The sequence below is a fragment of the Nyctibius grandis genome, chromosome 3, assembly GCF_013368605.1.
Source record: "Nyctibius grandis isolate bNycGra1 chromosome 3, bNycGra1.pri, whole genome shotgun sequence".
NCBI lineage: Eukaryota > Metazoa > Chordata > Aves > Nyctibiiformes > Nyctibiidae > Nyctibius > Nyctibius grandis.
The window spans coordinates 74,947,201-75,192,413 of record NC_090660.1 but is presented as its reverse complement, the minus strand read 5'-3'; the positions used below and the strand labels follow the sequence as shown (position 1 = coordinate 75,192,413).

The window sequence follows — 245,213 nt, the reverse complement described above, 5'->3', positions numbered from 1 at the left end:
CATTGTTCTGTGATCTCATCAGCTCACACAAATTTAGGTCAGGCTGCACCAGGTTTGGATGCTCTTCCAAAATACATAAAGGGACTTTAGTAGATTGAATTAGTGATTTGCAACTTGACAATTAATATCTGGTGTGATTTACTGCCAAATGAGCTAGAAGACACTGGATTGCTACAGAAATTATTTGTGAGGTAAAGAGTGGATTCCAGCTCCTGACCAAATTCAACTTCCTTCTTCAGAAGGGTTTTATCTAAGTAACATCATTATCATTACCATATATAATAAAACTTTCCACTTACACATATATCAGGAATACTTGTGGACAACATGCTATCATCTGAGATGAATATGGGTAGTAGAATTTGTTCCAAAGATTTACTGGGATCTCCCTTTAATCACATAAATGAATAGTAGCTATCGGATACACAGAACTTTCCAAAGGGCTTCAACTTGCCCTCTGTTGCAGACTCAAGAACTGAACAAGAACCCCTCACATCTGCTCTCTGCATGTGAAAATCAGTTCCAGAAATTAAAAACCAAGGGAGGAGGAAGAAGTAGGAGACCCACCTTTTCCCCAAATCCTCAGTTCCCCTGTCTATTCCTATAATGACCCAAATTCTCCAGTCCACTTCAGAAAGTTTCCTAAATTAATCTCTGGACATTTTACATTTGATGTTTTCCTGCCTTTGTGTCACCTTGCAATTTTTTTACTAACTAACTGTTCAAAACTGGTCTTAAAAAGCTGAGGCATTTTTTTTTGTGGGCAAGAGTTGGGGTTTTGTCTATTTTCTAAAGAAAAGATTATAATTTCTTTAAGAAGCAGGTCCACAAATGTAAAATCTGCTACCCAACTGCAGGAGTACTGCAAAATTGTAATTGATATATTGAATGAACATAACATAACAGCAAGGAACTAGTACATTTATAATGGAATTGCAGTCCATCTATAAGACATGCAGCTTTACAGATTGGGTAAACATTGTTGAGGAATGGTTAAAAAAAATGTGATTGCTCTTATGGTAGGAATTTAAGGAGTATGGCAGAGAATACAGTATAAACTTAGCAGCAAAACAAGGACTAGCATATGAAATTTGGTGGAAGATTATTCATAAATTATCAGAACTGGGAGGGTGAATCGTAAGACAAATTAAAAAAAAAGATTTTTCAATCAAGTGGGATCAAAACTACTAGCACTGTATCTACTAAACAGTTTCAGTGTCTCATTTGTGAAATTGTTTCAACAGGTAATATGGACAATAATCGTAACTACTTCTATTCTTTAACTTCATGGGGCATTTATGCATTTCTTTTATTTAAAAACCTTTAAAATATTTTGAGATAAGTCCTCTCTATGCAAAGAAAACATTATATTATTAAAAGAAATATAAATGTACATATATGACATATTTCAACAGAACAAATGCTTTTAGTCGCAATTAGATTTTGGGGTTGATAAGTTTGTTATGTAGCAAAGCCAAACAAATGCTGCATCCAGAGAGCAAGGAATACCTAGAAAAAAACCCCACATCATATAACATAGTAAAATCCTAAACATATATGCAAATAAGAGGGAAAGCTTGGTAATTAAAACTTGTGATTACTAATGGAACAAATTTTCATAATTAGAAAAAGATTCACTGCAGAATTCACAGAATCACAGAATCACAGAATGTTAGGGATTGGAAGGGACCTCAAAAGATCATCTAGTCCAATCCCCCTGCCGGAGCAGGATTGCCTAGACCATATCACACAGGAACGCGTCCAGGCGGGTTTTGAATGTCTCCAGTGAAGGAGACTCCACAACCTCTCTGGGCAGCCTGTTCCAGTGTTCGGTCACCCTCACCGTAAAGAAGTTTTTCCTCATATTTATGTGGAACCTCCTGTGTTCCAGCTTGCACCCATTGCCCCTTGTCCTGTCAAGGGATGTCACTGAGAAGAGCCTGGCTCCATCCTCATGACACTTGCCCTTTACATATTTATAAACATTAATGAGGTCACCCCTCAGTCTCCTCTTCTCTAAGCTAAAGAGACCCAGCTCCCTCAGCCTCTCCTCATAAGGGAGATGTTCCACTCCCTTAATCATCTTCGTGGCTCTGTGCTGGACTCTCTCTAGCAGTTCCCTGTCCTTCTTGAACTGAGGGGCCCAGAACTGGACACAATATTCCAGATGCGGCCTCACCAGGGCAGAGTAGAGGGGGAGGAGAACCTCTCTTGACCTGCTAACCACACCCCTTCTAATACACCCCAGGATGCCATTGGCCTTCTTGGCCACAAGGGCACACTGCTGGCTCATGGTCATCCTGCTGTCCACTAGGACCCCCAGGTCCCTTTCCCCTACACTGGTCTCCAACAGCTCTGCCCCCAACTTGTACTCATACATGGGGTTGTTCTTGCCCAGATGCAGGACTCTACACTTGCCCTTGTTATATTTCATTAAATTTCTCCCCGCCCAACTCTCCAGCCTGTCCAGGTCCCTCTGAATGGCTGCGCAGCCTTCCCGTGTGTCAGCCACTCCTCCCAGTTTTGTGTCATCAGCGAACTTGCTGACAGCGCACTCTATTCCCTCATCCAAGTCATTAATGAATATATTGAATAGAACTGGTCCCAGTACCGACCCTTGAGGGACTCCGCTAGACACAGGCCTCCAACTGGACTCTGTCCCATTGACCACCACTCTCTGGCTTCTTTCCTTCAGCCAGTTCACAATCCACCTCACTACCCGATCATCCAGACCACACTTCCTCAGTTTAGCTGCGAGGATGCTGTGGGAGACCGTGTCAAACGCTTTACTGAAATCGAGATAGACCACATCCACAGCTTTACCATCATCTATCCACCGGGTTACGTCCTCATAAAAGGCTATCAAGTTGGTTAAGCATGACTTCCCCTTGGTGAAGCCATGCTGAGTGCCCCTAATGATCCCCCTATCCTTGATGTGCCTAGAGACAGCACCAAGAACAAGTTGTTCCATCACCTTTCCGGGGATGGAGGTGAGGCTGACCGGTCTATAGTTCCCCAGGTCCTCCTTCTTGCCCTTTTTGAAGACTGGAGTGACATTCGCTTTCCTCCAGTCCTCAGGCACCTCTCCTGTTGCCCACAACTTAGCAAAGATGATGGAGAGTAGCCTAGCAATGACTTCCGCCAGCTCCCTCAGCACCCGCGGGTGCATCCCATCAGGGCCCATGGATTTATGGACGTCCAGATTGCTTAATTGGTCCCTGACCCAGCCCTCATCTACCAAGGCAGATTCCTCCTCTGTCCTGACTTCTTCTGGGGCCTCAGGGGTCCGGGGCTCCTCAGGACAGCCTCCAGCAGTATAGACAGAGGCAAAGAAGGCATTCAGTAACTGCCTTCTTTTTATCCTCTGTATCCAGGGCCCCCCTGGGGGGGGCATGGTTAGAAACTCCTAGACAAAGAGGGGCAAGTGAAGACAGTAAAGCACACAGACAGAAATTGCTTACCACGAGCAGTGAAAATCCACAAGGACTGGAAAATGTAGTGTGTAAGTATTCCCAATATCTAATAAGGGAACCAGGGCCAGTAGGAGCACGTAGACAATTAGGTTAGCCTTGTTGTAACAGAAGTCATAGAAACTATAAGATCAAATAGAAGCAATATCCAGATGTTTAAATTTAGGTGTCTAGAGACAGCCGAGACCTTGTTCCTGAAAGTATTTATACATATGCTTAACTTTACAAATCTTATTAGCTTCATGAACACGGAGTCAATAGGAGCTGCGTGGTCTGTGTCTAAGGAAACATGAGACCACTCCACAGAAGCAGACAGGACAAATGGAAAAGAAAAAAAGCCAGGGCAAATGCAAAAGAAGAGAACAGATTTAAATATTTGCATATATACATGCACACACATGTATATATACATACACATATGTGTATATATGTACGTACACATGTGTGTAGGTATGTACATATGTATGTATATATGTGCATGTATATATAATGCCCAAGGAATGAAGAAGAAGAAATAAAGAAGTACAAGATTACCACCCTGGTTATAAGTGCCTTGAAAAAATAGCACCAAAGCACAGTTTGAACAGTCTCCATATTCCACAGGCTAGGCCAACTATTATTAATGTTTGCTACAGAGTGCAGAATACCCTCTCCAGTTCCTTTTGGCCCCAATTCCAGTTTTTGCACAGGTAGATCTCTCATGCTTTTGTTCTAATCTACATTTTGCTGGATTTAGATCTTACATACTACCCAATTTATTCAGAATCCTGGTAGGTAAGATATCAAGAATCTTCCCAAAAGCAGTGGCAGACAATAATTTTTACTTCTGTAGTGCACACACAGTTGTGTAGTAAAATGCTTATGATCAGCTAACTTTTTGGAGCAGGCAGAAATGGTTTAATTTATTTCAGTAATGCCATTCTTATTTATAGCAGCTGAAAGTGAGTATCTTCGTGCTTAACTTATACTTTACATAATTTTACATTAACACAAATAAAACAAAGTAATTTTGCTCAAGTCTAAAATAGAAATTTTATGGTAATGGTTGCTTTTGAAGTAGTTTTATGTTTGTTCTAAATGACCAGATACTATCAGTTCCAAAATGTGACTTTGAACATTCAAAGTAAAGAGCAAGCTTTTTCCTATTGCTGCCAGCAGATGTGCAAACCCACAAATGATACAAAATGAACATTGACTGTTTTTCATTATCAGCCTGTGGGTCAGGGCAAGCTCAGGTTCATACTAGAATGTCGTAAAAACATTGAAAATTGCGGCTAGAAAGGTTTTTGAGAAGTCGTTTATGCCGTTCTTTGGTCCAAAGGCAGAATCAGCTACATCTGTATCACTTGTGACATATGTTTGTCAAATATATTCCTTAAGACCTGCAGTGTGAGAGACTGCACACTTTTCTTATTCCAGCTCTTTGCATTATGATAGAAAGCATTTCCTAATTTTCAGTTGTTTTTCCTCTGCTATTTGAGACCACTCACACAAAAGACAGGGAGGGAAAAAAAATCCCAATCCTCTTTGCAGCAGCATTCAATATACGTGAAACTTCGTTCTAGTTAAAAAAAAAATAGTTTGTTTTCGAAAAGCTGCTAAAATGTGTACTGAGAAGAAACCAACATTTTTTTTTTAAAGTACAGTTTTCTATAGCATATTCAGACAGCTAAGAAAACAGTGCTGTTTCATCCTAGGCAAGCACGTTTATTCTTTGCTTTTTCTCTCTGTAATGATTCTTGGCTCTCTGAATCTCATTGCATCATTGTGCTGTCACCAGTTGCTACACTGTAGGGATGAAAGCATGTATTCTTTATCATCACTATCTCTGTATTCTGTTACTAATTTTTCAATAAGTAACCAAGACCGTTCCAAAGAGGGAGGAAGCGGAGTCTTCCAGTCCTCATGGGGAGGCTGTATTTGAGCCAGATTTTCATCTCTGCATTCCCCTGAGGAATCCCATTCGCTATTTTTATTGGTGGCAAAGAAAACTAAGTATTCAAATATTTCTCCTTTTCATATTTATATGCATACCTTGTCTTCTTTTAAAACCCTATTTTAGGATTCTGTTATCCATCTCACATCCAGGCCCTAAAACTTAGAAGATGAGTTACAAGCCTTTTCTTCATATGTTCTTGGATTGAAACTTTTTATTATAGTAAAGAAGTTCTGACTTCTTAGTCAAAAAGTCATGTTATATTCATGGTTCAAGTAACTACTGTAGGCAACTATTTGATGGCACTTGACTGTAGTAGCAGTCTGGGACTTCCTGTTCCTCATATTTTTGCTCTTTGTTATGCTTTTTCTAAGTCCCTTTGCTACAGAAAATGAAATCTCTTAACTCCCATGCAGGTGTCCAGGGCTATTTGAGAAGGACTGAAAATGCGTTATTAGTTTCAAAATGGCATTCACCTTTCTAGTGTGTTTTGTCATCAGATAGTTTTATCCAGAAGTGATGAAGCATTCAATCTTTATCTTTCTTTGCCTTTCATTCAACAGTCTAATGAAGTTGTTGACACATCCACCACACATTTGAAGTCAATAGTAATAATTGGGTAAGTGGTATGTAATCATATTCTTGGCATGGAAAGAACTGTAAATATGTGTCTCCATTATCTCTGGGATCCATAAAAGGGGAAAGAGGCCAACTGCTTATGGTAAGGCCAAGTTCAAGACTAGTGCTTTCTTGAGCATGCTGACTTCATCCACACTGCCGAGTAGCTGCAGTGCAGCTTGGCATACCACTTACCTTGCATCTCTTCACACCTGCACAGAGGCCTCTAGTGAGACATCTGGTGAAACATCATGCAGTAGAGACAGCCAGAGGTATCCAGAGCTACCAACTTCAAAGTTAGAACAGATTGCTTAGGGCATTTTCAATCTCAGTGTTGAAAATCTCCAAGGATGAGGATGGATTTCAAGGCAAAGTGTGCCAGTGCTTAAGGTGACAAATGTTCTTTCCCTTAACACTGGTCGTGCTGCATTTCCCATATTTTATCTTGTGAGCATCACATCTTGTGTGTCAGCTCTGCACTTTCAGAAGAATATGGCTTTGTTTCTGCAACCCCTTTTTCTCCTGTCTGAGCAAGCTCAGATCCTTCAACCTCACCTTGTGTGCCATGTGCCCCAGCCCTGTCTTCCCTCTGCTGCACTCTACAGTTTGTAGACAACTCTTGTACTGGGATGGTGGGAGAGGTTGAAACTGGACAGAGTACTCCAGCTGTGGTCTCCTGAGTGCCAAGTAGGTGGGATTACTCACTTGATCTGCTGTTTACACTCTAAGAGAGCCCAGTATGTGGTTAGCTTTCATTGCAACTGCTGACTCATGACCAGCTTCATCACTACAGTCCCCAGGCCCTTGGCTCCACAGCTGTCACCTAGACAACTAGTTACACCAGCCTGCACTGCTGCTGCATATTAAAGGACTTTGCATTTGCCATCATTGAACTCTATGAGGTTGCCATGGGACCATTCCTACAGCTCATCGAAGCCTCTCACAATGGCACCCCATCCTCCAGTGCATCTACCACTCCCCGCCACTCTACCACAGCTGTGCTGTGAAGGTACACACCATCCCATTGCTCAGACCATCGATGGTTGTGTCAGACAGCACTGGCCCCAGTGTCAACCCTAAGTAAGCAAGGTGAGGTGTGAGGGTGGTGGCTCCTCCAAAAGGAAGGCCACCATGATAGCATGATGGTCAGGTATGAAGGGAATCTAATAAGCTCCCAGAAGCATTGTTAAACTTGTTCTAATGTCCCTCACCTCTTGCCCTCATGTTCCTTACAGAGCTCCCCTGGTAGTCACTGCCTCTGTGGCCAATGGCTGTGCCAGGGCAGGCCCATACCTTCAGTGATTCTGCCTGTGGTTTTGCTCCAGGAAGATCTCCAGTACCCACTGCTTGGACAACCTGAATTTCACAATCCTGGGCTTGATGATTGGTGTATCTGGAGCTGAAATCTTCTTCTTTTCTTCACTTGTTCCTGGAAAAGTAAAGATATGAAGAATGCACATTCTTTCTTATTTCTGGGAATGCACAATATTCTATACTGCTGCATGTACCAGCTGCTTAAGAAACCAGTATTCTAGTTTTGCAGCTGTTATGAGCATGGCTGGGGTGGGCTCATCCTTGGAAGATACACTTTGCATCAAAGCCTTACGGTATGGAACTTAAAGTATAGGTTTTCAAAGCCTTCTCTGAAGACACCCATCACTTAAATATCATATGAAGTCAAGCAAAGCTTGAAAATGCCGAGGTATTTAAATACAAAAAACAAAATCCAAAACAAAGCAAAACATTTTACAAAAGTGTTTTTATTGGTTTTAAGTTTGACAGAGCCAACCTTCATCCTAGTTTGATTCTGTCCCATTGTTGACCTCAAACATATAAGGCGGCAGTTTGCTGCACGAAAGTTTTGTAGAAGGCTTGGAACTAAGTTTGGCAATATATTAAAAAAAAGTTAAGGCTGATTTTTTACATGATACACTGTTCTCTATAGAGCTATCCTTTAGAGAAATCAATGCAATACAGCTTATTGAGGCTTGTTCTAGAAAAATCTTATTTTGGTGGAGAGGATAAGTTTCTGTGTTTGCTTGATAGCAGGCTTCATTATTTGGATTTATTCTTCTATTGCACTTCTTTATTTTTTAAATGGTTTAATTACATTACTTTTAAAAAATTTCTTCCTGTACCAATTGAATTTTGAAGTCTCTCAATGAGCCAATAAGCCTTATTTTTTAATGTTCAGTTTTTAACCAAGATGGAACTGTCTGCTTCAGTGAACACATGGTGATCTTCATGAAATCAGTGGAGATTCTGGTTTTCAGTAGTACTGAAAATCTAAGCATGTCATGTAAGAACTCTAGAGTCTATGGAGTTGCTCCAGAAAAGAATATCACCCATAATAAAACTGCATAAGCATTATTTCTTCCTACTACTATGTAGAATTTTAGAAAAAGGAAACTTCAAAAGCAGGTTTTGCTTCAGTCTTCTTTCTCCTCTCAATGTCACAAATCTAACAAAATATTAGAGTATCAAAGAAAATTCTACCTCCTGTCTGGCAAAAAAGCATTTACAGTAAGAGCGTTCGAAGTGTTTTTTACATTATACATAACAGAACACAGATGCAAGACATGATCTTGACAGTGCCTCATTTTACCAGAAAAATCTTGTAGCAATAATTGTAGTTTGGTTTTATATTTGTAGCCATCATGCTACAGAAAGCCTTTCCTCAGAAGCTTTTTTGCTACAGGCCTAAACATGAAGGCTTACAGTAAAATACTCTGGACTCCTTAGAACTCAGCCCTGCAGAGACTCACCAGCTCAGCTGATATGTTGTTTTCAAAAATAACTTAAGCATTCAGGGGCCTAAATCTTACTATTAATCACTCAAGGGTTAAATAGCTTTTGATCCAGTGCTCGATTTAGACCTGCAAAACCATGCGTAGTACTTCTCCGTCCAGTAAGAGGCCACGGACCATGCTGAAATCCAGATTCAGCTCTGTATCATAACTTCCATCCAAAAGAAACATCTTGACATTTTGGATAAGTACCATCACTGGTATTTCAAAACGGTGGAATAAAATTGGAGTTACTTGAGACATTAGTGAGTCAGTCAGAGCCAAACACACCTAGTCTTAAACTAACTACCCCTTTCTCCATTGTTTCAATACAGCCAAGTAGAAATATTTTTGCTAACACTTATACTGCAAACAGCACAAGAGACAGATACCATAAGAATCATAGAATCATAGAATGGTTTGGGTTGGAAGGGACCTTAAAGATCATCTAGTTCCAAACCCCCTGCCACAGGCAGAGACACCTTTCCACTAGACCAGGTTGCTCAAAGCCTCATCCAATCTGGCCTTGAACACTGCCAGGGAGGCAGCAGCCACAACTTCTCTGGGAAACCTGTTCCAGTGTCTCACCACCCTCACAGTAAAGAATTTCTTCCTAATATCTAATCTAAATCTACCCTCTTTCAGTTTAAAACCATTCCCCCTCATCCTGTCACTACTTGCCCTTGTAAATAAGGATGGTGTTCATGCTTCTGGAACCACTGGACCAGCAAATTTCTAGTCTATTGAGGCTCCAAATGCACTCTTTAATTTTCCCTTTCCAAAGGCAATAACACAAATCTAATTCAGATGTACCTAGCTGTCTCTACTGCAAAGAACAAAGCTCTAGTTTTCATTAACCAATGTTCAGCCTTGGAAAACACTCCCAGATGGAGTCTGAAAAACTGAAACAATTGATGCAGGTTCCATCTTACAGCTTTATAGCAGGTCTTCTCAACTGACAAGTCTCAATGATTTTTCAACCTTTTCACAGCTGATAAAATGCCAGCCCTGAGTTGTTTCTGAAATAGGTAGCAAGAAACTTAAGCTAGTGCCTCTTACTTGACCATGGTTCTCTCCAAACTCCTCTAGGGCTAAGGAGAGGTGACAGCTCAGCTGCTTCCATTGGAATGATTTCCTTTTGCAACCACTGAAATGAAAAATGGTAAGAAATAGATTTTCATCCCTGTGTTTGTTTTAATTTAAGCTTGAGGTCTGAGCCCTGAAACATCCTTCAGAGAGTAGAATCTGTAGGAGCAGACATGTCTGAGAATTTTGAAAATACTGTGCAACAATGAAAAAGCATCTTTAATTTTTTTCCTAGGAGGGGTGACCCCTGATATTTTAAATGCTTCACTTAAAATACAGGAATTCACTCCAAATGATCAATACCAGTCCTACATACAATTTTAGTAATTTTAGTCCCAGGTACTTAGTAATTCAAGTTTTTCAGTAGTCAATGGTCCTTCTCTCCTAAGGAGATTCTTAATATCTTCTGTATCACAGAAAACCAGCAGATAAAGCTATTTCATGTTGCATAAATTCCAGTGGGAAGAAAGGAAAGAAAATGTATCAGCAAAACAAACTCCCCCCTCTTCCTGGAATTAAAGTTACATTCAGTACACAGAAGCTCCCTATTCTTCACATTTCTATGGTGCTTCATTTGCTTTTGCTTCCCATAATCCAACCATACAGAACTTTTCTACCTAAGTGTTGGAGGGGAGGGCTCGGGGTGTTCTTGTTTATGTTTTACAAAGATATAGTTTCCTTAGGCACATGTCCTTCTTCCTGACTTTACTCATTGCAAGTTCTGAGTAACTGTTGAAAATTAATTGCCAAATTTTTCTTTCTTTGGACACCAAACAGCCAAGTCAAGGAAATTTCAGGAAGAATGAAGTTCAACAGTCCTAAGAACACATTTACAGTCACATTTACAGTCTGGATTTTTTTTTTAATTTGTTTTGGAAATTAAGAGGTAACTAATGCATTAATGCATTACTTTCCCAGTAAGTATTCTGCAGTGACATAAAAGCAAATACATACTAGCAATATAGTCCTTTTACTGATTCCTATCCTGAATAACCTTTCTTTGGGATGCAATATGAAACTTTTTTCCTCTTTCACAACTTTTATACACACAAACACACAGAGTGTGTGCATCTAAAGAACCCTAAATAACTAAAAAGTAGAAAGAATGTTTTGTTTCAGGTACATGTCCTAGAGACATTTTTTCCAAACAAATTAAAGCAATCATGTACTTTAAGGCTCAGTCAAACCTAAATTTAAACCACTGTCAGCTTGACCACCTGAGCCTGGAAGACACTTGTGCACATTAAGCATCCTCAAAGGCTCTTCAAAATACCTGCCACCAACAAAAAAATGGCAGAAAGTCTATTTCTTCTCTTTTGATCACAGGTGTGATCCTTCTCCCAGAAGGCCCTTCAGCATTAACAACACTGGCAATCAACTATGTATGTTTAATACAGCTTCTGAGCAATATCAATGGCTAAAGCCTCCATATGCTTCTTTGCAGAATTACAAAATTACAATTCATACAACTTACTCAGCCCAAGTCATAGTAAGACTACAAAGTTATCTCATTATCTGAGCAAATTTTATGAAGAAAAAAAATCACCCTGAATGCAATCTAACACCTATTCAAATCTACGGATATATGAAAGATTAATCTGTTGCTCCAATTCTTCCATAGTTGTTTTTCCTCCATGTAGCAGTAATGTACATCATAGATTAGAACTTGTATTTTTCCTGAATATACCATTCTCTGTGTACTTGCCCAGCTTCCAACCTCCACATAATGTGAGAACTCAGCTTTGAAATGTTGTATACTGCCAGTCTGATCATTCTTTTAGTTTCATCTGTAGGAGTGAGAGAGCTTTCTATCATCTTCTCATTCCAATGAAGGCTCCTTCAAAGCCACCTGAGGCCAAAAGAGGTTTTGCCATTAATGTTACTGGGTTTTGAGCACAGCCTCTATCTGAAGAGCTTACTCATCTTACCAGCTTACTTATCTCCCCCTCCTCCTCAGCCGCTCTCTTCTTCCTCACCGAGTTAGGTAATTTGGAGGCACTTGAGAAAAAAAGATTCTGTATGCTTAGAGAATGAGAACATACTAAATAATTAACACACTGATGTAGAACTTCACTTGTCTTGATCACTATGTAGACAGAATACAGAAATATTGCTGAACATATTTTGTTGCAAACGACCCATTTGTTGGAACATTTAGGGCAAAGCAGAGCTAATTATCACCAGCAGAATTATAGACTCAGCAAATTGCATAGCTTCTCTTTTGATAGTTTCAGAATAAATACCATGCTAATAGCCTGAAGAGTATTGACTAGGGCCTGAGTTGGCATGTCTGGCCCATGTAAGCCCTTATTATGGGAATAATCTATAGTTATGTGATGAAATAATTAGGGTTCAGCTATTCCTGGAAGCCTCTGCCAGAAGAACTGAATGATTCAGCAGTGCACCCCCTCTCTCAGTCGGTGCTTCTGAAAAGTTATCAGTTCTCCAGAAAGTCCAGAAGAGACAGATCTTCCTCTCCCACTTTCATGTAACCGTATATGGTGTTTTATTGCTAGTAAAATCAATAAACACAGGTCGGCTGGACTCCCTCTCTGCTGGAGCACGATTTGGCTATACCACCTCACTCTCAAGGTTGTGTGTGAGCTCTGATCTGACATTTGCATTTTAAGAAAACTCCTGCTAGCAAAATATGCAGGAAAATACCTACTTTGTGTTTCCAAAGAGGTTAAATCATTTACTAGATAACAATAGAGACTTGCATAGCTTTGGGGGTGCGCCAAAGCAGGCAGGCAGGCAGTTGACTATGGAATTCTACTGGTGCAAATATCATGACTTTAAAGGTTGGTTGGCATTACGAGCATCAAAAACTTGGATACAGATGCTTGTAAGCAGCGTTTCCATGCTTTTATATAGAGAAAAAGAGAATAGAAAGACCTTACAGGTTAAAGGAATAGTATTATTCATGTTTTACAGATGTTGAAGCAGAAAAGATTCCATGCATTACGTATTTACCTTAAGTGATAAACACTTAAGTGCATGTTAGTGATTGGAAACTGATCCGAGACTTCTTAATTCCTTGCCATGGTCATGAACTATCTTCCTTTCCTAACTTAGTTATAATCCTGCAAAAGGACAGGGAGACTATATGTAACATCTCCACATGGATCTGAGAATGATGTGGTATCTAGAGGACTGAACAACAGCGTGAATATGATGACTGTATAACAATCGTTTAAGATTATTATGGTGCCTTTCATTACCCTCAGGGAATACTTGTTGGGGATTAGTTCTATCCCTGCTGTTTCAACAGAAACACTGACTTACTCGAGTTCTGATCTTCCAGATTATGCACAATTTTTAAAAATCTTTGGATAGTTGAGATATCTGGGAAGCTGTGGCAGAACAAATACAACATGAGTAATGAGGTTCGCAATGGGTGGGAGCCAGCGAGAGAGCCTGTCATTAGGTGGTTAGCCAAGACATTTATATATTCAAGGACATTTGGAAAGGAGGTTAGAGAAGAGGAAGCTCTGAATATAAGCCAGAATCTCTGAGTAACTGATGATTTTGCCAGCAAGTATTTAAATAAAACTCGCCATACACTGGGACTGGCAGTTAAGGGGAAAGGTCTCTACAGCAACGACTCAAGCCAAATTAGACAAATACATAGTGAATTGAACTAGAAGTGAAAGGCTGTTGCTTTGACAATATTAAATACTGGAACTTCATGTGAGTATGAAAAAACGTGCACTGCTCTTATGACCGGAAAATTGTAAATGAAAGATCACGTTTGTTTATAAGAATTGGTATTTCATCTCTGTTCTGAAGGAATTTTATGACACCGTGAATGTTACCTCCTTCATCTTATATTTTGTATGCATCTAAATGAGACTCTTAAAGCTACCTCTTTACAAATGGTGCAGATAGCCTGTCAGGATTTTCAAAAGTGTTTTGATGCCTAACTGCCATGGAAATAATTTGGGCTAGGCTTTAGAAATCTTAACAAATGGTTGTCTTCATGATTAGGTTTCCAAATACAAATGTCTCATAAAAGGGATTTAAGACTTTTCTTGCCATAAGTCAGAAGAACTTAGATGTTCACTGTAAAATTATCAGAGCTGGCTAATGGAACAGGAGTATTAGTTCTGTTCTCAGAACTACCGCTGGACACTTAGCGTTTGTTGACACAAGTGACTAAATGAATAGAAGCCACGTTGCACATCAGAATCCAAGTCTAAAGCTGGATTGATTCCTTTGATCCAGCTGAATATATATATATATTTTTTCTGATAACCCAGCCCTGAGTTACTTTTGAAAAAATATGACATAATTCCTGATTTTACCTTTAGGTAACTACAACTTCAGTACCTATACTAGGATTTCAATCATTAAGTCCAAAGATGTTACTCAAAATGGCTTGTGAGTCTGCCTAAACTCTCCAGATGCCTCCCTTCTGGCTGAAAAATCCCTCGAGCGACTGTAGCTCTGCTCTGGGTACACCTGCACCTGATAGGCAAATAGGTTGGAGCCTAACTCTCATCTAAGTGCCTCAAGGATATGGAAACAAAGCAGGCCTGATCCAAAGCACATATGTTGACAACATCTAACACACACAAGACTGGGCCACGTGCTAAAAGGGTATGAAAATCTTCTCAGAGTTTTTGGCCTGGCAATCAAAAGTTTTCAGTCAAAACTAAACATCATACTCTCCTCTGCCTGAAAACAGTTGAACGTGCTTATCCTGGGACTGCACACCAGTGGCCTGGCTGTGCTCTGTAAGAGGAGCAATTCCTTCTCTCTCCTGCTGAAGCTACACAAGATGCACTGGACTAACAACAGTGCAAGCCAGAGGAATCTCGACATCATCTCTGGTCTGTCCTCCCACATCTTCATGCTGCTATCCAGTAGCTGAAACACTACACAACTGTCACTTCAGGATGCAGATCGCAGATTATTTTTTAGTAGACTGTTAACATCCAAGTTGTCAAAAAGTCTTATTTCCCACAGCAGGATATTTGAAGAGTCCTGTATGTGATCCAAACAGCACATTTCACAAGAGGAATCACATTTCTTCAATTTCACCCCACCTTATTCAAAGCAGATCGACTTCCACATATCACAACTTTAAAATAATCTGGCAGAGTGTGTATTTCTGCACTGTACCAACAGCCCTGCTCAGTGACATACATCAGACCGATGCTGAATGAAACAAAATGGTTGCAGCTCAGCACATTTGAAAAGCCTTCGGCACCTTTAAACATGAGCAGAGTCCATTTTCCATGCTGGTTTATTCTTTGGCCTCCCCCCTGAGTCTGCTCTAAGGAAGGTTTACAGGGGTTATTAGTGTTTGGAAACAGGGAAATAAGACTTGGAAAGTAGAAGAACAGTAGAATGAGTTCCTCAGTTTATATCAAATTTTCTACTTCTTCAGAGAAAATTTTGAACTGCTTTGAATTCTACTGAAATCATGATAAGAATGAGGGATACATCCTCATTCGTTTGATCTAATGTGGCCTAAACCAAATTTAAATATTAAGGCAATCTAGGGACAAAGTAGGGATTTCCACTGTTTTTTCTGCCCTTCTCATTCAAATTTTATTACCATTCTAAAACATGCTATAAGCAGTTGTCCCACTTTTATTCTAACTGGTACAGAATATGTTTCCTGCTTTTCTAGCAATCAGATATATGAAAGACCATCAGTAAGGCTCACATTCTACTTTCACTATACTGAACTGTATTTTTTGTCATAAACTCATTTAGATCATAGTTAAACTCCAAGGGAAACGGGGTGCATTTTTACCTCAATCTCAACAGAAAGAACTTCAGTCACTCCCCCATCTTCAGAGTTCTCTCTTTGCCTGACTGCTCACCACTGGGACAAGTGCTCCTGCAGGAAGCTCCAAACAGACTGTGGCCTTCAAGAAAGGTGGTGAAGGCACAACAGGCCCATAACATCAATGTGACTGGAATCTTAACTTCTACTGTTCCTCTGAAAGGCATCTCACCTGGCATGAATAAATGAGTTTATTAAATGAAAGAGGGGGAAAAAAAAAGAGGCAAAAGTCTTAAAATCCTGTTTAACACATTGTTTTGTTACTGAGGACAGTAGAGAAACACAGATTATTTTTCACATTAGAAATAAAAATAGGAGCTATGATTAGGTAGGGAATTTGTCTTTCTTTAAAGATAAGGATTAAGGCAAAAAGAGATTTTCCTTCTCTTCATGACTGTTGTGTGATGAGTATCCAGATAATGTAGTTTAGTCCTACACTACAGTTTCAAATATTAATGCTTTCTCTCAAAGTCATGGGAACTAGTCCAGAAATGAAAGCCTACTGTCTGTTCTGTCTGTATCAGGCCCACAAATGTCCTTCAAAATTGGCACATGATTATAATTGTTTCCCTATGTTTCCCAAGCTACGAGTTTTCCAGGGTGTGCTGTCAAAATTCCAAACACCTACTCAACTTCTTAATATATAAAAGCTTTATGTATTTTCCTATTTTGGAACAGCATCTAATATATTGCTAAACATTCAGTCAAGCTTCACTTTGTCTTGAACTTGAATTCAACTGTCACTCAAGGTATTTTGAAATGTATTACAATATGAGCAAGTAGCACTGATCAGGATCAGACATTATTTCTGTCTTAAACTGGGTGATACTTTGTCATTAACTTCTGCGATGATGCACTGACTTCAGTTAAGTACTGATGTTCATTTGCTTGCCATCATGCCCTGTGTTGGTTTGATTAGACCGACTGTATGGCTGGTGGATGACAAAATGCCATTGATTACATGTGGTCTGCTTCTCATTTCCAGTCAAGCTTTCTGTTTTGAGACATGAATAGTTTCATTAATTAGGTGAACTAAACACATTGACAAGCATTCAAGCTAGTCCGGTTCTGGCATAATAGTCCCAGTATTATGGATTCATTCTCTGTAGTCGATGAAAATTTGGTTATTCATTTAAATGAAAGCAGAATCAAAACCTATTGGTGTTCCTTTTATTTGATTATGCTCCCAGAATATATCCAGTACAATTTCCTCCTACTTTTAGAGGCTGTTATGCTTCACAAGGAAAGACACCAATTATTTATTCCAGATGTTAAAATCCCTCCCGCCCTGCTAAAGAAATCTAAGTAACAAGAACAAAACATGACTAGCTAAAACCTAGAGCTTTAAAAGTGTTCTGGATGTAAGTCAAAATAGTAAGAATTTACACTGAATCTTCTATAAAGCATGCAGTTAACATATCAACTGTGCTAAATACTTGGAAAAAATGAAGTCAAATCTTCAGGACATGTCATTGCTACGTGAACACTGCTCAGCACTTGTCTTATCTTGCACTCCTTCTCAGTAACCAGTATCTTTTATTTCCCCCCGTCCTATCATGTTCTGGAGATGCATTTTCAAATCTTTTTGCCAAATTAGGGCTATAGAGCATTTTTGGCTGCTACCTTTAGTCCCAAGATTAAAATCAATGGAAGAGGCCTCCCATCCGTCTTGTGACTGGAAATGGGCATTTTCCCCCCAACAGCACTCTAATCCATTAATCTGCTTTAATGCAACACAAGCCAGTAGTATGTTAGACGTGGCAGAACCTGTACAAGCACTGGATGTTCCTCTCGGGGAGCAGAAAGAGCATGTCCACTCCCTGAAGGAGGACAAGCCAGGACCTGTGGGCGAATACAGCCCAGTGACCTCCTCTTGGCAGGACCAGGACAACAACAGGCTCTGCTGACAGTTCAGGCATGATCAGACAAGGTGAAATATTGAGTCAGGTACAGGGTTCATCCAGAAAGTCCAGCCAGAAATAGCAGAAGATGGGGCTAGAGACAAAGCTACCCATAACGCAGGTTTCAAGGTCCACCCAGGAGATGAGGCTGGAGACAGGAGCTGCCCAGCTGAAACGCTGCCCTAGATCCATGGCCAGCAGGTGCAGGGATGAGGCTGGTTGGGGCAATTAGAGTGCCCCTTTTAGTGCTCTCAGGACCCTGGCAGCTCCACAGAGGAAAACGTATACAGAAATGAGTGGGGGTAAAAAAATCAAGTAATAACTGAGAAAGCCGTTTCAGAGAATTAAGATTTCTACAAGCAAGAATGGAGTAACTGTTAGCAATTCCGCTTCATTAGTATAAGCAAAGTATGAGCATCATCTATCCTGTTTCTGCATGACATAATGAGCCATTAAAAAAAAAAGCAATCAAATGCATAGTAAAAGTTTATGAGTAACATTTAAAAGGAAGTGTCTTAACTTTCAAAGATTAAGTGATATACACTTTGATGTGAGGGAACATACATGATCCTTTTTGAATCGTGAACTCACACTGTGCCTCATATGACCTCTGACATGTACGTGTAACAAGTCCCTTTGCAGACATTTTGACTTTCAAATCATGATGATAGCAATGATTTCTCATGAAAGATGAGAAATTCCAGGACACCCAAGTGCTACCATGGTGTGATTGATATCTTCCTCAGAAGTTTTTTCAAAGCGCTATTTATTCCCATTGTGTACACTGATCAAGAAAACAATTCTTTGGACTTTATTTCTGCTGTATTCATGGCGGCAAGTCAAGACCACAGAAATGAGGAGCACCGAAAAAAAGAAACCTCACTTATGATGGTAGAAAAGCAGGCCATATTTGAAATAATCTGGTCACTTCTGCTTCTCAATACTCCACAATTCCATGCTGCCTTCTTCTCAAAGTTATGGAGAGAGGAATACTTAGGACAGAAGAGGAAAAAAAAAAAAGTACTCTATGTTTTGAAGTCTAGTTATCCAGAAATATGTTCCTCCTCACCCTCCTCCCTGCTAGCAGAAGATGGAAAACAAAAGGGATTTTACAAAACCTTTGTAGCTGCTTTTGGTCCTGCCTCCACTGCTCCTCTTGGTCTTGATCACAACAACCGTGTAGAAATCAGAACTTCCTTCATACAGAGATAACTAACTGCTCAGCGAGGTCTAATATTTCATCAGCTTTCAGTCCTATGAAAAAACATTCAGTGTCCCTCCTGAAACCCCTGGCATCCCAACAGCAGCTCGGAGCTAGTTCCCAATCTCTCTAAAGGATCAGTCACTTATAGGTGGTTTTATAGCACAGGGAGTGCAACACTCCACATTATGCTTGTCAGGTTATCCTTGTGCACAGCAGTAAACAGGTGATGACCACTTCACACTTCAGTCTTCAGACAAGGGAATGCCAGAAATGGTGGATGTCTTGGACCTTTGTGGGGGAGTAATAGCACAACGGGGCCAGAAAGGGATTTTCATGCCTGTGTCTCTTCCAGCCTTCACAAAATACAGCTGCCCAAAGCCAGGGACTACTGCTCACACAGGCTTCATTTTTCCGCTGGTTATAAAGATATACTTTAATTGTCAGCAATCAACCTAGATTGGGCCTGGGTTCTCAGAAGACACTATTATTATAAACATTTATTTATAGAAGTTTAATTTCTGTTCTCCTGCAGCAGAATTCCTAGGGCAGCCATACTGAAAGGGTTGAAGTCCCCCAACCCCCTCCCCCCCAACGTATTTCTTGCTTACAAATAAAGAGATTTGCAGTGGCCATATTATGAATGGTTTATTGCTGTCTGACATTTTGTAATACATTGTTACCATTCCAGTCTTTAATATGTAGACTAAAAAAATAAACCATAGATCTAAAAGTACACGGTATTAGTTTAACCCATAATCAATATAGCAACTGATTCAAAGTATGCTACACAGGCACTTTACAAAAAAAGGAAAAAGTAATTTAAATCCATGTTTCAAGGATATTTAACATTAAATTCCAAAGGTTACTTCTAACAACTCAACTACCCAGAGAGCTGCTAGTTTGAAAAGCTCAGAGAGATTCTGTGTATGGCTGTACTTACACATAATACTTCAAAGCAGTAATGCTCTCTTGTGCTTAATGAGATGTTACAAACAATATATTCTTCATTTGAAAAACGTGTGCAATACTCAATGCAGAAATTAATTTTTAAAATGTAACACAAGTATAACCAAATACGTACACTATATACAGGGTGTTAAAAAGTTAATAAGGCTGCTTAGTCTTTTAAATCTGGCGCATGGTACAGATAGGACACACACCCCCACAAAAGATGTTGTGGATATTCCCATGAAAGTCCAAATTTAAGTACTTCCAGAAATGTCCCAGCTACTTTAAACACTCTATTGGACTTTCAAACTGAAGCAGAAGCTATTTCTAAAGTAGTTCCACTCTAGCGATACAAGACTTTTACCATGGAGATGTTATTTCTGCAGAAGAACATAAGAAATGACTACCTGACTGGCCTCTGGACAACCTGAAATTTCTCACCGGGGTTAACATCTGCAGGACTGTGCATGCTGGATATTCATTTACACATACGTAACAAGAAAACATAAACCCGCGTCTTCTAGCAGGAAAAGGGAAACATTCCTAATAATACGTTTTCTTCAGGAAAACTTGATTGATATATACAGTATATAAAAAAAAAAAACCACACAATTGTCAGCATACAAAAATATGAGTTCAGTATCTTTTTATACTTCAAAACCTAACGATGAAAAATCCAGGTATCCTGAGACAGGTATGTACTGTGCATCTAATTTACCAATGCCAGTGTACTGCTGGTGTACAATTAGAAAAGCAAGACCTGCATTTATCAACTACTACATAGATAAAATACATAAGGCAATGCATTAGCTTGAGAAACTCTCCTCTTTTCATAACGTTAAACAAAAATGGTGCAAAATATGCATAAAATGCTGGCAGACATATCCATGACATGGCTGTAAAGTAAAGAGTACGGAACAATATATATATACTACAGTTACTCATTTCACAATTTAAAAGAAAATAAATGATAGATACTTTCCTTTTTTGAGCATCATGCTTAACCATGCTGTGTATACTCACATTCAGGCAATTGCCTTTTATATATATACACAGTATATCTGACAATGAATTAATAAAAAAAAAAAAATCACTGCTGTTTGCTTGTGAATTTCTCTGGGTAAAAACAGATCAATAAAACTGCTTCATTTTTTTCTATTAGAGGATTCTAACAAATGAAATGAAGTATGATTACTATAAATCCTCGTCAACTTAAGTTTAATTGTTTTGGTCTAAAACAGTAGAAGAGCAGTTCTGACCACTACTGACTGCATTAAAACAAACAAATAAAAACCAATCCAAAAACCTGATGCATTTGCTAAAAACCAGTGAAAACTATCTAAAAAGCCCCTAAAGATTGTAGCGCTCTCGGTGGACGTAAAATTGGTTGGTTGGTTCAGCTGACAGCAGGAATATTTACTTTAAAATGGATCCCTAAAGACAAAAATGTTTGACATTGAGAAACTCTAATATATGTATTTTTGTATTCATTTACATTTACAATCTACAAGGAAAATAGGTGTTATAAAATACTTAATTTGGGGAACTAGACTGAATCAATGCTCATCTCATAAAGACTGTTTAGTATCCTGTTATTCATAGATGATGGTTACAAAGACAGACCAGACATCATCAGCTCTACCTTAAAATCAAAATCTAAGTTTTCTCCAAGCATGAACCCTATGGCAACTTAGCTGTTCCTTGGCCCTTAACCCTCCCTTCCCAGCTGTTACATCTCCCGTACATCCCCCATAGACTACCACTGAATCATGGTAGTCAGTATTTGGTAATGTATGTCTCTAGATCCCTTGAGTTTATTCCCAGAATTACACTTGTGTTGGATGAAAAAGTAAAAATTACATACAGAATGCTTTCCCTAAACCAGTACAACACATTGTCATAAAAATAGGCTGCATAATCTGTTGCTGTAGAAGCAAAGATTTCACAAGCTACGGGTGTTGCAGTTGTTGTAAATCATCACTCTTGGTCATCTCTTCTTGTCATCTCTAAGTCGAAAAATTTATGAGAGTATAAACATACTGTGGTGAGAATGTTTTTTTTTTTTCACTCTGCAAGTGCACCTTGCATAAGGAACAAATACATCCTCTACATATACCAAACAAGATAAATAGTGTTAATAATGAACATAAGTAAATTTATAATTTAAGAATGGGCTTCTTAAAGATCCATCTAATGTTATTAGAAGCCAGATGTGTTAGAATGTGCAGTAGGCTCTGAAAACAGAGGGACAAGATAAGCAGTTTGAAAAGCTGCACAACATTTCAAATGAACACCAGATTTTGAAAGAAATTTTGAGAAATTAGGCCCCCACTTTCCATAGACAGTCAGTGGGACGTTTATGCCCAGTTTCCTCTGGAAATCCTATCTTTACGTGCTACCTGTAATCCCAGAAAACCAGGGCTTAAGTTTCTCAGCCCCTTTGATACCAGGCTAAATAGACACGTCATTTTACAGTATGGGTCACCAATGAAGCTGATAGTGCTGAGTAAGTTTTTGAAAAATGCCTCTTGAGAGGGGAAGAAAGACTAAAGAACCAAAAATTAGACACAAAAACAAGAGGTCAAGATTTATGATGCACACTCATGAAACAATAGCTACAGAATTTGGTCCATAACTATTTGTCCCTCAGTGTTTACAGCTGTCTATTACCCCATGCTTTTAACAACAAAACGAATTCGACAATTACCATATTATACAGGGAGACTATTTTGGCATATTTACACTCCTGCCATTTTCAATGCAATAAAAAGAAAAGTGGCGACTAGTTACAATAACGTGTGTGCATGCAACAGATTTTGTCCTCTAGGTTATTTTATTTTATATAGGATTAGCAGCTCCATGCAGCTGACTTGCCTCATAGTAAGAAACCAAAACTCACATGGGCAAATCTCGCAGGAAGATGCGAGCTCGCAGCTGGGGCTGACACCGGCACCACCCTTGGCATGAGGAGGTTACGGCTTCTCTGTACTCCTGATGTCTGAACAAGCAGAAACTGAAACATTTTTGGCGCTTTTGCCTGGAACAGGAATTACCCTAGCCAATACTGCCTCTCTGAATAAAACACAACGAAAAGTATGAGATCCTGACTAGAACAGCAACTGTAGAAATGGTGACTCTTTCTTATGTACAAGCATTAGGTCATCATAGACAAAGAGAGTAAGTTTCTAAAGAGTAAAACTTTGTTTTCTGGTATGGTTTGGTTTTTTTTTAATCAAAAAAATTATAGTTCCACAGCTTCCAGTAACTATGAGAGTGTAAACCTCAAAGCATAAAAGTGAAATTGTTCATAGAATGGTTTGGGTTGGAAGGGACCTTAAAGATCATCTAGTTCCAAGCCCCCTGCCATGGGCAGGGACACGTTCCACTAGAAATTGTTACTGAAGTGTTGATTATGGCATGTCTTCGTCACAGTTTAAGGCAAACATTCTATATTTAAAGTTGGACCAGTAATTGATACGACTACATAAATATATACATATTGAAACTCACATATATGCGCAAACATGTATATCTGTGGATATATAAAAATATTTATTTTCTTAGCAAAGTTAAAGTCTGTGTAAAAACATTAAGAATACTGGAAAAGGTAGGAGCTCTAATTCCTCCTTTGGAGAAATGTAACAAGTCCCCTAGATATTCTATATAAAAACACTCTCTGCAAGAGTACAGCTCATTTTGAATTCTCACTTATTTCATTGTGGATTAATATATTTGTTGAAGGTTTCATAAATAATTAGATAATATGCAACAAGTATGTTGTGAGGTTTGATTGCTACAGCATAGCTAGAGGCTGATGTTGTACAAAAAATAAATTTTATTCCGACAGTATATGTCCTGCTGTAATAAAATGTGTAGCTACTGCTAAAAGTAGAACTATTTCAGAATATATTTTTTGTTTTAACGTGTTCAAATATGAAACCTCATTTGGGGGACATTTTCTCTGAAAATTCTTTGGCCAAAAGAACAACCAAACACAGATACATTTTCCCTGGGCCCTCTAAATACGCAGTACAATTTCAAAATAAATCTATAACAATTACCACTCCAAAGAACTGAAAAGCTATATAAACCAATTCTGACAAAATACGGGAAATGGTAGCATAAAACATCAAACCCCCAAACTACCCCTCAACTTAAACCACAGACATTTCCAGTTCAACATAACAATACTGCCTCATCCTCGCCTTACACAGATCTGCTAGTGTAGTACTATACAAGAATATACACAACTCTGGAAAACTCGGAAATGCAGAGGCGCAATAATGTAAAACATCCATTAGACAGAGTCTGAAATTTAGTCTAACTATGGATGAAGATCAAACTTACCCTTCTCCTTCATTATAATGGCAATGGAAAAAGGGCAAAACCTCACCTCCTATGCCATACAGGCCCTCCTTCTAAAGGAGTATGACAACAGACTGCTTAAGAGATGCCTGGGTTTACTGATTACAAGCACATGTTCATAGGAGCAGTCTGAACATGTCATAAACACAATTCTGAGATGAGTTTTCCATCTTTAAACCTCACATTATATCCTTGAAACAGTAATGTCATCGTTCTGAGAAATTATGATGGTGACAGGAAAAAAGGGATTATCAGTGCAAAGGGCCCCATAGGAAGTGCATGCTCATTATAAAGCCTAGCTTATCTAGGCTTTTATTCCTTCCACAAGAACGCATTCTGTACAGTGTAAAAGTGAAGTCATTCTCTCTGAACAAGACATTTGTGTTCAAGCTGCTGGCCATACCTATCATGTGGCTGAACAAGACACATCAAATGAATCTGATTCCAGTGTAAAATTCCCAAGGAAGAGTCCTGTTCTACTAGTGTAATGCTTTTTGGAAGTCATTTTTCAATGCCAATAGAGAATATTTAGGGTCTTTCTTTATCCTGAGTAAAGGGGGTTTTTATTTATCAAAGCCCCAGGCACATACTGCTATAGTGCAGTTGGATTTTGTCATATAGTCCCAGTATCCTAAAGGCCATTATTGGATTATTTTCTGGAGCAGTTCTCCTCATTCTTCTCCAACAGGTGGTGGTGGCTGGCATAGCTTGTATAATCTGACAATGACAAAAAACAAAGCAATTGTTATTCTGAGAGCGTGGTCATTATTAAAATGGGTAAATTTACAGAACACAAACTAAATCTAAGTCTTCCTGCACTGCAAAACAAGAGATACTGAATTCAGTTTAATAACATTGGTTCAAAACCAGTAAAATCTTATCCATGAGCATGAATGTTTACATTGAAAGTGGTATCATTAAAATATCTATAAGCAATCTTATAAAGACATTCCAGTTCAGTCAATTTTTCGTGTTTCTGCACTAAAGACCCTGTTCTGGAGAAGTCTCCACTAATCCAATTACCAGTTGTTGCTCTGCATTTCTAAATTGGAAAAGCTGCTTGGTGAATGGAGTTGCCTCCATTTTTGCTTTCTTTTGGCACAGTCAGACCTCACTCTAACACAGTTCCCTGTAAAGCTGATGCTGTCTGAAGAATAGAAGACAGATGTCAGACACGTGACACGCCAGCATGAAGATTTTAAACTCTCTCGCCACCTTTTCTACATGTATGAAGTCAAGACGAGTAAGATTTGGTTCAAATGACTACCTCAGTACAGATTGAAATAGCCACTCCTTCATTCATAAAGGCTTTTGAACTTCTATTAAACCCTTTTGCATGGACCCGGTTATTAGAAAGTGTTTGAAACTCTACCCTAACGTTAGGAATACTGAAAATAAATAGCAATCATTCTGATAAGTATGTCCAGCATACAGTATCTCCCCTTCAACCACAGCAATTAGGACCAGCAATAGACATGATCTCATTTGGAGATTACATATTTTCCTCAGGGGAAGTGTACCATTGAAGTAATAGCAAAGAGGAGAGACCGAGCATGGCATGAGAAAGAGAAAAAGCATCAGAAGCCAAAATTGAAGAGACAAAGACACAGCATGTGCATTAATACTTAACATGAGGAATCTCTGATATTGAAATACCAAGCAATAGAAATAGTAGGTTTGGTAGGTCTGGCTACAGGCAGGGTGGTGAATTGTACACTGGCTTGGGGGCTAGGGATATTTAAGATGCTTGGGGTATCTGAATTTTCCGAGTATATTCTGCAAATTTGCCTGCTAAACATCACACTAATTTATATGACTCCATTTGAACTAATCATAAATTTCAAAATCATACTACAAATCAACACAGAAAAAAATCTGTACATGTGGCTGGACTCCATGAACAATTCAAGATTAATGGGCTGGTGCCTTCTTTGGCATGATACTCTGCTACTGAAATTAGGTGAGGCACAGTAGGTACGGCTGCCCCCATGAATATTGAAAGCCTCTTCAACATCTAGGCACATCTTGTCAGAAAAAAGCATCCTGTGGCTATGCAAGAGCAGGGCAGGATAGCTGCTGTTCTCTGATTTCAGTTCCCTTAGGAGTTAAAACCCACAGGACACTGACAACACACAATGGCCGTGGGCTAAATAACTTTTCTCTGAATCTTACTGGACATGATTATCAAGCAGTATTGTTTCTGGATAGTAAGAAAGGGGAGCATCAGTTCTGTCAGCCAAACAGCGATTGCAAACCTGCTTTCAAACCTCCAGGATAAGAGTGTTTTCTGAAGATCATTGGGCTCTTACACATGGTCATCTGGCAGATTCAGAAACGTGATCATTTAAGGTCATATTGTGCAGACACCAATGTATTTGTTAGGAGCCATCTATAAGCCAATACACGTATATCTCATATTTGTATACCAATGAGAGATGGCCTGATCTTTATACAGACAACTATGCAGAGAAAAATAAACGGGTTATTTGAGTTATTTGATTCTGCTGGTGTAATAAAGCAGTAATATTCAAAGCTAGCAAAAGACAGATAAAATTACTGTCAGAATCTCATTAAGTAATTGCAGTGGGGTTAGTTTTTGATGATGTTTTAGAAAAATCTAATTTCTATGGAACAATGTGCAGAAAATCCCAGCCCCAAGTACCAAGGTCTGTGCATTCTTCAGGTTAAAATGGTAATCATTACGATTAAGAGCAAGTGATGCACGATTCAGAGCAAGTGAAGTAGGGGAATTCTGAAGCAAACTAACAAGGCTGCATAAATCCCTAAGGAGCTATAGCTGCTGAAGACTTGCTGAAGATGGTATAGTGCAGAAATAGCCTGTTCTGGGTCAATATATATGGAACAACTATTTGAGATGGTACAAACAGATCAGCTGAGAAAAGACAGAAAACAGTGGCAACTGCGGAGAACTGAGAACACTATCAAGTGATGTTAAACAGAACCAACTGTAATGGTGAAATTCGTTTCAAGGCAAAGAATTGAGAACCCACAGTATCATTTACCTATACATCAGAAGTATTACTCCTGCTGATGCCTATTCTGACTTACATAACACATCTCTCTAAGGGTACACCAAAGGAACACTGAGGTCAATGCGATATTCCAGTGACGTTGCCATTGCTGCTGAGTGGCAAGCATGCTGGATGCATCTGTTTATTCTATATTCTAGGAGCTATCTCATAATGTTTCTTCAGCTTTTCATTGCTATGTTGTGGGAGTGTCAACTGGAAAGAGGCGATCTTTTCTCAACTGATGCAAAGCCAAAAAATGTCTCATGGCTAAGTTTTTCTTTTTAAAAACTTTGATTTTTTCCTTTATCACAAACACTCCAAATCTGGACATATGCTCTGTCATTTAGAGGTGGGAAAAGTTTGGTTTGCAACAGTTCTTTGGCTGTCTCCAGAATTATGTCATGAAGGAGGAGTCCATTTAAGGCCAAAACCATACCATTCAAAATATGAAAAGGCTTCTCACAGCTTTTACTGTAATAAAATGTTATTTTACTGCCTTAGATTCCCACAATGCAAGACCGTTGATCAGGCAGTTTTGGTCCTGGATTGCCTCTAAGATAGTCACTGGTGCGAGGAGGGATGCCCTCATCTGCTAGTACAGGAGATGACTTCATTGCTGATGGGTTTACTCTAGAATCAGTACTTTTGTTGGATCTTATTTAATCTCCTTTACGAGGTGTGCAAGATGCATATAAACTCCAACAAATGCTGCTACTCAGCAGCTGAACAGCAGCTGCTACTTGGATTTACTCGTATCTCGTACACTTAAGGTACACTCCTTTTCTGGAATCAGATCGAGCACATGCATGGAACATTGTGCAGTCATTTCTTACACACAAATTATGAGCAGTACCCTGATTCCCTACTGGGAGAAACTGGGACACATGAGAAAAGGGGAGCAAGTTGCGTAAGAAAAAGTTCCTGAGTATTAATGGTCAGAACCCAGAAGAGTCTTTCTGTGAGGCTATGGACAGCATATGTGCTCATTCACACAGTTACCTCTATCAGGTATTACTAATCCACTGTTTCCTTACCGAAATTTAAACACTACAGAGGGTCTGTTATGTATTCCACATATCTGTTTAGCTCATTCAATGTGTTATCACTAATCAACAAAAAACATTATGTTTTAAATTGGGAAAAAAAGTTTAAATTAGAGCTGGATTAATAAAACTACTTTAAGATTAAATTAAGAAAATTGTTGTTTGGTTATTTTCATTTATAAGTATTGTGCTTCTTAAGAAACATTTCAGGTACCTGCAATCCATCACAGCATTAAAAAGCTGGATAAATATAGAACAGTCACATTTTTCATTCTAACGGATGTTTCAGGAAGAGACAAAGAAAGACTACATCATCTCTAAAAGCAACTAGAACATGATTTTGCTGAGATACTGCAGTACAGTATTTCATTAAAATGGCATTATGGATTTAGTTAGGAATATTTTCCCAAAACCACTAAACATCAGAAGTGATGAAGGACTTACTCCAGTGTTTTCATAATTAACAAGAAATAGGTTTCATTTTTCAAAAATGGGCATGTTTTTAAGTGCTACATAGCCCGAACTTCTGCAACTAATTACTTCAAGTAAAACTGTATGGCTAAGAACGTAATTGATTTTATGTACATTAAAAGCCAAATCTTCCCAGTTCGTGCACAATACAGTCAATGTTTACTGTTAGCTTTTGAGCAGCTAGGACAGACTTTGGCACAAACTAGACAAAATCATGGTCTAGGACACAAACAATCACTTACCTTGGAACAGACTGTGGTGTTCGATCCCTCACTCCTAAATTCTTGGCTGTGTTTTGTACTCTTGCACCCTGTGAATGAAAAACAACAATTTTGCTTTATTTATTCCAACACAAGTTAGAAAGTTTTCTGAGCTTTCTAGTCGAACATAACTATTGATTATAATTAACACATATGCTCCATGTCCCGAAACAACTCTCGTCTTCTAAGGTGGGGAACAAGTTAATTAATTCTCAACTTAGAGAAATATGCAGAAAAGAGACAAAATCTTTCCACTTGTCATTAAATAAATGCGTACATATAGATATCTTACTAAAAAAAAAGACTTCATAAAAAGTTAACATTTAAGGTTTAAAACAATCCAAACACATCTTGTCTCAATTTGTTTGCTTTTTGTCACCATTCTTTGTAGAAGGCATGGATAACAAAGTTATTATCTGAAACATCACTTATTTCCTATGAACTTCTGAACAAACAAATATTACAGATTATTTCCTATTAATAGCTTTCTAGTTAAATCTAGGAAAATGGCCTAAATTGAGGCACTAAATTAGAATTAGAAAAATGCAGGTCCTGATCTTCCTTTAGAATCACAGAATCACAAGAAAATCAGGTTGGAAGGGACCTCCTGAGACTGTTTAGTCCAACACCCCTGCTTAAAAAGCAGGGTCAACTAGAAAAGCTGGTCTATCTGTACCTCAGCTGATCCTTTGAAAAACAGTAATGAAAGTACTTCTGTCTCACTGACTCATCAAGTAAGGAGGAAATTGATAAAATATGCACAATGTTCATATACCATGACACTGAAAAATACACACTCTTCTGCAAACAAACTAGCTCAGACATAAGAAAGAACTTAGTAAAATTTGCTTTTAAATTATGAGGTCTAGCTTTTAAAGTGCAGTTTTATTGATGTAAAGTAGTCATCATAAACATATCTGTTAGATTTACAGTCTCTTTATGTTTCCTAACATTTTAAAAGAGATGGAAACTACTTGTTCTGTCTAAATTCAGGACAAAATAACAGAACAAAAAATATATAATCTCAGAATTCTTACAGTGAGATCTTAGATTGATGTGAAACATCAAAGATAATTTACATTCCAAACAGAGCTGCAATGGCAGCTGCATATTATGTAAAAAAGAGGTCTAATCATTGATTCAATACATAGAATAAGACTAAACCTTGCATTTGACTGAAATCAGAAACTCCTCCAGAATTCAATCATTAGTCACTCAACACTTCCTCTGTTCAGCAGCGCGTATGTATTTAATTGATTTCAGTGATTCTCTTCTTTCCCATCTCATCTTGAACTCATGAATAACTTCACATCACTAACCCTGCTGTAGAAGGAGATTCACATCCTGGGTACAAACTTAGCTGCTTGTATCAAGAACCACTATTTTCATTTGGTTTGAACCTGCCAGTTTCATTTGATGCCTTTAGTTCTGCACTGGTGAGGACAATGGTCAGTCCCTATCCATGCCACCTGTTCTTCAGACATCTGTCACATCCTCCTTCAATCATGAAGCTGAACAATCCTAGATTATTTTGTCTGTCTGTCCTGTCTATAAACCATTCCCAACCATTCATCAATTTTTTCTGACGTTCTTTAAACCTTTTCCATTATGCCATATCCTTATGGAAGGGATCAGAACATCAGATTGTTCAAAATGAAGGGTCGTGACAGCATGATTTCTACTTTGTCATCTATCCTTGTCTAAACCATTATAACTTCTGATTTGCTTTATTGATAGGTGCTGAGAATTCAGCTGATGTTTTCTATCATATCCTGAGGTCTTGAAGAAGAGATGTAATGGCAAGGCCACAGTCAATTATTTTGAAAGCAAACTTGGGGTTTGTTTTTTCCCCCCATGTGCATCATTAAAGAGTTATCTACATTGATTTTCATCTGCTATTTTATTGCTCAATCATGAAGTCCTGTAAGATCCTTTTGTAATTCCTCATATTTACAGAATCAGCATCACAGAATGGTTGGGGTTGGAAGGGACCTCTGGAGATCATCTAGTCCAACCCCCTGTCACAGCAGGTTCCCCTAGAGCACGCTGCACAGGGTTGCATCCAGGCGGGTTTTGCGTATCTCCAGAGAAGGAGACTCCACAACCTCCCTGGACAGCCTGTCCCAGTGCTCTGCCACCCTCAAAGTAAAGAAGTTTCTTCTTATATTTAGATGGAACTTCCCATGTTTCAGTTTGTGCCTGTTGTCCCTTGTCCTGTCACTGGGCACCACTGAGAAGAGTCTGGCCCCATCCTCTTGACACCTGCCCTTAAGGTATTTGTAAGCATTGATAAGATCCCCTCTCAGTCTTTTCTTCTCCAGGCTAAACAGACCCAGCTCCCTCAGCCTCTGCTCATAAGAGAGATACTCCAGTCCTCTGATCATCTTTGTAGCCCTCCGCTGGACTCTCTCCAGTAGTTCCTTATCTTTCTTGAACTGGGGGGCCCAGATCTGCACACAGTACTCCAGGTGTGGCCTCACTAGGGCAGTGTAGAGGGGGAGGATAACCTCCCTTGACCTGCTGGCCACACTCTTCCTAATGCACCCCAGAATACTACTGGCCTTCTTGGCCACAAGGGCACAGTGTTGGCTCATGGTGAACTTGTTGTCTACCAGGACTCCCAAGTCTTTCTCTGCAGAGCTGCTTTCCAGCAGGTCAGCCCCAGACCTGTACTGGTGCATGGGGTTATTCCTCCCTAGGTGCAGGACCTTACACTTGCCTTTGTTGAATTTCATTAGGTTCCTCTCCGCCCAACTTCTCGTCTTTAATAAAAACTTGAAAAGAGTTCAGAGGAGAATAGGGAGAATGATTATGTAAGAAAACACAACTGAAAAAAGAAAGATCAGATGGAAGTGATGTTCTTGTATCTACACAAGTGATGGCTTATCAGGGAAATGATAATCAAAGTCGGGACAGACTTTTTAGTAGGGCCTGTAGCAATAGGACAAGGGGTAATGGTTTTAAACTAAAAGAAGGTAGACTCAGACAAGATATAAGGAAGAAATTTTTTATGAAGAGGGTGGTAAAACACTGGAACAGGTTGCCCAGAGAGGTTGTAAATGCCCCATCTTTGGAAACATTCAACATACTAGAAGTCTACTGCTAAAAAGAGAGTGAAATCTGGTCTCTAAGTCTGCAGTATACTGCACAGAAAACAGGAGACTTAAATTGAAGGGGGGAAAAAAAGAGAAAAAAAGACTCAAATGAGTCTGAGCACTAAGTAAAACATCTTAATGAAAAGGTTAAGAAAACTCTGGAACAGACCACTTGGGAAGCACTCTGCAGGAGTCTCCACTACTGGAGATTTAAGAACAGATGAGACAAGTGTCTGTCATGAATTACATAAGGATAGCTGATCTGGTGTTGGTTACAAAGTCAGACATGTTAAGCTCAGACTTTCATCACCTTCGGTCTGCTTTCCTCAGTGCCATTTTCTAAAATTTTATCATAATAAAGAAACCCCACCACGACAGACTGCTGAGACTGGCATATGATTAACATAAATGAGAGCCAGAATATACATGGGAAAACTATGTAAATTAATCACATGTAGATCCTGAACATCAGTGCTGTGACTACCTCTGAGAACAAAACCAGCCTATTTTTACTTGCATCACTCACTAGACAAATTAATTTTAGTATCTTGCTCCCATAATAAATCAAATGCATTGATTTAAAAAGGAGTCTAGCTTTATACAACCATGTAATTTATTGTTTAGCAGGAGAACAAATTAGACCTTACTTACAACCACCAGATTCTTTTCTTCTGAGGAAAAGCCCCGAAGAACTACTAGCAACTTGCTACATGGCATCTCTTTGCCTCCACTAAGCACCATTATACCATTTCTGTTTCAACATACTGTTAATTTACACTTCTCCAATATTATTATTAAAGCTACAGAGCAATGTAAATATTGACACTGTTCGTCTCACCTAGGCATAAGCGATAGTTGTGCTACGTGGCTCCAGAATGCTTCCCTCTGCGTAGCAGTACTGCCAGAGCACTTGTGAAAGATGCTGGCAGCTCTGAGGAGACACCACCATCAATCTGGACTCTCATTTATGAACTAGTATTCTCATTGCCATGAGAAAAAATGATAGGTTTGTTTTCAAGCTACATACTAATTTAAGGATAGCAAGAACCAGTTACATAAAGAAAACAGATTCTCTCAAAGCCTTGCTCAAAGAGCTCTAAATCAATACAATTCTTATAAGAATTATTCAAAATGTAGTGCTGTTATTATACTCGTGAAAAGGCATGGAAAAACGATTACTCACTTAAAAGACAACACAAATTCTCTCCTAGCCTTTTCTGTTTATCAGCTTTTTAGTTACCTTTCTTCCTCAGACCCCTGTGCCCTCCTGCAGCTCCTTTCCCAGGCCCCTGATCTCTCTGAAATTTGCTGCATCCTGAAGACACGCTCCTGTCAGGATGCTTTACATAGTATTTTGTGGGTACAGATGTTTACATGAATAAATATACATGAGTAAATAAAGTTACTAAAAGATAGTTGGGACATTTTGTCAAAATTTTTATTTAAAAAAAATCAATATAGACTGGATTGGCAGATGAAGAACAGAAACCACTTAACTAAAACCATCCCGCAGACCCACGTTCATACCAACTCTCACAAGCTGGTCTCTTTCCTTTAGTTGTCGCAGAACAGGTGCTTGCAAATACCTAATTATAACTGACAGGGCAATTACTTTGAAAATTGTTCCAACAATACAGTCGGGGCTATTATGAGTCTTGTTAAACATTATCATTCAATTTAAAAGAAAAAAAAAAAAACAAACCACTTTCCTGGGGTCATCCATTCAATCAGGTATCTCCAGTTATTCAGTACTGGTGCCCCAAGCTGGAAAGTATCAGCTTCAAGTAGAGAGAATTTCCCCTTGTTGAAAGCTGATACTGCTAGGAGCTAACATTGGTGGCTTCTCCAGAAGAACAGATGGAATAGGTGTCCTTTCATTTGCACCTCGCTGTAGCTAACCTCTTTGTTCCACAGAAGATTCAGGGTGTAAATGGGCTAACAAAGTTTTTGTTTGGTTGCTTTTTTTTATATTAAGCCAGGTAAAAGACACATGTATTGCCCTTAACTAAATGTTCTGCATCAAATCCCAAGAAGCATTCCCCACACCCCAAGTTTTATGGCCTGCATTATGCTCCTGACAGTTAAATCCTACAGATAATTTAAACATTAAATCAGGAACAGGTTTCTAGAAAATACCATAGTGTGTTGTTGAAATTACTCCAAAACTCCAAAATTAGAATTTAATGGAGGGTTGTATTTCTACTACAGAACTCCAAGACTGATTTAAAATTACAACAAAAGATTATTACTGTATTAAACGCCATAGTGGTTTTCTGCAAGAGGAAGAATGTGTGGAAAAAAAGTCTGGCTTGATATATTAGTGGACTTTTTTGCAGTGTCTGTGGGTGGTACTGAGATATTGGTATCTTTAACAGCTATTGATCACCTGCTGTTTTACTTCAGAGAATGCAGCCTCACTGAAGGCTTCTTTCGACATCTCTATTTGAGCAACTACAGTTACAGCCGCTAAAAAACATGCAAGTCACGTTCATTGTGTCTTTCTTTTTCATTTAATAAACTCCAGAAGAACCACAAATGAATCAGCATTTTTGAAAATGGTCTAGAACTGTACATTGCAAATGCACTCTCTGACAGAATACATCCTGCAAGCAGACATATGCAAAACTCTACATTCATGTTTTTTGACGGCAAAATACCCAGATCTGCCTTTTGTCTGTAACTTCAGGAGCAGACATATCAACCTATACATGCAACTTTATCCTTCTACAGCAGTAGCTTTCTTTTCAAGTCAAGTTAAAGCTGTAACTCCTGAGCAGACCTACATGATCTGATTCAAGAACCTTGAGCATATTTATTCACCAAAGAAATTTACTTTATGCACCACATAAAGTGAAAGTCCGATATGAAAAGGAATGAGACTAATTACTCTGATGTATCCATGTTAAGTGGCAGCACTTACATGTAATTGATCAGAATCTATGGCTTGAGAATATCTACACAATTGCTTTAACAGACTAAAGATCTGATCTAGCATGTGTGTATTTTTGTCTACAGCAAGTTAGAAGTACAGCTGTGATTGCTGCACAGAATATGTAGCAGAATTAACGAAAATAATAAAATTAGATGCAAACTAAAAACCAGAAATTATGAATCTGGTCTTATCTGTGATTAATTGTTCCAATATTTAATTATCTTTTTTTCACTTCAAAATTGAGTGCATCCTGTATCTTGTTTATGCTTTTGTCATAAGGCTGAAAGCTACAACAGGCTGTGAGAAATGTTCCATATGCACACAGAGTGATTAAGCCCCCACTCAACCTCTCTTTGATCAGTTAAATAGGTTGAGCTCTTTAATCTTCACTTCATAAGCCTTTTCTAACAACCTCTGGATCATTCTACTCCTCTCCTTTGAACTTCTTCCAAAATTCCAAACATCCTTTTGAAAGTATTTATCTGATAACAAGATATTCTAGGAAAAGTTGTGTAGAGTGTATCCCCCATTTTCAGTTGATATTTCCTTTTAATCCAGCATTTTTTGTCATACCTGAGCACTAAGAGTTCATGTTGAGTTGGTTATCTATCCAAAACAGCCTCTAAATCCTAATATTCTATTATGACACATCTCCCTTATGAGGAGAGGCTGAGGGAGCTGGGTCTCTTTAGCTTAGAGAAGAGGAGACTGAGGGGTGACCTCATTAATGTTTTTAAATATCTAAAGGGCAAGTGTCATGAGGATGGAGCCAGGGTCTTCTCAGTGACATCCCTTGACAGGACAAGGGGCAATGGGTGCAAGCTGGAACACAGGAGGTTCCACTTAAATATGAGGAAAAACTTCTTTACGGTGAGGGTGACCGAACACTGGAACAGGCTGCCCAGAGAGGTTGTGGAGTCTCCTTCTCTGGAGACATTCAAAACCCGCCTGGACGCGTTCCTGTGTGATATGGTCTAGGCAATCCTGCTCCAGCAGGGGGATTGGACTAGATGATCTTTCGAGGTCCCTTCCAATCCCTAACATTCTGTGATTCTGTGATGACCAAAGAGGAGAAAACATTATTTTGAAATAAGCACATTGTCCTCAGGAACCTTGCCTGGAAAGTTAAGAACCACAGTAGTTATTTCTCCCCTTCCCTCCTACACTTCCACTTCATTCAGTACAAGTCACTTTTTATTAACAATAGTTAATAATCTTAAGTTATTTTTATGGATAGTATGTATTAAAATAAAGATTGTCTTACTCAACAGACTATTCCGATGTAAGGTGATGCCACAGTACTTACCACACAAAAAATCATTAAGTAAAATCATAACCCTGTAAAAATTATGATCCGTTTACACATACAGAGAAAGCGAGCATCTGGTTAAAAACAGCTTTTTCCTTTTTTTTTTTTTAAAAAAAAAACAACACCTTTCAGTCAACAATAAAGGAAGAGAATTAAAAAAACCAACAAAATACCCAAACTTAAGAAAACTCACACAGACATTACACAACTTTAAGATGGTTAAAAAATGTTTGGTCAAGTCATTCTTGTTTGATGATAACGTGTCTTGTTAGGGAACATCAAGATCTTACCCATGGTGACCATCTTACCTGTTTGCGCATGACATCTGTAGCTTGCATGATATAGCGAGGAGGTAGCCCGTGGCTCCGAGCCAGAATGATCGCCTGCTCCAGGGTAACACTCAGAGTGCAGCTGCAATGGAAGACACAAGTCAGCTATCTGCTAGCAGTGATTTCCTTAAAATAATTGCTTTTATTTCAATGATCTTTTTTTAAAAAGTTATAAACAAAAAGATTACATAGTAGACCTGCCCACTATCCCTCCTCACCCATGCAGACATTAGCCTGAAAACTAAAATGTTTCTTAAGTAGAAAGATTTTAAGTGTAACAAGTGTTCCCGCTGACTTAAAAACAAATGCATTTGCATTGTTCTGCTGCTGTTTAAAAAAAGAAAAAACAAACAAACAAACAAAAAAAAACAAACAGAAAAACCACACCCCAACTATGGCTTGGCAAGTGGATGAGTGTGACAACCCAAGGAGAAGAATTTTTTTGTAATTGTATAAATCCCTTTCCAGGTGGTTTCTGCACATGCTCTCTCTCACCCCCCACTATTAATGCAGACCCTACCTTTGGTACCAGGATCCTGACCTCTTGCCATTAACTTAGCTTGGTTATTCTCATGGCACATTAGCGCCGTTCAATCCAAAAATCAAGAGACATTTACCCCTTTCAAAAATAAAATAAATAAATAGGGCATTCCTTCAAATAAACTGTCCTCTCCTGCTTTGCCAATCTTTTTCAAGTAAACACTTGTGGACAAAAGCTGATCATGGTACCACATCCTAATGAAAAGGCTGCAATTGCTTTGTCAGAGCAACCAGGAAAGTGTCAGAGCAAGCAGGAAAGTTTCAGAGCTAAAGATCTTGCTGTAGGACACCCTGTCATCACACCAGACTAGAAGTAATAGGGAAAGTCATTTTGGACATGGCATCCGATTTCAGTTGTCACGGTGAGGACAAGGACGGATAGTTGGTTTCTCATACAATCAGGACCAAAGCTGTAGAAGACTCACAGATAAAGGCAACAAAACTGAGTAGAAACAGGTACTTTTTGGAAAGCACATGTTTGAGGCTGATATCATCCAAGAGGTGAGAGTGGCTCCATTCTGCACCAGTAAGCTGCTTGATGATTTTTCTGTTCACAACCAAAATACTACAATAACCAAATCTCTTCAACCAGAAAGATTAGGCGTACAGAAAATGATCCTACCTCAGCAGAACCTGCCAAAAGCTGCGTATTTCAAGTTCAAATAATAAAACTAAGACACATGGTTAAAATATACTTTTGAGTAGCCTTTTGGTAAAACCCTGACCAAAAGTTTCTGCATGGTTTATATTATGCACACAGAACAGACAATATGTTTCAATCAAACACTCATCTTGCCGAGCAGAAGATCTGTAGGAGGAAAAATGTGCCTGCACTTATCTTCTTATTGGAAAAAAATCCCTGACACGTTTTAAATACTGCTTAAGTAAATTTATGGACTGTAAAAAGTTTCACAGTAGTGAGTGTAGAAGATATTCAACTTGATCTGTAGATTTATTTATGGCCTTTCATTAAAAATTTATAAGCTAAATGATTTGCCTCGGTAATGAAATAATTTTTATTCCCCAGTTTCTTGTATATACTGACCTCAGAGTTAACTCGAAGCAAAAATCTATTGATCTTTTGTGTTATATGTTTGATTAAGGTGCATAACAGTTAAATATTAGACTGGAAATTCTAAACTGTGTTTTCACCTTGTCTCTGAAAGGTGAAATACTGCACAAATAAAGTACATGCTCATAATATTTGCCAGCACCAAAATCTAAAGATCTAACCTTCAAGACTAGACTGCAAAGGAAGCTTTGTCCCATTGACAACGGGAAAAAGCAGAAGTATCTGAAATCTAATTTGACAGGTGTAATCTAAGCCAAAGAAAAAGGGTAAAAAGGCTCTCTGCGGGTATAATAGAGGTTAATAGGCTCAAAGTACAGCTTTCAACCAACCAGTTACTGAGCCAGCTTTCCCATAAATCTGATCTTCCTGGAACCCAAAAGACTGAAAGAACAGAAGAATCATATTCTGCATGCGTGAATCAAAACTAACAAAAGAACCTCCTAAATGAAGGTCAGCTTGAAGAATTAGGTGCAAACACTAATCTTGTGATTGGAAAAGACTGCCAAACTGCTCCCTATCCAAAGCCTGATGAAATGGCTGGTGATCATGGACATTATGAGCCGTCTACATTTTGACAATGCCAACTGTGATTCAGAAATAAGGTTGCCAAGTGTGTAGATAAAGACAAAATGAGAGTGGGAAAAGCAGAGACAAAGAGTAAAATCACGCAATGAAGATTTCTTTAATAGGCTGCTACGGAAGTAGGCAAAAACTACAGTACAATCCTGAAAGATATACGCTAAAATCGAAGATCTCACCTCAAGGCAAAAAAAGAGTAGTAATTCTAAGGATAATATTTTTAACGTATCCTAGGAAATTAGTAGTGAAGACACTCAAGATGACAGCAGTGATGATGCTAACTATTATTACACCTCTTCAATAAAATATTTTACATTTGAGGTGAAGTCCAACAGTAATGCTGGTTAGATACATCCACTGTTTCTTTAAAAAAAAAACATTCTTACTCGTTAACGTATGTTAAAAAATGGTAAAATAGCATCAGTAGCATGATCGCATTTCAATATACTATTTCATTAGAGATGCAATTTAATATCACTAGATTTTGTGTTTCTCTTAAGGCATGTAAAAGGTCTGATGAATGGCAGAATTAAATATAGATTATGGTTATGGCTTTTGTAATGTAATGATGAAATAGTGTTACTACTTTCTAAATACAAAAACCAACAACACTCAAATAGCTTCATTTTGGTTGAACACCAAATCAACGAGACGGCATCCTCTAATAAAACTGATCATATAAACCTTGATCATACAAACCTTTCATGGTGCTATACTGAACCGACTCACTAGTAAACATGAATTTACATGCTGGTGCTTACTCCCAGCTCTTCAAATGTAGTTTTTGAATTACTACATATCCCTTATCACAAATCAAACTGCCCTGGAAACCAATTGTGAAAGAAACAATTGCACACACAAAACATCAGATGGTGACACGGGAAAGTCATAACTGGAAGTACCTCAGGAATAGAGCTGCCAAGCACAGAGAGATCAAGCAAATGCAAATTTAAACCAATACAACGTGTACAATTTTATGAAAACAATATGAAAGCTGGGAATTCCTCATATGGCAAGACTGTCTGGTGGTCTGAGCAAGGTTCAGTATCAAGGACTGTCAGCAAATAGGCGCAATATGTAATAATCCACCCTTCTCCCCCATTTTGAGAGCTGATAAGCAGATGGTACTAAAGTTTACAAAGCCATTTGGAAGCAGGTCTGACCACCAAAAGTATCTGGTCATTTGTATGCAATCAGCCCAGAAAAAACATACAAAGAAAATACTAGGGGAAAACTCCTTCAGTGCTCTCATAACATTCTGTTATGGGAAGCATAAATCCCAAATCCACGTATTTTACAGTGTAAACAAATCAATATCTCTTCTCACTCCCTCTCTTTCCCTCTCATCCCTTCTTTTATGCCAGAAAAACAAAAGACCCAAATTCATCATCTCAGAATTTATGTCAGTTAGAATCACAAATGCCCCGCCTTGACAGATTACAGCAGCAAGGCAGCACAGACATTTGGCTTTCCCAGCACAACTGGGCTGAGAATTCCTCATTTCACCCATTTGATTTCTAAGAAACAGAAGGGGCTGCAGCTGCTCCCAGCCCCTGCCTGCTATCCCCAGTCTCCCATCAGTCATGACAGTATTGATGTGAAGATTAAATACAAACTTTCAAACATCTTCTGGATCAAACCGTCCTGAACAAAAGAGGTTAAATCATTTTCTATCACCAATAGTCCTCTTGTTTCTAACTGGATGTGATTTTTACTGAAGGGCTGCAAATCAGTTGGACAGACATACATCTGTACTGAAAAACTGAGTTGTAAAAGGGTAGAACAGAATGAAATTTGCTAAGAAATGGATTATTTCGTGACAGCTTGTTTGATGTCACCTGAAAGGAAAAATAATTTGACTTAATGTAGACTACCTACAGAGCTGCCACTCAGCAAACTGTGTATCTATGTCACCAGAGTAAAAAGAATCTGAATCATTCAATTCATCCTCAGGTTTCAATTAGGATTCCAGCCATCCTACATCCAAAGATGCATCAAAACACCCCTTAGAAAAATACCCTGAACAGAAAAGATGATGTGAAACAAATTGGTTTAGTAGTTACCACAGTCAGAGATGTCGAAATGAATTATGTTCTGGCTATGTGAATAGGAAAAAAATATGAAAAGGAAGCATGTATGCTAGTCTAATTAAAATCTAAAGCTTCTACTCAACATGTAATTTAATGCCATTGTTCTTAGTTTAATTACTTTTCTTTCCATACATCATAAGCTAATCATACCCACATTTGACCACCTTTTAAACCAGTTACACTATCAAGTACTCATTTGTTTCTGCTGTCATTTCAATTAATGCTTATAGAGCAGCTATTTTTTATGTCAGTGTATGCAGCAATTAAAAATTTATTACTAAAGTAAGTCACTTTGAGGTAAACATGTTTGGGGGTATTTATCTATAATTACTAGTGATGGCTGGGTAATATTTATTGATTCTAATGAGTAACCCAAAGAAGAAAATAGGCCATGATAAACCTAAAAAGGAGAGAAAATGTTCTTCAGGACTATGAGAAATAAGCATAAGAAGTATAGATAGGCCTAACTCAAGACTCTCCCACAATTTCTAAGCTGTTCTCATTGTGGGAATATGTCTCCAGGCAAGTAAAATTGAAGTTTGCATTCTCTGTGCCCATATACTGAAACTTTGCTGAACAGAATTTCATCTTGCAGGGAGAGGGAAGTTGGGCCAGCCAATAGGTATCAGACAGAAAATGAGCAAGAAGTTTCTACATTAAACTACAATATTGTATTTTACAATTATAATAAAACTCTACTGGAGTTCAGGACTTAGGTACAGTCCCTTTATGAACCTTTGTGAAGCTGAGATGTTGCCAGTATGGAAAGATCACTACTTTAAAATCAGCCTTGGACTGAACCCATCCACTGAAGATTAGTCCAAAACTTGTGTTATTTTCGCTAATAACAAAGCCATTAAGCCATTACTGTGCATGTGAAATGTATTTATTCCATTATGATGGTTCTGTAATCATAAACGATGCTTAAAAAAAGTAACTATCTGTGGAAGATATTACAACACCACACAGAAACAGACAGTCCGTGGTTAAGGGGACTTCTGCCATTCATCCAGTAAGCATCAGCATGCACAGGTTTCCTTCACAAGAGACACCACTGTGATTATGTAGTTGTGCAAGCCTGAAAAAAAATATATCCTAACTCCCTTATCAGGCATACATCCACCATGCCATGACAGGATAATCACAGAATCACAGAATCAACCAGGTTGGAAGAGACCTAGCTCTATCAGGTATTTTCAAAAACAAGCTACCAACAGATTCCTGACTTGCTGAAGTAGTTGGCATGAACTTAGCAAGCTAGAGAAACAGTCTTCAGAGGTAAGTATACATTAGCCATATTTCAGACCTAACCTTGGTTAACGACTTATTTTGTAGTTAACAAATATATTTTTTATCAGGTTTATTAGATTCAATATTAGTAATTTTCAATCCTGAAGCATAGAATCATAGAATCACAGAATGGTTTGGGTTGGAAAGGACCTTAAAGATCATCTACTTCCAACCCCCCTGCCACAGGCAAGGACACCTTTCCACTAGACCAGGTTGCTCAAAGCCTCATCCAACCTGAACACTGCCAGGGAGGGGGCAGCCACAACTTCTCTGGGAAACCTGTTCCAGTGTCTCACCACCCTCACAGGAAAGAATTTCTTCCTAATATCTAATCTAAATCTACCCTCTTTCAGTTTAAAACCATTCCCTCTCGTTCTGTCACTACCTGTCCTTGTAAAAAGCCCCTCTCCAGCTTTCCTGTAGGCCCCCTTCAGGTACTGGAAGGCTGCTAGAAGGTCTCCCCAGAGCCTGCTCTTCTCCAGGCTGAACAGCCCTAACTCTCTCAGCCTCTCTTCATAGGAGACAAGCATGAAACATGCAGTAGGTAATGATTTTTTCTGTAGTTTATTTGGAAGATTACTATCATCCAATCTATTTCCAGAAATAAAATGTGACTATTCTACCTTTTTTAAAACGAGCTTTTTCAAAGAATAAGAATTTTTAAAAAGCACTTCTTTTCACCATACATCTGCTGTCAGTGTTAAAACATTTCACAGAGCATCTTTTCACAAACATTCTTCCTGTAAGATTTTGCCACCTTTAACCAGCTGAAAACACTGCAAACTTCCATCACTAAATATTCTTTGTTTGATGAAAGAACAGCATTTCCAAAAGATTCAAAGTATCCCATGCCTTTTGTTTGCTCATTCTCAGTCATACTTGCAAAAACAAACAAAAAAATCTAAAGTCAACTGAAAACCCAGCTTCGGCCATTATCTCTTGTTCTGCGCAGAAAGTCTTTCACATTAAAGGCTTCTTTCCATGTAAGCAGGCAAGTACATCTGCTGGAAAACTGCAATTTACTTCCTGTCTTGTAATAGTTCAAGTTATTGACTTAACCATCTTCCACCTCAGAAATTAAAGATTTGGCTAAGTTTTTAATTTTATATTGTTCAAGAGGATTTATTCTATTTTTGTTGTAATGTAGCAGTTTTTATAAGGAAGAATCAGATTCTCCCAAAGACCTGGACTGCAGATAAGGCAATACTGCAGGAACTGAAGCATGAGAGGATGAGTCTACAGAGCACAGTGATCGAGTTGTGTGTCAACCCTGCTACTAAATGTCCATAATGTTAAAAGGAATCCAAATAGAAAAAAAGAACACCTTGAAATCCATACTATTAACAATTTAGATCCATCTTATCTGTCTCTGTGCATTTTATGCACTTCTCTGCATTTTCAGATTGTATTTTAAATGAAATCGTGTCTCAGAATTTAAAACATGCAAGAGAACCCTAAGACTGTAGTCCTTCACATATGTATTAGAGATAACAAAGCAAAAATGTACCAGATTGCCTACGAAAGGCAAATATAGATCAAAATAAAACGATCATCACTGTATAAACAATCTATTTGTGCTAAATGTCTTATTTTTTCTTAAGACAAACTCTCACATATTTAACAATTACTAACTGTTTTGAAATAGCAACCAGCACAGAATGAAATACTCTACCATCTTAAATTATTTCAGGAAAAGTTTGGTTATGCCTCAGTAGGTAAGGTCTCACAAAAATACACTAATTGTAGACAGACATAACAAAACTGCCATTTAAAAAACAGAAAGGAATCTTGACTAAATGGGAAGGTAGCAGGACTAAAAGCACAGTTTAGACCAGAAGGCTAGAGAGGAGCAAGCCTGTGCTGACCTGCCTCCTGAAAGCAGTCCCATTGATCCCAGAAAGCCTTCTCACTGTGGAGCTAACAGCCTGCCTAAATGCAGCTGCAAAACTTCAAGGAGACTTTTTTTTTTTTTGTAGCACACAGTCATTGAGCTCAGAACTAAATTCCTACAGAAAATTTTCTAAAATAATCTAAAAGGAAAAATCCTTACGATAGAATGTCTAAAATATAAATTCAGAGTACCTATTTTTCACCTTGTTCCATTTGATTCACAGAAAGGCAGCTGGCCATGATGGACAGCTTATGGTATTACTCTGCTCTGCTACGTGGAAGATGGAGCAGGTTGAGCTGGATTGCAGGAGCTGTGCCAGCTACAGGAGACAGCATAATCAACCCTTGGCAAAACCTGCCTCATCATTCAGCCGAGTGTCTGCCAGCCAGAACCCCACTGCTTGAAGGATGGTAGAACTAAGGAGAGACTTTCTGGAGGGGAAATTAAAATTCAGAAAAGAAAATAAGACAGTGATTTTTCTGGGGTTCATCAAGATTATAAAAGACTTCTTTTCTCTCGATCCTCCAGGAAATGCAAAAATTTAAATAAACTTGGGATTTATTTCATTTGGATGCTTTAAATGATTCCTTTGAGCCTGTAAGTCATATGGTCCCTGAATAGGCTTCTGCAGCTGCTGCACCTAATTTCATTTTGGCATGGAAAGAGGCTAGGACATGTCTGTGCAGTGCAGCCTCGCTCTTCTCCCTCAAGCAGGAGCTAGCATCATCATTCAATAAAATTTAAAAGTGCCTTTCATCACCTACATTTGTACAGAGTGATTGCAACTTCAAACAGAACAAAGACAAGTAAAGAAAGCAGAGCATTATTTACAGGGTGACAGCTGATTGGCAGGAAGAAATATAATTATGGAAGATAAAAAAAGGAAAACAGAAATGCAAACTATTGATTTCTTGGACTAAGTTAGAGCTCTGTTCCTGATGTTGATCAACAAGGCATGTTCGCTTATGATAATCCAAGGGGAGTTTGTAGTATTCACGTGTCACTTAGGACAGTGAAGGTTAAAGGGACTTATTTTTCCCCATCCTTGTTTTTCTGGTGATCAAAATGTATTTGAAAAGAACTGCTGTCTGAAATAGATATAGGATTTCAGGCAGTAATGTAAATTGGTAAACATATTGTCATAATAAAAATCAAAGCAAAGCAATCACCAGCAATTCAAAATCCCCAGCATTATCTTGGATATAGGGATGAAAATATGAACTCTGTCAAGCTGTTTTAGCCTAGTGCAGTGTAAAAAGCAATTTAATATGGATCACAGAGAAGTCAGAAACCGAGACACTGCTGATCCAGAGATCAGCAATCACTGTCAAAGCAGACAAAGCTGCTGTTTCATAGTTCTTGGCCTCTTCTGCACTGGACTGCCACCCAGTGCCTCCCTCCCAAGCTATCTGGGATTCGCTTCTCGTTAGAAGGAGGGGTGGCAGAACCTCCCCCCCGTCAATCCATGACACCCAAGTCGACAAAACACAGAAAGGGCTCTCCAGTCAGTTCAGCAAGAGACAGATAAATTGAGTGAGGGAAGGTTCACATATATTTTTTTGAAAGTCTCTTAAATATATCTACATTCTGACAAATTAATGGTTTGCTCAGTTCCCACTCCTCATGAACAAAAGAAAGATGCTGACCAGCAGAGCACCCTGTACTCTTCCACAGACTCTCAGATATTCTCTCCCATTAGAAAACAATCATAGAAAGTAGACTAAAATGAGGTTTGTTTTTTTTTAAAGAAAGCATACAGGAACCTTGCTCTGAGTTGACTGTTCTTCATTTTTAAGCTGGCAAGACTAAGTGAAGAATATACTTTCTAAGTTTAACCTGCAAGGACAATTCACATCTTTCCCCCATCTGCTTGCCTGGTAGCTTCTCTAGATAATACCAGTTTTCAACTCATTTAATATCTGTAGCATAGTGTTAAAAAACAGTTGCGAGTCCTTGGTCTGGGCCTATAAAATGTGGATTTCTGCAACCTATCGCAATCAAGCACTTCACAGCGTTTAGTTTCTAAGAACACAGAAGGCCAGATACACTGCTGAATACAACCAGAGATAAATATCCTCTCTTACTGAAAATCAGTAGCTTGAACGCTGAAAAACTAACTTACAACTTAAAAGAGCATTATTTTGCACTATTATCTGCCCTGATTAAATAATATACCAACAAACAGTAGAATTAAGCCTTCAACATTGCAGGCAACAAGCAAAATCATCTACAGCTATGGGACTTGACCACATCCAGCATCTTACTCTTCCCTCTTCTGTCCTCGCAAAACCCGCCTGGACATGACCCTGTGCAATATGCTCTAGGTGAACCTGCTTTAGCATGGGGTCGGACTAGATGATCTCCAGAGGTGCCTTCCAACCCCAACCATTCTGTGATTCTGATTTCATGGTGCTGCAAGACAGTTTCACTCTGCAGAGCAGCAAGGGGAGTAGGTTCACAAAAACACAGCAGAATGCAGCAGTAGAAACACTGAGAACAAAATCACCCAGGAAGCCTACTAGCTGGAGACAAAACAAGCTTTCTATCTGGGCAAAGGCATTTTCAGAATGCCAAAAAAACAGAGCCTACTTAGTGGTGGATTGTAGAGATATGGCCTATGGAAGCCAGAAAGAGAAAACAGCACACAGAGTTACTTTATATGACTTCAAATTCTAAGGAGAAACTTCTTCATCCATCCAGTTTGTACGCACAACAGTAACTTCAGGAAACTGTTGTTAAAAAACTTCCTCAACTTTTACCACTTCAAAAAATAATAGCACAAGAATTTCTTCTAGTCTCTAAATACATGAGTTTTCTTCTGAACTTTTGGAAACTCAGGCCAAAAACTCTTTGAGTACCCATAAAATCTCAAGTAATGCATTCCTTTTTCCTGGAGAGCCTATCTGAAAATGTCTCTGATAATGCCAAGAGTTGATGTTTCTGTCTCTGAACAGATGGTAGCCACAAAGGCAGTATTAACGCAGAAATGAAGTAACAGTGTCTCATACAAAAGCTCAGATGGTCTCGCTGTAAAGCAGAACTAGTCATGCTTTAGAGGAAAGTGTTTTGCACCTTCACTTTATGTAAACAGGTGATCTCGAATCCTTTAACATCTAGATGGAAACCCACACATACCACATTTAAACCCCATTCCCGTTACTCAAAATATAGTCTTGAAAACTAATATGTTGGTTTTCTAATATTTTATGTTTTTAAAATACACTTAAATAGACATTTAATAGTTTATACTTTGAATTAGCTTATTAGTTTATTTGGGCTATTGAAGTTGCTCTGACTTTAATCTTAAACTACAAGAATTTTTGGCACAAATATACTGGCAAATTCAGAACTTAATCCATGAAACCATAATGAAACCCAGAGGTAGTCTTTTTCAGCTTTATAAAAAAATGGCAGAATTAAGCCCAAAGTCTTTTCTGATCACGTAAGACATGAAACGGAAACCAAGATAAAGAGCCAGGGAAAAGCTGTATAGCTTCATGGTCTTCTGAAATGACTTCATGTCAGTCCATGCTATATAGTATTTCCACCTTCATCTGATATAGTGACTAGTGTTAAATAATACTGCCTTTTTCTGTTATTGCCTAAAATCAAGTACAGTATACAGCATGCTATATACACTTGTATCAGTGATAGAGAGTAATACAAATAGTCTGTTGCAAACTCTGTTAAAAGAAATTGTGTTGGCTATATACGGAGCTTTTCCTTTTTTCATGCCTGATAAACTGCATTGCAGCTATGTTGCTTTTTTGTCCCCCTCCTCAAAGCTCTTTTAAAGAAAGGACGTTACTTAAAATGAGGAGAAAGTAATGCTCATTCTAACGCAATGTACTGGTAATCAAGACAGCTAAAATAAGGATTTTCATAGATCAGAAACAAAGGAGCATGTTTTTAATATATTGCTACCTGTAATCTACAGTTTGGAATTCTTATAAACAGAGCAGAGATATTTAACATCAGATTCTTGGTTATGTTTGTTTTTTTTGTTTCTTAGGGTTTTTTCCCCCCTATCCAATTGTAGTCTTTGCTTTTTTGGTATAATGTACAAAAAAATTGTCATCTACCCAGCTGGAACATAAACATATTGCTGCTTTGACGAATATCATTAAGTACTAGAGAGCTCTATAATGATGCTATTGTTATATATACATATGTCTGTTAAAATTTCTTAGTACTGATGACAAAGGTCAGTTGATTATAGCTCAGTTCATTTTTTGATACTGCATTAATGACACCAACTGTTCTACAGGCTGAACTTCCAGTTATCATAAGGCACGCCTGCAAAAATGCATTCTCTTCTGTTTTGTTTTTTTTTTCCTTGAAACAACCTCTACTACGATTCCCTCCAGCTTACAAAGCAAATACAAATTTCAGCATTTCTTGCCTGTATTAAGAGCTTAATACATAATGTGTTATTCACCTAGGAAACCTTCCTTTCTCTGCTTTAGCAATAAGATTTCTGCCTTTTTCTGACTTGAATGAGGACCAATCTATTACAACTGCACAGAACAAAATCATACTGCCCATTTCTGTCAATCACTGCAAATACAATTCCAGAATTTCACCACAAATCTTTCAAGTGTGTTAAGTTTAGTCTAAGATGTTAGATACTTAGTGTAAGACCTCTCTATAAATAAAAACCAGCAGTCTCCAACGTGCAATGACTGAATGACTAAAACAAAGGGAGGAAAAGAAACTGTCATACCGGTGAACTCCACTGTTGCACATAATGATGTGACAAGCTCCAAGCCTGCTACAGAGTTCAGAAGACACGGAAAGCAATCCAACTCCGGAAGCACTGCACGCAGTGTATGCGCAGGCAGCGGTGCGCTTGGATCGGATAAAGGAGCCTATCAGTCGGTAAAGTTCATCCAAGCAATTGAGAGGCCTCATCAGCTGCAAGAGAGGAAGAGAGAGAGATTTAAATATTTGCTACTGAGAGCATATGAAATGCACTTTTCGAGCAGGTCATCACAGATGCAGATGGAATAGCAGGGCTGGCTGAGAAAGCCGAAGCCAAATTCTGTAACATAAATACAGAGCCTGCAGTCTTCTGTTACATGACCTATGACAACTTTTTCAAACTTTTAAATTCTTACCATCACTGACTGTTTCATTCCCAGTCCTGCCTACAGAAGTGTTTTCACATCAATAGACTGAATAGACCCATCAGTGCCGTTTCCATTAACGGTATTGGCAAAGAAGGGAAGCCATGAAGAGGCAGCCTACAACCATAAGCATATGCAGGAGGGATGCCAAGACTGGTTAATTGACTCGCTGAGAAAATCGGCTCATAATTAAGACAACACTGTCCTTTTTTAATGCAAGTGTCTAGTTCCTAATCCTGACTAACAACATGGAAAAATAAAAATGAACAGAAGTGACGAAAATATACTACAAAACAAGAACAGTTAACTTTGTAGCAGGACTTAAAATAACCTCAGCATTACTGTATGAAAAATAAATGATCGACCTAGTAAAAAAGGCAGCTTCAAGTGGAAGGCTGCTCTCGAAAGAGGAACTTTCAAGAGTGGTCTAGCAATGAAAAACATCATCTCATGGTGCTTTGTGTAAAGGAGACGTTCACAAGACAGTTTTGCAGACCTCATAATTCCAAATTCCCTGTTCTCTGTATTCCAGAAACACTTAAAGATTCCAACAAACCCCCCTGCTACAAAAGAATGAACCTTTGAAAGACAGATTCATTCCCTAAAGACAGTTTTAACTAATTAGGGAAATGGCAGCCTCACTTGCTCCTATATGAAGGATACTTCATTGGAAAGCACAGAGATCAAGTAATCAATTATAACCACCAGCACATTTAAACCTGGGCATGAATACATTTAACTTGGTTTAGGTCCTACTGGTTTAACTTGCATCCATTTAAATTGATTTTAGCTGGTGCCATTTACAAATGCAGAGCTGTGGAGAACAGGGCAAAAGGCACAGCCATAAACAGATCACGCGCTCGCTCTTAGCTTGCTCCAATCGCAAAATAAATGCATTAGCTTAACCTAGCATCCCTTGGTCAGATCTGGATTATGAGATGCTTTTATCTTGCCCTTGAACTTTTCACTGAAATAGACAGGGAACAGGTTTAGGGGTAACAAGCACTCCACATACAGCCAAATGTCTCCTGCTGCACTGTGACTGCTTAGCAAGTTAAGTTGCTGATTCACCAGCGAAGGAGAGGCACAGGCACATGTCCTCCTCCCCTCCCATGCAGTCCAGCATGGATGCAAGAAACAGGAACTATCAGTCTGTTAACACCCATGCTGGATGATACCAACATGAAATTTTAGTCTGTCATAGGGCTCGGCTGATGATCACTGTATTTCTCAAGCCACAGTAGCTCAATCACTTTTGAAGTCAATGTAAGCAAGACCCTAGGAACTTCTTTTTTCCCCCCTATTGGGTTGCAATATGGGCATTAACTCTCCAACAAAAGGAGAGAGCATTAAATGAATTTTCATAGCCCCTGAGATCTCTCAGCCATAGAGGTTGTCCTGGTTTGGCCCAACCCAGGCCAATTAGTCTTAGAGAAACCAAGGTCACTGCTAAATTCCTCACTGCTTACGAGTGAAGAGCCAAAGGGGGGTCGTACCTGCAGGGAGGAGCAGACAGGGCAGGTGACCCAAGATTGACCAACGAGGTATTCCATCCCATACACGTCATTCTCACTTTCCTATTTATCACTAACCCACCACCTCCTGGAGGTGGGGCCCAGGAGGGAGGGGCCCTCCTGTCTCCCACTGATTGGTACCAGCTTTGCCAATTCTCCAGTTAAAAGCCTGCAGGTGTGATGGCAGAGGGAGCTACTGCATTTTCCCCTCTGCCCGTGCTGGGGGGAGCAACTCTGCCTGAGGAGGATTTCCAAGCTCTTGATCTTAGTTTTGTATATATTTGTATATATTTGATTATTTCTATTATTCTTATTATATTCTTTTTCATTACTATAGTTTATTAAAACTGTTTTAACTTTCCAACCCATAAGTCTCTCTCCCTTTTCCCTTTCCCTTAGGGTGGGGGAAGGAGGGTTAACAGAGAGTGTCTGCCACAGGTTTAATAGCTGGCCCAGCTTTAAACTGTGACAGATTTATTGGTGCCCAATGTGGGGCAAGAGAGAAGCTCCAACAGATTGCTCTGATAAGTTGAATCCTGGCTCTGGTGGGAGGAGACCCAGAGAGCTCAGCTGAAAGAATATCAGATTTCTTCCTTTGAGATTTACGAGGGGTTGGAAATTAAAACAGATAGTGAAGATGGTGATGTCATTTTTGAATGCTGTGTTATCTCATCTTTTTATAGAGTTTCTTTCACAGTTGAGTATTGCAATGATGCCTTACCTGCCGTGGGCACTGTGTTATTGCTTGCTTCTTATGAATGTTTACATGCAGTTTAGCAGTGGGCGCTGGTTGAAATGTATTGTTTTGGTATGGGGTTTGATACTGATTTATGCTGTGATAAACTGGGCAGTTCTTACTCTGATCTCTCATCTCTATGACACAATGATGGGCAGCTTTAATCGCGAATCAGTAGCAGCGACTTCATCTGCACGCTCCAGGCATCCTTTAGCTGATTCTGTTAATGATTACACGTCCAGTTTTACTTCGGAAAATAGTACCTTCTCCTTTTCTGCCACGCTGATTCCACTAGATTTTGCGAAACTAGGATGGTGCTGTCTAGGTGGCATGTTTTTATTTTCGGTTGTCCTGAATGTGTTTCTGATGTGGGATAAGATTAAATATCGGTGCAGGGACAGTTGTAGGTGTTATGTAGCCACCTCAGATCCTACAGTGTGTACTGCTGCTACAGCCACTAAATCCACTGAAACCTTAGCAGCCTGCACCACAGCTGCTACACCCCCCAAGATGGCCACTGTAGCTACTCAGACTCTAACGAGTCTCAGCACTCCCATGACAGCCACTGCATCTACTCAGACCCCAGCATCTATCAAATCTGTACCAATTGCTCCTGTAACCAGGAAGAAATACCAAAAGAAATCAGCTTGTGAAGAGAAGGATGATGACTCAGAGCCTTCTAAGACAGAGCCATCATATGACCCAGGTGAGGGCCCTTCTCAGGCAGAGTTAGGGCCTGACACAGATGGGAGTTTCCTCAATCGTCCTTTTAAAGCAGACCCATCACAGAAGAAAGGTCCTTCTAAAGCAGAACTATCACAAGAGGAGGACTCAGATGTAGAGATAACCTACCACTGCTTATCCCTGAAGGACCTGAGAAATATAAGGAAAGACTTCAGCCGTTATGACGGTGAGCCTATTATTACCTGGTTGCTCCGATGCTGGGATAATGGGGCAGACAGCATGCAATTAGATGGCAGAGAAGCCAGACAGTTGGGATCCCTGTCCAGAGATGGTGGTATTGATAAGGTGCTCGCAAGAAAGTCAAACACTATCAGTCTCTGGAGGCGACTCTTGTCAGCTGTAAAGAGCAGGTATCCCTATAAAGATGATGTTATGAGCCACCTAAGCAAATGGACCACTATAGAAAAAGGTATTAACTACCTTAGAGAACTAGCTGTGCAAGAGATTATTTATAGACACCCACAGGAAGTTGTAGATCCTGTAGATCCTGATGAAGTGGAATGCAACCGATCCATGTTCCGGAAGGTTGTGAAGAATGCTCCACCGACATATACCCATACATTGTCAATATTAGTCTGGGGAGAAGATGATATGGCACGTTCTGCTGTGGGTAAAATGGCTAACTGCATGCGACAGTATGAAGATAGTATTTCTTCCCCACTGCAGGCACGCATCTCGGCTGTGGAAAAACTGACTAAGGAAAACAAGGACTCATTTAAACAACTGTCAGACAAACTGTCCAGGATCGAGAATAAACTTGATTGTCTACCTACACAGGCGCGCGTTGCAGCTGTTAGGAGAAAACGCTCTCCTACAGGACCAGCTCAAAGGAAACGGAACACATCATGAGGTATCCTGTGGTTTGCCCTGCGTGGTTATGGGGAGGACATGAGCAGATGGCACGGACAACCTACCAGTACCCTACAGGCACGAGTACGTGAGTTGCAAGTTAAAAGAAATACCAGAGAGAATTTTTCTAGGAGGATGGCTGTTCCAGTTACCAGTGAGCAGGACCCCAGTCAGGGTTGATGTGCCTCAAATCCTTTTTTCCCAAGTGTGAACAGGAGAAATGAAGGTCCAGTCCCTGTGAGCAGCACGAATCCATTTCTTAATTAGGGGGGCCCTGCCTCCAGCCAGGTGGAGGAGAGGGACAACCGAGTTTATTGGATTGTGTGGATTCAATGGCCTGGCACATCGAAACAACCAACAAGCGGATCAGGCTGCTAAAGTGTTCCAAATAGATTTGGACTGGGAACATAAAGGTGAACTATTTTTAGCTCGGTGGGCTCATGACACTTCAGGTCATCAAGGGAGAGATGCAACATACAGATGGGCTCGTGACCGAGGGGTGGACTTAACCCTGGACTCTATTGCACAGGTTATCCATGATTGTGAAACATGCGCCGCAATTAAGCAAGCCAAACGGTTAAAACCTTTGTGGTATGGGTTGAAATATAAATATGGGGAGGCCTGGCAAATTGACTATATCACACTCCCTCAAACCCGCTAGGGTAAACGCTATGTGCTTACCATGGTGGAGGCGACTACCGGATGGTTGGAAACATACGCTGTGCCCCATGCCACTGCCCGGAACACTATTCTGGGCCTTGAAAAGCAAATCTTGTGGCGACATGGCACGCCAGAGAGAACTGAGTCGGACAATGGGACTCATTTCAAAAACAGTCTCATAGACAACTGGGCCAAAGAGCATGGCATCGAATGGGTATATCACATCCCCTATCATGCACCAGCCTCTGGGAAAATTGAACGGTATAATGGGCTGTTAAAAACTACCCTGAAAGCAATAGGGGGGTGGAACCTTTAAAAACTGGGATAAGCATCTGGCACAAGCTACCTGGTTAGTTAACACCAGGGGATCTATCAATCGAGCTGGCCCTGCTCAATCAGACCTTCTACATACAGTAGAAGGAGATAAAGTCCCTGTGGTGCATGAAAGGAATCTGTTGGGAAAAACTGTCTGGATTCTTCCTGCAACGGGCAAAGGTAAACCCATTCGTGGGATTGCTTTTGCTCAGGGACCTGGATGTACTTGGTGGGTGATGTTGCAAGATGGTGAAGTCCGATGTGTCCCTGAAGGTGATCTGATTCTGGGTGAGACTACTTAATTCTGAACTGTATGTTGTTGCTGTATAAGTGTCTTTCAGGTTAAGACAGTGGTGATGAGACCGGAGCTACTGCATTTTCCCCTCTGCCCGTGCTGGGGGGAGCAACTCTGCCTGAGGAGGATTTCCAAGCTCTTGATCTTGGTTTTGTATATATTTGTATATATTTGATTATTTCTATTATTATTATACTCTTTTTCATTACTATAATTTATTAAAACTGTTTTAACTTTCCAACCCATAAGTCTCCCTCCCTTTTCCCTTTCCCTTCGGGTGGGGGGGGGAGGGTTAACAGAGAGCGTCTGCCACAGGTTTAATAGCCGGCCCAGCTTTAAACCGTGACAAGGTTTAAAGACAGATGAAGGCATTTGAAGAAAGCCTAAATGAGGAGGTTCAGAAGAAAGTCTTCTGAGCAGGATGCTGAAGGAGTATTTAATTTGGAACAGCGCTTCCAGTTTTCACAACAAAGAATTTCTGCCTGCACCTGCTTCTCCCCCCACATGCTTCTGGAGCAACTGCATTACTCTGGAAGCACAGTGAAAAAGGAAAGCTATGGTTGACCTTCTCAAATACACTGATGCCCTCCAGCCACACCTTCTGATATAGAACCACAGGGCACCGCATACCCCTAAAACACAGGTGGGACAAAATGCTGCAAGAGAGCTCCTCCTTTCCCTGCCCCAGCTTTAAATAATTCAGTTTTTCAATGGCATTAAGAAAGCCTCAGGAAAGGATTACAGTAACACAGTGTGTAGTATGCAAAGTTTAATTAGGCACTTAACATTTTTATTTACCTTATCTATATAAGCCGCTTTAGATGTTGAATTTGGAGGCAAGTTTGACTTGTCCAGGTAGAATGCTCTGAAAGAACAAACAGAGTAAGGCAAAACCTGTTAATTGTTTAAAGCTCCTGAACAAAATGTATGCAAGTGACTATTCTTAGACACCATTCTAAGATTGGAAATTTTTTTTTAATTTTATGCTAAGAGAGGATCAAGGAATAATACATGGATAAATAGGCACTATCACTCTCAAAGTAATAAGGAACATTTTTTTGTTCTGGAGACAAAATCTGTCCCTCTGCCTTTTGACAGTACAGTGCAAAATTTTAATGTCTAGTTAGTAGAAAAACTGGATCCGAAAGTGATTTTCACCAAAGCTATCTATGAAAAGGTTTGTGGCAACTGTCTAGATTCTAATAGTGACTTTGGGAAACTTGGCATATAAACACTGCCTGAGCCTCATGCACTACAAGCTCTCTTATATTAGCTGTATATAACTGCACTAATATAAAACTAGAATCCCAAACATGAAACACAGTACCGACAGAGAAAACATATACAAGCTCACAATATAAAAAGAAACAAAAAAGCAAAAACCCTACAAGGAGCAAATATGCATCATACAAGCAAAATGGCATTTGCAGTGTGTGCACTCATGCATGCACGTGCAAATAAAAACCAAACTCCCTTTCTGTACAATTTGTGCACGCTTCTTTAAAAATGAATTAGTGCATGCAAGGAAAAGCCAAAGAAAACTGCCATTTACCTGCAGAACACAACTGTGATAGAGAAAGCATACTTGCTGTATCAGGCTTATTTACTGTGTACTAAAGCTCATCAACCCACATTCTCCCAGTTCCTTCTATAACCTTTCACTTATCAATGAATAGTACCAGGAAAAGTTTCTATAAAATGGACAAATATTTTAAAAGACAGTTTTTTAAGAGACAAAGGTTGGCTAAGTCCTGTGTGGCACAAAGGAGGCTGACACTTTGTACAGAGGGCTTCCATGCTCTCCTTCTCTCCTCGAACAGGAAAACTTCTCTTAAACACCACAATGGAAGAGCTTTAGCAAGGAAGAGCTTTAACAAAGAGCACACAGGAAGCACGGAGCTCTTCTCCTCTCTCAAGGAATAGGAGGAACCCTAGAGGAATTTATTTTTCTTTCTACCTTATAAGCAATTTAATTGCTCAGCACAGATGAGCTATCACTGAACATCTCATAGGCAGAGGAAAAATCTTACTGTGATAAGATTACAGTTTGTCTGCCTCTGCAGTGTTGTTTAAGAAGAAAAAATGGTCTCTGCCAACAGAAGGGGGGTTGGACCAGATGATCTTTAAAGGTCCCTTCCAACCCAAACCATTCTGTGATTCTCTGATCGCAAAACTCATTCTGCTGGTTGAAAAGCTCCTAAAACCTACTGGGACACCTGAAAATAGAAACACCTGGTAGGCTTCTCTGCCTGGATGGGGCATCCAGTGAGAACCAGGCAACAGCGACCACTGCAGCAAGTCTGGTCAAGGTTAAAATAAAACAAAACAAGAAAAACTCCACTGAACTACGGAACATATAGGGGGAAAAAAAAAAAGGATTCTCCAGTGGAAACCTCAAGGTATCACTACGACCCAGCTCCACTGCCTGTGCACAAGGTGCAGACCTGACTAAAGGTCACAGCTGAGCCACAACCCAGGCTGGAACTATGGAATGTGGTAACCAAATCTCAGTTGCAATAAAATATGAAAATAAACACTGAAAAGAATGTTTCCTTGCATCCTAACTCTCAAATCACAGGATCACCTGGATCCTCCAGTCATGAAAACATTGATTCATATAACATACATAGATAAAAATTGCTCTCCCCTCTTTTTTATGCTTTTATCAGTGAGAGAAGTTATTCACATTGTTACATATGTGCAGAGCAGGGGTGCAGACTGCAGATTTGAATAGCCTTTAATTCTTCAATAATCTGGAATAACTGAGCTGATAAAATCCAGCCACCTTTAATTCAAGTAGATTTTGCTTCCCATAGCTTTGCAGTTTTGAAAAGCATCTTCTCCCAAATTTAAGGTTTGAATTAATCCCCTCAGAAAGCACAGCAAAGCTAATCTAGTTCTGTTATTCCATTAAGCCTGTTGCACGATCCAGAATGTACGCTGTGTCAAAGGAAGCTGGAGACTATTGGCAGGAAAAGAGGTTTGCAGAGAAAATTACTCATAAATCACTTTGAGTGGCCACAGCACATAAAAGCTGCCTCAGCAGCAGCAGACACTAACCTTCCTCTTTGTTAGCAAAGCTAAAAAACAAAGCATCATCCTGCCATCCACTGAACACTACCAGACTGAAAGCCTATATCGTTTTTTCCTGCCATGCCACAGGAAAATCTGCTTCATTCAGAATCGGTTCAGCACTCCCATTCTCTTTGTACTGTTATTTCAGCAAATTCAGCTGCATTAAATGAAACCAGAAACCAAATATAGAACAGTACACACATTAATGGAATACATGGAAAATAATCAACTCAGGGTACAAAATGAAGCAACATGGATGCTAGAATGGGATATACAATTATAGAAATTACTCCATTAAGTCAGTCAATTATTCATTAACCTAAAGAACAAACAAAAATCAACTATACACAACATTATTTTTAAATATCAAAATATCCTGTTACCAACTAAACTATTCTCCCCCCCCCTCCAATCAGATAACACTCCCAGATGTTTCTCAAGTTCTTTATTTTTATTGCTTTTCATAAAAAATGCCTTCGGTATTTTACAGAACACAACAAACTGTGGACAGCATATAAATTTCCAAAGCACTTCACTTAATTACTAAATGCTTGTTAAGGTCCTTAATCATATTGTATGGGAAAAGTTAATGGCAATCTTGGCATGGTGCCCAATTTGGACAGCATTTTCTAATCCATTTGAAACGAACAAGAATGAAATCATAGTTCTTTGTCTGCAAATGTGATGCCGGTTTTGCTTCTAAAAGCCTTACAATTTCTCTAAGCTGTAGCAGAAAAGCCTTTCTTTAAAAAAAAAAAGGTAGAAAATCCTATAGGCGATTATATTGCTGTGCTCCACTTTTGTAAGATATCACCTATGCAAAAATGTCAAATAATGGGACAGGTACCTCAGGGAAAAATTACACTGGAACGAGGCAACAAAGATCTTAGGGTTCAAAAAAGAAAAATCCATCACAAGATGAATGCTTTCCCAAGATGTTTTCCCAGAACCTGAGAACAAAGGAGATGCAGAAGTATTGCTGTCCTCTTAGTGAAGCTTTTTACAGGGTACCTTCCAAAACTGACCCAGACATGTAAAATCCTGAAAATTTGAAATATTGAAAATTGAACCCTAAGGAGGCTCCAAACCTGTAGAGACACACACTCCTAAGTAACTTCGTACATGCAAATAATTCAAGCAAAGCCAAGCTTCTAGTCTTACTCTCAGTTTGTTGTTCCAGGAATCCCACAGGGTTATCCTAGATGTTGATCATCTTTTCTTTGAAATACAAGGACAGTAAAGAAGTGACTGAAGTTGGGGAGAAGGGGGAGGCAGGTAATTGGGTTATGGCATTAAATAAAGGTAAGTGGGTGGTTCTGCTCTAGAAAGGTTTTGCTTTGATTTTATAGCAGAGAAGAATTTAGTCTTTCATCTTTTCTTCATCACTCTGGCATACATATAAATAAATTCATATTGTCTTCAACAGAAGGATGGAAATATATTTTCATTTTACTTGATTTTCAATCCCTTGGTCACAAAATATTCAAGATCATGTAGATAAGCACGGTCAACAACACGGCAAAGGATAAATCAGTACAGAGGTGCAGAGTCAGAAGTGTTAGAATTAGTGTCCCTAATGCTTTTCTTCAGCTCAAACGACAAAGCATGTATTTATGACATAGATTAATATCTCTATGTATTTGCATATATATGCACACATACTTTTGTATTTCTTTAATAACAATTCTGCATTCTGCCATCTGGTTGTTAACTATATAGGTCAGCATGCATATAGTGCACATAGAATCACAGAATGGTTTGGGTTGGAAGAAACCTTAAAGATCATCTACTTCCAACCCCCCTGCCACAGCCAGGGACACCTTTCCACTAGACCAGGTTGCTCAAAGCCTCATCCAAACTGCCCTTAAACACTGCCAGGGAAGGGGCAGCCACAACTTCTCTGGGAAACCTGTTCCAGTGTCTCACTACCCTCACAGGAAAGAATTTCTTCCTAATATCTAATCTAAATCTACCCTCTTTCAGTTTAAAACCGTCCCCCCTCATCTTATCTCTACATGCCCTTGTAAAAAGCCCCTCTCCAGCTTTCCTGTAGTCCCCCTTCAGGTACTGGAAGGCTGCTAGAAGGTCTCCCCAGAGCCTTCTCTTCTCTAGGCTGAACAGCCCCAACTCTCTCAGCCTGTCTGCATAGGAGAGGTGCTCCAGCCCTCTGATCATCTTTGTGGCCCTCCTCTGGACTCACTCCAACAGCTCCATGTCCTTCTTATGTTGAGAGCCCCAGAGCTGAATGAAGTCCTCCAGGTGGGGTCTCACTAGAGCAGAGTAGAGGGGAAGAATCACCTCCCTCGACCTGCTGGCCACACTGCCTTTGATGCAGCAGAGGGTACAACTGGCTTTCCGGGCTGCAAGCGCACATTGCCGGCTCATGTTGAGCTTCTCATCAACCATCACCCCCAAGTCCTTCTCCTCAGGGCTACTCTCAATCCATTCTCCGCTCAGCCTGTATTTGTGCTTGGGATTGCCCTGACCCACATGCAGGACCTTGCACTTGGCCTTGTTGAACCTCAGGCAGTTCGCACAGGCCCACTTTCTAAGCCTGTCACGGTTCCTCTGGATGGCATCCCTTCCCTCCAGCGTGTCAACCGCACCGCACAGCTTGGTGTCGTCGGCAAACTTGCTGAGGGTGCTGTCAATCCCACTGTCCATGTCACCAATAAAGATGTTAAACAGGACCGGTCCCAATACCGACCCCTGAGGAACGCCACTCGACACTGGTCTCCCATTTGGACATCAAGCCATTGACCGCAACTCTTTGGGTGCAACCATCCATCCAATTCCTTATCCACTGAGTGGTCCATCCATCAAGTCCATGTCTCTCCAATTTAGAGACAAGGATGTCATGTGGGACAGTGTCAAATGCTTTGCACAAGTCCAGGTAATGACATCAGTTGCTCTTCCCCTATCCACCAGCGCTGTAACCCCATCGTAGAAGGCCACCAAATTTGTCAGGCACTATTTTCCCTTAGTGAAGCCATGTTGACTGTCACCAGTCACCTCCTTATTTTCCATGTGCCTTAGTGTAGTTTCCAGGAGGATCTGCTCCATGATCTTGCCAGGGACAGAGGTGAGACTGACTGGCCTGTAGTTCCCCAGGTCTTCCTTTTTTCCCTTCTTGAAGATGGGGGTTATGTTTCCCCTTTTCCAGTCAGTGGGGACTTCACCAGATTGCCATGACTTCTCAAAAATAATGGATAGCAGCTTAGCAACTTCATTCGCCAGTTCCCTCAGGACCCGTGGATGCACTTCATCAGGTCCCATGGACTTGTGCACGTTCAGGTTCCTTAGATGGTCTCGAACCTGATCTTCTCCTATAGCGGGTGGTTTTTCATCCTCACAGTCCCTGCCTCTGCCTTCTGCAACTTGGGTGGTGAGGCTAGAGCACTTGCGGTGAAGACTGAGGCAAAAAAGTTGTTGAGTATCTCAGCCTTCTCCATATCCCGGGTAACCAGGTCTCCTGTTTCCTTCCGGAGAGGCCCAACATTTTCCCTCATCTTCCTTTTAGCACTAACGTAGGTATAGAAGCTTTTCTTGTTGCCCTTGACATCCCTGGACAGATTAATTCTAATCAGGGCTTTAGCCTTCCTAACCTGATCCCTGGCTGCTCAGACAATTCCTCTGTGTTCCTCCCAGGCTACCTGTTCCTTGCATCCACCCTCTGTAAGCTTCCTTTTTGTGTTGGGATGCTCTACCAAGCAGGTCCCTGAAGAGGCCAAAGTCTGTTCTCCTGAAGTCCAGAGTGGTGAGCTTGCTGTGCACTCTCCTCGCTGCCCTAAGGATCTTGAACTCCACCATTTTATGGTCACTGCAGCCAAGGCTGCCCTTGAGCTTCACATTCCCCATCAGGCCCTCCTTGTTGGCGATACATTATATTTTATATACATGTATACACACACAGTTGGAAATACAATTTTTATATATATATAATATATATAAATTAAAATTGTTTCTGTAGTACAAAGTATCCATTGCAGAAAACTATTTGCTATCACAGCAAACAAATCTAAAAGTGTTTTACATGTTCTTTCCACTAAATGGTAAGTCTCAATAAATGGTAAATTACCCAATATTATTGCCCTCTCAGCCCATTCTAAGACCTAGTGATTTTAAATGTTGTGTCCTAACATCTATGTCAGTGACACAATCCTATGTACAGTGTCATTAGTAGAGAAAGGTTTAATTATAACAAGAGAAAACCTTCATGACAGTATCATGATTTTAAATTCTCAAAGAGCATACATAGTAATATCCTGACCTTTGACAACTATTGCGCAAACTGAAGTGCAGAACACAAAATTTTAACACCGTGTGGCTCTGAACTTACCATGGATAATTCATATTTCATGTGTAAGCAACTCACTAAGCCCTTCCTTTGTACTCGGCACTGGTAAGGCCACAACTCAAATACTGTGTTCAGTTTTGGGCCCCTCACTACAAGAAAGACATTGAGGTGCTGGAGCGAGTCCAAAGAAGGGCAACAAAGCTGGTGAAAGGTCTAGAGAACAAATCCTGTGCGGAGCGACTGAGGGAACTGAGGTTTGTTTAGCCTGGAGAAAAGGAGGCTCAGGGGAGACCTTGTTGCTCTCTACAACTATCTGAAAGGAGGTTGTAGCGAGGTGGGGGTCAGTCTCTTCGCCCAGGTAACAAGTGATAGGACGAGAGGAAACGGCCTCAGGTTGCACCCGGGGAGGATTAGATTAGATATCAGGAAAAATTTCTTCACCAAAAGGGTTATCAAACATTGGAACAGGCTGCCCGGACAAGTGGTTAAGTCACCATCCCTGGAGGTATTTAAAAGATATGTGGATGTGGTGCTTAGGGACATGGTTTAGTGGTGGACTTGGCAGTGTTAGGTTAACAGTTGTACCTCATGATCTTAAGGGTCTTTTCCAACCAAAATGATTCTACAATTCCTGGCTTGTTCTGGGCACAAAGTGACAAACCATCTTTTTTCAGTCTCTGCTGTAAGTGTAAGGAAACAGAATTGTGGGAAACAGCACAGTCTGTGGGGAGGAGGATGTGACTGTAGGTCAGACAAGCAAAATACAGAGAAAAGAGGACGATAATTAGATTTAGTTACACACAGAAATACCTACAAGTGGGGAGGGGTATTAAGCAAATTTCAAGAAATTAAACTTAAGGGCTTTCTTGGCAACTGTCTTCTTTAGTGGAGTAGATAGGGAGCATAGCTGGGACACAGACTTTCAACCCTGGAAAACAAAATTCCTAAGAAACTGGACTCTTAAACAGAGGGGATGATTCTTCGTAGTGCTCCTCATTTTCTTGCAAGCCTGTAGCACCTGGCTAAACTACTGGTCTCCCAGCAATTTAAACTCTCTCTAGTCTGTGAATAGGACATGTTGATAAATTGGTGTTAGGATGAGTACAAGTATCTGAGGTGCAAACTGAGGAGGATGCTTGCAAAGGAACACCCCTACTATCCCAGCAGGCACATCACAGCCCTACTCTCAAACCTTTATAAACACACAAGCAGGGGATCATAGAAATGTGAAGACAGAAAGTCATGGGTGACAAAGAATGGAAAAAAATACCATTTGCTCTATGTAACACTGCCCACTTTTCTCATGCTACATTTTAACCCTTATTTTTCTAGGAATCTAGTCTCCAGCATCTCTACCTAGTTCCAAGATGACTTGAAGCCATCCTATTTGTGTTGTGAAAGCCAAGTTCTTGGGCCACAGACCAGTTACAGCTGCCTTCCTGCTTCTCCCATCATTATCCAAACAGCCAAATCCACACTGAACCCATTAGTACTAATTGCTTCCACATTTGCCTTTCAGACAGTAGATGTCTCCTTTTTGGCTCCTGATATTCCAGACATGGAATACAGTGTTAAAAAAGACAACACGCCAAATAGTCATTGGGTGGTCAGGGTTTCTACCACAGATACGAGCTGTACAAGCTGCAGGCTTGGGCTGGATTCCTATCAGGGACCAGGAGTGAAAGAAAAGGCTCCACCTCTGATCACTGTGGATACATGTTCTCTGCGCTTGCAGAGCATAAAGCAAGCAAAATGAACCAGATGTCCACCTCAGTAAGCAAAGACTATATATAATCTATCAAGACACGTAATTTTCAATTTCAGAACACTACATATAATAAATACTGATCACACTTTGTCAAAAGTCTAAAGAAACAAGGAATTTAACACTCACAGAAAGAGCATAGCATTGGAAGAGAAAAAAAAACAAAGCTAAATTCAAGCCAGATGGCAGTATCTTTTAGACCAGCTAGACAAATTTAATTTACTTTGTCCAGGGTCTCTCTATTCTCTCTCTGGTCTTGCTTCACTTAGATGCAATGAATCTTAATTTCTGTTCTACCTAAAATGCTTCTCATTAAGTTTATCAGGAGACAAATTTTGCTATTATTTCCTTGTTATGGCCTTCAGAGTGAATGCTTAATTTTCAATCTCTCCTTCATAAAGGTTTTGCATTTAGACAGAGTTCAGCCACGAGTATCTAGTTCATTTGGAACCACATCTTAAAAATCTAAAAGGCATTACATTTCCAATTTTTATAGTTACATAAACTACACAATAAATTTGTGTATGTAGCATTGCAGTCCAGTTTTACTGTTGCTTTTTTAAACACAAAGCAATGTATCAAATACCTAGTACTGAAATTGGGAAACAGTTTTTCACCTGCTTTACAAATATCCCACTGCACCGAAAAGAAAATATTTTCACAGAATCACTCTCTGAAATCTGTAACTCTCCTCAGATAACTTGTTTCTGAATTTGATGGCACTGACAAAAACTGTTAGTGTTGCTCATTAACATGTCACTCACTGAAGTGGATAGACATAAGGGAAAGGACGGTAAGACTAAAATCACAGGACAACAGTGGCACAAGGACAAACAGCATAAGCTTCTTAAACCACATGAGCATTCTGTTTTGGAAAAGCTTTCCACTGGAAATGGTGGAGGAAGGAATCTGCCAGCTGTAAGGTGGATTTTAATGCATTTATTACAGGAATTGATATATCATCTGTTTTGTGTGATAACACAGGTATTGTCTTGAGGACCCATCAGTTTGTTCCAGAGACAGACAAGCTCTTTCTTTCATAGTAATTAACCATCTCTGAGTAGATATGTCCTTTATCTCATTGTATCTCATTTATACCAAAGCAACTATTAGAGAATTTTATTTCAGCCTGAAGCCATGAGTGCCATCACATCTATTTTCTGCCTTGACTAAATTATACAGCATACAGAAAACATCAGTCCGCCAAGAAGCCTGTAGCTTGAGAGGTTGCTGTGCGTGTACACGTGTGAGTATAAATAAAAAAGATGTTATATTCCTCAGACAGAGTTTGTTTCATGCTTGCATAAATTCGAGGGGCTGAAATAGTTTCTTTTTCTTGTATTCTTAAAAACTAAAAGAAACAAGAAAACCCAACAACACGAAAACCTCATGGATTACAACATCCCTGAATACAGAATTAAATTAAATTTGCCATCATTCTGCAAAGGGCTACTTATGCCATAAAATAAATACAGGAGGCTTCAGACAGAGAAACTGAAGTTACATTGTAAATGAAACACTTTAAAATGACAAATATTACATTCAGTGTAATCAGATGTTCAATGTAATGAAGGTAGTTAGCTAAATCATTTGTCATTAGATTCACTGATTATAATTGCTTCCTTGGTGTAACAGACTTGCATTTACCTCCTAAAACGATATCCAAGAAATCAGCAACATAGGGAAAAAAAAAAAACACCGCAAAAAATGGCCTTTTTCCTTTACTGCTTGCTTTAATTTTTCTTCTATTATGGCTGTACAACAGGCTACAAAAGTAGCTGCCGATAACCCTGGACACAGCTGACTTCAAAGAATAGTTCCAAATCACACAGAATGGTAGGCAGGAAGGAAGCAACATTTTTTTCCAGACCTTCTTTGTCTATTGATGCACAGGCAAGTTAATTACTATACAGTGGTAATTAGCACCCACACCAGTGGCAGGGATGGCTAGCAGTCCTCAGCTGTCTTTCCTACAGCATGATCTGATCTTTGGAGTGAAGAAGTGGGTCATCATATAGTCAGGGGTGTCACAATAAAATGCCATGCTGGGGATAAAAGAGAAGTTATGGGAAAGTAGAGCTCTCCTAACCTCACCTTCATCTATTATTTTGCTTATTGACCTCTGAATATTCCCAATCCAAGCCACCATAACACTGGGAACCAGATTTTAAAGGTGTTTAGATGTCTAAATGCAAGCATAGGTGCTGAAGAGGCATTAAAAATGCTTATGAATCTAAAAGCCAGTGATTTCACTAATTTCTCATCAACTAAAAATTATCTGCATAGACAGTTTTGGAATCCAAACAGGTACACTGATGTGCAGTTTTAGGCACCCATATTCCACCACAGTTTGCTCTTGCAGTCAACAGTGTGCAGTGAAGCATACTGCAGACCAGGAAGCTGGAAGCATACTTGGTACAGCCACAGCCCTACACCCCACTGACTGACCTGTGCCCTGAACATCCCCTCTGCCTTTGAGATACATCCCTCGTGTGCATAGACATGTCCAGAAAAAAACTCTTTAAACAGCAGATGTTCCTGGAGTTTTCTGATTACAAAGCTAACCAGGAGCACCTGTAAAAAACTGCATTTTAACAGAACGTCATAGGAGGAACACAATTTTTTCCCAGTAAGGGAATTCACAGACAAAAAAAAAAAATACTAACGTGATGAAATGTCAAATACTCACAGACAAAGGAAGACTGGAAGAGCAAGCTTCCTTACTACTGTAGAGTGCAAGTCCCATCCTGGGCCATCAAGTCCAAACCTCTGGTAACTTGGACAAACATTACAGAAGTTGTCATTCCTACACTCATCAAGGTGCATTTTAAAAAATGGCTTACTTTTTGCAGGGAGTTAATCCAAACCCTGATTTCTCTGAGGACAAAAACTGTTCTCATATCCAACTAAATGTTTTATCTTACGTCACTATTCAGTCCAAGGATTGGCTGAGTTATGGCCATTCAGCTAACCTGTCTGTCAGGGTTTGTCCCTGCTTCCAACAGGCCTGCATTGCAACCAATCTTTTGGTCACAGTAATGACCACAAGATTTATTTCTATGCAACATAATAATAACTACCATACTGAATCCCACTCTGCAGGAAAGAGGTCTTTACCAAATATAAAAATCATATTCAAAGGACAGAATGTATTTCAACCAAATAATTCTTAAAGCAATAATGCTTCAAAAATTACAATTAAAGTTTACCCTCATGCTTTTACAATTACATGACTCAAGATTTGTAAGAGAATACTTAAACCAACCAAGAAGTCCAAGTAAATATAGTGCATTTGTGAGTTCTCATTATTCCTGTCAGCATTTGTAGTAGTTACGGATTCTAACAGCATTGCACCCTGCACTCTTGAAGCAAACTGTCTCTGGTATCTGTAAAAGCAAAAGGACTGATTCAGGATGGAAAACGCCTATTTGAATGGCCAGGAGTACCAAAGGAGGAAGATGGGAAAGAGCAGGAGGAGGCAGGAGAATCCAGAACGGGCTCAGTTAACATCACCCTCTGTACAGGTCAGATACACAGCTTCTTTCTGATCCTCTTCTAAACTAGAAGAAAACTGCTGAGCAATCAAACGCATAGTAATAAAGATCTTTAAAATCTCTGCTGTCCTAATTTCTTTCACTTGGTTGTACTGCATGTTTCTCATTAGCAAACAATTTGATGAGGTTAAACTTACATTGCTGGCAACTACTAGCACCAGCTCAACTTGCAAACAGAATTTAAGCGTAACTTTCTTTTCCTTACCAGTGTCAGAGGAACAGAATGCCTTCTTTGCCTCTGTCTATACTGTTGGAGGCTGTCCTGAGGAGCCCCGGACCCCTGAGGCCTCAGAAGAAGTCAGGATAGAGGAGGAATCTGCCTTGGTAGATGAGGGCTGGGTCAGGGACCAATTAAACAATCTGGACGTCCATAAATCCATGGGCCCTGATGGGATGCACCCGCGGGTGCTGAGGGAGCTGGCGGAAGTCATTGCTAGGCCACTCTTCATCATCTTTGCTAAGTCGTGGGCAACAGGAGAGGTGCCTGAGGACTGGAGGAAAGCGAATGTCACTCCAGTCTTCAAAAAGGGCAAGAAGGAGGACCCGGGTAACTATAGACCGGTCAGCCTCACCTCCATCCCCGGAAAGGTGATGGAACAACTTGTTCTTGATGCTGTCTCTAGGCACATCAAGGATAGGGGGATCATTAGGGGCACTCAACATGGCTTCACCAAAGGGAAGTCATGCTCAACCAACTTGATAGCCTTTTATGAGGATGTAACCCGGTGGATAGATGATGGTAAAGCTGTGGATGTGGTCATTCTCGATTTCAGTAAAGCGTTTGACACGGTTTCCCACAACATCCTCGCAGCTAAACTGAGGAAGTGTGGTCTGGATGATCGGGTAGTGAGGTGGATTGTGAACTGGCTGAAGGAAAGAAGCCAGAGAGTGGTGGTCAGCGGGACAGAGTCCAGTTGGAGGCCTGTGTCTAGCCGAGTCCCTCAAGGGTCGGTACTGGGACCAGTACTATTCAATATATTCATTAATGACTTGGATGAGGGATTAGAGTGCGCTGTCAGCAAGTTCGCTGATGACACAAAACTGGGAGGAGTGGCTGACGCACCGGAAGGCTGCGCAGCCATTCAGAGAGACCTGGACAGGCTGGAGAGTTGGGCGGGGAGAAATTTAATGAAATATAACAAGGGCAAGTGTAGAGTCCTGCATCTGGGCAAGAACAACCCCATGTACCAGTACAAGTTGGGGGCAGAGCTGTTGGAGACCAGCGTAGGGGAAAGGGACCTGGGGGTCCTAGTGGACAGCAGGATGACCATGAGCCAGCAGTGTGCCCTTGTGGCCAAGAAGGCCAATGGCATCCTGGGGTGTATTAGAAGGGGTGTGGTCAGCAGGTCGAGAGAGGTTCTCCTCCCCCTCTACTCTGCCCTGGTGAGGCCGCATCTGGAGTATTGTGTCCAGTTCTGGGCCCCTCAGTTCAAGAAGGACAGGGAACTGCTAGAGAGAGTCCAGCGCAGAGCCACGAAGATGATTAAGGGAGTGGAACATCTCCCTTATGACGAGAGGCTGAGGGAGCTGGGTCTCTTTAGCTTAGAGAAGAGGAGACTGAGGGGTGACCTCATTAATGTTTATAAATATGTAAAGGGCAAGTGTCAAGAGGATGGAGCCAGGCTCTTCTCAGTGACATCCCTTGACAGGACAAGGGGCAATGGGTGCAAGCTGGAACACAGGAGGTTCCACTTAAATATGAGGAAAAACTTCTTTACGGTGAGGGTGACCGAACACTGGAACAGGCTGCCCAGAGAGGTCGTGGAGTCTCCTTCTCTGGAGACATTCAAAACCCGCCTGGACGCGTTCCTGTGTGATATGGTCTAGGCAATCCTGCTCCGGCAGGGGGATTGGACTAGATGATCTTTCGAGGTCCCTTCCAATCCCTAACATTCTGTGATTCTGTGATTCTGTGAACTATAAAAATAAGTGCAATCTGGCCGACCGCGAAAAAGAAATCCAGCACAATTAAGAATAATTGTGGGCCAGATGCTGAAGATTTGCCAGCAGTTTCAGAAATTTCATAAACCAGGAACTGTTTTTTTTTTTAAAAAAAATAACATCTTTATTCCGATAAAGGACTTCCTACATATTGCTGGGGTAGGGGATGTTGCCACAGGAATTGTAGAAAAACTCAATTTTAGCTGGCCTTACAATAAAAGTTCCCTTATATTATTAATTAGATTCAAATAGCTAGGGTTAAGTCTATTACAGAAGATGGAGGGACATTCTCTCCATTCCACATAAGCATGAAATTATATAACTGATTTTCTACTGTCTTTCATGCATTTTCATAAAAATGGTAATCTTATCATTACTATTTCATAGGTGAGGTAGCATTTGCAAAAGCCCCAAAGCAAGAACCATGAAAGAGAGAAGCTCTTATGATGTTTAAATCAGTGTCAAGTAGGACAATTTTGCACCTGGATTTATTACACAGAATCACACAGAATGTTAGGGATTGGAAGGGACCTCGAAAGATCATCTAGTCCAATCCCCCTGCCAGGGCAGGATTGCCTAGACCATATCACACAGGAACGCGTCCAGGCGGGTTTTGAATGTCTCCAGAGAAGGAGACTCCACAACCTCTCTGGGCAGCCTGTTCCAGTGTTCGGTCACCCTCACCGTAAAGAAGTTTTTCCTCATATTTAAGTGGAACCTCCTGTGTTCCAGCTTGCACCCATTGCCCCTTGTCCTGTCAAGGGATGTCACTGAGAAGAGCCTGGCTCCATCCTCTTGACACTTGCCCTTTACATATTTATAAACATTAATGAGGTCACCCCTCAGTCTCCTCTTCTCTAAGCTAAAGAGACCCAGCTCCCTCAGCCTCTCGTCATAAGGGAGATGTTCCACTCCCTTAATCATCTTCGTGGCTCTGCGCTGGACTCTCTCTAGCAGTTCCCTGTCCTTCTTGAACTGAGGGGCCCAGAACTGGACACAATACTCCAGATGCGGCCTCACCAGGGCAGAGTAGAGGGGGAGGAGAACCTCTCTCGACCTGCTGACCACACCCCTTCTAATACACCCCAGGATGCCATTGGCCTTCTTGGCCACAAGGGCACACTGCTGGCTCATGGTCATCCTGCTGTCCACTAGGACCCCCAGGTCCCTTTCCCCTACGCTGGTCTCCAACAGCTCTGCCCCCAACTTGTACTGGTACATGGGGTTGTTCTTGCCCAGATGCAGGACTCTACACTTGCCCTTGTTATATTTCATTAAATTTCTCCCCGCCCAACTCTCCAGCCTGTCCAGGTCTCTCTGAATGGCTGCGCAGCCTTCCGGTGCGTCAGCCACTCCTCCCAGTTTTGTGTCATCAGCGAACTTGCTGACAGCGCACTCTAATCCCTCATCCAAGTCATTAATGAATATATTGAATAGAACTGGTCCCAGTACCGACCCTTGCGGGACTCCTCTAGACACAGGCCTCCAACTGGACTCTGTCCCATTGACCACCACTCTCTGGCTTCTTTCCTTCAGCCAGTTCACAATCCACCTCACTACCCGATCATCCAGACCACACTTCCCCAGTTTAGCTGCGAGGATGCTGTGGGAGACCGTGTCAAACGCTTTACTGAAATCGAGAATGACCACATCCACAGCTTTACCATCATCTATCCACCGGGTTACATCCTCATAAAAGGCTATCAAGTTGGTTGAGCAAGACTTCCCTTTGGTGAAGCCATGTTGAGTGCCCCTAATGATCCCCCTATCCTTGATGTGCCTAGAGACAGCATCAAGAACAAGTTGTTCCATCACCTTTCCGGGGATGGAGGTGAGGCTGACCGGTCTATAGTTACCCGGGTCCTCCTTCTTGCCCTTTTTGAAGACTGGAGTGACATTCGCTTTCCTCCAGTCCTCAGGCACCTCTCCTGTTGCCCACGACTTAGCAAAGATGATGGAGAGTGGCCTAGCAATGACTTCCGCCAGCTCCCTCAGTACCCGCGGGTGCATCCCATCAGGGCCCATGGATTTATGGATGTCCAGATTGCTTAATTGGTCCCTGACCCAGCCCTCATCTACCAAGACAGATTCCTCCTCTATCCTGACTTCTTCTGAGGCCTCAGGGGTCCGGGGCTCCTCAGGACAGCCTCCAACAGTATAGACAGAGGCAAAGAAGGCATTCAGTAACTCCGCCTTCTTTTTATCCTCTGCTGATACTTCTGATACTGCGGAAAAGCTGGTCACAGTTCCATGGTTACAAATGAATTTTGCAATAAAAGCAAGGATTCAGCTTCTTGACTTTATATGATGGATAAAGGTTATCTTTCCTGAAATCCACTAAAAATTTATTATATCTTTTGATTCATTCAAATAAATAATTTGTAAATGAATTCTTTTAAGGTGTACATCAGTATCAGATTTGTCACCCAAAAAACACCACACTCGTCAAAAATGTTCTATGTACTCAAACTTTAACAAGAATTTACCACAAGAAATTCAGAAGAAGCTGAGCAAAGGTATTACTCATTTTTAATTTTACTGTCCTGCTTGGGTACATCCCAAATTAGGCCAACATCTGTGTTTGCAAGAGGGACCATACACAACAAAGTGGTCTCATCTGTTTCACATTATTAGAGCATTAGTATCTAAATGCATCAGGAATAAGAGAAGCTGAACTTGTATCAAGAGTTCTCATCAACGGATGGCTCGGCTGCAGTGTCACTGACAACCAGTGGTTTCATTCCCACTAGTCCCCATCCTCTTCTCCCACTAGTTTTTCTTTTGCTGATTTTCATTTACCTTCCACTGCTGTAGTGACGGAGAGTTTAAAAGATGGTCATCAGACGGTCATTTCACAAGCAAGCCATGCATTCCTTTTCTATGGAGAAAGAATAGTTTATGGATTGTGTCTTGAATGACTTATTTTATTACTGATTAGGTGGTTCTGCATGGAGGGATTTCTTCCACTTGAAAAGTTTAAGATAGTATTACTGCACTTGAGTATGTTTCCAGGGAATATTCAGTTTCACTTTTTTGTTCTTCTTTAGAGCAATTATCCAAATGTTAATATCTTTTGCTGCTGTAGTTACTTTATTAGTTTCTCCTGGCCAAACACCTACACAGGCTAGCACATGGCAGAACAAGCACGAAGCATCTGCTTTTCTGTTTTTCCTCTTCACATTATGTCAGTGAATTCCTGAAGCTGTTTGTGCCTCATTTAAGAAACGGATAGAGTTCACCAGAAAGAAAACAAAAAAATCAGTTACTGAATGTTCTCATCAGACATGAGATGGCTGGAAAAAATCCAAAATTTTCCTGTTCTTGTGACTGGACAGAGCTACCCATGGTAATTTTTGTTGAATGCTAACTTTTTCATAGTGACTTCTTGCAAAACTAGGCCTTGGAGGTTAGCAACTGATCAGAGCTGTGAGTCACAACACCGTAAGTGGAATGTACCTCATTAGAGTCGCAGCATGAATGGAGCTCCTAACACACGAGGTAAGCAAGGTCAGGGAACATTAGAGCATAAGGTCAGGAACAATTTCTTTTAAGGATTTTCATGGGGGCTAAATTTGACCTATTCATAGAAAAAACAGCAGAAAAAGTCTTGCCTTGTCCAACTGATAGAAATCTCTTGCCAACACTAGCTGACTTCATCTAGGCCACATACTGGCATGACCAAACCTTTCTGTAAAACTGATTTATAACACAAGCCTTGTCAAACAAATAGTCAGGAGGAACCTTTTTTTTCCAAATAGGAAGTACTAATACAAGAAGGTGGAAAACAGACTAAATAAATACTACATTTGTCATTAACATAGAAGTGCACTGACACAGAAGTCACAAAAAAATGAAATATACAGTACTCACTGAATACAACTGGTTTTAAAATCACTTTTGCTATAGTACTGCTTAGATTAAAACAGAATCTAGAAAGTCCACTGCTTTGATAACACAAGAAATACTTTTGTAAGATTCATGAAGACAGGAGTGGGCCAATAGCTGAAAGAACTGGAAAGATAGACCCTCATTTATCTCTTTCCCCTTCTCCACTGTCCTTAACCTCTTTTTTTAGCTCCTGTTCTCTGCTGCTTTTAAAAGCCGCCTAACAGTTCTAGTGAACTGGTAGTGTTTCCACCTGATTCAAGAATTTTAAAAGTTAACAGATGTGTTTTTACTGCAGTTCTTTGCACCCTTTTTCTTCAGCTCATGTGCAAGTAAGTGTACTCAGACAGGTGTTTTTCACAGATACAGTGAGATGCAACAGTGGTCTATGTACACATCTTCATTATTTTACTTCATAACTAACAGATTATTTTGTATACCAGAAATTATGCCTTTATGTGTAACTTCTTAATGAAATACTTACTGAAAATACACAGCTGCATAATTTTTACATATACTGGCAAGTATGCACTCTGTAATCCATACCTGAAGGTTATACAAGTATCCAAATACGTTTATATTCCCATTAGTATGGTGGGGGGTGGGGAGGAAGATGCTCAGCTTTGAGGAAAACCACACTATTTTTTTAACTCCTATTCTGTAGGAATTAGGTAAAAATGGTCTGCAAAATCAGATCATAATGTTTAGGCAATTCTGATACTCCATGTGTGATCAAGCAGACATTTCCTTTTCTATAGGCATTAGTCCAACAACCTGGAGGCAATTACAGCTATAGCTTTCATGGGAAAACAGTTTTTTAAAAAGTAACTTAACAGTGCAGGAATCAAAAAAGTCAGAACCATGAATCTTCAATCTTATTCAATCATGCACCAAAAAACAACCACCATACGACATACTTCAGTTTAAAGATGTGTCACAGAAACTGAGTTGAAAAGCAGAACTTGGTAAACAAATGTCAGGAATGTTGGTTTATTACCCACCGTAGTTTCTGGTTGTACTGCTTGACTTTTTCTAGTGAAACTGCATTAATCTGAGCTTGAAATTCTTCCACTGAGACACTGTCTCTGTAATAATATCCCTCCATGCTCTCTAACGCTGTGAAAAGAGAAATGAGAATGGAGGAAAAAAAAAAAAAATCAGTATTAAATATTTAGTATTCACCTTCTTTGTAGCTTTGTTCACACACTAGTGAATTACTTTTTAACCTTGAGACTGTGACCCCACTGTGGATTGCTGAGCTGTTTCCGTATGTCATCAAATTCATACAGATCTCTCTAAGATTTCATTTACAAGAAAAATTATATTTCTTGCCCTGTGGAAAATACAAAGGAGAGTGCTAGTTTGAGTTCCATTGCTCTAATTAAAGTACTCCTGCCCTGTGAATATAAATGTGGTTTTTAGGTCTGATATATCCAGGAAGAAAACAGTAGAATGAGCTGGGGTAGAGGAAAGAAAGGATTAATGTACCAGCTACTTTCACAGAAGGAGACCTAACAACTTACGAAGCCAAATTTTGGGAGATGTGGAGGACCTGAACCTCTAGTTATTCCCACTGATAATGTGAATGCCTTTTTCTGGATCAAGTAAAGCAAACCTCTCTGGGTCTCTGAAAATGCCCTATAAGCTCCTTTTCAGGGATCAGGTATGTTTCTAATGTCAAATACTTGACTATGTCCACCTTTGTTATATCTGCTTCACCAAAGCAAGGATGAATATTGCTACAAGAGCTCAGGAACTAAACAAAGACTTCCATTAAAGGAAGGATCATATGTCCTTCTCATACGATTATTAAACAGAAATTAAAAGGAGGAAAAAACAAATGCACTATTATTCCATTTTGGGATGCTCTTCTAACAATAGTTTTCAAAAAAAAAAGAAAGAAAAATAGAACATTCCCCCAGCCTGTTTTAGGTACTCAGGGAAGTTTAACCTTTTCTTTAGCCAAGTCACATCAAGTGTTTGAAAGGTTCTCAAGAAAACTTGGACTGGAAAAATCAAGATCTTCACATTAAGAGGTTAATCTTATCATAACATAAAACATAGGCTCTTGGTGAAATAATTTTTTGGGGGAGAAGCATTAAAGATTTTACAATTAGGAATATTGCCACTTAAACAATCCAAGCACATTCTAAAAATTCACCACCATACCAGAAAATGCAAGCCATAAGCAGAGTTCTGATGGAAACATGCTGCTGTCTTACAGCTTCAGCTGCACACAGAATATTAATTCCGCTTGTACTGCTTAATATGACCAGTTAATAAATAAATAATTCATTGTGAAAGAACATGCAAATTGCACTCCCCTTCTGTGCTTTCAGAGTTTGTAATTCTGCTTCTGTGCGAAAATTTCAACAGTCAAGACTTGCTTCTTAACTTCCTTGGTGCTAAGTCACACCAGAAACCTGACACAAAAATATCTGGTGAACTCCATTTATATAGCATGTTAGTGCAAACAGAGGTGATAATCCATAATGCTTATTTTACTGGCATAAAGTTGGTTTTAGGCAATTAGATTATCCATCCAGGAAACTCAGTCATCTGTCGGGACTGCCGGGAGCACACAGTTCTGCCTCTACATGCACCGCGGGGGCCATGCTCACGGGTGCTCGCAGGGAATCCCACAGTGTGTGTGCTTTGGCTTCCCCCTTTTCGAAGAGTTTAACATTTTTCTACCTGATATATTAGAAAGCTCTTTTGTAAGGAAGCTTTCCTTACAAACATGTCTTCTATATCATTCTTGAATCCAAGTTAGGATATTATGGTCTGAATGCATAGACAACTGAATGGGAAAAAAACCCGGAAGGATGGGTAAGCTCAATGGGTAGTAGCTAATGGGACATGGTCTACCTAGGGGCCCATTTATGCAGAATACCACAGGGATCTATATTGTTCAACATCTTTATCACTGACCTGGAGGAGGTAAGTCAAGTTTGCAGCTAATAGCAAATTGGGAGAAGTGGTGGATATACTCAAGTGCAGGGCCACCTAAAGAGGGACCTAGACAGGCTGGAGGAATGGGCCAGCAGGAAACTTGTGAAACTGAACAAGGGCAAATGCCAAGTCCTGCATCTGGGAAGGTAGAGCCTAAAGAGCAGCTCTGCTGAGAGGACCTCAGGGTCATGTTAGATAGCAAGCTGAACATGAACCTGCAGTGTTCTCTGGCAACCAAGAAGGCCAAGAGCATCCTAAACTGTTTAATATAAGCATGGCCTGTCGACTGAAAGAAGTGCTTGTCCTCACTTTACTCAACACTCATGAGACAGCATCTTGAATACTGTGTCTAGTTTTGGGCCCCACAGTACACAAAAGCTGTTGATCAACTGGAAAGAGTTCAGCAGAGGGCCACCAAGATGGTCATGGGGTGGAGGAAATGCTCTGTGAGGAGAGGCTGAGGGACCTGAGCTTGTTCAGCCTGTACAAGTGATGGCTTGAGGGGGGGGACCTACTAGCCAGGTGCCATTAGCTATCAGGTGGTCAACAAGAAGACAGAGCCAGGCTCTTCACAATGGTGCACACTGGCAGGACAAGAGGCAATGGACAGAAATTGAAAGAAGAGACGCTTCAACTCAATAGAAAGAAAACACTTTTTCACCATTAGAGTAGTCAAGTAGAGGAACAGGTTACCCAAGAGGTTGTGCAGTTTCTGTCCTTGGGTGTTTTCAAGATCCTACTTGATAAACACCTGAGCAAGCTGGTCTGATGTCACAGCTGATGCTTCTATGAGCAGGAGGTTGGACTAGAGACCTCCTGAGGTCCCTTCCAATCTGAATTATTCTAGGATTCTGTGAAAAACTAAAAAATTAAAAAACCCTACATAATTAAGAGACTAAGTAGCAATTTTAAATAAACTGAATTTTTATTTTAAATAAAGTGTCTTTTAATCAAGCTTATTTATCACTGAAATCTCAATTCTAATGTAGGAAATAAAGAAATTTGAATGCCAAGAGCAGTATCTCAACATTCTCAGGCCCCAGTCCTGCAAATCAGGATCCTTCTGAATGTACATGCTTAAGTATATGGTTGCATAAAACTGTTTTTACAAGTGGAGGGATACATAATATAGCCTGGCTAAACATTTTAAAACTTTTAAAAATGTCTAGAGTACCAATCCTGCAAATATATAGACTTGTAAATTTAGGCATGGTGCTATGCAAGCCAGAACAGAGCAACAGAGATAAACAGACTGGTGTGTACTTTGTGCCTTTGATAAAGTATTCCAAAAACATTATTTTCTAAATGATCCATTTGAAAACACCATAAACCATTGCTTTTTAGGCAGGAAAGAGCTTAGCTCTGTTAAGCTTGGGAATTAAGAATTCACAGAGGAACTTACAGAATATCTCTACATTGGTAGCTAATAAATTTCAGTTAAACATGGGGATCTACTGAGTTAGTTTGATGGCAGCTCAGGTAAACCTCATAGGAAGGAGGTAAAAAATAGAATCCAAATTCACTCATTAATGAGTTAAAAAAAACCCCAACAAACTAATGATTTAAAACACTAGGATTTAATTTCTTACCCAGGACTCCTTATTCTTGGAGTCTAATGGACTATTTTGGAGGGGAATCCTTGAAAATTAAAGAAATTTGGTATGATAAAAAATCTTCTATATTACTCAAAATTATTAAGCAGATGTAACACTTGAATCAATCTCAGCCCTTTTCCTTTAGCTGACTACAAAGATGCTATCCTAAGACTCAAATATTTTGGGCTTCTGGAAACAGAAAGGGAAAAAACTCTGCAAAATAAATTCTGCAGCATGCTGAATCCCCTCTTGAATCTATAAAAATTAGTATTTCCAGAATTTCATCTGAACCGAGGTATTTTCTGTTGTCTTTCACGTGCCTTTTTGTCTGCTCTACTGAAATGTGTCTCCTGCTCAGTGTTCTCACTTTCCCCTATGACTGAAATCAATCTATTCAAAAGAAATCCACTGGTCTGTCTTTATTAGTTTGTTTAAAAATCAGACTTCAGAGATCTTGCTTTTTTTAAAAAATTGTGTGCTTTAAGTTTACAGTAAGTTCAGCTATTTCTTCATGTATCTTACTGTTTGCTATTTTCTTTTACATCTTCCTTATCTGTCAGAGACCAAACCCTCCTCGAAACCCTCATTTGTATGCTTGACTTCTGCCTATTCCACACAGACCCTGGAAGCTTTTCACAAGGTATGGAGTACTTTCAGCTGCCTCTGAAATCAAAGGCAGCTCAAGGCAATCAGCACCTCGCATTCACCATTTCACCACGCTCCTGATGACTGTAATGACACTGCAGCTAATGCAGGCTGCCTGCAATTTATGAACAGTCTGAGCATCCAGCGCCACCATTCATCACTTCGGTAACGTTTGCAGTGTCATAACTACAAAAGCCTGAAAAAGTTATTTAAGTCTTCATAACATTTTAAAGAGACAGAATTCTCAGGGGGTAAAAATTTAGTCCTTAAATTTGAAGTAACAGGAAAAGATTACGACAGCATTTAGAATGCCAAACACTTTTAAAAGCAAGTTTCATGATCTCACTACTGGCCACTAATGTCTACAAAGAATAAAACACTATTGATGAAAGAGGATTCATTCTTTGCTGTTGGAATCAAATAACAGATATAAACTTAGAAATGTATACCCATGCCTCTATTTTTCTATCACAAATCTCAGCATTCTTAAATTCACATTTTAATTCAAAGTTCTCAATAAATGCCCACATTAAACAATGCATTTAAATATAAAGGCAAGAAGAAGGACTCATATATAGGCAAGAAGGAGGACCCAGGCAACTACAGGCCGGTCAGCCTCACTTCCATCCCTGGAAAGCTGATGGAACAGCTCACTCTGGATGCCATCTCTAAGCATGTGGCGGAAAAGAAAATTATCAGGAGTAGTCAACATGGATTCACCAAGGGGAAATCTGCTTGACTAATCTGATGGCCTTCTATGAGGACATGACCAGCCAGGTAGATGAGGGGAGAGCAGTGGATGTTGTCTACCTTGACTTCAGCAAGGCTTTTGACACTGTCTCCCACAACATCCTCATAGGAAAGCTCAGGAAATGTGGCTTAGTTAAGTGGACAGTGACGTGGATTGAGAACTGTCTGAATGGCAGAGCTCAGAGGGTTGTGGTCAGCGGTGCTGAGTCTAGCTGGAGGCCTGTAGCTAGTGGTGTTCCCCAGGGGTCAGTACTGGGTCCAATCCTGTTTAACTTTTTCATCAATGATCTGGTCAAAGGGACGGAGTGTACCCTCAGCAAGTTTGCTGATGACACAAAACTGAGAGGAGTGGCTGATACACCAGAAGGCTGTGCTGCCATTCAGTGAGACCTGGACAGGCTGGAGAGCTGGGCAGAGAGGAACCTCATGAAGTTCAACAAAGGCAACTGTAGGGTCCTACACCTAGGGAGGAATAACCCCATGCACCAGTACAGGTTGGGGGTTGACCTGCTGGAAAGCAGCTCTGTGGAGAAAGACTTGGGAGTCCTGGTGGACAACAAGTTCACCATGAGCCAACACTGTGCCCTTGTGGCCAAGAAGGCCAATGGTATCCTGGGGTTCATTAGGAAGAGTTTGGCCAGCAGGACGAGGAAGGTTATCCTCCCCCTCTACACTGCCCTAGTGAGGCCACACCTGGAGTACTGTGTGCAGTTCTGGGCCCCCCAGTTCAAGAAAGATAAGGAACTACTGGAGAGAGGCCAGCGGAGGGCTACAAAGATGATCAGAGGACTGGGGCATCTTCCTTATGAGGAGAGGCTGAGGGAACAGGGTCTGTTTAGCCTGGAGAAGAAAAGACTGAGGGGGGATCTTATCAATGCTTACAAATACCTTAAGGGCAGGTGTCAAGAGGATGGGGCCAGACTCTTCTCAGTGGTGCCCAGTGACAGGACAAGGGACAACGGGCACAAACTGAAACATGGGAAGTTCCATCTGAATATAAGAAAAAACTTCTTTACTTTGAGGGTGACAGAGCACTGGGACAGGCTGCCCAGGGAGGTTGGGGAGTCTCAAAACCCACCTGGACATGACCCTGTGCAATGTGGTCTAGGGGAACCTGCTGTGGCAGGGGGTTGGACTAGATGATCTCCAGAGGTCCCTTCCAACCCTAACCATTCTGTGATTCTGTGATAAACATTGTGGCCTTATAATTACAAAGGATTTAAACCAGAGTGAGTAAGTAAGGTTTTAAAGAGAGTTAAATATTATGTGAAAGAATTGGGGGTGAAAAAAAATTAAAACTCAAGTTACCTTGTGAAAAAAGTACTGGGTGGATTTTAAATCCCCCTCCATTCTTCAGCCTTTGAGGAAGCTGTTCAAAATGGTAACTATCAAGGTAGAAGTAAACCTTCAGGGTTTGCCGGCTTCCTTCTGCTTGGTATGTGATTGGTACGTCTAAGAATACAGTCAGTGTTACTATTTCATTAAAAGCAATGACACATCCTTTTCCAGAAACTATTGCACCCAAATTTCACACAGTTATATAAAAATCACTGCAGACACAAAACTAATACTTGCAGTATTTTACATTATACTTGGTGTTGCTGCTGTCACTTTTGGCCTATCCATTATCCGGAAGTAAAGAAACAGAAAAGCAGTGACTGTCATCTTTGCCAGCCTGTCAATGACAGCAAAAATACTAAGTAAATATTGTAGTTGGCAACATCCTGCTTGTATTCCCTGTAAATCTGAAGAAATGTCTACATACAGCACATAGTTTGAAATCACTAGAAGGATACCTTCAGCCATATTTCACATGCTTTCCTCAGGTGCACAATGTATAAGATCAGTGTGTCAGATTCTCCTCAGATTCGTGTGGGACAGAACACAAGTAAATATACAGTAGCTACCAGCATATTCATTAAATTATTATTAAAAATCAGGACTCAACTGAGAAAACGAATGTATTATGGTAGAATACATAAAACCATAAGAGCATAATTCATTACACTTTGACAAGCTAAATGTCGTGATACATGAATTGGTGTAGAGTTCAGGGCAACCAGCAGTATCATTTTGCAGTTACAGTGATTTCCCAACATATATTGTGTGTATTATGCCAGATGATTAACATGTAATGACCATTAGCAAAAGTTGACGAAAATTCTCCATTTAGCTACATCTCAGAGGAAGTCAGTTTACTTCAATTTAAGCTTTGTATGTATTTCCTGTTTATGTATCGTTTCCGTACATAAGTCTCCAAATTGAAAGCAGTAACAATAAAATTTAGTGATTTGCATTAATAATATTATTATGTAGTTTTTACATTGTGTGCATAGATTATTTCACACATATATGGAAACAATTCCAAAGGAACATTTTCCACTATTTTTGGTAATCAGAAAAATTTTTTTTCTTTTATTGATTATGCAGAATCATAAATGGAAAAAACAAATTTGCCAGTTCCTTGTGTTCTGGAACCACAGTCAGGATGACTGTGGTGGCAGCACTTAAACCAAAAGGAAATACACAGTTTATTACAATCCTAGAATGCATGGACTTTCCATTTATCTCCATTTTAGCACAGCCACCTCAGTTGGAAGATACGGCAATATGAACAGTTCCTGACAAAGGCACAGGGTTAACTCCCCAACAGGAGGCCCTCCCGTAACTCTGGTTTCATGTTTTTACCTGGCTTGGCAGGGCTTCTTTTTAAAACAAACACTCTGAACAGGGTCCTTACTTGAATTATACAGAAAAAAATATGGTCTTATATAGGCTAATTCCTACCTGCTACCAGCCCTGTGCTGCTGAATTCTTCAGAGCATGGGCAGGTTTGTGGAGGAGCTTTGTGTCTTCTGGTTTTGGTTACTGCAGAAGTTCTCTCATGTGTGGTCTCTATCCAGCAAGGGAATTGTTTTAGAAAAGCTTGATGTGAAGCAGACATGCTTTTCTCCCTTCCCGGGGGAGTTATGAGACTTAGGAAAACATTAGGGCTTTTTGCTCACTAAACAAAGTTCACTGGAGGAAGATCTTTACTAGCTGAAAACATATTAATAAAGGAGTGGCTGAAAATGAGTGGAAGGCATAAACCGCAGACTGCAAAGACAGTCCCTTCCTGCAAGTTGGGCGAGTACTGGGAGGAAGGGTTCAGGACCCTGATAGTCTGCACCAGCAGGTCTCAGAGGAAGTTTCTTGCACAATTTAAAGCTATCCTAATAGCATTTGCTGTCTCCTTTCAAGTTACTCTTCCAAGATCTACTTTGTCTTTCAGACGATAAAATTAAATGGTTTTTATGCTTCTCCATCTCATCTCGGTTGCACGTCTCTGTTAAGACCTTCAAGCTTATTTTACACATGACTCTTCAATAACAAATAGATCTTCCAGGGACTTTCCTGATGCAGTCACATACTCCCAATGGAAAATTCAGTTAAGCAAACAGTTTTGCCCCAAGGTTACTGCCATTGCCAGATAATGGTTCTGCATTGTCACTGATGTTAGCTCTATTCAGGAAATCTAGGAATATTAGGAGAGCTACAGATGTACTAATTCTCCATAATCCCAAGTTATATAATATTCCCTCTGGGAGGTAATGTTCTACGAGAGGAAAATGTTACAAATACAGGACATGCTTCTGAACAGTAAAGCCTAGATATTAATTATAATTACTCACTCGCAACTAGTGGTTCTGGCTCTGATTGTCTGAAGTAAAAAGTAACTTTTTCCAAGTCAAACAGTGCAACCAACGTATCTTCTAGCATGGCTTGCTCATCGGCCTAAAAAAGGCAAAAGAAAAAATGAAATGGTCATTTCAGCCAGATGTTTTCCCTACCAGAAAAAAAAATGAGCAGGACATAAAAGTAACTACAGAATGTTGCGCAACATTTCACTGATGCAGTGTAAAACCTAATTAACTCCTAAATAATGTAAATATCTTTGTTTCTGTTGGCACTTTCCCTTTTATTACTAGTCTAAGATTATTTAAATGAATGTTATCGTTTCACATAGTAAATTAATAGGTAACTTATAGCTACTATTACAACTCATGGCTTTTAATCAAACAATAATATAATTAATCTTTATGTAAGATATCAGACTTCAACAGCTTGTTTTGACACCAGGTCTAGTTTCTAAATTAACAGAGGGGAAATGTGAAAAACAAATTATTCTTTTAAGCAATTTTCTTAAAAAAATGCCATAACTTTAGCATTCCATTTATAAACAACAGATGAGAGTTACAGAGCCTGAGTCACAGAATGGTTAAGGGTTGGAAGGGACCTCTGGAGATCATCTAGTCCAACCCCCTGCCAAAGCAGGTTCACCTAGAGCACGCTGCACAGGGTCACGTCCAGGCGGGTTTTGAGTATCTCCAGAGAAGGAGACTCCGCAACCTCCCTGGGCAGCCTGTTCCAGTTCATCATGTCCACTCTAAGCACCAATAATTGAACCACTAGCTCAGAATGAGTACAGCTCAGGGTGATTTGCACCTTCACCTACAAAACTCTAGATGCAAATCGAGTATGTAGATATGCCAATATTCTGATTTGCACCTACAGTTCACTCTGCGTACTCCTGAGCTAAATAGATAGCTAAAGAGATCCAGACTAATTTACCAAAAAAGCTTCAGGAAGTAAATTACTAACTTCTCAGGACGCTTTACTGAACCTTTAAAAAAGAAAATAGTCATCTACAAGTACGGTTACCTTCAGTTATATATAGAGAGCAATTATAGCAGAAATCAATAATCACTTAAAGTAATTCTATTCTTTATACAACCCTCCCCTAGCACCTTAAGTTAGCAAGAGCCATATGGAAATCTGAGGCATGCATTTTCCCTCCTCTAAGAACCAAAACAGTAGGAAGGCAAAGAACAATAAACTAGCTGCCTATAAAATGAGAATAAACTATAGCTTACTGAATTATAGAAAGGAAAAAAACCCACATTATTTTCCCTGATCTATATAGTAAAATAACATCCCCCCCTTGTACTTATGAAAAAGCAAAGCTGCCAGAAATATTTTGTCTCCTGGTTCAATTTATGAAGTCTCTATGGGCAGAGCAGTTTTATCAGCAGAATAGCCTGAAAACCGTTCAGTAACATGGGAAATCTTTGCACAACTGCTCACTCTTTACTGAACTCTGGCCATAATGAGTGTAATTTCCTTCAAATACCCTTGTTTAAAATAACACGGATCATTTGTAAGCAAAATAGTGCTGAGAAGATATTGAAAAAGTTGCCTTTAAATACTTTTCCCTTTATTAAGAACAGTTTGACAGAAGAGACTGAATTTAATTTTATTTTCAATTCGACAGTGCATACTGCTGGTATCTGACCACATGAAAATAGCTAAGTAGCATGCATTTTCACTACAAAGGAAATCTCTACAATCTTGAAAGAAAAAACAGAAGTATTCAGTGCTGCAAAGACAACAGTTATTTTGGGACAACATGACAACTAAACACATGGAAAAACATAAGACAGGCACCAACTGAATTTACCGTTGAACTCTGAGGACTTCAGCAGCAGGATGTGTTGGTGCTGCACGGCGCTAAAAAGCATTCAAAACTCAAGACATGAGCCCAAGCTCCCCTGACCATGCTGTCTTCACACACTCCTCATGTGGATAAAAAACCCTCCTCTTTCTCTCAGGCACTGATTTTATCTGTTTTTAAGCTGCACACCTCGTCCTGACATACCCTGTCCCACGCAAGGCCACGTAAGTACCTCAACTACCTGTGAGGTAGTTGCTCACACTAGCTCAAGTCAATGCTCTCCAACAATACCCTAGAATAATACTTTATGATTGTGATTTAGAAATAGCTTAATTTTTATTGATCTATTCTGCTTCTAAAGTTTATCAGGTCAACTTGTCAGCAATTTGCTGCCAAGATAGACAAGGCAAGGAAAGACCACCTTTGATACCAGGAACATCATCTGTTATTTGCGTGGGATTTTATACAGTAGGATGTACAACATCAGTTACTTTCAGTGAGCAACTCCAGAGACTGAGAAGACTGCCATGGAGCAGACCGTGCAGACCGCTTTACAGTTCTTCAGGTTAACAGGAACCAGTGAGAAGCAGCTTAAATAGCTGAAGAAGCACTTCAGATAACTGAGGATTAGAGGACTACAGGGCCATGTCCCTTTTTTAATTGATTCTTAACTTGTGGCTCTTTGCCAAGCCTTGTGAAGAAATAGCAGCATTTGCCCTATGACAGGAGCAAAACAGACTAACATGTCTAGTCCTTCAACTACTACAGGCCTATTGTTTTTGGGGGGAGGGAATGATAAAATTATCCAAATCAGGTATTTCATTTATTTTGCATTGCTCCTTACTCCAAACTGAAGTTCTGATTATCACCTAATACTACATTCACTCCTAGGGAACAGCTATGATAGCGGTGGGAAGTCAAGGGTAAACTCACTATCTACTAACTCAAACATAATACTGTCTTTCTGGAAGACATATTTTCCATATCACAAACAATCATTTCCCATATCTGTAATTACCTAAATCTCAAACTTGCCAAATACCAGCTAATTATGTAACAAGCTAAGCACAAAGGGCACTGAAAATCACATTTATAACTAGGACTGTTTAACCATGCCCCTGGTTCAGGGAACAAACATGAGCTGTGACCAAGCACGCCACTTGAGGAGTCTTACCAGGTTAGGTGAGAGCAGGGACTGGAAATGAAGGAGAAGACCTGCACTGGCTATCTGTTCCAACCACCTTCTGCTGGCCTCCAGTGTCTCCATTTCATATTCTTTGTTGTTGTCAAACATCTGATTTAAGGCCACCATTAGCTGCTCTGAAAACGCACAGACTGTGGCCACTAGGCTCTGACAGAAGACCATGTCTCGTCTCAGTTGTATCTCACTATCTGTGATGGGTAAAAGCCAAAAGAGGAAAAGCAAAAATGGAGCAGGACATTAATTAACAGTAAAGGAACTGGGCTGGAGTTTTTTTCTTTGTCTAAGAAAAAAAAGTCATTTTAATGTGACGTAAATTACAAGTTTACAGCCTAATGTTATTCCCAGTAAATAGCACTCTGCAACCAAACCTGCCATCGTTTTCTACATTAGAAGACTATAAGTCTAAAATTATACATAAATGTATTTAAAATCTGGAACTTAAAGTCATTCTTCATAAACAATGTATATTTATCTTGTAGATTTTAATGTACATGTCATCAATTCCACGTACTTTTGACTTTACAAGGTGACAGATGTGAGTCAGATCTCTTTGCTGCAATGTGAGAACAAGCTGGGCACAAGAACATTTCCTTTCCACAGGAAAGCAAGGATAGTCAGAAGCTCTTAATATGACTTCATCATCTGGTCAACTCCACAGCTACCAGCTGGGAGGGCAGATGAAGACGGCCTGCTGTAAAGTGCAGACAGGGCACAGAGTGTTGCTACCAGTACACAACCTATCCAAATACAATATATGTATGAATATAAAATCTATAAAATAAGCACAGAGCAGCATCACATACCCAGGAAGCAGCAGAGATTTATGGTGTCAGGAAAGCCCAGGACAGGTCCACAGGTAGAAGCCTATGGAACTGTTAGCAGCTGATTTAAATTAGGGACTAGCTAACCTACCAGTTTATTCTGGAGGGCACTGGCATTAGATTAGCTAAAGGTTAAAAGAGTTAGAAAGAGAAACATGTTCTCAATAAAGCACAAAATTGTGGTGATAAATATTCAGTGCTTCCTTCTTTTCCTCTTTTCTGAAGGTCTTCAAGTATTTTTATCATTATGAGCTGTTAGGCAAACATCAATCACAAATGGTACAAGTAGCCTTAATCCTTCTCAGAGCAAGAGAAGAAAATTAGGTGATATCAAGGTCTTTCCAAAGCCCAAAATCTTTGTCCTCACTTTTAGATTCCTCTGCCTCTATGAGGCTTAGCTCCTTTTCCACCTTCCTATGGAGCTGGCAAGACTTTAGATGACTGGATAAGTCAGCAGAAATAATTCTGTACTCACAAAATTAATACTGACTTTAAAAATATTATTTTCTTGGTCTCCCAAGTATTTCTCAAAGTAACTCCATTCTGTCTGTTTTCCTTCTGTGATCTTCTTCAATCTTTTCCTTGACTACTGAAAATAGTGACCATTCTCTTACTATCATTTTTATTCCATTTGCCAGCCTCTCACGACCTCAGGAATATTTTCCATAAATGGTCTGTCAATACTGCTTCTGCACTGTGACTCATTGCTTTTTGTTTTGATCATTAAAATTAACCTCTCTCTCCCCTCCCAATCTCTCAAGTTGTGCAGAATCCAGTACAGACAGAATTTTCACCTTTAAAAACTCCACTCATCTCCAGCTTCAAAAATCCCACCAGCTTCTCCACGGTCAAAAACTTTCCAATGTCACAGCAGTGCTCAGGGATTTGAGCCCAACACACATTCTCTGTCCTCGCTTAGCTCAATTTTATCTCTGTTTGTCTAACAGCAGCTGACTTCCAGTGCCTTCCTCTGTATTGCCTGTTTCTGAAGCAGCCCTCTTGTGTCTCTGACACCTCATTTCCAAATCTCATTTAATACTACTTGAACATCAGATATTGCATACAAGAGCACTTTGGGCCTTTTTTACAAAAAGATTTTTATACAAAATAAACTATAGCATTTACAAACTTATGAAACCACGTAAATAGGGAAAATGCCTTTAAAAAATCAAGTCTGGGGTATTTTCTCAGGTCACTTCTTTTTTTAAAATACCTGAGGAATTACTAAAAACTTTTATAATATTTGGAAGAAATCTGACAACAAACAAATGTTATATTCCCCTTTATAAAACTGCTGTTATGTGTCGTAACAAAATCATGAAATAATAATGCATTCATATAGTGTTGCAAGATGGCTAAAATAATCAGCTTTTACAGATAAATGTGACTGCTTACGTGAACACTTAACGCACCTACAAACTGTAGAGAATCTTCTGCCATAAGTATTATTTCCTAAATACTGATTTACTGACATTTATTTTTCAGACACATGTGCCTATTTTGTGTATTTGAAGCTGTAAGCTGTATGAGGTGACAGTAGAATAATACACAGAATAATCAGACCCCTTCCAAAAAGGAGGGACTTAAAAAAAGGTATTCTCTAAAAAAAGATAAAAGGAAAGGTATGGGTTAGAATAGTAAGGTAAGTCTGGAAATAGATGGGAATGAAGAGAAAAGAAGAAAGATCACAAATATGAAAAAGCCCAAAAGAAGAAAGACAGCAGCATTACTGTGCACAAACTCGGTGATTTAGTAGTTCTAAATCTGCCAAGATCCAAAGTAAATGACCAGAGAAGGTACTTTGCATTAAAAAAAAAAAGTGCAATGTTTGTTAGAAACATCTTTGGAATTGTTGTCTTCAGGAATCCTTACTGTAAACACAGGGGTGAAGTTGCTGATTATCAGGTTACTGTATCTGAGATTTCCCCCCTTTCTCTAAACACAGTATTCTGTCCAAAAGGAAAAAAAAAACACAAAAATCACACAAACAAAAAACCTCAAACCATCCACATTCACTTCCCCCAATCTCAAAACAAGCAAAATTACCTGTATACTCAAGAAGGGCCAAGAGTATTCGTGCCTTCACCTCTTAAAGAAAAAAGAAAATATATTGAGGTCACGGTTAAAAGTCTTTTCACCAACATAATAATGCATTTGCAGTTTCTCATTTTATACCAGCTTAACTCCAACTTCTTGTGTAGGTATAAATCAGGATGGCCTACAAAACAGTAACGAGTCTCAACTTCACTTAATTTTACATATGACTTGACAAAATTGATAATAATCAAAAGCACCAACACTGAGAAAGACAGATGAAGAGGCAGCTGCTATCTCAGAGTACATGGGTACCAGCTGGCCAGTGCAAGTCCACATATGAAGAATTCCAGTCTTAAAACTTTGAAAAACAAGACCAGTTTTCACTGATTCCCACACTACACCAGTTCTCTCTTTTTTCTTTGCCCTCTCTCATTCCATACTTAAAAATCTCAAATTACCCTCATTTTAATGTATACCAAAGCACCCAGGAAAAATACAACAGCATTTTCACTTTATTCTCAGTCCTCAAGCTTTTATTTTGCTTCAAACATTTATTCTCACTTAATAATCTAAGAAGTAAAAAAGTACAGATTAAAAAAAGTCTTAATTTACACTGACAAAAATTTGGTTTTATCTCTCCTTACACTGTTTTATTTTTTTCTTTTTTTGGGGGGGCAGGGGGCTTCTCAAAGGTTGCAGGCTGAAGGAAGTGATTCTTCCCCTCTACCACTTACCAGAGCACAAATTTAAATGTGTTAACCACCACTGCAACGAACAGGCAGATTAAAAAGCCACCATAACCTTAAAGTGTGTCAAACTTCCAGCACATCAGTTGTCCTGCAGTAACTGCCTGAAGGAACACACACTACTTCACATGCTTTTTACTGGTTATTCTTGAAAACTGTCTGATGATTGGTCTTTGCCTTAGCCTTCTGTCTTTTGAAAAAAAACTTAGAGAGATTAATAACTTTGCATCTTGGAGTCTGAACATAGCTTAGTAACTGAAAGTGCAATGTAGAGAAATAGAGCTTTTATCTGAAGAACTTAGATATATTGAGGCTATTACTTGCATCTTGTTTTATTTGAGATTTGTTGGATCCCTGAATTCAAAAGCATTTGAGGTATCTATAAACAATGATTTCCTTCTTATGGGAAAATTACAGGACATTGCAACTCTCCTTTATCATTGCTATAAGTCTTCTCAGTTTCAAAATATACCCACAGGCAAGACAGTGTTTTTAGGTTATTTGTATAAGTAGAAACTTACTTGGGGTTAGAAGTGAACCTTGGATGTCAACCATTTGCTCTTCAACAAATTCCAAATGCTATGGAAGTTTTCAACCCTTCTTGCTACATGGCGTATGGAAAGGAATAACTCCCTAACAATTTCAGTTTAGATTATATGATTTGTAATGCAAGATGCCTTCAACTTATTTATTCTTAAACATTCTTTAGTACTTTTTTTTTCATCATGCTATTCTGATCTTCGCCAGTAAAGGGTAGATTTTAGTTTTATTTTGTTTCTCACATCTGAAAACATTTTTGAAATATAACTGAGATTTGCACTGCATGTTTTATGATTTAAGTTGAAATAATTTTTTTTATACCTTTAATTACTGAAAGGCTCCTTCACTCCTCACTCCTAATTTAAATTAAAATAGATGTGAACTTTCTCAATTGCGTAGTATTTCCTGTTAAAACTTAAAATTATTGTGCTAGCAAATGAACTGCGTCCTCATGAAGTTACATGACTAGCTGACTAGAAATCTGAATTGCTCTAAAACATCTTCTTTTGATCAAAAATTGTACCCTTTTTTTCTTCGGGAAAAAGCAATTACAGAAATTTTGCCTCCTCTTTGTTCTCTTTACACGTTTCTGTTGTTATGCTGGCCAGTTTCGGTTTTACTTTCCTTCTGAAGGGTCCCTTCACATCTTGTTGATTTTCCTGGTTCCTACTCAAGTCATCCCCTCAGCTTTTCCTCTTGTGCTTTCTGATTCTCATGTACATACCTCATGTACATCCAGAATCCTGTACCTACATTATTCTTTCTCTATTCAGTGGCTGTTGAATTCCTGCCCTGACTAGTGCTCTCTCCTACACCAAAATCAAGCACTCCATCTTCAAAGATCTGCCTGTACCAATAACTTATATTTATCTCTATTGGTTTAACAATTTAGTAGGCCCAGTCACTCCAAGAAATTACTTTCATCTTTTCTTTAGTTACTTATCTCCAGATAAATCCTCCTAGAACCTGTATACTATTTCAGAGAACTCTTCAATTCTATCAACTTGATTAGACTTCTAGGGCTGCCTTTTATTGTAACCATAGAAAACTTTCTAATGATATGGCAGGACAAATGAAATGAGACAAAGCAATCACCACGTATGTTTCAAATTTACTGTCAAGGAAGGTTTGGTTGTTTTTTTATGTTTTTTCAATCTGTCCAAACCTTCACAGATTTTTTTTAGAAATTGCTCTTCCAGTTCCAATACCAATAAAAAGAAAACTAACTGACCAGAATGATCATCCTCAAGGCATTCTGAGTTTTCTGATTTCTTCATATTTATTAAACAAAATAAATAAAGAGAATCCTAAGATCTAGGACTTAAAACATCTAATTTTTGTGGGGCTCCTTCTGCTTTAAAGCACTAATCAGTCTAATCACATTCCACAGTGCAACAGAACAATGAGTAAAAAAATGCAATAGCCTGCGATATCTTTATGAAAATAAAAAGAAGTCAGTTTTCAATAAAGAGATGTATTTACTGAAAGCATTCATCCTTACTTGAGCATTCATCAATAATGGTTAAGTATGTTTATAACAACTGGAGGTTTTAATTACAACAAATTTTTTCCCCATGGTGAACAAAGTTGTATCTGTGGTCACCTTTGACTACTTCCTCTAGAACCTGCTCAAAGAGACAAATATGTCTGCTTTTCTTCATTATTAAAATACTGCCTTTTACTTATAAACAAACATGAAGATTCTTCTAAAATCCCAAGACTTTGTTTAACTTTTTCTCTTAACCCCAACTAAGCAGTCAAATTAGGGAACATCTTTTTTTTTTTCTGAATCAGGCCAATAAGAGGGAAAACAGGGAGGTAGATCCCTGTACCATGTGTTAGGTTTTCAGCCAGAAATAGCTCAGGGCAGTACTAGCAGTTCTTCTAGGTATCCTGACCATTTGTGAACACAATGCATAATGGCAACATTCGAAAGGAGAAAAGAAGGCATAAAGATGTGAACAGAATATTTAGTTGCTAAAGCATTTTAACGCTGCTTCGTGCTCAACTGATTTCAGTTAGATCCAGCTGCTGGTTGTGTCTCAAGTTTAATTTATACAGGGCTAAGCCTGTCTAAATCACAGCAGCCTCCCAAAACTGCCCGAGGTGCACATTTCTGCCCTGCATCTTTTCAACACTGAATTACATATACCTGTCCAGACATGCCTTGGAAACTAAGGCTTGAGAAGCAATTATTCACTTCCATTCTCCTGTTTCTCCATCATGCTATTTGTGCCAGGGAAGCCACAAGAACCTAGACTTTTAGGTATCCATTACATCACACCAACTCCTTGCTCCACAGGCAAACGAAAATTACGATGAAGTACTCCAGAGTACTTCTCAGGAACAAGTATTAGTGATACCAGTTTGGAGGGGAGTGGTGGTCAACAGGAATCAAATTAAAGAAAAAAGCCTACAAGAGAACAGAAAGATGTAAAGACTGATGGCGAATAAACAACCTAAGACAATAATTTTACATGTAAACCCATGTATTTGGTTAAGTGGATGGCACAGAAGCCAGTTGTTGGAAATCTCTGACAATAGCCCAGATGCTGTCGATGGAAAGGGAGAGCCAAGAATATTCAAAACCGGCAGACAACTTCTGAGACAGAATGATGAGAGAAGGTAAGGGAGAGTGTGTGCTCTCCTAGAACACCACAAGAAAAATGCCTTTTACTATTTAGCTCTATGAATCACGCACCATTCACAAGCATGACAGTTGCAATAAAGTTAGTTACTATAATTTATTGAGAGAAAACCTTTTTTAATCCTAATTTCTAAAACACTGGAAAATGCCAACAGTTTTATTGTTCTGTAAACATAAGATTCCTTCTGATAAATATCACCACTACATTACAGTAGTATTGTAAAAAGAGAAGTTTTGTATTATAGAGAGGCAGCAAGTCATTTGGACCTTGCTGAACTCTCCCACAAAATTTTGTTCTATCTTTAAAAACAGATTTATCTGAATAACCTCAGCTCAATATTGAGGGTATATGACCGATGTTGAAATGGGTTAAGTCTATGAATTCTATTTATGGGCAAACAAGTTATGTGAAAACGGTCAGTTAGGCTTTGCTTCAGAAGGGGGGCAATGAAGGACTATTAAAGACACATTTTCATTTCTCCTGAACGGTGAAAGAAACCATGATTAATACTTGAATATAATTTAGTTTGGGCTGAAGACAGACCTGTAGAAAAAAGGATCCAAAAATATGTATTCATTTTTCACTCAGTGACAGCAACCATTAAACTAAAAGAAGTATTCCTAGTATTGGAGAGTCAACCCACTGTGATTGACTTCAAAAATAGGAGCTATTTTTGTGGTTGTTTTTATAATTTTCTAACCCAGGGTCCGAAAATGTGATTATATCTGAAATGAGAAATACCAAATGTCAGAGGAGGAGGAGTTTGTTTGGTTTGGCCTGTTCGTTTTTGGAGGTTTATCTCAATAAAATTTATCACAAACTTCTTTTCCAGTGATCTGAAATTTAGCACTTTCTTTATGGGACACCATGGAAATTAGCCAACAAAACAAGAGAAGCTAAATACACACACAAATAATTTAAAGCTAGACCTGACACAAGTTTTTGTTCCCACGTAAACTCCTAGTGCAAGTAGTTGTATAAAAATAATTTTGCTCATTATTTCTGTTTCTCTATCAAACAGCATAGGAAATAAAGCAGAAGCTACAGGCAATATTTTCTGGAGAGGAAATCCCAGTTAATTTCTTATGAAGCCAGGGGAGAGAGCAGAAAACCCCAGCTCACATTGTCACTTGCTGGTGAAGAAGAGCAGAGTCCTACGTAACTTTTAGACAATGGTAGGAGGGAGGTGGAGGAGGAGTAATAGGGTGAGTTGTGATGGAACAAGTAAGTGAAAAACACTGGAAGAGGTGTGGCTTCATGGCAGAAGAGGGAGCATGATTTTAGAGGGATAATGATTCCAGATCAATGACAGACAAGAGCAAGATACAGGACAAAAGTTGTCCTGCAGAGTCTTCATTTTTCCATTTAAGATGGTAGAAAAAAGGGAGTTTAATTTCAAGGAAAGCCCCATTTTGGTGTATCAGCCCCATGAAGTTCTGTGACAAATCAGAGAAGCCCACTGGACTTCAGTAGCAACTGAAATAACGTAGCACATGCCACATATGGTTCATTTGTTTTCACTTGTCAGAAGAGACGATTTTCTCTTCAGTATCTGAAGCCAAAAGGGTGAGCACGAGATAGCTGACATATATTCCACTAACCTTGTTACTAAGAACACAAAAAAGTCCTGAAATTCAGGCATTTCCCATAGACAACACTGTGTTCAGGAAACCTTGCCTAGCAGCAACATGAAGCAGTTGTATCTTTCCCCTTCCCTTCCCCAGGCTCTCTATCATTAATGAAGCATTTATTTATGGTCATGATGTTCTCACTAACCTTCAACAAATTTTCTGATATTCTGGGCAAGACTCCGGACGCTGCTGGGGAGGTTCCAAGGGTCTTGTTTGATGTGGAGTCGCAACCTCTTTGGACAGTTCAGCTTCGGTTCCAATTCCTGCTGAAACTCTAAGCAAGAACAAAAATAATATTTTTCTGCTTAAACCTCCTGAGAAAGCCACAGTAAGACATTATTTCTTCCTAAATGTTTTCACTACTCAAGGAGTTGTCAACTTATTTAACTAGAGTCAAAGCTAGGATGACAGGTCTAACAGTCACCTAAGCACCCTGCTTAGTCAAAGGAAAGAGCAAGCAGTGTTCCCAAACATGAGTCTTTCTGAACCAGGTACAGAAGATAGAAGGTGTCTGTCTCGACAGAGTAAGCAGGACCCTGGAACTTTTAGAAGCAAAATTAATTCAATCAGAAAATTAAACTCAAAACAAAATTACCTATTGCTAAACCTAGTCTATATCTTTCAAATCACTGAAGTGGTCCTTGTACGGTTCATGAAGATGGTGCAGACCAAGAATAAAACATCTGACTTGTCCATATCTTATGTCTAATTGACGATTTATTATACCACTGAAAGGATAACATTTTGTTGTATAAGCCTGCCAGGTACTCAATCTGAAACACTGAGAAACACAAGAGAGCAGAAATGCTCTAGGCTCATCCCCATTATCTTGGTCCCAAAATAGGAAAAGAGGGGAAGGGGGAAGGGGAAAGGGGGAAGGAACAAAGAGGAGTTTATGTGGTCGTCCATACAAAAATCAGTGAGGGGGAAGTACTTCAGGCTTTGTAAAACCAGATAATTGGGGAAGAGTAATTATGCTCTGTTGACTTCAGCAGGATTTTGGTGATTTATAAAAGCCAAAGATTCACCCTCTGGCCATCTAAAATTAGTTTCCTTTGCCAAAAGACATATGCAGGATCAATAAAATAATAATAAAACCTATTATACATATTAATTCAACATTCAGTATCCCACTGAGCTTTTCTCTTCTTTTTTTTTTAAAAAAAAAACAAACCACCTCGATTCACTGAAAGAAGTCCGTTGCAGTTTTCATCACAATCTTATGGCTACCACCACATACCTATTTATACACTTAGACTTAAGCAACTATGTGAGTGTTAGCAGAGTATCTGAAATTTCATACAGGATTTAAAAAAAATAATCAATAATACTTATATAAGCATATATTTGGCATAAATATTACCATGACTATAAATTTACATTTGTAAATTATTTATATATCAACTACACAAATAAAATATCTACAAAAAATACTAAAATCTAGCATTAGTAATAAAATAGATCAGAAATGGCTTCAGTAGTTGAGACAAAAATGTAGTAAAAACACCTGCAAAATATAATACGTGTTTCTTGCTTCAAAAATCTCAGCAATTCTATAGTCAGTTCAGAGTCCACAATTTAAAGCTGACTTTCCAACAAACCTGACATTTTTCAGGTGTGCAACAAAAGTGTAAGATGTCAGTTTTCAACTAAGAATAAGATCTACTTAACAAGAATTTCAACAATCAATTATTGCAGAATACACCAAGATTAAGCAAAATCAGTTCTGTTAACACTCAGCTCAAGGAGTTAATAGCCATATCCATGTACCCCTCAAGCTGCCTATTGATTCCCATAGATAGAATTAAATGTTACCTTGGAGGCCTCGACCTGGTGTAAAGTATTTTGTCTGCTCAAAGGCCCTCATCACAGCTGGTCCTTTCAGAAGGTTGACAATTGAATCGACCTGTTGGGATCAAGGTTCTGTGAGAAAGATGTTTTTTACAGCAACAGTTAGGAATTCTTTCTTTAAGAAATATGGACTACAGAAACGCAGCTTTGGATTCTTTCTTACCTAATCGTTCTACTTAAAGCAACAAGCTAGGGAATGTTAGACTAAATCTAAGGACCTATTTAATTTGCAGTTTTGAAGTATTTACAGAAAACTGAAGGAGAATGAGTAAATACATACCATCCCAGTAAACAGTGGAAAGCAAAAGTAAAAAAAAAAAAAAAAAAAAGAAGTATTTGCTAAAGACATCTTAGCTCAAATATGGACATTAGTATCAAAGCCAAGAAAAATAATCTCATACTTGACCAAAAAGATGCTCCAAACAGCTATGGAGCTTGTCCTGTTTATCATGAGAGATTCGAACACTTATGGGAAGCTCATCGCCTGAAAAATATTTTAAAATGAAAATCTGTTTAGAAGTTTCAGCATATTTTCCAAAATCTCTGTGGCTTAGATAATGTGCTTTGCACACAGACTGATGCTTCGGCTTTCAGGATTATAGTAACTGTTCTCCCTACATATTTTGCATTTAGTAGTCACTCGATAATACAGAAAGAGCTCTTAGAGAAAGTACCACATTCAAAACCCAACTGGACATGGTCCTGGACAACCTGCTCTAGATGACCCTGCTCGAGCAGGGGATTGGACTGGATGATCTCAAGAGGTCCCTTTCAACCTCAACCATTCCGTGACCAGAACACACAATTCTTCTATGCTGGAGAACATCCTAAACACCAAACTAAATGGCTAAGTATAGTGTGAATCTAATAATAGCAGACCACAAAAGTCACTGAAATGCATTCACCATAAAATTTTTATAGGGATTCTACAGACAATTCTCAATCTTAATGTTCTTATTAATTAAATGGTTCTGAGATTTTAGTAATTCAACAAAAATGTAGCATCCAAATCCTGTATTTGAGATGAAGCTTTTAGTAGTACATATCACATCATTTCCTAAGAGAGTACAAAGGAGAAGGACTCTCCTAGGTCACTTCCCTCAGTCACTCACTCTCACAGACAACGGGTGATGCAACCTGAACTCTTTCAAAAGCTGTGAAAAATTGAGCTTAAAACTGGTTTTCTTCCTTGCTGTTGCAGTGACAGATAGGAAGTAGCCACTTGGTAATTCAGAATCCAAATTTATTCATGGTCAATCTAGACTCATTTTTCTTATGCCAGTGAAACACTTAAATAGCACTTTTTTCCTCCTTGATTTTTCTTAGCTCCTTTAGATGCCCTTACAGCCAGTAGTTATAACCCTTCACAGGATTTTAATTGCAACAGATGGAGCACAGTGCCAAAAAGCCCTGATCTGGAGTTAAGCAGGTTAGCTTTGGAACTAGGAGAAAATTAAGTCATCAGGCGATTGGGAGTTTCACTGAGCAGCAGTATTTATCAACTCAAACACTGTATCTGTACGTGGCTAGCACAGACATTGTTTTAGGCACCTCAGTTGGTACTTCAGCTTGATGCTGCACTAGTACATATCAGCTCATTTATATCTTAAGCTGAAGATACAAACCCTGAGTCTCCTCTTTTATTAATGGTTCTTTATGTCCTTCGTCCTTTCCTCTGTATCTGCTCAGCTCTGCAAGTATGTATCATTTCTGGAAAGCAGCAGCCTAGAATTGCATTATTCACAAGGTATGTCAGATACTTTGCGCAATGTCATTAATACTATCCTGTCCCAACTGAAAATACCTCTCCAAGGTATTTTCCATAGAGAATTTGCCTTCTCTACGGCCAAGTCTCACTGGTGGCTCATGTTCAACTAATATGCCCAGTTCTTTCTTTTCCTAAATCATTTCCAAATGATGAACTCCCAGCTTAGAGCAAATATTTTTTTTATTATTAGTCCCTGAGTATATGACCTTGTACTCTATACAGTTAAATCCCATCTCATTCCTATTAGCAGCTGCATTTATTTAAATTCAATTTGTCATGGCATAAACAAGAATGTGCTGCTATGTGGTCCTACATTCCTTCCTACAAACATACACAGCCATATCCCGCCGTCCGGGTGCTGATGCAGGCTGGGAGAGTATTCCACACTCACCTAAAATGCTCCTTACTCTGTGCAACATAATGTACTGTCAAGGTCAAGGCATGAAATTGGTTAAAAGCAGTGACTCTAAGAGCTCTAACTAATTCAGTCTATTCACAGCGATGCTGGAATGTTGGCTGTCTTTCACAGAAGGACTCTTAAGTGCAGCATTAGCTAGGCAGAAGGAAAACGATACACTTCCATTACCAAGGAGGATGCAATTTTTAAAACAAAAAACAACAAAACTGGCAGACAAATGAAAATAAAACTGAATAAAAGGAACAGATGACATATTCATAGCTGACTCTTTTAAACATACCTGAATCCATTTCATCACTGTGAAAATAAGAACTGCACTGACTGCTACAAATGCTGGTGAATGAGGCAATGGAGTTCCTATTGCTGTTGCAATCGCTTGAAAAAAAAAACAAAAAAAAACAAACAAAAAAAAAGAAATAAAGTCATGTCCTTTAACACAGGCTCTGTATCAAAGTTATGGAAATTCTTTCCCTTTTCCCCTTTTAAATTCAATGATGAGATGGTCTGTACAATTCTTTATCAACAATAAAGATCTCTATACTTAGGCTATCATATAATTTGCAATCCTGGTAGGACTCAGAGGACCAGATTCCCAAAATAGATGATTCAATTGTCTCCCTTCACCTTGCATGTGAACGAGTACTTGCAGAATGATAATACACACTTTCAAAGCAAAACCATCAACTTTTCTTACACAAGTGACAGTTTTTGAAACTGTGGCCTCAAATGTTTTAGTAACTCCACATTTAAATTCTGTACTCCTAGTCCATAGCTAGTACAAATGATGAAATACTCTGGTTTATGAGTTGCAAACTAGAGTCCATAGGGGGTTTAGCAGAGATTTGATCCATTTGAGTAGCACCAAAACCCAAATTACAAACTAATTTTCCCTGCCAGCCAAAATATAGTTTATGATCCCATCTCTTCCAGCTGTTCATTTTGTTAGAGATGTATAGACATTGACATCTGTGACTTCAGTGAAGACTTCTATGCATACAAAATGTCACCCACATTGGTCTAGTAAGGATATTTGTGGATTAAAGTGTGCTTTTTTCTGCGCTTTTCTCTCAAAAATAAATTGTTCTGTACAGAAAGTAGATGGAGAACATACCTACTCCTGCAACATAAACAGAGTAAAACATAGACTTTTGTACTAAAAATCCTATGAAGATAAATTTGAATTCAAAGTCATCTTATCTAGCCACATGAAGATTGCTTCGTTTCAATGCAGGAAATGCTTAAGTAATTATCCAACAGAGGGAGTCTTAAAACCCAAGTGAATATAAGATAATGTAGAAGTGTACCTAAAGGATATTTATATATAATGATCTGGTTTTGGTTTTATGAATTGAGTGTACCCATTCACCAAGATATAGATATCTATTTTTTACATATAATGCTACAGTTACACATGTACCGATATGCTCCCTACTTGTTTTCTTTATTTTTGTAAATACAGAAGTGATCTTTTACTAGTTTTGGCATACTGACTTACCTTTCCTGGCTAACGTATATGTTTTGGACCTGTAGCCAGCCAGGTAAGTGAATGGGAAAAACTTTTAGTTGAAGCTATATGATATAATTACAATCATATCCATTAAGTAGGTGAAAAGACATCAGTAACAACATGTTCCTAACAGAGGGTGAGTAGTCCCAAGGAGTATTAAGAATTTCTGGCTGGATATTAAGAAATGTTTTCTAACTAACCCTATTCCTTTATTGAAGTCTCCAAAGGGAAGATGAAGGTTATTTAAAACTGGATTGTGCAAAGCATGAGAAATAAAACACAGGAAAATGAGAAACAGATTAGATTTATTAGCTAAATCATTCTGCATTCTTATTGCGTTGTATTGTAAGGTTTAGAATGAGACCCTACAACACAAAATGAGAGCATTCTAACAGAACATGAAATTAGCCTACTAGTGCTAACAATATCCACAGTGGCATAATGGGATCTCAAGATTTTAAGTATTGCCTAATGTAATTATTTAAGCAAAGAAACAAAAAATTCCAATCTCACTCCAACAACTGCTCTAAACTCACAGATTTTATGATTATTCCGCATATGGAACCCTAGATTTTATCATTCCTAAACAGCCAGAATGCACTATAAATGACTGGAATCAGAATAAAGAAAATATTTTAAATGAAGAGACACTCATGTCCTAAGTCACACCTTCTTTCTCCATACACAAATCTTGTGCCAGCTTGGGAACTTCCCAGCTGGAGCAAGTGAAGACCACTGGAGCAGCTCCTGCACAGTCAGCTTGACACATCACGGACATGCGGAAACCCCTAAACGCACTTCAGCTTGAACAGCACTTTGTTTGTGTGTTCACCGTGGTTATAACAAGATGGACTTAATCTGTGCAAATTATCTCTACATTTATTTCTGATCAAATTTATATGTATATTTCTATTACTACTCTGACAAAGAGTTCCTATCTACCATACTGCAGTAATTAAATATTAGCTTATAAAAGAGATCTCAGCAACATAGTGTTCTGTAGAAAAGCGATGACCCTACTGAGATTCTACTTTCTAAGCATAATAATGAACCATGATAATGAATAAATAATGAACCCTTATTCTACTTGCAGCTAAATTTTTAATTTAGATTTTATATCATGTAGTCACCCAATTCTCTCTAAGCAACAGAAGATAATCTTTATCAGGCCTATGCTTGCTATAATTACTCCTTCCTTTTCAAAATTCTTTGTATTTTCATTCACAGTAAACGTGATGCATTATGAATTCTAGAGATGAGATGATGCTACAATATTTAGAGTGGAAGAAGGTGAGGAATATATGTTGAGAAACAGACTTTTTTTTCTTTAGATCGGCAAGAATGGTGGCTTTGGCATCTTGCTTTCCATGGCAGATACTTGCGTTGTTGTTGGGGAACATAATAACAGAAATCATTTCTGTTTTTTATAAGAAAGGTAATCTAATGCAAAGCTTTACAGCTCCGGCTGTGATACCCTTTAAAGGTTAGAGATACCGAGATCTAATAACAAATCTGTACTCATTAAAAAGTTTATTTTACAATCTTGTAACACATCTTGATGCTAGTTATCCCTCTGTTAGAAATGTCAGAATCATTATATTCTGATAGTCTTCATAGCAACCTGACCCTCTACAAACCCACAGGTTTGATTCAGTTGACAAATAAAAATATTATTAGTAGAGTTACCTGTAAGAATCTCTATTGCTGATGGTATCATGACCAGAATCTTCTTGTTCATCACCTGTCACACTGAAACATACTTTTTTCCCGTTCCTTTCCCCCTTTTCATTATCACTGTCTGCCGGTATTAAAGGCTCAGGCGTTTTACGTTCTGATTTGGGAGAATATGTTATTGAAGAAAGAAGGCTGTGAGGGGGAAAAAAAAAAAAAAAAAGCTAAATTCATGTTTTTCAAAATTGAGCTAATAACAGGATAACATTTCTCATCAACGTCCTCCAACTATTCTTCTCTAATATGTGAAGGGAACATCTTAATTCAGTCCATATCTATGTGAAACAAGGGAAGAAAGTGACACATTCTTCTGTTAAAAAGTATAACAGTGAAACTCATTAGCATTACTAAATACTCGATCTTGTATGAAGGCAATGATTCTGGCTGAAGAAGAAATATAGCACATTCTTGAACACTCGCGGTCAAATTTTATATTAATATAACTATTTTTAAACATGAACCATGTACTTCTTAGCACAAATCAAGAAAACAAACCAAAGAAACTGTATCTCTGTGGAAAGCATATATTTTCTCAATTACTACTGTACCAGACATGCCAGCCTGCATCACAATATATTTTACTAAGGCATTTTAAGAATCTTTATTAACATATCTGTGTATTTCCTGACATTCAAAGTGTCTAAGCCACTATCACTAGTAAAACATGATTAATCTACAAGCTTCTGTGATGAGCACAGAAGTGACATCCAGTCAAGAAGAGAGAACAGTGCAGACTGCTACATTCAGAACATGCACAAATACTGGAAACAAAAGGTTCATATTCTTGGGTGATTAACTCACATCAAGATGTTCTAATTTACTTTCAAGATCAGAACAGCTATAATTGATAATTGTCCTTTAATTCCTATTACTCAAACACTCCATTAGTATGATGTTTTCGAACTAACATTTGGATTTGAAAGTCAGCATTTTCTTGTAAAAACTACCTTCTAACTACCTGAAATCAGAAGACACCGAATTAAGCTTTTTTTCCTGTAAAGTACTTAGACACAGTAGGAGGGTTTTATTGTAGGAGCTGTCAGAATGGTCAACAGGCAAACTTTCTACCAAATACATGGCAGGATTCAAACATATGTTAGATCTTTTTGTTATACAAAATTCTTACTTCTGAAGGGAAAGTATGGAAGATGCGTATCTTTGTGAACAAAAATGCTGCCCTAATTGTTATTAAAGAGTAGCACTCAGAATTCCTTCCTTTACTCTATTTCTCACCACACATATCAGCATTGTTACATTACACAAGGAGTGAACTCTGATTTTAAGTGGTTTAGAGCTCCATCTTAATTTTGTGGGGCTCTGCCAGTTGAAGCAATTCATTCTTAATCCTAACAAAGTGAAGTTTGTTCAGCTACAGTTACACCAGCACTGAGCTATCAATTTCTCTACTTTTTTGACAAAGATATTCTACTAGAAAACAACCTGATCCAAAGCTGTTCTTGAAAGTTGTAGTTTCTTGACTCAGAGCAGTGACGTTTCGCATACAAAGCACAGACAATGTGTTCAACACCATGTTCAACTATAATGTTATTGAGTATACACAAATAATTTCCTGACTTTCAGGAATGGACAGAGTTTTAAGAAAGAAATTAAGAAATTATATACTTTGGAAACGCAATAGGGTAGATTATCTCTACAATGCTGTCTGTGGACTGTACAGCATTGAATACATACCTCAAAAGGTATATCAAGCTTGTTCTCATTGAAATCATGACCTGATAGATGTTAACATAGGGTTTGACATTAACTTTAGGGAAACAAGGATGATAAGCTTTTTAGCAAATCCTTTCATCATTTCTACGTAACTTTTTCTGGCTTAGAGTTAACAAAAGATAGACAGATATTTATCCTACATATAGGAAAAGGGACTGATCTGAACTGTAACTGAAATACATAAACACTATACAAAAGGTATAATTTTACTGGACTTTAAACCCACCCATCCACTAGATAGACACCTTTTGGGCTACATGATGCCTTAACACTTCATGTCAGTGTGAAATCAGCTCAGTTCTTCCGTATGACTTAAGTCACCAGATTCCATGAAGATGGGAAGAAAGATCGGGCCCATATTTTAGGGCAGTGTTCAGTTTCAATCTACCTGCTAAAGCATACATGTTCTTGAACATGTCCTAAAACAAAGGTGTTATGAAAATGTAGACCTTAGAAAATCAGTTCTTTGTACTTGTAAAACTTATTTTCTGAATACAAAAATGCAAAAGGGGTTCAAAAACTGATTAGACAAATTCATGGCACATCATTCTAACAGTGCTCTTAAAACAAAAGGTCCGTTCCAAGAAGATCTTGTAGCACTGCCTGCTGGAAGATGAGGTGAGAGAAGGACATGGACTAATATATACTTTTGCTGTTTCTTGTGTTCCCGTTATCATCCACTTCCAGGAAAATAAAATTGGGCTTTGGGCAGATCTATTCTGGCAACTTCTTGGGGACTTTGTTGTTGCAAGAAAATAATCAAAAGTAAGAAACAAGCATAATGAACTGCAATTTCAGCTCCTGAAAATATCTTCCCCTGAGTAATTATTTGTCAAGACACAGACAGACTATTATATTCTCTTCTTTTATGTGACTGTTTAGTCACTGCTGCCAAGATCTCAGTAAGACTGATGAAGGTAGCTGGAGCTTTTCCTAAGGGAGCTTTTCACTTTCTCTCAGCAGGCAGGCTCTTCTTCTAAGGAAAATATTTTTGCTGAACTACCGTGAATGAAAGCTGGAACTTTGGATAACAGAGTCTGGGAGCTGGTAGTTCCTGAGGTCACTGAAGTGCTCTTAGAAACCCAGTTCAGGGAGTCTAAAACACACAAACCCAAACCTGGACACAAAAAAAACCCCAATAATCATGCTTAAATAGACTTTTTTTTTTTCCTTTAAAAAAAAAAAAAAAGGTGTTTTTTTTTTTTCTTAAACACAGCACATGCACATTATGTTTTCTTTGGAGATGGGCCTACCCCAAACAAAATTCTCTTCGATGTCTATCTCTCATAGGAGAAATATGTGAACAAGTAGTAACTAACAAATCGAAAGTCTCTGTAACTATGAAGAAAATTTCCATGAAACAGAGAAATTTAAATCTCGACCAAAAAAATCCTCACACATGGAATTAATCTTATATGCAACCCGAATCAACACAACACTAGAAGTATGTCAGAAACAAACAAAACTTGCTATGGTCAGTCAAAGCATTAAAAACGGATAGCCACAGGCAGTAATAAAAACCTATGCAACCTGTGAGCTGTTTTGTCTTTTCCTCATTCATGGAGACTCGGAAAATGTTCAAGCCTCTTGCATACTCCCAACAGACATCCTTCCAAAAAAAAAACTGGGATTGTGGGAGCACATGAGTGCACGTGAACCAAGAACACAGCAGAGTCACCACATAGAAAACAATTTGAAGAAGGCCTTATTTCTGTACAACACCTAGCATCAATGGTGGGTATGTGGCAATGCTGCTAAAGAAGTACTGTGATACTATTAAACTATTTGAACAAGGAGTCAGTGGAACTTCGAGAGGCTATGGAAAGGGGATTTATGTCTTTTTTGTGTGTGTCTTTCTTCCTCCATCAGTACTGTATTTCTTCTGCAACCAAATCTCATCAATGAGCCATGAGAAAAGTTTTTATGAAGATAATGCTAGAAGTACACAACCTTCTCTCAGATATTCCCTTCCCATAATCCACAAGCTCTCACAGACCTGCGCTTCGGGTGAAACATTTGTTTTTCAGTTCACTCTCATTCGCTAACAGATAGGAGAGTCTAGGCCAATAACACTGCCCCAAGATTTTTGGAGTTGAGAGAGAGACCATTACTGACCTCAACACACAGCAGCGACCTCTAGTAACATGAGAGCGCAACAGTTTTTCAACAGTACTTTTATAAAGGGTACCAAAGAGTCATTTAGTAGCCCAATTTTTCTATCATTCAGTATCACATAAATTTAGAATTGTGATACCATGTTCATATTTTCTGACCTGAGAAAATTATAACAATGAGGATTGCTTATACTAATAAGCAATTCAGTAAATAGAGATACCAATTTTATTGTTGCTATGTCATAACAGAAAACAAAAGTTCTACAGTCTTTATAAAGTTCAAGGATCAGTATGTTCAAGCATTTCCTTCTAGCTGCTGAAGTATGAATACTTCTAATTAAAGCACAGCTGTTTGATTATCCTGTCTTACTACTCTATCTTTTGTTTCTTAGTAGTCCTAACTTTTCTCTCAAGAGTTAATTAGTAGCTGTAACTATGTTCTAATACACCACATACTGCTGAACTGCTCACACCCAGATAGTCCCAGCTTCCCTCTTCAGCACTTTTAAGTAGGTCCCTTGGCAATCCTGTTTCCTGTATAGAACTGCTTTCCTCCACAGTAATTACACACTGGCAGTCCACTCAAAGTCCATGAGGAATAAAGCATGAAAAATCTCAGTCTTACAAACAGCAAAAGGTAAAATTTGCTAAATAAATCTGTGCACCTTATACAAGATCTGCTACAAGGTCACTGTAGAGGAAAGTTATGAAAGAAAAAAGTGAACCCTTGTGTTTGCTGTCACAACAGTCTGACTCTCAAAATGAATATATGCGTGTATATATATGTATATACCTGTACACACAATGTGTGTGTGTGTGCGTGCGCTCAGAAGTTCCTGTGCTTTTGCATCACGGGCTTAAGGGAGTGGAAAGGAAAGGCGTGGCAGACCGGTAACTGGAACTCCCTGAAATATTGACTGAACTCCCATATATAATTCTCTGACTTCCTTGAGGAAGAGTGACAACACAGACTTTACAGACAGTTATTTTTAAGCGCACCCAAGCACTGAAATGATCTTAAATTTAATTAACTGACTTTATCTTCAGCATGATAATTAGCAGAACTACGTAAAGGCACAGGAAACAGCATTTTCTTTAAAAAATTTGAGGCCACTCTTACTTTCATTCCTATTCCTGTATGCAATACATTACAATTACTTATTACTGTGTAATTATTACATTACTATTAGAACAGTACAAAAAAATTCCCAGTCTGAAATAACTATGAAAGGACAAATCACTGTACAGTCTTCAAAATAACAGGAGAAGCAATGATACACCACTTTCCAAACTGGAGATCATGAAGGACTGGCTTTTGAACTCAAAAAATTATTCATCTTTTCAAAATTAATACTTTCTGACATTTGCATTACATATGGGATCTTTCAAAACTGAAAGACCTATCATCCTTCTTCATCCTCATCCCAAGACAGCAAATTGCCTAGTAGTCAACCCACTTACCTCACAAATGAAAAAGCAAGTTTTAAATCCTTGTCCTGAATTAGGACAAACTCTGATGAGACCCTGGGTCTCCCACATTCAAGCTAAATGTCCTAATCACTCAAGACTGGCTCTCCCTAGACCCATAGTTCTTCATTAAGGCCAATTTGGTTTTGAAAAATGTGTAACAAATCTTTCCATGCATGAAAAATGCTTTAGCCACAAATTCATCTTTGGGACTATTCAGCAATACCTTAACAGTTCAATAAAAGCTATTTTTATACCTCTGCCCCTTGTTTCCACTCCCAGTGAAATTTTAGATGACATGTGGGCCTCATATTTCTCTCACCTCAAAATAATTATCATTTCCACATTCTAGAGAAAAGCTGCAAACTGAGGTGGGAAAAAAATCAGGGACACTGGGAAGAACAGGGACACTGGGAAGAACAACAAAGTATAATATTATCTCCACTAAATTCTTTGCCTTATCTCGGTTCTATCTGAAGTCAACATTGATCCTACACTACACAAAAAGGATACCCAGATCTATTAGTAGCTTCAATGGAAAAATTAAAGGCCAGTCCAGATGGTAACATTTACTTACTCATCTATTTGACAGACACATGTTTCCACCTCTTTCAGTGCAGCCTGTAATTTGAACAGCAATTTTTGATAGACATCTTGTGTTTCTAAATCTTCTTCTTTCAAGAGGTACCTCAGACCATGGCCCTCTTGCTGGCCAAGAGACTGTCCTGAAGGGGCAGCCATCGTAGTAATGGTATGTTGGACATAAATCATGGGATTCAGTTTACCTGGGAATAATCCAAAGAGGTTACATCATTATCTTTTTTTCAACATACATTTTGAAGTTAGTAAAATACTTAATAGACATGGAAATATTTTCCTGCTTAAAACATCATGTTTTTATTTAATTTTTCATTTTATTTTGAATATCAAAGTCAAGCTATTTAAGGAAAAAGTTAATGTGAAATTATTACTAGCCTTTATTACGCTTTAAAATAAACCTAAGTATCAAAAATAGGGAGATTTCATAAAAGCTTGTCCTTAATTTTAATATTTGGGACATAAACCTAAACCAGTTACCTTTGAAGACCCTATATCAGAAGACTGGAAGTAGTTCTTTCAAGCTCAAGTGACTTACCTTGATCAGTATTTTTATTTTCCTTTTCATGGGAAGAATGTTTTCTGCTGTCTAACTGTACACCAAAAGCACTACCAAGGGAAGTTGAGGTTTTAGGGTAAGACACTTCCATCACATTGATATGGCAATTGGTTGGACAGAAATCACTGCTGTGAAGTGGTGAAATCTTTGACTTAGCTTGTTTGAAGGTAGGCCAAGCTCTGTTTTTTAATACTCTTGAAAACTAGAAGTGAGAAAGAAAACAAAATTTTGATTAACAGGTTTTGATGTGTCAGCACTTGGCTGACAAAACTTGTGTACCTGACTAGAAAACAAAGTTTAAAATATTTCAGGCATCCTTGACTTCAGGTGATGTGACTTCACAATTTCCATCTTTCTCTACAAGGGAAAGAAAAAATATTTTTCATTTTATATTTTTGAAGGGGTGGTTTTTGAAGTAAATGATATTTACAAATGTATATAGCCTTGTAACAAGGAGATAATATTTTATTATGTTGCAAGGAAAATAAATTCTAAGTGTCTTCCTGGGGAGAAAGTCTGGAAATGTTCTATGATCCAGTGCTGTACTGCACATGACACGTATAAACACCTGCTGACATAGATTTTTCAAGTCAATATCTTGCAAAAATTTCTGAAATTTTTGATGAAGGTATAAAAGACAGAATTGGAAGCTATGAATTATGAATTTCATATTCAGGAAGGATTAAGTCCTCCCTAATGGTATCCTGGGCTGCATTAGGAGAGTTGCCAGCAGGTGGAGTGAGGTGATCCTGCCCCTCTACTTAGCACTGTGTCCAGGTCTGGGCTCCCCACAAAGAGAGTCATGGGCATACTGGAGAGAGTCCAGCAAAGGGCCACTAAGATGATTAAGGGACTGGAGCATTTCTCCTATGAGCAAAGGCTGAGAGAGCTGGGACTGTTCAGCCTGGAGAAGAGAAGGCTCAGGGGGATCTCATCAATGTATATAAATACCTGAAGGGAGGATGCAAAGAGGACAGAGCCAAGCTCTTTTCAGTGGTGCCCAGTGACAGGACCAGAGGCAATGTGCACAAACCAAAACACAGGAGGTTCCATCTGAACACAGGAAACACCTTTTCACTGTGAGGGTGACTAAGTACTTGCACAGCTTGCCCAGAGGTTGTCAGATCTCTCTCCTTGGAGATACTCAAAAGCCATCTGGAGACGATCCTGGCTGGGCAACCATCTCTAGGTGGCCCTGCTTGAGCAGGGGGCTTGGACAAGACCTCCAGAGGTCCTGCTTGAGCAGGGGGCTTGGACAAGACCTCCAGAGGTCCCTTCCAACCTCAACAATTCTGTGATTTTGAGTGATTCTGTGAAGCTGATAAAGTATAAAAATAACAAACATTGTATTTTACAGACATTGCTAGTCCACCACCTCTTCTCTCCCCCATATATCAGCTCAGCAATGATGAACATTTTTTTTCCCCCGCTCCATTTTACAGTCTAATTCTAACACAGTGCTTAGCCACACCTCCTTCACTGTAAACACCTGAAATTTTGTGCACACTCTTTAACAGGCTTAGAGTTATTTGTTTTTTAAGATTAGGTGATGTCAACACAAAATGGCTCAGACTGAACTGTACTAAATTTGGACACTTAGAAAATACACCTACTTCAGAGTCGTAAGTCATGAGATCAAGCTCTCCCATTGGAAAAGAGACTTGTCAGTCACTAGTAGGATTTTTGTCAAAATGTGTCTTTTCCAGTGCAGTTTGTTGTTAAGGGAGATTTTTTCTGGAAAATGCGTAATCAGTTCCAAGTCTCTGGTATTTTTAATCACAGTATCTCTCCAGTCAAAATACTGCACAGACCTACCTCAGCTATGGAGCATAGCTCACGCATAAGAATATTTTCAAAGTTCCTTCCCTAATAAATGTCAGTGCAAACAGTCAATCAGCAAAGTTTTGACTAACACTTCAGTTGAACAAAGGTAATGTCCCTCCTGTATTAAATTTCTGTTTATTTTGGTGTCATATTACTTCAGCCTGATAAACATTTGACTGGTTAATTACATTTAAATCTTTATATCAGAACAAGATCTGGAAGGTTACAAGAAATCCAATTATGGAATTGTTCAAAGGCTGAAGAATGTACAAATAGTTAAGAAGGGCACTAAGGACATTCAACGATGAAAATGTTCCTGCAAGCAGTACATATTTCATATCTCAATCTCCCACACATCCTGCTCCAGAGGGACCAAATGCTTGGCTATGATTTAATCAGGTCATAAGTCAGGCCCAAAATCCTTGTCATATATGTGTTGAGAAACATCTGGGACTCATGGCATTGGACTCGAAGTCTATTACGAGCAAAATGTTCTGATAATAATAATAGTAGGAACTGCAGAAATCTACAGGTTTCTATTTATAGAATTCAAACTTTCAGAGTAAAAGCAGGAGCCAAGCTGGGCTCAGGCACTCTCAAAGTCTCCTGTAACTATGGTTACCTTTACCTTGCCAAGAAAACAACATATCTGTTCCTGAAATTCACTGCATTGCTAATTGTCATTAAAAGCTGTAACTGTGAAACTACTGATTTTTGAGCAGATGAGCTTGAAAGGGCAGTTTGTATCAGCAGTATCTGCTTCTAGACAGCATAAGCACTATGAAAACTTCCCCGAGGCTGTTTGTTTCATATCCAGCATAACACAATAAAATTCCATTTATTATCTTGACCTCCTGTAAAAAGACTGTACATCATGATGAAATCTTTTGCCTACAGGAAAGTTATAAACCACCTACATGCTACTCGAAATCTAAATACATTATTATTAATGTTAAAACTAATTAATTTGGTTTTTAAAAACATATTTTGATTTTTAATCAATTTGAAAACATGGAGGTTTATAATTCAGGCAAACAATGGAGAGATCGGATGTTTGGTAATACAGTAGCAGAATCCTTTTGGTGTCTCCTTCTGTGACTCAATTCCTCAGTTTATTCCATTTCTTGTCAGAGAGCACCCTGAAGAGTCTTTGGAGAGCCACTTTTTGTCCTTCATCCTACTGAAGCTACAGGTTTTCCTTACAGTTTTCCCTCCTTTTCCTTCGAATAACAAGAAAACATTATCTGTTCTTTTCCATGTAACTTTTAGAACCGTGTGAACCTTCTACATTTAACCCCTTTTTTCCTTTGCTTTTTTTTTTCTTTTCAATTTTTTGCATATTAACTCTCAGAACAGACCAGTTTGTAAATGTGACAACTCAGATCCCCAACTGAGATAAGACAGGGCAGAACCAGTTCTATGTAGCCATTTTGGGCCTACTTCAAAGTAGTTCCAAACTCCCAAGAATTAGGTTTCATGGGAGAGGAACCAGAAGCCAGGATGAGAAAATAAGTTTGCATTAACAAATTGGCAAGTGGTTGATTCATTTATGCCCTGCTTAGCTAAACAATTATAGAAGAAATACACTGACAGCAACTAGAGGTCATAGGCTGGGTTATTTATTCATTCACATTTCATTAATTTAGATCTCAAGTCTATGAAAGTCAGCACCTTCTCCTTTTTTCTCCTTGGGTTATAATGTTTTGTTAACCCAAGTTAATCTAACAATTTAACAGAGCTATTACTATTAATAGTCATGCTAGAAAAAGTCAGACCAATCTGAAGGGCATAAAAGATGAATAAAAGGGTAATGATTTGGTATTTAAAATTAAGATGCATTAGACGGAAAAAACAATTCTGCTGTTATTGCTTCATTTTTGGTTAACATCTGCAAATTCACTAGAGAATTGGTTTAAGGCATTTACAGGAATGCTGGGCCTTTTGTGGGAAATATGCAGTTGACTGTATCTACAACTGAACACAGCAAACAAGAAAGGATATGATCTATCCAATGTCTAAAAAAGGGATAACAAAGAGCACAGTTTGAAAACAATTTATGCAATTACTCAGTTTAGGCATTCATGCCTCAAAATAGCTAAACTTTCAGCCACATTTTTCTCATTGCAATAGACATTTTGAAGAGTTACTCAAACTGTACCACATTCCCCTGTTTTTCCCTTAAAATACAAATATCCTTAGGACATGCCAGTCATACCTTTTTATAACTAGAGATTCTTCGGTAGATATGCTCAATTTTCTCACTGCAAATGATACTGAATTTATTCTGAAGCTCAGTGGGGATCACTTCGTTTAAGGAATTGAGGCTGTTGCAATTCTGCACAAAATGTTCATCGCTTTTTGCCAGTGCTTCAAGAATCTAAGATAATAAAACCAAGAGCAGTACGTTATGAAATGAGATGAGTAAGATAACCCCTTACTTAACCCCTTCCTTATCATCCCTTATAATTAAAGCTGAAAAGCCTAATAATGAGTTGCCTTTTAACATTACAGGCAATGCTGCATAACTACAATTAATGAAACCTGGAAAGCAAAGAGGTTTCTTTAAATCTATCCCCTGCACGTTACACCCATAAGAAGTACTTTTATTTGGCTTCTCATGACATTGTCTGATAATGGATTTACTACTAATTTCCTACTAATATAACCACTATGGCTCCTCTGAAATACATTATCTGCTGTATTTACTTGAACACTATGCAAAGCTGATGAATTAATTCATTACTTGTAGCAAAACTTTGGTCTGGAAGTATAAGCGATACTAGCACACTGAAAAAGCATACAAGAAAACTGAGTGCTATCCTCTTGTATATTCTGCATATATAAACAGGAAATAGGGAACAGAATCAGCCATGTAGCCCAGCAAAGACTGAAGTCTTGCTTTCATGGAAACAGCACCAGCAGATGACGGTGATACAAAATGAAAAAAAAGCATGTTGAAGAACTGAGGGTAGTACATAGCCCTTTTTTTGGAGTTAGAGTTACATTTCAGGCATTGAAAATCACTGTGTTATGGAACTTGGGAGATGCCTATTGCTGGTTGGGTCCAACTCTGAAGACGTGTTTCAAAAACACACTCAAAACAACTTTCTAACGAAGCCACCCAAAATCCAGATCAAGGCACCTAAATAAGAAAAGGCTTATATTTTAGAGATACTCAAAGAAGTCTGGACAAACAACACATACAGTATTAATCCATCATGGGACTTATGTCTGTAATTCACTTCTGCTACAGTTCATTACTATAATATCCACCATCACAGATGTAATATATGATTTATAAGCTTGACCAAAGAGTTTAGAAAAAAAATGACAACATACAGAAATTCTGGAGTGCAAAATCTGAGGTTTTTAAGAAGTCACAGACTATAAATGACTAGATCCTGAGAGAATTTTTTCTCATGTCCCCAGCAGGATGAATTACGGAAAGTCTTTAACTCTTTGGCTACAGTGTTTAATTACTATATCAAAACACCCCAGTCACTTTGGTCACACTTTAAAGCTTCCTTTATGTCAGGTTTAATTAATAATACAAATTTAAATAATTCAAGTGGGTTTTTTTGAAGCTGTACATTAAAATAAGTGCACTCAAAACCAGTAACTTTTGCCCCACAACTCTGGATACTTTCTCACCATAATAATTCACACAAAGATTTGCACAATATAGGAAAGCAGTCCAGGATTACTTCACTCCTCTACTACATATGATGCAGAACAGAGATGTTTAAAAATGCAAAGCAACAATAAATACACAGCAAAGAGAAAAAGACGCATATTGAGAGCAGCATAAGACTCCACTGAACACACAGAGAAGTTTATGTTTAGAGTATTTAGAATAATTTACAGACAGTTATATTTGATGAAGTGCCACTACAATTTTTATTGCCTTTGAGATAAGGGACCTGATTTTTCTACTGGTGGACTTTTTGTAGTCATTTAGACCACTATCACTTGATACAAACTTCATGTTATTCTAACACAGTCACATTACATCTCCTTATTGTTTTTTAATCGTTTCCAAATATTTAATTAGCCAGCCTAAACACTAAGGGTGATGACACTGAATTATTTAACACCAGAATCAGTGTGCTGGAAAGTACTTCTTAACTACTCCATATACAACAATGGAAAAATACTCCTTAAGCAGTTAGGAAATAATACCTTAAACATTTTGTATGAAATTGTAATTACAGTAAGAATTAACATCTTTCAGGTCAATGACTTGAAGCATTGACTAGACCAACTCTAGCAAATCTCGTGATGATCGTGAAGAAGTTACTCCCCTGTCTGTCAACCTGACGTGCTCCAAAGTGAAGTCAGGGAGAAGAAACATGTGCCCATGCCTCAGTGATTTCAGTAAAATATCAGCACTTTACTTTACACGTCTGATGGAAAGATCAATAAATAGCAGATATCAATACACTTTTGGGCTTTCATACTTTTATTAAGTGTACTTTGTTAGCGTGCATATGTGTGTGAAAAGATTAAAACAAACTTAGTAAAAAAAACTGTATTACTACATTACTTGTCAATCTGACCCAGACAATAACCAGATATATATGTAAAAATTTCACATTCCATTCATAGCAATCACAGATTTTACCATTTGGAAATATTAACAAAATAAAAACTCCAAAGTAAGCTCTGAAGTTGCACTTTGTTTTTTTTCTTCCTCTGTGATTTTGCCAATGTGTGCACCTGTACATGCACAGCTTTATTTTACTTTCAGACACAGAAAAGACAGATGTTGTGCTACTCCTTTTACTGAAACAGATTTTAAAAGTGGTACAATTCTGATGCGATTAAATAACTTTTGGAAACTACAGCCTACCTTCACCCAGTTTTGACATTTACGTGAGTCTTCGACTTTCTTTCAAGTTTATTTGATAATTAAGAAAAAAGGGACAAGGGCAGGAGGAATGGAAGACTTCAAAGTTCTTTAACATTTTTTCAGTTTAGAGGCTCAATTTATAAACACACCGTAACTTAGTTTGCTTCGTGAGTACACAATCATCCTCCAAAATGTCAGACGGATAAAGGTGACCAATTATAAGATATTAAATGAAATACATATAATCCTAAAAATAAGCAAAATACAGATGTTGCTCCATTGCTAGTAAGCACAGTAAGAATTAATACATAAATTGCTTCATACCTTTGCAGTCAAGCTGAAAAATCCTTTTGGTTCAATCATTTTTTCTAACACGTGGCACTTCATTCCAGCTGTACTGTCATACTCATAAACCACTCCATACTCCAGATGAACATTGTCAACAGTCAGACTCACATGATCTTTCTTCCCATCAATTATTGCCATAGTGTTAAATTTGTCAATTACCTCTAGAATAAAGAAAATAACACAAATCAGTTGAGGAGGGCTGGCCATTAAACAAACTAAAAAGGACACAGACAAACGTTCTAGAAAAAGGTATGCTCCGACAATTCTATTTAAAAACATTCATCAAAATCCAGCTACCAGATGAATGATTTAAAATCAGAACACCAGTAGGTTTATGAATGCTAAAATACTAGATTGTTTAAGAGGCATGAACAGACAAGTCACTGTAGTCTCTCTTTACAGTTATTGAAGGGGACTAATTCAATTTCATTGAATTTCATTTCAAATCCAGAAACATAAAAAAGCAACAAAAAAAGGGAAAACTGAGAACTTCTAAATAAACTAGAAGAAAATGACCATGCAATGTGCCAACATTCAGAAATGAATCCACAATATCAGCATTTACCCAGAGAATGTAAATACAGTCCACATGTTAACTGTCTCTTTAATTACCATGATGCATAAGAACACAGCTTTATCTAAATGTTAATTGCCTGAAAATAATCTGAAGGATAGCTGATTTGTTATTTCTCATGCAGTAGTGACTAACACATCTAATTTAGTCTTAAACGATTACTAGTGGTGAAAATAAATCAGGTAATTTCTAGGATTATGTATCCTATGAATGAAAATTGAACATTTTCCCTAGTGTGCACAGAAGCTTTTCCTCAAAACGGGAAATACAATAATTTTCAGAGAATAGCTTGTTAAATTTATATCTTTAGAATATACAAAAAAGCAAATTCTTATGTAAAACACATCTACGTCTGCTTGCAGTTTCCTCTCTCAAAACAAAACCACTGCCTGAATTTTCCTTGCTACTACACCAATGTTCTGAGCAACAACAAAATCAAAACAAGCATCACATACCTTCCACTTTGCAGTCAAAGGCATCTCCTCCATCATCTCCAGAGGGCTTGGTGTTTGTTTTCTGAAGATCTTCCTGTGCACTTTCAATGCTGTTGTAAACCCACTGTATAGAATCTTGCTAAAAAACAACAAAAAAAAAAAGACAGCTAGGAAAAGCTTTGTAAGTGCAACTGATAGCAACTTATTGAACTGCTCTCAAACACAAAGTAGTTGCTTTAATTCCCTGATAATTATCAGTTTTATTGCCTTCTGACTACAAGTTAAAAATAGTATTTTGAAAATTACAGCGAATTTTGGCTATGTCTAAAACCATCTGAACCATTTTGTCAACTTATTTTTTATTTCAGAGTATACTGTCATGAGACAGTATGAAATCTGTGACAGCATGACATCCATCAGCTTCATGTCTCTGCCAAAAATAATTTAAGACATTTCAAATCAAACTGCAGATTGAAAAATATTTGAGACAAAAAATTGTGAAAAAATAAAGAGAACCAATTTTTGCCTTGTTAAATCTGCTATGAGTCCACCAATCTGCTGGCAAATATTATGGAATACCAACCAAAGATATAGTATGTCCAGTTAATCTATCACCCATGTGTCACTGGCAAGAAGAATATACACCACAGCCTTCATTACTTATATTTGCCTTTACTAGAGTTATCTTACTACATGTCCTTTATTTTTCCCCCAGATTAGCAAAACCCCCAAAAAGAACAGAATCACAGGCCCCAGAAGTCCAGCATCTTATGTGACTGAGTGACATGTAAGCAGAGGAATGGTGACTTGGTCATACAACCTATGAAGAAGCCACGTGTACGCCTTACATCTTGTTCCCCCGCTCTCACTTACTCAGCCACATGCCCACCACACCCTTCTGGAAGGGCCTATCAAATATGGTGTCTCCAGTCTACTCTTCTCTTCCCCTCACACTTCAAAAGCAGCTCAACAGTCAGTTAATCACTCCCTCTCTAACAGCTACAGCAGAATAAATGACACAATTATGACTAATCTGAATACATAGACTTTAAAAAGAAGTTTGTGGAAGAATTCAAAGTTAAGCAAGGATAGCAAAAGTTTAAGTTGAAGTTGAACGTCACAACATTCAAGCAAAATGTACATCCGATTATGCTTTGCTAATATACAATATTTAGCTGCTATCTTTAACCCTTTAATCACAGATAACTAAACTTTTATATGATTAAGGTACTATTTCTCTCTAGGTTTCCTAGATTCATCCATGCCTTACTTTTTACTCAACAGCACCAAAATAATTTAAGAAGGAAGCTTAACTTTCAGAGCTCTTTGTTGATTGTCAGAAGACACCTGTGCACAAGCTGATTCACAGAAATGCTTCAGAAACCCACACTTTGCAGGTACACCTGAAAGCTTGCTGCTTATTTATGGAGTCTTACAGGTTTGCTTGGCAGCATTAAGACTGCCAATCTGTAATAGGAGATTTACATTATGTCAAAGGGTTTCTTCATTATTTGAACTTAATATGGACTAATGGAAGGACTCACTACTTAAACTGTAAGTCCCTCTTTCAAAAGATAACACAAGATACAATGCAATATGATTTGGAGCAATGATCTCCAAAAGCATTAGAGGTACAAACTAGGCATAAATCTGTCACATCGTGATTAGTATCACTGCAAATAAATTGTAATTCCAAGAAGTAAAATCTGCTTTCTATTTTCTTCATCCCAACAAGACAGAAAGAATACAAACATTGTCCAACAGAAGTTACACAGCTATTCACACTGTAAGAATCTGAAATAAAATTTCACACTCCAGGCAAGCAGGAAGACTCCTCACCCTGAAAAATGGAATATACAGGAAAGAGGAAAAGATCCCCTTTCAATTATGCAATCGCCAACCACAGGAAAGACTGCAATATTTGTGTTAATTAAATGATAGGCTAATGCACTGTACTTACAAAATAGAGAAATCCATAGTCATCTTCCAAATAATTAAAACCCCAAATTTCTGAATAGGAGATGAAATTTGAGCTGTGTTGACACCAATGGGAATATTGCCATTTGTTTCAGTCTAGACAGCGCTCTCATAGCATTTGACAGCATTACCTCCTGAATGAAGTTTTTCTTGTCAGTCTGGGGGATTTCAGTTATTTGTGATTTGCTGAATTATGATCAGCTACTTTTCAAGATTGAAATAAATACTCTGTATAGGAAAAAGTTATATACTCCAACATGTTACACAAGTGGATTGAAAAAACAGAGTAATTCTGCATGTCAAGACATTCATGCTAGTCAACATTAATCAATCCTTTTCAGATGTCACTAATCTCTACAGGAACTCTATAGTTATACACAGAGAGAACACATCTGCTATAAAGAATTTAATTTATCTTTTATTCTATTCAGTTTTGCTACTAGTGCACAAAGCAACCTCTCTTTACTAGAGCGCATCTTCCTTTAAAGAACAGATGAGCTTGATCTTGATATGCTATTTAACAACTTCAATTCTGTATCAGAGTTTAAACACAAACATCCAAAGATTTTCACAAAGACTGTATTTGCATGACACGGTTCTAACTAACTGTTACTTATAATTCTTATCTCGTATCTATGCAGTAGGTGCAGGAGAAGGATTTCACTCTTGATTTTAATTGGATTTTTCTTCTCAATTAACATGCACTGGAAGAGTTTGTGAAGTTAATTAATGATATTGGTTCACAGTTTATGAAAAATTTGCATGGACTTGGAAAAATTTCGTCATAGAATCCAGCTGGTTTTGGTTTTCTTCCTTAAATTTGTGTCTTGGAAGCCTGAGATTTTCTCCTAAACTAACATGAAAGATAATAAAAATTGCATGCTTATATTAAAAAAAAAGGAAATTTTGAGTCCTTGAATGTATGTTTATTCCCAAGGTTGGAATGCAATGGGAACACAGACAGTTTTATAGATGGAATTATGTGCACTCTGCTCTCTATGTGCTGAAGCGTTACACAATTCTGGAAGAAGATTAGCTCTCTGCATTGCATTCTCCTGCTGCTGAGCAAGCAGCTAGCTGTGTAAATCCCTCTCCATCATCATGAGAATATACCTCGTAATGTTTTCTGCAAAGAACTGCAGAAACACTTGAAATAATCCTTTAAAAATACCATATAAAAAAAAATAGCTATAAGCTTAATTTATTTCGATGCAGAAACTAAATAGACCTTGAACATCAGCAATATATTGAGCAGTCTTCAGCTTTTCTAATTCAGCTGGCTTCCCTTCACTTTTATTTACCACTCCTTTCCCGTAATCCCCCTCAAACACAACAGGTATGTGGACAGAGATACACACCACACTGTTTACTCTGACCAAAAAAGAAAAATTAGAAGAAAACCTGCAAGTGTACCAAGTGAGACATACCTGCACTGGCCGCCTGTACTTCCTGCATGCCGTGACATGAGCAATAACACTTGCATGAGTCTCTTTGCTGACGTTAATTCCATTCACTTTGATTATGCATTGGCCAGGGTGGAGACCTGCTGCAGCTGCCACAGTTCCTATTAAAAAAAACCCACACAGTTAACAGCCTTCTTTCCCTAAACATCTCCTTTAAAGCTTACAGTCCAAGAGCCTCATTTTTAAATCAGAATTTGCTCTCACTGATTCTTACATACTTCCCCTGACCACTGGGTGCTTCAGCAGTCAGCTGGACTCCAAGAAAATGGAGTTCCCCAGCAGATGATTCCATAAAAACAGTCCAGACTATTTTCTAAAGGCTGTTTTATAAAACAAATATTGATTAGCGATATGAAAATGTGGAAAATTTGTCTTAAAGAAAAGGATTTTAAAAGGATAAAAGGGTTCTCGCTTGAAACTCACTAATTATAACTTAAATCACTTTTATTCCCAATTCTTTTATATGCTCTAAGCTTATAAGCTTCTTGACTACTTCAGGTGTCTCTATTTTATGTACAAAATAGAAGCTTTCTGACAATTCATAAAGAAGTATCAGAGTATACTAGAGTTTCTTGTTAAACATTAAGTGAAATATCCAAATCCAAAGACATTTCCAAGGATCTTGTTCCTATTTTAATCTTTTTACCAACTCAATTATAACAGTGTGCCTTACAGCTTTAATCAAAATACCCAAAGATAATCAAGTAGGAGATCACAAATTTAATTACGGGGGGCGGGGCAGGGGGAACAAAACAAAACATTCCCTTTGAGCAACATAAAATACATGGTTCAGTGATTTATCTTCACAATGGAATAATCACCTTAGGAAGATCTTCTATCCACTGAACAGGTACTACAAAAACAGCAGCTGTCTCCAGGTCTCTTCAGTGTGACTCCAGCCCACTGCTGAAAGACAGCCTGCTGGAGTATGACCTTAGCTCCAGCTATCTGAACGTTCGCCTCCTTACATCTCTTGATACTGCCACAAAGGTGCCAGGGAAGTCAAAATCTATTGCCTAGAGACGGCAAGGCTGAGGTGCAGAAGCTAGCTGATATGAAAGAAAAGGCTAGAATTTGCAGGGCTGACAAATAGAAAAGCTATGTCATGACTTGTCAGCTGAGCGTATTTGACAAGGAAATAACTTAAAGAGTATATCTGGATTTCCTTCATTTTTAGGTACCACCAGGTTAGATGATAGTTGTGTTTTAAATCTAATATCAAAGAAAGTCTCTGGAAATGACACCATTACCAGCTACTGCCATGCCCTCCCAAAAAAAGGATTTAAAAATAAACATTTAAATAGGCCTTATTAAATATCTCTCTCAAAAAAAAAAAAAAAAAAAAAAAATCTCTCTTTAAAAAACCCAAGGTCCCAATTTAGCAAAGTATTTAAGCATATGCCTAAAATCTTTCAGGTTTAGCAAACCACACAAGCAAGCACTTACATACTGTTGAGGCTAATTGGAATAAAGTATATGATTAATGAATAAAGATAGGCAGTTGAATTGAGATCCAGGTGCAGAAATAATTATCACATCAGCTCAACAGTCTGTAGTTTATTAGACTTTCTCTTGAAAATCTAATTCCTGATACCACAGCCTAGAAAAAAAAAGTCATCAAGCTCTGTTCAAATCTGGCTGCTTTGCAGATTAGTTCATTTTCAATTCCTTGATTACAAAGGGGGGAGGGGAGGAAAAGGACACAACTGCCCCACAAGAGCTGAAAATACAGTTAGTTGGCTCTACCACTAGCATGCGACAGCAACAAACAATGCTTCAACTTTTTTTATCGCCAATGCACCAGTCAAGAACATACTAAGTTAGGGATGGCAAGCATTTGACAATCACATCACAAAATGGACAAAACAGTATTTAGAGGAAACATCTGCAATTACTAAGACAGACTTGGTCACTAGCACCCTTGAAAAGGTTTGTGAAAAGTGTATTTTCTGTAAAATGTTTTCAGAACATTGTAGAACCACATGGCCACCTAGCAAATTAACACTCAGGAAGTGAGTGGTTCCCAACACCCATTCACTGGAGAAGGTGACTTTGCATCCATCAGCTATTCCTTAGTCTGTAAAGAATGTACAGCCTTAACTTAACTTCCCTACATTCACATAAACACATACCGAAAGAAAAAGCGCCAGAAAATCTATCAAAAGCTTACAAAGTATAAGAACACAAAATATTCTTATTTGGTTTTATTTAATAGTTTGTTACGTTGGGGGGAAAAAAATCTAATCTAATCTGAATCATTGGACCTAATTTTGATTTATCTCAGCCATGCCATTTAGATATTAAATGTATATTTACCACAGCTCTTATGGCTTACCTCTCCCAACAGCATGGACAACTGATGGGCCAAAGCCCCGGATTTGGAATCCAAGTCCATCTGCAGAGTCAGGAATCTTCATTGTCCTGATACAAGCAAAGATTCAATACAAATGTAGCAAAAGGTAGCATTTTTTATTCAAGATAAAAGTGGATAGCAATAAGTAGGTTACAAGGGTATAAGACTCCACACCTTCATTCAATTCAGTTTCAGATTCAGCATCATTCATCTTCCAGATATTCTGCACCACTGACATCAGAAATAAGAGCAAGCTGAGATACCAAAACCAATTAGAGGAAGGCAATACTATTTCACAGGGAAATTCAATATGCGATTACGACCAAAGCACCACCATAGCTTTAAAATTCCTCCCAAAGGGACTGCAATTTGGGTAAGTTGCCAGAGCACAGCAACACTGAAAGCCCTGGGAAGGCAGGCAGGCTCTCAGCCAAAAGGACAGAGCCTGGGGACCACAGATCATGGCAGGCCTCATCAGATGAGCTGCAGAAGACTGCATAGACTAGATCCGTATTACAATTTGTTAACATCTATGTGTCTACTTGGTGAGTTTTATTGAAAAAATATTTCGTTGCAGTTTTTCTGAGCAGCTATGCAAGTACTGAGTTTTGTAAAGCAAGAATCATCTACTACTGTTCATATAACTTGTAAGCACATTGTGCTACACTCCCACTTGGTCTAAGTGCAACAGTAATAAACCTACTGACAAACATAACGAACAAAAACACAGTTCCTGAGAAGCAAAATCCACATCTACTCCTTAAAATAAAGCCCCGAGCTCGCCCAAAGTAAGCTAGCGTATCCACATGATACCAGCTCAGGTTCCAGAAAAAGCAACACAGCTGCATTAGCCCTTATCAGAGCTAGTTAGGTCATGCATAACAGTGCACTGATTTAACTTTGCAGCCTTTACTTCCAGAGCCATCTCTGTTAGTATTTAAGGGATCTTTGCCCCGAGCTCCATTTGCCAGTGCAAAAGCAGACAAATTAAAACTGATGCTGAAAAGTGATTTTAAAATACATTTGGACTGTAATAAACTTGATTCACAGGTAGTTTTGAATAATATAATTTCTTGTATTTTCATTTTTTTCTGGTATACATAATGCTTAGCATTTGGAGACAATTATCAGCAGAGGTGAGATCCAAAATGCACTGAAGTCTATAAATTTTTTTGAAAATATTAGAATATTCTTGAGATTAATAAATTTTCATTTGAAATATTTTCATAAGTATAGCATCATTTAGTATACTTATATATTAACCAAGGTTGATACAATCTATATGGTTTCATTCTGAAAATGCTTTGTGAACATGCTAATGAGCTATGAAAGACCATCACTGGCAGTTTAGGCTAAGAATTTAGGACAGAGCTGTCTCTTCTGCCAACACAGTTGTGCTAGCAGCAGCTCCTGACAAAAGGCAGGCAGCACTGAGAAACAAATTCTTCAACTCCTTTCACTAGATCATCTCTGTCAACCTTGAAATTCACCCACATTTTCACTGGCAAGTTGTGTCAGAAATTAAACCAAGATCTACATTAAAGAAAGGCCAAGATATGCCTTTTATGCTTGCTACAACACTATCACCTACTGGTTTCGGGGATTTTTTTGTTGTTTTTGTTTGTTTGTTTGGTGGTTTTTTTGGAGTACCAGTCCAGATGATCATCTTTATGCTATATTTCTTTCTTTGCTCTTTTCCCCTTTCTGGGTGCCATTGTATTTCTCAAGACACCTTTGCTTATTAACAGGAGAAATACGTCTCCATTCTACAGCTGCACCAGAGCCATTTCCAAGGCACTCTGTGTGTGCTATCTGCTAACAGAGGATGGCTCCTCCTTACACCCTGCAAAATTTGATCAAAATTACTCCTGGCCACTGTTTCTTACTGTCCTCTTTCTTTGGTATATATAAACTACTAACAACCGCATTAACTTTATTAATAGACCTATGCTCATTTACATACTTACTGAACCCAGCCATTAGGCCTCACTTTGTATTTCTTTTACATAAGAAAAATTGCATTCAGGTAGGAATGGTCAAAGCTGTGTACAGAAATGCATCTGAAGATGGGGAGCTGTTTACTTGCTCCTGCTGTTTACACAACCAGCACGCACGCTGAAGGGGCCCATTAGATCAGAGTCCAACTTCTGCCAAACCACCAACCAATCCCCAGACAGAGGAACTTGTTTAATAAACACAGTGAGAGACAAGTGATCAAAACTGTCCTTATAGTCAAGGAAACTTCACTTACATTTGTGGTTCCTGCATGTATTTAAAGTGGCAGAGCTGATGATCTAAAGCACTTCTATTTCGCTTTTGCTGACTGACAAATGTAATAAAACAAAATCAAAGCAGATCGCATTGCTCGACTTTACAAAGTCAGATTAGATATAGCATTTAAAGTAACTTTACAGTAGTGCTGTTTGAAGTTCCACTGGTCTTTTAAAATTCACTTCAATTGTAGTTTGTAAAAATTCCCCCAAAAGGAATGACAACTTACTCCCGTGGTTTAGTGCTCACAAGAACCCGCAGGGGCTTTCTGCTGTTTAAACATGCTTTCAGGAAGCAATCCACTTCACTGAAGGGTCTCAGAAAAACCAGGTCACCATTAATGGCAAAGATTTTTTTCCCAACTTCCAAGCCTGCCATCTAGAAAACAATAACAGTTGTGTATTATGTTTGCCTTTTATAACCACTAACATTATGTTTTCTTCTGCTGGTATGCAACCCCAATAGGAACAATGACATGCACATTTCCTTCACATTCTTTATGCCTCCTTCACATACCACACACAAAAGACTTACACCACAAAATGCTTCTAGAACTGGATAAATTGACGTGAAGGGTACAGTAAACACTCATTCTGAAGAGACCTAAATACAAGACCTAGTCTTAATCAAGATTGCATAACAGTATTACAATATCAGTTAATATTTGTAATAATTAACACAACAGCTTTCATTGAGTCAGTTTATTTTTTTATGACATTACTGTTTGTCCATCCATCATTCTCCAAACGAACTAATGCATCTTTTCACAAGGAAAGACCTGATTAATGTTTTAATAAATGAATATTTATTAAGTTCGAAACCAAAATAAAATCCTTAAACATTTCATGGCCTTTGAGCCACAGATATGACAAGCCAAACTGCATAGTTTTTAAACTCTGGTCTAACAAGAAAGGAACCATAACCAGTTGGATGGCAGAAGTACACAGAGTGGCTCAGGGCACAGGCTAAACCTTAGCACCATCTGAGATCGTGGCAGAACCTGACTGCTAGAAATCACCCTGGATATAGCTCTGTGGCTGTATTATATTACTGATTTGCTACATCTATTTTCATCTTAAATTTCTATTCCAACATGAGATTTAGAAAGGTTTGAAAAGTAGGTCTAAATTTTTTCTCTCGTGGAAGAGACTTGTTCTTTATCTTTACATGTACAGAGACTCCCATGCAGTTCAGCAGAATAGGAATTTACTCAAAGAGCATCTAAAGCAATACTAACAGAAAGGCTGTAATTTATTCATTCAGATTCTCAAATTCCAGACTTCATCTAAAGCTTGATACATCCTTCGTTATGAAATATATCAAGTGCAACTCACAGACTAGCTTTACATTCATTTCATATTCTACCAAAAATGTTTATTTCACTCATGATTAATGTCATCACTGGAATATTATAAAATATATAAAAATGAAATGATAACTTTTATATCACCACTCAATACGAAAATTTACCTGAGCAGAAAATGAGTGCTGATAATGGCCAAAGCAATATTTTAAAGAAAATAAAAAAACAAAACCAAAGAAAAAAAGGAAAAAACAAGATTCATAACCACAGCTTTCTTGGAAAGTCGTCATTGTCACCTTCTACTACTATAGATTTTCCTAAGTGATGCATAAAACATACACCTGGGATCAAGTGAATAAAACAGGGAAGATAATTTATAATACTTGATACCTCAGCATTTGATCCTTTCTCCACCACTTTAATAATTGGCACTTTATTTTTATCTTCTAAACCAAAACCATAGGTGCCTTCATTAGATTTAATCTGAAAAATAAAATTGTTCAAAATATTGTTCAGAAAGGCATTAAGAAGAGCTAAAGTATATCCTCATTAAATAACAATACACAGTGCTAATTTATTGTCGCTACAACCAATTTTTTAACTCAAAGCATACAATCATTGGGTTTCACTCACCAGTAATGACTTGGCTATGACATTTTCCACTACTTTCAGATCATGTTTCATGAGTCTGTGCTTCATATTTGACCCTTCCATTTCTTCATCCGCATAAAAACGGAAGAGCAGTGGTTCATCTTTAAATTCGCTTTTCTCTAACACTGTATGATACAAAACCACACATATTGATCCATTTTTTTCTTTTGAACTTTTGAATATCATGCCTTTCATGACCCATAAAATACTGGACATGCATACACATATTAAATGCTAGCAAGCTATTTTTGTGTGTGAATCTAGGGAAATCTTAATTTTAAACATAAACAATGATTTTTATTTGGATCCATTACAGACAGGTATCACTAAGCTCATTTTCAACTACAACATCTGGATTCCACCAAGCTGAGGAAGACATACTAGCCTGAAAGGGTTTTAGTGAAAATGCCAAGCACAAAGTTTTTTCCTAAAAAGGATTTAAAAACACAATTTTGAAAAGTTCTGCTGGACAGCTGCTGGAGATGCTCACCACCAAGTTCTGGCACTCTCCAGGTGGCAAAGCATGCCAGGTTCAGTATCAGAAATGGGTTTGGTGGGGATGTGGAAGCAACTAGAACAGCAGACGGATGCAGTTTGTATGTTTAAAAGTCAAAGGAAAAAGAATGAACAGCGCCAGAGAGGAAGTTAATTCTCCCTCCTTCTCTAAACAAGCTGATGAGAAAATAATTTCTTCCTCTTTTCATTCAGTAAATGGCCTACTGCTTCAGTCCTTTCACTGAAATCTTCCCTCTGATGGTATTAAATGCGACCTCGTTCACCTCATTTTTGTTACTGCATATATCTCTGCTCTCCTCTTCCTTCTTTGTTCACGGCTGTCCTTGTGATTTTCTCATTTTTCTACAGTCCACTTTCTCCTATTGTCACCACTTCACTTTTTTAAAGTCATGCTCCTCCATGCTCTATTCATCCCCCGCAAAAAATGTCTCCTTTCTTTCCTACATATTTCCTAAATTTTCATCGTCTCATCTGTGCAAACACATATTACCTGCTTAAGAAATTTCTTCCGAAGTGGCTTATAAAACTGCCCCCCACCAATCCTTTAGAGGATGAATTCCTCAGTACATGCTATAAAATTGAATGAAAATAATTTTCACAGTATACAATAGCTATTTTTTTTCTTGAAGATTGTAGCATAGGTCTCTTCAGCGATACAATGAAACAACTTCCTATCCCTTCTGTAATACCTTTACCAGCCCCTGCATTTCCATCTAACTATGTAGATAGCATTAAACAAAAGGTAAGCATAGCTTGTACAGTGTATTTACTTACCATGGTGCATAAACCCATTATCACAAAGAGCTACACCGAATATCATAGCTTCCTCCCTCGTCCGGCAATCCCCCTGTTAAACCATAGCATATTTTTTTAAATAGGTTTTAATATAGCAGCAAAGTGAATTCTATGCACAATGGCGTAACCTCACGAGGCTGACAATGGTTGTAGATTATATCTATGACTGCCATCTTTATATATACACCTATAGCATACATATAAAGCAGTATATACATGTTTATCATAGAATCATAGAATAGTTTGGGTTGGAAGGGACCTTATATGGTATACCTCTTTATATTTACAAATAAATACGTAAACATTTTAGTAACATTGCATTCTCCATAAAAAATTTTAGATTCTCTTTGCTAAGTTGTGGGCAACGGGAGAGGTGCCTGAGGACTGGAGGAAAGCGAATGTCACTCCAGTCTTCAAAAAGGGCAAGAAGGAGGACCCAGGGAACTATAGACCGGTCAGCCTCACCTCCATCCCTGGAAAGGTGATGGAACAACTTGTCCTTGGTGCTGTCTCTAGGCTCATCAAGGATAGGGGGATCATTAGGGGCACTCAACATGGCTTCACCAACGGGAAGTCATGCTTAACCAACTTGATAGCCTTTTATGAGGACATAACCCGGTGGATAGATGATGGTAAAGCTGTGGATGTGGTCATTCTCGATTTCAGTAAAGCGTTTGACACGGTCTCCCACAGCATCCTCGCAGCTAAACTGAGGAAGTGTGGTCTGGATGATCGGGTAGTGAGGTGGATTGTGAACTGGCTGAAGGAAAGAAGCCAGAGAGTGGTGGTCAATGGGACTGAGTCCAGTTGGAGGCCTGTGTCTAGCGGAGTCCCTCAAGGGTCGGTACTGGGACCAGTTCTATTCAATATATTCATTAATGACTTGGATGAGGGATTAGAGTGCGCTGTCAGCAAGTTCGCTGATGACACAAAACTGGGAGGAGTGGCTGACACACTGGAAGACCGCGCAGCCATTCAGAGGGACCTGGACAGGCTGGAGAGTTGGGCGGGGAGAAATTTAATGAAATATAACAAGGGCAAGTGTAGAGTCCTGCATCTGGGCAAGAACAACCCCATGTACCAGTACAAGTTGGGGGCAGAGCTGTTGGAGACCAGTGTAGGGGAAAGGGACCTGGGGGTCCTAGTGGACAACAGGATGACCATGAGCCAGCAGTGTGCCCTTGTGGCCAAGAAGGCCAATGGCATCCTGGGGTGTATTAGAAGGGGTGTGGTCAGCAGGTTCGAGAGAGGTTCTCCTCCCCCTCTACTCTGCCCTGGTGAGGCCGCATCTGGAATATTGTGTCCAGTTCTGGGCCCCTCAGTTCAAGAAGGACAGGGAACTGCTAGACAGAGTCCAGCGCAGAGCCACGAAGATGATTAAGGGAGTGGAACATCTCCCTTATGACGAGAGGCTGAGGGAGCTGGGTCTCTTTAGCTTAGAGAAGAGGAGACTGAGGGGTGACCTCATTAATGTTTATAAATATGTAAAGGGCAAGTGTCATGAGGATGGAGCCAGGCTCTTCTCAGTGACATCCCTTGACAGGAAAAGGGGCAATGGGTGCAAGCTGGAACACAGGAGGTTCCACTTAAATATGAGGAAAAACTTCTTTACGGTGAGGGTGACCGAACACTGGAACAGGCTGCCCAGAGAGGTTGTGGAGTCTCCTTCTCTGGAGGCATTCAAAACCCGCCTGGACGCGTTCCTGTGTGATATGGTCTAGGCAATCCTGCCCCGGCAGGGGGATTGGACTAGATGATCTTTCGAGGTCCCTTCCAATCCCTAACATTCTGTGATTCTGTGATTCTATTATGTTCAATTTTTAACTTTTGTTTTATAAAACTGGTGCATGTTGACTGAGTGAACAGGTTACCCTGTTCTTGTTTCCAGTTCACTTAAAGTAAAACAGAACTGATGCCAGCAAATTGGTACTGACTTTTATCCATCTAGTTAGTAATTTAAAGTTTTTCAGAGCCTATTCATTTCACTTTAAGCCATGAACAATGTTACATGCTGAATCACAAAGCTAAGTCTCATTAAAACATTTAAAGTTCGATTGCAAATAAGGAAGATAAGCACAAAAGGGATGAACAGCAGGGCTGCTGACAGCTGATTTCTGTTACTTTACTAGTTTAAGAGGATTACACTTACACACGCTGTTCTAATAACCCTTACACAAAGTGTTCACATATTATTCTGCTTAATACATCACTACCTATCAAATCAGAATTTAAATGCAAAACATACATAAATTCATAGGTGTACACTTGCCTGTGCAATCAACCAGTCTATGAGTTTGTTAGCCATGACCACAGATTTGTAGGTTCTCAAATGATAATCTTTATCCCTGTTCAAAACAAAACAACTTAAAAAAAATCAAACAAAAACTCAAAAGAGCCTAACAGAAAAAAACTTGTATTTTATAAACAAGTTAGTTGCAAGCATGAATTGAGCGTTTTGTAATGGTTCAGAAGTTGCCTCTGGAGTAGAAAAGCAAGTCAAACCTTTCAGTGCAGATGAGGAGAAGGAAGCTGACCATATCTTACTTGGGTGATAATGCCACTGGAGTATAAAGGCAGTTGTTTTGTTACAGCTGGAACTCTCCAAATGAGGTACTGGACTGTTAGTAAAGGAGTGTATTAATATATACAGTAAGCATATAAGCATATCCCTCAGGACCTAGAAGGCTCTAAAAGTCTGTTAAAAAAGGTCATATTGGATGGAGTTTGCAGTCGTTTAATGATTCAGTTATGCTTTTTGTCTCGATAGCCCTTCAATCTTGTTTGATTACTCCCAAGAGACTAATCGTGATAGGATAGGTTAGGTTCCTACATTCAAACACACTATCTTCAGATAGATACTTTTTCCGAATGACTCTCTAAGGATTTCCCAATTGGACTCACCTAATTACTGGGGTAAACAGACTGTGAAGGCGACAGTACAGTCGTACACCCTGTTAAAAGAGAAAGATGAGGTTAGTTAACCACGCGTTCACACCACAGAGAACATAAGAGGTACGGATGCAGTAAGGAAGTCTACATGTTCTAAATGCACTTCATTTAGGTAGCAAAAAAGTCTGTTCAAATTTCTGTGTATCTTCATGTGCCAAAACTTAATATTTCCAGATAACAATACTGACGAATAAATGATGAGAAAGAAAACATTTCCAATCTAATCTAAGCTTCACTGAGACAGATGCAAAAAGGATTAACTTTAAGGTAGCATTAAAAAACTATGAAGGTATAGTACTTTGAAAGAAAAGTACACAAAACCTGAAAGATAAAGCAATGTTTCCATGCATTAGGATTTTCCCAATCATTGGTTGCTATTTGACACCCAAAATGAGTAATTAAAGTAAACACTGCATTTGATTATACGCATTGATACTTCACTTATGAATTGAAATTATAACTAACCAATAAACTTTAAAAAAATGCAAAAAGATTCAAAGATCGGAAACGTTTTCAGTTAAAAACAAAATATAAAACATTTGGAGGAGTTTAAGAAACTACCATCAGAAAATGTTATTTTAAAAAAGAAATCACGTTAGTATTCCTTAGCAGATTATCAAAAAACAATTATGTTTATAACACACAAGAACCATGTACAACAATTAAAAGTTGTGTCAAATTAGATTCCATCCTACTTTGCTGTGCCTGGTAGTTCAGTATTAAAGTTATTTCTAGATATACCTTACATTAACAAAAGTCAGCAAAAAAGTGAATGACACTGTAATATCATTCCCAAATGCTGACATTTTCTACGGCCTCAAAATCATGAAAAGTTTGAATATTAATGAGTTTAAAGGCAACTTTTTTCAATCATTTTGTTATGCTCAGTAGTGTAGATGGATAGCACGACCTATCTGTGTTTAAACATCTACATGACTGCAGATTTACTGCCTTGTTAAGGCACTAAGACATTCAGATTAAAGAGAAAATTAAAACCAATTTTCTACATATAGCTTCATATCTATTAAAATAGACTAACAAATACAAGAGACAGAAATGCCAGCTTCAGAATCACCCAGAAACACAGGCAATGCATCCTGCATATGAAACCATTAAATAACAAAAATAATTAAAAAAATAACAAACTTTGATTTTGTATTTAAAATGTGTAACAACAAGCCAAAATCTTCCCTTCCAAATGAAAAACTGAATTTGATTCACATAAATACAGAGACAGGCAAGTGTGAGAGGATATTTATCCTAACATAGTATTTTACATTATTTTTCAAACAGAACCTCCATTTCTGATGTGTTCTTCCTAATAATAGCAACTATTCTATTCCGTACCTTAGAGATCACATCCTGCATCTCATTTCTGGGGTAGTATGTTCCATCATCGTATCGGAATCTGTACAGCATGTGTTCAGGTTTGAATTGGTGCTTATCTGTAACTAAATTTAAAAAAAAAAAGTCATGTATTGTTAGGTGACTTTATGAAGAAATCAACAAGAGAGAAGAGGGCCAGCATCATTTCCTCTAATAACAGTCCATTACACAGCAATAGGTTGATTTCAGACAGGGAGGGCAGGAAGCCCAATTAGATCATCTGCCCTAAGTTCCTTTATGTCACTGGTGACAATATTTCTCACAACATTTAAGTAGTCTAGAAGAAGCTCAACAATTTCAAGTCACAGGGCAAAAAATAAGAAAGACAAACAGACAGAGAATAGCCTGAAAAATTAGGCACTCGAATTTGTTCTAGCCTTCAGCGCTTTTTGCAAAGCTTATTGACCAAATAGGCAAATAAAGTTTCTTTGCAACTATTCCTACTACTGTTCCACATGTTTCTCTGTTCTAATTCTTGCTGAGGCCAATCTCAGGTCAGTCAACAAAGGTACAAACCCTCTACAACACATCTGACCAGTCTTGCACTGGGGAGAGAAGGGAAATGGATCATCTTCCTCTATACACAGCCAGCTGAAGGTCTTCAGTGCAAGAGACTTGCAATCATTATGAAGGTGTTGATAATCCATTTCTCCAAAGACCCATGAAAGAGGATCTTAACATGAATTTCCAGAGTTTCACAAGATTCCAACAACAACCTCACAACTTCACGTGTTTTGTCAGAACAGTCACATAATGAGTTACAAACCTCCTTCTGGAAACGGTACTACAGCAAGTCGTTCTGAAAAACAGCTGATTCATTTGATGGCTGAGGACAGCACTAGGCATAACCTAGGAAAACTGTCTTGTTTTAATTACTGTTTTGCTTGCAGATGTAAGCTTTAATTTTGAAACTAAATTTGCATGTCATCAACTGATAAAGGAGACTACTGTAATGTCTTCATTAATCAGAGTAACAGAGCTGACAGTGTTAGGTAATTCTTCTGTGCACGCCTTCCTATACCAAGTGATTAAACCATCATCCCTTGCTCTCTTCAAAAAATTTAATAAGGCACCATAAACTTTGTACAGTAAGGTGCCTTCTGTTCGCATTGTTTTTCATGCCCCTTCAAGCTCTTCAGTACCTCCACACATCATTTGATACATGGACATAAAAACTGGACTTCATATTTTAAGTGGTTTCACCAGTGTCATGTGCAAGAGCAAAATAACTTCTATACCTGTATTTGATATATCTACCAATAGTAAAGCCCAAGACACTATTCCAATTGCCCTGAACTGATGGTTCACGCTAAGGTGATTATCCAAAATAACCCCTCAGCTCTTCTATGTATCATTGCTTCTCAATACATCAAATATAGACTACAAAATTTTCACATACAATGCCTAGTATAACTATCTAAAGGAATTTTAATCAATTGTGACCATTTAACCCAGAAAAAAAGATACCTTCTAGTTCTGTAATTAAAAGTAATTTCCTAATGTTGGAAAAAAAAAATATATTACGCTAGACCAAAATACATTGAGAGTTTTTAAAAACATCAGCTACAGAAAATAGAAAAAAACACCACCAGGACAGTGTTGCTTAAGGCCAAATTTTTCCTTGCTGTTACAGAGATGCGCATGGATGGAGCCAGGACTACAAAGCACCTTTCCATCCTTGCATGCCCATGACGAACAGCGCAGGCTCTGCCCTCTGAGGAACACAAGCACTGCTCTGTCTTTGCAGCCCCTACTTACACACAGTGCACCAGAAACTAAGGGAGCAGGTCCACAGAGCTGGCACATCCTGAGCTCTGGAAAGCAAGGAAACCAGACAAGGATGCTTCCGACTACAGTATTGTGTAAAATACCATATATATCCAGGGAATACTGTGCGGAAAGCTGTAAATCACTATTTGCTTGGGGGGGGGTGTGCTTCTTTCTAGGATATAGGTGTGATTTGGCTTGTTCTACTCAAGAGGAAGGACAGATGATCTATCAGCCACTGTACTAACATGGAAACGTTAAAAAAAATATGAAAACATTTAGCTTACTGTTTAGCTTTCCTTTTAACTACAATCAGCAATACATTTGCAAGGCCATAGTTTCAAACACTTAAAACTGATAAAATGCTGCATTACCACTAAAATAAGGAACCCCAAGTTGTTTTGTATGTCACTCCCAACAACCTACCTATACTTTGTGTTGGGATAGATATTCATATGGCATACACTATGAAAAGGGAACAGATCCAGGTTTAAACTGGTCTTTACTTTTTTTTGACAGGGTAATTTTGACTCAGATCAGCATATCATTCCAGGAAACTGCACAGTCACATAAATATCTATTAATTTTAAAACTGTCTGATATTCAGATTATTTTTCTAACTATAAAGCTCATTACTGCCTTGAGAGGAAGCTTCCATCTCTAATCATCAGCAGCAAGTGACTGGACAAAGTACCTCAGCCCATTGGCTGATGTAAGTCATTTCATGCCTTAAGAGAATGCCACCAGCTGGATTTAAAATAGCAATATACAAATAGATTTTTCCCTTTTGCAAAATTGGAGAGAAAGAAAAAAACAAACAAGGGAAAACCATAACTTTTCTACTTGCAAGAGTTCACACAACAGGAAGTAAAGCAATGCCCATCACAACATGAGTCTGGCATTGCTAGAATGAAGCCCAGCACAGTGAAAATAATGCCCAGCACTGTGAATATGCAAAGTCTAACAAAGCCCTCTACAACATTCGCAATGTGAGTAACAGCCAAACTTTCTTTCTCCCTTGCTCCCTCTGTGAAAACAGATGGTTCATTCAACTTTATTTTAAGAATTCTATTTTCACTAAACCACAGCTGGATCCACTATTCAAAGTAGCATGTCTGGCTCACATTTCTATGCTCTAAAATAATTACCCTTTTATCTCATGAAATCACACAATATTCATTTAACTCTGTATTGAGAAATCTATGAGTGTATTTGGGATATAAATTACAAGATCAGAAGAAGAATCTTTAGCAACAGAATCATTCCATTGAAAACAATTCTGTGTGTGTAGTAAACATAATAGCATCTGACATTTGAATGATGGTAGAGGAAAATCATGTAGACTGACATTAAAGAATTAAAGACTACATGACTACTGATGAATAACCTTAATGTTCTTCCTCCTACTCTTCGTATGTTTAAAATGCACACAGCTAAGCGGCACTCTGTTACTCCCGCTTTCTTTCCAAAGACACTGAAAACATCATGGCAAAGAACGTACTAAATCCATTGCTGGCTGAAGTATGTAAGTATTAAAATGTATATTACCAATGATTCTACCTAAATTTACACCCTGGATCTATGCTGGAACAGTAGCTAACTTCACAACTGTTTCACAGTTTTTCTTTTCTTAAGTGACTGTAGCTACTGTAAGCCAATGAATGCCTTCAAAAACAGAAGTTTCTCCAGTTCGCTTATATGGTCCTGTTGGACTATACCTTGTAAAAGGGACAGAGATGAGGACCTGCTCTGGTAAAAGAAAAATGTTGCCAATGCAAATTACCTCCAGAAATCAAACCTTCTTATTGGCTCAAAAATTGAATCATTTCAGTGATACTTCTCTACGGAGTGAGCCAAATGCAGATAGCTGACTGAAAGTTTCAGCATAAAAATATCACCTTTAGTAACTATACAATGTAGTGAAAATAAGGCCTTAAAATTCAAAAGATTAAATGGTTGAGTTGTAGGTTGGATTTCACCAGCTCCACTTGTAATACCTCACAGGTGAGCAGGCACATCTATCAATAGCCAACTATGACTCATTCTCATCTGCAATTCTTAGTTGAACATGTATCCCTAAAAAGCGTGGCCTTAATAAAACGTTCAAATCCTTAGAAGCAGTCTACTGTTCTCTGTTCCCCCAGAATTTATTTTTGCTTACAAGAGAATAGCAATGTTTCTCTAGGTCCCTGTTTGCAACGTTGTGATCCCAACAGCTTAGATGTAATCTGATTAAATCAGTGGAGCCTCTCCCAGTAAAGCTGCTAAGCATGGACAATGGCCCCATGAGGTCCCTGCAAAGATAACAATGCAGATTCAACAAGCTGTCTTGTGTAACAAGACCATCTCTTTTGTCAAACAAAATTTAGTTCACTCTAATTACAACAATTACCTTGAAAACAAGTTAAAACTAATTATATTTACCATGATGGATAATGCCATTCTCTAACAAAGCTTGGCCAAGATGAACACCTTCTTCAGATTTGTGTATCTCTCCAATTTCCAACAACCAGGACACAAATTCACTGAATTAAAAACAGATACAAAAAAAACAAACTTTAAATGTCATACCACCACATCTACTACATTTCACTATCAGTTACTAGTGTTTCTTACGAGCCTAGTAAGTGATTCTTAAGCCTAATCAGCTTCAGAATGCTGTAACACCTTTTAAAAAAACACTAATTTCAACTTTTTTACTATTCCAACATAAATACATACCGTTTCTCTTGAGATGTCTTTTCTGTTCAGTTTTACCTTTGCACGTGGTGCACCATTAGCAAGTTTGCTGATGATACCAAACTGGGAGGTGCTGATGACTCTCTTGAGGGGCAAGAAGAGGGATCTAGGCAGATTGGAGCACTGGGTAATCATTAACGGCATGAAATTTAACAAGTCCAAATGCCAGATCGTGCACCTGGAATGGAGTAATACCAGGCACAAGTATAAACTGGGAAAGGAGTGGCTGGAGAGCAGCCCTGCAGAAAGGGATCTGGGGGTGCTGGTCGACAGGAGGCTCAATGTGAGTCAGCAGTGTGCCCTGGTAGCCCAGAGGGCAAACTGCATCCTCTGGTGCATCAAACACAGTATAATCAGCTGGTCAAAAGAGGTGACTATCCCGCTGTACTCAGCGTTGGTGCAGCCTCACCTTGAATACTGTGTGCAGTTCTGAGCCCCACAAGTTAAGAAGGATGTGAAGGTCCTTGAATGCATCCAGAGTATGGCAACAAAGCTGGTGAAAGGGCTGGAAGGAATATCCTATGAGGAGCAGCTGAGGACTTTGGGCTTGTCTAGTTTGGGGAAAAGGAGGCTGAGGGGCAACCTCATTGCTCTCTACAGCTTCCTGAGGAGGGAAAGCGGAGAGGGAGGTGCTGATCTTTTCTTCCTGGGATCCAGTGATAGGACATGTGGGAATGGTTCAAAGCTGTGCCAGAGGAGGTTTAGACTGGACATTAGGAAGCATTTATTTACTGAGAGGGTGGTCAAACACTGTAACAGGCTTCCTAGGGAGGTGGTTGATGCCCCAAGCCTGCCCGTGTTTAAGAGGCATTTGGACAATGCCCTTAACAACATGCTTTAACTTTTGGTCAGCCCTGAATTGGTCAGGCAGTTGGAAGAGATGATCGTTGTAGGTACCTTCCAACTGAACTACTCTATTCTATTCTATTTCCATGGGTTTGGGGATTTCCTAAGGTAGAATACTCACACGTGACCAGACTGTCAAATATAAGGCAACACCAGGCATACCTCCCACATGGTAGATATGCCGTGAAGGCAGAACACAATCGCGGTATGATAGAACAGTAGGCCTGTTACTTCTGAGACATGTCAGACACATGGACATCCTCAGCATATACACGAAGTATATAATGCATGTGCAGGAAATACCTGGCTTATTTCACAATAAACCTGATGCAATTCTGAGACATCACATTTATAGCACATAAGATGTGTGTTACAAAGCAAAAGAACAGTGTAGTGAGGCAGCGCAACATTCACATTCATGGGTTTTAACTGGTGACCCAGGCACAAGCAAAAGTGTACTTCAGAAGTGTCCGCTTCAAAGATAGCATAGAAAAGCAGCCATTTGATGGTAGGTTTAAATGTTTCACACATAGCTTCTCACCATGAGTGTATTCTTTCCCTGCTTCCAACAACTTCACTGTTGGGTTTCAATTCTCACCAGCTATGTGAGACAGCACATGAAAATCTCCCAAGTTTCATTCCCACTTTTGAACCCAGCGGTGAGTATTGTCACCATAATGTGTTTGTGGAAAACAGTCATTGTACTTTATAAAAATACTTACCATACTTAACTGTCTTACGGTCAAAATGAAATAAGTGATAATCCCTCTAACCCCAAAACTAATTTTTTTGTCATATACATATTTTTAGGGTACCTATTGTTTTCTCTTCCTCTTGCATTCAGTCTTCTTAAGCCATAGGTACAATATGACATTCTAAAGATCCTCCTGACAATAGGGGTAGACTTTTAAACATGTAAACTGCATTGTATAACTCTGTACCTGAGACTCAGGCAAGAGGAGGATGGAAACAGTTTTAGAGACAGATTTTTTAAGTGGCATAAAGCAAATCTGATACTCTAAACTAGGTATTTCAGATACAAAATGCATTAAGCAAGCTGGGAATTACTTCTTTAAAGAAACTATTTTATTTAATGCATTTTCATATTTTCAACATGCCTTTGCAGCCTTGTCCCTTTAAAAAGCTACTTTGGAATACGAGTATACACCCATAAATTTCAGGCAGACCAATTCCCATTTTGGCTAAATTCTGGGAAGCAAATAGGCCTAACAGATATTACAAATAAAGCATGGTTTCCACAGAATCACAAAGACAACTTAAAATGTGTTTTTAACTGGTTAAAATTTACTCTATAAAATACATATAATACCTTCCAAGAAAGCATTTGGGGAAAGTGGTTAATTTCCTTTTCCTGTCTTTAATGAGATTCCCTTGTTTGCACATCATTTTGTACAGTCTTTCTCCTTGCTCAGAGATCATCACCCAAGTGTCCTGTTCCATGCCCAATTTTAAACCTGCCAAAAATGAATGAAAATTTTATGAAATTATATTGCCATTATATTTCAGTATCTTTCCCAAAATGGAGAAGTAATACCAATATTCTACATACAAAAAATAGTAAAGGAATTGTTTTCCATTATTTTCCTCAGAATAGAGATTCATCTATAAACAGCTAATATTCATAAGCATAATCAAATTTTATCTATAATTTCCTCATAGTGAAGTTAAACTGTTACTGAAAATGTATATATACCTATACCAACATCACCATTGATACTACAGTAATAAATACTAATGCTGTGATTTTCAGACTTCAGTATATGACCTTTTGCAAGGGAGTAGTCATGTCTTCACAAGTTTAAAAGAAAAGGGCTTTGGTTTTGCTCTTACCATGTGATAACAAAAACGTTTTCACATAAAGGAAACTTTTTAAAGTTTCCAATGAACAGTAACTAGTTACCTGTTATATATTTGTTAGTTTCATGTAAGATTAATTCACCCCTTTTCCACAAAAGCATTTATATAACTTAATTTTTATTTGCTTCTGAATTTTCTCGAGAACCAAAAACTATCAAGGGTTTTAGTTCAATATTTCTTACTGGTTTATATTTTCCTGTTTTTCTTCTTGAGAAAATCATTATGTTCTCTGAGTAACAGATGATCAAAAACAGTTTTTGTTGAATTATGCATCCTACTGGCCACTCACAGAAGATTGTGCTTCCAAGGAATACCACAGACCTTCATATCCCACGTGCTTTCTCCACAAGCCATTACTAATTCTGGACAAACCACACATTTCTGGAATGTCTTATGTATGTGTTCTCAGCTTCTGTTCGGATTTTCACCTTTTTAGACTATAACTGTACATATTAAATCTAAGTAATAGTCTGCCACTTCTTTAATTCTGAAAAAATAGCCAGAAAAAAATGCACCTGTTGTGAGAAAAAGCTAACAACAGTATTGGAAACACAGAGCAGTGTCTCGCATTATCCACGAACCAGATAGTGGTGATGCCACACAAACAGATAAAACCTGATTTATTCCCAGGAAAAGAAAGCATAACCAAAATACTACTTTTGGAGCTTATAGGATGTTGGATGTTTTCATTTGTATTTACTGTTTGAATGAGGTCATCACAGCATCATCATCATCCTTAAAGATGATCACCTTTTAAATAAATTTCTGATTTGCTGAATGCCTCAGGTGGTTACAGGAAAGCCTCAAAACTGAGAAAAACTTCCTAGCAAAAAGTTTCCAACTTCCAAGAAAAAGCAATCTATAAAGTGGTCCTAGTTGATAATTCAATTACAACTGCTGAAATCTCTGCTAAAGTACTTCATTCAGGACATTCTCTCCCTTTTCCTCAGCTTTTGCTATATGGATTCCAAATAAAAGTACAGGTTGAGTTTCCTGAAGTACACTGAATCTCTGAGTCTCCCAACAAGAACAGCCCAGCAAGTCCCAGCGACATGGCACACTCAAGCTGTATTTCCATGCCTCATTCCTGCTCCACAAGCTATATTTACCCAGTCTGCAGATCACTGCAGTCTGCCATTCTGTGCAAGATGCGAGGTCTACAGCACCGTTCCAAATAAATGCATGGGCACACACAGCATGACAAGGAGGGAGTCACTCACATGAGCCTCAATCCCAGCCCAAGAGATCTGGCAAGTGTGTTCACTTGATTTAGTTGGTCTTAGACTTGCAAAGGAGATAAACCACTGTTCTCACATGTGCAGTCACTTAGACTTCAGTGTAATTGCCTATATATACATACATGAACATGCTCCATGTCTTATTAAGTAAACATACAATTAAAGCATCTTTATGTTCACAGTGAATAGGAAAGTGTTTATAGCTACATTAGGTACAGTATTTGAATTCTAAAAAGATAGCTGTTTGGTTCCTGAGTCATTTGGCAACCTGCCTGCAATTAAGTTGATGCATCCTGCTTTGCAAGAAGTCTTTATACAGACATTTTCAAATCCAGAAGAGGGCCACGAAGATGATCAGAGGGCTGGAGCACCTCTCCTATGAAGACAGGCTGAGAGAGTTGGGGCTCTTCAGTCTGGAGAAGAGAGGGCTCCGGGGAGACCTTATAGCGGCCTTCCAGTACCTGAAGGGGGCCTATAGGAAAGCGGGAGAGGGACTTTTTACGAGGGCATGTAGTGATAGGACGAGGGGGAACAGTTTTAAATTGAAAGAGGACAGATTTAGACTAGATATTAGAAAGAAATTCTTTACTGTGAGGATAATGAGACACTGAAACAGGTTGCCCAGAGAAGTTGTGGACGCCCCCCCCCAGCAGTGTTTAAGGCCAGGTTGGATGGGGCTTTGAGCAACCTGGTCTAGTGGAAAGGTGTCCCTTCCCGTGGCAGGGAGGTTGGAACTAGATGATCTTTAAGGTCCCTTCCAACCCAAACCATTCTATGATTCTATGATTTTGAAAAAAATCACTGTGCTGGAGAAGATGGAGAAATTTATAAGTTGATAGACTAACAGATATTCAATAAATACTTTTGAAGATTCTGTGTTGCAAACTGAGTCCAAGTGTGTACCAAATCCTCTCCTGCTCTGTCCTCTTCCTCTTTCTTTTGTGGTTGTCTCCTTGATGGAAAACCCACTGCAAACACCAGGATTTGAACAATTCCCCAAGTCACAGGATGCTAAAATCCTAGGTCATGGCTTGACTTTGGGAAGGCTAGCTCAGACCTCATTTTTGGCAAGGTTTAGCTCAAACACACCTTTACTACCAGCTGCTCAGTAGTGTAGTGTGAAATAGTAAGAATACATCAACATAAAATACTCCCACTTACTCTTTCTATTTCTTACCTAAAGGTATCAAGAGTCTAAGGAAGCCAAGAAACTTAACAGTGGAGTGGGATTTGTTAAAAATCTTTTTAGCCAGTTTCAGACAAGGCCCTATACAGAAGCAGACAAATCTGGTTTTTGTTGTATTTGACACCATCTCTAACACATTGCTTTTTCATTTGTTACTTTAAAGTGTCGAGGTTTTAGACCTCCAAGGCATCTTTTTAGCTTTTCTACTATTAATTCCTGTTGGCACTATTAACTAGGCAATGCTCAGACACCCTAGTTGAAACTCTGGTCCTACAGCAGATGTTCTACAAACATCCAGTATTCAACTTTAAAAGACCAAATAAAGTATTGTTAGTCTCCATTTATAACGGAGGCACAAAACAATGGCTACTATAACAGGCCACAGGAAATCTATGCAGACCAGGAAAAGAAACCCAGATCTAACTATAAGGTCATATTTTCTCCCAATACCAAGTCTCCAAACATCATTACTGATTAAGTATTTTAGCTTGCAAATGAAATTAGCTCCAGAAGATGATGATGCGTCATCTTTCCCTGGTTCTGCTTTGTGCTGGGTTCACCTTGAATACATGGGGTTATTTGTGGTCACATTTGAGATTGGGATTATGTTTCATCCAAGTATTCTTCCACCTTAATTCAGTTATTCAAAAAGATAGTTGTTTGCCAACGGTGATGCCTGTCTTTCTTGGGTATGGGAGAATACATCAAAGATGAGGTTGCGGGTATATTCTGTACCATTTCATGTTGTATCACCTGCATGAAGATCCAACATAGAAAACCTGCTCATGTCAGTGGCTCAAATGTCCAGCCACAAAAGAGAATCAATGCATATAAATCCCACAAGGTATTTACGACAGAGCCTCATATACCACAAACCATAATAGTACACAGGCCTCAATGAAATTATTACAATTTATACTGGTTGAAGATAAGCTGTAAAATCATAGATTAAATCATGAGCTCGTTTCCAAAACAGCTTTCACTGCCAGCATATATGATTCAAGCCATTATGCCATTCCCAGTATAAGTTTGATTTATTTTTTCCAAGGTGGTATTCATAAACCTTCAGCTGAACCTGACACCAAAAGTTTGCCTAGCAGCTGGTTTTGCTTTATATCTCAACATAAAAAAAAAAAAACAGTATGGCTTTCTGGCAAAGCAACACAAGGAGTTTATTAACCTACCTTTTCTTCTCTCTCGCTCTTTCAAAATAGCTTCCAGCCATTCTTGCTTCTCTTCGGGGGTTTTTGCCATGCATACAAACCATTTGTTCTTTGCTGTGTTGTGGATCTTCCAGCCATTAATAACAGTGTGGCCGCTGCTGTGATAGTCAGCTGGCAATAGATAAAATGGCTTAAAGAGCAACACCTCTTAAAAAAGCAATAGTTGTCATAATTATTAAGAACTCTTATCATTATAGATAAAGCTCAGGAAATGCAGAAGAATAAAAACGAATTTAAAGTTATCTGTGCCGCCTATGAACTATGTTATAAAAGTTAATGAGCTGTACTTTTAGTAAATAATGTCCTCTTTAAAATGTAACAGGGAATTGCCTAGCATATGGAAGAAGGTATAAACTCAACACTTAAACAGGCAGAGTCCTATTAAAAGAACAGATAACAGTACTTGCAGTACTTTTGTTTGTGTTAAACCGTAATAAATAATTCCTTAAAAAGCAGCATTGTAGTTTTGCCCTTTAAATTACTCAGAGCTGCTGTGCTGATTGAATGATTTACTATTAAATTTTAAAAAGGACTAAATATACAGGGAGAACAATACAATTTCAGTTTGAAGAGTAAGCAAATCATATGTATTTGATGTATCTCTACTGGTTACCTGAATCAAGAAATACATATACACTTACTTGTTTACACAAAATGAAACATAATACAAGATTTACTATGACTTCAAAAAAATGCACTAACCAAATGCATGTATTTTTAAATATATTCCTAACAACCCTGTGTTCAGTGGGCATGTTATGGGAGAGAGGTAACAGCTGCTGATCTTAGATACCTGGAACTTTTGACTCTTAACATGTAAACCGCTATGCTACAAAAAGCAGACAATTTACTGCTCAGTACTCTGTCTTTACTTACATAACATTTGATTATAACATGCTAGGCCATAAATCGTATTCAGAAGTTAGCTAAACAGACTTTCTCTCCAAAACTAACAGCCTTGAATATCCTTTGCTAGGATTATGTGCATTTCAGGGGGGAAAATTTGTGAGCCATAAGCCACGATAATAAATATAAGTCAAATATAAGTTTTTGCATAAAATACAGATTAAAACGAGAACCAGCAACCACTGCACAAAATATTAAAAAATCAAAGGTCAACATTCTCTCACCATGAACTTTCATTAAGAGGCAAGAAAGTCCTAGGGCCAGCTCTAAACTACTATAATTACTACAGAGCTTTTTATTTTGTATACACTTTTTCATAATTCAGTCCTATTTTGTATAATGTGACGGGACTTTCCAAAACTGAAACCCTTGCTGAAATGCTTGCTAAGATTTATCATAAATCTCAGCTGACATGCTTGTATCCTTTCAATAACTCTGCATTTTAATTAGATAGAAAGCAGCCAAGCTTTGTACACTGGACTGGGAAATGGCAGGAACTGCTAGAAAATCATGAAACTGATGGCTAATTTCTAAACCAACAAAACTTTCTGGTACTCAAAGCGTATAAGAAAGTGCAAGCAAGTCTATGACAGGGGAAAAAAATGAAGTAACTTATTTTTGCAACACCATGTTTATACCGCTTACCTATTTATTATATTTTTATTCACATAACCTATGAATAATAACCTTTGTCCCTTTAAAAACACTATTTCTGCAAAACTAGCCATCAGATCATTCATGTACTGTCAGAAAATCAGAGTCAAAGGTCAGGGAAAAGAAAGAACCCTCAGACAGAAGCTATCAGCTGACAGCAGCATTTTTGAGATCAGAGGCAGGAGGGCTACTGGAGGAAGGAAGGTTAAGGTCCTTTTGTATTATTTAAGCATATACTTATAAAGCTTGCAATATGGCACTAGCCGCGCCTTTTTGTTTCTTTATTAAGTTAGAGTTGAGTTAAGTTACATATAAAACTACAGGGTGATATTTTTCCTGTGGTCTTTGTTACCATACTTCTATCATCACAACACCTATGTTTGGTAGGGAAACATGATCTCTAATGCAGTGAACCATAGCAGTTAAAATTGTGGCAAAAAAAATAAAAAATGATGGCTCAGACTCACAAATGGATTCAGATCCTCCCATTTCACTCTGGACAGAAATTTGGTGTCAACTTAGTAGTTTAGTTCAGAAAAAAATCGCTCATGCTGCCACTTGAATATCTCAATGTAGAGATGACATTTTAAACATGCAGCTTCCTTGGCATCTGAAGTTCTGCAACCCCAGGGCCAAGGGCACAGGCAGTTTGACCACATTCATCTCATCCCACCACAAACTCACTGAATCCTCTGAAAAGTCCAATAACCTAGCTAGGTACTAAGACTGCCCTAATGTATACAGGTGGCAATGAGTTCAGGTGGAGGAAAATGGATAGTTATCACCCAATTTTGCAACAGTAACCCACTCCTGTGATGCCCAGCTTGACTCCGACCTCTGCCTTTAACTGCAACACCCCTGCTTTCTCTTTTGCTACCTGCGCTCCTCATGACTACAATACCCCAAGGCTACCATGAGCAGTTTGTTCTCCCCAATACACCCATGCCGGTAGTCTCCTGAAGAGCATTTCAGCATTACACTATCATTCCATATAAACTTATACCTTTTTTGGACTGGCTATGGGACAAAATCCGGTCAAGGGCTGCAGACGTGCTGGCTGGCCAGCCAGGAGGTATGCCTGTTCTGCCTGGCCAGCTGCACGGGATGTATGCACACTCTTCACCACAAGGCAATCACAGCTGCCAGTCAGGCTAAAAGAGTGATTTGCAAACTCGACATAATAGTTAGAGAAGGAAGAAGAGCATGAGACTTCAAGTTGCTCCATGCAAGGTCTGAACAAGCATGCTTAACAAATCATTAAACCTCCAACTTCCCAAGAAAAGGTGATGAAAGATGACATCATCTTCTAATGATATTTGTATTGTTCAAAATTCAAGACTCAAACCTTTGAGAGATGCATAACAAGCAATTTGTTACAGTCATATACAATAGAATTTGTTTCTTCCCTTAAAAGACCGAATAGAAACCTCTGTATTGAAGTACTTCTAAGTTTCTCAGACTTAGGGAAGTGGCTGGGATACAGATAATTTTCTTCACAGTAGATAGTATGGGGCCGTGTTTTGGATTTGTGCTGAAAACAGTGTTGATAACGCAGAGATGTTTTTGTTATTGCTGAGCAGTGCTTACATAGTCAAGGCCTTTTCTGCTTCTCACACCACCCCACCAGCAAGAAGGCTGAGGGTGCACAAAAAGTTGGGAAGGAACACAGCTGACCAAAGAGATATTGCATACCACATGACATCGTGCTCAGCATATAGAGCTGGGGGAAGAAGAAGGAAGGAAGGGGGAACATTCAGAGTTATGATGTTTGTCTTCCCGAGTAACCGTTCTGTGTGATGGAGCCCTGCTTTCCTGGGGGTGGCTGAACACCTGCCTGCCGGACGGAAGTAGTGAAGGAATTCCTTGTTCTGTTTTGCTGGTGTGCACAACTTTTGCTTTACTTGTTAAACTGTCTTTATCTCAACCCACGAGTTTTCTCATTTTTACCCTTCTGATTCTCTCCTCCATCCCACCAGGGGGGAGTGAGCAAGTGGCTGGGTAGCACCTAGTTGTCGGCTGGGGCTAAACCACGAGAGCTTCTTAGGAGCACTGATGCTCAGAAATACCAAGGAAGTAATTGCCACATAATATCAATTCCCTTCCTCCTCTCTATACTTTTCAATGCAGTCTCTGGTTACTATTTTCATGTCATTTTTTTTCTATTTCATACATCATTTCAAGAGAACGGAGGACAGAACTAAGATAGTATAAGCAACCATAAATCTAGTATTTCCTAAGTCTCAAGTGCTTGTCTTCATAAACTAAACAGCATTCATTCAATGGCTGGAGAATGCCTTTAGAAATATACTTTTCTCTCAAAATTGAATTTTAAAAACTGAATAGAGAAAAAACTATACCATCACAATATATACACCTTTCTAATACTTGCAAGTGGTTCTGCAGCCGCATTGTTTTAAGAACACAAATAGTCTGCCCTGATAAGTAATATGCATTCCACTTTAATCAGTGCAATCAAAAAAAAAGGCAGAGTGCTTCATGATGCTGAAACAAAAAAGAAAGCTTCCACCAACTGTACTGCTCAGCCAAGGCCTGATTTTGTCAAAGAAAAATTGCTTTTCAAAAAAAGCTTTGTTAATTTCTGTAGGCATGTCATTAGCATGACCACACTGGGAATCTGTTTTCCTATTTCTATACTTCTACTTAGAAATAACGAAGCCTACATTCCTACATCTATCAACCCTGAGAGCAAACACTCTCAGTTACCCCATTTCCTGAAGCCCTATGGTTCCTTATACTAAGTGAGCAGGGGATCCCAAAATCTACAGTAAACGGTGGGAATGTCATCTAGACACAAGTCGTTAATGTCTATAAATAGACCCATGAAGAGCACATGAGAAAAAATCATGCCTAGATTTGAAAATATAAGCATTCTGCACTCAGAACTTGCACTTTAAATTAAGAATTATAGAAAGTGATAAGTAATAAATGATTAAGGAGAATACAGTAATACAATACCAAAAAAAGCACATGCAAAGCTAATGTGAATGAGGCTCAGACGACCAGATTACTACACTTGGGAATGAGAAGAGACAGAAAGAACACAGGAGAATTGTACTGGGTTACGGTTCAAACGTGGATGACTACAGGGGATGAGAAACAAGACATCTGGGTGCAACAAAGGAGAACAGTACAGAAACCAAGACAGAGGAAGGTTAAAGAAGGGCATCATGATCTGAGTGAAAGAAAAAGTACCAGTGTGAGGAGAGGGAATACACTTCTGACTACAAGGAATGAAAACAGGTTTTTTAAAAAATAAAAAGGGGAGGGGGTGGCAAGAAAGGGTAGAAAGGTGCCACAGGCCACAGAAATAACACAGATATTTCCATATTTCAAAGAGAACCATAGAAAGGAGGGATAAGTAGCAGTAATTACAAGAAGAAATTATTTTAGGATACTGGACAAACTGAAATGGAGAAGGCAGGAAACCTGGGGATATGGAAAAAAAAGCAGGTAAGAATAGTCTAGAAATCAAAATAACGGAACCATTAACTGATGTCCCAGAAGTGTGGAAAGGAGGACGGATTTTAGAAATGTTGCATCTATAAAAGTGACAAGATTTGATATGGGTCAGGAGAGCAAGTGGAAAGGAAGCATGACAGCCTCCAGTACTGTGTGTGAGGCTATAGGAAATGGGGACGGTAGCAAGATTTCCTGCGGCTGGAGGAAATCAGACTACTGGTATCTGTAGTGGAGAGGAAGGTGATTTGTGCTTAGCCAAATTATATTTGAAGATTCATTGAGGAAGAAAACAAATGGGCAGGAAGGAAAATGGACTGTGTGAAACAGATCAAGGACTAGATAGCTACAACAAGCAAATGAAGAAAGCTGTGACAGATTTGAGAAACACAGGAGAGACATGGAAGGAGGAAAGAAGAAATATTTGCTAAAGCCGACACTAAAAGTGTGGCAATATGTGGGATCGGAACCAGTGAAAGAAAAGTTACAGAATTCTTGGAATGTTCATCAGAAAGAAGATGGTGGGTATAAGCCTCTGTGGCCACAGTAACGTCAAGAGTTGTAAGTAAAGAGATGCCGTCTTAGAAAGTGACATCATGGAAACAGGAAAACTGTCTTTTATTTCTATAGCATATATAAGGAAAATGAAGAAAAATAAATGAAAGGTAGTCAAATAATACATGACATACAAGACTGAAACACTCAATTGTCTTTTTTGCATAAACAAAGCACTGAGATTTCATACATATAAAGCTAATAATTGGGCAGGAATACAAGCCAGAAAAGGGAAACAGCAGGATATAGAATATTGCATAAATTACATTCAAGTCAACAAGGCTCGATGAAATCCACTGTAGTGTACCCATAAGTGTACCCAAACCACTAACTAAATCAGTGGGCCCGGTGAAGGACATAGCCCCAAAGAGATGTCAAGGAGTTCTTACAAAAAATGTCTAGTAATCAAAGAGAATTAATCAAGTGTGACTCCACAAGACACTTTTATTTAGCATTTTTCAATAGTTTTATCAAGAGCTTAAATGGTTCAGTAATAACATTGTTTGTCCACGGAACTAAGGCAAGAAGCACTGCAAGAGCTTTGGGGAACAAGACATGAATTCTGAATGCTTAATAAATTGTGGAAAAAGTAAGATAAAATTCAATACAGAAAAGAAAGTAATTATTAGGACTTCAGACGTTAACACAGTGTAAGATATAACGAGGTAAGTACCAGTACTGCACAAAAGGTTCTGGTCTGGTATTCTGGAACACAAACCAAAAAAATTGAAAAATAATGCTCTCACAAAAGCCAAACAATCCTACGATTAGTAATAGACATCCCACATGCAGCACTACAGTAATTGTTCTGTTCTGTTTGGCACCAGTGAAGTTTCAGCTCTGGACACCTCATAATACAAACGATACAAAACAAACTGAAAAAAAAATAACCAAAACTCCAAAGGACACAAAAAATAATAAAAACTTAGAAAACACAACCCATGACAAAAGGTTGAAAGACTTAAAAAGAAGAGATGGAGGAGAGACATAAAGGCCCTATAATAAACTAGTTCATTGTATTAAGAACAATAGTCAAACTGTTCTCCAAGTCTACCCAGTAGAACAAGTGAGCGAACTATTTTGAAAACAAGGAATTCAAGATTAGAAAAAAAAAAAAAAAATCTTAATTTTAAAGAAATATTTAACTTCTATGAAGGACTTCTATGAAGCTTACTTAAGCTGTACAATCTTTGTCATTAATGCTCAATTTTAGAAAAAAAGTTACATTAAGAAATGCTTGGAATCCATAGCAGATGTAGGGCAAACCTAACGTTACTTTAAAATCAGAAGAAGTAATACATAACTCACAGACATTTCCTCCAGACCCACATATTTGCAACACCACTGCAAGTTTCCCATATTTTTTTTTTAGTTTTACATTAAAAAGCCAAAAATGTTTCAGGTTTTCTTTATTAACCGTAAGGAAATAATAGTTGTTAAGCTCAAAGGTTAAACTCAAGCTTCTAAAACAAAAATTGACATTTGCAGAAATACTTTGGGTTTTCACTTTTCTAATGTATGTTACAAAAATTTCAAGCAATCTTACGGATTATATTCCTAAAGGTATTAAAAAAATTTCCTTTTTTCTTAAACACTTATGTTACAATTTCAGCATTTATAGTGTTTGAGGTTTCATTCCAACAGAGGCAACTTTTCCATCTGCTTTTACAAATATATCACATACTCAGGGATAACCTATTTAGGACTGCTGGAATGCTGTAAAGTGAAGTTAAATATACGATTTCAGTTGAGCAATAAATGTCACCTTATTTTATCACTCTCTTCATGTTAGAGTAAACCAGTCATCTATGACCGCCCAGCTAATAATGCATGAAAGCAATGATGTGTCACAGAAGCAGAGTTGATATGAGCAGATAGTCCTTCTAAAGTGGCATCTTACTCTTTCTTTCTAAGTACAAGGAGCACCCTCCATTCTCAAAGAAATCAGGAAGCTGCATTTGATTCCAGCACTGCGAAAGACTGCTCTGTAAATGAGCGACACAAATATACTCACCTGTTCCATCATCTACATTCTCCACTTCCATCACTTCTGTGTTTATCCTGCCCCGAAAAAGGTAACGATGGCCATCTGTAGATGCTTTGCTATTCTTCAGTCGCCTGATAAAAGAAAGAACAGAGGAGCATGTCATCCACCACCTTTTGCTATGTTTCTGCAATACCTCCTGTACACGTAGCATTTAAAGACTACTGTAAGAATCACAACCCATTTATACATGTGCAATTGAACTGTGGAAACCATTGCTGAATGGGACACGGCTGATGTTAAAGCAAAGATGCTGCCTCTGGTAAGAGTAAGTTGCAAATTGCTGGTTGATAGGAGAGTTTATCAGGAAAGTCTCATAAATGTCCTGTTCCAACACTGGTACTTATATGCCACTGCCTACCATCAAAGACAAAATACTGCATTGGGAGGATCTTTCCTGCTATCTGGTTTAAGCCTCTTTATGTTACTCAAGAAATTCAACACAAGGGTAGCATGAGTGAAAAAATGAAATAACACCTTTGGATATCAGTCTTGACCTGCACACATGAACCTCATAAATGCAATTTATGCTTGGAAGAACTATGAAAACATTTTTTCCTCCTCAGATAAAGGTTAACCAACAATTATAATTAAGAATTGCTGAAATTTTGAGGAAGTTTCACAGCGACATATTCCAAAGCACTTTGCATTAACTTTGCTATAACTCTGTTCCCAGTGAAGACAAGGCTTTTTGAGAATCACAGTTCTAGGTAGCTTTTCCCACTTTAGATAAGCCAGAGATTATTTTTCTTGTCCATTTTGGCCTATCATGATAATTAATACTGTATATCAAAGGTCAGTTCCTGAGAATTAATGATCATCTGAATTTTGACCTTCACTCACTCCAGAAAGGTGCTAATCTTCAGAAAATGACCTGCCTCTCACTCATTACTGTCTAATGAGTAACTCTACTATACTATGTTTCTTATTCAAAAACTGAATAATATATTTTTAAAAAAAACAAAACAGCAGCAAGCACGAAGGTTCAGTATCACGTTTTTTTGTGTCCAAAGTGAGGTAAATCCATTAACTCTAATGACCTTTGTACCTATGAACCCAGCTTTAGCAATCCACATTATACAACTCTGCAGCAAAAGAATGCTTAAAAATTACATAAAATATCTCATACCATAAAAATACAACAATTTTTGTAAAATTTCCAAAATACAAACCTCCTGTGAGCAACACTCTTTACCTACTTGCCAATCAATACCCGAAATACTTTGCTGGCATATAATCAATTAATTTTCCACCATAAACCCTGGAACTATGTTCTAAATTGAGTTATTCTGATGCCTGCAGAGGTGTCACCATGGTACGAGCTAATGACACGTAGGACATGATTGCTCAAAACTAAAGATATCATTGACCTTTCATGTGTTTTGAGATTTTTATCCAATAGTGCATTTTAGTTAGAATGTGGCTATAAAAATATGTAATTTAGTGGTGGACAAGTGAAAAGATACTATGTAATCAGTAATTTAATTGTAATTGCCGGACAAGAAAATACTGCAAAAATTAGAAATTTTGGAAAGAGCATGAGTTTATATAGAATCAGTCTACATAAAAATGAAACTGAGCAGTTGCAGATCGATATCCTTGAAATAAATTCAGTATTCAACACTAGCTAGAATCACGAGGTTGTTAAATGGTTGATACTCAACTGTTCCAAAAGTTCTGCAACCTAAGCAAGAGTTGAAACTTAAAACAAAGGACCGATTCCCTACAGCTAGTGAAGTATAAATTACCTATCTTCTCACATGTAAATACTTCCCTGTTAACAGAGTAATCTATATGAGGAAACAATATTCACTGGGGAAGATGATTTTTAAAACTCCCTCAGGGTTAGCCAGCAGCTTCCTCAGTAATAACCCTCTAGAAAAAACATTTCCAGTCCAGTCTGAATAAAGTCCTTGCAGAACAAGCTCAGCAGCTTTACAATTTAGAGAGATTCTTATAAGACATTCTTGATCAATAGAGCCCATGGCTACTTTTCACTACTACCACTTTCTACTTTCCATACCACATACTGGTAAGTCCAATCTTCCCACATATTGGTTCAGCAAGAAGCTCTACAGGTGCTACAGTGCATCTAGCAAGTCTATAATTAGCACATGAGGAGAGAAAAGAGACTTCCATTCGCTAGCCACCTGCTCTTATGTATGACATCATGAATATGAGTATAAACTTATTTGGAAAAAATAATTTTTAAAATATTTAAAATAATACTTTGGAATGATGAGTCCGTGTGAAAAATACCATATATAAGCTATATACAATAGTAGACAACAAGGGTTGCTAATAAAATTTTAAAGCATCCATTAAAAATTGTTCTCAGATTCATGCATTTCATGCATAAATTTCCATTTACTTTGCTGGTTGTAGTCATATATATACATCTGAGGTTATAACTAGACTATGCAACACATGGATGTTGTGGTACACATATACAGGAGTTCTGATCTCTATTATCCAACCCTCGTATCTCCTTCCCTTTCATCCATCCCCACCAAGAACAGGTAGCAAGAAGAGAACAATAATCACCCACTATTTCCCAGCTAAAACAATGGTGGAGGAGGAAATCATTATGGCATCAGGCTGCCCTATCAGTCTTTTCATCCTCAAGCTGATGGTGCTGGGTGCTCCCACATGCTGGACTGCATGGCCAACTACCTTCACCCAGATGCACCAAGCGTACATTTTGCTATTAACATTGCACTTGACCATCCTCTCATGCACAGCCTTCAAAAGCAGCTGGGCCAGGATCCATTGTTTAAACATGTGACCACTGCCAAGCCAGAGCACTGATCAAAACAAATGGATATTACTGGTGCAGAGAAGACATCCTTCACTTGAATGCTCACTTGAATGCTACAGACAATACAGGGCACTAGTAAAAGACAGTTGGAAAAACAGAATGAAAGTTGGCTATCAAAGCTGGAAAATCTTACTGCACTCGCACTGATCCAATGGACATGGCTGTGGTGATGACAGTAGAACCTGGATTTATGAAGCAACAGTTTCAGCAGCTGCAGAGATTTTCCTTGACTGGACACTGAGGCCGATGGTGGAGTTTCCTCTGACACTATCCACAAGTGTGCAGAGGCAAAGATAATGGTATTCGGCAGTGCTATTAGAGAGCATGCTCAAGGTCTATCATGTATCTAGGAATCTACCACATATCTATCCAGTAACATGTATTCAGTGGCTACTCAAAAACAGCTTCTGGATCAAAGAGACAAACTCAAGCAGTTTCAAGAGGGATGCCTGTACATAGGAGAACCCTTATTTCTCAGAAGCATAAGAGCACCGAACGTTAACTGCAGAAGCTTGTTGCTGAACTAAGGAATTGCTCCTTGCAGTGCAGCAAGCAACAGATTTCTGGCTGTTTTCCCTGATGAGAAATACAAGACCTGAAACTCTTGAATCTGTAGAGACTAATTTTATAGCATAAACTACAATACTAATTTGTTTGAACTAAAAATTCAGTCTGTTTACCCTTCCTAGAAGAGAGTGAGGTCATCGTATATAACCTGTTATGGAAGATTGACAAAACAGATTCTTTCTCCCTGTACTTCACCATTTGAATTCTGCACTCGTACAAAATTTTACCAATCTTTGAATTAAATACACACTGCTTTAGATGATAGGTCTCCTCTAAAAATGCTGACTTTTATATTGCAATTAACTGCAGTAAACCCTTCGGTGTTGTTCAAATATTCTTATGAAACAGCATACAGAGGATCAGCTCCACTGTGAGAAAAATACATTATTTTTTTCAAAGTATAGATTAACCATTTACCTGTGCTTTTTTTTGCAGTAGACCAAAAGGTTATCAAAAAGAAAAAATATCCTCTCTTGAATATTTCCTGCTGAAATTTTCAGTAGTAGTCCACTTCGCAGCATTTCTGTGCATGTGTCTGTGATGTTGGACCCCTAAAATCAATTGGAAAGAGATTATTTTTTATTCTGTGAGAACTGAAGGATTCTGCATCAATTAACGAGAAGTTTCTTATACAAACTCACAACCATTAATGATTCTCTGGCAACACCAAGAAGAAAACTCATGGTAGTTTATTACACTGTAATTTAATGATTTCTAATGTTTACTTAATAATGCTTAACACCAGCTTTGTATTCATTTAGTATTGCCATTAGCTGGGGGCGAGGGTTTGTGGTATTTTTGAATGGATAAAGTTTAATTACTAAAGTTTCCAAATTATATTACATCTGTGCATGAGACCTCTCCTGAAAAATCAGGCCAACTTTATACAGCAACTCTTATCCTCGGCAACTTTATTATTAGTCATAAATGTCTGAAAATGGGGCTTTACAAGAGATAATCTATGAAGATGAACTTGGAACCTGAAGCAACCTGGAACTTGAACGTCATTAAGGGCATATACTTCTATACTAAATTAAGTTAACCACAAAATCAAAAACCAGCAACATTTAAAATTCAGGGAAAGCTAATAGTGGCACGTACAACTAAGACTATCTAGTATACTTCCTCTTAAGTTACTCTGAAGACATCAGAATTTTGCTAAGCTTTAAATGTTTCGCATGAAGCTTCCCATGCCTCATTTTTGCTTCAAGGCAGATCATTATTTCATGTGAAAAGAGGCAGGCGTTTTCATAAAGGTTAATGAAAAAGAAGCAACTTTAACAAAGGATAACATTTTCCCCAAAATATTTCTGCAAAAAAGTTCTGGCATTTCTATGTCTTATACAGAGACGTTTACCTCTCAAAGAAGTCTGCCTTGCATTCAGAGGTATATTTTGCTGTTCTGAAAATCCATGCTCCTGTGGGACAGAGCTCCCATCCAGGTGCCATATGCATTCAGCCATGCGATCCAATGACAATTATGTGTGCTGGCTGCATTGAGCATACACCCATGGCTCGAGGAGCTTCCTAACTTGAGGCAGTCAGCAGTCAGCTTGGAAAACCTGCAAAAGCCAGGACTTTCCTTCCATCTACACACGTTCTGAATGACTTATGCCTGCAATAGCTGTAGTTACTTCCTCTTCTTGATCTAACTAGAGTAGCACAAAGAAAAATGCATTCAATTAAGAGCCAAGAAGCAATCATGAGTTCTGCTCTCAGCTCTTCATCTTACCGTTCACGTTTGTACATCACAGCCCTGAATATTGAGCAACAGCTCAGACTGTTCTAAGGAGAATGCAGTCTGTTTACAGAGATGATAAGAGAGATTGCACAACCATCACACTGGAACACAATTCAGGTCTTGAAATAAAGCAGCTTCAGTATCAGTATTAATGAACTACTCTTGTTTCCATTTAGGAACAAATGAGGCAAAAATGAACATCTATAGCCACTACACCATACTTCCCTTCCTAAGACAGCATCAGCACCAGAAGCTGGCATACTAACTTTACAGTTCTATTTGAAATCAAACACTGAAACACCTTAAAAGCACACTCAGTAATATAAATTAAGCATAAACCAGGGCTGCACTTAATGCTTGCTGACCGCAACTACAGAAAAGCAGGTCGTTTCTTTCCATTCTATTTCCTTGCTTTTGTGTATTAAAAAGAGTAAACAGTATCTTATGCTGCTTTTAAATTTGCTGGAATAATACCTACTAATAATTTGTATTCTAAAAGGCTGGATATTTTTAAAGGTTTTTGGGTTGTTCTAACAGAAAACTTCAGCTTTGCTGGAAAACTGTATTTTTTTGTAGGGAAGCCAAAAAAATTCAGCTTAAGGCTTCAAAATTGTATCAGCAGTTTCAGCTTTCTACAAAATGCTGTATTTTTTCATAGAAAGGGTTGTTTGAAAACATTTTGTCTCTTTTTATTGAAAAATTTAATTTTTACTGTAGAAAAATACAAGCCTTTCCCAACAGTCTTAGCAAGATCTGCTACTGTGCCAGCATCATGTCATAAAATACTGTATTTTATACATATTTTAAATGTATATAATTCAGGCTACCTGAATTATCAGGATTCGCCACATTCATGATTCAAGTTCAACATTACAATATGGCAGTGAGTATTATCTGTATCACATTACTACCCTTTGCTATTGTTTTCCTCTTCATTTTCCTCCTTTTCTAATATAAACTGCTAGATGATGAAAAAAACATTCTAGAGATGCTTTTTTCCCTTGGAGACTTCCCATCCAAGTACTGAACAGTGTTAACTTCACTTATCGGATACCTTTTGACAAGATCACAACCCATGTTGGTGTGGCCGCAGGTCAGTGAATTTTGTTATTGCTGTTTTATTTGCTGAAGACCAAGGGAATAAGATAACAGGATCAGAAGTCACATCTGACTGTCCTACATAACACTACTAGTGCAGAAAAATCCCCTGCCCCCCGCCTTGCCTATGCAACACTGTTAGGGTCAGCCTGTTCCTAGACTTTGGGTGGGCATGGAGGAAAGAGGAAGGGCATCTCATGTGAAGGCACTGCTGTGTCTACACCTGGGGTGAGCACTCCTCTCTATCACACGCCTTAGCAACGAAAGCACAAGCACTGCCATATCTACCATGCAATTCAAAAGAGGACTGACAACTATAACAACATTTTCATCAAGGATGTAGCTACACCTTGAACCTCCACATGGGTTTACAGCAGGAACACCAAGATACAGTTGATATCCAGCCCAGTACGATAACTCATTTATCCAACCCCAAGCTGTCCCTACCATGGGGGAAGGTTTGAGGATGCAGTAAGGGATGAGAGGTCACACTTGTCCCAGAAGCGAGCGAGGCTATCTTCTACACAGCTAAAACTGAAGTACAGTACCTACAAGCAATACTTTTGGAACAAATATTACCAAAACCTTCTACCACAAACATGTTTTCATTAAATGTTTCGAAACTACCAGGGAAATCTCAAATACGAGCAATTTGAACCTGAAAAGTAATTTGCTATTTCAAAGTTTTCATGAATACATACATTTATACTCAGAGTTTGCAAGGGAAGATCATATAGTTGTTCAACCTAAATGTAAAATCACTACTACTATGATACAATTCATGTTTCTATACATTTAGAGTACCTGCAATTAGAGCTGATGAGGTATTTTCAGTGAAATCAGCATTTTTGTAATACATCAATTTGAAAATGCCATGTATTGTAGAAACAAACCTGTTTTAATCATCTTCCAGCGAAACGTATAAAGGATTTGGCTGGAAAAAACTGACCCGCAAAGCAGGCTTATACTGTGAATCTAGACTAGTTTTTCCTCCATCTATCCTACCGAGTCATTGAAGACTTCAAACATCTATCTGTAGAGCAGTTCTCTCCTGTGGGTAGCACAGGGGCCACAGACTCTGTGGTTTTTCAGGATAGCTGGTGTGGAAATTAAAAGCCCATAAGACCTCAGAGCCTGCAGACTACTTATGTAAAACTGGCTTCTAACAACCTTTGGCTGCCACCCAAGTCACCTATCATTCCACTAAGGCAAGAGGTCTGAAACGTGGGCTACCATGACCACATCACAAAATAAATGCATTTAAACTGTACTGGAAGGAGAGAGACTATATGCAATAAATTTAAAACAGTATCTCCCTCATCCTTAAGTCATTAAATACCCATCTTTGACATAAAAAAAAGACCTTTATTACCCTGAGATGAAAAGCAGCATTTGTTGTTTTTATTTGTTACAAAAGCTACTTATCTACCTATTCCAGGCAAATTTCAGTCAAACACAGAGGTCCGACCATACTGACTCAGTGGCCAGCACGTTAACAGTGATAAAGGTCAGAAATTACACATATTAACCTACTCTTCAGTACTTGCACTCTATTAAAATACTACTTGATGATATGGCGGAAGGGAAAGGAATAGAATACCTCACGCTGTTGTCACTAAGTTGGCCTGTGACTCAGACTGAGTTGTGCAGTTTCCAGTTTACAACAAATGCAACAATTTTATTTTTTCCTCTCTCACTGAAACATCCACGCAAATTTTACTGACAGACTCCTTCAGCTGCTGAGCCATTCCCCAGCTGAGACAGCCACCTACACAAGTTCTGAATTCAGGCCAATAAATTCAACCCCTTAGGAAATCAAGTGAGAAAGTCATTATACTGAAAATTTTCTTTCTTGAAACAGATGTTCCAGTTTTCCATGAATCTGTATTTTTATCATAATAAACACAAGCTTCATTTTATGACACATATATAGGAATTCAAGTCATGCTTTGATCAGATTCTAAAAATAGTATTTATTTTTTTCCTTTTCCTTCTAGCTGGGGCCAAGCAATGTGCTAAGCATTTCCTTCTGGAAGGAAATCTCCAACGAGTTTGCCTCTTTATTTTTAGGCAATGCAGAAAACCAGATGTTTGTTTAATTAAATCCACTCTTACATTGCATTCAGAGATTTTTTTTAGTTGTTGTTGGGAATCATTCAAAATACTGTTAGCTCTTATACATGCTCTGGAAATCTTACCATTTCAAGGACTAACCATATACTACGTCTGAAAAGGATGCCCATATTAAGATCAGGGCAATTTTGTCAGGTTGGGCACCCTGTGGTTGCTATATGATAGCATCAAACCTGATCGGCTAAACTACAATAAACACCACATAACTCTACTGAAAACATACTCTTTTAAGACAATGGCACTATTTCAGAGTTCAAGCACAAGTGAAATCCTAAAACCAAATTGGGGGGCGAGGGACACACAACCCAAGGTAGGAAGGAAATTACTATGTTATAGTTCACAGAACACATTCTGAGCACAGAGAGAATTAAGTCTATGTTTCACATGCTTCTGACCATATTATTACCCTTCCTTATTGTTACCTTTGCTCGTTAACATATTTCCAACAGCAAACATATTTACTACTGTATGTCTTACTAAGGATTCAGAAGAAACAATGCAGGAAAGTGGATTCCCTTTTCAGGGTCAGAGGTTTGAGAACTGTCAGTTCTTAACCAACTTATATGACTAATAATGCACTGACTTAATAATACTGGAACTTTATACTTGAATGCGTTCATTAAGATGGATTTGACAAATATCTATAAGACTCAGGCACTGAAAGCAAGTAGAAGAATTTTAAACGCTACAGTGCAGTAGAAAAATTGAAAAGTTGAAAATAATAGAAGTAAAGTCAGTGATAGGCAATAAGGACTATTACACAAATTTACTTGCCATAAAATATTCAGCAACGTAAACACTTAACTTGCTATTGCTTCTATTATGAAGTTATTGCACAAGCATGTCTAATGTATTTTAATGTTCACATACACTAATCTTTCCAAGTTATTGCTGATGACAGCAAGTTCAAGCTAATTACAAAAAGAAACTTATTTTCACCTAGTCTAAACAAGCAGCTGTTAAGATATTTGCTTCTTTTCGAAAGTGTTAGGTCAACTAGATCTCCTCTCAATTACAACATTTAGAAGTTTACTTTATCTAAGTAGTCCTTTCTTTTTCAAAATCCTACAAACAATATCATGGCATGAGTATACACTCTGTCATTTGTCTTTAATGGCTTTTTTTTATTTTATTTGAGATTGAGGATTACAACTAAATACAGAATGGTTTGTTCGAATACAGACCAGCAATTATATAGCTTTTGTACTTGCTTCTCTTGAGGCACTGTGAATTTTTATGGAATGTGTTATAGTGACAGTCCTGTACCAAAAGACTACAGTGCCTTGAACTCTAGCATAAGAGGATTTCTCTGTTCCAAATTATACCTACCCCAACTACAGAAGTGGAAGAGAAGTTCTTGAAAATGCTGCTGCACAGGAAAAGGAAAAATACCTTAAGTGATACATTTCAAATACCACTATGCACTGAAGAAACACAAAGAATTTTGATTAAAGTAAAATTAGTTGCTTAATCCACATTTAGAATGAATCAAATCTTCCCACAGTACTCAATTAACAACAAACCAAACGTTTGCATAAGCCCACAGATCAGGAGATTTCACGTGGAGCAGACAGGAAATAATTTCGCAGTGTCATGGGCAGTATTTAGGGGGTTCTTTGTTCAGCGTATTTTTTATGCTCCTTTCAGACAGTGGCTTGTTCTGCTGAACCCTTCTGGAAGGCAGGGGGAGACTGAATCCACTGCTGCAGAAGCAGAGTGCATCCTTAGGCACAGCAAGTTCAAGAAACAGCAGGTGTGCTAAGCAGGAGACGTAGGGAGGGAACTGAGCTGTGCAGAAACTATTTTTGTTTCTGCTGTTTTATCTATTATTATAAATATCTACTTAAAAGTTGACTCTTCTAGTCAATATTCTAATTTTTAGTTGTCAGACTTCTTGGGGAACTCTGTCAGTTAAAGTTCAGACAGGTCTATCTCAAAGCTTTCTCTGACTCAGTGTCCCATCAGCTCCCCTAACCCTTTCTTTGCACTGTATAAAGGCCTTTTCCCACCACACAGCTGAAAGATCAGGTCTCAGTCTATCAGACTAATGTGCAAAAAACACATTTTTCTTGCTACCTTTTCCAGACAGCAAGTCTTCCACAAAGTTTAAAGGGATAAAATCTCTTTCTCTAGTTCTTAAGCAGCTCTCTTAGGAAGAGAAGTAGCACATTGGAGCAAAGTATTCAAAAAAGAACTACTTCTATGTTGAAATTTGTCTCTGAAAAAACCCTGTGTATTATATTCAAAGCTGACTTAAAAAAATGTTTACATTGCTTGCTTTACATTTCTTTTACTGGGACTTCACTTGTGTTTCCCTCCCACCTCAGTACAGGCAGCTCAGACATTTCAATACAAAACACCTAAGGCAATTTAAAGACACACTCATATCTACATCTGTCTTTCTGTATGAACTAATTATAGTGCTCAAAATAATACAAAAGGAAGATTTTGGTGCTACAACTACTGGACCTTGTTGTTATCTACAGGAATGCGTGGCTCTTCTGGTTACTATTGGAAATTCTAACTCAGAAACAGGCCTATGGTTTCTTCACAAAACTAAAGCATTAAAGCTCTTCCATTTGCAAACTATAAAAAAAAAACAAGTCTCACACAGATTCTACTGAACACATTCATGCTAGTTTAGCTCAGCCAACAGTAAGGGACTACCTACAAGCTGACAAAAACTTATGACTCGGTGCTTAAGCCATAATAAATAATCACAAATAATCAGAATTTTTTTGAACCAGACTAAATGCTGTTAGGCAGGCACTGACAGCAGTAAAATAAGAGCAGCAGTTAAATTAGGATTTATAGATGCATATGTGTGCACACATACATGTTGATGTAAATGATCAATATCCTACGTCAAACACTAAAAATGTGCCCTCTTTCCTGGAAGCCTGCTATTTTATACAGCAGTGCTCAGTCATGGACAACATTTAATTTACAGAGTAGGTCCCAAATAAAACCTGTGATTTGACAGAATTAAGGAGTTGACAGTACCTCAGGATCACAAAAACAGTGCAATACATGCTTGTTGAAAACTGTTACTCCCTCCTGGATATACAAAGCGACAAATCTTATGACAGTACCTCCCATCCTTCAACATGAGACTGCCATTCTTCCAAAAACTCTAATTTTTCCATTTGCCTCTTGGCTTCATTTATGTTGGAACAGACAGCTTTCATGGCCTGAAGGGCTTCCATTAGTGCTGCATAGTCACTGTGCTTCCTTGGAGTCCGCTTCAGTAACTCCTATTTAGACATTTTAAAAAAAAAAGAAAAAAAGAAACCTGTCTTTGGTCTCTAAATGTACATTACGGGAAGCTTAAATCGACTAGGATACAAAATCAAAAAGTAGCCAGGCTTCTCTTTTACTAGGTGGGAAAGTAATCAACCCTCCAGCATTGTGTCCTAGTAGGACACTAAAACTCAGAGAAATAAATTACTAACAATAAAAATATTCACTACTTAGTAACAAGTTTGCATTTCAGATACTTTCTCCCCCCAACAATGTTTCTTCATGTTAAGCTTCAGTTCTTTTGGGGTTTTTTTTGTTTTTATATTCCACAGGATGGAACTGTTCAACAGCAAAGGATAACAATTCTGCTTAGAAATGTTAGTTTACTCATGTCAAAATTAACACCTGCCTCTCCTGCAACTCAGGGCAAAAAAACACGTTCCTTTAGCTCCACACTATTGTTTAATCTAGTGCAACACACGAGAGCACTGAACAATAGCTTAGGTGACTCACTGAATTCAGATGGTTACTGGTAACACCAGCCATACTAAAAAACAAAAGTGCAGTTGCCAATATTCATTTGAGATTTCCCATCTCAAACTACCAACTATTCATTTACAGCTGGACTGACTATGGACAGCCTTCAGTGTGTATACCCGGACTGAGACATGGGTACATTCCTCTGGAGCCCTAACCCTGCTGTCACCACACCCTGTATTTAAATTTATTTAACATAAATATATTCATTTCATTGCCCCCGAGAGTAATTCATTAGTCATTTTCCCCTGTTTTGTCTGTAGAGCCTTCATTCAAAAAACAGAATATAAAAATAATTTTAAAATAGGCCAAGGGAACTGTAAAACCACAGATATCTGGGATGACTCAAACCTCACTGCAATTATTATATTCTTTAACTTATTTTAAAAACCTTTAACACGTTTACTTTTAGGTTTTTATGTCAGTGCAATGACATGCATATGCCCCATAATTGGCAATGTCTCAGATCTAAACTCACACATGCATTGTGAAAAATACTGTCCAATAATGAAGTTTCAAGTAGCTTCTAGAGCAGAACCTGGTCTAGCTTTTCTCTCATGGTTTGAAACAATAAACAATATTAGACCTTAAATTGTTAAGCAAAAATTTGTTTTAAATGTTTACTTCCCTGATGATTGTATTATTTTATTTCCGAACACGGAAAAATAGCTAATGTTTATCAGCACATTTAACATTTTTCATTAATTTTTAAGTCATAACAGTAAGATAAGAATAAATATATAAATGTGCACAGAACTACCTATAGCATCTCACCATTACTCTACAGTTTTTCTTACAAATCATTTTCATAAATACTTTTCATTTACAGTTTGCGGATGGTAAGTAAACTAGAATCATCAAAGCATGTTACTAACAAACTCTGCTACCCCAAGCATTTTACGCAAGGGCATGGTCAAACCCAGCTGAAATCAGCCTCATTAAACTCTCTTAAATGCCTCTCTTGCATTCAACAATGGAGAGGCAACCTTAAGACTATATGCAGAAGGGAGCTAATCATCTTGACACAGCCAAACTCCTCAATTCTCTTAATACTGATGTCAGAAGACTTGCCACGAGCTTTAATGAGAGCAAGGCTGGGTCCAATATCTAATAAAGACATTATTCACCATGTAGAGAGATTGTTCCTGCACTTCGGAAATATGCTTAGCAACCAGTTTTAAATAGAAAGTATTAAGTCCTAAATAAAAATCTTGTAAGTACCTTCAAAAGAAGGGGATACTTGCATATTCTCTGTATCGGCGTTACTAGATATCCCTCCAATGGTACATCTGTGTTCTTGCGTCCTCCAAGGAGCATGCAATTCTAGAGTGTGAACAGTTTCACAAATTATTAAAAAATCCCGAGAAAATTATCAGAAATAAAGACAAGGGCATAAGTACACAGCAATATTGGCTAAGCTATATATAAATTATATACATATATGTAATGAGGCAGATTTGCAAGACTGTCAAAAGAAGAGGCTTGAACACATGCACAGGCAGGTACATTGACTATCACATATGACAAGGAAGCCATAATAGTATTATGCAGGCATCTCCCCTAGGTACCTTCTTCATCCAGTCTGATTAAGAGAGGACTTTTTTTAAAGTTTAAAAACAAAAGGCAGTAAATAAAATGCTAAAAAATACATTTTCACACTTCAACAAACAAAAATAAAAATAATTCAGGGTAACCACTATAGGTGCTGCTGCTTCCAAAAGGTGTGTTCGCAATATTAAGTAGTATCAAAGATGATTTGAAAGGTTTGAATGCGGCCATCCTAATACACACCCAAAAAATAAAGAAGTGTTCTGTTTACATGCTCCTGTATTTAAATGTGACGTGCAATGAATAAAAGATCCTTAGTCATGCACTAAAGGATACATAAGTTTTGACAAGACATCCAACTATGGAAGCAGAGAATACATGAAATATTGGGTGGAAGAATCCACGAAAAAGCAGCTGAGAGAAAGAAAAGAGTAAGGGCTATTTGGGATAATGAAGTATGCAAGGGACATCACAGCAAATATTTGGAATTGCTGGAATTAAAGTGTCAAGAACATAAAACCTAAAGTAATGATGAAAATTATTTGATGGAGAGATCAAAAGGAATTGTGATGCAATGATATGAGATAATCTACAGCTTAAAAGAACTAGACGTTAAACTGAGAACACTAAACAAAAGTAGTTTAACACAGCCAGATGGTATGTTGACGCAGGCCACAAATCTGGATGCAGACCCATTGTTGATGGAACAGAGGCTCCAGAACTGGGTGGTCGCTCCACTCAGCACGTAACTCACAACACACATACCCCATAACCAGTGCTGCTATGGGTATCTACACGCCTACCCTTAAGTCTCTGCTTTGTACACACGGTTAACCAGCTTCTGTCTTATCCTAAAGGATCCTTTATCCTAAAGGATCTCTCTTAACCTGCCAACGAAAAAGGTTTACTGACAAAGATCAAGCAAGATAACAGCAATGCAGACTATAGGTTTATATGACTGTCTCTATACTTAAAGGCTCAAAAGTCTGGTTTCAGCTCCCAATTATTTATAGATAATCACATCTCTAATGACCTGAACTGTTCTGTCTGGCTAGAAGGCTTCAATTGTACTTTCACATCACACAGTCAGACCTCCTGTTCTCTAGGTTAGACTGCTGCCACTTACTCTACAGATATGTCCTCAATCTATGAGGAACCCAAAGCAGATGTGAAAGCCCTGTGTATGTGCCCAGGAGTACATGACACTGACACATCATGAACGGCCACAACTGCACACCTGGCTTCCTTTCTCACAAAACAAGCTCTTTGCAATCTTTCTCCTGAGTATTTTGCTTTTTGTCTCTGTAGTCAGCATTCGACCCTTCTTCTGGAGTCTGGCCATGCTGCTCCCAATACAAGAACCATGTGTGTGAAGCTCCTCAATCTGGGGCAAGGTGAAGGATACTGTGTCAACCACTGAGTAAAAGCAGGACAACTTTGAAGCTGTTTTTAACTATGAACGGAACACTGCTGAGTAAGAAACTCTTAGCAAAAAGGCAGACGGTGCTTTATGTCACCCAGTACCCCCCTACAATAAGGGAATTCCCACACTGCCCATTAACTTGGCTGTAAGTAAATGCAACTAGGAAGGGAGTCAGATCCAGTATCTTTCAAAAATTTAGTGAGCTGCAATAGGACAACTTCATGAAGAACTCTGTCAACAGCAGTAGTGAAGGCCTACTGCATGCTAAAAATCATTAATAAAATTAAATAAAACTTGTGATACTGCCAGCATTAGCATCATCTCTTTTTTTAACCATATCTGTGATGCTTTGCTGATAGTATCATTTGCTCTCCAGTCCCAAAATGCAATAATCAGACCTGATCATTCTGAAATTTGATATCATATCCCTGGGCACCTTTCTCAGGTATTTAAGTTCCAATATAGTAGGCCTCACATTTCAAACTGACCTTGGACACCATGAAGGAAAACACAAAAATCACTCCACACTGAATCCTTCTTTTAACAATTAATGTCAACAATTAGGAAACTCAGTATTTACATGGAAACTGGTTTTGCTGTGGGAAAATCATGAGCATTGTCAGACTTAATATTTTAAAACCCCTCCTTATTTGTCTTATAAAGTGAAAGACTAATTGTGTAGCTGTTTCTTTTGACCTCAGATTAAGTCAGCATCTAAGATCAGGATGGCTACTCTATAATCCATTACAAAACATTCTTCTGTCTGGCACAGCTGTGGCTACAGTACCAGAACACGGACCTTCTCTTCAGAAGTTCTGATGAGTCCTTCAGCCTCCTTTCTATCATTTCTTTCCCTATCCCTCCTCATATATCTTATCCTGTTGTTCTTCTTTTCTACAGACACAGCTGGATTTACACCCTCGTCTCTTGGCCAGCAAGTTCAACGCACACTGCCTAATGCTGTATTACACACAGATCCAAGTGCAGCAGTGAAAATATGATGTACACAACACCTTCCTCTGGAAACACTACCCTTAGCTGAAACTGCCTGCTAACCGCTTGCAGGTGTGCTTGTAATTGTTACATGGTGGAGGTGACAGTGCTAACAATTCACTGCTCAGGCAAAAAAATATTAAGTTAGAACACCAGTTCAAAGTTTATTTACCAGAAGAAACGTCCTCACTGTCCTTATTTTGTTAAGGTCAAGCAGAACTTTTTGTGCCTTCTCGTGGTTACTGCAGTATTCATCATAGATACGGAATTTCTCTTTCTGCAGAAACAAAGAAATACATTGTTCCTCACATGCCATTTTAATTTTTTTTAATTAATAAAACATGGAATGAACACGTTTCAAAGCTGGATAGCGAATACAGTCTTCATTTTAGAGGGTCAGCTCTTCCTCCTGCATTTATTATTTGAGGTCCAGCCTCAAATTAGAATTATGAACAGTCTGGAAGCATCACTTGGGAATTTCAATCATAGAATACCAAGTTGGAAGGGACCTCAAGGATCATCCGGTCCAACCTTTCTTGGCAAAAGCACAGTCTAGACAAGATGGCCCAGCACCCTGTCCAGCCGAATCTTAAAAGCGTCCAATGTTGGGGAATCCACCATTTCCCTGGGGAGATTGTTCCAATGGCTGATTGTTCTCACTGTGAAAAATTTTCCTCATGTCCAACTAGAGCCTCCCCACGAGCAACTTGTACCCATTACCCCTCCTCTTTTCCATGTGACTCCTTGTAAAAAAGGGAGTCTCCATCTTTTTTGTAGCCACCCTTTATATACTGAAACATGGTGATAAGGTCTCCCTTAAGCCTTCTTTTCTCAAGGCTGAACAGACCCAGTTCTCTCAGCCTTTCCTCATATGGCAGGCTTCCCCGACCTCTGATCATCTTTGTGGCCCTTCTTTGGACCCTCTCCAGCCTGTCCACATCTTTTTTTGTATAGCAGGGACCCAAACTGAATACGGTATTCCAGGTGTGGCCTGACAAGTGCTGAGTAGAGTGGGTTAATGACTTCTTTACCTCTGCTGGTGATGCCCTTGTTGATGCAACCCAGCATCCTGTCGGCTTTCTTTGCCACAGCAGCACATTGTTCACTCTTACTGAGCTTATTGTCCACCAGGACTCTCAGGTCCCTTTCCACAGAGCGGCTACCAGCCAGGTACATCCCAGCCTGTGCTGCACTCCTGGATTATATTTTCCCAGGTGCAAGACCTTACATTTGTCTTTGTTGAACTTCATACGGTTTTGCTGAAAAATTTCAGAGGCTGGACTATCACAAAAACACAGTATTAAAAAAACGGGACAAAATACACAATGAGTGGCTTATTTGCTGACATAATTACCTATTTTGTCTGCCAGCACTTGTTTGCAAATACAATCCATATTTCTGCACAGTCAAAAACTGACATTACTCAACTTCTGTAAAATGTTTCCATGAACCATTAATAATTTTCTCCTCCCACAATGAATAAACAAAGACTTAGCAAACAAATGGGACTCTAACCAGAGAGAACAATGAAACCTAGACTTTTTATTAGGCCTACAACTGAAAGCAAACTAACTTGTCCTGATTTTGCAGAGCTCTGTAACACTGACATCCTTGTTTTGCTCCAATAGGAAAAATACTCATAGAAAACAATTACTACAGGACATACAAACATACTTATGGAGGTACTGCAGTTGTGAGAAGTAAAACACCTTCACAGTCTAGAACCGTGGAGATATTTCACCCAGCATATGCAATTGTTTGTTAAGTATTCACACATTTGCCTAGCATCAAAGGGGAATAAAAATAAAGCATATTCTTTTGCTCTTTCATGCAACCCTGATCCTTGTACCTCCATCTCACATATAGGCACCAGCCTCACCCACAGTGCAGGGCTCAGTGTGTCAGCCTGGACTAACTTGGTGAATACGAAAATGAAGTTTGCCCATTTGATATGTTCTTTCTTCATTCTCCTCCCCTCTCTTTTTGTTTGAAACGACAGTCAGTAACCCAGAGATGACCTCAAAGTACTCCACATTACGCAATCAAGTCATATTTTGTCCTCATGACTCTGTACACTCATCATCATGACTAATCAATAAAGGAAAAAAGTTAAATAAGGCTGTAATAAAAGATAGCGTACATAATGAAGAAAGCAGGTTCCAACTTCATGTTGTGCATTAGGTTCTGGCTGTAAGCACTCCTCCACCAGGGACAGGAAGTTTTTGTGAACTGCAAGAATATCTTCAATATTTGAAAACAACATCTGCAAAAGAATAAAACATACATAAATAAAACATCAGATACAAAACAGAAAAGACATGCAATCAGGAAACTAACCTTAACTGTCTCTTCTGTGACATTTTTATCCACTTTGGCTGTAGCACATTGGATCATTCGGTGAAGGAAAGCCTGCATGAAACAAGACAAATAAGGAAAAAGTTATTACAGGAAGACTTGAACAACTTTTGGCATTTTATGTTTATAATTTGTTTCCCCAATTTCTTATCTTTTGGATATAGAGTCACATCAGAATATTATTTGGAATCTAAAACAAGTATTTAATTTATAAAGCATTTAGTAGTCCTGTTATCCTAACATCATATAAAACCCGATCTACATAGTGTTAAAAAGAGTTAAACAGTGAAATATTAATGAAGCTGAGAAACTGAACATTCTCTGAAGTACCACTTCCACCCCGCACTCCTATTACAATCAAGCAAGAGCAAAATGAGTAATTTTCAAAATCTCGCTCTAGCATTTTACAAACTGACTATAAGACAAGTCAAAATAAGCCGCTAATTTCTAAATTAAAACTAGTCAGGAGATACTATCATGAAATGTAACTTTTGCCATAGTAAACACAAGTAAGATTTCTGATGTATTAATAATCAAAGCTATTGTAAAGCAAATTGCCTTAAACGACAGTCAGCTGCACCTGGTTCTGCTTATTGAAAATGTTCACTCTTCCCTCCCCGAGAACCTCATCCTTTGGGATCAAATAAGAAGTTACTAATACCACTAATGAAATACCAAAAGAGTAAGTTTTCTTATATTTCACATTCAAGAACTGGAAACAACAAGACGAGATGTACAGTAAGTCATTCCAAAAGAAATAAATCACATTTCAGGTACAAAGGATATAATTAATTTTTATGAATTCATTCCATTACAAAGACTTGGGTAAGTTCTGAAAATATCTACACACTATAGACTAAAATCTTACATTGATAATTCTTCACATGGACATGCATATTCTTCAGTCATTAAAAACTGGCACCACAAGCACACAAATGTCATGTCTTTCATAACCATTTAGCTCCAAGTTACTGTGCATTGTACACTGTACACGAACTCATCTAAATTCTGTCGTGGTGCAAATTCCATGAAAGAGGAAATAAATAACCCCTGTGTGGAAGGACAGCAGTCACAGCACCCCTTTTTTTCTCTCTGCTGGGACTTAAACATTTTCATTTCCAAGCACTGATCCTCTCTCTGCTGAAGAGGACTATGTAACTGGCATTACACACTTTTATCACTGAAGAGACAAATCTAATTATCCAGGACAAACAGAATTATGTTTGGAATATTGCCAGCATATTGTATGTTTCATATCACCCTCTACAGTGATCTAGATTTTCTACTTCTTTACACCCCTCTTTTTCCTGACTATTTGTGCCTTCTTTCTAATGTTTTATTGTTAGCAAAAAATGCCATTAATTCATTTGCAGCAGTTAACTGTTGGTGGATGACAGCCCTTTATATCCTTCCTTGCTACGAATATCCACAGGGGTTATGGCAAATTTGCTGTGCACATTGCCTGTACAGTGTACAACCAATCCCATGGAGAGTAAAAGTCTGTTTAACTGTGTGACTCTAAATTAATTTTTGAAAGTTTTCACTAAACCAGCCAACAGTATTAAATATACTTTAGACTTGAGAGGGAAAAAAACAACTCACAAGACCTACCTCTGAAACTCATGTTTATTTTTACTATCTGTAATCTCTCCCTGTTCACATTATTTCCCCATAGACCAAACATGCTGCTCGTCCGCACTCATGCTATCCCAGAAGATCTTCATTTCCTGTAACTGTGAAGGAAGGTGAACATTCAGTTGGCTGAAGGCAAAACTGAGAATGATCTGGGAGCTGACGCATTAGTTATTCTCGAGTGATTGCAGACACTAGCCGAGAGTCATGAGGTCAAGAAGAGTATACATCAGCTGCAATAAACAGACTTGTCCAAGCAGCACTGTCCCAGACCCCACATCTGCAGAGGTTATCAGAAACCGAAGGCAGGAAAATCCAAACTCTCGCAGAACCCAGACACAAGTCACTAAGTAAGGTAGGAGGTCTAGGATGACTTCAGCTTTCCAGCAACTTGGTGCAAGCCCATATGTTACATTGCTGTACTCATACTGCAGGGCAGTGTAGCCACGATGCTGGTTTCTTCCTAAAGGTTTGCCACCTGTTGTCCCTATCAATGTAGATTTGCTTCCTGAAAAAATCATAACACTATGTCCCACAAATCAATGGATGTGACCATTTGAATCTTTCAGGGCACTTACATGAGAGCGCTATGAAGCCACACATATCTCAAAATAATTGGAATAATCTCACATTTTCTAGAAGAGTGGTGTATGAGTATTCAGGGGAGTGCAGGTAGCCCCTGAATACTCATACTTAATGCAATTTCATTTATCATGCACACATGTCAGCAAATCATGACTCATCTTTCCTTCCTGGAGTATATTGCACATCTCGCTGAGGTTACTTCCAGATTTATCTACATTAGTGTAGATGTTTCTTAGCACAACATCAAGTGCAGAGAATAACACATATCTCTGTGTGCTCCAAGAACCCAGACCTTTGTCACCTGGACAGTGATCCTCAACTCTCTCAAAGCTTTTCAAGTGGATTCCAGGGTTTCCCTTAACTTACCTTCAATTATTAGTTTTCCCAAGTAACAGCAAAGCCATATGGATTAAACATAACACAATTTTTCAGATTTTCATCTTGTGCTACCAGCATTCTAGGTGCATTGCTATAGTGCTTCAAGGGTGAATCCCTGTACTGCAAATGGAGATCGCTGCCCCTGGCACTCTCTGCCAGCCAGACTCCTCCTGATTTCCTGAATTCAGAGTTGAAAGAGATCTCCATGAAACATTTCAGAGGAGTAAGTTGGCTGGGTACCATAAAGAGCAGTTTAAATTTAAAAGATCAGATGAAGAGGAAATATAAAAGGCAGGATGTTTGTTATTTACACTTAAGAAAATAAATAATTCAGTTTTGTTTGCCAATTTTTAGAACTGTCTATGGAAAACTTTTTCATTCTAGGAATACCTTTGAGCCACTTAGATTGCTATAACCCCTGCCTCCACAAAGTTTGAAATTCAAATTACAAACCTAAACTTCCTCAAGCATCCTTCTGGAAACTTCATTAGCACAAAATAGCATCCAAATGATCAGTGTATAGCTGCTTTGGAGAAGAAGAAATGCCCAAAAATGCTGAGAAAATTCTAAAAATGAAGAGGCACATCTTTAGAAGTTCGACAGTCTTTAGAAGTTTGATGAGCTTGCAGACCAAAACGTGGGGTAACAACTGAGCCTTTTGGAAGAGGGGAGCAGCTACACATAAAATATATAAAAGTTTAGGCATAAGGTTCCCTAACTCCACTGGGGACATAAAAACTCTGTTTCTCGCTACGACTCCGGGTCTTTGTACCACACTGGTAAGGAAGAGGGTAATTCACCTCTACCTCTGAGAAATGTGGCAAAGAATCACACAGAACATTTGGAGAAGATGCCATACTAATAATATCAATGAAGATAACTAAATCCTTTTTTCATGGTTGTGTACTTATTACTTCCAAAATATTTTGACATACTTTCTGTACTAGTCTATGTTCTAACACTTTTACCCTTTGTCTGACATTGCTGTAACACACTATAAGAAACACCGGGACTGAAAATTCAAACGCAAAGACTGAAAATCCAAATTCAAAGAATTATAAACAAAACTGTTCACTATGCCAAATAAACACAACTGTGTTTGCCTGTCTGTTGATCTGCTGCCATTTTGCGGGGCAGCACGTTTCACGGAGAAAGCACACTGAGTTCCTGGTATGGGGGTTTTACTTCTGGTCTTAAGAAAAAAAGAGTAGCATTGTTGGGTTGTTTGGTGGGGTTTTTTTCCTCTATCGTTGCTCTGTGTGTTGTTGAAAAAAAAAGAAAAACACCACCGCTACAGATAGCACAAGCAGCTGCCAACAGGACAAATTACTTCTCCGACATCTGGAATGAAATCAGGGAAGACAAAGAAGTCTGCCTGCAGAAGATTCCCAGGGCACAAAGAGTTTTCGCCTTCTTGACAGATAAGAAATTAAGTCCTGAAATTATGTCAGAGCACCTGAATCACAAAATATACAACTATTTTTCTGAAAGCAATTATCCTACTTTTGTGAGCCTAGAAAGAAACAGTCTTTTTTGTTTGAAAAAATAATTAAAGAAAAAGTTACTTATTTTTTCCCATCAGACTTCTTTTAACATAGTTTCTACCCCTAAATCTATACTGTCATAAAACAAAAACAAGGCAGACTGCAAAAACATATATTTTTAATAAGGTCATTTCCTGTATATTTTCACTTTAGAAAAACCAGTTCAACTGAAGTGCCTCGTCTATCATATTGAAGCCTACTGAATAAAGCTAGCAAGATGTTTTGTACGTTAAAACTGAATAAAATTTTATTCTGCACACTGTCAAAAGACAAAATCCTAAAAGAAACCTACAACAAGGAAAATGTTCAGATATTACAAGTTTTACAAGTGTCTCTGATAGTAGGCTTATCTTCACAAATTTAGAAACACAAAGCTGAAATACTTGTGCTTTTTACGTTTCCTGTTTATGTTCTTCGTGCATCTATAAGCATCTGGATGGTGGAAAATATTTTGCGCTTTTCACAATATTCCAAATGAGAATAAACACAGAGACCTATACTTGGGAAGAAAACTGCTCAAGATTATAGCAATCTAGCCAAATGTATTCTCTTATCATGGCTAATTCAGCTCACAAACATGAAGGTAGTATATTGCACATCAGCCTGCTTTTGTGCACTCCAATTAATACACATCAGATTCCACATCCCAGAAGAACACCATGCTGGTTTTGTTGAAGCACTTTACTTTGATTTTACCACAAAAAAAACCCGACCAATTTCAATAGAGAAGACTCCAGCAGCAATAGCAGCTGTGGTAAGCACTGTGTGCTTACCCTCCTCTTCCCATTAACCTGTGCCAGAAGCAGTGGCAGTAGCTGCTCAGGCTGGCTTCTGCTGCTGCACAAAAGACTCTTCTTCTCTCTCCAGTAATCCACCAGCTGAGGCACCACCTGTTTCTCGAATCTTGCCTGCAGGACTGGATGAATCACAAGCAGCAGAAAGAGCATCAGCCAAGATCAGATATATTCTTTCTCCCTACTGTACCCAGAGACATTTTCAAAGCTGGCTTCAGATCCTGCTGCCTATAAGGACAGGGGAATAGATGGACCACATCTGCAATACTTCCCATTCTAGCATTAATTTCCTTTCCACAACCAACCAAACTGTTTCCTTCTCTATTCATTTGACCCAAAGGGGCACCAGTCCCACTGAAAGAGCAGCCCTGGCTTCTTTCCTTGAAGTAAACATGAACTCAGAAGTAAACACCCACAAACACAAAAACGATTGCATTGGAGAAACATGGATCTTCATAACCTGCTCATAGTGATGAATATACTTCCACATTTTGGGATAATCATAAGCCTTTCTCCATCATGTATAAATTTTATTTTCTGCTGAAGTTGTTCTCTAACATATCAGAAAACTTTTTTCCAAGAGAAGAGCAAGAAAACCATTTCTCACCTTGTCCTGTATCACAATCACCTTTTCTGCATTTCCCTAGTCACTGACAATATTTTTCAACTTTTTACTGCACATCTTGTTCATCCTTTCATGCCCACTGAGACTCCTAACTCAGTTTCCTCCTTAGACGAGGAAATGGCCCCTAAACTGATCTCCCTCACCTCTAAAATCACCTCTCTGAGCTATGACTGTGCTTTCACTTTCGATCCCCTCCTTCCTTTCAGCTCCATAGCAGACGAAAGCAAGAGATTTACAGTCCAGTTACCCTCAGCCAGGCGGGAAGTCAGATGTCTCCACCCGCTTCCTTGTACTGAAGCCATTCTCAAAAAGATTCAGTACGACCTTTTTCTGGCCCAAATCAGAAGATATCTGTTCCCTTTTCTTCACAGATGTCAAGAATCCTTTCACCCACACCTAACATCTTCATTTTGGGAAACTGGTTTTCTGAGGACTAGCTATGCTCTTGCTGGTCAATACAAGTTTGGTTGATGAATAATAATGAAGTTACTCGCACGCTCGCAGTTAAGATCACGCCTAAGTGAACTGCCAAATTAGAGGCTTGATGTCATGCTGGCTCACACATGCTGCTGCGATCTGAAGCCACGCGCAGAAAGCTGCTAGAAGATCATCTAAATTTTTTTCTTGATTAAAATATAGCTTAACTAGAGCTTTAGAGAAAGGCCATACGCTGGCGTAAGGGATGAACACCCATCTGCAAGCTGAGTAGAAGGCAGAGTCTGTCTAATATTTTTGGCAAATATTTATGCAACATGGGCTGCTGCTAACCAGGCCGTTATCCCATTAAAAATGCAAACAGGTTAGATTCCGGTCTCAGCATCACCAATGGAGAGTTTTTGGAAGGGTAAGGGGAAAGAAAGAAGGGATTTGCCTGTCCCATATGAATTTCTGAACAGACTGCTGGGATTGAAACACATAAACCAACCAAACAAGAGGCATCCATATCAATAAATAAGATGTTTCCAGCGTGTTTGTGAAGAAGTACAAGATTAATCTATTGTATTTTTAAGATCCCCTCATCAAGAAAAAGCTACTCTGGATTTAAAAATGTTCACATGTATGTGGAATTCCCTCTGCTAATACATCATGTGGTCTTCTTGGTGCACTCTACAAAGTGAATAATATACTGCTAATCATACAACTGATCTTGTATCACTCAAGTGGGAATGGAAAAGAAATTACGTCTATAAACAAAGTTTACCTCTCATAAAAGGCAGCAGTTTCCTGAATTTACAGAACACTAGGTTCTTACTGGGAAATCTCAGTGAATTCAGCTGTGTTCACTACCAACAAATCAAAACAAAAAACTAGGACACCTCAGACGAATTGCAGATCTGGAAGTAACAGTATGTTCCTACTAAATTGCAGTCATAATTAGGAAAGAATTCATACATTTGAAAGCTTTATACTTCATAGTATGGTTTCTGCTCCTTTTATGCAGACATGTCTGCTTATTCTAATCAATAAAAATAATTTTTTCTTGAATTTGCATTTAATTTTTACTTCAAAAACAATGATTTTTCTAAACACTTTTTAGTAGCAGAACACAGGTTTGAAAGAATTCAACATTTCCAAAATATTTTGGGGACAACTTTAAAATTCTACACATCAAATTTTATTTCTTTTTAGCTCAAAGCACCTCATGAGCTTCAGAAAGTGTAAAATGGTCAAGATGAGAATATATTTGTCACAAATAACCCCTTCGAAAGAATCTTTTATATTTTCTGATTCAATTTGAGATATAATAGCTAGAAATCTTGAAAATACTACAAGAAAGTAATTTTCTTCTAATCTCCCTTCTTTATCTTTCCAAAGTTCATTAACGTCTGAAAACAAGCTTGAATCTTTTCTGACTCAAAAATATCCATCAGAATTAAGAGACCCATAATCTTTAACACCAATTATGAAAAACCTGAAATAACACATCACATCTTCACTTTCAAAATTAAAATTTAAAGCTTAATTCTGTCTGCATCTGAATAAGGGAGGAAACCTGACTGAGCACCAATGAAAATGAATTAAGTTCTTAATAACTAAGGCAAGCAGCTAATTAAAAAACCCAACTGTTTTACCTGTAAACTGAGAAAATTTGAAACTACTGCCAGGCAATCATAACAGAAGCCCATCAAACCCTTTTTACACGCTCTGTTTTCAACATGTAACAGTTTTTTTCTAATATTGGATTGCACAGTCCTTAATTGTGAGTTTATTTAATGTTTAATGTGGTTAGATGCTAATTAGGAATTAGAGTGTTTGAGAATTCTACATTTCTTATTGCCAGAGTTGTATAAATAAAGTGTACTTCTCAAACACTATTCAGTGCCAGTTCTGGCTGCCATTTGTGTTTGCACACTTATGCCAAGAAAAACACAAAGCAGGGAAGAGTATGAAACCAGTTTTCTATCCCAATTTCAATTCTTCACAAAGCCTACAGGGAAGCCGTAGTGAGTACAATACTTCTAAAAAGTGCCCTCCTGATCACAGAAAAAAGCAGAAACATTCCATTTAATTTATTTTCCAATCAGCAGAAACCAGAACGCTTCCCTATATAAGTAAACCTCTCTTATATCTGGGACATATCTCTAATTCCTATCATTTGTCATTTAGATAGGTCCTGGGATGCTCAGATGGTAACAAAGTTAACAGGCTCATATGCAACGATGCCTCATTTCATGCAACAATCATGTGTCACATTTCCAAGTCTTAATAAGACAATAGTTTTATCTTGGAAAAACTCCCAGACAATGATATATACTCTGGCCTCTCCTACAAATATACCAAACTGAGAATCTGCATAATCAAAAGACATCCAGGTCCATACTATGATGATGTTGCTATGACTGTAAGTCATAGAAAGGCCTTGAAAACATAGCAAATAATCCCAGAGGAAAAGCAAGGCTTTACTATTGTCAGCAAAAGCTAGGGTAAACAAAAAAAGCATCATGGAGAGCGAGCTCCCATGAAGTACAATAAAAATTAAAGTGAATTCACACTTCTACAGTTATCCCAAGCACGCTTACCTCTGCCCAGTAATGACAGCATATGCATATAACGATGTCACTATTTAAGAATACTAACATTTGCATTTCCAGATTCATTTGAAATAATTTCACTAGAGCAGTTTTCATATGTTCAAGTATCTTGGCTGCATTCATGTGCTTTCACATTCTGCAAATCATGGGGAAAAAAAACCCTTACAATTTCACAGACAATAAATCAGAGTTTATTCGAACTCCAAGAGAATACTAACCTGCAACTTTTCCACTGGCCTTAGATGTGTAGCATTAATTATAAATAAATTCAATTACAACTTCAAAGAAACAATGTACTAGAACAGCCAAAGCAGCCAGAATGGTTATTAAAGTGGGCTTTAACGATAGCCCGCATGAACAAAGCAGCTGTAGCATCTCCACGGATTTGATCCTTAATTTGAAATCCAAGATTATATACGCCACACTTTGGACCAGGAGAACCATTCTGACAGCGGATTGTCTTAACAGCAATTTTCCTTCTATGCAGACATGTAGAGCAGTTTAATTTTTATGCAAATGTTCAAGTGCATATTTGAATTCAGGCAAATCAACCAAGCAGAAGTCCTATATGCCTGCCCGGGTGAAATCACATGGGTTTGCAGTTCTAAATTTCTTCTTCTTTTCCCTCTCCCCTTTTGTAAGACTGAAATTCTCAAAACTTCATTGGAAAACTGTATCTTCTTCACAAGAGAATTCAAACACAGACAGCAGGATCTCTTTGTAAATAGGTCAGAAAGCAGTTTCAGCTGTAAGGTATTTCTCTATCTAGCAATAAATTTAGCGACAGACTACTTCTGAAGACAGTATTAGTGATAGTGGCGGGTATTTAAGAAAACATAGACGCATGCATGCTTACTTACAGGTAAAAGAACAACTTACAGAGAGAATTATACCTATTCTTGCTGTACCATCATAGAATCATAGAACCATTTAGGTTGGAAAAGACCTTTAAGAGCATTGAGTCCAACTGTTAACCTAGCGCTGCCAAGTCCACACTAAACCATGTCCCTAAACACCGCATCTACTCGTCTTTTAAATACCTCCAGGGATGGTGAGTCCACCACTTCCCCGGGCAGCCTGTTCCAATGCTTGATAACCCTTTCCGTGAATAAATTTTTCCTGATATCCAATCTAAACCTCCCCTGGCACAACTTGAGGCCGTTTCCTCTCCTACTCATCATGTAGTACAAAATGTCATCGTCAGACAAATACAGTACTATTGCACTTGTATAAAACAACTTCTCATTCTTTAGTATCTGTTTAAACTCAAAGCTCCTACTATTACTCCTAGCTTTCACACTTCAAAATTTGAAAAGTAACTCTGTGACATGAATGCCCCCCACCATCCCAAACCAGGAAACAGCCAGTCTACAAAATCCACACTGCATTAACTGCTACCAACAGCAGCTTATCTAGCACCTGCACCTTATACCATATTTGTCAGACGTTGGAAATGAAACCAAATTAAAGGATTTCTCAACAGTAACAGGATCTTCTTGTCAACTAGTCAATGAACTCTTCCCAGGGCAGCACACAACACTGCATTCACTCATACCTGGTAAGCAAGGCTGACCAAAGCAATTCTTTCCAGCAAGACTGACTAAAGCCATGGCAATTACTTAAGGCATGAAGGTCTGGAAAAAAAATCATTTCAAAGGAGAAACACAAAGCTTTATTATAAGAAGCTGATAAAGAGTAGATAAGTTGAATAAACTAAACAAGTAGTTTACTCTGAGAAATGCAAACTGGCTGTGGCAGCAAACTAAGGTTTACAATTTTTGCGTACTGGCACAGACCCAGCTCTCAAATTTGCAGGGCCAGACCCCCACCACTTCTGATTCAGGATCCCACACAAATCAGTGACATTCAATGAAAGAACAGGGCCTCATTCAACTGGATCTTACTGCAGTGTTAAAGGATTAAACTACAACCAGGATTGATTCTCCATCAAAGATATTCTGATGACAAGAAATGGGCTTAAAATTCACCTTGAAAAACTAAAAGTATTTTAATTAAAATACATTTTTTAAAAAAAAAAATAAACACTGCTGTGGCACATGTATACTTACACGATTTGTGACTTTAAACTCCCATTTCCAAACAAATATTTTCAAGTTTTGGGAAAAAAAAAATAAATTCCTTGTACCATCCATGGAAAAAAGTATGATTATAGCTATGCAAGTCTTGCAACCTGGCTTGCAAAACTGGTTTTTTACCTCGAACCAGAACTTAAATATAAAGTATTACATCAGTAAATGAGGAAGCTACTGGCTTCTGAAGATTAGATGCCAATGTTAGTTGTCTTAACTCCATTCTAACAAGAAGACAATCATATCAAAATTTTAATTATTTTATTTTACACACAGCTTCATACAAACAAAAGATTGTTACATGCCCCTGTTGCCTGCCATGAATTGGTCTCATGAATTTTCATCTGCCTATATGGTTTTGAACCAATTTACATGGAAATGCAAACATTAATAATATTTTTTCTGGCTTATATTTGATTCATGAGATGCTTCAACTGTTCAAATGCAAAGAATAGTTCATTTTTTAATTCTTTATTGGCTTAATAACTATCAGAAAGAGTGTATGATAAAAAAATTTTAGTCCTCTGACTTTTTGTCTTTATGCTACTATCTAAACATCTGCTGAACATTAATTATCACAAGATATTTACATGCTAATCTCAGTTTACATCCATCAAAGAGGCTTCATTTCTTGAAGGCTACAACGATCGCCAAGGACATGATTTTAGAAAAATAAATGGAGCATATTCACATCCAGAATAGAGCTGCAGGAATAAAGCCATGCTATTTGAATTCATCCCCATTAGCTGGATTACCTTATTGTCAAATAAATTCATAATTTCAAGAAATATGGGCCTGGATTCTACGTGCATGCTGCAGAGAAATAACCCCAAACACACACTCACAGGCTTTCCTTCTCTTACTGGTGCTTTCTTTTCTTCTCTCCCTATTCAAGCACAGACTCTTTTTTTGTAGGTCTTCTGTAGGTCTATGGCCTGTCTTTGGCTTTGATAAGTTCCCAGCATAATTGCACAATTTCACTGAACCATCTGTGAAGCATGTGTTCTTCAGCAACACAAAGATTGCGTGGCTGTTCTTGCTCCTTTCATTAATTTTTCTAAGGGAACGGAAGACAAAACCTGATTACAGTACAATTTTCATTGCCTTCTTAATGAAATTTTTTGTTTGAATGCTAGGACCCTAAGACAAGAGAGCTTATTATTACCTTTTCTTGAAATAAGAGCCTCATTCTTTTAGGTTATAATCAAAAGCTTTAAACCATCCTCTAGTTGACGTAGAGAGGACTGGGGATTTTTTTAGATACTAAGTCTGTAAAAAGTAGTACAAAAAAAACTGCCACTCCCAATCAGTCCACATGGACAGTTTGTAAGAGCACAACTTAAACTAAAAAAGGAGAATATTCAGCTGTCACAGCATCAAGTGAATCACCCTCCTCACCAAACTACCTGCACCGTAACTGCAGGCACGTACCAGCAGAGCACGTTGGTGGCAACTGCCATCTGCTAATACTCAAGCGGAGTTTGACAGCATTGAATACTGCTCATACCAGGACATACGGCTGCTTACCAAGACACCCACACTGATTACACAAACTGAAGTCTCCAGAGTCTTTCCACGTAAGGTTACACAAGGATATGGAACCTTTTTTTTTTTAATTTCATTCATGAATGTGCTATGAGGAATGTACTTTCAGTTCCTATTCTCCAGAGAAAAAAATAGTTGTCTAAACCTTCAAAACCCCAAATACCAGACTACTAAGAACACAAGGGAACAATGGTGTTAGTGGGACCAGGAAATCAAGAAACTGTAAATAAATACCAAGTATTGTTTTCCAGCATCTTCAATAGTTTTAGATCCTGCAGTCCTTCCTCTGGATGAGGAAATGACGCCTCCACAAGTTTTCCTCACGACCGTAATAGACCACTATAGTTTGCCTTACCTGGGCAATTGAAGACATTGACCCTGCAGCCAGTAAGCCATGCACAGGCCCAGCTGCTGGGCAATAAAAGCCACTGTGACCAAAGATTCATTTCTTTACTACAAGGTGCTGCTCCTCCACTACAAAGCCCGATTTCCCCCTTTTAAGGAACAGGGTACGGCTGTCTAGGAGACAACCCATCCATCGTGCCCATGACATGGCACTGCATGAATGTACTGGAAGAGACAGCTTGAAAATACAGGTGAAATAGCTTCAGGTGCAATACTATGGCTAGGGAGCAGCATTAGGAGGAGAGCTGACACCAAGATCAAGTCTGACAGTCCTCAAGTCTATACACAATCCTGGTAGAAACCTCTTCATCTTCCTTCTTCCCTTATATCCTGCCTGTAGGAAGGACCAGCAGCAGGGAGGCAAGTGAGGCTGCAAGGCCAGGGCAAGATGTTCCCTATTAAAGTCATTCTAGATGTGCAGTATTCACAATTATACCAAAAATGAAAGGAAAAAGAAGCAAAACTTGTGGGAAGACAAGTTCACTTTAAATTAGGAAGCACAAGCTCAGAGGAAGAATTAATACTTCACACACACAAATGAAGCCAACACTATGCTACCAGGCTGAAATCCTGTCAGAAGGAAGCAAAAAGAAAAGCAGATTGCTTGGCCTTTCAGGCTTGATCTTACTTTCCCCAAACTGCCTATTAAAAAGTTACTAATTGCTAGACTTTGATTTTTTCCAGTGGCATGTGAAAGAAACTAGGATAAGTACAGAGGAAAAGTTGCCAAATCCACAGAGTTAGAAACTTTCCACAGCTTTTCTTTTTTTTTTTTTTTTTTTTTTTAGAAGAACCAGAGTTTCATTTCAAAATATTTTTCTAGCCTCTTCTACTGTGAAGACTGCAGTGCAATGATTTACAGAACGGATGTTATCTCTATAGATAAACAAAACCATCATTCCCAAGAGATTTAACCTTCACCTTCCATCCTAAAATAGTATGGCCAATTACATAGCAGCAGGAGCCCACATCCTTAAAATACGTTTGACTGAATTACAGAACTAAATGCTAGTCTTGACTTCTCAAGTTTGTGAGGGACTGAAACTAAACAGAAGAATAAAATATACAAGTAAAACAGTTATGTTTGTTAGAAAATAAATTTCAGCAACTAAATGGTGATGCAGTAGCATGTACTGTTGAATTTGTTGTTCTAGTTAAAAAGAGGAGCTAAAAAAATGCACAAACCAACTTATCGTTACATCAACTCGAGCAGTAAACTAAAAGCTTGCAGGAAGTTTATCATCCTGTTTGCTGACTATAATTTGGCTTGTTGTGTTTTGATACCATGTTCCTGTTCCTTCAACTCACGTCCTCCAAACACAGCAAGTATTGGGAGTCTCACTGCCTGTAGTCCAAACACTTACCCAGCCCATATACTTTCTCATCCCAAAGACGCTGTGAAGAGTGTTGTAGGGCAGAATTAGTTTCACATCTTCCCTCAAATCTGAGGGAAAGAGCAGAACTAGGGCTCATTTGGCTAAAGAAGGGTAACAAAAACATACCTATGCGAAAAGCATCCTAAATATTTGAGTAACAGGATGTTAACCTGATATGTTGTCATTTAAAGAGAAAACCACTGCAGATCCAACAAACAAAAAGATCTGAAGTTTACAATTAGGCCTCTATTTGTTGGACGTTATGTTACATTTTAATTCTATTTTTAACATTATTTTTATGGAATTTCCTTTCCATTAACACACTACTTCACCAGAATTACCAGCAACAAATGTGCAGGAAAAAAGTACAAATCCACAATACAAATACAGTCTCTCCCTAATAATGCCACTATCATTTCTACCACAAGGATGACCAACATGGGATACTTCTCACTACATAATTGATATTCTCCTATCATTTAAATGGTTTTCTGCAAATTTTGTTCTAAGCCTGGGATAATGGGATTAACTCTACCACACAAAAGCTAGGGAAAAATTTAAATCCTTATCAGTGATTCTGTATGCCCTCTTTCTATGACCAACTCAAAAGAAGCAACTTCGGAAATACAACAGTCATCAGAGAAAACTGAGCTCCCTTTATAATAAGACAAATCAGCTGAAGAACATGAGTTCAAATGTTAGCATGAGAGAAAAACTAATTTGGTATTAGGGAACATTTCCTTCTCTCCTTTGTAGTCTCTGCCATTATCTATGAAGCACAATAAGCACGCATCACATTTTACTCTCTGTGTAAAGAGACTCAGCATCCAGGACTAAGACAACTGAACGGAAATAAAATTTCAAGGAAGTCTGATAACATGGCAAATACTGCACACTTTCCTTCTGAACCCTGAGTGGACAGGCATCCTGGTCATATATAATAGAGAAATACAACATCCACTGTAACAGAAAAGCCTTCTAGAGATGCCTCCATTTAGTGTTAGGGATGATATGGCAAGGCTTTAGCGCACAGAGCTGTCATACATGAGGGTGGAAAAGATCCAAAGAGCCACAAGGAGCTCATAGACACAGGACCCCTTCTGGAAGCACCAGAAGGCTTGTCTCATTTTCCAAAGGGATGGGTGACATCCAGATATTGTTTTTCAACTATCCTTTTAGACAGCAAGGACACTTCTTTTTCATTGTCATCCAAAGAAATGGACCAAAGGAAAAGTGCACAATTTCCTGCCTATTTTGAAAAATTCAGAGTTCACCTAAGGAACAAAGGAGGGTGGAGGCCCCAACACTACTGAGTCCTTCTGGACCAGGGTAAGTGCTCAGAAATAGGCAACACTCATAGCACACCAACTCAGAGCAACCAGATCACACTCAAACAAATAAGTCTGACAGACAAATTAAAAACAAACAAAAAAAAAAGTCTCCATGTGCAGAAAAAGTAGGCCAAACTGAAGCCAAATCCCCAGTGAAGACAGAGCTGCTCTTGGCTGAGCTACCCCCAAGCAGCTCAACACGCTTTGTGAGGCAAATGCACAGAGGATTTAATGGCCAATGTAGTTTTGCTGGTCATGTGATATTATCTAGCATCAGACTGTGCATTTTCAGACAGAAAGGGGCCTTGGCCATGGGCCTTTTTTCAGGAGCTAAGGCAGGAAAAGGATCAGATTAGCAGCTACATTGGACTGAGAAGTCAACGAAAAGTACATACCCTGTCTGTCACACAGCTGGTGTGTCAACAGGTAACAGTGACTAGTATGGCTTTACACAAATATCTACCTATGTGACTAATTATGTTCAAGAAAGCAGGACTAAGTCATTCTGTAAATACCCCACAATACTCTATATTTTTATTTTCTCTTCCAAAACCAGACATCAATTTGAAAAGATTTCATAACATGCTCCCATTCAGCAAATTGGCAAGAATATTATAATTGCTGAGCCAGCTTCTCCCACAGTACCCATTTTTGTCAAATTTCTTCTGCACATGAAAAATTCCAGCAGCAAAGTTCTGGATTACAGCACCCTGTGAAATCAGAAGGATTTCTGAATGCACCTTGCACAAGCCCCTGTGCAATGCTGTCAGTCTGGGATCCATTCCAATAACTACTCAACATTCTTCATTTGAGCAGCATGCAAAAGTCTAGAAATTTCTCAAACTAAAGCACAAGCAAAGTTGTCAACAGACATGAGTGTCCTGCTCCTACAAAATCAGATTCTTACACAGTCCTCCCAGACTACCATATCAGGGAATCCTCTGAGAAAACACAACAAAAGAAGAGAAATCTCTCTTCTTCCTAAAGTGTTCAGCATTTCCTGGAACTGAACGCATGTTTCCCCTCCCCTCACCATAAGGCAGAAAAAAGGATCTGCTTGCTCATTGTATTTGCCCTGTTTTGTTCATGTTCTACGTAACAGAGGAACTGAGGCAAAGTTCTGCTCTTACTTCTGAAGAGCGTTTTTTCCAGTTTTGTCCATGAATTCCATAATCTAGATCAAACTCTTAAAACTCACATCTTGTATCCCGAAGCCTCCTTCTTAGCAACCAACCGGACCACTGGTTTTCCACTGGATCACACAATATAGTGTAGGACAGGAAGACGGAGCCTTCTTAAAGTCCAAAACCTCATCTCTATCCAGTGGGAAGTCCGTGCATAGTGTTTTTGACCACTTTGAGAGAGGTGCTCGTGGTCATTTGTAGATAGCCAGGTTGCTGAGCTATGAGCTATTTAGAACTTTTTTAGATTAGGTAGTAGAATTTGTACAATTCAGATATAGTAACAGCATCTGAATGAGAACATGTGAAAGCTCCTGTGATCAGCAGAAGAAAACTATCAGCAGTTCCTTCAGGCTATTCAGTCTCACAATTTCCAGTGCTGTGAAAATCTGCACAAAGGTCTGATGTGTCTAGATTCTGAGATTCCTGCGCACTAGAGACAAACCAAGTAGACACAATCCTCCCAGCTTTGCAATCCTCATGAATGCCAATGGATTAATTTTCGACCACAGGAAAACATCCCTGGCTTTACTGTTTGTCTCTGGTTGGAGTGAGTGCAAAACTGCAACAACTTTGATAGGAAGGAGGACCTACACTCATCTGCTTTTGCTTTACTTCCATTAATCAAGTCTTGTTCTCAGAAAAGTACTACATGCCTAGTCACTGATTTTGGTGAAAAAATGACTTTGAAAGGATTAAGAGTTTGTCATCAGTTTGCAATGTTTATCTGGAGTTGACAAATTTTATTTATTGACCACTTTATGAATAACTTGAACCAGATTTTGCTAAAAGCTGACTTTTCACTGCGCCTCAGAGTATGCCTACAGAACTATCACTCCAAAGTGCTTTGCTAGCAGTCTTCACACTCACAGAAGCTGACACAAAGTCAAATATATCGACTGTTATCAGATCCACTACCATGGTAAACAAAATCAATACATTCTAAGTACAAAATAAAAATGGGTTTTCTAGCAATTTAAAAGTGACCTGGGACATGTCAGAAAGACAAGTATCTATGTAACAATTACTAAGGCTTCAGCAGCCCACAGCAGATTTCCTGCCTAGTCAGTTATTTAAATGCAAGACATAATCATCTTTAAGCACTCTCTTTAGAATTCCTTTCTCTCTACATAACATATAAAGACTTCCTCATCAAAGAGTTTGAATGAGCTTTCCAAAGAAGTAAATAGTACAGAGGGGGCAGAGCAAAGGCTGATAGATGGGACATTAGGATCTTACTTAGCCTGAAATATCAAATTTGTTACAAAGTGGAGTAACCTCTCACTGGCTAAAGCCACCCTACATGGAGGCTGGACTGTCATACAGATTTACAAATGCACTGTCTCACATGAGGAGGTCCTACAGGTGAAACCAGTCAGGATATGATTAAAATGATGCATTATTGAGAAGATACTCTGTTCTGGGTTCTTGGTTTTTGGTTTTGTGGTACTGCTGCCATTGTAGATAGCAGGTTTGTTCCCTTGTTTGGCCTTCCTGATGAATGACATATTCTACCTGTACGGTCTAGTCCTACTCCTGTAGCTCTCATGCTATGAGATGAACCTCAGGGGAAAATAACTGAATTCAGCCACATATTTTCAATAAATATGTCATGTTACCCATTTAAAGTATGCTATCTGTATGATGTTAAACTAGGTTATTCTAAGCTAAAAGTAAAGTAAAACATCAGTGCTGAATTTTATCAGGATACTGTCACTTGCAGCACTCCACCACGCATGGACAGAGTAGTAGCACTTTTTTGGAATTTGGTTTAGATGGCTACAATAATTTTATAAGATGTTTTAAAGTCCTCTTACATGATTCCAAGTATCTGGCTGGGTTTATACTTGGTTAGAACTTCAGGATCAAGCTATTTTGCTAATTGGGTACATTGTCATTCATTTTTAGAAAGGATAGACACTCTTACTGAAATATATTCTTTAAACACGAACTTTCAGTCTAAGCCTATGCAAGGCAAAATCCAGCATCAATGTTTTACTCTATCTCTTTACTTATCCATAGGACTGTGTGCTAAACGTATCAGATTCGGGTCTCAAAAGCTCATAAAAGTGCTGGGTAATTAGGTATTTGGGATGCAAAAAGAACTGCTTTTCCACAGAATTTAATGTAGTATTTTGGAAAAAGAGTAATTCTTGATAGAGTGTATTAATTTAACTTGCAACCACTGGCATGTTCCTGCCTCTTTTTTCCCCCACCACAACACAATCAGATTGTAGGAACTTTCAAGGTCCAACATTTTCTTCTAAGCTCTATGAAAATAAAACCCTGAAGATCATTTCACTCAACTTCACTCACAGAAAAAAAAAAAAAAGCTGGAGAAAGCAGCTAGAACAATAAGGATGTGCTGATGCAAGCTGGAACTCAATCCTTTTTTCATGTTAAAGGAATACCCCTCTCAGAGAGGTATTAGGTCAGAGATCTCAAAGGTAAGAGGTTGGTAGCTAACTTCGGGCTGAAACAGTGTCAAGGACAGTCTTTCCTTACCGTGCCACACTAGAGCACACCCAGTGCTAGTGATGCAACATCAGAGAATTAGTACTTCTATCTTCTTTCATGCATTAGGCAACTATGTTTGCAGTTTGCAGAAATGTAGAGTTCCATATTAAGTCTTATAAAATATATAGGTTACATCTTATAAGGAAAATACCAATTCCTGTGGAAAAAAAGAACCCTTAAATCATTTAAGACTTCTTCAGAAGTATGCCCACAGTCCCAGAGGACTGGACCTGAGGCTGTGCTTTTCCTGGGTTCTGCTACACCAGCCAGCCCAGCACTGCTGTCCAGGCAGTGCAAATGGGGCATGGCTGTCCCAGGGAGCTCTTCTAAGGTGTCCACAAGGACAGAAAAGAAATCTGTGGTTTCTATTCTGAATGGGCCGCAGTAAGTGTTCAGTCAGTGCTATATATATATATATATGTATCTGTCTCTGTCTCCACACATCGTACCTACTCAGTGTTTACTGCAGGCTTTTTTTCTCCTTCCTTTTTTTTTTTGGTTTGTTTGGTTTTTTTTTTTTTTAAGATTACTGGCAACACAACTGCAAAAAACATCAGCTTCTCAATATTTGGAGAACAATAATTATGCCTCTGTTCTGAGGCACAGTCATCCAGGGATATGGAAGCACTTCTCAAACAACACAGTGAGCTTCCACAACATACATGCAACATTAACTTCTTCTGCACATGGTAGCTGTAGAAGCTAAAAGAAAAAAGGGATACTACTACACATTTGCAACAAAGCACAACTTCTATATATATAATCAACCGGCATTCTTCACAAAGAAATGCGAGTTCTGAAAAGATGCAATTAAAAGGCTTAATTTCCATGAAGGACAATCAGAACTGAGAGGAGTAGAGCCACGTAATTCATTAAATCCACTTATGTTCAGCTGGAATACTTATTAAGGCCTGTATTCCCACAACAGATCTACGTACTTGTAAATGTACCCCAGCAGGAAGCCTTCAGTGCCTAATAACTCCAAGTAGTGCAGAACACAGACACAGCTCTGCAGTAAAATAAACTGGAAACATCACGCCTATTCACCTTCTCTACAGAATTTTAATATGGCTTCAAGGAAACACACAGACAGGGCCTTGATGATGTAACAGATTTTCAAACTTTAGCATAATGGTTATGATGGACGTTTCTGCTCCCTAGGCTCCATGCAGCTCTCTGCAAGTACGGTCTAATTAATTCATATAAAAAGAAGAAACTTAGAGCGTAGTCAGTGGTTGTACAAGAAACATTTCCTGATGTTCTTACAGGAAATACGGCACATCGCTGTCTCGGTCACCTTCCGCTTCAAGCGCGGAAGACATTCCTTTGATTTCGTCTTCCCTTAACAAAAACATAGCAACAAGAGTATTTAAACAAAAAAAACCATAACCCTCCTGAAACAAAACACTCAGCTGCACATGCTTTTCCCCTCCCCCTGCAGAAAAGATGAAAATGTAAAGACCATACGACAAACATTAGTCACATCACTTACTATATAAATGGAAGACACTCATCATAACGTCCATGATACAAGAATTAACATAGTGCTAAAAGCTTGAGAGCACTCTTACTATCCCAGATGGATATTTTTTAGCGAATAGTTTTACAACTGATGCACACATTGAATTTCCATCGGTGTCCAAGTTTTTCAGGAACATACAGCTTTGAAACCCTCTTTTAAAACTCGTGGTTTTAAGTGTGCACGCATTAAGTGCTGCAAGAAGCCCATTTTGGAAATCCCTTAATTCTTGCATCAGAATTAAGTTGTTTATATCTGGTTTCTATGTATGGTTTTTTTTTTTTTACAAAATTTGCAGCAAGTCTGAAATACAAAACTTGCCAGTCCACTTCTTACCAATTGCTAACTTTTTCCTTTCAACTGCATAAAAGACACAAAAATGAAATATCCCAGATTTCAAACAGATATTTCTGTGAGGTTTTAAAGTGAATTTTTATATGAAGTTTTTTGCTTTAGAAATGAAGATATTTTTAAGCAAGATTTTGAGCTGCGGCAATTCTTATGTCATTAGCTTGGAGGGATTGTCTTTTTTTTTTTTTTTTAAATAATTACTAAAAGTTACAATAAAAAGCCACAGTTTAAAGCCAGTCACAGAATCACAAACCTTAACCACACTACCAGTTAACGGCTTCCATGGAAGTGTGGGAGCACTGGGCAGAATGGCAGGCCCTTCCTGAATTTACAGATCACAGTCCTATAGGCTCCAGACCACTGTGGATTACATTTAATGCATGGATATAGCAGAGAGATGCTTTGTAAATCTAAAAAGAAAATAACCACAGTAATAATTTTCTCCTATGTATAACATATTTGATGTAACAAGATATATTAACTTCCTTCCGTTCATTTTTCTCTATCCATTCCTAATCTCAAGACCATAAGGCTGTGAAATACACGCTTTTGGAGACAGCACCTGTGAGAAGCATTTCCGAGACTACCGATGAAGCCTGTCCTATTCCTTTGAAGAATTCACTCAAAGTCTCCAGAAAAATATAATCTATTCCAATAGCAAATGAAATGAAGATGTGAAGAGGTCTCCCTCCTTTAAGTGAGTTAAAAATTTAAAGAAAAATGAAGTATATATCCACCCTACAGACAAGACCTCAGGTAAGAACGTGTGGAAAATAGCTGCCTTTACAGCAGGAAGATTCGCCATTTGCCTTCTCCACACAATGCAGAAATTCAATGCCCTGAGAGAAAAGTGCAGATAAGTTAGGCCTGAACTCTTAACACCAACCACTCACAGCAATCCTGCGATCGGAGCCAGGCATTAGGTCAGTCTCACCCTTTACATAAAAATCAGGGGAACTCTACAGTGGATTATTATAGTTTTTTTTTTTTCTTTCAGTCCCAAAATATGAGTATGAATGAAATGGGATTTCTTCAAAAGTAAGGACTTGCTTTCAATGGTCGCCTTAATCTGCACAAAGTTGTACTTCCAAGAGCAATATCAACTGATGACTAGTATCATCTGCCCTATAAAGGGTCAGTATTTAAGAGTTCTGTCAATCTGCTTCACAAAAGTAAGATTCCTGACCCACATAAACCGATCTCTTCAACAGGGATTAAAGAACTGGCTAAAATGGTGGTTAGTTTACCACAGATGGTCTTTAAGGTCTGAAGCTAACAGCAGCTGCTTTGGGTTTCCTCAAGAGCAGCACAGCCAGCACCCATCTTTGACTTTTTATACCATTTATTAACATATTCTCAACTACTAACAGTTCCCGCTTCCTTCCGATAATAACGTGATCTTTTGCTACATGGTATTATCTCACATATACCCCTCCACAGGAGAGCCCATTGGCTGACACAGGAACACAGCACTGCCAAGACATCTTTGTGAAGGGGCTATGACCACTGCCTGCCACATCTTTTCGTAGCAAGTGGGGAGGTTAACATAATAAAAGAAAGAGCTGAAGGTATATCACTGTTGCTTGCTTATAATTACAGTAAGAGAAGTTTTAATTACTTCTTTTCTTATTAGACTATCATTTTCATACTGCCTTGCAAGCTAAAGAAAAAAAACACATTATGAATTATTACCACTTCAAAACCGAGGGAATTTGTAACAGCAGATTTGTTTAAAGAGCATTTTTATCAACATCTATTACGTAAACGTCTTGTTTCCTAAAATCACCATCATCTGCAGTATCTACAGTTAATTGTTAATTAGTAAGCACATATAAGCCAGAAATTTCAGAGTTAGAAATACACCACACACACCTGGAACAGGCTACAACAGTAAGCAGATCACTCAATTTAAGGAACTAGTGGAGGAATTTACCCACTGAGCACCATATTTAAGAGCACTTTCAGTCAAAAAAAAACTGTAAGAGAAGTTACTGAAAGATTAGGACAGGAAATAAATGCTTACGAATGTTAATATTCTGCCTACAGACCAAATTCCAAAGATTATTAAGTTTAACCATAAATTTGGACTTCCTTCATTTACCATAGCATAAACTGATCCTTGAAATAAAAATATAAATTCCTTTCTTTAAGTTTTTTCAGTTAACTGAATTGATTGGAATATTTCATTATGGAAATACTTTTGCCTGCGTGCATTGCTTTAAATCCTCAGAATATGAAGATTCAAAACTTTCCCCAGTTTTCACCTCTCTGACTGGACTGTCATCTGATGCAAAAAACAGTGACGTAGAAGAACAACATAAACACAATGAACTTTTTGGTTACAATATTATGACAGCAGAGTTTTTTGTTGTTTAAAATCAACTTAAAGCACAGAGAATGCAATACTTAGTTGTGATCATCCTATCCTTCTACTGGACAGTACAGGACAAACTTAAGGGCATCTGCATATCATCATCACATCTTACCACATATTTCTACCATTTAACTACTTTTTAGTATAATCTAAGTATAAATGTGAAGTAAAACTTCCCATTTTATTTTTTTAAATAAATCCTTGTAGAAGCAAAATAAAATTTCAGCATGTTGAAGCATCATACTATTCTTAGCCTTTCCTCCATTTTCATAGGTATTTACAGTGCTGTGGAGTAGGAAGAAAGAGAAACAGTTGAGGGTTTTGGTGTTTTGGTTTGTCTGGAAATATCGTTACAACGAAGCCTGTATCTCAGACCTCTGAGGTTTAGTGCTTGCTAAAAGCAGGAAGATCAGGAACAGACTGCACTCCTAATTACACCAACTGTAGAGCATGGGACCTCTGTTCTGGAATCATTTGCTAACAACTTTTTTTAGATAAGACACATATGCCTGAAAGTCTTCCTGTTAGAAATGTCAGACACCTTATGGATCTTATCTCTAATTCACATTGAATTTCAATGGCATACAGTCTTTAGACTCTCTTGATCATCTTCGAAAAACCCTAGGCTTCATTCAGAAGCAATGAAAGTAAGTTTAGGGAAATATAGTATTCCTTTTATAAAATAAGAAATACAGTGTCATCATCAAGAATAATCAATATATTCTCTTTCTCAAATTCTTCAGTGCTCCAATAAGTATTTCAGGGGTTGAAAATTTTTACAAATATTGAAAATAGACAATTTTGTTCCTCAATCTATAGGTAAGAAGCCAGGTAATCTGTGCAGCACTGGAACAATGAGTTATATCTTTTTGAAGCATCATTAGGAAAAAAAAAAAGTTGCATCAGAATCTGTTTTCTTTTACTTTACTTTTATACCTGTCAAACTATACAGAAATGAAAGAAAGGAAATCATTTTCCAAGTGTAATGAAGCAATGGAAAAAATCCTCAAAAAATCCTGGGTTTATGAAGCCTAATTTTTTGAAAATGCAAAAAACGGTGAAATTCTGCAACTGCCTGTTGGATTTCATAGGGATAAAGAACTCAAGCAATTTTACTAACACACTGAGTTTCATAAGTCAATGTATATGGTTGCTGAAATCTCTGACCTTCAATTCCAGACTCATGGAATGTGAGGTATAACACATTGCATTTCAAATATATTAACATGTTGAAAACATCTTTAACGTATCACATCTGAAAAAAAACAAAACTACTATTCAATTCATATCCTAAACTTCAAGGGAGAGAATGGAGAATCACTGCAGCCCAAATTGTATCAGAAAGGAAAACGCCAGAGCATAATTATTTTTAATTGGGTTCCACTAACAATGAAAACACTTTTTACCACTCAAAAAATAAGGCAGAAATATTAATCTAATCATCATCATCCAGGGCACTGTCATAACCACTGTTTTGTTTTCATACGCTTTTTAGGGTCCTTTTTCCTTAATATCTTTTCTATTGGGTGCAAATAATTCAAATACCACCTCTCAATTGTGCTTTAGTACAGTTGACTAAGGACTAAACAAAACAGCTACACAAATATTTCAGTTACAAAGACTTATTTCCATTTTTAAGCATCATAAGAAACTGCAGACAGCTTAGTGCAATAGAGGGGAAGAAGAATGTCCTCAGATTGCAATAATAAACAAACACCCTTTTATTCTGGTCAGACGTAGTAACAACTGGGCACGACAGTACTTAGCTCATCCTATGAATTTAGATCACTAAGATCTTTTATTCTGATTCACCATCATCTTTAATTCCTTGAAATATTTCATTTTTTCTCATGCACTGAACCCATAACTGTATCACTACTTGAACGTTTCTGACTGGGTGGTTTGGAAGATGTTTTAGGACTCTTAAGCTACCAGACAGTAGGAGTCCAGTCCAGGCTCATTCCATACACAAAAATGAATCTATTGGGGCTTTAATTTCATTTTACAAAACAACTGAGACCTAAACTAACACAAAACTCAACTGTATACATCACATTGGTCATGCAAAACAAGCTGCAAAACTAGAAAAAGGCAGCATTTTGAAAGTGGCTGTTACTCAGGCATCTAAGTAACAACCGGGAAAAAAATCTGCTTACATTTCTAGCTCTGCAAACCTATTCAAACTCAGCAAAGCTATGACAGTACAGGAGAAGATTATTTGCTCCACATATTTCAAGAGCTGGTAAGCAAACTCATTTTCGAAGTCATACAGACTACTTTCCTCTTTAGAGCACTAATAGCTAATAAGTGGAAATGCTTTTGGCAATTTTTTCAGCTACTCACAGAATTCTTTGTCCTTACTGGACACAGTTTTGTCTTCCAATTAACAGTTTTCATTCATTAACATAACTTGGGGGTTGAAAAAAACCAACTAACCCACAAATTAAGAATTACACAGTTCTAATTAGAGACGTACACAAAAACGTTACATGTGAAAGCAGGTATGGAGAGCTTTCAAGGTTAAAAAAAACCTTGACAAAAGGCTGATCACAGTCACACCGATCGTTACAGCTTTATTCTAAATTCTCCATAGAGTTTTTTGTTTACAAAAACAACAGCATCACTGCCCATCCTCCAAACTGAAATCACATTAATTAGCTAGGCAGCAAAGATTCAAAGCATACCAAATGCTTACTAGAGCTCACTCTGCTATTGTGTTTAACTTTGAAAACAAGTTATGATGAGGGAAATCTACACGGTAAGCATACTTCAGCTACAGAAAAAAGGTTTTAATATGCCTAGAAATTGGCAACCGCTCACTGTGTTTTCTATACTTTATGTTATGTTTCTCTGCTCACTGGAACGAATTGGCTGCTATGAATGAAAAGAAACTTTGCATCTAATGAGTGGCATGAATTTAGACTGAAAGCTGCTGTGCAGGACTTCTATGAAGAGTCTGGGCCCTCTGCCATCCTTGTGCTTGTGAATGAAACAGTGTGAGCCACATGCCCTCCTCCTCCCCACTGGGGCTGGGGCCTTCACCCTTCCCTTTGCTGGGAGGACCGGGGAACCAACCCTTTGCTGGTGAGACGACCATGACCCAGAAAGGCATTCAGTGCCATCAATGCGCTCGCTTGAGAGATCTCAGCTGCGCTTTCCATCCTGCGGCTTTCACTCCTGGCTTCTAAATCAACTTGTGAACCAACGGCAAGGCAGCCCTCCTGACTCATTCCCTTGATAAATAGGCCCCTAAACTGATCTCTGACCTCTCTGCATGCTTTTCCTAAGTTACTACTGACCCCAGAGACTCTGCACCCTGCTGCCTGTACAGGTTTGACTTTGTTTTTGTATCGGGACATACTGATCAAGAAGAAAAACTAAAAAAACTTTATTACCATACAATTACTCTAACAGCAATGTCCCTAATTTTCTCTTCACTCGTAAGAACTACCATATGTTTTTGATTAAAGTACTACAGCCAGTGAGTTTTCAGGAGATATAAAATAATACAAAATCTATTAAGCTAAGGAAATTTCACATTTGTTTCAAAATTAGTGATAGATGTTCTACTTAACCAAAGAAGTTCATAACAAGTTAAATTTTAAATATAAAATATTGCTGAATCTGGATAAAGAACCAGCTGCTGTCAAGTAATTCATTTAATTAACTTAAGAGCTGAGTCAGGCTTGGAGAACAGGCTATTAAAACTTCCAAAGAAAAAACATAATGTCTGTTTCAGATGTGTATTTGTTCAGCTCTCTTCTATAGTCTTTAACTATGTTCAAATACTACTTAGAACAACTTCAATAATACATTTCTCAAAACAATTTAAAATATATATACTTAAAACAGCAGAACTATAAAATATACCATTTTCCATAGAATACTATATTAATGGTTTTCTCTCATTTAAAACATGGATTTACTAAACTTCTTAGCACATAATTCAATTTTATCACTTAAGTTTTCAGAAACTTCTTGATATAACAGCCAAGTTTTCCCATTCCAGGAGAAAAGTTCTTTTTATATATCTACCCGAAGAATTTATGCAGATATGTTTCCATTCAAATAGTAAATATTACTAAACCCTTGGGCTTTTGCATTTTTTATTAATGAACACTTTACTTTGCTAAACTACTTAAAAAAGCATCCCATTTTACTAAAAAAGTATACTCCAGTGCATCTCAAGTAACCTACAGTAATATGCAAAGACCACAACAGATCAATTCCAAACTGTCAAGGAAGCTTCTGGCTTCCAGTTCGAGGAAGGTTACTGATCTCCACCACATGCAAGAAACCTTTCCCAAGCACAGGACCAGTATGACTCCAGAGGCAGCTTCCCTCATCACCTCTCTCCATCCAACACGCGCAGCATCTCTTTCTCCCGTAGTCAAAGACACATCAGACAGCAAAACCGCAGACGAAGTGTGAGGTGCTCTGCCAAAAGTTGAGAGACAGGACTCAAAGCTGTCTTCAGAGGAACATTTCATACCAGAGGATACATTATAAAAGCAATGGACTTCTACTGTGATCACTCCCATTCTGTGTCACGTGACAGATCCTCAATAAAACATTCCCTGGCTGTTGCAAAAAACTGGGGTTGCTCAAGCAAAGAGATGATCACAGCAGAAAGCAGAGTCAGGATTAGTATTTTGGCTAACTGAAAGAGCGGGGACTGGCCTAATTGTCCCCGATGTCATAACACTGTTGCACAAATTACGTCTTTATCTGCAACACCAAGGAGATTCTATAAGGAAAAAAAAAAAGTTGTTCATATGATGACAGGGAAAACAACCATGAGCAGTGAAGTATGCTAACTTCTACTAATTGTTTCAGTATTTTTTTAAGCTGAAAAACATACATTCTGCCATGTAAACTGATACTCACCTCTGCATTAGTCATTAACCTCTACATTCAGACCAGAAACCTCTATTGCTTCAGTAGACTAACTGGTAATAATAATAAAGTAATCCTCAGAGTTTACCAGAGCAAGAAGTCATGCTTTCCTAGTGTTTCACAACTATTTCTAAAATGCCAAGGAACAAGCAGGAAGACCTAGGAACCCAGAATTTCAGTACAAGTTTTTTTATGCAGAGTGCACTCATGTGTTCTTATGTATTGATTTCTGCTTACAATTTATTGGCTTTTCCTGCCTGTCCTCCCTTGCTTGCCATTTCCACTGCCACCATGCAGTCCCAGCTCATAATTCTGTTGATTTCTGCTTTTATGCTCCTTTTCCCTGATCTTGCATTTACCGACACATTCATCGAGTGGGTGAAGAGGCACAAAGTCTTTCCCAAGCTAGCTTTAAGGTTTGGTACTGAAAGGGTCCAGGCTATCAGAGATACAACTGCTCGGAAAATCCCGCTCAGGCCAGTGGCTCTGGACTGGAATAGGCTCAGCGGCTGTAGAGAGATGGCAGAGTGAAATCAGTGCAGCAGTGTGCAGGGTGCCAAGAACACCGAGTGCAAACAGATTCTGTGGGCAGCGACAGTGGAGGCTTCCAATTAGCCTCCACCAAGCACTTCTAAGCTTTTCACTTAGTTGAACTGACTCGATTCTCACACAAGAGTAAAAGCCAATTCTCCAACATTAGGAAAATAACCCCACCACATCCTTCACTTTGCCTCCCTCTCCCTCACGTTTAATAAAGTTCTATGAAATATGAAGGTGCCAGTTTCCTGACCAAACACACACAGAACTCTATTCTTGCATCTTATCTGTTTATTAAAAGCAAATGTAATGTGCTTTACTGACTTGGCCATAAAACGATGAAGATAAGCTTTTCATTTGTGCTGAGTGTTTAAATACATGCAGAATTAAGTTACCACTCAGTGTGCTGTACAAAGGCAGCATCATCATATTTTCTCTATGCTATTAAATTATGAAAATATAAAAACTTTAAACATCTCTTTTCACCTTAAAAACTTTAGATACTACACCATGAGGCCATACGAGTGGGGTTTTTTTTAATTAAAATTAATAAAGCACTATCTAGCTACTTTTGCTAACATAGTGCACATACATACCACTGAAAGGCATTAGTTTATATTTAAACTACTGTTAACACCTGGAGCACTGTTTTCTCTTATCCCATAGCTATGTTCTCCCTGCAGTACCCTCAAATTAACCAGCGCTCTCCTTTATCTGTTTCCAAAACAGTTATTTCAGCCAGGTTCCCAAAGCCTGCTGCTCTTTGCCCCAGCAGTATTGATGGCTACTCTCTCATACCAGTGATCCTGTTCAACAGAACAGTGGATCAGCTTTTCACATCATTTTTTCCTACGCTATGGCAAGCCAATCTACCTTAGACAGAAGTAGCTAGATGTTCAGTATTTCAGACACATCACTAGGAGACAGCTAAATTTACTTTTCATGCTATTTCCCTAACCAAATCCAGGAGACCCGTAGAAAGCTTCCAGCATCCATAGGTACACATTCAAACCTACAGTTACCCATAATTATTAAAATGCTTGAGCTGAGAAAATAAAATTCCAGACACTCTTCTTCCAGTCTCTTCTTTTGCAACCTGTTATTGGCAGGGCTAGCAGTTGCTGTAGAGTCTCTGTCTCTGGTCCTCCCTGTATTTCATTCAGCCACGACTCCAGATGCCAGTCGTCAGAATACCCACCCACAGCAAGAAGTGGCACGGCTGACAGGAACAGCATGGTTTGACTTCCAGTTGTTCCAAATAATGAAAGCCTGAATGTACCATAAATAACATGCAAATCTCAGAATAACTGTGGCATTTTGAGAACGCTTATCCATCATGTGTTATCCAGCACTATTATCAGAATAAACAATCTACAATACACATTAACAGTCTTTTTGGCTAATGTAAATTTGGACTTTGAAAGTAAATATTTATTTAAACTAAGACAAAGCACTTCCATTATGACACTAGAGTTCCAGGATAATGTTAACTTCTTAGTGCTTTTCTGAGCTACAAGTATGTACAGTAGCTCCTGTAAAAGCCTTTAGAAACACAGACACTAAGTACACTTCTGGAAACTTAACAATTTTATTCATGGTCACTTAATGAATTCCTTTTTGTGGTTACCAAAGAGAGGTGACAAAAACTGTCATCTTTTATCCATACTAGGGACAGACAGAAAAGACTGAAAGTAAAAAAATGGAATATGAATAAAGGAATTCTTGACAGCGTAAGAACAGTTTTCAAGGGAAATCTAAAGCTGAAAATTTACAGACCAATCTGATGGAAATCTTGACTGCTGAAGTAACACCAATAAAGAAAAATGGATCATACAAAGAAACAATCTATTGGTCAGCATTTAGGAAGGGTATTTAACTTAATATGGTAACTGAGTGAAAAAGCAGAGACAGAAAGCCTCCTAACTAAAGGTGCTCTGAATTAGTCCTTGAGGCAATTTCTTTTCCCCCATTAACCACCTAGACAAACAACTCCTAAAATAGGCATCTCTAGTAGATGCCTCAGGTCAGGACAGACCCCCATCCATATGTGCATATACACATATTACAAAACCATAATTCTTTTATGATTCTGATTTAGCATTGCTTTGTCTGCCTCTGTCTAAAAAGAACCTGGAAATAAAACTGGTATTAGACAGATTGGGACCAGCAGCTCATTCCCTACCTCACCACAGAATCTAAGGTAAGTTTGTTTTCCCGTAATTTCCAATTAACAGGACATTCATAAGTATGAGCATACAAATTTAGAAGTTTATTGTGCAAAAGTTTGTTTACAGAAAATTAGGAGCAATCTAAACGTATTTTCATTCTTGCATTATCAGAGTACTTGTCACTGAAGCCATTCCTTCTCATTAAGGGAAAAATTGGACATAGACTTTTTAATTAAAAAATCTGAGCCTCTGTGGGGCAAGAGGAGCAGTATCTAATTCCCCAAGGCCAGGTGGCAAAGTTCTGAACAGCAGTCATTAAAAGAGCATTAAAAAAAAGAGAAAATTATCAAGTGTAAGTACACACAGAGGTTCAGACAAAGTGCCTTGCCTAAGCCCTGTCCCCGTGTGAATAGGTGGGAGTAGCATGAGCACTGGCAGACCAACTGCTTTCACCCTGCTCCAGAAGCACTGGAGATCTGAGAAGAATCTGAAATTTAACCAGCAGTCTGGTTCCTCAGGTCTTTGTCTCAGCCTGGGCATAGTATCAGGCTACGTCACAATTTATGTTAATTATCCATTTTTACCACGATATTAATCATCCCCTAGAAACAGCAGATCCACAGGGACAGCTGACTTTTCCTTCTCTGTACCCCAGACACAGCCTGTCCACATACAGCTACAGAAAGTCAGAGGCATCAGGACCAGCAGTGACAGGTCAATGCCTGCTGTGGATGCACCACTCCATGATTTCACAAGGATTTTCAAATCTCTTTACACCATTTATCAGAGAATATTCTTCCAGGATTGGATATAGCCCTTAAGTATTTTGAAGCACTATCTTTAGCTCTCAAGCTGAAATAGATTAGTTACCATTGGTCTATAGGGCTTTTTGAGCAATTTTATTGTACACTTTTAATCAAAAAGAGAAAAATTATAACATAACACACTTTTCTTATGGATACAAAATATGGGACCTGAATTCAAATATCAATGATATATTATTAAACTCCACAGACCAAGCTTTTTTTTGAAAAAATATCAGCCACACAAAAAAACCCACACAAAAAAAAACCCCCATACAAACAGAAAAAAGAAAAACAAAAAGACAAGCTTCCAGAGAAGAAAATATGCATATAATGTACAACAGACATAAAATAAAGGGAGAAAGTGAAAGGTTTAAAATTTGTTTTAGCAATATGTTTCTATAACAATGAAAATGTGATAAACAACTATACTCATATGTGAGGTCTGGTCATGACTCCTCATGGCTTTACAATCCACATAATATTTTGGGATGTGTGTAAATTAGAATTAGAGACATACTAGGAACAGTGGGCTAGATATATCTGTATACGACAGTCTACTGAAGTGGAAACCAATTTATAAAGTGATATGAAAAGTTTTTACATAGAAGGTTGAGATTTGATAGCACCTGTGGTAGCCACTTTTCCTAACTGAAAATTCAGGAAGACAGTAGCCCCCTAAAATCCTGGGGTTTATTGTATTAGTAGAGGCTTTTTGGAGGCCAAAGAAGCTATGCTAAGATCCTCTCTGCACCAGTTATGCTTCATTTTCTCTCAAAACCTTGGAAGTAAACTGAGTTAGAAATTTGGTTGCATGTGGCAAGTCCGCGTTTCATGTACATTTTTAATTAACCAGAAAACTGTACAAGACTTACTATCACAAAAGGAATATTCAATATGCAAATATTTGCTTCCCATCCACAATGCACAGTAAACGTATAGCTGCCCTACTGCCACTGAACGTTGTACCTATCTCTTAAGCCCAGTTATCTATCAAGAACACCACCGTCTCCTACAAGACAAAAATAAGTAAATAAAAATTAAATAAATGGGAGAATAAAGAGTCAATAACCAGAATTCCTGTGATATAGTGGTAAATTCTTTTTGGAAGTCTGTGGGATAACTGTAGTGAATGCTTCATTCCCTTACCAGTAGCCAGCATATGAGAAATGTTTACTCTGTGAAATTAAAAGGTTTAGAAATAAATGGGAAAGTCAAAGGCTGACGCACTGTATTAGCCCAGAGCTGTCTGGTGGCTGCAAAACAACAGGAAAAGGAATGGAATAGCCATTACAGCCTTTATTGCCATGGCACATTAAGACAGACAACAACATACAAAGAACAAACAGTTTAGACACAAAATAACATTTTGCCAAAATCCTGGTTTACATCTAACAGTTCTTGCAGTCAAAAGCCAAATGTTACTCGTCAAGTAAGTATGGGGGATTTTTCAGGACAAAGATGCGTAGTATGCAAATGCATGATAGTAGTCGTGGTTGTAATATTTTACTTTTTTATATTGTAATACCATTTGGTCCAAATCTAGCTATTGATTTTTTTTTATTAGTAAAAGCTACAAGTGCAAAAATCCATTGTTACTTTCTGTGCTGGAAGCTGCTGTAATACAGATGAAAACTAATTAATTCAGTGTATTTCCAGCACACATTTCTCATAAGATGCCCAAATTAATTTCATTTTTCATGATATCACAATTGCCAACAGAAAGCAACACTTGCTCAAACATCCCATACGGTAACCTACATAAAATCAGTGTAAGTGTCAGGAGAACTGAGTATTTTATGTAACGCTGACATTGATAACTGTTGTAAAGTGGCATTTGTATGCCAAAATACGTTTGACAGAGAAATAGGAAACGCTTCAGAAAATAAAAGGCAATTCCTTTTTACCAATTCACCTGAAAATTTTGACTCAGACCCAAGAAAGTGTCTGAAAGGATCCCATTATCAAAAACAGTTCTCAGTGAAGAAGTGTCCTCCAAATGAATTTGGAAAACCTATGTTTTACTGGATTGTACATGTTGAAAACTGCATTACAAAATCTAAATTAACTTACTGAGATTAAGTAGTAACTAGTCAACCTAATGACTTCAAAACTGATAGTATAGCACATGTTAAACTACTCTAACTATGAAATAGAATTCTACTTTTTTAAAAAACAATTTTTAACAGAAGTTTCTTCACTTGGTCTACTGAATGAAATGATGAATTAATTGTACCAGTACTCAGCTCCTGTTAAACTTTTATCTTCATGTATTCCAACTAGAATAACCTTTAATCATGGCTGAAGGTCACCTCCACCAACACACAGCAGTGTTCTGTAATATATGTATATGAAATTTAAAGACAAACAGTATCTTATGAACTCATCAGGTGGAATCTTGACTTAAAGGGGTATTGCAGTGGTTTTTTTTGGGAGGGTCATATCCTTTATCTCTCCCTACCTATGGAAACATGGGAAGTTCCATCTCAATATGAGGAAAAACTTCCTTACTTTGAGGATGACAGAGCACTGGAACGGGCTGCCCAGGGAGGTTGTGGAGTCTCCTTCTCTGCAGATATTCAAAACCCGCCTGGACGTGACCCTGTGCAACATGCTCTAGGGGAACCTGCTTTGGCAGGGGGCTGGACTAGATGATGTCCAGAGGTCCCTTCCAACCCCAACCGTTCTGTGACTCTGTGAAAACCTCAGCTTATATTGTAGCAGTATCAGTGTAATCTATCCTCAGTTTCACACGAAAATGTCATCACCGTATTTGCTAAGACACTGATTTACCAGCTGTCACCAATTTTGTCCTGGCACGGTAGACAATAAAACACAAAAATAAAGCACAATTCTTTTGTGCAGTTCCAATCCTTATTATTCTGAAAAGCTTCTGAGCCTACTATATTCATATTCTCCTCTGCTTCCCTTTTGAGGATGTCAGAGTCAGGTCCATAGTAGGCACACAAACATGAGGATTACTTAATATATTTTTATTTCATCACCTATCCAAAAGCATTCTAACCACAGCACAATTTGAGTGTTTATAAGGAGGGGACTTTCCTTGCTGTAATTTACTATTTCTAAATGCAAGTACTGAAATGTAATCAAGACAGGTAGAACAGACAGTAAATTCCCTGTAAAGAGTGAACCACAATAGAGATCACAGCAACTTCATACAGTAATGAAAACCAGTTCCTTGTGCACTCACACTCAGACTGAAGAAAGCTTTACCTTCCTTGGGGCCAAAGACCTCTTCGATATCTGCAGAAAACAGGAAACTTTCCTTCCCATTGTTTCTGTCCTGACTATTGTAAGAGTTCAGTATAACTAAACATGGGAAAAAGTCCCTTTATTTCCTGTGAGGACAACCTCATAACATATGGGAAGGAATTAATGCACTCATACAGAATATAACTGCCAACTTCCAGGCATTATTCTTAATAAACAGGATCTCACGCAGTGTCAAAGAGATAAATGAATGAGGAGTAACCTTAAAGTAAATGAAAATAGAAATTACTGCTATCAAGTCTTCACTCTCCTGCCCCTGCCCACATAAAGAAAGTTTCCAGGTATATTACAATGCATTTAAATGTGGTAACCACATCCATTTAATTTTGTCATTTCCATTCATTAATTCCAACATTATTATTAATGGTAGTTATGTGTTGTTCTGTGTAACTGAACAACATCTTATTAGATATTAGAATCAAAAGCTTATTAGAAAATGAACCTTTCCACTGAGAGAAAACAGCAGATACAATCCTATTTAACAGGTCTCCTCTGTAATTCTAACCCACAGAAGGATCTCAACTCTGCCAAAAATATTTCCAACATCATGAAGTAATCTACAACCTGCCACTTTCAAAATGTTAAATCAGTCACATCATCTTGAAAACCTGGAGGTCTCTTTTACTAGTAAGCTAAAGACAGCTCACATTTTGCTCTCTTTAATTACAAAATTCTCAATTATGTCTTGATATTTATTGAAACTTCATATTTTATCATAAAATAAATGAAAATAAGCACCCAAGAACCAAATGCAAAGATAATGATATTTTCATACCTCAAGCTGACTGTATTTGAATAAGTCTAAGAAACCACATTTCTACGTTATTGCTAGCCACACTCACTTCAACCATCCAGCAGCATAGTTAACTTCTGGGACCATGAGTGGCACCTAATTTAACACTGCAAAAGCCAGTGATGCTTGTCCTATTAACACAAATACTACAATATGAGGAAAGCCCATCACATACTCCACGTTTCAAAGGTTTTTTGTGTGCTTTTTCATTTTTAGAAGAACCAGTACCCACTCCCTCTTCCTTTTTCTACCTTGTTACAGAATCACAGAATCAACCAGGTTGGAAGAGACCTCAGGGATCATCGAGTCCAACCGTTGCCCTTGCACCATCCTGTCAACTAGACCATGGCACTAAGTGCCATGTCCAGTCTTTTCTTAAACGCATCCAGAGATGGTGACTCCACCACCTCCCTGGGCAGCCCATTCCAATGTCTAATAACCCTTTCTGAGAAGTTCTTCCTAATGTCCAACCTGAACCTCCCCTGGCGAAGCTTGAGGCTGTGCCCTCTTGTCCTATCGCTAGTTGCCCAGGAGAAGAGGCCAACTCCCACTTCACTACAACCTCCCTTCAGGTAGTTGTAGACTGCAATAAGGTCACCTCTGAGCCTCCTCTTCTCCAGGCTAAACAACCCCAGCTCCCTCAGCCGTTCCTCGTAGGACAGACCCTCCAGACCCTTCACCAGCTTGGTCGCCCTCCTCTGGACTCGCTCCAACACCTCAACATCTTTCTTGAAGTGCGGGGCCCAGAACTGAACACAGCACTCAAGATGTTCATGCATTTTTCCTTCATTTCAGTATTCTCCCCCCCTCCTAGTTCCACAGCAGTTTCTTCTGTAATCTCACACCTCTCATTCTTCATATTTATTCCTGTTGTTGGCTACTTTTATCCTTCACTGAGACCTCTTTCCACATCTTTTTCCCATACACTGTTTCACACCACAAAACAGAATGGTGAGAAGGAGCAAATGGCAGCTACAACTCACACTTCAAGCATCTTCCCCAGTCTGTAAAAATACCACTTTCGATATTCAAAAGTAAACGAAGAGAGGAAAGCAGGGCCTAAGTAAGGTGCTAACTACACTTTGCAAAAGAAGTATAAGCAGAATTATTTAACAGCTTTTGGTACAAAAAAAATCATAGTTCAGTACCTCAGACAACTATGACACATATTTGAGGGTTTTAATTTTTACCCTCTGAAAACTGTTGTGCAAAAGATTAAGAATGAAACCAGGGTGAAGATGAATTATACTGACACCAGAAGAATTCATCCCACAGAAGTTCGAAAGATGACCAGAAGTATGAAAGGGGTTTCATAACAGGAATAATTAGACTTGGACTTCTAACAAGAAAAATAGTGACGCAAGTACTTAGTGAATTTTTCAGGCAGGACATTTAAAATGAGCAAAAGGAATTATTTTGTGGGAAACACATTCAGAAGTTAGTGGTGCCAAAAAAATACAAACTGTACAAAAATAAAGTAGGTAAACTCAGAGATTACTTAGTTTGCATCCAGGCCCTACATCCACAATCTCCAGTACAGACAGCCCCCAAACCATTGGTGCCTGAAATACACCCTCCTTAAGTAATGCTACTAATCGCCATTATAAAAAAAATTACTGTGATAGACATGTTATTAAATCTATCACAGCAATTCACAGGTTCTCTCCAACACCTCTCATTTTAGGTCTTTATCTTATACTGAAAGTTCATTTTTAAGTGGTATTTTATAAGCTTGCAGGAACAAAAATCAGCAGGCACTGGAAGGAAGGAAGGAAGCAGCCATTGTTATAAATTTAGAGTGGCCATTTTTACAAAGGCGTTCTATGAATCAGGACATATTTACTGTCTTCCTGCTTTATATGGCTTCTGCAAAATAACTCTCCCCCACAGACAATAAAAGGATAAATAGGAACTATTCAGCCATGATCATTTTACAAGTGACAAAACACTAACTCTACAAGTATATGCCACTTTTCCTTACCTCTACCTTGTAAGGCTTTGGTATCTTTTTAACGAAAGCAGTGCTTATACACTGCAGAGCTTTAGTTGCTTTCACGCCTGTGTAAGTCTTAAATGCCTCTGTGACTCTTAAAGCAAAGTCCCTTTACCACACTACAGAATCTGAAGAGGTTTTCTCAAAGCATCTTTTCATATGTTATTTCTTCTAGGCATCTGGATACACCATATGCTTAAATTCCTTGGGTAAGGTAACTTAGCACATACTAAGCAATAAAATGAAGTGATTTTCCAGTCTTGTTACACAAATTCATAGCATCCCAGACATCAATCACTGTTATACAGTTCATCATTTCAACTTTATAGCTTTGTGCTTTTAGTGCCCAACTTTTTTCAAAATGTCACAGCAGGGATTAAGAAGTAAAAACATGGCCAATTAAGTTTACAGAAGAACCTGAGAACATCCTGAAAGTGTATTAAGGGCTGGGAAAGAGAAATCTTGCTTACCATTCTTCCATTTTCTCTCTGGTACTTTCTAGCTTATTTCAGTAACATAAAATTGGAAGTTGATGATTTTTTATGCTATCTTTTGTTAAAGAAAATACAAACTAATGAATTATTTCAGGGGTTGCTCCACTTTCATGCTATTACCTTGTAATCAGTATTGAACTCAATTCCCAACCTGGAATTTTTAGCTGGGTAATAACATAAAACCAGCTTTGTTTTAGATATACATTCATCATGTTTTGAACTGTCATGCTTTTGGAGGTGGGGGCAATGAGGACACAAATATGATTCAGGGTTTGCCACCGGACATGTCTCAAGGAGTCTCATCTACTTCACCAGTTTGTGCCTATTACAAGGTAGTCTTTCCAATACAGATACTTGGCTACCAAACTCGCCCTTCACCACTTGCCAGCAAACTCTTCCTAAACAACCCCAAAGATACACGTCTCTAAGGGCCTTCTGTAAGCAAAACTTCATGAAGTTAGTAAGGCAAAGAAATCAGGCTTTTCAAAAAAACGGATGTTTACAACAAGTACAGTAAGTATAAACACAATTCTAGCCCAAGCGAGAAAACTCTTGTAGTTTCACCTTTCTGGCTTACAGTTCCTGAAATATGCCCCAGCCATTTCAGCTGGGGATTCAAACATCAGAGCCACACATCTATTCCAAATGTCACCTTCAAATTAGTTTCTCAGACTGCCGAGCACATGACACCAGTCATGCATTGTCCCTCAGCCAACCAGACCTGGCCATCTTTTAAGCTCTGACCAGCCACTAACCAATTATATTTTCTCAATTGCTTTTTGTGATGCAAATAAAAACATCCTTATTATCTACCAAGAGGCTGAAGATCCAAGTACAGAGAATTTCCCATTGCCCAGCTCATACCTAACCAGCTACAATGAGGATTAACTGCATAAATCTCACAGATAACTCTTCCTGGCCTAGATATTCTCCATGTTTGCAGCCTATTTCTCCTCTTCTATTCAGCCTGCCAGATGATTGCTCTTGCCTAATCCATGCTATTCAAATTGATTTATATCCCTCATGGAGCTCCTAACACCTCACCTTTAAATACTACAGAAGTCACCATGCACACACCTCAAGAAACTCAGCTCTCCAATACATTACCACATTCCTGTTGAGATCGCGTATAACACGTTACTAACATGGACACCCAGTGGGGCAACAAGTTATTCTGAAACTTGTCTAAGAGCACTCAGTCTCTACTGATGCTCCTCTGTCACATCATGTTTCATTTAGGCACAAGAAGGCTGGGATTGTTAAATCAACATGTAGGAACACATTCATCCCTCACTCTAGGAATGACTCCATTTAAACAGCCTAAGAAATTACCAGTCTATTTCACAGGGCAAATTAGAAAAAACTTATTTAGTGTAAATTCACCTGTCAACTGATACTGGTCACTTGCTCTAGCTGTTATATAATAGGCAAAACTGTATTTAGAAAGCAAAAATATCAATACACATCATGTATTTAAACTTCAGGTGCAAGTATCAGCAGCTACAGCCAAATTTAAAGCAAGAATACATATAAAACTTTCCTAGGAGAGTCAAGGAGGGGATTATTTACTCCGCTCCATTCAGCATGATATTACAAATTTGTCAGGGGGTCTGCATCACACAAATGATATTGAAATAAAGAAAGTCACCCTACCACATCATATTACTGTTCTCTCTACTACTCTTCAGTTCTAGCTGTTTCTCCTACCCATTCCCCTACACTAAAATGTTCTTGAGCCTTAAACTTGAAAAGCATAGAAAGCTCATGAGGTATGCCAGATGACTTGGCAGCCAGGCTGCCAAAAGCACTAAGAAGAATCAGGAAGTCTCATGGGACCTAAAATAAATGTCAACCCCTAATATTTCAGTTCTGTCCCTACATCTAGATAACTTCAGCTGTGAACAGCTTATGAGAGCATCACAGGAGCAACAAAGCTTGCACAAAATGAAGCTGACTTTGAAGAATTATCCTTGCAGTTTCTCAGATGTTTTAAGTAGACACCCATTCTTCTAGCATCAATTACACATAAAGGGAAAGGACTGATTTGCTGTCAGAGTACTGAACTGGGAATCAAGACGTCGGATTATATTTCTGGCACTGCCACAAACTTCCACTGGGACCCAAAAACCAAGATCTGTCTCTAAGTTTCCCATTTATGGAACCACCCATATTTGATTTATTATTGACAGCAATGCACTGATATCTCTCTGAAAAGAAAATATTACAGAAGCATCAGGTTATCCGTTTCCTGAATAAATATAGTACAGTGGAAAAAAATACCTGTGTATCTGAGTTTCTTCTTGGATTTTGAATATTTGTTTGCTGCACAGTATAGCCTGGCCATTTGTATTGTCATTTCAGAGGACAGAGGAAACAAAGTAGAGGCGCAACCCTGAAAAATTTGCTCTCCTGAAGAGCTGAAACTTCAGGACAGTCTGCCTTTTCCCCCATCGTATCAATAAATTGCAAAATTGCTGAGTCTTGCAGGTTGGAAGGGACTTCCAGAGGTCATCAAGCCCAACTACTTGAGTAAAGCAGTGTCAACTAATACAGGTTGCCCAGTCTTGCCCACCTGAGCTTTGAACTGAATATAGATAATTCCACAGCCTCTAGGCTATCTGTTCCAGTTTTCAACCATCCTCATGGTAAATAATATTTTTTCCCCTCACACTGAGTTGGAATTTCCCATTTTCCATTGCCTCTCCTTCTTCTACTGTGCACCTCTGAGAGGAGTGTAGCTCCATCTTCTCCATAGCCACCCATCAGGAAGTTGTAGACAACAACAAAAATTCCACTGAGCCTTCTCTTCTTAAGGTCAAAGAAATCTAGTCCTGTCAGCCTGTCTTTCTAAGTAATATGCTCCAGGCCCCTCATCACCTTGCTGGCCCTCCATTAGACTTGCTCCAACAGGTAAATTTATTTCTTGAACTAGGGAGCCCAAAACTTAGGTCACAAAAGTCTCAACTGTAGAGGGGAAAAAAATCACTTCCCTTGACCTACTGGCAACATCCTGGCTAAAACAGCCTGGAATGCTGATTGTTTTCTGCACTGCAAGGATGTACTGTTGACTCATGTTCCAGTTCTTGTCCACAAGCATCCCCAGAGCCCTTTCTGTAAAGCTACTTCCTAGCTCCCAGCCTGTACTGGTACACAGGGTTATTCCATCCCAGGTGTAGGACTCTACATTTGCCTTCACTGAACTTCATGAGGCTCCTGTCAGCACTATCAGTACTGCAGCCTGTTGAGATCCCTCTGACTGCTGAAAGTGCACCTTCCTATCCCACCGCCCAGTACACTACTGAAGACACGATACAGTATAGGTTGAGGGACACTGCTCATAACTGGCCATCACTTTACTTTGTGCTGTTGACAACTGTCCCTTGAGTCTGACAGTCCCACCAGTTTCCCACCTACTTTATAGTCTGTTTATCCAATCCAAATTGACGAGATCTGGATGCAAGGATACTATGTGAGACCATGCCAAAGGCTTTGGTTAAATCAATGTAAACAATATCCATAGCTCTCACCAAATTCACTAAGGCAATAAGGTTGATCAGGCATGATTCACCCTTGATAACTCCCCAGAGGCTGCTTTCAATCACTTTCTTTTCCATCAGCTGCATGGAAATGGTTTTCAAGATGATTCACTGCATCACAACCCCAAAGACTGAAGAGAGGCTGACGAGCTCGCACCCTCCCGCACCCCAATCCCCTTCCTTGACCTTCCTGAAGATATGCTTGACACTTGTGTTTTCCCAGTCATCAGGAACTTCCCACAATCACCATGACCATTCAAAGGTGACAGATAGGCGTCACACTGACATCAGCCAGCTTCCTCAGATGCATCCCATCCGATCTCAGACTTGTGTATACCCAGTTGCCTTCAGTACTTTGTAACTACGCCTTCTTCAACTAGAGGCAATGACACATTCTCACAAAATCTGCATGTATGCTTTGAGAAGCCTAAGGGAAACCCTTATCAGTGAAAACTCCAGAAGAAAAAGCATGGAGTACCTCAGCCTTTTCTATGTCCCCTTTTCACAAGGTTCCCTGCCCCACTGAGCAAGGGGCACACATTTTCCTTAGCCTTCCTCTTGCTACCAATGTACTTATGGAAGTCCCTTCTGCTGCCCTTCCCATCCCTAATTTCAATGCCAGCTGAGCTTTGGTTTTGCTATCTCCATTCTTGCATGTCTTTTATTCCTCCTGAGTAGTCTGTCCCTAAGCACTCTCTTGAGTCCCACACCAATGTACAGAATCTATTGACCAAGGACAAGGACAATCCTGCTCAGTCTAAAACAGAAAACAGAACTAATATGCATGTAGTTTAGAATTAAAGCAAAAAAAATTAAACAAAATTCCTGAAAAAGAATACAGAAGTACCTAAGTATCAAAAAATACTCATATAGAAAGGAGAGCCCAAATTATTATAATTATTAATCTAAATTATTATCTTATTCAAGTCTATACTTCATTCATGGGTAGTCCAATTCCTTTCCAAACAGGGACATATACTTAACATACAGACACATGGTTATAGCCTTCTACAGACTGGCAAGTTGCCCCCACCAGTATCTTAGGTCAACTATAGCCAGTTTGGATTTGTTTATTTTGGCTAAAATACAGTTCCTTTTGGTTTCCAACATGAAAAACTTCTCAGTTCCTTCTATAGTGTAATACTGTTACTAACTTTTACTCTGCTTTTGACAAAATTGTTCTTCATGCTAACCCTACCAAAAAATACAAATCAACCTTGGAATGCATAGTTTCAAAGCACTTGGCGTTTTAAAATGGTGACAAAAATTACTACTGAAGAGGGTTGAAAAATATGTCTCCATAAATATTTGAAATCACTGCAAACAGCATGCTATTCAACAGCGTTAGGCTGCATGGAGTAACTTATGTCTGGACATATTGATTGACGATCCCCTCCAAACAGTCTCTTCTAAATTAGCAGCTCAGATTACAAACTTGTGAAATATATGCAGCACGAGAGCCACAACTGAGCTATAAGGCAGAGCAAAGGAATAACTGGAACACTGCAAATATAATGGTATTTATAAATACACAAAAATCAAAAAGTTGTACAACACCCCTAGGTATATCATCGTCTTTAGCATGATACATCATAGTCTACAGCAAGTCTTAGGAACAGAAAAGTTTCTTAAATGCTATGAAACAAAGATTTCTCCACTGGTATTTTAGATTTTTCACTGAACAGCTAACAAACCTTTTTTTCCTTAAAGAGCAGCGTTTCAAAATATAGTCTAAGTACATCTGAGAGCACTAAGAGGAAATCCATTGAAAAGTATGAAACACATCTCTCTAGAGTATGTATCTAGTATGTATCTAGTGCAGTATAATTTCCTACACTTCCAAACAAGATATGTGCTTGAAAATTCTTCTGAAAAACCTCTGCTTTTTGCCATTGTCATACCTTGCATGAACTCTGTGCTCAGCTAGTAGAGATGCGAATAATTTTTCTGGCTAATCCACTCCATAAAGCCAGCATTCAACCTTGAGGGCAGGGGTTACAAATAAATAAACAGCTTTTAAGCAGTTACCTTCACTCTGATAAAGACCGCAGGTGGTGCTATTGATGCAGCCAAGCAAAATCAAATAAGAATAGAATACCACATTCAGGTTTTTTGTAACACCTAAGCAAGTTAAAAACAGCAGAAATTGGAAGTGAATGGAAAAGATATTGACTTTCTATGGTAATTGTGTTCGCACTTCCTTTTGACTTTTTATGAAGAGGTAGCCATAGAATGTTGTTTTTCTTTTCCTGAAGAGAAAGGAAATCACATAACCTTATCAAAAAATGCAGCCAACTAAAACCCTTTCCTTCCATTCATATAAATCCCTTTTATAAAATATAAATGCAATTATGCAAACCATTATGAAGACACTAATCATTACTGTAATTGAGATATACATATAACGTACTTGGGGAGTTGGACTCATCATTATGAGTCCTTCCAACTTGAGATATTCCATGATTCTATGATATACACATGTACACACAAAACCAACACACACACATCGTTATTGTATCAAACTACAACCATAAAAGACGATTTAAAAGTGGTTCTTTTGTGTAAGGTCCAACACCTAATTGCATCGTCTACCATAACCATTTGAGAAGTTCCATCCAGGACACAAATCCTCTATTGCTGGTCAGGGTTAGTAACACCGAATTTGACTAAAGTTTACCTGGAGTCTCAATTACTATTAATCACTTGTCCAATTACTATTAATCACTTGTCCAATTAATTAGTCTGCTTATCAGAGAAATACCTATTGAGACAAGAGAAAGGAAAGGCTCAGTGTGGCAGGGAAATACAGATCCTGGGGAGTCACACAGCCACTGAGAAGGCTGGGCAATAAACCTTATGAACAAAATCTCTTTATGCCTGTTGGAAAGCAAGGATTCGGCTTCCCTTAACAGTGTACACATTTAAAGAAAATGAACCTTTTTTCCACTTTCGTGCAAGCAGAAGAGAGAAGATAGTCCAGTAGGATCTAATGGCATTAAACTGAGATTTGAGAGTTAACTGGCAGAAATGTATATATATTCACAGAAGAGACTCTGTAAACCATACTACAGTCTACATAATAAACTAGCTTTTCTTTTTTTTCCCCCAGCTGCTTCAGGATCTAACTAGTCACCCCATCTGAGCCGCAGGGTTTTGGAAGGCTTACACAAGTGCCAACATCTGCTTCTATTCCCATCAACGTCAAATTTGTCAGAACACAAAACTGCACCAGAAAAACAATCCCTGCCATAGAAAAATAAACTCTACTTCCATGGATATCCCCTGAAGTACCAAGTGTAGCAGATCTATTACATTTGCAATTTCTATTCCAAAATAAAATTTCTTTCCCAAAAATATACATATACATTTATATTTATTTTTTATATATATATTTACTTACTATTGTATCTACCCTATTTCCCTGCAGTGCACCTGCATCCTAAAGTTCTTCATGGTCTGGTCTGCCTTTACTGGCCAAACAGCCAGTGTAAAGCACAATCATAAAAACTAAGCCTTACACCAAGTTACAAGGTGACAAATTAAGCCAGCCACTTTTTGGCAACTCTTTACTATTAAATACTTTTTAATTTCTCAGCAACTTCTACCACAGTTTTACTGGTCTCTTACTACTGCTACATTGAGGTTCAGGTGAGTACCCTGATTCATACACTAAATGAAACCTTACATGAAAACATTAAGTGGATTAAAAAAAATCCTTATTTTTTAAAACATTCATTAAAAAGTCAAATACATTCCCCAGCATAAAATCACGGACCAATGACAAACTTGGAAAACTTTATGCAGTTTTACTCCAGTTAGCTAATTGTGCTTATAGAGCAAAATAGGAGATTTTCATTGTGTTTATACAGAGCACATTAAGTACACATGCTTTGCCATTTGCTGTAAAGAATGAAATAGATAAGGTACATTTGATAAAGTCACAAAATTTTTTTTAAAAGCATCTTTACCATGAACACTCAAGGTAATATTAACTATTCAGTTACACAGTTGGATGGCACGTAATTATTTTAGACAGAGTAAATATTCACCAATTGTTGCTTTCTTTCCCCTCCAGAAAGTGCATTTTGGCAAAAAAAAAAATTATCCTCTATCCTTGCATGTACAGCTTCTCTTTCACTTTGCCATAGGAAGATAGTAAGATCACCAGAGAGATCACCGAGCAGAAGAAAAATCCCAATTGCTAATTTAGCCCGTAAAGCATCAATAGTTCGTAACAGAAAACTCATATTGTAGCTCATAAAAAAAACCATCAGTAGACACAGTTGCCTTAGATAAATTCTTCCATCATTAGATTTATTTCTTTTAAGAAATGCTAAATGCTAACAAGAACAAAAACTCTGGTATTGCAATGACACTTCAAATGTCATAATGAAATGTCTGAAGGAAACGTGTAAGCCTTTCTTCATAATTTCCTGTGCATGCCTCCTCTCTCCAACATTGTTGGAACTACTGGTGGACCTAAGTTTATCCACCTCATGTATGTTTACATACCTTGCTCAAATGGGCCCAAAATTGTTATTGCTCAGTATAAGTGATGTCTCAACATACTGTGCTACTACAGTTTATTACTGGAAGATTCAGGAGATCCGAAAGAATAATATTAATACAACCAGACGTTTTGACTCAGATTTGTTCTGTCATGAGTGCAGATTAAAAACAATATACTGTATTTACACAGAGTAAAGCCAAAAAGAAGAGGTGAATGAACTCACATGGTAATGACTACTCGGCTACATCTATCTAATAAAATAATTAATATATTAAATCTTCTGCTTTGCACTTCGTAGCCTTGTAGACTTTTGACAGAATACACAAACCAAGCTGCCTCTTACTACATTGATGATAACTGGAGGATGACGAATCACAGCAGAGCAGGGGAACACAAATATTTTAAATAACGAACCAGAAATTTGTCCTCAGTGAGATGCTCTTTAATTCCAATATAAACTGAAGAACCTAAATAAATCTAACATATAATAGACACATTTCCAGCATAGGGAAACCAGCAAAGCATCTCCCATGTTGACACACACCAGCAAAGTCACTTCCTCCTTATAATCTCTTCATTCTCCACCAGCCACTAGCTGTAGCAGCCAAACCCCAGCATGACTGTATCAGCAACAGGAGTCTCCTCCTCCCATCACTCGGATAAATCAGGCTTACACTTCTCTTCCACACCTGTCTATATTACATACTGCCCCTTGTGACAGTGTAATTTTGCTTCAGCCGGAGGGGTCATGCATGTTGTCAATTCACTTCACAAGATCTCATGAAGTACTCAGGAAAACGAGTTAAGTGTGGTATGATGTATGTTATTCTTCCGCACAAATCTCACTTATATACTGCCCCTTTCCTACACAAGAACAATCAATTGACAAAAACTGAATTTTTCTGTTCCTTAATTTAACTGCCTCCTCAACAGGACATATACACAAAATGGAAACTGCAGTCCAAATGGGTGAAAAGTCAGCTCTCTTGCCCACCACTAGTATACAAGTGCTAATGTACTTCTCCATATGAACCATACACATCATAAAAGGTTACATTCTATAACCTCGCAGAAGAAATAGGGTCTAACCCTGAAACCACAGGGTTTTTTATCTAAGTGAATTCTATGTTCCTATTAACTACAGTGAAAACTGCAGGTACTCCACACAAACCGTTAGGAAGACTACAAATGGCTTCAGCTTCTCAATCATAAAGGAAACACGGTTTCTACCACAATGAGCTCCACTGACAGTGCTGAGGCAACCTAGAAGCCTAACTCTTAACTTTTATCAGAACTTCAAGCCCTCGGGTTGTCTCTACTTCAACAAGACGTCCTGGAAAATACAATAGGGTTTGGGCAGAGAAATAGCCAGTGCTGGGATCCCACACGGTTGGCGGAGCGCGGGTCACTTCAGACTAGCTCTAGTCTAGTCCCAGGAACTGCACACTATTTGGCCGCTAGATGTGCTCCTCCAAAATACCTTCCTATTCTTTTCCATCCAAAAGGAACCCAGGTTATGTGCCCCAAGACCACCTCATGATGTGAGACAAAGTAAGCTGGGATAGTGTTTATATCTCAGAAGAGCTGGTCCTAGGACTGATAATGGTTTTACGAAAAAGGAAGGGAACCATAAGCCTAGGACACCCAAATGAGAGGATCTAGCCTCCAGATCAAGAAGTAACCATAGGAACAAGTAGACTGATTGTTTTGATGGCTTATGTAAAATAAATGTGACGGTCCCATACTGCCCCTAGTCCAGCGGCCTTCATAAATCCACCACCCCAGCTGCTCTCAACAGCAGTCCTAGCAGGCAGGCCAAAGGAAAGCTCAGAAGTTGTTTCCTCAAACCAAGGCTGAGGTACACTTAAAACACATGACATTTCCCTGTGAAGGATTTACATCTCTGAACTGCCATATGAACCCTGTTCACAACCATTAATGAATATGAAAAACTTGATGTAGAACCAGGTATTAAATCATATGGAGAAAGGGAGGACGGCTGGAGTTATCTAGATCATCTTGATCCAAACTACAAAAAGACTTACTACTGAATTCAATATTTGGATGCAACTTGAAATACATAGAGTCTGCTGTTTAGAAGGAGCTGAGCACTTACTGCCTGAACACCAATATCTGTTATGTCTTAAACTGTAGAGTCCAAAATTGAAAATATTACAAATTCTTTAAATTTGCTGAAATTATATAAGACTGGCATACACCAAATTTGGGGCTTAAGATAAAATATTGAAGAATATTGCCTTAGGATAGATATTTTTTTTTTACAATAGGTAAAATCCAGTTGTTAAATGGAAGTAACTAAAACACAATCGCACAGCCACTTTCTCAAACATAAATGTTAAACTTTTTTTAAAAAAAATAGAAAACACATTGGACCATTTACCATTTTTCATGGTTCTGCTGAGGATAAACATATGGAGAAAATAAGCTACTCTGTAGATCTTATTTCACTCCAGTGTCTGTGCTTTTATTCTCCCTGTCACAGCCAAGTTGAGAATTTCCTCTTTCACGATAATAAGCAGAAAGTTCACAGATCTCAATGCAGCAAAGCAGGAAGTTTGCAGTTTGAAGGATTTCCCCTCTTCAATGGGACAGGGGAGGAGAGAAAAGTACGAGGGGGCTACTGTGAAATCTTTTGCAAACTTAAGAAGCTGATTTGGACATACTTACCTCAACAGGGTTCTAAAGCGATGCTATGGAGACCATGCGCAAATGAAACACTGCTCGCATCTGTTCTGTAATAATTTCTGACTTTGGCTTTTGAGAGAGGAAAAACTCCTGCTTTTCTGATTAGGGTATGACCTGACACAAATAAACTTAGCAACAGTGATAGTCAGATGTAGAAGGAAGCTCAAACTGCTGCAACACAGCTCTCACCAAAACGTGCTACCTTCCCAGCTGACCCTGTATCACAAGACAGGAGTGAATCCCACATGTGGCTTTAATGCCAAGCAGCTGCTGCACACCAGCACCCCCTCCGTCCTCCTCCTCACCCCCCTGCACCGCTGTGTTTCAAGGACTATCGCAAGTAATGGAACTGCGGCGCCCTGTAACGAACACAAGCCCCTACACCCAAGGCAGACCTGAACCCACACACGTTACCCCCTGAGCTTCCATGCCCAGAGAAGCGAGATCATCCGTGCCAAAGTGAGATCACCAGTGCAGGCTCCCTGAGGAGGGCGGCCGGGGAGGGGGGAACACACGACCCCTCCCCAGCCATTTCAAAACCTGTTCCTCTCCCTCCCTTTTAAGCAAAAGCGGCCTCTCCGCACAGCTCAGGGCGGAAAACCCTCTCCCGGCTGCGAGTCCCACCGTCCCGAGGCCGGCAGCATCCCGCCCCGCTCCCCGCTCCGGGAGCCGCCTTCCCCGGGCGGCAGCGGGGCGAGCGCGGCCCCGCGGGGCCGGCGGGCGAAGCGAGGCGAGGCCCCCCCGGCTCCGCGCCCCTCCGCTCACCGACACCAGGAACTCCAGCGTGCCCACGTAGTCCCGCTCGGTCTTGAGCAGCTCGTTGAGGACGCAGACGCGCAAGCGAAGCTGCTTCTCCAAGTCCTTCCCGCTTTCCCCCTTGCCTTCCCCTCTGCTTTCCTCTGTCATGGTGCAGCGAGGAAGAGCGGTGCTCCCAGCCCGGCGCCTTTCCCGGCTGCAGGCAGCGCTGCCTGAGCGCCCCGGCACTGCGCTGTGGACAAGGAACACAAAAGACCCCGCCAAGTTACATAGCGGGGCCGGGCTCCGGCCTGTCCCCAGGCACGCAGCAGCCTCAGCCCCGTCTCACCCAGCTCCAGCGCGCGGCCCGAGGTCCGGGGACGAGAAGCCAGCCCAGTGCGTGCTCCCTTCCCGTCAGGAAGGGGACACAGCCTGGAGGAAACGAGCGGTCACTGGTTCCCAGCTCACCCTGTTAGCCGAGAGGCTGGAAAGCCTCCGGAGCAGCAGCGCAGACTTGGACATTAATCAAAAGCTTTGTATCCATGTGACTCCAACCCCTTCCCCCCCGCCCCCTTCGCTAAATCTCAGGAAAAAGGAAAGGAAACAACATCAGGGAAGATTGCGTGCGAGCAGCTGCCTGTTTCACACACAAGCTGCGAGCTCCAGTTTGAGGCTAATTGGAGCTCCAACAACAGAGCACAAGAATTATAAAAATGTCCCAGCAAGCTGGCTGGCCAGGGAATCAGCAGTTGTTTTTGTTTTGGTTTAATCATCAGCAAAAGAGCCATTTCAACTTCCCCTTCCATACCTTTCCACGAGACATACATTACAATGTATATCACAACTGATGTGTATTACAAATACGTGCTTTGATATTCTTCTGAACACACACAGCTAAGCATGTGCATGTGCTAAGCAGGTACAAACAGTACGTTCTACAACAGGTACAGAAAAGTTCTTCAGAGATGGGGGGGGTTAGTTTGTTTTTTTTTGTTTATTGAAACAAGGTGTTATAAAATCCCTAGGTTACACAGTTTTCCTTCCTGCATTGGAAGTTCAGATTTGCATGATATATTAACAGAGTAAAAAGAATTCAGTAAACTTTTCAAACAATTAGCAAGAAGTATGTAGCTACTTTATACAAGAGGAATTGATTTCTTGAAAACTGAAATATGTCAGGACACTACCATGGGAATTTTGAGACCACTGATGAAAGCTGAAGGTTTGTCTGGCTAGCTCTTCAACCTGTGACTGGAAAGAATATCCAGGTCTTCAACTTCAAGATTCCATATCAAAGTATCTTTCTAAACCTGCAACATCCTGAAAGGAAGGAATAAAATGAAAACCAGAGTGTAAAACTCTTCTACAGAGGCAGTACAAGCTGAGGCAGTGAGAAGAGTCCTTACTGGGAGAGAATAAGCAGACACATTCATGTTCTGGTAACTAGACATCATCTAGCTGTCTGCCTCAGACATCTTTTGGGAAACAGAGAATACAGTTCCCACAAGATGTCTCTCAAAGAGCAGAAATAAAAAAAAAAAAAAAAAAGCGCCTGTTTCTTTGAGTGTGTCCTACTTCCCTGCATCCTCCCCTTCCCAAACACACGCAGCTCCCTCTCATAAAACCTGGGCAAGAAGCAGCAGTTGCTGGCACTGGTTCTGCTACACGTATCCTGCTCGGCCATTTATGCATGTGCAGACTAGCCTGCAAACTTCCCTGCTGACCTTACTATAGCTCTTTCCTCGATGGGACACCAGTCCTCAATGGGACACTAGTCCATTCCAAAAACTGACACTGATTTTCATGAAAATCAGAACTTCATGTTTCTAAGGACCTCACTCCCCTCCCAAATCTGGTTCAAATGGACTGATGGGTTGAAAACAGACTGGGGCAGAAGAGCCAACACAGTTCAATCGTTGAAGCTTGTTTCCTTGGGAAACCTGTCTAAAATAGACAACATGCCTGATGATTAGGTCAAAACTTTTTCATCCTCTTGGGTGGGCTTCACCAGTGAGGCACAGAACCGAAGTCCCAAAGCTCTGTGGCATCTGCCCTGATCCTATGGTTCAGAAGATTAAGTGCTTCACACTTGCTTGCACTAGCACCAAGAAGGCTGATGCTATGGTGGAAAGGCAAAAAAAGAAGAGCGATCCACTGAACCCCACGGTGAAGTTTTCTCAAGTGATAACCAGCAAAAGGATCCGAAACAACTGGAGTAGGACACCACACAATTGCTTTCCCACTCCTAAACACATGTGGGTGCCCTTTCTCAGGCAGTCATAGCCAGATGCCTCAAATTAGTTAAATTTCCTGTCAGAAAGCACCCTCTCTTTCTTTTAGGAGAACAGAAATAAGGGACCGCTACAGCTTCTGATTTCGGACATTCCCCTTTGCTCTTGGCTTCAGCCATGTGCCGTTAGTTGTCACAACCCACATGCACACTCACAGACCAAGGTGAAGGCTAAAAGAGGCAGGAGCAGCAGCTTACTGTCTTTTTCTCCCCCATCACCTATAGCAGTCAGAATCCCTTCCCTTCATATGTTTGTCATCTCATTGCCAGGAGACCTTAAAGCCAAACTGATCCTTGTCCCAGTTTATCCTCCTGCTGCCCTCACACAACTGATTCTTGCTCCCTCATTCAGGCAGGCAGCTCCAGCTATTTGGGCCAGCAAAAGCATTACTGACAACACAGAAGAGATTTTTATGACTCACTTAAGGCCGCTGAACCCAGCAAAGCCCACAGCAGACATGCAATAATAAGAAAAGTAGTTCTAAGTACCAGACACAATCTATGGAAAACATACGTGCATACAAGCTTAGCCAATTTTCCTGATAACCTGCTTGAAGGACTAAAGACAAGGGCAAATTACTCTTTTCCCTTAGTTTCAGGAAAAAGCTGAATTGCTCCAATTGTAGTTTTCCCTACACCAAAATTAGGAGAAAAACCAGAATAAAATGTAAAAAAGGTACAGCATACACACAGGATGAAAAATTTCAGGCCAAAGAAAATGTTTTAAGCAACTGAAGAGCAGATTTTACACTGTGATGTACCAGGGAACCTGACTAGCAGATAGCACTGCCTGTCTTAAATACAAAACCAAGTTGTATAAAATGGTATATTGATTATGCTAACATGTGAGAGACAGCAATTCTTGCTCCCTATGGGGAAAGACACAGGTTTAGAGAAACTGCAAAAATCACATTGTTCCCATAGGATGCTATAACTTTGGAATGCAACAAGAACTATTTCAGTCCAAAGGTACTTGAGGCCCGAATTTCAACTCTGTTTAAAGAGTCCTGTTGAAAAAATATGGCACTACACAACTTTTGGCCTATTCACAAAACCACATAATGGAGGATGGGTGGCTGGAAACTCTCAAGATCATCTAGTCCAACTGCCCTGCTCAAGCAGGGTCACCCACAGCAGGCTACCCAGAGCAACAGGACAGGTTGTCCAGCCAGGTTTTGAGTATCTCCACAGATGGAGACTCCACAGCCTCTGTGGGAAACCTGTGCCAGTGTTTGACCAGTGTTCTACAGTAAAAAAAAAAAAAAAAAAAAAAAAAAGTCTTCTCTTGTGTTCAAACAGAATTTCATGGTTTTTAATGTGTGCTCATTGTGTCTTGTCCTGTCAGCAGGCACTACTATGAAGAGTCTGGCTCCCTCTTCATTCCCTCCCATCAAGTATTTAGAAACATTGGTAAGATTGCCCATGAACCTTCTCCTCTCCAGGCTGGACAGTCCCAGCTCTCTCAGCCTCTCCTCATATGTAAGATCCTCCATTCCCTTAATCATCTTCATGGTCCTATCTGATGACCTGGAACAAGTTTCCAGATATTAAAACCCTTATGCATGACAGATGGTAGTAATTAAACTTCACCAATCTGCCATGACACTTGTGTACTTTATGGGAAAACCACATGGATTTTTTTGTGTGTTGCTACTGAACGATGGCTATCAGCACAAGACAGCTCCAATATCACAGGGGAATGAAATCAAACATTCTGCAGGGCATATGATCTGGTATCACAGCACTGTAAAGAACTCTTCGGTCCAGCTGGGAATTTAAAATTGTCTTTTCAGAGAAAGTTGAAATACGTTTCTGAAGCTGTATCAATAGATGGGATAGCTTACTTTGCAGGCTGCTCACCAACACTGAAGACTTTTCTCTCTCCAAGGTTAGTTTTCCTAAGTATGAAAAACAGGGACAGACTACTACAAGCCAGCCATTTCTGCTCCCCTTGTAGAAAACACTATTGGGGGTCCCATTTCTCCAGGTAATATTAATAATGCAGCAATTTCTCCCACTCTAACCTGCTTAAACAGTCCATGAAATGCAGAAATGGCTATCAAAGCTAAAACTAGCCATTTTCCTGTAGTAATCTTCACTACCAGAATTTACAAAAAAAAAAAAAAAGAATTAAGAATTCATAAGAGACCCATCCAAGAAACGTGATTAACAACCAACACTAAAAAAGTTCACCTGAATAAAAACAGTTTGTATACAGGTGGCTCTAATACTGTACTGAGCAATGAAAATGTTAATATGTACAGGACTAGCTGTAAACTGTTATGAAGTAAGTGTTGGAAGGTGAGTAAATCAATGAGTTCACTTCACACACATTGCTGTCTGCTCATTCACCACAGAGTTTACAATAAACCAGCTTTGCAGCCACACGTTTTAAAGAGAAGTCATTGTTTGTACAGAATGTACCAAAATAATCAGTTCTGTAATCTTCCTCTATGGCATTTTTGAAGGAAGATGGAGGTACTTTAACCACAAAGACATTTAAATGGCCCCAGGCACTGTAAGTTTGTGGAGGCAACATCATATAATCATCAACATAATGCCTACAGTGAGCTCATATAATCAAAAGATTTCTGCAGGTATTCTGAATACCAGCTGGTCCGCCCAAAAAACAGACTTTTTTACCCCAGACTGCTACAATATTACTTTCCAAGTGTGAATGCACTGGACTTCACCACCAATTTTTCCACAAGCCTCTAATAATGGTGCATATCTGTCCAGAAGATTTTCCACCATTTTATTCCCACCAGCACAAGAGACACAGCAAACATCTGTGGCAAATAAAATCTTAACATTCAGCTTTACTTAGCATGTAAAGAACTACTGTATGATCCAAATCTCATTTATCCAAAAATAGATCTAAAAAGATACATATATAGATTATAAGTCTTAAGAAGAGGGGTGATTTGTAATTCACTTAAAGGAGTATATTTGACTTTCCCTATAAGAATCAATTGTACCTTTTAGAAATCCTGCAGCAAGAAGCCACCTAAGTCTTATAATGGCAAGTGATCACTTGTTCTTTCTTCAGAAGTCTACGTAGCATGAGCCAGCATGTCTCCAGAACCTCAAGACGGGAGCACAGTTAGTTCACATGCCTTTTGAATTTAAATTGGTATTAAAAGAACATGAACTAACACAAATGCATGGCAAGATCTCCTCAGGAAACTCTAATTAGTTGAGGAAGAAACTGACCTTCCATGGAGCATGACAAAGTAAAAATGGTCTCCACAAGGTTCAACACTAGCTTAGTGTACCTTGATGAAAACTATTTAAACTAAAACCTCGTCTTATGTAGTATCTAAGCAGAAGGACAGAATGGACAGCTGCAGACAATTACTCTACCTCAATTTCAAGAGGACATCTGATTACAGCTTCGGCACACTGGAGGTGCAGGTCACAGGCTGCAGGGAATGCTACAGCGTCTCTGTGGTGACAGGGGGCTGTGTGCGCTGTGAGCAAGTAGATGATCTGCTCGGCCGAGCGGCACAGCTGCAAAGCCAGGTTGAAAGGCTTCAAGCCGAAGTAGAAAGGCTTAGGAGCATTCGGGAGGCTGAAATGGAGATAGACTGGTGGAGCCAGGCTCTGCCCTCCCTGCAACAAAAATGGGAGCACCTGCCAGAGAGCTCCCAGGATCAAGGGACCCCTGTACTCTGCCCCTCTCAGGTGGAAAACAATAACCTAGAGGAGAGGAGTGAGTGGAGGCAAGTCTATGGCCGTGGCAAAAGGCGAGTGCCCTCCTTGCCTACCTTGCCTCCACAGGTGCCTCTGAGCAATAGATATGAAGCCCTAGTGGAATACAGCCAGTCCAATGGGGATGTGGTGGAGAGGCAACCTATATCAGAGGTCCCACCACAGTCAGAAAAACCTGACAGGCGTATAGCTACCTCCTTCACAAGGAAGAAGAGGAGAGGTTTAGTGGTTGGAGACTCCTTCCTAAAGGGATCTGAGGGCCCAATATGCAGAGCTGACCCCCATCACAGGGAGGTCTGCAGCCTGCCTGGAGCCCGAATCAGGGATATCACCAGGCAACTCCCCAACCTGGTGAAGGCCACAGACTACTACCCCCTGCTGATCTTCCAGACAGGTGGGGAAGAAGCTGCATCCCGTAGTCTGAGGGGGATGAAGAAAGACTACAAGGCCCTAGGACGGTTGGTGAAAGAGTCTGGGGCACAAGTTGTTTTCTCCTCCCTCCTTCCATTTTCAGGTGATGACGTGGGATGGAATAGTAGGATTCTCTCTATAAATGCCTGGCTACGAGACTGGTGCTACAGGCAGGGCTTTGGGTTCTTTGATAATGGCTGGTTTTATAAGACACCAGGAGTGACTGTAATACATGGGAAAGGTTTATGTCATAGGGGCAAAAGGGTTCTGGGACAGGAATTAGCAGGGCTCATTCGGAGAGCTTTGAACTAGATTCGAAGGGGGATGGGGTAGTAGCTGGGCTTGAATCACTGGGGCAACGCTCTAGTGTTGAGGTAGACCAGGAGGCCTCCCATCCCCCTGGGGTGAAATCGGTGTGCTCAGCTCGCTTCCTGAAATGCCTGTACACCAATGCACGCAGCATGGGGAATAAACAGGAGGAGTTGGAAATCCGTGTTCGGTCGGGGGGCTATGATCTAGTGGCAATTACAGAGACTTGGTGGGACGCCTCGCATGACTGGAATGTGGTCATGGATGGCTATGTCCTGTTCAGGAAAGACAGGCCACTAAGGAGAGGTGGTGGAGTTGCTCTTTATGTGAGTGAGCAGCTAGAATGTATTGAGTTCTGTCCAGGGGCGGATCACGAGCGAGTTGAGAGTTTGTGGGTGCGAATTAAGGGGCAGGCTGGCAGGGGTGATACTGTTGTGGGTGTCTATTACAGGCCACCGGATCAGGATGAGGAGGGTGATGAGGCCTTCTACAGGCAGCTGAGAGCAGTCTCTCAATTACAGGGCCTGGTTGTCATGGGGGATTTCAACTACCCTGATATTTGCTGGGAGGCCTACTCAGCCAGCCATCCTCAGTCCAGGAGGTTCCTCCAGTGCATTGATGATAACTTTCTGATGCAAATGGTGGATGAGCCAACTAGGAGAGGAGCACTGCTGGATCTTATCCTCACTAACAAGGAGGGTCTGGTTGAAGCGGTGAAGGTTGAGGGCAGCCTTGGTTGTAGTGACCATGAGATGGTAGAGTTCAGGATCTCATGTGGCAGGAACAGAATAGCTAGCAGAATCGCAACCCTGGACTTCAGGAGGGCCAACTTTGGCCTTTTCAAGCAATTGCTAGGGGAAATCCCATGGGACAGGGTACTAGAAGGTAAGGGGGGCCCAAGATAGTTGGTTAGCATTCAAGGACTGCTTCTTCCGAGCTCAAGATCAGAGCATCCCAACAAGTAGGAAGTCAAGGAAGGGTACCAGGAGACCTGCATGGTTACACAGGGAACTGCTGGGCAAACTCAAGTGGAAGAAGAGGGTGTACAGATCATGGAAGGAGGGGCTGGCCACTTGGGAGGAATATAAGTCTGTTGTCAGAGGATGTAGGGAGGCAACTAGGAAAGCTAAGGCCTCCTTGGAATTAAACCTTGCAAGAGAGGTCAAGGACAACAGAAAGGGCTTCTTCAAATACATTGCAGGTAAAACCAACACTAGAGGCAATGTAGGCCCACTGATGAATGAGGTGGGGGCCCTGGAGACAGAGGATAAAAAGAAGGCCGAGTTACTGAATGCCTTCTTTGCCTCTGTCTATACTGCTGGAGGCTGTCCTGAGGAGCCCCGGACCCCTGAGGCCCCAGAAGAAGTCAGGATAGAGGAGGAATCTGTCTTGGTAGATGAGGGCTGGGTCAGGGACCAATTAAACAATCTGGACGTCCATAAATCCATGGGCCCTGATGGGATGCACCCGCGGGTGCTGAGGGAGCTGGTGGAAGTCATTGCTAGGCCACTCTCCATCATCTTTGCTAAGTCGTGGGCAACAGGAGAGGTGCCTGAGGACTGGAGGAAAGCGAATGTCACTCCAGTCTTCAAAAAGGGCAAGAAGGAGGACCCGGGTAACTATAGACCAGTCAGCCTCACCTCCATCCCCGGAAAGGTGATGGAACAACTTGTCCTTGGTGCTGTCTCTAGGCACATCAAGGATAGGGGGATCATTAGGGGCACTCAGCATGGCTTCACCAACGGGAAGTCATGCTTGACCAACTTGATAGCCTTTTAAGAGGACATAACCCGGTGGATAGATGATGGTAAAGCTGTGGATGTGGTCTATCTCGATTTCAGTAAAGCGTTTGACACAGTCTCCCACAGCATCCTCGCAGCTAAACTGAGGAAGTGTGGTCTGGATGATCGGGTAGTGAGGTGGTGTCCTGGTTTGGCCTAAACCAGGCCGATTTTCCTTTCAGTGATTTTTACTTTCAGCTAAGTCTCCTCTAAATAACTGCACTTTCTGAAACTAACTGCATGTTTTTGCAGACAGTGTCTGCTTCCAGGACTGATAACGCTCGAAGTTTGTAGTTATCGCTGAGGCACCGGTAGGGATGTTGTGCAGTAAGGCTCTTGCTGTACTTTTTTCTTAGAGAAACCAAGGTCACCGCTGAATTCCTCACTGCTTACAAGTGAAAAGCCGAAGGGGGGGTCGCAGCTGCAGGGGGGAGCAGACAGGGCAGGTGACCCAAAATTGACCAACGAGGGTATTCCATCCCATACACGTCATTCTCGGTAAAAAGCGGGGGGATCATGAGGGTCTCGCGCCTCTTGCTCGCTCTTGCTCTTTCTGCTATGGCCGGTGTCCAAGGAGGACTCTGTCTGTTTTCCTGCTGCCCCCGATCCTGATCTGTGCATCCCTGAATCCAGCTCTCGACCGTCGCTAGGCCCAGCCTGGGCCTTCCCGGAGCCTGCCCTGCAGTGCCGGTGGTGACGTTGCTGACATTGGGGGAGCTCGATCTTGGTTTTGTATATATATTTGTATATATTTGATTATTCCAATATTATTATACTCTTTTTCATTATTATAGGTTTATTAAAACTGTTTTAACTTTCCAACCCGTAAGTCTCTCTCCCTTTTCCCTTTCCCTTTCCCTTCGGGTGGGGGGGGGGGGAGGGTTAACAGAGAGCGTCTGCTGCAGGTTTAATCGCCAGCCCAGCTTTAAACCCTGACAGATTTATTGGCGCCCAACATGGGGCTCGAGAGAAGCTCCAACAGGTTGCTCTGATAAGTCGAATCCCAGCTCCGGCGGGAGGAGACCCGGAGAGCTCAGCTGAGAGAGTATCAGATTTCTTCCTTTGAGATTTACGAGCGGTTGGAAATTAAAACAGATAGGGAAGATGCTGATGTCATTTTTGAGTACTGTGTTATCTCGTCTTTTTATAGAGTTTCTTTCACAGTTGAGTATTGCAATGATGCCTTACCTGCCGTGGGCACTGTGTTATTGCTTGCTTCTTATGAATGTTTACATGCAGTTTAGCAGTGGGCGCTGGTCGAAATGTATTGTTTTGGTATGGGGTTTGATACTGATTTATGCTGTGATAAACTGGGCAGTTACTATTCCGATCTCTTATCTCTGTAACACAATGATGGGCAGTTTTAATCGCGAATCAGTAGCAGCGACTTCATCTGCACGCTCCAGGCGTCCTTTAGCTGATTCTGTTAATGATTACACTTCCAGTTTTACTTCAGGAAATAGTACCTTCTCCTTTTCTGCCAAGCTGGTTCCTCTAGATTTTGTGAAATTAGGATGGTGCTGTCTAGGTGGCATGTTTTTATTTTCGGTTGTCCTGAATGTGTTTCTGATGTGGGATAAGATTAAATATCGGTGCAGGGACAGTTGTAGATGTTGTGCAGCCACCTCAGATCCTACAGCGTGTGCTGCCGCTACAGCCACTAAATCCACTGAAACCTCGGCAGCCTGCACCACAGCTGCTACACCCCCCAAGATGGCCACTGCAGCTACTCAGACTCTAACAAGTCTCAGCACTCCCACGACAGCCACTGCATCTACTCAGACCCCAGCATCTATCGAATCTGTACCAATTGCTCCTGTAACCAGGAAGAAATACCGAAAGAAATCAGCTCGTGAAGAGGAGGATGATGACTCAGAGCCTTCTAAGGCAGAGCCATCACATGACCCAGGTGAGGGCCCTTCTCAGGCAGAGTCAGGGCCTGACACAGATGGGGGTTCCCTTGATCGTCATTTTAAAGCAGACCCATTACAGAAGAAAGGTCGTTCTAAAGCAGAACTATCACAGGAGGAGGACTCGGATGTAGAGATAACCTACCACTCCTTATCCCTGAAGGACCTGAGAAATATAAGGAAAGATTTCAGCCGTTATGATGGTGAGCCAATTATTACCTGGCTGCTCCGATGCTGGGATAATGGGGCGGATAGCATGCAATTAGACGGCAGAGAAGCCAGACAGTTGGGATCCCTGTCCAGAGATGGTGGTATTGATAAGGCGCTTGCAAGAAAGTCAAACACTATCAGTCTCTGGAGGCGACTCTTGTCAGCTGTAAAGAGCAGGTATCCCTATAAAGATGATGTTATGAGCCACCTGAGCAAATGGACCACTATAGAAAAAGGTATTAACTACCTTAGACAACTAGCTGTGCAAGAGATCATTTATAGACACCCACGGGAAATTGTAGATCCTGTAGATCCTGATGAAGTGGAATGCAACCGATCCATGTTCCGGAAGGTTGTGAAGAATGCTCCACCGACATATACCCATACATTGTCAATATTAGTATGGGGAGAAAATGCTATGGCACGACCTAGTGTGGATGAAATGGCTAACTGTATGCGACAGTATGAAGATAGTATTTCTTCCCCACTGCAGGCCCGTGTCTCGGCTGTGGAAAAACTGACAAAGGAAAACAAGGACTCATTTAAACAACTGTCAGACAAACTGTCCAGGATCGAGAATAAACTTGACTCTCTACCTACACAGGCGCGCGTTGCAGCTGTTAAGAGAAAACGCCCTCCTACAGGACCAGCTCAAAGGAAACGGAACACATCACGAGGTATCCTGTGGTTTGCCCTGCGTGGTTATGGGGAAGACATGAACAGATGGCATGGACAACCTACCAGTACCCTACAGGCACGAGTACGTGAGTTGCAAGCTAAAAGAAATACCAGAGAGAATTTTTTCTAGGAGGATGGCTGCTCCAGTTACCAGTGAGCAGGACCCCAGTCAGGGTAGATGGGCCTCAAATTCCTTTTTCCAAAGTGTGAATAGGAGAAATGAAGGTCCAGTCCCTGTGAGCAGCACAAATCCATTTCTTGATTAGGGGGGCCCTGCCTCCAGCCAGGTGGAGGAAAGGGACAACAGAGTTTATTGGACTGTGTGGATTCGATGGCCTGGCACATCAAAACCACAAAGGTATCGAGCCTTGGTAGACACTGGTGCACAGTGCACCCTAATGCCATCGGATCATAAAGGGGCAGAACCTATCAGTATTTCAGGAGTAACAGGAGGATCTCAAGTGTTATCTGTATTGGAAGCCGAAGTGAGCCTAACTAAAAATGAATGGAAAAAGCACCCCATTGTGACTGGCCCAGATGCTCCGTGCATCCTTGGCATAGACTACCTCGAGAGAGGGTATTTTAAGGACCCAAAAGGGTATAGATGGGCTTTTGGTGTAGCAGCTGTAGAGACTGAGGACATTAAACAGCTGTCTACCTTGCCTGGCCTCTCAGAGGATCCTTCTGTTGTGGGGTTGCTGAAGGTCGAAGAACAACAGGTGCCAATTGCTACTACCACGGTGCACCGACGACAATATCGCACCAATCGAGACTCCCTGATCCCCATTCATAAACTGATTAGACAATTAGAAAATCAAGGAGTGATTAGTAAGACTCGCTCACCCTTTAATAGTCCTATATGGCCAGTGCGAAAGTCTGATGGAGAATGGAGATTAACTGTGGACTATCGTGGCCTAAATGAAGTTACGCCACTGCTGAGTGCTGCTGTGCCAGACATGCTAGAACTTCAATACGAACTGGAGTCAAAGGCAGCCAAGTGGTACGCCACCATAGACATTGCTAATGCATTTTTCTCTATTCCTTTGGCACCAAAGTGCAGGCCACAGTTTGCTTTTACCTGGAGAGGTATCCAGTACACCTGGAATCGACTGCCCCAGGGGTGGAAACACAGTCCTACTATTTGCCATGGACTGATCCAGACTGCACTAGAAAAGGGTGGAGCTCCAGAACATTTGCAATACATTGATGACATCATTGTGTGGGGTGATACAGCAGCAGAAGTTTTTGACAAAGGGGAGAAAATAATCCAAATTCTTCTGAAAGCTGGTTTTGCCATAAAAAGAGGCAAGGTCAAGGGACCTGCCCGGGAGATCCAGTTTTTAGGGATTAAATGGCAAGATGGGCGTCGCCAGATCCCGATAGAGGTGATCAACAAAATAACAGCTATGTCCGCACCAACTAACAAAAAGGAAACACAAGCCTTCTTAGGCGTTGTGGGTTTCTGGAGAATGCATATTCCAGATTACAGCCAGATTGTACGCCCTCTTTATCAAGTGACCAGAAAGAAGAATGATTTTCAGTGGGGTCCTGAACAACGACAGGCTTTTGAACAGATTAAACAAGAGATTGTGCATGCAGTAGCCCTTGGACCAGTCCGTACGGGACAAGATGTTAAAAATGTGCTCTACACCTCAGCTGGGGACAATGGTCCTACCTGGAGCCTCTGGCAGAAAGTACCAGGGGAGACTCGAGGTCGACCCCTAGGATTTTGGAGTCGAGGATACAAGGGTTCCGAGGCCAATTACACCCCAACTGAAAAAGAGATACTGGCAGCATATGAAGGAGTTAGAGCTGCTTCAGAGGTAATTGGTACTGAAGCACAGCTTCTCCTGGCACCTCGATTACCAGTACTAGGCTGGATGTTCAAGGGTGAGGTTCCTACTACCCATCATGCAACTGATGCTACATGGAGTAAATGGATTGCATTAATTACACAGAGGGCTCGAATAGGAAACCCTAATCACCCAGGAATCTTAGAAGTGATCATGGACTGGCCAGAAGGCAAAGACTTCGGAATGCCACCAGAAAAGGAGGTGACACGTGCTGAAGAAGCCCCACCATATAATGAACTACCAGAGGATGAGAAGCAGTATGCCCTGTTCACCGATGGATCCTGCCGTCTTGTAGGAAAGCATCGGAAGTGGAAAGCTGCTGTATGGAGTCCCATACGATGAGTCACGGAAGCCACAGAAGGACAAGGTGAATCAAGTCAATTCGCAGAGGTAAAAGCCATCCAGCTGGCTCTAGACATTGCTGAACGAGAAAAGTGGCCAAGGCTGTATCTTTATACTGACTCATGGATGGTGGCAAATGCCTTGTGGGGGTGGCTAAAGCAGTGGAAGCGAAGCAACTGGCAGCGTAAAGGTAAACCTATTTGGGCTGCTGAACTGTGGCAAGATATTGCTACTCGGCTAGAGAAACTAGTCGTGAAGGTACGTCATGTAGATGCCCACGTACCTAAAAGTCGGGCAACTGAGGAACATCGAAACAACCAACAAACAGATCAGGCTGCTAAAGTGTTCCAAATAGATTTGGACTGGGAACATAAAGGTGAACTATTTTTAGCTCGGTGGGCTCATGACACTTCAGGTCATCAAGGAAGAGATGCAACATACAGATGGGCTCGTGACCGAGGGGTGGACTTAACTATGGACTCTATTGCACAGGTTATCCATGATTGTGAAACATGCGCCGCAATTAAGCAAGCCAAACGGTTAAAACCTTTGTGGTATGGGGGGCGGTGGTTGAAATATAAATATGGGGAGGCCTGGCAAATTGACTATATCACACTCCCTCAAACCCGCCAGGGTAAACGCTATGTGCTTACCATGGTGGAGGCAACCACCGGATGGCTGGAAACATACTCTGTGCCCCATGCCACTGCCCGGAACACTATTCTGGGCCTTGAAAAGCAAATCTTGTGGCGACATGGCACACCAGAGAGAATTGAGTCGGACAATGGGACTCATTTCAAAAACAGTCTCATAGATAACTGGGCCAAAGAGCATGGCATCGAATGGGTATATCACATCCCCTATCATGCACCAGCATCTGGGAAAGTTGAACGGTATAATGGGCTGTTAAAAACTACCCTAAAAGCAATGGGGGGTGGAACCTTTAAAAACTGGGATAAGCATTTGGCACAAGCTACCTGGCTAGTTAACACCAGAGGATCCATCAACCGAGCTGGCCCTGCTCAGTCAGACCTTTTACATACAGTAGAAGGAGATAAAGTCCCAGTGGTGCATGAAAGGAATCTATTGGGAAAAACTGTCTGGGTTCTTCCTGCTACGGGCAAAGGTAAACCCATTCATGGGATTGCTTTTGCTCAAGGACCTGGATGTACTTGGTGGGTGATGCTGCAGGATGGTGGAGTCCGATGTGTCCCTGAAGGTGATCTGATCTTGGGTGAGAATACTTAATTCTGAACTGTATGATGTTAATTGCTGCATAATACTAACAGTGTTCATAAGTGTCTTTCAGGTTGAAGCAGTGGTGATGGGAATAGAGCTAGCTGCAAGTGGTGTCCAGTAACCTCCTCGAGACTGACATCTTTAACCTGCAACCCGTGGGCATGAACCGTGACAAAACTCATACCATGTCTCCTGCCCTGAGAGACTCCTAGCCAGATGGAAACCCACAATCCTGAACTAAATGAACTTGATGAACTTTTTTTTTTCTGTATAGAGATGAATCATAAACTAATGTTATCTGTATATATTTTAAAATGAAAAGTTAGAGGTGATCTGAGTATGACGTGAATGGTATGGAATAAGGGGTGGAATGTCCTGGTTTGGCCTAAACCAGGCCGATTTTCCTTTCAGTGATTTTTACTTTCAGCTAAGTCTCCTCTAAATAACTGCACTTTCTGAAACTAACTGCATGTTTTTGCAGACAGTGTCTGCTTCCAGGACTGATAACGCTCGAAGTTTGTAGTTATCGCTGAGGCACCGGTAGGGATGTTGTGCAGTAAGGCTCTTGCTGTACTTTTTTCTTAGAGAAACCAAGGTCACCGCTGAATTCCTCACTGCTTACAAGTGAAAAGCCGAAGGGGGGGTCGCAGCTGCAGGGGGGAGCAGACAGGGCAGGTGACCCAAAATTGACCAACGAGGGTATTCCATCCCATACACGTCATTCTCGGTAAAAAGCGGGGGGATCATGAGGGTCTCGCGCCTCTTGCTCACTCTTGCTCTTTCTGCTATGGCCGGTGTCCAAGGAGGACTCTGTCTGTTTTCCTGCTGCCCCCGATCCTGATCTGTGCATCCCTGAATCCAGCTCTCGACCGTCGCTAGGCCCAGCCTGGGCCTTCCCGGAGCCTGCCCTGCAGTGCCGGTGGTGACGTTGCTGACATCGGGGGAGCTCGATCTTGGTTTTGTATATATATTTGTATATATTTGATTATTCCAATATTATTATACTCTTTTTCATTATTATAGGTTTATTAAAACTGTTTTAACTTTCCAACCCATAAGTCTCTCTCCCTTTTCCCTTTCCCTTTCCCTTTCCCTTCGGGTGGGGGGGGGGGAGGGTTAACAGAGAGCGTCTGCTGCAGGTTTAATCGCCAGCCCAGCTTTAAACCGTGACAGGTGGATTGTGAACTGGCTGAAGGAAAGAAGCCAGAGAGTGGTGGTCAATGGGACTGAGTCCAGTTGGAGGCCTGTGTCTAGCGGAGTCCCTCAAGGGTCGGTACTGGCACCAGTTCTATTCATTATATTCATTAATGACTTGGATGAGGGAATAGAGTGCACTGTCAGCAAGTTCGCTGATGACACAAAACTGGGAGGAGTGGCTGACACAACGGAAGGCTGCGCAGCCATTCAGAGGGACCTGGACAGGCTGGAGAGTTGGGCGGGGAGAAATTTAATGAAATATAACAAGGGCAAGTGTAGAGTCCTGCATCTGGGCAAGAACAACCCCATGTACCAGTACAAGTTGGGGGCAGAGCTGTTGGAGAGCAGCGTAGGGGAAAGGGACCTGGGGGTCCTAGTGGACAGCAGGATGACCATGAGCCAGCAGTGTGCCCTTGTGGCCAAGAAGGCCAATGGCATCCTGGGGTGTATTAGAAGGGGTGTGGTCAGCAGGTCAAGAGAGGTTCTCCTCCCCCTCTACTCTGCCCTGGTGAGGCCGCATCTGGAGTACTGTGTCCAGTTCTGGGCCCCTCAGTTCAAGAAGGACAGGGAACTGCTAGAGAGAGTCCAGCGCAGAGCCACGAAGATGATTAAGGGAGTGGAACATCTCCCTTATGAGGAGAGGCTGAGGGAGCTGGGTCTCTTTAGCTTAGAGAAGAGGAGACTGAGGGGTGACCTCATTAATGTTTATAAATATGTAAAGGGCAAGTGTCACGAGGATGGAGCCAGGCTCTTCTCAGTGACATCCCTTGACAGGACAAGGGGCAATGGGTGCAAGCTGGAACACAGGAGGTTCCACATAAATATGAGGAAAAACTTCTTTACGGTGAGGGTGACTGAACACTGGAACAGGCTGCCCAGAGAGGTTGTGGAGTCTCCTTCTCTGGAGACATTCAAAACCCGTCTGGACGCGTTCCTGTGTGATATGGTCTAGGCAATCCTGCCCCGGCAGGGGGATTGGACTAGATGATCTTTCGAGGTCCCTTCCAATCCCTAACATTCTGTGATTCTGTGATTCTGTGAACCTTTTTAAAAGCTGATAGGAAACTGAAACAAAATTAATTATAAACCATGCAAGCCGAAATAAGCTGAATACAATTTACGCAAGTAATCTCAAAAAACCTCCCACATCTTAGTGAGAAATAAAACAATTGAACTTCAGAGTATATAAGGTCTTTTATGTTGCTAGCCAGATTTATATCACTCTGGATTCTCCATGGGAAAGAAACCATAACTGACAATTAAAACACCTTTTTTGATCTGCTCATGGGAGCTCTGCAGAACAACCAAACAGAAATTGAAGAGCAGGGCCTTATGTGGAAACAGTGACAGAAACATAACTCAAAACACTTCTTTGACTTTTGGATAACAGACAGTAAAAACTTGATATGAAGGAAAGCGTAATGAATTTCCATTTGGTTTACTTTAGGGTAAAAAGAAAAACAATCTTCTAATAATAACCTAATTATGAGCTTTCAGGAGAAATGTTAGCTGATGTACAGTGAGTTCACCAAAGACAAGAGCATGTTTGTTTGTTTACAGATAATCAGAGGACAGTAACTCATCAATAAGTTTCCAGCGCTAGTGGTTGAACCATTATATAAACATGCCCAACTATTCTACAGTATTTAGAAGGTGGAAAGAACATCAGATTCATCAGATGGTACGAGCTATAAGACAGACACGTCTCCATCTGACTTTCACAAGCATCCTTTATACCTTGGTGAGTACATGACATGTAGACCCAGTTGAAGGCACTCTTTCACTCAGCTTGAAATACCTTTGATACAAGAGGTAATTTTATCACATCTAAGTAAGGAACTTCTGTTCCTTGAAGTGCAAAGACTCACTACTGATACTCAGAGGCTAATACATTAAATATTTTATTTAAAGAAATCTTTGTTTTGCTGTTCAAAAAGCTGAATTTTTCTCAAGTATTTTAATATTCTTACCCTTGTACAATGACTTAGAAGAGTTTTTTTCATCTTTTTTCGAAGTGTAAAATTGATCAGTAATCTCTCTACTCATTGCATGTGCAGTGTAAGGTACTGTCAATATTTGCTGAAAATCTTAAATTAATCTTAAATTAAGCAAGGCTACTGATTAGGTTGAAAAATTTTCTGTTTATCTTGCTTTAATTGCTGGATGAAGTGATACAGAAGCCTCAAATATCAATCACCTGAAAGCCCAAGACAAAAAAACGTCGTCAATTCCTACTTTGTCAGAAATTATTTTTTATGCTCACAAATGAGTGTTTGAGAGAGAGTGTGGGGAGCAAGCAAGGAGAGGTAACATAAAGCAGATGTCCCAAGGCAAGCTATACATACATGTAAGCAGAACACAAGTCACACTGGTAATACCAGCACGAAACAGCATTTGACTGATCTCAAGATTTCCATTTTGTTTTAAGTAACCGATACTTGCACTGTATCTCTTTGTATTTACTCTTGCTTTGGCAGAGACAGACTGTTCAAGTTATGATGTGCTATAAGGTACATGGCAGCTAAGCTGCTTTTTTCTCCTGGTTTCTTTTGCCATGCAACAACTTGCATAGATAATAAAAAACAGCTGAGATGATGCTGAGTTCACTGGTTAAAGTTGAAAGTACAGAACAAACTGCCATTATACTCCAGAGATTTAATGCTGATGATACCCAAAGCAGATATTTTGTATTTCCAACGCTTCAGAGAGTACAAGAGTGAAGAGAGTGATCTTTTGAAACCATTCCAAATTAGAGGTTCTAGCAAGACCTATCAATCAAGAAAAGATAAACTTTAAACTAAACTCAAAAATTAATTTGAATTTTATTATGGTTGACGCATTTTCTTTATTAAGGAGCTGAAAGAATGATAACTACTACAGAGAAATCCAAATATGTTCTTCCCTAGGTAGGATTGTTACTGTCAGAAGATGAAGCTTCTGCCCAAATGAATCCTTCAAAAATCTTTTTCTGTTAGAGGTTATTACCAGAAAAGCAGAGTAAGACTGGACTTGCCCAGAAAGCATAACCAGGTACAGCAGAGTATTACAGTATTCGTTTGCTAGAAGGTTTTTATATGAAGAACTGAAACCATTCCATTTGTAAAAGCAGGATTTAAAAAACATCTGAACGATAAGTTTACCGCAGTGGCAACTTACTATTTTATAGCAAGATATTTCACAGATAAAATATGATTTGTATGTTCTGATGTTCTCTGTTAATTTATCCAAACAAGGAACAAGCCAAGGCTCCGCAGTCCAAGCCATGTGCTTTAACTATGAAACATGACACAAGGTTAGATCATCAGCTGATATAAATCACCATAATTCCATTAATTTCACTGACCATTAAAGACTCAAATGAAATACGGACTAACAGTCTAACCCTACTTGAACTATCACCCATTTATTTTAGCTATATACGTGAAAAAGAACAAATATATTACCATGGAGTTGCAATAGCTATTTGGAGGCAGAAATGTTGCTATTTTACAGAATGTTCCTAATATACTTTTCTTCTCTGGGAAGGTAGGAGAAGGACAGAAAATATTAAAAACAAAATAGAAAATCACTACCAAAAAAATCTATGAACTAAACAACAACACAGATTCCTTCATACATATACTTAGTTCTTCAACCATAAAAGGGTCACACATTAATATTAAATGTTCATAGAATACTTCAAATAAAACATGATAATTTGCTTTGAGTCACTTTCTTTTTAATCTTTCCTTTCACTTCTACCTATCATAATAACATATATTACTTTATCAGTATATTCACATCATTTGCCCCCAGTGAGCTATAAAATATCAACTATACGAGTACAAATTTCTTCCAGGCAAGACTGATTGAACAAGGATGTATAACTTTTTTTAAAAAAAGACAAGCTTCTTCATTCAGCTCCTCTATCTTCCACGATTTTGTTTCTGTAACACAACCATTTTGATATATTACTTTAAAAACTGACAATTTAATTACAAAAACGAAGATTTAAGCTGGAAATACAAAACTAATTTTATACAGTAGAAAGTGAAAAGATTCAGTACTATGCTTACTTCTGCCTGAGTTTAACCTAAACATCTAGATCTTGCAGTCAAGTCATACTGACTGAAGTCCAAAGTTTCTTCAGATGCTTTTTCGCAGTTTGTTCATATGTGACACTACAAAACTAGGTTACGTTGGGGGTAGAAGAATCTCAGCCTATCAATAATCACAGCTTTCCTCCGTGGCTGATGTTCCTCCAGAAGCCTCTGATGCACAAAACTAGTATCTTTTGACCATAAGTTTTTCCATTTTTCCACAATTTTCTGCACTGACTACACACTTCTGAGACTATTGTGTTTATTTATTGTTCAGAAGCCTCTTCTGTACATGAACTCCTACAGTAACATATAACCAAAACATCATATAGGTGGAAGGGTCCTCTGGAGCATTTCTAGATCAAATATCCTGCTCAAAGCATGTACAGTTAAAGCAGACTACGCAGCTGAGTTTTTAATATCTACTACTCTGGGCAACCTGCTCCAGTGTTTCACCTCTCCTATGGGGTTTATTCCCCTTGTAGAGTCAGCATTTTCCATGTTCTAACTTGTGTCTGTTGCCCCTCATCCTTCCACTGTACAGCTCTGAGAAGATCCTGGCTCTATCTCTCAATACCTTGCTGTTTAGGGAGTTACAGAGAGCAGCAGCACCACCGCCTGCTCTTGTAAAGGTTGAACAAACCCAGGTGGTTCCGCCTTTGCCTACTCTTCTAAAGGTGGAACAAACCCAGCTGGTTCTCTCAGCCCCTCCTCATACATAATGTTGTCCAGCCCTTTAAGCTTCCTGTTGGCTTTCTGCTGGACTCATTCCAATATGTCATTGTCTCTTTCATACTGGGAAGCCCAAAACTGGGTACAGTGCTCCAGCAGCAGTATCTAAAGTGCCAGACACAGGGGAAAAATCACTTCCCTCACCTGCTGGCTACCCTCTTGTTCTTATACTCAGCCCAGTATGACATCCGTCACTGAATAACTTCTCCTTATGAAGGGAATGCAGGACTTGCTGACTATGCTGATTTTAAAACACTTTTGTTCTGGCAAGAAGCAATGCAACCTGAAACAGAGCCAAGTGGTGTCTCAGTATTAATCTCCTCTTGGTTATTAGCTAAGTTTATCATCATTCTATGGCTAACAGAAGTGTTAAAGGTCAGCAGCAGTATAATGCCGCTCTGAGACAAAAGCTTACTAGATGCAGGATATAAATGTGCCTGCCAGTGACAGCACACTTATTTATGAGTGCTGAAAAATCAGTAATTTGAATAAAAATTAGGTTTGTAACAGCAACCATTTATGGCCATCCGTAAAGGGTCTGTAGCAATAAGTGCCGTAAGGCAGCCATGGGAATGGATGATGGGGAATTTCCTGTGGAAGTTTTATTTTTATTTTTCTCAGTGAGAATTCCCACTCAGCCACTATGACATTGTTTGGAATCTAGAATGTTTCCCGCACAGGTGCTCCACTAACGCTGGAAGGAACTGCAGAAATGTTTGTGCGGCCAAACAGCACACAAACACATTCTGTCAGCAGCATGAAATCACAATTAAAAAAATGTTTCAATATACTGATGAAGACACATGGCTCACTGGCCAGGAAGCAGTAAACTAAGGACTGAATCTGGAGTTTACCACTGATTTGTTGTGTAAGCACCGTTAAGTCATTCCACTACACACACCTCTGGGTTCTTACCAGCTATTAGGTCCATTTACACGCTTGACTACCACTAACCCTCCAATCAATACAGGCTTTTTTTTTTTTTTTTGGCAGCTGTTATGTTTTCATAGGCCTTCATAACTCACACTTCCTTGCTCACATATTGTCAAAAACACCTGGTGGTATTTCCACAAAGTACCTCCCACTGAAAAGAGAGACAAAGTTGCTGCTGTTGTAAACTGGAAGGATCAGTGAAGGGCAGCTCTCTTACACTAGCAGGAATTTCACCATAGGAGACTAAAGAGTAACACCCATGCAAATCATTGTAAATTGTAATATCTGATAGTATTTCCCTTGTCAGACAACAGAATTTACTCTGTTAGAGTCATAATGTTGCCTCAATATTTATCATTTCTATTATTTTTCAAATGACTGCAATACATAAGATTTTATTTTTACTTTACAGAGGAGTTTATAGATAACAGTAGCACAGCTGTAAGATCTGCCATCCCCATGAGTTATCACAGATGTGCATACCACTTCCTAGTGCAGTTGGCTTCCCGGTGAGACAGTGGCATACAGCTCTGGTACTTGACTCCATGAATGCTTAATAACGCTGGATGCAGGATTTGGACTTCCAGCAAGTACTGGTGAACTGAGGTTTATCCAGCAAATGACAAGAATGATTGCAGAGTTTGATTTGGGGAGCTGAGCAGTAGCGTTATATTGAAAAATCTTTATAAGACTCAGAGTAATAAGGCTAGGATGGTCATGTTGCTTGTAGGATTAAGAAGTTGAGCCACTTCCCATGTACAGCTTCAAAACCCAAGGCTTGCACTCCTTTTGGCGGAAAACATCGTTTTTGTTGTGCCATTCTTTGATAAACTAGGGCACATTTGGTAATACAGGAACTTTATCTGGTATCATTACTATATATATCTGGGACTGTTTAACCTAGACTGGGACTCTGTAGCCTGGAGAAGAGAAGGCTCGGGTTGGGAGGAGGGGCAGATCTCATCAACATATACACATACCTGAAGGGAGGCTGTAAAGAAGAGGGAGACAGGTTCTTTTCAACAGTGCCCCGTGGCAGGACCAGAGGCAATGGGCATACACTGAAACACAGGAGGTTCCCTCTGAATATCAGGAAACACTTTTTCACTGTGAGGGTGACCAAGCACTGGCACAGGTTGCCCAGAGAGGTTGTGGAGTCTCCATCCCTGGAGATATTCAGGAGTCATCTGGACATGGTCCTGGGCAACCAGCTCTAGGTGACCCTGACTGAGCAGAGGGGTTAGACCAGATGACCTCCAGAGGTCCCTTCCCACCTCAGCCATTCTGTGATTCTGTGAACTGCCAAGCTCAGAGGGTTTTGATAACTGTCACAAAGTCCAGGTGGAGGCGAGTTACTAGGGGTGTATCCGGGGGCTGATACTGGGTCTAATACTGTTCAACCACTTCATTAATGATCTGAATGATGGGACAGAGTGCATCCACAGCAAGTTCACATATGACATAAAACCAGGATGAGTGGCTGATAACACAAGATCATTGTGCTGCCATTCAGAGGAACCTCAATAGGCTGGAGAAAAAGGCAGAGAAAAACCCATCAAGTTCAACAAAAGGGAATGTGAAGTCCTGCACCGGGAAAGAATAATTCTGTGCATCAGCATGTACTGGCAGCCAACGAGCTAGAAAGCAGATTTGCAGAGAAAGAGCTGGGGATTCTGATGGACAAGATTAGCACAAGCCAACAGTGTGCTGCAGCCCCATGGATAGTACCAGAACAGAGCAGAGGAAAAATGTAAGAAGAAAGAAGCAGCAGAAGAAAAGAAGTAAGGAGCAGCAAAAGGAAACCACTACCCACCAACCCCAACTGCCTGTGCCACCCATCACCTCACAAAAGGAACTGGGAGTACCCCGCACCAATAACAAGGGGAGTAAAGACAAGTAAGATGGAAGGAGAGGTGGCTAGAGTGAAGTTAAGCCTTGGAAAGGGAAGGAAAAGTGTTTTCCCCAGGTCTTTCAATGTTTGTCTTCTTTCTCAATACCTAGATCAGTAATTAATTGTTTATGTCAATTGGCAATAAATTCTCCAACCGGAGCCTGTCTTGCCCATGACTGTCTTTTGCCTCCTGCACAGCCATACCCTATCACCCTTCAAGCTCCCCCTTGACACTTCTCCCCACATGCGCACATGCATCACCTACCCCCAGAGTCTTAGGAATCTCATCCCACTGTTCCCTACAGACCCTCAAAACTTCCCTTGACCTGCACCCAAACTGCACCAGCATCACAACAACTAACAAATCCACCACATGTCTATGTTGCCAGCAGTCCCCTGATACCAAACACTAACCAAGTACACCAGTCTCTCTAGTCAGAAAACATTTTCTGCATGTTAAGTCATTATGCGTGGAATTTAGTCTCAGGTTGTTATTAAAGTGTGTAAAAGTTGCTTTCTTACCTCAGTCTTGTTTCACCCCTGTGCTATCATGTCAGCTGGTGTGGCCCATCCTGCATTTAGCTTTGCAGAGCTGGAGCAGGGCTATTGCTCCAGATTATATCTCCTTCACTGTCCTGATCCTCCCTGTTTTCTCAGTCACCCACATGAGAAAGCAGAGTCAAAAAGACAACATCAGCAAACCACCAAAATCTAAATATACTTGCTCTGATTTTCACCTAGAATTTAACTGTTAACTGCAGCACTTCTGCAACCCAAACCCTACAGCTTCTGCTAAGGTTTTGGGACAGTATCTCAAAAACTAAATATAACACAGCTGCTGTGTGATTTACCAGTATGTCACCTAATTGAACAATTCCTCAATCTAAAGCAACCAGAGAAAAAACTTTTTCTGAAGCAACTTTACTCTGAAAGCAACCATCGGCCTTTGGAATAAAGTACAATGCCTGATGTCTTCTCCTAAAATGACACATGCATAATAGGAACAGCTGTGTTGAGGATTTAAAAAAAAAAAAAATATATGTGGGATATGACCTATTCCACAGAAAAAAAATCATTATATATACAGCAGGAAATCTGAGCTGTATCAATTGGAGACTACATAGGAGATGGTGACTGAAACAAGGAAATGTCTAAAATGCAGTCAAAGGGCTTTCTCACTGCTTGAAAACAGCCCAGTTAGTTACTTTAGTGAGCTCAGGATACCTGAGGCAAAATAAAACCCCATCTAATTTTCTTTCTTAGGTGGAGGTAAGAAAAGAGGTATAGAATCTTCTGTCAGGGATTAGACGTCTGGACACGGGCCTGGGCAGCTGGCCCTGGGTGGCCCTGTCCAGGCAGGGGGGCTGGACCCAAGGACCTCCAGAGGTCCCTTCCCACCACAGCCATTTTGTGATTCTGTGTAACTGCCTTTCTACAAACTCATAATTATGACCCTACTTTGCCATTTAAATCTTCAAAAATACACAGACAGCAACTTCAGGTTAAGAGTATTAAAACAGATACATTTTCTATCGAGTACAGAGACATACATACTTTGTCAGGGCCCTGAGAGAACTTACCAGCCTTAACAGCCTTGCCCTGCCTCCCCGCGGCACCCCCCACCCTGCCCATGGCCCAGGAGGCCATTTCAGTTCCTTTGAGTTCCCCAGGGCTCCCCCAACCCTTCCCAGGGCCCAGGACCCCATGTCAGCCTGCAGGGGCCATCAGCCCCTGCCCCAGCGATGCTGCAGCAGGGCTGGCCTCCACCTCCCCACAGCCCTGCCCTACCCAGCCATGGGCCCTGCTGAGCCAAGCCCACCCATGCACTCACATCCCAGCCTGGCCTCTGCCCAGCCCCATTGCAGTGGCACTACCCAGCCATGTCTGACCCTTTTTCTCCTCACCAGGCCTGATCCTGGCTCCCAACTGCAGACCAGTGTCCAGGCCTGGCCCCAGCCTGGCCTCGTCACCATGGCCCTGCCTGGCGGCCACTGGACCCAGCTGCAGACTCTCCCTCCATTATCTTCTGTATTTTTGTTCGTTTACTATCAAAATATTAGTGATATTGCCACTGCAATGTGTTTTTCATGTGCAGGTCCACATTTTCCTGAAAAGCAATTGCTTCTGTCTTTTTATTCTGCCCTAAGTAATCTGTGTGTGCTTAACAGCACTAGTCCAGATCACAGCAATTAATGTAGAAACCATTGATGTAGAAGCTTAAAGTAATGAATGACACAGGAAAGACTGCTTGAGTTGAAAGGTTCATTATATGACTGCTCGTCTCCCAGAGCTTTTTTGCTTTGGAGTGAGAATTTCTTTTTCTTTGTCACCTTTCTCCCAGCCTAATTTTACATGAAGACTCTACTTTGCTGTTAAGCACATTTCATCTTCTATAAAATACTTTTTTTTTCCAAAATTGTTACTTCCCCTGCTACTCATACATCTGCTAAAAATGGCAACAATTTCCCACTCTAAAAATGTAATTGTACCTTGTATTTATAAACAAAGGCAAATACAGTACTTGATAAATTAAGATTTTTTTCCCTTAGGTGCTGCACTACAGCCATCCTGTGTACTACTGTTCTCATGCACAGAAAACTGGAGAAAATAGGAGTATCACTTCATACAGACACAGCTCATCCTCCAGATCTCAATTTTTATTTAAAATAGTTAATTAAAAAAGATAAAAATAAATCATACTAAAGAAAGAACATAAAACTTCTAAATCAGTACTTGTGTCATCTACCCAACCATGATTTATTGAAGTCAGCAGGGATGAAGTCAGACAACCCTTAGGATCATAGAATCATTTAGGTTGGAAAAGACCTTTAAGATCAAGTCCAACCATTAACCTAACACTGCCAAGTCCACCACTAACCCATGTCCCTAAGTGCCACATCTACACATCTTTTAAATACCTCCAGGGATGGTGACTCAACCACTTCCATGGGCAGCCTGTTCCAGTGCTTGACAGCCCTTTTGGTGAATAATTTTTTCCTAATATCCAATCTAAACCTCCCGTGGTGCAACTTGAGGCCATTTTCTCTTGTCCTATTACTTGTTACTTGGGAGAAGAGACCAACACCCACCTCACTACAACCTCCTTTCAGGTAGTTGTAGAGAGCAATAAGGTCTCCCCTCAGCCTCCTTTTCTGCAGGCAAAACAACCCCAGTTCCCTCAGCCACTCACAGAATCACGGAATGGTTAGGGTTGGAAGGGACCTCTGGAGATCATCTAGACCAACCCCTTGCCAAAGAAGGTTCCACTGGAGTATGTTGCACAGGGCCGCGTCCAGGTGGGTTTTGAATATCTCCAGAGAAGGAGACTTCACAACCTCCCTGGGCAGCCTGTTCGAGTGCTCTGTCACCCTCAAAGTAAAGAAATTTTTCCTCATATTGAGATGGAACTTCCCATGTTTCAGTTTGCGCCCATTGCCCCTTGTCCTGTCACTGGGTACCACTGAGAAGAGTAATAGTCATAGGACTTGTTCTCTAGACCCTTCACCAGCTTCACTGACCTTCTTTGGATTCGCTCCAGCACCTCAATGTCTTTCTTATAGTGAGGGGCCCAAAACTGAACACAGTATTCAAGGTGCGGCCTCACCAGTGCCAAGTACAGGGGGATGATCACTTCCCTAGTCCTG

The 245,213-nt window shown here is 39.3% G+C and overlaps 1 protein-coding gene across 2 annotated transcripts; it reads right to left on the bottom strand.

The window, feature by feature from the left end:
• Nucleotides 1-19,424: 19,424 nt before the first annotated feature.
• PREX2 (phosphatidylinositol-3,4,5-trisphosphate dependent Rac exchange factor 2) lies at nt 19,425-218,433 on the bottom strand. Of its 2 annotated transcripts, XM_068396145.1 has the most exons (41): nt 218,353-218,433; nt 218,034-218,256; nt 168,245-168,316; nt 168,048-168,170; nt 166,080-166,184; nt 163,165-163,266; nt 161,259-161,420; nt 153,612-153,745; nt 149,780-149,883; nt 142,135-142,284; nt 137,979-138,123; nt 135,488-135,588; nt 131,258-131,361; nt 129,863-129,912; nt 129,231-129,306; nt 126,941-127,013; nt 125,633-125,775; nt 125,390-125,482; nt 123,926-124,074; nt 121,408-121,493; nt 119,037-119,173; nt 115,654-115,771; nt 114,601-114,785; nt 111,643-111,804; nt 107,583-107,805; nt 107,025-107,232; nt 101,091-101,270; nt 98,178-98,272; nt 96,113-96,195; nt 95,676-95,766; nt 94,006-94,134; nt 88,305-88,346; nt 85,408-85,625; nt 82,414-82,516; nt 80,051-80,194; nt 73,802-73,916; nt 55,082-55,148; nt 48,768-48,958; nt 36,562-36,664; nt 28,900-28,967; nt 19,425-24,828 (listed from the first exon to the last, which is right to left on the bottom strand). In XM_068396145.1, the coding sequence occupies exons 2-41, from the start codon at nt 218,172-218,174 to the stop codon at nt 24,783-24,785; spliced, it is 4,821 nt and encodes a 1,606-aa protein (XP_068252246.1). In that variant the 5' UTR covers nt 218,175-218,256; nt 218,353-218,433; the 3' UTR covers nt 19,425-24,782. The 2 variants fall into 2 exon arrangements, with proteins under 2 accessions (XP_068252246.1, XP_068252247.1); XM_068396146.1 differs by lacking the exons at nt 19,425-24,828; nt 28,900-28,967; nt 36,562-36,664; nt 55,082-55,148 and having other exon boundaries at nt 48,901-48,958.
• Between the last annotated feature and the right edge of the window lie 26,780 nt (nt 218,434-245,213).

Coding starts and splice junctions, on each gene's coding strand:
- PREX2 (XM_068396145.1), bottom strand. CDS start 218,174: ATGACAGAGGAAAGCAGAGGGGAAGGCAAGGGGGAAAGCGGGAAGGAC. Junction 129,913..131,257: donor TGCAGGATGTGATCTCTAAG/GTACGGAATAGA, acceptor CTCTTTTAACAG/GGTGTACGACTGTACTGTCG. Junction 36,665..48,767: donor TGCAACAGTGGAGTTCACCG/GTATGACAGTTT, acceptor CTTCCATTGCAG/CTGCACTCTGAGTGTTACCC.